The sequence below is a fragment of the Fundulus heteroclitus genome, chromosome 15 (assembly GCF_011125445.2).
Source record: "Fundulus heteroclitus isolate FHET01 chromosome 15, MU-UCD_Fhet_4.1, whole genome shotgun sequence".
NCBI lineage: Eukaryota > Metazoa > Chordata > Actinopteri > Cyprinodontiformes > Fundulidae > Fundulus > Fundulus heteroclitus.
The window spans coordinates 20605181-20883136 of record NC_046375.1 but is presented as its reverse complement, the minus strand read 5'-3'; the positions used below and the strand labels follow the sequence as shown (position 1 = coordinate 20883136).

At 38.1% G+C, this 277956-nt stretch overlaps 1 protein-coding gene across 1 annotated transcript; it reads left to right on the top strand.

Annotated features, from left to right (window-relative positions):
• Positions 1-51431: 51431 nt before the first annotated feature.
• csmd1a (CUB and Sushi multiple domains 1a) lies at positions 51432-227968 on the top strand. Its single transcript, XM_036147619.1, has 15 exons — positions 51432-51466; positions 52828-52940; positions 142714-142908; positions 145290-145497; positions 163649-163761; positions 166013-166090; positions 181947-182028; positions 187887-188011; positions 192826-192947; positions 217449-217552; positions 217785-217897; positions 223595-223777; positions 223893-224078; positions 226955-227061; positions 227837-227968. Exons 1-15 carry the CDS (start codon positions 51432-51434, stop codon positions 227966-227968), a joined length of 1896 nt encoding a protein of 631 aa, XP_036003512.1.
• Positions 227969-277956: the final 49988 nt, after the last annotated feature.

Below are 277956 nucleotides of genomic sequence, written 5' to 3'. Positions count from 1 at the left end.
AAAAAACATTATTTCATGTACAAGGGCTGTTTTCCTCTTGGAAAGCATACACTTGCAGTTTGCTTGGAGTCTAAGTTGTAGTAAAAATATATTGCTAATGTGATGTGACCCAGACCTTAAAGTGAAGACTCTTGTGGTTTTCCTGAACTGTAACTGTTTGTCTTCGAGTACCTCCTTAAATGTTTCCTAGAGCTTAGATCTGGTAACTTGAGTAGAAAATTCATCTTAACTTGCATTCCATGGTTTGCTTTTGTGTCTGGTAGGTTTCTACTTGTACAGTTTAATTGTGAGAAGGTTACCAGACTTAATACACTTATCATTTTTCATTGTCGCTTACACTACCGTATCACTGTAATTATCACAATCCCTGTTATTACTGACACAGATCTCAGATTTAAGATTGCATTGCATTTTCTATGTTTAGCCTGGCCTTATCCTGGACCTAAACATTGACACACTGGAGACACATAGGGCATTGGGGCAACAACCCTGAGATCCACTAACCTTACTGTAACCCCAATTGTATTGCACTTAAGATATACCCATCTGCATTCACAACATTTAACATAACACAGGCACCCATTCAAACAACAGGGACAAGGATGGGAAGAGCCCTTTTTTCTCCTGCCTCTGCACCTGTGCTCACTTAGTGAGGACTGGTGGTATGCGGACGATAAGGCGGGCTTCCCTCTTGCTGGGGTGCTGTTTGTATGGGGTCTTGGACCCCTTTACAGTGTGGTTGATTTCTGGCTGGTAGGGGAATTATGTGAATTTTCTAAAGTTAAATGTTTTCGCTAAAGCAATGTTTATTTAAACTTTATGGTCACTGCAAAGCTTAGCTAACCAACCTTAGCCTTTGTGTATTCAGCTACTGTGACAAGGCAGCATTTTATTTTTTCCTTTCAGATTTTAAACACTTAGACTTCAAAAAAATTAGATACTTCGGTTTGCTGTCTTTTTGAACAGAAAACTGGTGCTGTAAATATGCCATCTATAGCTAGGGTTGCAAACTCTTTGAACATAACACTTTTTTGCCAGCTGTTGTCTTCCACTCTACTGACATAACAAATCTTTTTTTGCCTTTTATTCTGAGTGTGAGATCATTTTGTAAACATTTGACTCAAAGTTTAATTTAATTAGACATATATTTTGTTTCTAAATATGGGTTTGTTCCTTTTTTCAACGGACATTTGGCAATCTTAGATTTGGCTAAAGGCTAATTTCCACGCAGTCCCATGGAGTAAAAGCATACCACCAAACACATAACATACAATTCATGTCAGACAAACTACACAGTAAGAAGCATATCACGTTACAGACAAAACAACATGCTAAAAACACTATAGCCTCTATCTCTAAAATTAAAATAAGGTGCTAAGATCACATATTGTTTTAGTTTTCTCAGACTCAAGGACAATCACTTTACAGATTGTGTAATCCTTTGAAATATTTTTGTTGAGAATGACTTTCATATCATTGCTAGTATGGCGGGAGAAAAGACCAAATACGTAAGGTTAAAGAGAATAATGGAATGGTTACCTATTAAATAATTTTTGAAGATTTATCAGTTACAGGACATGTCTGTCCTTGTCTGTGACCGCCGTGTGTCGTAAATCCTTTTTAATGATAGGGAACATCTGTCAAAGACAAGATGAGATTGCAGGAGTCGTTGCTCAATAGATGTAATATAATTTTAGCTTTAAAACGTAATTTGCAAAAACATAACCGTAAGTATCACTTAATTTTAAATTAATTTTCTCTTTTCCTTCTTGCCAACCTACCTGCCTAACTACCTTAGCTGACCTGATCTACCTACCCACCCACCCACCGGAAAATAAATTGGCCTGACATTTGAGTGTTTCTACTTGGATTTTTGACAGTAAATAATGTTTTAGTTATTAGTTTTTGGCAAAAACCTATCCTTGTCATGTAATAGAATAGTTTTCTCCAAGTTGCCTAAAGTTTCTTGATCACCACAAAGTCATAATCAAAAGCATCCTGTTTCTCAACATGATAGTGTGGTAAGGGAGCTGCACAGGACAAGAGTGGAAGGATTTAGCACAGGTGATGTGGGATACAATCTACAAGATCTAGATACAGTTTATGCAGCAAGAAAAAAAAAGAACCATATCTATTGCATCAGATCCCATCCACCTAAGCAATGCACTGCTTGTCTTACTTCCACCAGGTAAACAATTCAGTAACATTAAATCAAACACTAATAGACTTAAAATCAGCTTCTTTCCCATAGCTGTGAGGACTATCGCCCTCCGCTGTGACTATAAACCATCAGCCCAGTTCATAGTCTGTTTGTTTGGACATTTGTATAAATTACACACTTAACTTGAACATTTACATTTTTGCTAATGACTGTTTGCACATGTTTTAACTTCTCAAGCAGAGTTTGTCTGGTATATCCAGGCAATTGCAAATTATTTTAAATTATCCATTAAACTGATTGCTGTCTTTTTTCACTTGCACATTTAAATGTTTGACCTCCCTTAAGTCTGATAATGTAGCTTAGATTTTTTTTTCTTCCATAGAGGTAAAATAAAGGGACTGTTGGTATTTTCTTACATCAGACCACATTTGTTATACAAACTAGGCGAAGCACAGATGCACTCGGTTCAAATAATAAAATTACTATGGAGCCCTCATACATATTTAACAATCTGGTTTAGGCATATTGGTGTAATAAAAAGAGCATTTACTCTGTATGTTATTTTAAGTAAAAAGTAACAGGTAGCAAAGTAAAAGGATTTCACTTGTGGTGATTTAGCTTGCACTTTTCACCTCAGGAACACAGAAGGGGATGTAGTTAAAGGGATCAATAAATCTTGTTTAATCTAAGCCTATCAACTAATAATTACTTTTTCATCATGTTAGTTTTAGATCTTGTCTTTAACTAGGAAATGGACCTTTTACAAAGCTGATCATTTTATAAAATATATCAGAAAATTGATTTTTGAAGAAGGTTGGATTATAGCAATTATGGATAACAGTGGCATTTAAGGGAAAATATTATTTTATTGGTAAAATTAAATTGTCCCAGATACTGTATATAAATTTAAATGATTAAATAACTTTTGGAGACTTAGCAATTCCTGGACATGTTTGTCCTTGTCTTTAACCATGTAAATGTTTTAAATAAAAAGGAACATCCACTGCAGAAAACTGGACATGCTTTAATATAGACATTACTGCAAAGAAACAAATTTAAAAATAACTTTAATACAGATTGAACTTATTCCATTAAAAACCATGGAAAATACAGATGTAAAGAAGTATTTAAAATAGCTGTTATCCAACATCACTAACCAGGTCAAACACTGTTTTTGGCAGAGGTTATATTTCTATATGGCAAATAATTTTGCAGTTTAGTTTAGTAATATAGAATAGTATAAACAAAACAAATAGCTCGACATGCATGCTCAGGATTCTTTTAAATTGAATCATTCATTGAAAGAGGCATGTTGAAAATAGCAGTGGTGTCATTCAGCTCATTCATTCTGTGAAAATCAGGTGGCCCTCATTATGCAGGTGTTCTACTTGCTGGTTATGGTGCTTCCTCTGAAGATTTGTACAATAGGAGTAATTTCAAACACTGTCAAGCCAGGGAAAGAAAACATTTAAAGAAGAGGCAAATAAAATGATTTTCATCTAAGCTAAATCGATGTAAAAACTTACCAGAAATGCATGGAAGAAAAATCTTCATTCTTATGGATCGAAGAAAAGGTAAATTGGCAAAGAAAGCCTGTGATCCGCTCCATGGTAATCAAAGGGGGTTTAGGGTAACATGTGAGCATTGTTACTGTTAGAAGATGCATACTGTATGTGAAGCTCAGCTAACAGCAAGACGCACCCACAAACTCCAATTGTTTAAAACATTGCATGTGCTAAATAAGTCACAACCTTCCAAAGAAGACAGTCACTGGCCTAAATTAAAATGATACAAAATTGTATTAACTGATAAAAGCAAGATTGTTATTTTTTTTAAATAAGATAAGAAAGACATTCCCTTATGGTCCCACAAAGGGGAAATTAGAGTGCGACAGTGGCATAGATACAGACATAGTCACACACAATTTATAGTAATGAGAGAACAAGCTAATCTAAAGTAAAGGAAGCAACAGAGAATAAGCTTATCAGTAAGGCCAAAATAAAAGTAGAAATAAATACCAGAGTACATACTACAAAAGTATTGATGATACTGAGTACTCAGGTAAACAAAGATGAGAAATTCCAGTAAAACAGTGGAAAAACACTGGAAATACACCAGCCTATTTAGAGCAGAGTGAGAGAAAATATGCACTATGCATGGTAGTACAGAAACATCTCAGTGTAGCTAAGGTATGTGCAAGTGCAACTTAGCATCTGAGATACTGTAAATGATTAATGATCAGATCACATTCCGTGCAGCCATTAGCATGTTCTAAACACTTATTGGGTCTGTTGTGAACTACAGAAATTATAAAGTCTAACAGCAGCTGGGAGGAAGGACCTGCATAAGCACTCCTTTGAGCATTTAGGATACAGCAATCTGTCCCTGTAAGAGCTCTCCAACCATGCAGCTCCATGCATGAGGTTGGAGACAGTCTCCATCAGTGATGTTTTTCTTACAGTCCTTTTGTCTCCCACCACCTGCATTTGGTCCAGGGGGAAGCTTGGGCTTCCTCTCAGCTTCATATAAGCTGCTGCTCCAACAAAACACACCATAAGGGATTATGGGTGGAGAGGCTGATTGCAGTTTGCCAAACAACCTCCTGTATTTAAATCACAGTATACTGTGGAGCACTGTGGCTTAAGTATCATGGTCTGGCTGATGTGTCTCAATCTATAGTATTGTGTGTGTTTATAATATGGATAGGTTTGAATACATAATATAATTGAATGGGTCATCTTGCCTTACGCTTCAGAGGGAACTTCATGGACTTGGGGTTTTTAACAAGACAATGACCCAAAGCACGTAAATGAGTCACATCTTAGATCCCTTTAACATGGCAAATGTTTTGGAGAGAAAAAATCCCCAGACCTTAATACAAAAAGAAACAAAAAGCACGAGAAGTGACATCAAATGTCACTCCACTAGTGCTTATGCTAGTTCTGATGAAGAACCATAAAAATGTTGAATTTGTAAAGAAAAATGCCAACACGGATAGTTTTTAAAATGCCTAATATTTATTTTCGCTAACATTCTGTTATATTCATGTTTTGTTTAAGAAAAAATAAGGTGCCCAGTGTTATGGAAATAAATCTTGTTATAAGAATTTTGAGTTTTACTCGCAATGGTATGTTAACAAGCACATTTCCAACACAATGTCTTTTTGTTTCATTAGTGTCTAACTTTTGTTGTATAGCTAAATTAAATTAATTAAATGTGAAAAATGTTTGCTCGCTCACCTTTTCTAAAATGTCTCCCAATTTCTCACTTACATTTTTTGTCCATTTCTGTCTACATCATCTGTACTTATTTTTGCTCTTTGTTTAACTTTTTATGTTGTCATTCCCCCTGAAACTGCTAAAATTATATTTTTGTTTTCATTTTAAAGGACTGCAGCTGCACATAAGGTTCCCCTGAAATTAGAATCAAACTAGTTAGTTCTAGGGTCTTTGGTCAATATTTTGTTTAATTTTCAAGGTAAATCAGTGAACATTAAAGGTATAATGTATGATTTTTCCAGAAATGCAGATGAGAAACACCCGAGTCAGTTTTTGTGCATGCGCAAGACCCTACTCCCTGGGGTAACACGTAAAAAAAAATCTCTCAAATAAGCTCTGGTCTTATTTTTTTCTTCTGAAGCCTTCCTCCTCTTCTCATAAACTTGTACACCAGTTTCTGGGCTGTCAGCCATTTTCAAAGTATACGGTGAGGGCTACATAAACACTTGAAGTGCGCATGCGCTGCAAGCGGAAAACTAGCAAGGACATTTGCATTAGGTGAGCATGTCACAATGATTAACATGTCGCACAACCAATAGGTAATGTGATCCCCCTGAACTGGAAGTTGAAAAAAGATCATCCACAAGGCCTTTAAGTAACTAAAATATCATTGTAACATGTATTATCAACAGCCGTATTGCATTGTTTTTCAGATTCAGCATTGGTTAATATGTGGTGTTCAATCTGAAGTACAATATTTTATCTAATATTAGCTCATACATGCATAACTTAACCCATGTAATGACTGATTTTGTTTAATGAAAACATGTGTTCCTTCTTACCTATGTTATGCACATCTAAGAGATGCTTGCAGATAAAGGCTACGCACAATAAAATTTGCATACTTTAGAACAAAGGAAAGCATGAATGAAGAAAAGTTCCCCCAACTATGTAACTAATGCAATGTCTCTACTTTAGAATCTGCTTTTGCTAAAAGTGGTAGATAACATTTAACTGATCACATCTAGTTGCAAATTGAATTTATGCTCTATCACACACACACACACACACACACACACACACACACACACACACACACACACACACACACACACACACACACACACACACACACACACACACACACACACACACACAACTAAGACTACAGTAACAGTAAAAAGAACACACTTTTGTGGAGAAAATAGGCCAACACTAGATAACCAGCAAATGGAACTAATCCACGAGTACGGCTTGCTAGGGAAGGGGAGAAGGAAAGTGAGAAAGAACATGGGGGAGGGATGAAGGTAGGACTTCAGAGGAAAAGAGAAACACAGGACCAGAGAAGGACTTAAACATTCTCAAACACACACACCAAAAACACACACCAAACACACATGGAGGATACTAAAGCTAGTAGAACTAAGTCCCTCTGCGCTTGGTAGTTCTGTCCGTCTGTCTGTGTCCTATTGTATCTTTGATAATTCTCTAAGCTGCTTCGACTTGTCACCAACACATCAGAAAGTTAAGCACACTTTCAGTGTTGTGCTGAGAATTGAACAGACAATAAACCAAAAAAATATATGCATGATCTATACCTTATAAGCATTTTTTACATCCTCCTGTTTCTTATATTTGTTCAGCTGCCCACCCAACTGGGTGCTGCAGCCAGTACGGCTAACAAGATTATAATTATATTCATCACGAGAAGTCTTGAAAGAAAGTGGGACTGGAAACTTCTTCTACGAATATCAAGCAGTCCTTTAGGTTTGAAAGAAAAGTTTAAAAAAGTGTGTAGATAGCTTCTTTGAGGAGATTGGCAGCTGCAATCAGTATGGCGCCACAGCAGTTGTAATAAATTTTAATACATTTACTCCTGTGGCATAATACACCTCTCTACTTTTCACATGAATGCTCATTATGATCTAAACATTCAGTTCTAGCTAAAGTATGCAAAATGAGCCTGTATAATATGCAGGTAATTATTTCTGCAGGGTGCCAACCTTTATGTGTCAATTTATACACATTTTTTTCTTGGAATGCAGCAAATGGTTATTGTTATTGTGCAATTATATTATGAGCAAAGAAAAATACACCGTACAAGCAAAAAGTCACACCTCAAGGCAATTTTCATTCACTAATTAACCAATAGTGAAGTTTTTTTGCAATTTGGGAGGAAACTGCAGTACCCAGAGAAAACCCACATGCAATCGAGGTTCAAACCAGTCACCTTCTAGCTGTAAGGCTATGGTTCTTGCTACTGCAGCATTGTTTAACCCGATGAAGAAACACCAAGAAGAACACAGAAAGATCTGCCATCTGTATGCACTGCCCGCCACCAATATTGTTTGGATCATATAGGATTGTTTTGAAGCCTTTCAATTGACTCCACTTAAGTTGGGGTCATGTTTCTATCAGTGAACCTAATGAAGTATCCACAGCTTGTCTAACCATAAGCTCCAGCCTGGCCTTGGAGCTGTATCTGGGTTGTCAGCTGTAACTTTTGGTTCATAATGATTATCATTTCTGTACAGTGGAGGGAGGATCCTCCATCTCACTCTTTGAGGGACCCAGCTGGACATGTTACAGTGTTGGGGTAGATGTCTCACTAAAGTCTGCCAACAATTGCAGTTTTTAAGGTAACATGGGTTTTATCCCCAATGCCTGTCATTACTGTCTAGTCATTTGTAGTGATCTAATACAATGTATTATCCTAAAGTCTGTTGCACACTTGCCATGAACATGCCAGACTATTTCAGATAACAATTAACTTCGCTAACCATGACCATTCACACCTGACACTGTCCATTCTGTGTGACAGAGCTTCGTTGCACGCTTTACATGAAATAAAAAAAACAACAACATGTATTCACACCATTAACAACATCAAGAGGTCTGCTGATGTTTCTGTAACATTAGGGCTGTGTCAAAAAAACAACCACTTTACAATTATGAATCGATTATCATATTAATTCCTAAAGCTCGATTCAAATAACCAAAAATTCACTATGAGCTTAAATGTGTGAGCCGGCATTACTTGCACGGACATGAGTGTGCGGGCTCCACATTGACAGGTACGTACAGAGCTCAATTTGTACAACCACGTATGCGTACGTGGTGTCACACTATAAACTGCTTGGTGGCAAGAAGTCTTCAAATTGAACTGTTTCATATGTGACACCAAGCTTGAAATACTGAGCTGCTGCAAGAAGGCGATCGCAAGGATGCGCGGCATCACAGTCCCTCTCTCTGCACGCACTGACCGATGTGCTGTGGTAGTCTGCTGGAAAAGAAATGGCTCTACCTGCTAAGCTAGCTAAGCTAATGAAACATTTTACCATGCCTCTCCCCGCTTCGTTCCCTCTGGGAAAAGTATGGGAATTATAGGAATTTGTCACAAAAAATATGGACAACAGGTACGCTCGGCTATGACAGGAAAAGGTCCGCGCCGGTCACAGTCTGTGCACAGCACGCCCAAGTATGTGGAAGCTGTAATATTGTGTTTTTATTAGTAAAGCACATCGAGAGCCAACTTTAGCTTAACAGCCATGTTATTCTGTTTATCAGTTCTTCTTCTGCTCTGAGACCTCAACAGAAAAAAACACAAACAAAAAATAAAGTGGCAAGCTTCTCTCAGTGGTCGGAAGCATGGACGCAACAAATGTCACAGGAGCGTTCAAGCTCCAGAACGATAGGAGAATTTTCATTATCATACTTCATCAGGTTAGTGTCCAAATTTGTTGTACCTTTTGGTTTAATAAAGTATTTTTCAATTTAATTTAACAGAAATAGCAGCTGTAGATATGTCTGGCATCCTCTGTTTTTTACCCTGGATCTGTTTGGGTATTCTGCCCCACAGCATGTTTGTGAAAGCAATTGTCTCAACATTCAAGGAGAGGGTTTGGTTCTCACAGCTGCCATTAACTATCATTACTTTATTAATGTGCTGTTGAATGTTAATATGATCTGCAATATACTGGCGATCTGTCCAGGGTGTACCCCGCCTCTCGCCCATTGACAGCTGGAGATAGGCACAGCACCCCTCGCAACCCCACAAGGGATAGACGTGTTTGAAAATAGATGGATGGATGGATGTTATGTTGCATGACACAGTCATAAAATTCAGTTAACAGCTAAAAATCAGACCGAATCGAAAGGAATCAATTCTAAAACATGAGAGTCGGAATCAAATTGATTCTTGAAATTTGAATCGACATCACAGATACATTTGTTGTGCACTGAAGGTACCTGTCATATTATTAAATATTAACATGTTTCTAACATACTTCCTTAATCTTAAATAATGTTTTCAAATAGCAATAATTATTTGCCTGTGCACCAGTTCAAACCAAGAACAGACAATATTATCAGTCCATTGTCAAGTTATACCAGGTCACAAATACTGTGACCTGGTATTTAAAGCTCAGTATTGTTCTAAGTAATAACATATGTTTTTATTCAGGCAAATTTAACCAGAAAGAAATCATGACTTCAGAGTATCCCCTCAGATAGCGTTTTTAAATTAGCTGATGGAAATGTCTGTGTCAGATTTGAACAACCCTGCTTACTGGGAGCTGTCCAGTATCAAACGCTCAGCTACTTCAGGGGGATCACTACAGGTTTGCGGGTTTTTATTGAGTGTGTCACAGGATGGATTGTGTTAAAAAAAAATTTGTATGCTAAAGTTATGCAAGTGAATCATTCCCAGATTCCCTCTGGAAGTGGTTTCCAGTAGAGCTGCTCGATTACTGCAAAAATTATAATCCCGATTATTTTTGATTGAAGTTGAGATCTCCATTATTTAACAAGATAATTCATCAACTTGGATAACAAGAATTTACATAACATTTCGGAAAATAATGACATTGGTCACTCCGGGAGTGACCGACAACAGTGATCAATGGCTTTCATCGCCACTTCGGTGAAGACCCAACACATGATGACAGTGTTTGAAACCGCACAGTTGGATTACTTGTTTTCCCAGAAATTTTATTAGCTATGAAATGGAAGGAGTTTTGATATTTTCAAAGCAGTCCGTGACCGACAAGGATCAAGAGTCAGAACATTTTGCTGGAACTGACTAAAATCTTGCATTTATGTCTACTCTTCAAAAGCAAAATACCCCCAGGTTCATCCTATATTAGAGATAAGGAATCAGCATAGAGAATATCATAATTTTTAAGGGTGCACCTCATGGATCCAGATAAATGGCTGTAGTGCCACGTTACAGTGACAAAAGTTTAACATTGTTCAATGTTCTTGTGTCGCGTCGCAAGCCGGCGTGTGCGCGATCACGTGTACAAGCTTAAATTTTCACTCGCACAAATTTTTCCGGGACCGTTGCTGGAGGAGGGCAAGTGACTGTCGCCTCATCACACAAGTTCCATAGGGATTAATGGAGTTGGAGCGACATTGCTCCCTGTATGACGAGCCCACTCTGCGATGCAGCTACGATAGCATAGCAGGGTTTGCACACCAGTACTACTTGTTCGACGTCTGTTTCCACATATCTATAATGTTTCCACACCAGTGAAGTAATTTTGTCTCTCCAACGGCTACCAACGGCTCTCTTTTTCTGGCCATTCTCCTGATGTCATTAGCCTTGCTCAGCTTTTCAGTCTCACTCCTGAAGTGTTTATTACTCGCACTGAAGTAAATGAAACAGGTTGGGGCTGTGGGAGGAGTCTGCAACATAGTGGCACGCAGGCAGCGCCGCTGGATTCACAACACAACAGCACAAGAGTCAACTAAGAAGGAACATCGACCATTATGTTTTTATGATCGTTGAAAACCCAAATCATGATCAAGATCAATATATAATTCATTGCCCAGCCTTACTGAAAAAAAAAGTCCTCAAATCACATTTTGGGACTATCGGCAACCCGTATTTAGTGTGGTCTGGGCATGATTGCGTTACCTAGAGACAGATCAAAACCAACCAGTTTAATGGCATGCATGTTCTTTAATAACAAATTTTCTTGATTATTCACAACAAAGTAGTTTAATTATATTATTATTATTATTATTATTATTATTATTATTATTATTATTATTATTATTATTATTAATTCCAGTGCATATGTATGGTCTTTTAAATGCTTGAAGTCTAAATAAGTCCATACATAAACAGTGTCAGTGTGGGGTATAAGGACCCATTGGTATATTTTATAGCATTATTTGATGACTCTCCAGTTTCCAACAAAGCCAGGAAGATTTTGCCAGCACAAAAATGAATTTGTTGTATCACTGTCAAGAATGAAAGTGGCTGGAAGGATCTGTGGTCGCTGTAGCCGGCTGTGGACTGATGCTGAGATCAGCTGTTGGGCTGGACTGTGGGACTGATGAGAACATTTAGATCTGCAGGCTCCCTGCCTCACCAAACACCTGTTACCGCTGAGAGACAGCAGGTGGGTGAGGGATACAGAAGCAAAGATGAAGCAATAAAAAAAAGGTCCAGGTAGAGACAGAACAGAGAAACTGAGATTTAGGCAAGTGAAGGACTACTATGTGAGGAAAGATGAAATAGAGGAAGAACATGAAAACAATGTAAATCATATACCAGTAGCTACTTTTCACTTTTACCTTAGCTACACAAACATACTACACACACACACACACACACACACACACACACACACACACACACACACACACACACACACACACACACACACACACACACACACACACACACACAAAATGGAGAGTACTACATGTTATCAAGGTACTACATGTTTCCAGGTTAACATTTTTGTATCAGTCTGGCTCCTCTGTCTAATGTATTTTTTTATTTTAAACATGAAAAAGACGAATGCCTCATGTTTGGATTTGTTGTAAAAGCTTAGTCTGACCTTTTATAAAGGGACACACACACACACACACACACACACACACACACAGATACCTACCATCTTTGGTTATTATTTGTCAGAGATTTAGTTTTGGCTTCGTCACAGAGGTTTTACTTCAGCAGAACAACTGACTCAGTTTAGTTTTAACACATAGATGGAACATAGTGATTGATGGTTGATAGTGAAAGGGCACTGAAGCAAGAACAAGAAGTGTGGGTCAGCAAACACAGCATGAAGAAAACAGACTGAAGTAGAAAAATTGCTGTTGTTTTAAAATCTTGCTCAGAAAAATCACAAATCTTTTACAGAACATTTCCAGATTAAGGTATTTTATAGAGTAGTCTGATTGGCATGTCTTAAGTACTAAGCCATACAATTACAACCACCAACCTAATCGTGATTAGATACATATTTTTATGTCAAATCTTCTTGGATCAATCGGTGTTAAAAAAAAGGCTTTTATGGCCTGGATATGCTTCTATCTGATCTGGTTGAGCTGCTATCAGGGGACTTTGAAGGACAAAGAATCATCATACTATTGGATCCTTTAAAGTCTGAGTAACAAGTGAGCTGTGTCAAGCATGAATGTGAATGGCAAGTTTCCAGAAAACTACTTCTTAAAAAGTTGAGCAGTATGAATCTGTTTGCCTGTTATGTAGTTATAAATGGAATGCTGCCTGTGTCCTCTCTTTAAAGCCATATATAGATTTTACTTATACTGTCCCAAACCTGACTGAGCTTCATTCATTTAACAACTTTAAAGGGCTTCAGGCATTTTAGAGGGCTTTGAAAGAAAATAGCACATTTGTTAAATAGTTACAAGACATCAACAATTTATTAAAATCAAATTGGAAATAGAATTTACATTTGATAAATTCCAAATAAAGAATAATTAAAATATGTGAAAGATACTTTAAAACATCTAAAACTCTTATGCACTCAGTGAACACTTCACTATCAGATGACTGCTGCTCAAAAGGAGTTGGTCATCTAGATGAAAGAGTGTGTCAGAATTGGGAAAGGTATTGTATGTAAATTAATTGTATGTGGCATGATTGTTGGTGCCAGACAGGTTGGTCTGAACTTTTCTGAAACTGCTGATCTACTGGGATTTACAACAAAGGATTAAATTACAGCATGACACCGCAATCCACAGACTCACCAGATTTGGAGAAACAGCTGATGAAAAAAAAAAACATATTGCCTATGAAGCCATCTGAGAAGCTATTTATGAAGCCATAATATCGATATGGACCAACGATTCTGAGTAATATTTCTGACACCTTGTTCAATCTATGCCACAAGGAAATAAAGCAGTTCTAAAGGGAAGGAGGGGTTCCAACCGAGCACTAGCGAGGTGTACCTAATAAGTGGCCATTGAGTGTATGTATATCAGGATTACATTATCTCTGCTGAGAAGAGATGAAAGTCTTCCACCTTATGATTTTTAACAAGAAAAACTCAGTTTTGTTTGCTCAACTACCAGATTCAACCTCTGATTGAGAATATGTAACTTTTTTTTCACTGCACAAGTGGTGACACTGTCATTGTTATTTCTGAGTTTTTCTTTTTCACACATTTTGTATGTTTTTTTTTTTTTGTTCCTTCATTTAATTAACCAAAATGTTTAAGAATCTAAACATTTGATTTAGATTCTTTGTTTTTAGGAATCATAAACCATTTTTTACTTTAATGGACCTTACCTCCATTTTAATGATGTTTAAATTTTTCAGTGCTGCCTTTCATGTTGCTAGGTGTAACGTTTTTTGACAGTGCTGCTTTTAATGGAGTTTCTTTCCATTTATTTTTAATGTCACAGCTGTTTTCAAAGTTTGAAATGTATAAAGTAATCCTTTAAATCGTTTCAATTTAGACAGGGGCTTTGCAGTCTTGTTTCGTAATTGTTAAGATTAGTGCAAAAGTGCTAATGATTATAGAACATTTTTAGCAAAAATAATTAAACTCTAAATAGTTCAAATATTTTTTTCCTAATTTTGTGTTTATAATTTATACCAGAAGGATGATTTAGAATCCAAAACAAAGGATTTAGCTGTTACCAACAAGGTCACTGTGCACACTGTCGTCATGCTCAGTGAGCAGTGTTTTTCATGAGCTTGTGGTTGTGTAACAGCCTGCAGTGTGATTTACCTGGACTGAAAAAAAAAAAAAACAGTGACTTTCCTACAGGGATGGATATATTATCATATTAAACATCCTCATTTCGTTACCTCAGATCCATGTAAATTGTGATGTTCAGACTTTGCAAGGTAAAAGAGCTATAGAAACAACCATTCCTAGCTCTCTTTTTGCTCTGTCCCTAAGGCATAAATGATGATTTGTGTTTTGCATTGAAAAATAAAAATCATACACTAAAAGTTGTTGTAGTGTTTGCAGGCATTCAACACAAGGCCTTTGACACTCCTTTCCTAACTGGTTGACTGGCTGACTAACCAGCTGGCTGTCAATTCAGAACATCTGAGCTGGCATTTATCCAGATCCATCTCCTGCTGTTTTTGCCCCCGCAGGGTATTTGCTGAACAATAATACAGAATCTACACTTCCTGAGAATACGGATAGAAAGAAGAAGAAAGAATGTTGTTGGTTTTTAGATACATCAAGGTGCAGAAGCTGGCTGGAAGAAAGCTACAGTTTGAAATGCGTCCAAAAGAAGTCTTTTTTCCTAGAGTAACATCGATGTACAAACAGGAAAACACTTTGATGTGAGAGGCAAATATCAAACGATGTTCTCTGCTTTCCATAACAGTTCCTACCATGATACCTGCATTACTCCGAGAAACACATACAAATAAACAGAAAAAGAAAATTTGCTATGACCTTAAGTATCCCTTTATATAAAAACAGGTTCTTTCTTTCTTGCTTTCTTTCTGTGAAGATAATATGAAAAAAGTACAGTCTGGGCATTCTACATTTTTTCCAATGTGGATCTATAGTTCTAAATATTGCTGTGCTATTTATTTATTTTTTTGCCAAAAACTGTTGTTAAATAAAATAGTAAAAATGTGCTTTAGTCTCCCGGTTGCCTCAATTTTGTTGACAAGGCAAGGCAAGGAAAGTTTATTTATACAGCACTTTTCAGTAACTGAAAAACTGCCACAACTTTATTGTTAACCTTTTCCAAATACATATGCTTGTTTCATATAGATGAAATAAGAGACTGATGTTATTTTTATTTACATTGCATTACATTTATTCCACAAGCTCACAAAAACAAAGTAACTTTTGAGTCAAATTTAGCTCTCTTATTCAATCTAAAATTTGTTTTCAGGCATATTACAATGCTATAAAAGAAAATTTACCTCTTTGATTTCTTTAAATAGGGTGAGTATTTCTGATCATTTAGTTTGCCTTTTTTACCTCAGGAACAGAGTGAGTAAATGCACACATGCAATTCAATTTAATTGTACAGCACCCTCTAGCAGAGCTGGTGGAGAGTGGTTTGTGTGTGTATGTGTGTGTGTGTGCGTGGGTATGGGGGTAGAGGGTACGAGTGCCCGTTTGATCTTGAGAGGATTCGCAAGATTTCCCGTCTGACATCTGACTGATCCTGAGTGAAATCTGTTTGTGTGGTGTGTTGTGCTTTGCCGTCTGATTGGACATCACACACTGTACGATAAAACCTGTTCTAGCTACGATTTTGCCACCACCAAAAAAACAAACAAACACTGCAAACACTTAGGGAGCTGATGGCTGCTGAGAGCTGCATGGGTGTGAGCGTTGGTGGCACCTGCTCTCTAGGGGTTGGAGAGCGGCCTTTCAGCACCTGAGAGGGAGATGTAGCCAGTCTCCTCTGTAGGTTATAGCAGAATGCAATGCTCGGAGTCTAAAGCAGCATATTGGCCAGTCATCATCATTGGCCAAGAAATATTTAATACATGAAACCGCGTTTACTTCTAATTCTCCCCCACAAGGTCTTCCAACCGTGCCAATGCATCCACCACGCAACATTACGCACGAGAGGATTTGGTTGTTTACCGCAGCTAAAGTAGCCGTACTGCCTCACGCCTTGTCACAATAATCTCTGGAACACGTCACCCTGGTGATCATCGGGAGATGTGATGGTAGAAAATCTACCATCACATGGTTATACATTGTTTTGTATAGTCATGTGTCACCAGCGGCAGCATGAATAACACTGCAGTTGTGAATGTTTATGATGAAGTTAATTCAGGATTAAAGTCTGATATGGAGTGAAATTGATGTTTCAAAGGAATCATGATGCAGTTTGGCCACGATTTACCACTTTACCATATACGTCACCAATTTCCCTGTCTCCATTTTAATTTTAATTTTTTTTATGGATCCCAACTTTTGCATGGATTGTGACTTACACATGTTTCATGCCCCATTTTGTGTACATAAGCTTTATAAATGAGACCCCAGATCTTTAATGTGAAATGTTAAGTAAAATAGCCAAAAAGCTATGAGGGCCCACACTACATATCCCTGCCCCCTATGTAATGTAACACTGGCACCGCGCCTGACAGCACCAAATAACAACAAATGACGTTGAAAATAAGAATTGCAATATTACCTACAGAGGTTAGATTACTGAGTCAGTAAAAATAATCAATTTGTCCCAGACCTATACATCAGTTATATTTCAACATGTCACCTATGAGATATGTCAAGAAGTCAGATTGTCCTTTGAAATTAAATAAGCTATGAGTGTTTTAGGTTAAGGGACGTTAGAATACAATATCAGTAATGTAAAATCTAGTTAACTCTTTATGAGCAAAAGGGCCATTTAAGAAACTAAATATTGTGTGCTGTCACACACACAAAAAACCCTTCTTGAACATTCATTAATGGTGGGTTGGCCCAATCGTAATGGACCATTTAGTGCTGCAATACTTTGGTACATTTTATTTCACAAAAGATAATTGTTTCTATGTATGCATATGAAACATGTCTGCCAAATTGCAATTATTAAACTACTTTAATAATTGCAATTTGAAAGAGTTACAAAATTAAAATAATTCCATAATATTTCTGTTACTTTTCTTGTCAACTGCTGAAAATCACTGTTGAACATTAAGAGTAATAAAATTAATTCGGGAGCAAAAGCTCTTATTCAGCTCCGTTTTACACAAGGTTTCTGTTCTGTCTCTCTTCGAGGTTGGTTGTGTTTTTCTCTCCTCTCCAGCTTTCACCCCTCCCCCTCCCCCTCCCCCTCTCCTGCTTCTGCTGCTATGTCTTGTCTTTCTGAGCATTTTCTTCATATCAACCGAACTCTGAAAAACATGGCTCTGGTAAGCTGGCCTCTCAATGCTACTGATCAAATTTTTTCGACGGGTAGGCAACAAAAGGGGGACCCGTCCGGTCCTGATTTGACTAATTTTGTGGGATACACCCCATATTCTTGGATGGAAAACGGTGTGTTTTTTTACTTTGTCATTCCTGGACATTTGAAACGTTTGCATGTTTGGATTCAGGATACTTGGATTTCTACTTATTGGATTCGGTGGATTTTTGATGTATCAGCAAATACAGCGGATGTCGGTAGCCATTTGGCCTTGATCAGGCTGCTGGCTGCAAATGACGCGCTCACTAAGGCAGTGAACAGATAGATCTGGAAGGTGGAGGAGCAGAGCCGAAAAGCTGGACGTGCTGGTACGCAGACTGCCTTCGGTGGTTGAACTCAAAGGGGTGATGGGATAAAATCTGGAAGTGAAGCACGGAAAAGCCCAACAATTTGGAAAATTGGATTTACCATTTGGAGCCAGCAAAAGACTTAAAGCTAACAGGAAAGTCAGTGCAGCTTGTCTCACAACAAATAACATATTTGGATTATGCCCTCCCTATCTAATCACTCCTGGATTGTTATGGCGGAGAATGCTCAGAACTCTACTCTGCTACCCCCTCCCACGGTGACATCTGCGGATGCTTTCTGAACTGTTGGCCGGCTGATAACATCAAGGACAATGGCCTCTGGAGAGTGTTCACGGAAATATAAACGCTTTCACCCAAACAGACATACATAACTGATGCTCATATAAACTGATGAACTTACACGCGACTAGTCTCAAATGTTTACCTTCTGCTATATGTGGCTCGTCTTATTTGTGCTTTTTGTGCAAGAGGTTTTTGATATCTCAAACTGTATCCTGTTATAGGTTAAAGTATGAGTTATGTTTTCTCCCTCCCACCTTCCTTTTTTTGTGGCCTCTATCTTTTCACAGAGTAATGGCAGTGCCATGTGGGCACCGTGTAAGGCGGTTCTTGGCAGCAAGGCCTCAGTAAATCGTCTCCCCCTGAAATGTTTGTGATGTTTGTTTGTTTATGTTATGGCGATTGTACTGAAACAACAATTTCTCTCTGGAATTATTAAAGTATTTCTGATTCTGATTCTGTAGGCTGCCCTATATTTTAAATTTACCTGGGTTCCATTCAACTGTACCTCAGTTGTTGTGACGTTACAGTGTCTTGTACACTTTTGAGTTCAATTTATTCACTTTCGATGTAAACAAGACATTATTTGCTGAAAATCATATTTAGGGTTAAATTTCTTGTGAAATTAGAGAGCTAATTGCATCTTGCTGTCAAAGAGCAGAGCAGCTTCGGCTCACAAACAAACAGTTGTTGGCAGAAAGTGTTTGCATGGATGATAAACTGGAAGCATAATTAATGAAGGGATTTACTTATCGCTAGTTCTTCTGGACCTTTGACCTTGTCTAGAAATTAAATTTAGACCTTTCACCATGAAGTTTGAGAACCCCTTATCGACTGTCTGGAATCTTTAAGTCAGTTTGACTATATAATTTTCTATTTAATATTTACTTTTCATGAACTATGTCAACCGTCATACCTTGCTTAATTGAGATTCACAAGGACACGACTGACTTTTTATTTTAAACAACTGTTTATTTTTTTAAAGATTGCCATATTTATAAATGTTGGTGGACAGTGAAAGAAAATACTGTAGGAGTATTTAAATGTCAAATTGACTTGTGTGGGCCTACATTTGTGGATAATTGGAACATTCGATTATGTGGTTGTGGCAAGTGTGTGTGTGTGTTTGCACTGCATGTGTCCACACACGTTAGTTTCCCTCCATCTCTGTTTCTTTCAGCTAATTTGTTTAGAAAGACTCAATGTTAATTACAGACTTATAAGATGAACTCAACCTAGTTGGGTTTTTCCTTATTACTGTGCAAATTGTAAGCAGGTGCGTCCATGTGGATCATACCAGCACACAAAACTACACAGCTGGCTCTTATCCACCCTATAATTACATGTCCAAATATCCGTGAAATCAGAAATACCCTGCAAATACTGAGATATCAGAAAGGATTCTTCCTGCACTTCAGATAAACCTGTTGGCTGGTTAGGTTTTCTTACTATCTGAATTTATCTTGACTTCTGTGACTTGAACTAACTATTCTCATTAAAGGATCTGGGAAATGCAGAGAAAACATAAAAAGACAGTTTGCCAGTCTTTGGATAAGTAGAAAAAATAGTGCAGTCCTTCCAAAACTGAACTCCTATCTGCCAATGAGTCAGCCTGCTTTGCATAATTTTAGCCCTCTGGTTAATTACAGCACAGCACCTGGCTGGACTTTGAATTTATGATGCATTTTTATTTTCTTCCAGAAGATGTTATGGTTCCTATAGCAACTAAAGATATTTTTGACACAAGATTGACAGCTGACGGATCAACGTCACACAAAGAGCCACCTCGATGGATGGTTTCTCCTCAAGTGCTATCCTTTTCTTATATAAAGATTTTTTTTCCTGTTTCAAAGTTGGCTCGTTTGGCTTTTCCATTCCGTGTTAGAACACACTTTCTATCCTCAGACTGACTTAGGAGTTCATGGAGGAATGTTTATGTATCAATCCGATTTAAATTTCAAAGAAATTTAGGCCAATCTTCTTGGAAATGAGGAGAGGAAGAGAAATGGAGAAGAAAGGGGGGGTTGGGGTATTCGGAAGAGGCAATGAAAGAAGAGAGATAATGTTGTGAAAAGAGAGCATAAAGTTACATACAGAAGCTCTAAACTCAGAGTCACACTAAGGATTTTAAAAACTGTGATGGAAGAAAAAAAAAGTTCAGTGAACATGTAGCACATGCCTGAATAACTCAAGTACGTATGTGGAGGCATTTTGATCAGGATGAGCAATAACATAGGACCTATTAGAAATGAAATGTAATACAATAAACATAATTTAAATAATAAAAAATCTGACAAAATAATAAGAACTAATGAATAATGGAATGTTTTTACTTACCAATATTTCTTCATTTTCTTTTTTTTCAGGCACTTGAATTAGGAATGTACCTGTAAACTGGAGATGAAGAAATCCATTGTGCATTCTCACCAATCATATAAACATGTTTATTTGAGGACAGTGTTTTTAAGTTTTATCAGATGTAATACATAGAGTGTTTTACATAAATAAATAAAATAAAAATAAAATAATGGTTGATGTTGGGATGTCAGGTTAAGAGATAAACACTTGCCCCTTTTCCCTAAATACCATTTGAAGGCTGCATATTCTTACATCATTCATGGTCATAATTTGCTGAAAAATACAGGAGTGACTCATAGCAATAGCAGTTAAAGATAAACAGATGGAAAACTGTACATATTTTCAAATAACTGCAAGGTGAGGGGCATACAATGGACAGAGATTGCTGAACATAGGATGCTCATGTGTAGACTTGACATATCCTATTTATTTTAGGTAAGTGAACCGATGAAAATACACAGCCCTGTTCACGATTTTAGAATCACCATTAGTTAACATTTGGATTGTGAGAAATAAGCAGACAACAGAAGGGGAATGTGTAGAGAAAAACAATTCATGAACACTTCACAGACTTACATTAAATTCCCTATTTTTGGTGCTGCAAAGTTTTTCTTTTTGATGGCAATTAAAATTCCCCTTTCTATAGGACACTGTTATTCTGCTGTTTCCCTGCTGATACAAGATCTAACCTCATTGTTGTTAGATTACTTTGAGTTTTGCAATCTGTTCAAAATATGACTTCACTAAAAGATGCAAATGTCAAGTCAAATCCTCGCAGGATAGCAATAGCAAGTGGGAAGCCTGTCATGTTCAGTTTGCAATAGGCCCAAAATGCAGATGGAACCAGAGTGGAATAGAATATTTATTAATAAAAAAGTGCAAAAACTTACAACTTGGCATGGGAAGAAAAGGACATGGAGCATGTACAGGAATGCAGCAGTCAAGAAGGAAGTCAAGGGCCTAAATACTGAGGTATAGAAGGAAGCAGTCAAAGAAACCAGATGAACTAATCAAAGGGAATGATTTGCAGCTGAAGCAGAGATAAAGGCAAAGAAGCTGAGGCGAGGAAAGTAATTAACACAAATTGAGCACAACACAAGAAAAGAAACTTAAAGCCTAAGTACACATTAATGAACTAATAAGGCAACAACTAACAAATAATAATGAATGCTTAATATGGCAAGAACAAAAAACATAAATAAACATAAGGAACAGGTAAGAACACAAATGAGACTCATAACCTAAGATCCAGGTATCATACCAAAGCCTACTACTGCTAACATTGATTAAAAATGTTTTACCAAAGTTTTATGGTTGTGTATCTGGAGGACCAATCCTCCTATAGGTAGGATGATTAAGAATAAATAAAATCAACAAATACATAAAATAATTTACTTGCCCAATAAATACAGTAGTTTAGCAAATTAATGAATGTGCCAGTAAATGCAAGAAAGTAAATAAGGAAAAAATAATGAATGTCTGTTTAAAATATTAGACAAAACTGATATTGAAATTTTAAATCTTCAATATTGTAATTTATCTCTGCACAATTGGTCTCTTTTTGTTTTTTTAAAATTTAAGTTTCTTAATGTATTATTTTCTCTAACCCTTTTATTTTTTCATATTTACTTACTTACAAATATATCTACAAAATAAATGTACATGTATTAGAAAATGGCTAACTTCTGTCATGTTGTTGTTAAATGAGTTAGGTGTGTATTTGATAGTAGATAGCGCAGATATGCACCCTTATGCAACACAATGATGGCGCCTCTTTTTATGTTATTTATTATTTTCTACACAATAGATTTTTTTTCTTCAGTTGAATTGTACAAAACATGTGTCATATTGAAGTTGGGAAATGTTTGGAAATGAGTCATGATTGGTCTCAATTTTTGTATCCTTCATGACCCACTGTAGATATCTATATAGATAGCTAGATACCTAGTATCTATTAGTTTCATGATAGACACTGAGTGCGTAGGATCCCTCTGAGTCATTTTAAGGTCTGACCGCCTGAATCATGCCAACACTGACTAATGTTGCTATGCTCTAAGAGGATCTAATTTCTCATTGCAACCTTTGTCACGGCCCTATAATAAACAGAGTCATTTTGCTAGCATTTTTCATATGTATCTTTTCATTTTTGCAGATTTTTTTTTTTTTTTTGCATATGTAGATCCAGCAGTAAGTAAATTTTTCACTTTTCAGCAACAAAGAATGAAGGGATTGCCTTGTTCCCAAATCGATGCATTTAAAAACTTTGTTTGGTTCACTTCAGCACCCAATAGTAACATTACTTTGTGTTTAAAGTTAAAATTGCCCTTCATTTGAAACAGATGAGTGAGAAATGCCACTTGAAAGTAAATTATTATCCTCCCTTACTGAACAACTCTAACCAAAGAATATTTGAATTTTGTTGTTTAAGAATATCTGCTAAACTGCAAAATCCATCAAGCTGATTAACACTTAGAAATGCTTTGTCCCCATCGATGTAACAGAATGTTTTACAAACCTCCATTTTTCATAGGAACCTGACTGTCCTCACATTAAATAGCCTATGTCATAGTTGTACTGTCAAAGTTAATACATAAAACTTAAGCAAAGACAAATGAGGTTAAAAAACAGTTGCAAAGTTGATTTTAAATTCAAAAATGCAAATAGCTTGAGGCTTCAAGTCTCCACTTTAAGCCTCTCACGACACAAAAAAATCTCCCCTGTCCAGCATTTCTGTCTGGGTTGGAAAGCTCAGTGAAGGATTACAGCTGCAACAGAAGGGTGGCAATCAATCAAACAAGGATGAGCGAGGGAATGGTGGTGGGGAATCTCTCTCCTGTCAGTCATGTTTTATACCCCAGAGAAGAGGTTCAGCAGGAATTGGCATCTTTTATTTCACCAGTAATTTAACTTATTTTATTTTATTGCTACTGTCTTTATTCACATTGAACTTTCAGATTCTTATCGGCAACACAATAAATTATTGTCTCTGAATGCACCAAGGCAGACTCGACATGCAAAGAGGCCATGCACGATGGGTCAATTCAGTCAACAAGGGTGGCCTGTGAGGTTGCAAGATGCAAGATTATTTGAGCTTTCTTTTACAATTGCTGTAATGGATGATAGATTTTTTTTGTCACTCAGCAGAATACAATAATTACAAGATGACTGTGGTGTATTAACAGTTTTCTGAAGATTAAAGGGTCTCTCATGAATGCTTAACCAAAATTTAGAACCATTCTTGCACTGTGATTTGTCTCCGGTTCTTCTTGTTCTCAGTTCCAAACTGAATAGTTTTATTTTATTCCCCGAAACTGCTGAGGAGATATCACTGATAGTCACAATATGGCACAAAGATCTACTAAGATCCTATTCACTTCTTCCACAGCAATAAGGATGAGAAAAGACATTCAATTGTTATTGTCTTTATCAATAGCGTCTCTGTGAGCATGGGCTGTTTGTGTGTGTGTATACAGGTAAATCTAAAAAGATATTGTTAAAAGTTTGTCACTCAATTCAGCAAGTGAAAATCTTAAATTACATCAGTAAATTACACATAAAGTAAAAGGCCTCCTTTTGTAACACCATGGTCATCGATGGTGATTGAGCTTTTTTGTACCCTTGATTGTCTTCTCTGATTCACTTTGAATCAGAGAAGACTGCTGACGAAGTTCACTGCTCACGATATATGTTCTTGCACTGTGCGGCCCCCGACGCTCTAATACGACCTGACTGCTCACACTGTACGTCCGAAAACCATACGTCGGACTCAGCCCCGTAAAGAAATGGTGCTACTCGGACTCGTCTACCCCGAAGCCATATGTCAACAGTAGAAGAAGAAAAAGGCGGAAGTTTCGATGCTCACTGTTAAATATGAGGCTCACTAGAACGAAACCCACTGCCTTGGCAATTCCACGAGTTGCTCCTCCGTAGTTTGAATCCATGTCACACGTACCGCCGTCATGCTTCTCTCCGCTCCTATGTTTTCGTTTGAGAAAACGAAAAAGAAGGTCCTTATTTGCGCATATGCAGTGCGCGAGGTTGGGGGAAATTGGCTTGCAGACGGTCGTAACTCCGCTTCAACAGCAGGAGGCGCTCACGATCACTCACGAGGGCCGACTGAAATTTCAAAAATGTTTGATTTTCATCCGACCGTCAGTCGTGGTCGGGAGAGACAAATCGCCCCTCGTTACCCCCTGTATACTACATGACGCATGATGCACAATTAAGCTGAAACTCGGCCCGATCCAAAAAATTCTCGCATGATTGAAGAAGTGGCCCGAAAGGGGCAAAACCCGTACAGTGTATGCTGGGCTTAAGACTGAGGACCCATTTAGAGGCTCAGGAAACCTTTGCAGGTGTTTTAAGTTAATTGGAGTGTGAAACTGCCACTTTCCAATTTTTTTCAGAAATTCACATTTTCAGAGACACAGAACTTTGTGTTTTCATTATCTTTGTGGCATAAGTCCCTCTGTGGTATAGTGGGGTAAGTCCCTCTTTTTAATATTGGGGAAATGTGTATGAATTGTAGTTGCAACAAGAAGGGCACCTGCATAAAAACTGTACTTAATCTGTATGTATGCATGTATGTGTGTGTGTGTGTGTGTACTTAGATCTTTATAAAGAGCTTTAATGAGCTCTATTAATGTCCCAATTATCCATGTGTTATAGCCCTTTCATTAAACGACTCTGTGGGGGGATTCAAATGGTTAAAGTTAAGAAGCTGTAGTAGAATCAATCGCTCACATAAGGATCAGTCAAAAATGCCTTCATCAGGAATCCAATCTGACACTTGAGTTCTCGTCAGGACAGCTTGATCTGAGTAGAAACAGCCAGGATGCTCACAGGCAGAACTAATAACTGACTTACGTTGATCGGTTACAACATTATGAGGCCTGACAGGTAGAGTGAGTACACTGCTTACTTCGTAAGAATGCCATGATCAGCTAGGAAAACCTCCTTCCCTCTCTTTTCCCAGACTATACCAGCCTATGTTTACTTTTAGGTTTTTGCTATCATCTGACCAAGACACACAATGTGAAATACCTAATAAAATATTATTTAATTTTTTTTTTATAAACTATAGCATTTGATTCTGTGTTAACATATATTCTACATAAATATCAACTGTATTTACAAAATACACAAATATACCATTTATCATCCCGATGACACAGTTGATGGACTATGGCAAATGTGCTTTTAAATTGTCGTTAAGTCAGATTCATCCTGTAAACAAACCAGCACACACAGATGGTTATGATGAATGGTAATGATCATTAACTGACAAATTGTCATGCAGAGAGAGGGTATAGCTTGCAAAGTGTCCATGCCAGGTGACTAATTTGAGTTTTTTATCTGAGGTCACTCAGCATATGTGAGCAGAGTCGCACTGACATGGAAAACTGCCTTGTGGTCAGCTGCACTTCTATTAATCCTCAACACTGAGCATTTTGTGCCAGTAAATGCTTGAATTTGTAAAACAGGGATAGCAAACATTGATCAAGCCCAGGATTAGAAATATTTCTATATATTCTTAATGAAAATTATTGAAGTTAAACCAGCAAACACATCTGAGTGCATTTCTCATCATAGACTATAGTTTTATAGAGTAGAGTTAAATATATTTGTGCGTTTGTATGATTATTTATTTACATCATGGATGAACATATTTTCCTACATTGGAAAATATGCTGATTTGAAATGATTTAAAAAAATGGGTAAAAACATGGACAGAGACCAACACATTATTTCAAAATTGCATCTAAAACAAGGGGTACAAATCATAACAATTTATAAACAAATAACACTAGCTTGATTACCTGAAAAGAGCACAACAGTTGGCTTATGAGCTCAATAAAATTCCACCCAAATTAAAAAAAGGAAATTTTCATGAGATGGTTTTATCTTATTTTCCTTCTAAATTTGATTTCTAGTGTCATCTAATTTTTGCCATTTTTCCTTATATGCTTTGTATAAAATTCAACTATTGTCCCTTATTTTTCAATAAGGGGCAATTAATGGCAGTTCGTACTAATGGAACTGGACATTGAAAAAACAGTGGACTTCTTTTCTTATTCTATTATACCTTAAAACACAAACCTAACATGTATGTGTCATGTGAGTTTCTGTCAATTTACAATTTCAGTTGCCCTTTTGTTCCACCTATGTTTGTGCATAGGTTAACCGTACAATCTTTCATCTGTGTACCCTACGTAAATTATGAGAATACCAGTGTGCATAGTTGAGTCTCTGTAGGTGTCCTTCCCTTAGGCCCCGGTATGGATGTGACTGTAGAAGCTTTTAATGTTCACACCTTGTCAGGAATCTTTCAGTTACTGCACACTCACGCAGCCATGCAGAGGACACATGTCATGGGCCTCTAAACAACCCTGACAGAGATAAGAGAGGGAAGAGTGAGAGAGCAACAGAGGAGGTAATGGAGAAAGGGGTGGGAAGGGGGGGTCCTCCTAATTCTCGTTTCCTCTCTCTAATCGGCCCCTTCTCTCATTCTCTCCCTCTCACTGTCTCTCAGAAGCATAGAGAATCAGTTTTGATGGTTTGTCAAATAATGCTTTTCTCCCCCACAGTGGATTGGTGAAGTGGTGTTTGTGATAGGCGTGCACGCACCAGGCTACATTGCATGTGTGTGTGTGTGTGTGTGCTTAAAGGGAAGCTTGGCCTACTTTAGCACAGTGGCTTTCAACATTGATATTGCCCGTAGCGACAGATTATATGCTTTTCAATGTGGTCAAGCACACCAATTCACACTCACAAAACAATACACATGCACACTTAGCACCCATTCCCTCGACAATGCAAGCACACACACACACACACACACACACACACACACACACACACACACACACACACACACTCACGCACTGTAGGACAAAGACATATACACATGAACTGTGAAGGCATTTAGACACAGATGACAGAAACACATGCTGACACACAAACCTACTATTTGACTGAAAAGGTGAGAAACGTATGTTCAGTTCCTGCCAATGGTTTACATTTCCCAGCCTACGGAAGTCCTTCAGGGTTACATATGTGAACAGTTTAACATACTAAAGCTTCTGAATTTATTTCATGTGCCACAGTATGTGTATTTGGGGATGTGACATAGCTTGTCTGGTTTAACATTTTATGGCAATAGAAGTGTTAACACACTCAATGAACCATATCCTTAGTGGGTCTTTTCGGTTTGGCTTGGCTAGTTTTTTGTTATGAAGCCATTGCCGTATGTGTGTCTGTGACTATCTGGTTGTTTGTGTGTTTGTATGTGTGTATTTTTTTCTGAATTTGGCTCTGAAGGGTAGTTATGAACATTCTGTGAGAAATTGATTCAATAGTGTGTGTGGAGTAAAGATTGAAACACCTTATAAAAAGTATGTGTGTGTGAGTGAGTGAGTGATGGATATAGCAATATATCTGAGGCACAACAGCAGTGTGTGCGTAACAGTTGGTCACCTGTAAGCTTTTTGATGGATGGTTACTTTATACATCTTATATACACAACTGTACAACATAAGACAGGTAGAATGGGTTCTTTGGCAGTAGAGGGAAAAATACTGACTCAGGAAGAGAAAAAATAAAGGGATAGAGGAAGGTAAAGAAAACAGAAGTTTACTTTGTGTATATATCTAGCTGTATTGCCTTTGAGTGTAGATCTTTTTAATACTCCTTCAACACAACAGTATGTTTAGAGTTTGTGAAGATGGACAGCAAAGAAAATACATGCATGTAAACTATTAATCAGTGAAAGCAATAGATGAAGAAATGTGTAAGAAATACAAAAAAAGTAGCATTTTGAACATGATTATTTGTAACAAAGTTAGGTAGACCTTAATCAAGACACTACTGAAGACCATGAGTATTAAAGACTGATGATTTGCAGTGTGAATTTTAATTTCATATCTCCATTTTGTTTTTTAAGAAGTATGCAAGAAGTAATCTTTCGTATATAAAAAAATCTTGTTTTTATTTTGCTATACAACTTAAAAATAACTGAAAGGTATTTTTTTTTTCTAAACATGAGATTAATCCAAACAAATGACCATTTCTTCTATAAAATGGTTGATTTCTATTTTTAATAATATTAATTTTGGAAAAATAAATAAATAAAATAGCATCTGTAAAGCACAAAACTACAACTGATGTCATTAGATCCGAAGTGAGGCTGTCGGGCATAGACAGCTCATTGAAAGCAGTCGTGCCATTTTTTTTTATTTGACTGTTACACAACTTAAGTAATAAGAGTAGATCTTCGATCATGCCGAGCTCCGCTTTACTGCGAGCCATTTTAGAGGGTAAGGCTTGGTCCGGCATAATTTAATTTTGATTTATTAATTAAGCAAACTGCAATTATGATACTAGATGGCACCACGTCTGTTTGTATCTGCTAATCGCGCCTGGTGATGGGGCCATATTTATCCACAAAAAGACCATCAAAACATTATCAGGATGGAGGTTTGTTGTATCTAACCTTATTTTATCATGATTAAACAAGTTCTGGTCCTTTTTTGAGGATATAGTGTGGCTATATACTTCAAAGTGCAAAGGTTCTGCTTTTGCATACTCTATTTGTGCACTGGCTTTCTCCAGATGTTCAGTTTTTCCAGTCCAAAGCCATACACACATTTTTAAAAGATGAAATGTGCTGCAGTTGTGAGTAGGAACATGCATGGCCTCCCTGAGTCATAACTGTGACCTGTCACATATTGCCATGTCTCTGGCACATTGTCAGTTGGAAAATGTTCCAGTCTACGCTGAGCCTCTGCAGGATAATGCGGCGGTGGCTGATGGATTGATATATATTCATCACCAGCTGTTACAGGTGCCCTATAAACAATAATTCTTGACACTGGTGCACAATTTATACATGTTTTATCGTTCTTTTGCTTGCTATTCTATGGGTAAACAAATTTTGCAAGTGCTACCATGTTTGGCACTGATCCTTCACTCACATTCACACCTATTAGCTTTTTTGTTTTTGTTCCAAGTGCCTTACATTAAAAAGGAAAACATCCTATTTCAGGCTTGGAGCCAAGTTTCAGTCTTGTTTTCTTCCAGTATCCCATGAGATCTGTAATGTCACTATCGGAGTCTGACCTATTGACGTGGGGACTGTAGAAGACATTCCTCCACTCAAAAACATAAAAACTGGATTTACCAGATATCATATGTGGCTCACTGACGAAAAATCAGTGAAGCAACAGCAATTTGGCAGGCAGCAGTGTTATAACGAAGACAGTTGACCCTCCAGGTAATATATGTTCCAAGGTGCGCACAGTGCAGTAACTTAAATGGCATCTATTAATAAGCGTCTATTTCTGAAATATGCTTTAAATGAGTTGTGCATGTATAAGTATATATATATCAAAGGGTGAATTTGATATATTTACTTGGGAGTTTACATTTCAGAAGTTCTAGATAACATGTATGAAGACTCAACAATTCAATAAAAACATTTAATAAACAAATATACTATACAGACAATTCTGTACTTTCATCCAACATTTGTTCAACATGTTAACACTTAAAGACAAAAACATTAAGTGTTAATTAAAAATTGCTTTAAATTCAATGCTTATATTTTTTTAATGCCTGTGCCATCTAAGTATGAAGTGCATATGTTTCCACTGTAACTCTTGGTAGTGTTAAATGTCTACACTTGAAAATGATCATTCATCTGTGATTCCTCAACTCCTCCCATAACATATGTCTGTATTTTAGTATTCGTTTGCATTTTATTGGTATACTAAAAACCAATGTTGGTGATAGACAGATGGGTATACAAGAATATAGGTAGACAAAGCAGATATGATACAGTATGTGTGCTATGGCTGTATAGTTTTATAAACAAAAAAAGAAGGCGGTAGGAGCTTATTAGTATTGGACAGGTGCAGAAAGAGAAATACTTTAGTCTGAAGGACCCAGGGACTTGGCTAACAGCCAGCAGTCTGGATACCCACAACCCTTTGGTGATGCTGCTGCTGCTAGGCAGACTGGGTTTTAATAATACACCAATAAGATCTCATACTTCATTTTGACATCTTCTACTTCAGCATGAGGACTACTATATTTGACTCTGATAGCCAAATGTGAAAAGCTGGGTGAAATATTAATTTTAAGTTACAGAATGTCCCATGTTTTGATTACTGTCAATAAACTGGAAAATTATGCTTTTGTTCTCAGTAAACATATGACTTGGAACAAATTTGTGCTTAAGTCACATTAACCCTCCATTCATTTACCTATTGCTTTCACCTTATTTTCACATTCAATAAAATGACAGTTTCTGAGAATATACTCTTACATAAGTATTCACACCCCTTGGTATTTTGTTTTGTTGCCCCACAATCTGGAATTCAAATGTTGTTTAAGAATTTGCATATTTTCTTTTACAGATTATGCCTACAAGTTTTTTTTAGTATTTTTTATTGTGAAGCAAACAACAAAAAGAAAAAAAAACGCTATAAAGAATAGGGCTAAAAATCCTCCCGTGTAAACAAGCACAGAGCATTTTCTGCAAAATGAACACCACTTTATATGCTTAATTAAAATTATATATATATGTATATATATATATATATATATATATATATATATATATATATATATATATATATGTATATATACTGTATGTATATAATGTCGAAACTAGAAGTGCATTCATGTAAAGACCCCCACATACTCGGGCGTAGTTCACTCTGCGCATACTTGAGGCAGGCTCCACGCATTCAGATACGCGTCACACTATAAACTTCTCGGTGGTAAAAAGTTTTTAATCGAACTGTTTTATATGTGACACTGTGCTTGATACACTGAGCTGCTCCAAGCAGGCGGTCACAAGGACGCACGGCTTCACAGCCCCTCTCTGTTCTCACTGACAGGTGTGTAGTGGGAGCCTGCTGGAAAAGAAACAGCTCTAGGTGCTCAGGTAGCTAATCACACATTTTACCAGCCGCTTTGTCCCAGTGGCAGAAAGTGTGGGAATTGTAGAAATTTTCCACAATAAATAGACAATAGTACACTCAACTATGAAGGGTAAACAAGTTTTAGCATTCTCCATGGTGACCAAAAAGTTACATTTTAGTCACACCTAACTAGAGCACCTTCCTCCATACATGTGGGGAGTCGCCCACATGTCTCTCTGCAGCCTGTCTGATTAATGCCCTGACTTGTACTTCTGAACAACTTTGACCACGACTTGAGAGCTCCCTGGTCTTCATAGTGATGCCTCTTGCTTTGTGGTTTTGCAACTTCTGGGGCCTTTTCTGAAACCATTTCTTAACCATTTCTCAACACAGCTGCAGCCCACAGGCAGTCTTGAACTTGAATGACTGTAGTGCTGTGTTGGGGAGGGATCTTAGCGATGCTTAGGTGAGAGAGATTGACACTGCTAACAACCAATCAGAGCCAGACATTCCTCCTGGCTCTCAGTAGTCGTCTATGACCGGGAGCAGTGTATTTCTGCAAATGGCAGAAGGAGGCCTTCTGCCATTGTCCTGATATTTTACCAACAGGTTATAGTGACAGTTTTAACAAATATAAAATACATTTAAACAAAAGTTATCTACCGCAGCTTTAAATTACAAGGTTGAAATTTGATACAATTGTTAAAAAGCCATGGAGGTTGAATATCTTGCAAGGCTCTGTGTTCTATTCAAACAATGAATCATGCTGCAATAAGAAAAAAAAAAAACTGGTCATACAACCCAATAAGATGTGGCTTTGCGCCATCTGCCTACTCCTAACTCCTGTTCCTTACCACAGCCTCAACAAATTGGTCCCTCTGGGATTTTTATTGTACTTATCTGGACCTATTGTAACCTAAAATTATTGTGACTTTTCCCAGATATGGTAAAATAATTAGCACTTTAATAAGTGATTGTATTACTTGCAAGTCAGCTAAAAAGGGTGTTGAGTCAGTAGCTGAGGGCAGTGTGATTTGGACTGTAACTGTAGCTTTGTATTGTGAGATTGGCTCATATTTAATCATTCTCTCTGATATTAAAATAACTTCAAACTAGTGAAACCTCAAAGGTCAATCTTTATGGCAAAGTTAAAACAAAATTCTCCCTTCTGATTGGATTTTGCATTATTTTAAAGAGATAACAGATCAATGTAAAATTTAAAATATTTGATAAGGTTAATTAAATTCAATATTACAGTGTAGTGTATTCTACACTTTAAACTATTTTTTATTTTTCTCACTTTTTCTCTGTCAAAAGTATCCAGGGTTACTTTGACAGTTGCACAAAAATAATTAATACAACTAATAAGTTATGGTACTGTATTTCAACCAAAAAGTTTAAGCATTAAAATGTATTGATTGTCTTTTTATTCTTTTAGTAGAACTATTCCATTTTCCACTACTTCCTGTTGTGGTGTGTTTATCATAATACCAGTTATTTATGGGTTTTCACATGAAAAACACACACATGTCTCTGGACAAAGTACCCCTATGGTAGACTGTATGAGAGAGCATTATCAGGCTTCTGTAAAACTTCTACTTTAAATATATTAGAATTGTGCATGGAGGTGTTGCTTAGCGCAAGTAGGAAATCAGCTGGGTTCTTACACATTTATGGCTCATGTCAGGTGCTGCCCACTGCTGCAGTGCACCTCAGCAAGGAACTTAATTCCTTAAAGGAACACAGCAGTGCTGTGACTAAGATTTGGGTCATATTGGTCACCTCTCACTTCCCGTCTCAATTCTATTTGTCTATTTGTCTGTGTGTGCATGTAAATTAAAAAGTAAGTAAGTTAGTCTTCCAGAGGCAAAACTGAGACACCTCTTTAGAATAAGAAGAAAGATTTATGAAAACTTTTCTCATGTTTCTCTCTTTTTTCCTGGAGAGAATCCACAGCATCAAACAACTTAGCAACATTTTAAAGCTGGTCTGTAAAATAATTTTTGGAAAGAAAAAAAAATGGCTGAAGGCTAAATTAGCTCGCCTTAGGTAGACTAACAAAAGGAATGGTCGGAGATCTGCAAACAAATTATCCTTAAAAACAGCTTAAAATATTTAATTAGCTTGTTTTGTTTCACTTTGTTTTCCAATTGATAAAGTCACACACAAATGAAATGGTTCGACCTGCCAATTTCTTTATTACACTGAGATTTGTATATGTGAGCCTCACAGTCAAGCACATATTGCTGTCCATACTATTTTAGCTCATCTAACCAATCTCAATTAATTTCACAGATCTACAGTTATTACTAGATCCTCTAATAATTTGCTGGTTTATACACTCTCTACTCATCAGGCCAGTTTTTAAATTTTTGTCCTTAAAATAATTAATCCACCCTAGTATATATCTTCTCCATGTATTTCTTTAAAACAGGCTTTGTCTCTGCGAACATTCTCACAGACACAAAAAATATGTTCTGCAGGTGCATAGCTTCAGAGAACTCTAGCGGACCCTAATGGGTAGGTATGTGTGACAAAATTTACATCACTCAGGCTTTACAGTTTAGCGTACAGTAGAGCATGAGTGTATCTCACACAGGGAGAAATGTTTTCTCATAGTACAAAACATTTAAATGAGTGTGATAATATGTGGTGAATTTGAAACAACATAGAAATAAAAAAAGACTGTCCTGACTAAGTCAAGCCTCAGATGCCTGTTCTCTTCCCAGAAAGGCTAACTTTTTAAAAAAAGTAAATTTGCCCCTGGCAAATTTACGTTTAAAGGAATCTTTAAATCTTACCTAAATATTTATTCTGACTGCAATTAGGTTTTGGAGTGATGGGGTCAAAGTCCAAACTCAAATCTAAGAATTTGTGGAAGGAGCTATAAATTAGGATTATAGTACAAAGTCCCTTAACCTCAACAATTTAAAGCACAACACCAAAGATAAATCATCAAGTTACCAGTGGAAACATGCAAAAAAGCTGATGAGCAATGGGGCATTTCTCAAATGACGTCACATTTTCCCAAGACAGCCTGGTTTCCTGGCTGACTGGACAGGAAGAGTGCAAATTACATTGGCAACAAGTGCAATACCAATCATTTTGGAAGATGACCACGTCCCAGGAGCTTCATTTCAACCTGCTTCAATCACAAAACCCAGCATGGAACAGCTTAAACGTTGGATGAAATGTAGAGGCCTCTCAATGAGGGGAAAGAAAGCAGTATTAGTAGAAAGGTAGGAGAGGCTGTCCTCTTCCCTCTCACTATGGATCAGACACGAGGAAGAAATCCGCCGATTCAGCGTAGAAATACAACTAATACTAAGAAGAAAAAAATTATTATTACAGGCCTATGATTTGATTATTATTTATTCCTTGTAGAAAATACACACACACACACACACACACACACACACACACACACACCCATGTTCAGACACACAAACAAGATCACTGTGAGAGAAACACCGACTTGATCCATGAAAAGAAGCGGAAGACCAGCAAGAAAACCACCACACACTGCTTCTAATCATCACAAATGCATATCTTTAGCTGGTATTTATAAACACTGGGACTTTTACTGCTCATAAAATAGTTGTCGTGGGGAATGGGGGGTTGAGCCCCGCTCTCTTGCTGCACAGTGCGATGACCACAAAAAGAAGTTCTGTTGGAAAAAAGCAAAGCCCAAAAAAGTGACTGCACGTTCAGAAACAAACCCAAGAAACCACAACCACCAACTCACAAAAGTTACAAGTGACTTTAGAGAAAAAGAAGCCGAAGGTTGCTTAGAATAAACGGACTGTGCAACACTGAAACTCACATGAACATCTGCCATGGACTGTATGATGTTTAAAGCCGCTGAAAAAAAGCCAAATAAACGTTGCCTACCTGCCCAGACGCTGCAGTCACTGGTTTCAGGTTTGGACTTTGAAGTGTTGTCTCCTTATGACCGTGGAAATGTAGAGAACACATTTAGGTGTATTTGGTCAGATCCCACAGTAAATTCCTCTCTGTTAGAAGCTCGTATCCAACACAGATATATCTCTCAAATCCTTCAGGGTTTTAGAAAATCAATGGAAAAATTCTCCCTTCATATGGTTACGATCATCAGATCACGAGTCACCCCAGCAGATACCAATACAGCAGTGTTTTCTGGTTGCAATGTTATTGTCTGTTGAGGCGATATTCAGGACAGATCTGTTCACTATTTGGCTCATACAAGTAAACTATTCAAGTCTTACCGCTCTGCTTGTACGACCACAAGATAGCTGTGACGTATGCGTCAAAATTGAATAATTTGACGTCATTTGAGGAATGCCCTAGTAAAAGAAGGGTTTGGCTGCTGTAATGTCAGTACATATTTTCCCATAGAGTATGAAGAAGGGTATAGATTTATATGATTTTAAACATAGCATTTTTCAATCAAATGTAAATAGACAGAATTGAAACGATGTGTGCGTTTTTATTTTCAAGAAATGTCTACTGCTTTCTATCAGAAACAAACTTAAATAATATTGATATCTCCCCAGGATATGAATACATTTGGACTTAACTATACAGTAAATCTACCATTCTTTCATTTTTATTATTTGTTTTTCAGAAGTATAATGAAGAGTCAAAGTGAAAACTTTGTGCATACTACTTTTTCACCACCTTTTCATCTTAAAACCTATGCATAGACTCTATCCGAATTTTTTACCTTGTGCTTTGGAATTTCCATTTCTCTTTTATCACAAGGAAATACCACTCATACTTAAAAACTTGTTCACTTTCTTTCTTTTTTTTACTACATTTTAAGGTTGTTTTAATTATCTGCCTTCCTTTTTGTAGTCTTTTCGTTGTCCTTCTCTCTCCTCAACAAGAAGTGCCTCATGTCTCTCTATTTACTCCATGCTGTGCTGTGTCACTGACAGACTACTGTTCCACTGCAAATTCTTAAAAAATGGATTATGTCCCAGGATGACGGGTTGAAACAAATAGCTTGAACCAGAGGCATACATCTACTGTACAAGTGTGGCTTGTATCTAGCGCTGGCAAATAGAAGCCAAATGCTCTCGGAGACTGTGGCAGGCTATAGTAATACTTGTTTGCGAGTGTACATTGATCTTGCTTCTGGCTTGTGTGTGACAGATTGTTTTTCCAAATGTCAGAGCTGGTAGATATATTAGGAATCCAAGATATTAACTACTGCCATGTTTTTTTTTTTAAAAGTTAGCCTTTCTGGGAAGAGAACAGGTCCAATTTTCCAATGGACTGTGATCTATCATAATTGATGAAAGGACTTTGTATGGGTTTTATAGCTGCAAAGATCATGGATTTTACCTAATCCATGTTATGCAACTCTCAGACTCATGTTTAGCAATAGGACTCTACATTTTCTGACAGTTGTGCATCAGGAAGGCTTACTGCATGTAAAGATTCTCAAGGTAATCAAATTGTATCCCAGTAGGATTTTGGCAATGATGAATAATATAAGAAAGGTAGTGATTTGTTTTATACAAATCTGTCAAAAATATGTGATGCTCCCTAATGTCACAACTTCATTGGGAACAACAACAACAAAATCTTAATAGTGTGTGATAAGTACATGTCAGACTATAGGGTAACAGGTTCCAGAATGCTATAAATGTACTAAAAGAAAACAAAGCAATGCAGCTTTCATTTATAGCCACTGGTATTTAATTGGTTTATTTAATAGGAAGGATATAAGGCAAAAACAGCACCCTAAAGCGTTTTAACATTTGTAGCCAATGCAAATTTTTAATACTTTTCTCTTTTGGGTTCTGCAAAAAAAGTTAAAGTTAAACAATCAGAATAAAATAGCAATAATAAAAACTCCTCTATAACTCAGCTACACTAAATGCAAAACATAGTAAAAGAGAGAAAGAGACTGACAGGTAGCTGTCCATGCATTTTTATGATGCTTTCTTCAGAAGTGTTTACATTGTACTATTGTCTTTTAGGGAAGAAATTAACATGCCAAACACACACCAGAAATAACATAAAAAAACTTTTGTGAAAGTCACAGAAGATAGAAACAAAGTGTGAGTAAAACTAACACACAAACTGAAGACAGAGAGCAGCAGAGGCAAAAAAAAACAAAACATGGAGAGCACAAAGGGAAGAAGCAAAACTAATATTGACACAAAACGTAAGGAGCTCTTCTCAGTAAAACAAACAACAAAAATCCAATTCCAAACACAGACACAAGCTTTATTTTACAAGCACCTGTTTAGTCAAAGGTACAGTCTTTAAAAGAAGAGTGCAACTCTAGTGAGAAGTATGAGGAGTAATCACAATGGTGTCACTGTTTAACTAATGCATTTATCTTATCTTACTTTGTTTTATGTTATTTTGAAATCTAATAAAACCTCTGGGGTAGGCCAGGCACAATCCCCATCCAACTACTCTCACATGGACGACTCCTCTCACCGAAACATATATCCATTACAAGCTTTTTATTATGGCATGTACTTAAGCCGTCACTGCTCGGCTCGCTCTTTTACTGCTGCATGCCTGCAGCGACTTCCCTCATGTGAGTCACATAGCATTTGAAAGAGTTGCTCCCTGCTTGGTGGTTCCTTGTGGGGAGTGAAGAGGTCAGCGCCTAGACACCAAACATCAATGCTGCATATTTTTAACATTCGGATATAATCTATTCCACATGAGGTGGTTGACTGAAATGCAGAGGGCTTCAGAAAGCTGTTTGATCCAACTCAGAAAGCTTAAAAGTTATTGAAATTTTCTGCTTAGTGAGCAACTTGTGAGCCATATGTACCAGTGGACTGCAAGTGGATGGTAAAGGTTACGGCTTTGATCTGAAAATATAAATGAATATTACAAAGGCCAGAATAAATCACTGTCAATAGGTTTGCATTAATAATCTTAATCGTTTTAGATGCAGAGTGTGGACAAGACAACGGGGGTCTATATGATAAATTTTTTGAATTTGAATCTAAAAGGATGTAAGTGAATGGTTTGGCTTCACTTTATTGACACAATTTCCTCAATCAGCATACCATACTACATTTTTTGCAATGTGGAAAGAGTATTTCCAAGCTCAGCTGTTGTTTTGAATTTAAAAGTAATGTTCTAAGCAAAGTTCTTTGTTGAAACAAAAAATAATATGTTACTTGGACTTGGAAATGTCCAAGTAACATATAACACATAAGATCCATACTGGCAGACATTTGAATATCTGCCAGTATGGATGACATATCTTGAAGGTTTGAAAATTATGCTTGTGAGCAGTCTGTGTCTTACCTGCAGTGGCCAGTGATCATAGTTTACGTTATTTGAGGGATGGTTCCAGCGGGGTATGAACTAATTTGTCGGGATTGGACCCATTAAAGAATGAATGTCCCCTGTCTAGTGCCACTCAAGCCTTAATAATGCTTTAGCCTTTTTATGTGATTGTTAAATCATCAATTTTGTTACCTTAAACTATGACTGTACCACTGTGATGTAGTAGTTCAGTAGAAATGTGTTTCAGTGCATTGTGGATCAAGTCCCACCACAGATAGTCTGACATGTATGCATATCTAAATACATATACACACACTGGCCACTCATTAGCTCCACCTTGCTAGAGGATGAACCACTTTTTTCCTTCAGAAATGCTTTAATTCCTTGTTGGATGGATTTATACTCCTCAGAGACTTTTATCCACTTCAGCATGATAGCATCAAATATTTGCAGTATATTTGTTGGGTGGATATCCATCAATGAGATCTTCTGTTTCACTACATCCTCTGGTCTGGAGACAATTGGGAGCACTGGGGTAATCTGGGCTCATTATTGTGTTCAGGAAATCAGTTTGAGATCATCTTTGATCTTTGTGACATGATACATTAACCTGTAGGACCATCGGAAGATAGGTACCCTTTAAAATCCCTAAGAGATGTTTTTAATCCCTCTACATTCAATTGAATACACCGGATCATAAGCCAAACAAACTGAAATAGAATCTATCTTGAATAGAAGATTTGGGTAATTTATTCACTGAAAGCTATCATGTTAGACCTTCTATGTACACTAGATGAAGTTCATAAACCACTTCTTACAATGCCCAACGATAAATCACCTGGAACTGATGGATATCCTGCCGAGTTATATCCATAATTCTAGATCATATTATCATCACTACTCTATAAGCTAACAAATTAAATCAAATCTGGTTCTACAGTACCACCACAGATGAGTACAGCAGGTATAACAATACTTCTTAAACCAAATAAAGACCCAATATACTTCAACTTCAAGCTACAGTCCACCCTCCCTAATAAAAACAGATGTATAAATCAATACCAAATCATGAATAGAAAAAAAAATGTTTTGACACTAACTCCCCAAGACAAACTGGCTTAATTAAAAACAGAAAGCTAACTGATTGAACCCGTAAATTATTTAATTAATATATTAAATCAAAATCAAACCAAATTTAGGATGCAGACATTGAACATAAGATCAGTTTGCATGCAGATGATATTTTTGTTATTCTTACGAGTTACATATACCTCCCTTCAGGAAACTTTATAATTCTTAAAGGTGCTATGACATCACTGTATAAACCATTCCATTTAGTTGAAATTGTTGCATATGTTAATTCTCGAAACAATTTAATAAAAAAGAATAATGTGACCTATATGTAGGGGGTTATTTTGGAAGACCAGATTTCCCTCCTCATTAAAGGGTTGGGTACAGTAATGATACGCTGCTCTCCCTAATTGATTTCTCTCTGGTTTCCTACAACCATTTTTGGAAAACCGGTCAAACATGCCCCCACACCCATCCACACCTCTCTTCTTGGCGCAACACTCCGTCACAGATCCATTATTATGGTATTATGCCTAGTGGAAGTAGTTGTGTTGCAGAATGTCTGACAGGCAAGGCCAAGCTGACCAAAGGCTTTAACCTGGCGGCGCAATTCATCATCCACACAGTGGGACCGCAGAACAATCAACTGTTGGGAAGCTCGCAGAACAGCCGTGACACAGGAAGGTTATGCAGCTGGCAGCCAGCTCTCCGCCGCAGTGACTTTGACAAAGAGGTGGCTCCTCTGGCCACAACAGGAAAATCATGCAACTGGCAGTGGTTTAGCTCGTCAGTCAGTCAACTGGATGTTACTGTTACAAATATGCCTTCCTTGCATTTTATGACATTTAGAAATTAAATATGGGAGGGGGAGGCTGCTTGTTTGATGGTGTGGTCTGATTGGAGAATATGAGTTATGTAGAAAGATAAACTGCTTTCTGATCGTTTTTCTTTTTTGGTATCCACTTTTGATATTTGCATATCTTCATCAGTTCACTTTCATATTATCCCCCAAAACCACAGAAAATTTAATTTGTTGTCTCGGCCCCTTTAACAACCTTTCAAAAACTTTCACACCATACTATACTGAAAAGAAATTGTCATTTTAATTTCTGACAGAAAAAAGGGTGAAAAACCTTCCACTGTAACCTTTCCGCCACATATCCACAGCTAAAATGAAGGTACTTCACAGATCACCAAAAATGTTCACATATCTCACAAAATATTTTCAATGGGGTTTGTGGATACATACATTTGCATACAATACACCTTGGGTAGCTCTGATGACTATTTTTATGCCACCTGAAGCATGCCACATACTCAGCTGTTCTGTTCATTTTGAGCTTCAGTATCCCTGCTTCACCAACTTTCTGTTTGCTGGAAGGTCATACAAAAGTTGAAAAGCTCCCAAGAAAATGCAAAGATCCACACCTTGTTTTGCTGACTATTGCCAAGAAAACAGTTCTTCTAAACTGGAAATCAAATAAATTATTACAAATACAATGCAAGTGTGCAGCACTTATTTATGCTACATAAATAAATTTGATTTGATTTGATCTGGACAAACCATATCACTAAAAGTATACATTTGAAAAGCATCACATTTATGCATAAAACAACAATAAAAAACGAATAGTATGGCAGTGTTTAACAATATTTCCTGTTTGCGACATGCTGATTCGCTAGTTTAGCAACAAATTGTTCTGCACAATGAAGTTGCCAATAAATGGACATAACATTTTACTTTACAGCAACTTTATAGCTATTTTATTTCAGGCAATAAAACCTAAGAGATATAACTGATTTCATTATCTTGACAAGCAAATACCCCAGAGGTTGCATTCACAGCCAAAGTGGGGGATTAATTCTACCCATAATAGAACAGCCATATTGTGATGGGGTAATCATATCTTTCATCTGAAAAAAAAAAATGTTAAGCCCCAAATCAGAGAGAAATCCCAAGTTTAAAATACATCTACCACTTTTATAAAACATTATGAAAGTGTGCTGTCACATCTTGTGCATCAATACATCAGTGGCACGCATATGCACAACCCCTATCTATGAACATTTTCCCAATTGTTTATATAAAAAAAACACTCAGAAATACATCAATATTGGCTGGTCCTGCAGTAGTTAGCCTGGTTATTTAACTTACGAGTTAGCAAATCATTCTGCTTTTCCAATTTGCTACTGGACCACAGTTTGGTTTGTGTGACGTTATTCAAAATTCGACATGCAAGGGAAATAGAATTCAGCATGACACAGCGTACTTGGGTGTGTTGCTCTCATTGATATTGACATGGCTTATCACAAAAGCACTGCAGTCTAGTCAAAACGGTAACCTTTGTTTTAAAAGGATATAAATTTGGAACATTCTGACAGACTGGCAGCTACAGTGGGAGAGTGACTGAAACAGATACAGATGGGCAGTCAGACAGATGGACAACGCAGCAGAATAGCACACAGGCAAGCTGGCCTGTTGGTTGACTATAGAGGCCAGCTGCCTAAAATCACGAGTGGCTGTCTGATTACATAAGCTGGTTGACTGACTAGAAATACCAACTGACTGGATGAAAAGTTAAACAATCTGAACCTTATTATTTTTATAGTTTAAGTAAATGCCAAACAAATGTTGGGTCAGTGTTTGCCCGCTTAGGAGGCAAAGCTTGACGAAAAGAGCAGGAAAACTGAGTGGAAACAAAGCAAGCTAGGGAAAGGAAAGTGTGTCATTTGGTTTGGTGACTGCAAGATAACTGCTGCTTATTACCTGACTGAAAAACTGATGTCTGGCATTGTTGTTTGAATGCATGCACAGCAAAGAAAAATAGATTTTCTCCTAATTAATCATCCATTTAACACATAAATCATGACTTTATTTCATGCCCACATTGACTGATAAAAGGTAGAACAGTTGCCCTTCTTCTGTAACATTTTGCTTCTACATGCTTACGTTGATTTACAGTGTATTTCATGTGTATCTAGTTTAAATTATTGTAATACACTGTAACATTACATATAATACCAATCAATAAACAATTTATTTTTTAAACCTGTTAAAGCAAGAATTCTGTCTTAGTCAGCAGCAGAGCTTGCTGACACCTCTTCACAAACACTTTTACCTCAGTGGTTATCAGCTATGGTAGCTCTATAATATACCCTGTGCCTCTTTGATAAATAGCAGTGCTGTACACTATGTAGCCAACCTATCCTTGCAGTTTTTGACCAGTTATAAAAATCAACCTTGGCCCGAAGCAGATGGCCTTCCAAAGTTCATGTGCCAGTGACATTAATAATACAGGGTCATAGCATGTTTCCTATAATTTTGTTCCCATTTTATATGTGTGGTAGTAAAATATCCAAGAGTTAATGTAACTGCTGACCCCTGTGAGGAACCAAGGTGATTTATTGTAGCAAATTATTTAGCTGATTTTTTTTCTTTAAACATTTAATTGAAAATAGAGGTGGGGAAAGTGGAACACTTGTCACAATAAATGACAAAAACTATATATTTAAAAAATATATATATTTTTGGACATGGACATGTAATTGTGATGTAATATATGATACAAGTCAAAAGTCAGCAACAAAAAGGTTACGCTAAGAGTAAAATAAGCAGAACAGATTTTAGACCTAACAGATTCTGTCAAAATTACAGCTTTAGGGAAAACTACCGATGTTTTACTCTAATTCAGTTCTAAAAAAAAAACATTTCAAATAAAAAATGCAAAAAAGTAATGATTGACTAGCTTTCATTTATAGACAAGATTATAGACATAGCTTACTTACTGCTTTAACATCGATTCCTTTGCCTCTAAGCTATAGCAATGTTGTAATCATCATATATGTCTATCATTCATTTTATGTAAACATTTTTGATACAAAGATGCACATAATAAGAACCAGTGAACACAGGTGAATGTATTTAACAGCACTGTTGTTAAACTCAGACTCAGTTACTGGATCTAAATATCACAATGATTTGAGTTTCAGACACACGTAAAATGTTTAGACATAACAATATAATCTATTAACCTGGCAGATTTGTAGATAAAGCAGGTTTGCTCGTACAGCATGTGGTGTCCAGTCAGACGGCAAGCAGGAACACACCACACACAAACAGATTTCACTCAGGATCCTTCAAATGTCAGACGGGAAATCTTGCAAAACCTCTCAAGATTAAACGTGAGTTCAGAGTAAATAAACATGGACGACGAGGAAGAATAATGGCGATAGTTTCTGTCCACAGACTAAACACAACATAAAGGAAAAGGAGTTGTTGGTTAAATGAATGGAGACAGCGCAAACAGGGGCCCTACATTTCTTGCACTATGATATGGAGGTGAGCTGTGTTTTTTTTTCTTGGGGCTTCCCTCACATCGCTTTCTGATTGACTATACGTCACATTCAACAGGCTGCATGGTCGTTTTTCCGAGGCAGTCCACCATGTTGAATATGCCTATTTTAGGGTTAGAGCGATCCTGACATCCTTGCTAACGGACCAGACCACTCTGAACACACCCCACACAACAGGAATTTCTTTTAAGATAGTCGGGTTCTGTCGGAAGGGGAAGATTGAGGCAAAATTGGGGCTAATTCTCTTGCTATGTGACAGCCCTAGGAGACCGAATTTTCAAAAAAAAAAAATTCGCCATCAGTCTGGGGGTGAGCAGAGTGGGACCCTTCATAACCGTGGGCCAAATTTCCCGACTATTGTAAGATCCTACCCTCTGAGTCCTTGCAATTCCAAAACACACACAAAAATGGTTGGGTACTTTTGCATTATTAAAAGAAAGGCATAGTATCCTAACTTTGAGTAAATGCTGTTGGAAGTCTGTTTAATCTGAAATTAAGATGAAAACAAAAACCTGATTAATAGAAAATAAATGCTTCTTATTATATCTAATGTTTCCTATTTTAAGCAGATTTTAATTTCTCAGTAAAACTCTTGCCCTAAAGAAAAAAGAAATTTCCATCTGCTTGTGTGTCAACTTTGCAGTATTTTGAATTGTGGTAAGGGGCTGCAAAAAAATACTAAGAGAGGAGATAATGACCCCAAGCCAAACTTTGGACATGCTAGATGTACACCTTTTTCATAGAAACAGTGTTAATTGATGGTTGTAACCTCCTTAATCACAATATGTATTTCATTGACGTTGAATATTTTTATGATTGGATTGAATTGAGGTCCACATCACTCCTAACCAGTTTGAGAAAGTGATTCATATATTCGTTAGCCTAAATCTTTCTTGGATTACTTCAACCCTTTGTATGTTGGTGTCAATTAACACATTTTGCACAGATGCAATCTATGCAAAATGCAAGAGCTTGCCTCCTAACAACCCTGTATTGAATTTATTCAACTGGCTTCTTATTTATTACAGAATACAGTTTAAAGTTACTGCTAACTTTAAAAAACTCTTAATGGCCTGGCACCACATTACTTATCCGATTGGTTTTACTCTTACTATCCAGCCAGGATTCTTGGATCAGCAGGTCCCTTGCTCTTCGAGACCCCCAGATCAAGATTAATACCCAGTGGTAAGAGATCTTTTTCAGTGGTGGCCCTTAAGCTCTGCAAAAGTCTGCTTTTGAAAATCAAAGCGGTTCAAACTACTGATCAGTATAAGGCTCTGCTTGAAACGAACACACATTAAAACAAATGCTTCTCAGTGGCTTTCAATTCTGGTTAGGCAGAACGGCTCTGTCTTTGTTAAGCAATTTTTATTTTGTATTTTTCTTCTATTACCTCAGCACTTTGGTCAGTGGTGGTTGTTCTTTAGATGTGATGTATAAGTAAATTTAATTTCCACTTTTTAGTCTTTCTAAAATAGCTAATTGACATCTTAGTCCTAAACCTAACCCCTACCTCAGAAAAGAACTGAGGACCTTTTTTCACTCCTCACTTTACATCGTAGTCCTCACTTTGCTAGTAAAATGAGCAAAAATGGTTCTCACTCAGCTGAAAGTACAAGAACACACACACAAAGAGGAGAAAAACATCTATGGATTGAAAAACATGTGGAAAGTAACTTGCCAAGTGATGTCAGCTTTTGCAAGTTCAGTGGACTGGCAAAAAAACAGTCTGTAGCGGCTCTTGCCCTCCTCAGAGTAAACAATGGTCCTTTAGGAATATATATAAAAAAAATTCTAGTAGCAGTACATCTTTCCATCCATTTTCTCACCCACTCGCTTATTCACTTATTTCCTTTACGCCCTTAATCCTGTTCAGGGATGCGGGGAAGCTGGAGCCTATCCCAGCAGCCAAGCCTGGATTGCAGAGCCAACACAGAGACAAACAACCATGGCAACATGCACTCATATCGAAGGACAATTTAGAATCATTGATTATGATTTTCAACCGTGGGAGAGAACTTGAGTTCCTGGACAAAATCCTTGCAGGCCCAGGGAGATCATAGGTGTGGCTTTCATGGAGTATTTAGACATTTGTTACAGTATATACCTAGTGGGTAGTGTATTTTGTGCAAATTGTAGCTAATGCAACATTTCTGCCATAAATCTGTCTCCATGAAAAACTTTATTTGATTATTATATCCATCAGCTCCACTGTTATTTCAGTTGATCTGTAAATATAGCAAAATAAATAGAATATTTGTCCATTCACTAGATAGAGTACACAGTGCACAACATTTGATTAACCTAGCCACAGGAAGCTTAAAGCAGAGTTACAAAAACACACCAAAAAGACAAATAAGAAGGAGGAGCTGTCTGTTCTTTCTCCCTTTGCATTTTCTCTATTTCCTCTGTTCCCTCTCTTACTTCCATCTCCCATTCAGTTTGTTGCTTTTTGTATGCTCCTTTCATCTGTTCTTGTCTGTCCTTTGTGTCCTTGCTCTAAGGCCAGAGAATTAAAGATATTCCTTTTTTCTCAATGTCTGTTTTTAACAGCCCCCTATGTGACTCTGTAGTTTAAATGACTTACTGCTTTTCCCCTTCATTTTGGCTTTAAACCTTTGTTTTTGACACTGATAAAAAAAGTCATGTTGTGCAGGATAGAGACTCTTTTGTCACCATCTTCACCTTGTAGATACAACAGCACTACCCTGCAGCTAACAGGGCACAATATCCATTCCACTTCCTCCAACTTCACCGTCACCACTTCTGTTTCAGAGAAAAACGTCTAACGCCAGATTCACACTCTCTTCATTCCTTATATGCACTACACTTCCATAATGTGTGGTGCGGCAATCCAAAACTGACTATGTGTAGGATCAGTTCATTCGAAAGCCCCCCTCCCCATTTATTTTCAAATAATACCGTATTTGCTTTATACTTCCTGTGTCTGACTTCCTCTCTGGCTCAACTGGTTTTAAGAAAGTGACGCATTTTGCTCCGTCACCCTTTAAGAATAGACTCGATCAGTATTTCTGATGGACAAGCAATAGCAACACTGAGCTTGTGGAAAATATCCCCTTGACTAGAATGGCTTTTATTTGGACAGAACAGGGAATGCACAGAGGATTGCATCTGTGAGAATGAAGGGTAAAACCTGCAGCACCGGCAATTCATCTCTTGATGGCAGTATCTGTCCTCTATGTCTGTCCTAACTGTGGTGCGCCAAATACTTCTGTGGCAGGCACAGAAATTTGAAGGTAGTCAAGAGCACAATATATTTTTTGCCTTTGTTGCCATGGTCATATTAGCATTTCTGAGCACCTGAAAACAATTTTTGTTTAAATATTCCCTTTGTCTTGAGATTTTGGGTTTACTCTGCTTTTCTCTCATCTTTGGATTTTTAAATCCTTTTGATGGACACCGCTGTATTCATCTCCTTGTCGTATTCCCTCCTGGTGCTTAATTTCCAAATTAGCAAGGGTATTGTTCCAGTGGGTTGGGTTCCAACATAACGAATTTCTCCTTCAAGCTTGCAATTTTACAGACGAAAAAAAAGTTTTTTTTCCTCTGAAAGGACAGATGTAGGACATTTCTTCACCCACTGTCTTCTGCTGATCCTTGGTGTTCAAAACCTGACTGATAAGTGAATTATTAAACCAAAAGAAAAGCTTTGTCTTTGATTGCCATTTTGTTCTACACTTTGTTAGAAAGGTACTTGTAACCATCATCTCGCAACACATTGTGTTGGTGTTTTTGTGATGTTACGAGAAGTCAAGCCTCCTTTACCAGCCCTTTATTTTTAATAATTTAAGCATTTGATTATTTTCGTACACAATTTGTAAGTGCTTACATAAACTAAATGGCATGGCCCTCTGTCAGATTTTTCTAAAAAGCCTCCACAGTCCGCATTCTCAAGGGACCATATTTTGTTGCCACCCTTCTGTGACAAAGATTATACAGAAATGTCTAGCTGTTATGCTCCTACTGCTTTCTGCCATCCAGCCAAACCCTGGTCCTATCCCTCGTCCTCATTGCTCATATGATGAACCTTTGTGTTCATTAACTATAAACTCCACTGTGGTATCAAATAAGTCAGAGATGCTTTATAATTCAAATAGATATTTCAATCTGAAAAACTCACAGAGAAAGAAATGGCAATTAGAAGGATTTTATTGAAACGATAATTTAAGTCTTTGGCGCTCAGACCTCGGCAGGAACATAAATGCTGAATTATACTTTAATATGCATAAGTAGATGTATGACAACAGGGATGTTCCCCCAGGTCTGAAACTGGTGGTGGAGTGGAGATAGAAGAAGTTTGTTCAGTCCATATGATGATCTCTTTAAGATAAATGTCCAACTTGCATGAACTGTCCATGATGAGCAAGCTTAAAGCGACTGTGGAGAAGAAAAACTCCCCTTTGGGAAGAAACCTCTGGCAGAACCGGGCCCAACATGGTGGTCTTCTGCCGGACCAATAACGAGGTGATAGGGAGTGCTGAAGACTGGGAGAAAACACTCTGATGGGTTGAGGATGGAGGAACGTCATGGAAGCTAGATGAACTCAGCTACGATGGTGGAGAAGGGGTTAGGGGTGGGTTGAATCGGACATCTGATTCGTAATCCGACATTCCGACATAATGCGATGCTGTTTGCGCTTGCTGGTTAGCAGGCTGAGACGTGGATTTGAAGTTGCTTTTAAGATGAGCGCGGGATGCTGATTGGGCTTCATGGAGGTGCAGTTCGTAGCTGATTGGCACACATCAGAGGCGGATCGGCCTCTGATTGGATGGAGGCAGCCGATGAGTTTCTTCAATTGAACTTCCGCTTTAGCTTCATTTCATTGCCTCTCAATCCTTTGCACTGCTTTTGTTTTGCCCCTGCTGAAAGGTGATGATGCTCATGTATTAAACAATTATCATCCCATATCAAAACTTTGTATTTTAGCCAAGATTTCAGAGGCTACAAAGACATACAGACACATTGCAATACAAAAACAAAGAGAACAAGACAAGATCCATGTGAAAATACAGAAAGATAACAATGAAATAAGACAGCCTTACTAAAATGTGGCAGAAATATGGGACAATAAAAGTTTGCGAAAGAGTAAATAAATAGGAACTGTTCTACATCCCAGCACAACACATGTGTAAATATTGCAACCACAATAACAAGCACTAAAACGACCAATAATATAAGTTAATTTTAAAAAGTAATTAATAGGTGAAACCCAATATAAAATACACAGGAAAATGACAGTTTCCGCCATGCAACCAGATAAGTGGTCATGATTTATTAAGATAGATGGAAGTGGGGAGAAAGAATAATTTAAGCAGTTGCTTTTGCAACAAATAATTCTAGCGTTTATCCGAACGTGGTAGTTTATCTGAGAAAAGTGGGATGGGTCCTGCAAGATCCTTTTTGCGTGTTTGATTGCAGAGCCCGCATAAACAGACTACAAGGGCATAGGCTGAAAATCTTACCCTAATTACAACTGTGCTGCCCTTTTAATTGACCCACATTTGACACTGTTGATCATAATATCCTTTGTCTTAAACTGTCAGATATTGGTTTATCTGATAATGCCATATCTTGGTTTTCAAATGATCTGTTAAATTGTAGACAATTTGTGCAACACAGTGGTCTGTCATCAGACTACTTAAACATCACAAAAGGTTTGCCACAGGGTTCCATTTTAGGTCCAGCACTGTTTTCAATTAATGTAAACGGTGTCGGTGAAAACATTACTGATACATGTATACATTTTTATGCTGAAGAAATAGTGGTTTACTACAGCACAGAAACTGTTATTGCTGTAATTGGGTATCTGTGGTATGCATTTGACTTGTTTCAATCTGACTAATCCTAAATGCAGAGATGACAAGTAAGAAAGTATAAGTACTTTACAAACACAATGCTGAAGTAAAAATTACATTTTGGAAACAGCTTTGTCAATTTTATTTCATTCATTTTGTTTTCATTCCAGATTGTCATTGTTAAAAAGAAAAAAAAAGATAATCCAGGCAAATTGTGCCTCTGGGACAAAGTGAATTTGATTATAATTAGAGGGGGTACTGCTCCATGTTGTTTCCCCCCAAAAAACTTAAGTAGACAAAGTAAACAAAGAAGAACATAGCAGCTGGATGTAGCTTAGCATGACGATGTCTGTAGCAGAGAATAGTACAGAATGTCAGTGAAATGTGCCAACCAAGCACCAGCAAGAAGATTGGTTGCCAAGAAGAGCAGACTTTTGTACAGTGGTCTCAAACTCTAGTCCTCAAGGGCCATTGTCCTTCCGACTTTTAGATGTGTCTCTGCTTCAACACACCTGACTCTATGAGCTCATTAGCCGAGCTCTGCAGAGCTTGACTGCATGCTTGTGAGGTATTTTAAACATTCGATTCAGGCGTGTAGGGTGTGCACTATAGACCCCTCTGGTGTGGCTCAGGATTTTTTCCCTTAATGGCAATTTTAGTCTTACTTTTCCTTTTGTACTTTAAGTAGTCATGAAACCAGTACTTTTATACTTTTACTTCAGTAAAAGGTTTGTGTTGATACTGGAATTCTACGTAAATGTCTTTAAACCCTAGTATCTATACTTCTGCCTGATTAACCAATGTGAATACTTTTGACACCTGCCTGAATGATAATTAGAGAAAGGTCATGCTGTTTGCTAACAAAAAGAAGGTTCCACAAACTCTTATTTCCTTAAAAAGCAGGTACACCAATATAATTTGTTGTGGTTAACAAGTATAAGACTGGCGATGTGGATGCACAATTCTGCAGCCACATTAGTTTAGCTTTGTTTTATTTCTAGTTTTTACTCTGAAATATTTCTGTTTGTTTTTCACTTGGGTTGCAGAGGATAGTGTTTACAAAACACTAAAAAATGTGTTTTGGTCCAATTTCTTACATTGCAAAAACCTGGCCTTTTAACAGGGGTGTGCTGAGTTTATAAGCATGCTGTATATAAAATATCTTAATCTCTCATTACACTTTCAATTTAATATTTGTTCATTCCTCGATCTTCTAAGGACTTCTTTTCATAAATGGCATCTTTTGACAAAACCATGTGAAAACTAAAAAAACATGGATCCCTTTTTTATACCAGTCTCAGTTTGTGGATAAAGTAGGAGCACTCTCATGATTGCTTTATCTACTTACCTGTTGCAAAATACAAAAGGGAACCTCTTTTTCATGGTTGACAAAAAGAAAATGCAAATGTGCCACCTAGAGCAAAGTAGATTCTGCTTTTATGAGAGAGAGAGAGAGAGAGAGAGAGAGAGAGAGAGAGAGACAGAGAGAGAGAGAGAGAGAGAGAGACAGAGAGAGAGAGATGACTGAGGCAGCAGTGAGCTGGTATTTCTTCCGGTAAGCTGGTATTTCTTCCGATGCCTACAAAAGTACCGAATCTAGTAACCATCTCTAATCATTATATATACTCTATCTATCCATTAGGGATGTTATGAGATAAGCCAAGGCTTCGAGGTGATGCTGAAATAATTCATTTGTTTAAGCAACAAAATCTTATTTTCAGATTTATTTATTTTTTTGTATTTTGTAATATTTTTCTTAGTTCTTGTATAGTTCTTGAGTATTAAAACAATGCTGTCGCAGGCAACCAGCCTTGTAAAACCTCAGGGCTCTGTTTTTTGACATTCTCCTCCACTTTATTTTCCTTTTTGTCTATCATTTCTCACTTTTTCCTTCTTTTCCCACTTGTTCCCCCTCATTTGTTTTATCACTCCTAGTGATTCCACCTGTATAGTTATTGCAAGAGAAACATACATAACTGTTCCCCAGTAAGATATTTCTTTCCCTCTTTCTGACCATAATTTCAGATGTATAGTTTAATTTTTTGCCTTGTCTGCTTCAGGTCAGCATTACTTTCATAAGAAATCTTAGGAAGGGTTCCAGCTCAGATTTCTTTGCTCACCTCACTTGGTTCAACATAAGAAACGAGTGACACTAAAATATTTCAAAGATATCTTTTTTTTATTTTAAAAGTTTGGTATCCCAAAAGCCACTTTGGTATGTCTATTTTTATTCAATTGAACAACGATCACAGAGAAAGGAACTAAATCTCATTCCAGGCAATGTATTTATACCCCAGTCACAGCACTGCGAAGTACATGAAACTCACTTTTTCATTGCGCATTATCAGACAAAGTTCAAAAGAAAATCCTTTATCCAAATACACATGCAATATATGCAATATGTGCACCTCATATATACTGTGACACTCTTATTCTTAGTGATGGCGTATTCAGGAACGTGACATTACATGATATTTTTAAAACATACAAGAGTTTTATTTTCAGCTCAAATTAAATGCACAACTAGAAATGGCAACCTCTGACAAAGCTCTATCTTCAGTTCATGGTCCATTCAGTACCTTCCAAGCAGAAAGGTAATACTCTTGTTTTCTGGAGTAGATTCCTACGTTGGCTTTCTGATTTGATCCTGGTTACTGTGGTGGCAATGCCAGGGGAAGAGAAACAGCCCCAGAAAACTATACTGGTTCCTGAAAATCTTCCTGTAATGGGAGTGCACTTTTGTATGACCTTGGCAACAATCAAGACTGTGCAGAATATAATTTTGCAGTTCACACTTTTTGAATAAGTCCTCAGATTTTTTTAATTTTTATATGGTCTACTTGTCTTTGTGAAGTCAGCGGTCTTGCACATTTGCAGAAATGCAATATTTATAATTACACTGCTTTCTGTTTGCAGGTTGTCAGGATTCATGCTGCCCTCGCCTATTGTCAGCAGTGGCTCCATACTGGCTTTGTGGTTTACAACAGACTTTGCTGTGAGTGCACAGGGCTTCAAAGCTGTATATGAAGGTAAGAACATGTGTTAGTGTGCTTAATGATACACAAACACTGCTGGAACACATTCTGAAGAAAATAAATGGATTCAAAATCATTCGAATAAGTTCATATGGAATTTGGTATTTCCTCCATCTGTAATTATCTCCAATTCAGATTGTCTTTTGTGTCACTGCCTAAGCAAATGATTGCATTTTTTAGCTTAGAATCACATTTGTTTTTGGCTTCAGTCAGGCATGACTTTGTATTGTCCGAAGAACACAGGCAAGAAATGCTTGTTAATCAAGCCCTGATTAACATCTTAAAAAAATCTCTTGGCTTGAGGTTAAGCTGTAAGACAGAGCTTGATCAAAATACCTGTAAGTTTTTTGTTACATGGATAAACAAACGATGGATCATAGCTCGGGAATCCCATCTTCCTCAATTAGTAATATTTTATATAAATTCATTGTAATAATCTATTGACATGTCATGTCTATGTTTGTAATTTTTCTGCAGTGAAAGACACATTTTCATAATCTTGCCTGCAAGCTGCAAGTTCGTGGTATTTATGCATTCACAAACACACGAGAATCTGTTGGGTCCCGCTCTGGTCTCAACTGATCAGGCCTTGACCAAAAAGGGTTTGGGGCAATCATGTTGCAGTATTATAGTTTAAGATGGGGCATATGGCTGTAATGGAAGCAAGAGCTGCCGAGAACGCACACGTAGCTGCTACTATCACATCTGTTTTGTCAGAATCCAAGATTTCTTCTGAAGCATAACTTGTGGTTTCTCATGGCACCAGTTGCTTAAAACATTCTCATTTGATACCATGATTGGCTAAAACTAACCTTTGGTAGGTGGGCACTGGGTGTCACTTCACCCAATCAGCTTGGAAAATGTCCCTACTTTCCCCGAATGGATTTGATGGGAGCAGGCCAAGATTTATTGTTTGCAGAACGGAGAGTTCTACACATCAATTTGGCTGGCCAGGTTAACGTTTTCATATCAGTCTGTCTGTTCTTTATTGTGAACATAATAAAGACGAACGTTTCATATTTGGACTTGTTGTAAAAGCTTAGTGTGAGCTTTTATGAAGAGGAAAACACACAATTGTGTTGTGTAATGGTTTATCTATGAACCATAAACTCCAAAGATCAAAGACAAGCAAAAAAGGAACAAATGCACCATGGCTATGTTCACACTGCAGACGCTCAATACCAATTTTTTACTGAAATCTGATTTTTTATTTTAGGTGGCTGTTTATACTACTATTTAATGCAACCACCGTTATACTGCTGTCTGAACAGTTCAAGACTGCAAAAGCGACCCGCATCTGTTGAAAGCAAACCTGGTAGCTTACAAACGTTATTTCGAGAACTTTATTCGTATTTTATCATTTCTGCTTAAAATGTTTGCTTCCTTGGCAATTTTTTTTTTATATGTCCCTGTTTGAGATGATAATGAAACAGACAGGCTTATATCTTTCTTTTTAGCTTTTTCTTTTGTTTTATATACATAGATTTGTTGGACATAGAATATTAACTCTATCTATGTTAGGGAAGGTCATTCATGAATCTTGACATACACCTTTTGGAGTTTATTTCAGAGGGATCCTGCAATTGTATGCAAGAACACAATTTTGTCATGAAGAGCGGCCAGAGCTAATCTAGATCATACATAGATCTGAAAACTTTGATCACAATAATGATACAGTTCCAGTGCGAACAGAACATTTTATGTTGTTGATTTAAAACTAATTTGAAGTTTTTCTTTTTTCGAAAAAAAATCACAGGGAGGATGAATTGCACTCTACTTAGGAAAATGCTGTTCTATTTCAACTACTGGTTTTTATGTCAGGTCAGCCCAATTTCCTTGTTAAAATTATCACAAAGCACATCCTTAGGAAGGCCTATTGCATAATTTACTCTGATAAATGAATGTGTATCTTAAAGCTAACTGCTTGTGTAAGAATTTACTCAAAGATATTTTACATTTCTTCATCTGCACCTGCACCTCCTTTTTTCAAATCATCTCCCAAAATCTAAATTTAAAGGTGGTGAAAATCTCCAGTTAGATCTAGAGCATGTATATTTGACGTGTGCGTAACAGTGGCTTTTAAGATGTAAACTATATGTCTGATCACTGTCCATGCATTGACCTCATTTGAAGAAGGATACAGCTTAAATACATGAACTATTCAACCTATAAAGAAGGATGAACCACCTACAAGGTGCAGAAAGAAGGGATGGAAAATTTACTTTTTCTTCTCAATTATACATCCGAGTTGATGTATAATCAGCAATAGAAACTTTTCAGAGGCTGTTAAAAGGATTAATATTTTTATTTTGTTTCTGGCTCCTTTATATCCCCTTTTTTATCGCCTGAACTCATACGTCTCGCGCATGCTCTCCTCGAAAGGAAGCTTAACAATTCATAAATTGATTTGTGTACAGAGTGCATCAGTAGAGAGGCCACGGTTAGAGGTGGTTTACCACTCTAATACCCTCTGATACAGACATCTTGGTTTTAATTGTTTGTATTGACACAATCTGATCTATTCAGATGAAAGATGAAAATTATTGTTGGACTAAACCTTTGGTGGAGCAGCGTTATTTTTCCCAATAGCATGTCCTTTCCTACTGGAACAGGACTGCAGCAAGGTGGCAAAATAAACACTGAGAAAAATATTTACGACCTCTGAAGTCCAGTGCTATTTAAATTGATAATCTGAATACATTTTTACTTCCACTATATTCAGTGTGTTTCAGACACCATGTCTTGGCTTACTCTTGAAAGGATTTATTGTGGTATTCTGAATCAGAATGACTAATTTGATGAGATCTTGGGTTCTTTCCTGATGCATCTTTCAAATCTTCAACTCACTGCGGTTCCTGCTGCATTATAAACTGATCCATTTAGTATAGGTTTGGTTATCATAAGTTCTTCAGCACTGGATCATGTTAACATGTCCAGATTGGCAGTGATTGGCAAGCAGATCCTTTACGTCCTGTAGTTTGCAAGGTGGGGCTTTCCTGGATCAGTAGTGCGATATGGCGAATAAGGAGTCTGGGTGAAAAACTAAAATTCATAATTGTGCTCCTTAAACAATCTCTAAACCATCTTTGCTGAAGCAGGCTTCTTCCTACTGAAAGAGACCATAGCCATTAGATAATATTTCCTTCCATATGTTTTTGTATGCTATTCATCTGTCAGTGGTCACAATTGTATGCCTGAAAAGTGAATAAAATATCTTAGAAATTCACAAAATAATATATATATATATTGCAATTGCAAAATCTTATATTAACATTAACTTAACCTTTAATGTTTTGGCCATCATACACAGTTGAATAAAAATTTGCAGCAATCCATTGGTAACGGGGATGATTTGTTTTGCACTCCATGTAAAAAGCAAAACAAAATTTAAAAGTCTCTGTCATCTTAATATCATGCCAACAACAAAAGATCTAAGCAATAAAACCAGTAACTAAATATTTTTTCATTGGTTAGATTTTGATTCGCATTTAAAAAAAAATGCATAGCTTGGATAAAATATTTACACAGCTTTACTCTTTCATATTCATACAAAAAGTTGTAAAATTAGATCATAGATTGATGTGAATTTGTTTTCATATACATGTTGCACCTTTTTGTGTCATTTTTTTGGAATGACTCACTTAATGTATTTAAGTTTAGCTTTTGAGACAGCCAACATTTCAAACATCTGTTGTCCTTTTAGCCACTCTCCCTTTATTTTTACCTTCCCAACATCACATTTTTTCCGCACCTTCGCCTTTAGTTCATTTTAAGTGGGGTTAAGTTTTATCTTTTCATTGTGGTTAAGAGCTTGTATCTGTGTCAATTTGCTCCTCTTTAGTCATGGCCATTGCTTCTTAAATACCCTTCCTAGTTTTCATCCTGTTAATACACAAACCTAAAAAGAACTGTACTTCTTACTAATTCTAAAATCATCTACGTAAATGGTTGCTCCACAGTTGGCTAAAAGAGTGACGGTAAGAATGAGAAAGAAATGATGCAATGAAATGTTATAAAGGAAATCTTAATGGTAGAAGTAAATAAATACAAGTTTGACAAGCACTTAGGCAAGACAAGATATTGTCAGATATTATCCCCTGAAGTAGAAAGTGATATAAAGAGAATGAAAGTGCAAAAGAGATAATCTACTAATAAAGAGGTCTGGGAAGAATGACATGACACACAGTAAATAGAATGAAGTAAATAGTAATTGTTTCTTTATTGAGATAAGAATTAAATAAGTCTTAAAAAGAGCTGAAAAGGGTCTTAAAATGCCTTTCAGAATTTGGTAATGTTGTGACTGTACAGATAAAGTAAAGATTGCTGTATTTTGGTTACTGCAATAAGAAAAACAAAGGTTTGGGATAATCTAAAATATGTTTGTACTCTCACCGCTGCCCTATCAGTTGTCACACATGCAGCCTTTGCTATAGATCTGTTTGAAAAAGAATGCATTAATCAAGTTTGTCCTCTCTGCTACAGCTTCAAAGTGTTTTATTTTCATTTGTAACAAATGCCATTTCGATAATCTTTTGGAGGGAACTAGAAGCTTAATAAATGTTTAGTACACTCAATACTAAAAGTCATAAATATTTCAGATGTAAGTGGCAGGCTGCTTCACCTTAAATTGATTTCCAATTGTCCTTAGTAACATTAACCTCTACCAGCACTTCCCTTGAGTGTTTGTTAAGTGCTTTTACCTGTAAAATTAAAACCTCATGCTTGACTTTCTTGTTCTCAATGACTGAACTGTGTGTATTGCCAGCATGTTTGGAAGCTGCTGTTAAAGCAGCGGTGGTGCTAATGATTTAACATGACACTATTCCCCTTTTAAAGTGTTCAGGAATCTATAATTTGTAGTGAATAATATAAAACATACTGAGTTAAATTAATCACCTTGCCCAAATTTAATGGTCTACTGATGGTAAGGATCCATATACAACCTTAAAAATATGATTTGTTACAAACAGAACGGTCTTGGTCTAATGATGGATTGGTGACCGTGGGTTGATACTCCAGTTAAACGGAGCAATATGGACTGAGCTTGATATTATAGACAACATGTGCTCCATTAACATGATGCAAATATGATATAACACCACTTGTTTACTTCCCATTGTGTACCCTACAAGTACACCTCGTGATCAAGCTTTCAGCTGGAAAATTCTCCTGTGTCCTTCTCTATCCTCGGACTTAATGATGCCAATGAGTTTGTAAGCTTACTGAAATCAAATGTGACCTTTAAAGGTGACATGTTAATTTTGTAATGTTACTGTAATGTCAAGCAATTATGTATTTATTTATTAGTATAGTATATTTGTTTTGTGATGCATAGCGATAAAACAGTAGTTGCCTTGCACACCTTTAAACAAAGAAAGGGTTAGAAAGCAAACGCACATTAGATATCGTTAACGTAGACTATGTCACATTAAGTGTGATCATTATAAACCTTCCTAAACAATGATAATTTATGCAATGGCTCAAATTCTAAGAAGCTTTAACTGTCAAAAATGACTACCGCCCAACACTAATCAGCAAGTTAGTCTGTGTCAGGTGGTCATGTCAGCTTGCAGAATGGTTTGACCTTTCCAGGAAAAGATGCTTTGGTGATCACTCTTTTAAATAAGCAAAACACAAATGGAGTAAATTCATGCATAATCCAATATATAAAAAGATTCAGGGAGTCTGTGCTGTTTACATGGTAAACATGGGATCACCTTTGAAGACATTTGCGGGGCACAGTGTTCAGCTCTTTCTAATAAAATAACTTCAATCCCTAGTGCACTTGAGGTTTGTCATAAAATCTCTCCCAAAATAATCTCTGCTAAGCATACTAAGCACAAGCTCACCTTAAATGGGTGAAAAGACAAGTAATGTGTGTTCTCAGTCCAGATGAGGGGGCATTTTTGTTTGCTTTTGAGAAATAAAGGTGTTAGGCTCTACGCGCTAAAGTGGAGAACCATGTTATCTGCAAAAAGTGCAAAAGCCGACCACTTTAAGCCATGGAGGTGTGTCAGTGCCCACATCATGACTGACTTGCTGATCTGTCTCCTATGAAAATGTAGAGAGCATCACTAAGAAAAGAAGCAAAGCACTGGCAATGCATGTTGAGCAGCTGAAGTCTTGCATTCAGTCATATTGAACAAAGATTGGATTCACAACACATTGCTCTAAATATTTAGGGAGGTAAAGATACCCATCAAGAGAAAAATATGCAAATATTCACTTCTAAGTATAGTTTACAGTAGCCAGTTAAGCTGACATGCATGAACCTTCTCATTGAAAGATGGCAATGCTAATGACTGTGCAGCCTCCACTGGCATAATACTTGTAAATGGTGACAATGGGTCCATGGTACTATGCAAGGAGACCTGTTTTCTGTTACTTTCTGCTGAGTATGAAAGCATGATCATAGACTTTTTTTTTGCCCATTTGGTTGTCATGTTATCGAGTGCCACTTTTATGCTTAATTAGAATCCTTGCCCGAATATGACTAAAAAATGTTGAAAGGTTGTACCCATTGGCGTTGCACTTTTATTTTTGGTTTCCACCTCCTCTCTCTCTGAGTGTCTTGTCGACTGGTGTAGAATACATTAGGATCACTTTTACGGGCTTCCAAATCTCACTGACCTGATACATGATTTAGTGAACACAGATGCATGAGTCCAATGGCCAAGTGCAACTTGATGAGACATAAAATCATTGCAGGATTGTGACTTGGGGATTTTGTTTCCTTACATATGATGTGCTGCATAAGAAGGATTTCCTTCATTCATTTTTTTCCGAGGCCTCTAGCCAGATCATTTTCTTTGTACTGCTTTTATTTCAAAGACTTTTGCTTTGTACAAATCTCAGAGGCATACAAATAGCTATTGCAGAAAATTGCACTATTATGGAAAAGGATTGTGACATTAAGAATATAAAATGGTTTGCTCCTTGGCTGACAGAGGTGGCAGGATATTGATGTTTAAAATCAATGGGAATTTTAATATTAAAATCATTATTGGTATAGTGCTATATTAGCAGCTATGCAACAGTTCATAGTGAGCCCATTCTTAACTGGCAGAATGCCTTATTACATTTTAAATGCAGATACTTGTTTTTCCTCCATTTGTACAAATCCTAAATCAAATACATAATCTTGGGATATCTATATGTGTGCTGTGTATAACATCCCTTTAGGCAAAGCTGATCCACATTGAACTGACAAATATGGTGACACGTTACCAAGTCTGGGAAAGGAGGATGGGGCCCTGTGGTGGATCATATGTTAGTTAATTTTTTGCCAATAACATTCAAAGCTAGTGTCGCCGATTTTTCCATAAGTTTCATCAAGTCCCTTTTTGAATAACCTCATTAGACCGGCTTACCTTGTTCTTCCGCTCTTCAAGGGGATGCCAGCTTAAAATTCTCCCTAATCCACTGTGGTCTTGTTACTTTCTACTGAGGTCTTTCTCTTCTTGTCATTAACATTAATGCAGTTCTCATATTGACATTGGCGTTACTTGAGCACATCAGAATGATTGGCATGTGGGACAACCAATAGATAAGGTGATACCTCTGGATCTTGAGGGACAGAGGGGGATGAGTATATAATGTCAATGGATGAGAACAGGAACAAAACTCTCTGCCCTTTGAACCGAGGGACATGGATGGTTAGAGTTTTTACAGGCCTGCAGCTCCCACAGAAAGTGATTTTTTTAAATCTCCTTTTTGTGAACACATAATGTATTAATTACTTTCAGGATGGAAGGACCATTTTACCCAGTATTACAAAGTGTTTCTGAACAGGATTACCAACTATAGCTTTAACCCATGTGTGAACATTCCATCCATCCATCCATCCATCCATCCATCCATCCATCCATCCATCCATCCATCCATCCATCCATCCATCCATTATACTTGTAGATAGCATTTTGAATCGTCTTGTTACTGAAAAGTGCTTTATAAATAAACTTGCCTTGCCTAGTGGGGGATTAGTGCCTTTGTCCAGGGTTCACTGAGTGAGAGGATGGATACACTTCCCCACAAATTCCACATCCTCCTTTACTGCTTTATTCCAATCACGTACGTTTACGTCTGTTCGATGGAGCAACTACTTTGTTATTTTAATTAATGAGAACCATCCAAAATTCTCCATCACTTCTACGATCACCGTCAGCAGAAATGCTCTATGTTGTTCACTGTCAAAATACGGAACAAGTCCCATTTTCTGCTCCATTCTGGTCCATCGCACTCCAGCCAGGTCAAGCTCCACAATTGCAACAGTATCAAACAGGAAACAGAATGCTAACAACATGCGGTTTGTCAAAGTAAAATAGGGTAACGAGAGATCGTAACTACAAATTAAAACCTCTTTTGGGTGTGCCGACGGCGCAGCGGGTACCGCGACCCATGTATGGAGGCCTTAGTCCTTGACCCAGGTTCAGCTCTGACCCACGGTCCTTTGCCCCACGTCTCTCCCCCTCTTCCACTCCCCTGCCTGTCAGCCTACTGTGTTAAAAAGTGAGCCACTAGAGCTTGAAAAATCAAAAACAAAGAATCTTTCTAAGCATATATATATATATATATATATATATATATATATATATATATATATATATATATATATATATATATATATAGGCTTTGTATATAAATACAAAATCAAACAGGTTTTTGGTGGCCAATGTGCCAATGATGGAAGTAAAAACATCTGAGTCGATGTATAATCAGCAACAGAGAACTTTTCAGACGCTGTTAAAAGGATGAATGAAAAGTTTGTTTTCTTTCCGGCTCCTTTATATCCCCTTTTTTATCACCTGAACTCAAACCTCTCACACATGCTCTCCTCGAGCTCCAAGGAACTCAGAGTGGAGCAAGACGGAGTAACCGCAGAAGCAGTAGGCTTTGCTTTTCACGGATTCAAAGAGACAGTCTGGGATGGAGCGGATGCGCACAGGAGCGGAGGATGTGGGATTTGGAGGTCAGACTATTTGGCATTCCATCACAGGGCAGTGACCATACTATCTACTCCACTGTAACTAATGCCTGGTAATGTCTTAAAGCACTAACAAATTTTAAAAACATGCAAAGGTCCTTTTGAAAAGCAAGCACAAGATAAATACTTACAATTAACATTTCAATACAAATTCAGTTGGAATGGCAAAGTGATAAAATATCTTTGGGTATAAATATGTCAACATGTATTATCAGTTCATGAATCTTACCTGTTGATATGCATCCTAAACAATTTAATATTTGGAATAAACTGATGCTTTTTGTTTAAGCAAGATGACAACTGATTTTATATGAGTGCCATGTTCTTTTATTTTAATGTGAAAATAACAAAAAAAAATTCTAAAAAGGAAGCATCCTTTCAAGTAATCATTACTATTTGTGGATCCTTTTCAGTAAACCTAAAAAATATGCACAGTGGAAAAGGCAAAAATAAATAAATAAGTAAAATTTTATTAAATTAATGTTTCCTAAAATAAATGATATGCAATTGAGATCAAAATATACATTACATTTTAAAAAGAAAGAATGAATACCTAAGTGCAAACGTATATATCTGATCAGCTTCTTTTCCTGTTACTAGTATCATGTTCCTCCCTAAGCTTCTGGATTCACTGTTCAGCCACATGATGTCTGCTAATTCCAGTACATCTGCTATACATGGCTTTTTCTTGTAGAGCGGTCCATCACGGGCTGAAGAAAAAAAAAACGTGAAGAACACAAAACTCCCAAAAGAGAGGCTTTATACTGATAAGACAACACAAACATTTATCTGAATCATTTTGTGTATATAGCTCCATCCACTAAAATAATTTGTCATAGCATTTTGGATTTGCACTAGATTAAAAGGTGACAAACTGAATTATAAGAGATTATTTTTGAGCTTTGTTTGGAAATATTTCTGTATTTGGTTGCCTAATGATAGTAAATTCACCATCAGAAGTGGAGCTTTTGATTCTGCACCATATTGAAGGGCTATTTTGCTGATATCTGGACTTCAACATCTAAAATAGGTGAACTAGTCAAATCTGAAGATGCACTTCTTGCACTCAATCTAAATATTATTCAAACCAAATTTAGTGTTTTTTTTTAAAAAACATTCCATTTGTAAAAACATAGGATGTATATTCAAAGCTTTAGACTGTGATTCAAATGGAACCCACAACATTAATACAAATACAGATTGTTTAAAACAAGTTTTTCTGTGTAAAAGCAGGACACTATATGTAAAAACAAAGCCAAAAAGGGAACTCCTATTTTCTCAAACTTTAAAAAATGTTCACAAATAAAATATTTAGCATAATTTCGACCTATTTATCAAAATTGTATTGTCACAATTATGACAAATTATTTACTTTATCTTAAGTGTATGGCCATGTTTACAAGTAAATTATGGCATCACTCTCACTATAAAAAGTCATAGATACAGTCATTGCTTTAGTTGGGTTAAATTCCCAGTGGATTACTAAATGATTAACCTGCCATCTTTAAAATGTAGACTTATAATAAATGTTTTCAATATGGAAAAGTTTTAAACCAGTTCACTCACTTTAGGGTATATGATAGGCATTGAAACATATGGACCTGAAGTACTTAATCAAATTGGCCATCTCAATGCACTTGTAGCAACAGATTATTTTCAAAGGAGCTTTCTGCATTTTTTTTTTTCAAAACTCAGTAATTTCTTACTTATTTGTGCCTTCTGCACTTTTCCATTGTCAGCAGTAACTGGGATTTTTTTTGTTGCCAAATTGAATAAAATCAAATGTATTGGACAAAAATAAAGTTTCTATAAGCTCTTATAGGGATCAAACTGTTTCATAGATTTTTCAGGATGCAACCCCACACCCAGCTGTCATTGTGGGGGATGTAAAAATGGATATCTTACTTTTGAAGCTCAAAGTGAAACTGGAGGTTTGATCAGTCATACAGATGCAATTAATAAGTTCAAACATATATCTCATATTGAAAGGACGCCCCGTTGTGAAAATGAAATGAAAAAGGGAGAAAAACAGTATCAGACTAAAAATACACAGGGCGTCCTCTGGTGCTCATTCATTAGAAATGTGTTGATTGCCGAAATGGAGGTTTATATGTTCAGTGAGATGTATGAAGAACAAACATAAAACTGTGTGCTGCGTAGACAGCACTTTGAAATTTAAATTGTTGTCTTAAATCAGAAACAGAATTAATTTCCAGCTTTTCTGTCATTCTTCGAACAGTGATGCGGAGGGCTGCAATGTGAATTTTATTCTCTTGCTAACAAGCCAATCCCAAGTTTCCAAAGAGACAGAGATCTTTTAAGGTTACTGCAAGAAACAAAGCAACACTGATTTATTTTGTTACAGATAATTCAAACTAAATCAACTTGCAACACATTTTTACAATTTAACTTTAAATTTGTAAAGCATCAAATAGGATAGTTATGTATTTGTAAAAGTGTTAAAATAAATAATATAGAATAAATATATGATGCTGAGCTTTTTTTTCCTTTCTATCGACCTGGTATCCCTTGCCCCAGACAAAATCAGTGTGCACTTCATTGAGAATAATGGCTTGCGAGTTTATTTAAAGCAAGTGGATGCAGCAGGGAAGCTTCCACAGCAAACACGGCAAATCATTAAAGAAAGGAAGGCCTACTGGAGGATTTGTCAACTTGGACAGTCAGGTGCTGCTACGTCTGTGTGTGTTTATGTGTAGCGGCGAGGCACAGAGATTAACGGAATGAGAGATATCCAGAGAGGAAAGGGAAAAGCTGTACCTTACACCATTAACCCATATTGACTGAAACACCATAGGAAGCTCTTCACTGTGGGAGCGTGTCATATAACGCTGTCGGTACTGACGCCAGAAGTAGTCGGCTGTATCGACTGAAGTGGCAATGTCAACTGCTGCCTGCTGTGTGAGAATGTGTGTGGTGTGTGTGTCTGTCTGTGTGTTTGTGGTGTTACCATGGTGGGGTAGCAGAAAAGGGTTTAGTTAGGCAGCTGTCATTAGATCAGGTTGTTGAAGCAAAGAGCAATATAGTCTCATTCATGCACATGTTGTGTGTCTTGTGATTCTATAATAAGTTTCCCAGCATGTAGAAGGGGCAATGACATATCTCAGGCTTCAATGCAAAGCAAAATGTAACTGATCTTCATGAACTCACCAAACTCCCAGCACAGTAGCAAATAGTAACAGCTAAAGAGATAAAGAATCTCAAACCAAGAGTATGGAAATCCTAAAATAAATGTACAATCATTTCAGAGAATTACTGAAAGCTGAGACATAACTTGTTGTATTTTTTGTGAATTTGTACCCAAAAAGTGTTTATAAGCCAAACATCCATCTTCTCTGTGATACTCTCCAGCAGCTTCCCTTCCCGGGAAGTACCAAGGCATTCTCTGGCCTATATTTAGTCCCTGCATCAGGTTCTGGGAATAAAGAGTCTACAATTGGGACTTACCTGAATGACCTCTAAAGTGAGCCATAAAGGAGGTACCTTGCCGAAACACCTTAGCTAACTTCTAATTTAGAACTCCAATTTAGAGAAGCAGCAGTGGCCTGAGCTCATTTCCTTTGGCAATCTTGTTATGTTGGTCCTGATCCATATCTCATGGCCATATGTAAGGTTAGGAACATCGACAGACTGGTAATTCAAAAATGTTTCCCTTAGCTTAGTTTTTTCTTCAATATGAAACATACTAAAAATGTTTCAGCTTTTAGCAGTAGATTTATGATTTTTTTATTACAACTGTTTTGCACATGTTAACATTTCTACTCACGAAATGCCCTAAATGTTTTCTTCAAACATGGCCTGTTTCCAGAGTAAATTTTCTTGAGAAATAGCTTCTTCTCCCAAAACTAGCACACTTCAAATCAACAAATAATTTGAAAATCATATTAGTGATTGAAAGCCTACAGCATATCATATTTTTGTGACAGCTAGTCCATATTACTGCTGCTCTGAGGTATGTCGGTTTGCAAAATTTCTTAAGAGTCTAAGTTTAATTCCACAGTAATTCAAAATGATGAAACAGAGCACTGGATCCAGGAGATTAAGCATAATTTTGTATTTAAAAGTCATACTTGATAGCCTGCTGTCCGAAATAGCAGTTTAAATCATCAGTGCTAAACCTAGAATACAGCAAATACAGGGGCCCAGCCATGGATAGAGAACAAGGGCTTAACTACACACAGAGAAAAAAGAGACATTCTTGGATTCAGAAAAACTTCTGAATCCAAGAATGCATAACATTAACCCATTTTCATTACAGCTTCCAGGAAGGAGAAATTCACCTACTACTGGAATCCTTGTGAAGTCATAGAGGCCTAAAAGCATGAGCAGAGTAGCATTACTTTTTTGACCACAGCACCACCCTGGAGAAAGCATTATTCTTTTGACCACAGCTCTCCACAGGCTGCATTAGGGAGGACATGTGCATAAACACATAGACCTTGCTGTCTGAGTAAAGACTGAAACTTCAAGAAAACGTTCAATACCAAGTAAAGTACGGTCTGCTGTCTGTGTTTCCGGTGACTGTACCCTGGCGAAAATAGAACTAGCCACCTGAATCTAGGTGTCTGAGCTCCTGCAGAAAGAATCTGAAAAAAATATTGATTTTTTTTTTTTCAAGAAGAGATTTTTTTTCCTTTTTTTCTTTTTTACTTTACCTGTCCTTATGGACGGTGGCAACCTCCGCATGGCTTCTGAGCCCCTTTGATTCCTTAAGTCGGCACCAATGCTCAAAAGCTTGACAAAATTCACCCTTGTTTTGCTCATTTTTTGGTCCTCTAATTTAACGCTGAGAAGAAGATGTTTCTCGGCGCTATCAAGAAGCTACTATGATCTGGAAACAACTGAGCTTCGTCTCTCGTGACTTCAACCTACTATTCATAGGTGTAGAATTCTTTCGTGTCAACATTGGCATCGTAACCACAAGTAAATATTTATATATTTTGGATTTATAAAGCGATTATTTATATACTATTTATTTTTCAGTAAAATTAATACTTTTAATCTACACTACTCTGGATGCATTTTTTTCAGTTACTTGTTTTGATGAAAAAGTTGTAACCATAACCTTATTTCAATCAGTGGTTTTAACACTGATGGTACAGTAATGTGAACTTCCTACATTTTTCTGTTTTACCTTTATTTTTTTATCAAATGGCCTAAAAATATGACTGCATAGTCCTCATAAATGTGCTAAATTGTGCCTCTGTTGGCCATGCTATTGCTAAAGCTATCATTAGTTCTGCTGTGTTTACAACATAGCTTGTTCTGTTCCTGCCACGGTCAGAAATGGCATGACACCATTACTCATATACACATTAGTATTTTTATTTGCTGTACTTAAAGACACACATGGGGCTTAGCAGGATTGCTAAATATCTCTACAGCCATTATTTTCTTTGTTGTCTGCAGATACTAGATTGAGCGTGCCAAACAGATTACAATGAGTAAAGCAGGTGACCTTTCCAAAATGGTGGCCCCACCGCACTTCAGGTCCATCTGGCATAGATGAGGAAAACAGTACAGTCTCAAAATGCAGAATTTCCTGAAAAGTAGCCAATCATAGGCGGTTTACATTCTCCCAGTGGGTACAACCTTCAAACTGACAAAGTTTACACAAGCGAGCATAAACAGGTCTACAGGTGAGTAGGCAAGAGGCAACGGGCACTTGGAAAACAAACAACGAGCTCACACAAAGGAGCATGAACTCATGGGTGTTATGTTGCTGCCTCATGGTACTAAATCCACAGTCAGAAAATGTTCAGAATGCCTGTGGAAGCTACTACCAAACTACTATGCAAATTAAATAAAAATGCTTGCATGTGTATTTATTGCATATGTTCCCTTCGTATGGAGAAATTTGTCTCCATATGTGGCTCTATAAAGGTTTATGAGCAGCTTAGTAGAAAGTACAGTTCGTTTCAGTTTCCTGAGAAATAAGTCATTGTTGGCCCTTTTCAAAGGAAATGTGAATGCCCAGAAACTTTATGCTGTCCACAAGCTACAACACCTCCCCATTTATACAAAAAGGAGTATGTTCAGTCCTCCTGGATCTCCTGTACTCCACTATGACCTCTTTGGCCTGGCTGGTGTTCAGGATAAGAGACTGAATATGAGACTCATGACACTGGTGTTGTCCTCAAACTTCACAACCATGTTTGTGGGGCAGATAGCAAATCAGTAGTGTCTGAAGAGGACAGGGCTCAGGACACAACACTGTGGTATTCCAGTGTTGAGGATCAGTGGGGCAGATGTGTGGTTTCCCTATACTCACCACCCGAGGCCTGTTGGTGAGGGAGTCCCTGATCCAGGAGCAGAGCAGTGCAGATAATCCTAGGTTGTGGAGCTTCAGGGCCACCATGTCTAGAAGCACAGATTTGAAGGCTGAGCTGAAGACCACAAATAGCATCCAAACATAGGTGCAATAGGTGAATCAGAGCCGTATAAAGTGTCAACAAGACAACTTTCTCTGTAGAACAATTCTTCCTGTAGGCGAACTGCAGGCTATCCAGTTCCAGCAGGGTGTCATCCTAGTTTTACTCCTCTTGAAACATTTGTTGATGACAGGGATTAGAGCAACAGGATGGTAATCATTGATGGAGATGATAGTTTATGTTTTTTGGGCACAGGCACAAAAACTTCAGGCAGGCAGGGGCCATAGGGAATTATACGGAGAATTTAAAGATGTCCAGAAAAGCCACTGCAAGTTATTCCACACATGATTTTAGCTTCCAACTTGAACACAAATGTCTGGACCTGCAGCCTTGTTGGTGTTTATCAGCCTTAAGATGGAGGTCACTTGGTGGAGCTCAAGGATAAGGGCCTGATGTGCACCTCTGGCTGAGGAAGATGTTCAGACTTTCTGCTGCTAGGAGAGTTTATGTGTGCAACAAAGCTGTTTAAATCTGTTTATTTGGGGAGAGCTGAGTCGTTGCTGAGGTGCTGATCGCTGTGCTTGTAATATGTGATGGTCCTGATGCCTCTCCACATGTTATGTGTGTTATTCTTGTTGAAGTGTTGTTTTGTTGAAGAAGCATTTTATTAGAATAGGGTTCTGTTTTCTCTTCTGCTTTGCACTGTAAATTTATTTGAAGACATAGCAACTATTTGTTACAGTAGTTTATATTGTTCTTTCCTTTTGTTGTTTTCCCATAATTTATTAGTTTTCATCTTCATTTTTAATTAGTAGTGTAGCTGAATGTCACAAGCCTAGTTAAAGAGTTAATTGACTAAAGTATTTTAACTGGCAGTTGAAGTATTTTGTTAACACGTTATTCTATGTGTCTATGCATACGTGAACAGGGCTTGCTATTTGAGAAGGCCTAGTGCACAATCCATTGTTCTATAATACCACATCTGACAAAGCCGGTATGTATAAAACAATAACTGACAGATACTGAGAGCTGTTTGGCTATTTGTAAATTGTGGTTAGAATTACAAACTTTATTAGAAATTGCCCTCAGCACTTATTAATGATTATTCATAGCCAAATGAAACCTTTTGTTGTATAACACAGATAATATATACATGCATGGATCAGTTGAGCAGAAGGAAAAATAAAGACATTGTATTTCAAAGGGTCAAAAGGAGAGGACTAAAAAGCAAGAAAGTGGACTGGAGAGAAACAAAGTGCAGGGAACCCCTGGAATACCAAACATTTCTCTTGCTGGAAAAAAATCAGGGAGTAGAGGAAGGGTTGCAGTGAAAGATGGGAAGCATCCCTGGAATACCAAAGAGAGAATAAATGCTTACAGGCTTTTCAAGTCATTTTCACTCAAAATTAAAACTTGCTGTAAGTGTTTAAGAATAGACTTTATACCCGAAGTAATGGAAGCTGCCTACATGTTTTAAGTGGTTTTGTTAGATTGGTTGTTTCAATTAGTGTGCGTTTGTTGCAAAAATATTTCTGTAGGAAGAGGTATAGTTTTGAAACAGTGAGGAGAGAGGAAAGCTAGTAAAAGAGGATGAACAAGGTAGGAAAACAAGTAATGAAAAGTGATAGTAAAGGAGAGGGAAGGGGATGAAAAAAGGGAGATCTGACTCCACAAATCATGCTCACTTGGCTGATCTTGTACCTTTTCCCAAGATGCATTCTGTTTGAAAGGTGCCTAAAAATAGAACACACACACGGACACATTTAGAGACTTACCCAATCCCAAGGGTCCACTCACTGTCATGCACAGAAAGACACATACTCTACAGACACCTGTGTACAGATTCAAGACAGCATGTTGTCCAACATTAAATGACTGCCACAACTTGTTAGCCTTTTAATGCTGGATAACTCTGGAAAAGAGCATGAGATGTATATAAAATAATGGGACAGCAACTCAACATGTATCATAATCATGATAGGTTTTGATACTGGTAAGATGGACCCATAAACTGATTCAGATGGTTATACCTCTAACACATTGCAAGTCCATATTGGGGTTGCACAAGGTTGCATTCTTAGCCATTATTTTGTATCTCTATGGCTAGCTGGTCAAACAAACCTTACATCATCACTGTATCACTTTTTTGACTCCTGATGCCTGGAATGGTGTTAATCCTGAATTGTTATAAAGAAACCCTGTTTTTTCTAAGTTTAAAACTGTGCTACTCTGTTCTGTAATGTTTGTGTTTCAACCGTGTTGCTAGATTTTTGGCCAGATTTCCTTAGCAAAAGAGAATTGTTATTTCAGTGGATCAAACCTGTTTAAATAAAGATAATAAATTAATGTATGAATGAAAGCATCTCTGGGTCTGTGCTTTTGGGTTTTTTTTGTGACTGCTCTGTCTTCTCAGACCTCCAGTCGGTCGTGACAGATGGCCGTTCACACTGAGCCTTGTTCTACTAGAGGTTTCATCCTGTTAAAGGGGAGTTTTCCTCTCCACTGTTGCTACATGTATGCTCGGTATAAGGGATTTCTACACAGTCAATGAAACAATACAAAAGGCTTTCCACTGTCGCAACATGTTCAATCCCGAAGGGGTGAAAACTACAAGTCAACGAATTGATGCAAATTGCTTGGATTCCTTGTAACTTGTAACTTTGTACCCAATCAGTCTGTATGATTCAAATTAATTGACTTTGTAGATGTAGATCATTAATTGGCACAATATAAATAAGCTTATTTTAGTTAAATTGACTGAAGGAATGAATGGCCCCTAAAATAACTTAGCATGCATGTTTGTTATAAAAATATTTCTTAATTTCAATGATTTCCTTCTTTTTATGAATCCAAAGTAACAAAATTATTCTCCACATTTCATCCTTCCTGTAAGATTATTTTGGGATCTAAAGTTGAACTTTAAAGGATGAACAGAGTTCAGTTTTTTTAGTATATGTAAATACTCTTTTTTTTTTTTTTTACTTTTAACAAGGGTATAATTTTGCTGTTTAATCACTGTATGGCATTTCCAAGGGCCATCCTTTACCTTAATTTTGGCTGTAATCACAGCACAATCACAGGGGTTTGGTCATGGAAATTTTTAATCAAGGCTGTGTCTGACTCTCTTCACTACCATCTCTTTTTCTCAATAGCTTGCTGATATTAATTCTGCTGCATCTTGAAATCATTTACATCCCATTTTCAACCCAATGCATCTACTGTTTTTAGCAAAACTACAAAGATAAGAGACAACCATCGACTCTTTTCTAATATTTGCGCTAAGCTTTTTCATTTATTAGTTATTAAACTAACAGAATTTTTTATAGTTGCATCTGATTCAGTTGGGCAAACCTTAAAGCATATCGTTTTACTGTTCGGTTATAATCATAATCTTGACCAGGTTAACAATGTGTTACACTCGGCTGTCTATGTTGCTCATGGCTTTTTTTGTAAGGCCATTTCTATGCCGTTCCTGCAGCAAATGGATATCTTGAGTATTCTGAGGAGTCTTTTGCATAAAGCTCTGAAAATGTGATATCATCATTTCATGATTGTGATAGGAGTGAAAAGAAAGATGTAGAGTAAAGAGTCCACTTCTCTTTGCCAGCAGCCATTAGCTCTTTTACCTTGTCATATCTTTCAGAAGTACCTAATCATCCTCCTACTGTAGATTCTCCACAGTGTGGCTACCTCTTTGTCCATCCCACTCTCTCTCTTTCTTCTGCTCTTATACATCTTTTCACAAGGAACTCTAGATGGGGAGATAACTGGCTTTCTTTACAACCGGTCTGTCTTTGTGATGTTAGTCCTGAGGCCATTTATTTTCATCAATCATTACTAATGAACTGCATGTTAAAGTGCAAATGCACTGGGGGAGGAAGGTTGGTCACGTTGCTGTTGCTGAGTAAGGACAGATGTGCCCATTGGTGAGACAAGCAAAGCTCTGATTTATTTGTAACTTATTAATTTGGCAATATCCTACAATTAATAACTCTAGCAATAACCCCTAATATATACCATAATTAGTTACATGTTGGATACATTGTATTAATGCCACACAAATCCAGGTACACCAAATAAAATCACGTTGAAATGCATGCAATTAAGGAATGTGAAAAAGTGGAGTATTTTCTTAAAGGAGTACCAACCTCTTGTGAATTATAAAATCAAACCCTCTGTGCATTTATACATATAAGCATAACTTTTTTTAAATCTCAGAGTTCAAAGTTGGTAAAATTAACAGAGGAATCCAAAATAGTTGCATAACACATAATTACAGCTTTTTGTTTTTTCTGTTAGTTTGTTTTGCAAATGAGTTGTACTCATTGCAATCTGTAAGTTGTTTATCAACAAGTATATTAATATCTGAATATTATTCAGAAGTGCCAAGTTCAAGCTTTTTGAGGTATATAAGTAAGAGCAGGATATATAGTTAAACCAAAGTTATTGATACACCTGGCAGATTTGGATTTACATTTATTTGCATTAAACATAGAAGTTTTTCTTTTGTAAAAAATCTGACATTTATTTCTCAAGATATTAAAACAATGTAAAAGGTGTTTCGTAAAAATAACATTGTGTGTTTATTTATACTCTATATATAAAAAAAATACTTTACAAATTATTTATATCCCACTTTCCACTGTTATTGTGATTTATCTTTGGTGATGAACTCCATGTCTTTTAAGCTGTATGGCCTCATTGCCATCAACCTAATCTTTAGCTGCTTCCACAGATTCTCTCTCAGCTCCAATTTGGGACATTTGACTGGAGATCTCCATAACAATATTACTTCTAGTAAGAAGAAACATCTCAGTAAAATTAAGACAATTTTAAACCTAAATCTGTCAGGAACCATTTTTACAATAAGCATATACAAATTCTGATATTTCAATTTTTAAGCTCCAATCTATGTTTTCGCTCACATCTTAGTTGCAGGTTTTCCCAGTGAAGTTTGCCTGTGAATTTTACTTTTAAATGTTTTTTTTTCCACTGTATAGCTAAAAAAAGAAAAACAACAACACAATTACAAAAACAACAATAAAACATTTACATTAAATTATATTCTGTTTTTAAATTTGACAAACAGAGTCGAGTTCAGGCTTGATACTTTGTATGTTAGTCCTGTTAGGGTTTGGCGAACTTTTAAGGGCATACCTGACATCTTTCCAAAAATGTGACTGGTACAGATTCCAGCCCGCTTAAGTTGAATCAAAATGGTGCCTAGTTTAAGTACCAATGTTACTTTCAATTAAATCTTCTTAAGCCTGTTATTTATATGATTTCTTTGTATATTGACACTGTTTTATATCAACTTTTAGTTTTAAGACTAATAAACTGCATAGTTGTTTATGAAACAATGAAACCTGTCTGACCACAGAGTAAACAAAAATTAACCAACCTAGAAATAACCTACCGAAAAGTAGATAAATATGAGAATATGGGCATTACTTAAGCAAGTCACCTTTACAAAGCCAGTGTGTCCAAAAGTTTACAAAGTTATAAGAGCTTTACACAAGCCATTTTGGAAATACATTGGACTTCTTGTTTTTGATTTTATTTCATGTTTCAACTTGCATTATGGATTGTTAGATGAGTGAACTGGCTTGTTTTGTAAGATAATCTATGACCCCAAACACCAAACTAAATATTTAAAACACCCTCGTGGCCAGGGCTCCCAACACTGATGTCATGACTTTTACCCTCCCAGGCTGAATCATGTCTGGGACCTTTAATGCATCTGTCTGTCTTATTCAGGATCAAAACTCCCTCCCCACTTTACCATGCACACATTCCTTTCTGGTAAAAAAAAAAAAAAAAAAAAAAAAATCTAATCTGAATCTTGACATTTATACAAATTATAAAAACACTGCTTCTTTTCACATAAAAAAATAATATACATATAAAAAAAACAAAAAAAAACAATGGTTTCCCCTGATATTGTCCCCTTGTTGCATTTAAGGAATCTCATTTAGCACAGCTTTTGGTCACCCTGCCAGCCAAGAGTGACATCCAGTAGTGTTCATTTGTTTTGATTAATCCTAAATCGTCTAAAATACAGGCAGGGGGTAATATGGAAGGCATCTTTCAGGGCGACTTTTGAAATTTACTTAATGCCTCAGGCCAAATTTATGTAACAGAATATTTCTGTGATTTCAATTGATACAACATTATTTATTTACAAAAACGTGTTGTTTTGCTAGTTAATTGTGTGTCGTGTAATGTGTTTGATAGTGCATTAAAGGTATACTATGCAACCAGGGTTGATTTTCCAGCGAGGCTCCCCCCAGAGGGCGAAAGTAAAAGTGCACTGTCATAAAGATGCTCAGCTGTTCTGGTTTCTCCATCAAGCCAGGTGCGGTTGTTTTGAGCTTAGCAGACAGGCGAACGCAACGAAAAGTGGAAAAAACGGCAGTACAAACAATGACTAACACAGTGAAAGTATGAACATCAGGGTTTCCCGCAGCACTATCTTGGTGAGGCGGCCGCCTCGCCAAACTCACGCTACCACCTCGCCAACATTAAAAAAAAAAAAAAATAAATAATAATAATAATAATAAAACTCGATATGCTTGCATGTTTATTTGACGTTAACACACGGTTCTTTGTTGTTGCTTTTGCGCGTGCATATAGTGAATGGCAGCGCAAAAACACATGGAGTTCTCGCCGTAAAGTAAGAGACTCTCGCGGTCTTGCACAAGACTTCTGAGCCTGTGGGTGCGGGCCGAGGGCTCTTGCAATTGCAAGTACGGTATTTCCCCCACAGACCACCAGGGTGGCCGAGAAAACCTTTGTTCGACCTGAAATTACTCATTTAATCATCCAAAACGGTATGGAACACATTAATTAACTGAAAAATGTTGCATAGTATGCCTTTAAGTAAAATCTTAAAAATCGAACTTAAACAGTCAAAAATGTCATATAATTTACTTTTTAAGAGCACAGGAGATTGTTCAGTGTCTTGATAGCTGGCTGACCTGATTACCACAATATTTAACAAAAGCAAAGCGTTTGTTGTCCCTCCTGGGCAAAATGGACATAAAAGGACAGTGGCAATAGAAGAACGTCATAGTGAACTGAATAAGAAAAGCCCCTCACAAAGTATAAGACACAAAAATGGTTACCCAAAATAACAGCAGGCCTTTCTGTGATCTTTCTCTTTCCTAGAACATAAATAAGATAGAGAATTGTTTAATGTGGGATAATTTGCACTTATTAATCAAAAACATCAACAGATTTCATAAATACTCGGGTGATGAGCTATTTTAAAAGTTAAACACAACAGTCACTGTTCAAGGTAAGAAACAGGGCAACTGTCACAGTGTTTTTTTAAGTTTATAGTCTGATAAAAAGCTTTTCTGCTGTAGTAAAGTCTTTCCTAATAAATACAAGCTTTCTCTTTTCTCTTCTCTCCGTCTTTGTCTCAATGGATGCCTTTAACACTGACAAAAACACATATACATAAAGAAATTTGGGATAAATGGTCTTAAACTTTTCTTCTCCACTCTCTTCGCTAGATAACTGACGGTATCATACTACAATGAAACAACAGGTGACCTGTAACAAAAAAATAGGATTGTTTTTGTACACATCAATGCAACTTCAAGGTTTACACAATTTTCTTTCTTAATTTGCTCTTGAAGAGTAAACTCAGAAACTATGAAAGACATCAGATTCTATAAGAGGCTTCTTTACATTGCGCTTATCTGAAAGATCTCTGCATGCAGTTGCCTGCAGACTGCTCACACATCCTTCCTGATGATTTAGTTAGCTCACAGATCACTGAATATTCCTTTTTTATTTAAAGTATTTTAAAGCTGACTCTCTATCAGCAAACCATGTTAACTCTTCCACTTCCTGAAAAAAACCTCTACTGGCACTGTGTTGCCATTCATCCAAGCATGTCCTCACAGTAAATCGAGCGGTGATACATGAAGCAAGAATAAAGGTAGTATGTGTGTGTGGATGGATGGATGTGTGTGTTAGTGTGGTCACCAGTTGTGTTGGACATACAGGTCAGTTTCTGCCCACCAAAATGTCACTTTCTCTCACCAACAATAAGTCATGCCCACAAACCTACACAAGAAGTTCCCCACACAGTCTGACACACTTGTCCTGCCCTGGGCTGCAATGAGCATATCAGCAGTCAAATTCCCTCCACAACTGAAGTGCAACAAAATCACTGACCACAACAGCCTCCCAAATACACTTGCACAAACTTCACTGGCACCGTTCTGCTGGTTAGATTGTTGAGATGTGGCCTGAGCTGACAGCTTTCATTTTGAGAGCTGAATTCAGTTAAGGCTTTTTTTCCCCGCATCCTCTGTGTGCACGTTTTTGTGTGAAATTTCCTCTAAGTGTGTGTGTTTGTATGTGTATGTGTGTGTTTGTGTATCTGTACATGTGCAAACCAAACCAACAGATTGCAAGCAGTCTCTCAGTTGTTTTCTGCCTGCTCATGCAACAAATCCATTTACGGCTAGTCAGCAAACCAGAGATGTCAATCTAAAAGAGGTCTGACACCAGAGCCACAGGGTCCAAAATGCAATTTTTGCGAGTAGGGAAAGCCATTGCTATTATTTCTTTCTAGCCAAAGGAATAAACAAAATAAAATAAAATTTATCAGACCCCTCCGTGTCAGGGCATATACGTTTTTTTTTTTTTTTTTTTGCTTTTTTGAGAGGATACAGCTGCAAATGGCCCACACCGATGTAATGTATTAACAACGTTATCTTGGTTCTGCAAAACACCTAAACTGGTTTGCATGTGACAGGGCTAAAGAGCACTCTTCTACTGAACAAAATTTATCCCAAGGCTGTTGGGGGATGGGGGGGGGCACTACAGGTTGAAGATTACCACACAATAAACTACTTGAACATAAATCTGTCCATGCTCACTTGCCCGCTGCTGCATTTTTAAGTCTGGTAGGTCTGGTCAAAATTCCTTTATCCCATTTTTTTTCCTCCAGCAAAAGCCTTGTGAAATCATTGTTTTGTAAATAAATCACCAAATTTTCTCTCATTGCACAATTTTCTCCTCCCTTGTTGTTGTCTGACTCTTCCATTTGCATCATGTTGGTGACATTTGTACCTGCGCATGTAAGCCGCCAAGGGTGTCACTTTGATTCACAGGTATGATGAATTCATCTGATTGAACGGATAATGAGATTCTTTAAGTAATCAATTACAGACCAGCATGAAGTCACATGGACGTCATACATAACACAGACACATAGGCACTCATTTATACAGCACCCTCTCAGAATTAAAATGTCAATATAAGGAAGCCTACAAAGAAAATAATCACAAATGAAAAAAAGGAAAAACACCAAATGAAATGGGATTGCTGAAAAATCAAAAGTCATACAAATTTTGTGAGGGAACAGATGTAGTAATTACCTTTTATTTTGTCGTTATTACCCTTATTTCCTGCAAGTGCCCCCTATTGACAAGCCACCACTGAGAGTATGTTTGACTGCTGTATGTGGGAAGTGCATAAATGTGTTGACATGTAACAGGCTGTCTGATCTAAAAGGGTTCAACAGGATGCTACATATGTTTGACAGCTTTGTTTGTACACTTGATTGTCTGAGATTTTGGTCACCATAAAGCTTTTTGAAGTAACGGGAACACAGATAAAATTAGTTAAGGTGGTAACAGCACTATATTGGTGGAAGATTGCTATAATTTTGAAAATATCAAAACTTAGTGTTGAATGTAACAGTTATGCTATGTGGAGCAGAAAAAAGATTCAACATCTGTGACTCACACATATTAATGGGTGCACAAAGCAATGGCATTATTGGCTGACAGAAAATATATCACTTAGTGTGGTAGAGTAGTTAAAAAAAAGGCTTAAGGCAAGATTAGGTTAGAGACAGTCAGGCCAGCTGACAGCTTTGGGCCCCCCTCTACACCTGCCGCCACCACACACACACACACACACACACTCATGGACAACACACCAGGATTCAAAATGGTTGAAAGTCATATAAATACTAGTTACAATTTCAATAATGACTTGAAATATCTTTTTTGTAGAACAAATCTGTACAAGCATATAGGAAACCATGCAATGGCATATTTTGATAGATTCCCATAGAATGGAATACTGACTTAACACTCCTACTCTTTTGAAAATGAATAAAGAATACAAGGATGTATCACAGTATGACCTGAGCTTAGCAAGTTGTTAAAAGTGGATCAAGTTTTGAATTATATTTTTCTTCTTCTTTTAGTCATAGAAATACTTTTTCTAATGGCTTTGGTCAACAATCAAAGACAAGTCACCTTAGACCATTTAAGTTCCTGAAAAATCTAACAATGGTTTGAAAGGTAAATTCTGTTTGTTCAGATGAATAAATAAAAAATAGCTCAAGGGCATACTTGATACACATTAATTTAAAATAGATATTCTGTAATCAAAAGGAATGTGATGCACCTGAATCACCTTGAAATTCACGATTAGACAGTTACGTAAAGCTTTCTGTTATTGCAATCTTTACTAATGTCTTTAAAAATGCCAGTGCTGAAAATTGCTGATTTCTTTATTGTTAACTTTTGGTTTCAATGCCATCACTTGTAGATGCTTTTCAAAATTTTTGAAGTTTAATTGAAATGGAAACTAAGATGATGGTTTTTGGTAGCGCCTTCACCTCTACCTCCCTATAACTTGGTTCCCTTGTTCACTTTGTAAAGTTAACAATTATTACATGTTTGGTGGTCAAAAAGGACAGTGACCTTAAATTAAATAGCCAGAGAAAGGCAGTAATGAAACCTAGTTTTTGTTTTTCTTTATTTTTGACACACCTGGCTAGGTTAAGGGCCATCATTCTGTGGCATCTCTTTGAAAGAGTAGTACATACCTTTGTTTCCACTTGGCTGGACTACTGTATTGACCTTCATGCCAAGATTATTAATACTGCTGTCACTAGTTTGCAGATGGCGCAAAATGCTGCAGCACCCCTTCTAACCGGCACAAAAAAATTACACCACAATACACTTGTTTTAAAATCCCTGCATTGGCTGCCAATCCATTTTAAAATATGTTTCAAAATTATTTTATTTTTACTATATTTTAAATAATATTTTTTAAATATTTAAATTGTCTTGCCCCTCCATACCTCTTGGTCCTGCTTGGTCTCTTTCATCTTGAACCAGGTATAACCTCAGAGAGAATTGGGCCTTTACTGAGTTGTGGAATGATTTCCTTGCACATCGGAGAGGCTTCTTCATCAGCTGCTTTTAAAACTTCACTCAAGACCCATTTTTATACTATGACGTTTGCTAGCTATTAATTTGTTGATTTTTTGTTCTTTCAATTTTATCTTAAATGTGTGTTTTATTTTGTTTCCTCTCCAGCTGCTATTTTTGCTGTCGTTTTTACTATTATATTTATTAGTGTTTGTTGGCAGATTGCTTTGCACTGTACAGCACTTTGTTCCCTTTGAGGGATCAATACCATATTGTTTTAAAGAAATTGCAATTAAATCATTCACTGTTTCTAATGGATGTCCCCAGAACTTGTGCTTGACTTCTTTGTTGGCTTTAACTCCAAATATTTTGTTACTTTGGGTTTAGTGCAATGAACATGCAGTCCTCCCCTTCAGGACCTTTGCAGTCCATAGAAAGACTCATGTGACATTAAAAGGTCAGAAAATAAGAAAGAAAGAGGTCATAATGAGCTTTAAACGTCAACACTAAGATCATAAAAATCAATTCTCAAGCACACTGAAAGCCTGCTCTGTGAGGCTTTAAAAGAACTGATTTGCTTTCTTCAGATTGTTTTGCCCAACTGTTTGGCCAGTGTACAACCCGGAGCTAAATTGGGTAAGGCAAGTGCATTGAACTGAATGATTTTCTTAGCTGATAAGAACTTTACTACAGAACTTTGGACTGTTCAAAATCTGAAACTTTACATGTTCTCACAACAGGGAGGCCAACAGCAAAATTTGTTGAAGCACAAACTGGGAACCAATTAAAAAATACTCAGGACTGAGTTGTATAAGAATGTTTTTTTTTTCTCCTCACAACAGTTTATACAGTTTTTAATATGTATGCCTCTGAGTAATATCTCCATAAGAAAGCAGGCAAAGAAGGGACCCAAAGTTAATCTTTGTTGGCCATTTTAAATAAAACCAGATGTTGTGGGATGTTTCTTGAAATGTTTATGCAATATTTTCACATAATATTCTCTTGAAGCTGGTAATTTACAGAGTTTATATCTTCCTTCTTTTACATGATGTTGACCATACTTCATCTGAGATAGTATTCACAAGCTTGCAAGCTGCCTCCTCTCTTCTCCAAATGTAATGATGGGCATCTTGACCAAGCTTTTCTATTTTAGTTTCATCAGGCCATAGTATGAGTCCAAAAAGATCTTTGTCCTCCAATGGATTTGTAAACCTTAATATGGCTTTTTATGTGGCATTTAGAGAAATGGTTTCTTTCTTGCTAAGTATCTTTTCGACCCATGTTGTTAGTGATACTCTCTTAGAAGATTTTACATACATCTCAACCAGGTGTTTTTGCTTTTGTTCTTGGTTTGACTGGCACATTTTGCACTAAAATAGGTTAGTCTTTTGGAAAAGTATGAAGATTGAACATTCCTTTGGTATTTATACTTGCATGTACTGTAATTGGTTGAACAGATGAACATGGTACCTTCAATCATCTAGAAATTGTGTTCAAGAATGAACAACATTTTTAAAGTTCCACAAATCTTTTTCTGATGTCAACACTGATTTCAGTTTTCCATGATGTCCCACAATATACGAAGTGTGTTTGAGGTGTTGCCTTAAAACACAACCACATGTGTGCCACCAATTACCCTTAGTATTTAATTGATCTGAAGCTCACAACAACATAGACTATCTTGGCTATCCCAAACTGTTTGAAGACAAATTAATTAGGGTTGCACAACATATTGCAAATGGTTGATACAATAATATCATTAAACTGCCCGGACTACAATACATGTTAGCTTGATGTTAAAATAAAAACGTTTTTACCATTATGTAGATAGACTATTCACTATGAACCCAAAGCTGAAAGATGAGACTTTAAAGGTATATAGCTACATTATATGTAATGATTGAGGAAAAGGACCCAGAATTCAGCCAGACCAGCAGAGGTTTCTTAAAAAAAGCTCTTTAATTACCAACTCAAAAAATGGGGAAAAATCCAAACAGATTGTAGAACAAAAAGATGACAAAAAATAAACTAACAAGCAGGGCAGACAAGGCAGGAACAGACCGGACAGACTGGCACAGGTTTCTGGAGGAAAAGGGGTCAAAAATCCAAAACACAAACTAACATACAGAATTGCAGGAGACTCACCCATACTCAACAGGACAACCTGGCACTGATGTCTGGTCTCAGCAGTTTATATGAAGGTGGAATCAGGTGAAACCGGTGAGAGGTGATTGCAGCAGGGGTGGAGTTAGGCAGGTGTGCAGAGTAAGTAATTAGACCAGACATCAGTGCCGAGGCTCAACACAGGAACAGATCACAAATACAAAACCTAAACTAAGAAGCATCTGAAGACATAACTAAAACAGTAAGCACAAACCTAAACAAGAATCCAAACCAGACAGAACTCAAAACAGCCAGATAACAAAAGACATGAAAGAGAAGGAAAACTAACACTAACAAACCATAACAGAACTCAGAATATTACATTATATGCCTATAAAAAAGACCAAAAACCAGTTGATCATGATAAAATAAGGTTATATAAACCAAGCGTCCATCCTGATATTGTATTGATAGTCCATTTTGTCCAAATTCACTAATATTGTTGCATGTCACGTTATTCTAATATCATGCAGAGAGACAGCAATCTGAGTTTACGTAGACTTCTGCAATGGCAAAATTTGCCATTGCATGGTTTCCTATATGCTTGGACAGATTTCTTCTACAAAAAAGATATTTCAAGTCATTATTGAAATTGTAACTAGTATTTATATGACTTTCAACCATTTTGAATCCTGGTGTGTTGTCCATGAGTGTGTGTGTGTGTGTGTGTGTGTGTGTGTGTGTGTGTGTGTGTGTGTGTGTGTGTGTGTTTGTATAAATGTATGCATGTATGTGAACAAATTTGTCATCTGGAGGGACACAGTTGGTCGAGTGGTGATAATGGTAGAAGGCCTGCAACACACAGCACCCAAGAGCAGCGAAGGACAGGTGGACTTTACTCCACAAGGCTTCAGCAGCCCCAGGCAGACAGACACAAGGCATCACCCTAGGGCAGCCATACGCCCCGCACAGAGGTAAGTTGTCAGTGAAGCACAGGAATAGCAGCCCCCAGGCCAGGGTGAGACATGGAGCACCGAGCCCCACCGACCCAGCCACACTACCATCCCCAGCCGTGCTGGCAAAGCTCAGTGCCAAGTCTCCCCGAAGGCCCTGGGGCTCCACCGACCTCTGGCAGCAAGGCTGCAAAGCACCAAGCAGTGGAAATCTCCACGCAGCCACCAAGATGCCGGGCATACTCTGCCCAGTTCTGCAGCCATAGCTAATAAGGATCACGGTATTTAGGATCCTACCTTGTGATCTAGCCCCTGAGAGGTATGCCCATGACCCCCGTGCAGACATTGTTGCTGGTTAGACACATCCACTGAAACCACAGGCCACCAGGTGGGAGCCCACCACTTCAGGACATGGCCTATGCGCCCACACAAACAATACCCAAGGCCAGCTCCACAATATAGCGCAGATTATAGATTTTAGCTGTTGATTTAAAATTATTTCTTTTTATCAATTCCATATGAATTTTATACAACATTGAAGGGCATGACATTGTTTCCATCAAATATATCCTCTACAGGATTTATTTCTAGACTGTTCCATGTTGGAACATTAACGAGTATTTGCCCAAGTTTAAAGGTTAACTAGTATTTTTTTTTCTTTCCCATACTTGCCCTTACAATTTACCAATGTCTAAAAGGGGTTTTCATCTATTTACCGCAGTTGCCTCTATAGGCTGCATTAGTCAGTTCATGAAAGAGTGATTCAAGTCGTATTCTCTTATGCATGCTCTCGTTTTCCTGGCTGCTTTGTTGAGTCCCTGCCGCCATTGACGCATTAGCAAGACAGCTGACTTCAATATTTACAACTTTCATACCTCATATCACATTATACTTCTAAACAATTTACCTTTGTATTTGCAGTGACAGATGCTTTTCCTCTTCTCCCATGTACGTGCACAATACTGGTGTAATTTCTTGCAAGAGGGGGCAAACTTCTGCAAAAACTCTGAACCTTGCATTGAGTCCTTAAATGTTGCAGGACATCTTGATTGTTTCAAATTGATGTACATCTGTACAGTTAAATTAAGATTCATTTTAAGATATTATGCAGTGTCATAGATGTACTGTTATTGATGCTTTCTAAGCAGCATTTTGTATTTCTCTTTTTCCTGTGTTTTACTTAAAACATTAAAACAAAAGCTTTCAGTGTTTTTGCCCTTTCTGCTTGGAATGCTGTCCAATCTGATCAGAAACGGTTTCACTAAAAGCCTTCGGCTCTATCTAAAAAAAAAAAAAAACAACTATGGAGATCCCATTAACAGTGCCTGTGTTTCAAACCTTAAATTGTAACTGATTTAAATGTTGTTACTGTGACAGTAAGTCCTTACTTTTTATTTATCAAATTACTTTCACTTTATATGTTTTAATGGTTGTTTTGTTATTGTTGTCTGTCTTGTCTTGTCCTCTATAATGTGTGCTGCTGTCTTTTTTGGTCCAGTCAGCCCTGTGAAAGGGTACTTTTAGCTGGTTGAATAGAAATGATAAACACTGCTTTATTAAAAGGCAAATGTAATATCTATGGTGCAAACTGCCTGACATATATTGTTTAATTTTTGTCCACAGACCTGATGGAATTTTCCAAATCCATTTTAAGTTATACTACAATCTGATTAAAGTCTAATTGAAAACATCATCACCAACGATATCCTGGTATGGTTTACAAGCTGCTCCTCAGCTGACAAGAAGGCTCTAGAGAGAGTATCCAAGTCAGCTCAGGACATTGTAAACACACCACTTCCCGCACTGACTGACCTTTTTAACGTCAGATGCCTGTGGCGAACTAAAAGCATCATACAAAACTGTTCTCATCCAGGACATGGTCTGTTTGAGTTGATGCCATCAGGAAGGCTTTATAGATCCATCAGGGGCCATATCTCCATATTTTTTTTAAATGTTTTTGTCCAAGTGCCATTCAAATTAGAAACCAGCAATGATATATTTGCAACCAGGCACATCGAAGTCGGCACACTGCACTTTATGTCGTGCTTCATGGGTACTGATTTTTTACTTTTTAATCTTGTATTTTATTTTCATTGTGTGTTGATTGAGCTAGAGGGAGTGCACTCACTTTTGTTGTGCACATGTATAGTCACAAAAAGGCTTTGAAGTGAAATTAAATGAAAGTAATATATGTGCCAGGTAATATTTATAGAAGTTTGGAAGTCCCATTCCTAAACTTTTAGCCATTTGTAAAGTGTTTAAACATAGGTGCGGAGAGTTTGATGAAACAATGAAACCGTTTATGTTTTCAACATTGCAATAGTTTATTAGATTGATGAGTCTTCTTGTATTATTTACAGTCAAGTTTATTTGAATAACACGTTTCATCAGCAAGAGGTTTCAAGTGCTTAATATCATGAAAACATAAAAATATCAAGCACATCGAAATGGTCACCAGTTGTGAGACCAGTAAACATTAAATTGTATCAGGTGAAAACTTCAATACACATCAAATATTGTGGTCAATGTTTCTGTTAATTTGGCTCAAAAGCAAATCTAAACAAGTGGGCTTTTAGTCTTGATTTAATGGAATTGATTCAGTGTTTCTGAAAGTTTATTTATTTTAGTTTTTTTATGGCCTGTTATCTCAATTCCCAAATATTCAAAACAGTCAAACTTTCCAAGGAACACTTTCTTACTGTTTAGTAAATCATGAAATATTGTAGCAACCCTTCCACCCCTCTTATGCTTTCTATTTTCACTTAAAAAATTGTAGTTAGGCGGTATCACCTGTAATTCAATTATTACAGGTGATACATTATTCTCATCCAACTATCTTTCAGTTAGAAACATAACATCAATATTATGCTCAGTGATGAAGTCATGAACCAGAAGTCCTTTAGCTGATATTGACCTTATATTTAACAGAGTCAGTCTAAGTGACTTGGTGGTAGATAGTTCTTCAGTTTGAGGTTTCTTCAAACAGGGGATTAATCTAAGATTTGAATTTAGGCGATTGAATACCTTTTTTCTGGTTTCTATTAGTTTGCTTTTCGTGACTTGAAGAGGTATTCTCCTGCATTTTACTGCGGAGGGGCGAGAAGCATTCTGTAGGAACATAGATGTAATTCTATAGGTGTTAAGGTCTGGTCCCTTGTTTCAGACTTCAGATATGCAGAGCGGAACTGGCCCTAAGGAATCCAACCCAGGTGGTTCTGTTGGAGTATAGCATGCTTTTTGGGCACTCAAAGGAGAAGTATTTAGCGATAAGTGGTGGTCTGTTTTCTCACTAAAGTTAAGAAATATCATCTCAGGTGACAAAACTTTTGAACTATCCTGGCCTTGAGAAGATGTGTCCTCTGATAAGCACAGTTGGTTCACTGTAGGTGTTGATGGGGTGGAGGGGGGTGGGGGAAGGAGGGTGGAAGAGGGGGCTCCCTCCCCTCTCAGCTCCATACTGTATTATAAATACTCAAAGAGCATCACATGGTTGCTGTACATACATACTGAGAGTCTCCTGTTTTAAACTCATTCCAAAGATGCCATGTTGGATTGACATCTGGTGACTGTAGGGGGCACTTGAGAACATTAAACTCATTGTCATTGACAGGGTTAAGATATTTACCCCTCATTGTCCTAGAAAGAACTAACACAGAACACAAGTTAGAGTTTTCTGCAGAGAAGAGAGCCAGACGGAGAATTGTACTCCCTGGAAGTGTCTGCACTCAACTCCGTCAGGGCATCTCTGTTTTCTGCTTTTTATTATCTTTCATTCAAAGAGGGGTCAGGAGTCCATACAAGGAAGGGTTAGGAAGTTAAAAGCAGCAGAACATTCCTGCAAGCCAACTCCGAACAGACCTATGCCTGTAACTTAATGAAAATAAAATTATCACATTTATATTTTGCTAACAGTCATGTTCAATAAACCATAAATAGATTGACATGACAAGCAACAATACTGAAGTGGGCTTTTGTAGGGGCCCAGAATGTGTGATGAAAATATTCCCCACAGCATTATTTAACCATCACCCTGCTAAAATTCAGGATAACTCCAACTGATTGTGCCTCAGTTTATTGTTCTTAGCTGTAAACAGTGGCACGAAGTGTTGTCCTCATCTCATTGGATTGAATGTGTTGTGCTTCAGGAGATGATATTATGCATCACTGTTCCCTTGAAGCTGCGTGCATGCGCACTGCATCTGGATTCAGCGCGCAAATCTATGCAACACAGAGAATAAAATCCAAGCTCAACTGTAAACAAAATAATAATAAACTTAATAACTTAATAATAAAGTTATGTTGTACCATTTTGCAATTCTGGTGAGATGGGGCTCCATGGTCCCGCTCTGTGTATGGCAGGTGCTGATCGGAACACACCACTGACTTACGGATGGGGCAGACACCTTTCTAGTTGGGCGACTTGCGGTGTGTGTCTTTGTTACTCATGCTGCATATCAGCTGTTTGTGTGGCTGTGTTTTTGGGATCTGCTTATCTGAGATAGTAAGTGCTGTTTTTCAAACAATTTGGTTGTTTTTTGAGCGCTACACCTGCTGTTTGTTTCTGGAGTGCTGTTGAGCTGCTGGCATTATCAGCTGCAGTTGAAGTCCTTTGTAGTCCATGATTCTGCTGGTTTCTGACCAGCCTTCTTGTTCTACCTCTGTTTTTGAGAAGCAGCTCTGTTTATACGTTTCTTATTTTATGAGTGAATACGTGAGGACTACAGCTATATACATTAATGGCTTGTACTTGGATAGCGCTTTATCAAGTCAGACGACCCCAAAACGCTTTACCTGGTCAGTCATTCACACATTCACGCACACATTAACGTCCTGACGGTGGTGAGCTAATTAGCCACAGCTGCCCTGTAGCAGACTGACCGAAGCGAGGCTGCACAGTACCACATGCTTGTTCTAAATCTGCACAAAATATAAATAATTTAAATGCACTAAAATTGATCTCTGAAAGATGTACATGTCTCTCAGTTCTTCTTCAGCAGAGCCCCTATTCTGACATAAACATGCTATATAGCTCGTAAAAAAATCCAAGATTTGTGTATTTTTTTTATGCAATCAGGTTAAATCAGTTGTATCTAAACTAAGCAATCTAAAATACATTATTGCTGTAATTTGATTTGTTTAGTAAGCCATGTCACTAGTTATAATCTCAGCTTTCGGACCAGCGTAATACTGGTGTAACCTCTGTGTGCATGTGTCATGTTGCTCACAGAAGTCCAGGGAATGTTCAGACACATGAAAAGTTAGGGAGAATATTGTTCTGCATACGTTAGTTTTTGTCAACCACTGCTGACTTTTCATCATTTCCAACCTGCCTTCCCATTGTTATCTGACTTCTGAGACCTTTTCATGCCTTTCCAAGGCATTTTCATTCATACAACTGGATCTTACAGGATATTATCTCTTTTTTTTACCATTCTGTTTAAACCAAAGTTATAGTTCTGCCTTAATATCCCTGTAGATCAACCATTTCCTAAACAGATAAAGCCATGTGGCACTAACAACCATGTATTATTCAAAGTCATTTAAATTCCTTTTCTTCCCCATTCTGAAGTCCACTTCAGCAAATCGCCTTTACCACCACAAGATCCTTAAATTACTTGATTTGTTGCCATGTGATTTGCTATTTGTGTTAACCAGCAATTGAACAGAAGTACATATGGAAGGGGTCATTGAGTGTAATTATGGGATAAATGTTTTTTCTTAATAATCTTTATTTGTCATTGCAACATACATTCCAATAAAATGTTTCCTCTGCATTACCCATCCCTTAGGGAGCAGTGACCTGCCACTGTGCAGCACCTAGGAAGCATTCTGAGGCTAAGAGTCTTTCTCAGGGACCCAGATTGGCAGTCTATGGGAGTCAAACGAGGAACCTTGCGACCTCTCCAGGACGCAAACGCACTGCTTTCTAACCACTAGGCCATCACTCCCCTTGTTCAGATGTGGGTGTATCCACAAAGCCAAACAAGTGTCTGAATTGTTGTAAAATGTTCAGTAGAAGTAGTAGGAAAAGGTTCTGTGTTCATGAAACATAAATCTACCTGTTGGTAAAAAAAAAAAAAAAAAAGTCTCATACGATTAACATCCAATCAAATGTTTGCTTAAAGCATGTCCTTGGATGAGTGCAAAGCATAATGTTTCTCTTTTTTCTAGCTAGTTGCACTGGGAAAGCATGAAACACATGCTGTAAACAGATTTGTTTTTATAGCCGACTATCATGAATTGCAGTACTGACTTGTTTTTGACAGAGAAAGGAAATGAGCATGAGCAGTATAAGTAGAGCGTCTGAGTTCTTCAGAGAACCATACTAGTCACTGCACTTGGACAAGAGGCTTTGCACAGTCATAGGCTGCACAGGCAATTTTGCCACTTCCGTTCTCACATACAGTCTTGAATATTTCAGGACTCCCTCGTCTGGATGAAAATGGCTTGACTTACTTTCTTCAATGTAATTTATTATGTATTTACTACAACCAGTCTCTGTTTAGCCTTTCACTCCCAACCTTCAGAGCCAAACTCCAAAGTTTTTTTATTATTTAAGGCAAGGGGAAAAAATGATGAGTTTCCTCCGTAGCTCACACCGCCTGGAGCTGCTGGGCTGTATTAACATGTCGGCTTAAGCTCAGAACACTATAGAGAGGAAGCTGAAAGAATTAGCTGCACTTTTTAGCTGAGTGCTTCAAAAGTTGTTAAGAGCGAACAATGACTTTTACATGGTTGAAATCCTCATTTATGTATATCTGACAGAGTGGAGGTTTGATAAGCAATTAATGCAATTATAGCAAAAGTTAAGTTTATTTTCCTTTGAAATTATAGCCTTTTACTCTGCCTTCTTACTCTGAAGTCCCTAGCGCTCTGATTTTCTTACTCTCTCCTTTTTTCTGGCTGTCCCTGTCATCCACTCATGTCTGATGTGTCAGTCAGTCAAGAACTTAGCAAATCAAAGTGTGTGAATCCTGGAGAGTGTGCATATATGTTTGATGTGTTTGTGTGCATGAGTGTACATTTCTTTGTTTGTGTGTGTGTGCTTGTGTATGGGTACTGTGTGCATGTGCTCTATCTTGTGGAGCCAGGCTTCTGTAATCTGACGTGCTTGGTTGACGTTCTTTAGCTGAAACTTTGCATGACTCCACAACAATCTCTGCTTAAGCTGCAAGACAGTGCAAAAACCGTGTCTCTCTGTGTGGGGGAAATTAAAAGTGAATGTATGTATAACAAAGGCAGACATACGGAGAAGGGTGAAAAACAGCAGACAAGAAAGACGAAGACGACGCAACAAGGATATGTATTTACAAAAAAAAAAGAGTAGAGGATAGTTAACCTTTCAATTCATTTTTGTGTTTGAGTATTTAAACTAGGCCTCTCTGGAATCCAATTTCTGCTAGCTGGTGTGCATTTCTTTGATAACAGAAGGAAAGAAATACATTCTCTGTATGTTCACTTGACTTTTTGAGAGACTTAAAACAAAACAATTGATAAATACATTATATATCTTATTGGTTTTAGCCAGTTTTAGGTTTACAGTACCTTTGGCCTACTGAAAACTAGATCCAATAGACCCTCTCGCCTTTTAACAGAGTTGTAGCTGTTGACATTTAAAACCATATTTTGACCAAGTAAAGATGACTATAAAAGAAAATATTGTTTTTAATAGATTACATCTTACAGAGAAGACAGCTTTCATTTTCTTATGGAGTAGACAGGGGGAAAGTGTGTGTGTGTGTGTGTGTGTGTGTGTGTGTGTGTGTGTGTGTGGGGGGGGGTCTGTTTGACATTAAATGAAAATCTGTTTTCATCACTGAGACATTTATAACATTTTTACTTGTCAAGATCAGTGAGAGCCTTGTGCTCTTTTTCCCACCAAAATATTGTTCAATTTAAGTATAAGGAGAGATTTGTTCTAAGTGCTTTGGTTGCAAAGAAGGATTGGTGGGAAATGGAATGAACAGTTTCTATAACTTTTGTACCCATCTGAAAATGGTCAGTCAATGCAGAATGAGAGTTGAGAGTTGTTTCAGAAAAGTTCTCACCCTATTTTCAGATGCACTGGGGACTATGTAGGGGAATCTCTTAAGCTGCTGAATATGATTAATAAGAGACTTACATTAATTACAGGAGATCCAGGTGAACAAACACCAGGATGTACCATTCTTGAACTTTTTAAATTTCTTCCCAAGAAAAAGAGAGTTTAGAAATATTTTTTTCTAAAAATGTTGCTCTATAAAGTTACTTCTGTTGTCAGTGCTTGACAGCATCTTTGGTTTCAATATTAGATAGTGAACTAACCATTTGTATCAAACTTATGACCTAAAACAAAAACAATTTTCAGCTATTAGAAATGCCCAACATGACCATTCTTATGATTTGATGATGTAAATGACTTTAGAAAAAATAACATTGCAAAGTTCCTCCTCATTATTAAAAGATAAACACTGACGAGGTTAGTCTTTATTCACATATGTCCACAATTTTGACCGTTCTATGTCTTTACTGAAGCACTTGCTGAGAACTCATAACACAACTTGATGGTACCAAACCTTAATTAAGCCTTTTTATCTTTTTTAGGGCAAATAAATGTTTAATAAAATGTACTTTTCTGATTCACTGAGGGGATAGTGTAGCTAAACATATACTGTCCTGAGGCAAATATTAGATATGGAGAAATGACACATAATTCAGGACCACCAAAGTATCTGACTATATTGCTTTAATTGTATACTACAACTCAGGTTATTTTTCCACAAACAGGCAACTTTAAAATGAACATGCAGAATGCATGTCTTTCTGCTTGTTTATCTACATAGCAAATCATTGATTAAACATCCATATTTTCTTCTATTATCCCTTTTTTATTTTACAAGCATGCACTTTCACATCAATTGTAGCAAGAGCCTGCTGTAGATCCTGTGAAGACAATTACCGGTAGAGGTTTTTGGAGACTTCTTTTAGCATCCTGTTATCTGCTTTCAGGATCAGCAACATTCACCCCACTGATTTATTTAGTACATTGAAATGGCAGAAATATTTTCAGATCTCTTTAAATACTGTACGAAGGCTCATAAACTGATTTTTTGACTATTCTTCTTTCTGAAGGCCTCAGTTAGTCTCCTCTCAATCTTATCATGGTATTCACTCTTAATTCAGCAGTAACAAACAAAGCACACTAATTGTTTAAGGTTTTAACAGGGTAAACAATGATGAAGTACCTTATATAGCATTTCTCATCTTAGAGATCTAAGATTTTATTAGGGCTAGATGTGTCCAATTTTTTTTTTTTTTTTTTACCAGAAATAACATTTTTATATTACATTCAACAAAAAGGTTTAAATGGTATTTATTCAGTTTTTGTTGTTTATTAATATTACTTACTTTTTGTTTTGGTAAAATTATCATTAAATATCGTTATTTCCAAATATGTTACAAAAACATGCAGACTGCCAAAGCTGTAAACTAGATTTTTTGACTTTTCCTCAAGTGTTACTAAAAATGTTTAACATCCAATCAAATCAGAAAGGCTCACCGTTTAAAACTTTATGCAAAACAGATGACATGGGGTTTAACATATGATGTCTGACTTGATCATTTCTTTTTTTTAACTCAAAATTCAAACCCCCAAGCAGAACATGATGAAGAGGATAAAATCAGTCAAAGTGACTCTGCAGGGGACTGTTAAAGAGTCACAACTGTTGGATTGTGGAAAAGGCTGTCTTTACCCATATACCAAGTGTTGAGTTTTCAAGATCAGCATGCTGGTGAGGTAATTATGAAGCCTCGTCTCTCTCCTGCTGTGAAAGAGCCAGCATGCCTCAGTTTAATTGCCCTTCAATTCTCCTGACCTCTAACAGGACATCCCAATTGCTTTCAAACATCTCTAATCTCACCTTTTGTTGAATTTTGGTATAACATGTCAACCAAAAAGAACAGAGGAGTCAACATCAATGACATAATGTGAGCTACTTCAACACTAGACAAAGGACAGAGTTTGTGTTTTTTTTTTTTTTACTGTAGCAAACCCTTTGTTGTCCTTTCACCCACTTATTGCAACTTTTTTCTTCTTCTTTTCCGCATCTAGTATCAGTATTTCAGTATTACTACTCAGTCCTTGATCCGTAATGTAAAATTCATTATTTTTGGTTCTGGTGGTTGCTTTTCTGTTGTCGTATTAGGAACAGAGCAGAAAAAGTTTTTTTTTTTTTTTTTTTTTTTTCAAATCCTCCTTTGCACACATCCCCCCCAAACATTGTCATGCTTCAGTGCCTACCTCTGTTCCGGCTTACCTTCGTCTCAGTAAATCCAATGCATGACATAGATGCACAGTTGTGAACAAAATAAAATTCCTGCAAGTGGAACAATTATTTCTATTAGGCCTTTTCATCTTACATGTATCCACAGATATCTTTTTCATCACTGAATAACCTCAATGTGTAAAGTGGTGCAGAAAAGTAAATTGTAAATGTTTAAAAAAGAAAAACTGCTGTCTTCCCCCAGCACTCTTTATAGAGTGTTTCCTTGGTGTCCAAAATAAAGTATTGCCAAAGTCTGTAATACTCTCATTTTTAGCCCCTACCCATAACAAAGGCCTTCTAAAGTTGAGGCAAAGTTTAGACATAGGATGTCCTCTTAAATGATCAAATTGTGACAGTTCAGCTGTCTCTATGTGTGTCTCTCACTCTCACCGTGATCGAATCAGAAATTGAAAAACATCTGTGAATGGATTTTGCTGTTGGCTTTCAAGTGAGAGTTTATGTCTCATATACGAGTGTGGCGGTCACAGTAGCTGGGAAAATAGAAATTAAACACCTTTATTGAGCTGTACTCTTGACAGGAGGGCCAGACCGGACAAGATAAGAAGAAACTTTAATAAAACGTGTGGAGAAATTAGGTCACCGCAGCAGCAAGAGCAAGACAGACAAATGTGAGTGCACCTACGCTTATAATAAAACTCTTCAAAATGAATCCCTAAAATTAGATATAGACTGGCTTGGTTGGAAATGTGATGAAGAAAGAAGGCTGTTGTTGTACAGACCTTATCTGCACAGTGTTGTAGCTTTAAAAGTTAATTTCATCCTAGCTTTTAAAAAGATTGAATGAGCTTACCAGGTATGTCACCTTTCTCTTACTTTTAATGAATGTACATGTCGATGACTAGTGGTACAGATGTATGACATACATCTTTTCAGATACCCCAACATAGTGCCATTCTGTCAAACTACTAGAATCTGTGTGTTTCTGCTGTGAACAACATTGCAAATTGTTTATTTTTGGAGAAAGCTGACAAGAAAATAGGGAGTTGGAAAGTTACTGGACATACAAATATGAAGAGTGACCTGAAATAACTCTATTCTTACTTCCATGCTGTTTCTCATTCACTATTGATCTCATATTTAACTTGTTTAATTATTTTTCTTGCTAACCACGTGCTTTGGCTAGACATGACAATCACCAGATTAGGCTAAGGAACCAAACACACTTAAGAAAAAGCTGTTCAGTTTAGGTCAAACACACAGTGACATGTTGTTCAGTAGTGTGATTAATGTGAAACTCAGAACTAAAAGGTCCAGATGAATATTTTCAACACAGCTCATAGTTGTTAAAGCAGCAGAGGGGACAGATCAAAATTTTATGTAAACCCAAAATTTAATTTACTATTGCAAGCATCTGAACTAATTAGACAGTACAAATGGAATATTAACAAGGCAAGTGGACATATTTTATAATATAGATAAATATTTCCATAAAAATAAGTCTAAGTCACAGACAGAGAATCAGGTTTGAGTCTTCGTTAAAAAGCTCAAGACTCAACATGATTTAGGCCTAGTCCACTCGCTTACTCACTATATTGCTCTTTTCTTTTTAGCCCACCTTAGAATATGTGTACTGAACATGTGTACTGTTTAAAATAGGGGTTTTAAATTCAGGTTTAGTTTTCCTGAAAATCTGCAACTCTCCAAAGTCAGAGTGAGGATAAGAAATCCTGTAAACCCTATATACTTCACAATATCTAGAACGCGTAGACAATTAACTGTGGTAACAAAGGTGATTAACTAATACAAAGACATTTGTATAGGGGCGGGGGGTCAGCGTGTCTGTGCAGCAAAGCATTTTTCTAGGAGAGTCAGCAATGTTTGATAGGCAGTTAAATGGAATCTTGTCTGTTTAAAATCCTGTAAAGCCAAAAGTATTTGTGGGGAAAAAAGTTGACTTGTCTTGGAAACATTAAAGCCTCCTCCTTAGAGAGATATAGAAAAAAGACGTGACGGTTTTTGACCTACTTTTAAAGTGTGGGAAAAAATGAGCGTCGCTCTGCTCAAACTGTCTGTTAACTAATAAATCTAAAATATTTTCACTATACCACTAATTATTATTAATTAATGAGTTCATTAATTTGAACCATTATTAAAAGTGTGTATATATATATATATATATATATATATATATATATATATATATATATATATATATATATATATATATATATATATATTTAGATATTTATAAACTAAAACATGCTCAAACTAGGTATTCATTTAAAATTTTCAAATGTATGTTCTGTGTTAAGGCTCTACAGTTGGAAAAGTTCTTCCGATAGCCTTTTAACAGCAATGAGTTCTTCTGAAATTTGGCAGTGAAGGCCTTTGGGTCTTGAGTTTTATATTGTCTTGCAATGCTACTGTTCTCTAATTACTCTACATTCCTCCCACAGCACAAAGCCTGCATGTTAGGTTAATTGGGGATGCTAAATTGCCCGTAGGCTGAAATGACTTTGGCCTCTGTCCTGGCCTTGTGGAGGACTGCTGACCTGTCCAGGCTGTACTCCACCGCTTGCCTGGTGAAGCTGGGATAGGCTCCAGCATACTATGATGCCAAACTGGCAAAGGGTGATGAAGAGTGATTGAACAAATGTTCTGACAGCAGACCAAAAAAAGTGTGTGTCCACACAAGGAGAGGGCAATGCTTTACACAACTGGTGTGTACTGATTTGCTATACACCTTTGGCCTCTTTATTGGCTGGGGTCTATACACCCTCTATTGCAAAGGCAGTAGTGTGAAAAGCATAGCACATTAAAAAACTGTTTCTAAAAAATACACCCTGAAATTCTTAAAAAATAAACATGATTATTTACTTATAACCCTATAATTCTATACAAGGTTATTTATCTAACTTCAATCTGTACAGGATGTAACTGCTCAACTATTTTTTCTTTGTAAAACTTGATTTATTTCTGCCAGTTTTCATTTCACTGACCTTCTTCAAATATGTTTTGGCTCTTTGCCCTCTGTGTTTGTATAACATTTTAGCATATCTCTCCATCCCTGCTGATCAGCACCTAAATATTTTGGGAAAACATCTAAGAAAAAACTGTTAGTTATTGTCAGCCAGCTATGGCAGGAATGTCAGACAGAACCTGTTCTAAGGACAGAAATAAAAAAAAAAAATCAAGAGTATGGAGCACATACAAAGGGAAAGTGCAGAGTAAGGTAGAAGATGGAAGGAGACAGGATGTCGTACCATTCACGTCTCTAATTGGTAAATACATAACAGTTTTACTAGTTATAGAATGCCTAGGGTGGGGGTCCATCTATGGTTATCTAGTTCCAGGCCCAGACAAGATTGTCAGCTAGCCTTGTCCCGCGTTTTGCTATGCATTTTCCTGCACATGTATCACTGATTGTATCAGAATTGACATGTGTTACCCGTGAACTGAGTGTGTTTGGTTGTGTCCTCCAGAGGCCTGGATATTTTTGTCAATGAATGAACGAGTTTAAGTGCAAAGTTTCACACCAGTTCATTTGGAGTTAAGTTGACTTGCCACAGCCCCAAGGCTCAACTCTCTGGGAATTGAACTGCCAACCTTCTGGGTCACTCAGTCTGAAACTCTTCCTGGCCGTTCTGAGCGATCTGGATAATGAGCCCTGTGAGAGTAGATGAGTGTGTAGATTAGCATAAATTTACATAAATTAGGGAAGCAATTAATATTCTGTTCAATCTGTTCAGAAGTCATCTGACACTTGGAAAGACAAGGAAAGAAAAAACAGGAAGACACAGAATTTAGGCACGCAGTAGAAATCACAACAAGTCTAATAATGCTCTGTCAGAAATGTTAAGGTCTAAGTACTCTGATGTAATATGAATTCATGTGCTATTAGTTCAGCTGGGATGTTAGAAGTTTTTGATCTAAAATGCTGTAGCGACAATATGGTATTACAATGATGAAATACAGAGAAAACAGTCTTTACAGGCTCTTTCAAACACAAAATTTTACTTTAAATAAGCAAGCTATTATCTTTTTTTCCTCTACTGGATGCTTTCATTTCGTGCTCTGCGTATTTGTTGTATTCCCTTAGTCTGTTCCCTGTTTGTTTGTTTCTTTTTTTTTATCCAACCACATCTGCTCTGAATCTGTACAACAGCTGTGTCATACTTCTGGTTCTCTTTTAAGCTGCTTAGTTTTGTTTATTCTTCATTTTCACTTTCACTTGTTGGTTTGTGAAATACATTTAGTTTAGGTAAATTGTTTGTAATCTTTTTTGTATTACCTGAGCACCTGTCTGAATCCTGTATTGCAATTTGGTCTTAGTACCATATCGCTCAAGTCCACCTGACAAACCTTGTGAAAATCCATCCATCCATCCATTTTCTAACACATTGTCTATCCCTTGTGGGGTCGCGAGGGGTGCTGGTGCCTATCTCCAGCTGTCAATGGGCAAGAGGCAGGGTACACCCTGGACAGGTTACCAGTCTATCGCAGTGTGAAAGTACATATCGATACTCATTTATTAAGGTTAAAGGAGAAATAAGTGAAATTTCATTATTTTAGAAAATAGTTTTGCGAAGAATTAAAGGTATCTTTTTAGAGGGACCATGGTTGAACATCACACACCATCTTTCTGTGTGGTTCTGCAGTCTCTTGTTTTACATAGCCGGGCAGACTGCGCATACAAGCACATATGCACTTGGACAGCTGCCACTTAGGGCTTACCCACTTCCTGCCCATAAAATTCCATTGCCAGGTTACAAAATGGAGGAAAGCACACCCACTGGATCAAACTGTGCTGTATTACAGCATTACAAAGTTATAAGTTATCCTTTGCAAATATGCACATATACATCATACTGATAGATGAGAAGGGAAAATAAAAAATTTGGTCAAAACAGTTGTGCTTTTACATCCTACACCCAACATGAGCTTTTGGACTTTAGATTATGTTTCTCAAACACTTTAATCACCAATTTTTCACCCATGCCCGAAATTTCTAGATCACTGGAGGCTTCATAATATACTACTACTACTACTACTACTACTACTACTACTACTACTACTAATAATAATAATAATAATAATAATAATAATAATAATAATAATAACAATAATAATAATAATCATCAATCATTGCAACATAGATTCCAATGAAATTTGTTCTCTGCATTTAACCCATCCCCTTGGAGACCAGTGGTCTGCTACTGTGCCCGGGAAGCAGTATGGGGTGAAGAGTCTTGCTCAGGAAACCCAGAATAGCAGTCTGTGGGAGTTGAACACATAACCTCTGGGACACAAGCACAATGCTCCAACCACTAGGTCACCAGAATCAGTTCAGAATCAGAATCAAGTTTATTGCAAAGTATGTTTGCACTTACAAGGAATTTGACTTGGTGTTGATGGTGCAGACAAAACAAAATTGATATATATGCAGAAAGCTATATACATGGTAGATTGTGCATTCATGTAAAGCAGAATGTCCCAAGATGCCACGTTGGTGTAGCTTGTAAGTCCTGAACGGGGAAGAGAGGCAGTGTCAGGGGGGGACTCTTGGCCTTGTTGATAAGGCTGGTAGCATATGGGAGGAAACTGTTCTTGTGGCATGAGGTTTTGGTCCTGATGGACTGCAGCCTCCTGCCAGAGGGGAGTGTCTAAAATAGTTTGTGAGTGGGGTGCGAGGGATCAGCCACAATCTTCCCTGCATGCCTCAGAGTCCTGGAGGTGTACAGGTCCTGGAGAGATGGAAGATTGCAGCCAATCACCTTCTCTGCAGACCGGATGACACACAGCAGTCTGCTCTTGTCCTTGGTGGTTGCACCAGCGTACCAGATGGTGATGGAGGAGGTGAGGATGGACTCAATGATGGAGGACTAGAACTGCAACATCATTGTCCTTGGCAGGTTGAATTTCATCAGCTGCTGCAGGAAGTACATCCTCTGCTGGGCTTTCTTGGTGAGGGAGTTGATGTTCAGCTCCCACTTTAGGTCCTGGGAGACGATAGTTCCCAGGAAGTGGAAAAACTCCACACTGTCAATTGTGGAGTCACAGAGGGTGATGGGGGTAGCTGGGGCTGAGTTATTCCTGAAGTCCACAACCATCTCCACTGTTTTTACAGCGTTGAGCTCCAGGTTGTTCTCCCTGCACCCGGTCGCCAGATGGTCAGCCTCCCACCTGTAGGCGGACTCGTCACCATCAGAGATATGTCCGATGAGAGTGGTGTCGTCCGCGAACTTCAGGAGCTTGACAGACTGATGACTGGAGGTGCAGCTGTTGGTGTACAGGGAGAAGAGCAGAGGAAAGAGAACACAGCCCTGGGGGGAACCAGTGCTGATGAGCTGTGAGTCAGAGTCATGTTTTCCCAGCTTCACGTGCTGCTTCCTGTCAGACAGGAAGTCTGTAATCCACCTGCAGGTGGAGTCGGGCACATTCAGCTGGGAGAGCTTCTCCTGAAGCAGAGCTGGAATGATGGTGTTGAAGGCAGAGCTGAAAACCACAAACAGGATCCTGGCATAGGTTCCTGTGGAGTCCAGGTGCTGGAGGATGTAGTGATGGGCCAGGCTGACAGCGTTGTCTGCCGACCTGTTGGTTCTGTATGCAAACTATAAGGGGTCTAGGAGGGGGTCAGTGATTTCTTTCAGGTGTGAAAGCATAAGGCGCTCAAAGGACTTCATGACCACAGAGGTCAGGGCGATGGGTCTAAAGTCATTACGTCCTGTGGACCTTGACTTCTTGAGAACAGGGATAATAGTGGAGGATTTGAAGCAGGTTGGCACGTGACATGTCGCCAGTGAGGTGTTAAAAATGTCTGTGAACACTGGCGACAGCTGATCAGCACAGAGCTTTAAAGTGGATGGAGAGACAGAGTCTGGTCCTGCAGCTTTCCGGGGGTTCTGTCTTCTGAAGAGCTTGTTAACATCTCTCTCGTGTATGGAAAGAGTTACTCACCTGGAGTGAAAGTGTAGGCAGACAGCATCAAGATTGTAACCAAAAGTGAGTGGAATGCAAAGGAATAAGAGTCAAGCTAAGGCTTATACCGCATTGGCTCTCTTTGCCCATTACCTTCCTCGCTAATGAGCTGTCTTTGGTGAAAATCTCGTCTGCACAGTTGGACTTGGATCACACAAGGATTGTTGTACTTGTTATCTTTCGATAGAATAGTAATCCAGTAAAGATAAAACATGCAGCATTTAATGTGAAGGGAAAATAATGTGTTTAACCTGTTGTACCCACAGTCAAGACCGAATGTCTTGTCAATTTCAGGCCCTGCTTTCTTTTTTAGTGTTGTCTTTATAAAATGGATGTGTGCTATTGTATACAATGCTGTGATTTTCCACCTCCAAGATAAACGCCTCGTTGTCCATGGTGTCAAGTATCAAGTGAGATCCTCTGGTAGGTTGGTGCTGGAGTCACAGGTAATGAAGTTTTGATGTTTCAGAGTAAAATGTAATCCATATCTGCCCATATATTCTTTTACTTGTAAACTCAACTGCATCCACTTTGCTTTTCATCCACTGACTTCCTGCCTGAGCGATCTATTCTGCTCCAGACAGACATGGAGTCAGTGTGGAAAGTGCTGGTGCTTCTAGAACCCTTCAGAACCACTCTGACTGAATAGAGTTGCTGTGATTACAAAGGGGCAGCACAGCCCCACCGCAATGTTTCTATGTTCAGTGGAACTCCAGGGTAAGGTCATGATTCTTACCAATACATGCTTTCGTGGCAGCAAGTTAGCCAGATTCTATACACACCAATCAATCAGTGAAATTTAAAGACCCTAAATTCCACCAGAATATTTCCTGCCACACTAAGAGAAACATGCTCAGACCATGTTTACACAAACAACACTGCTGCATACACACCTTGGACAATCAGATCACCTCTTTTTTGTTCCTCACCCCATGAAATATTCATTAACCGTGTCAGGGCAACAGTGAGGACCATCAAGGTGTAGACACCAGGGATATTCTCTGTACCCCAGAAAAAGTTTCAACACATGGACTAGAACAGGGGCATTTAACTCCAGTCCACAGGGTCCGGTGTCAGGGAACTTTTAGATGTGTCCCTGTTCAAACACTCTTAAATCAAATGGCAGAATTATCTCCTCAGTTTGTATCCAAGATCTTCAGAGTCCTGCTAATGACCTGATCATTTGACAATGAGGTGTGGCTAAGGCTGAAGGGCCGTAGCACTGCCTTCAGATCAGGAGATGAATGGGCCTACGGCACACCCAGAGCTAACCTGAGTAGGGGCATCAAAGTGGCCAAGCACTGCTACAAACTGAAGATACAGGGACACTTCTCCAACTCTGACCCCATTTGCATGTGTCAAAGCATCTAAGCCATGGCTGACTACAAACCCAGCAACACCACCCTCACAGCCACCAACATCTTCCTCTTGAATGAGCTCAATAGCTTTTATTCTCACTGTGAGAGGGACAATGGAGAAACTGTCAACAAGACAACATTCCCTGCAGACTACCAGCCCCTCACACTCTCCTCCACTAATGTCCATGCAGCACTGAGCTGGATCAAAGCAAACAAGGGCATGCATGTGGCAGATCAATGGGATTTTCGTGGACATATACCTGTCCTTCCCCAAAGCAGCAGTGCCAATATGCTTTAAAGCTACATTGTGCCAGTGTGGAAATACCAGCCTGACGTGCCTCAACAACAACATGTAGCACCCATGATCATGAATTGGTTCAAGTGATTGATCCTAGCACATGTGAAGGACTCCCTCTCACCCACATTAGATCCTCAACAGTTTGCCTACTGCACCAATAGAAGCATAGCTGAAGCTATTTCCACAGCTCTGCACTGTGTGCTCACACAACTGGATAGCAATGACACACATGCACAATTCCTGTTCGCTGACTTCAGCTCAGCATGCAACACTGTCATCCCCTCCAAGTTAACCACCACATTTTGGTGGAACCAGCACCTCCATCTTCAACTGGATCATGGGATCTTTTTATTAACAGATCAAAGTATGTGAGGTCAGTCCACACCTTCTCCACCATTGTCACATTCGGCCACAGAGATGTGTGCTGAGTTCTTTCCTCTACTCCCTCTTCACCTATGACTACAGACCTGTGCATTAATCAAACTCCAGGATTAAGTTTGCAGTCGATACCACATTGATTCAGTCTTATTTTCAAAAAACAAAAAGTTAGCCTACAGGGAAGATGTATTGTCACTTGGACAATAACCTGCTCCTCAACATCAGCAAAACCAAGTAGCTCATTGTGGACTTCAGGAGGGCGATAAGAGGCACACCTGACCCCATCCACATCAACAGGACGTCCATCAAATGAGTCTCCAGTTTAAAGTTCCTAGGGATCCACATATCAGAGGACCTCTCCTAGACCATGCCTCCAGCCTGGTAAAGAAAGCTCAAAGTGCCTCTTCTTCCTGATGACACTGAAGAAGAATCATCTGTCTTCAGTCATGCTGATAAACCTTTACCATTAGGTTATTGAGAGCATCCTAACCAACAGTATCACAGTGTGGTATGGGAGTAAATCTGTCACAGGGCTCAAATGACTAAAACAGGTAGTAAGAACTGCTCAGCGCATCAAGGGACCTCCATCCCTGCAATTGAGGACATCCAGAAAAAGCACTGGCTATGACTAGGTTGCAGCATTTGGGGGTACTCCTCCCATCTGGCACATGGACTGTTTTCCCTCGTGCCTGTACATGTGCTATGAAATATATATCTTATATACCATAGTAGTTATGCAGCATAAGCTTGCTGCATGTTGCACTTCTGGTTTGATTCTGAACTGCATGTCGTTGCTCTGTACCTGTACATGTGTAATGTGAAACGTGAACTAAAGAGTCTAATCTAATCTAAAAAATGAAGTGGCTGAAAGGATCTTTCTATGTTGTTAGCTGGGCTAAGTCTTAAAAATAGGGTAAAGAGCTTAATCAGTTGGGAGAGCATGGTGTAGGGCCACTGTATCAAAATAAGTCAGTCAAGGTAGTTTGAGAATCTGATCCAAATGCTTCATTAGCAACTTTGTTTGGAAGCCCTCCAAAATGCTCTACTGGGAGGAGAACCAGGGGCAGACCCAGACCCCCTGAAAGGACTAACAGCCCCTTTTAGATTTGTAAGGTCTCAACAGCTCCCTCAATTACTTGTTACTCAGGTGACGTGATCTGAAATAGGTGGATAAGGTAACAAATGGATGGATGGATAAAAAGATGAATGGACAGATCTTTTTAGAAGTGTGATTTACTGTATTACGAAGTTAAGATAAAATCACTCAAACTTGGAAGAATTGTTACCCTTCATGGTTAGGGAAAAGGTGTTTATCAAAACATTTGTACCATAGTTACAGAAACACTGGTACAAACTGTTTTTGCTATGTTTTTGTTGAGTAGTGTTAATAAATATATCATTATTATTGTCGTATATGCAGCTTTGGAATAAACCTTTGTTATAGCCACACATCTATGCAAACCAGCTCAAAAACCATATATGTTTAAACAAAATATTTTCTAATTCTTTTTTGTTCTAGCAGAAATTAGTGGAAAAATGCTTCTGCATCACAATGCAATCTGTAATGCTTCTAATTAAGAAAATAATTTTTTTGGTCTGTTTTGCCTGTGGAAAAAGGGTTGGGAGCAATGAGGTAAAAAAGACCCCTTTAAAGCATTTGAGAATGCATTTATTTGGGACATGCTTTGAGACACAAATTCAGAAGATCTAAAATACTAATCCAAACAATATTGCATCACGATGCTGCATTCATCATCTCCAGGGAAACCAGTAATGAGACTCAAAGTTCTGTTTTGTGAAACAACTTTTATTTTTTATTGGTACTTTTGGAAACACATCTTTTATCTTCAACTCTTATCACTTTCATGAGTTACGGTGCACATTAATGCAGTGAACTTATTTTAAAATTAAAAAACAAAAAGAGAAAACGTTAACTACATATGCAAAACAACTCCTACTATATGAATATTGTAATGAAAACACGCTCTCCTGAATAATGCCTCTATATTCATTTGTCTGAGTAATCCTATCTTTGTGGTCTGTTCTGTTTGTGTAAAACACACTCTTCCGCTGTTACATAAACATTTCCCCCGAGGGAGAATAACATGTATTAATCAATACAACATGCTTTTGAACACCAACAAGGAACAAGATGGCTACGCGATTTCACCCAAATGAGGACAAACACACAGATGCAGATACACTCACACACACACACACACACGTAATATAATTGAAAAGTGGAAAACACACACACAGTGTACTGTGCAAAAGTTTTAGGAGGGTATTTGCCCTCAAGACAGCATCGATTCTTCTTGGTAGGCTTGCACACAGTTTTTGAAGGACATCTGCTAGTATGTGGTTTCAAGAGTTTTGGAGAGCTAGCAACAGATCTTCCATGGATGTTGGCTCCCTCAAATCCTTCTGTTCCTTAATGTGCTTACATACACACTTGTTAAGATCAGTGCTCTGTGATGGTTATGCAATCACTTCCAGAACTTGTGCTTCTTTACAATAAATATAGTTGCTGGGTAATTCATTGCTGGTAATGATCTTGGGTATTTGCTTGTGGTTGTTGTACTGCTGCAGAGTAAATTTGGGAAAATCGTACACCCCTCTGATGCTATTGAATTATGGATAAGTATCTACATGTATTTTGCAGCATTAAGGGTGCCATTGATCCTGACCAAATCTCCAACTGCATTGGCAGAAATGTATTTCCAAATTTACAATGAACCTCCATAAGCTTCACTGTTGCCTGCCGGCACTCATTTCCAGCCCTTCAGTGAACAAACTGCCTTCCAGTGCGCGCAAAGATTTAAAATCAGTTAAGATCACCTGCTACCATTGTCTGCTCCCCAGTTCCTATATTTTCCTCTATAGTTGAGTTACTTTGCCTAGTTTTAATTTCAGACATATGGGTTTTTGGGTGTATCTTCCATGACACACTTCCATGACACAACCTAGTCCTGACATCTCCAGACTGTGGAGTGATGTAGTTGGGTTCCACTGATATCTGCAAGCTGTGAGCTGATAGCATGGCTGGACATCTTCTGTTTTTGAAGGGAAATAAGCCTAATGTGTTTTTCAATCTGCTGCAGCAGTTTTGCCTGGCAACATACATGTAAATACTAAAGGTGATAAATTAAAGACAATTAAAATAAATTAAATGTAATGGTTAAATTAAATTAAATAAAATAAAACAGAATTGTTTGAAGCATATGAGTATGGAAAATATCTATGAAAGAAACTGCAAATACATGGGGACAAAGGTATTAGCTTAGAGCTTTAGTACCTGAGAGACAATTTAAAAGACAAGCTTTTTAAACACAAGTTGAAAGCAGAAGAGATCTAGAGTTAGTTTGAAAGGTGAGCAGAAGAAGATTAAAAAAAGAAAAGGGAGCGAGCGAGAGAGAGAGAAAACAAAATCACAAAGCATGCTTAGTGAAAAAAATGCTGATATTGTGGATGAGGCTTTGGAGATTAAAATTATATTGGAATGTGATTTTAAAAGATGAAAAAAACACCCAATGGATGAAGATATAAGTGTATATGAAATGGAAGATCAGAGAATAAAGTCTGATGCCTGGGGTCCATGGAGATGACACTCAAAGTCTAGTTATTTAGAAGTTCTTTAAAAGTAAGAATTGGAGGTGAAATGATATGAATACAAAGATACTAAGTGCTAGGTAATACATAGCGACAATTTATGAAAGGAAGATAGGAAATGCAACAGAATGGGGAGATAAAAATAAAGCTTTGAAAGGTTAATGTAGATTCCAGAAAGAAATGAGAATAGAAGACATTGACATTGGAAGATGGGTTATTCAGGGATGGTAAAATAAGGTTGTGGGAACAGAGAAAGATAAAGATAGATTGGATAAAGTCGAGGATGATGAGTATGGTCAGGATCTGACCCTGTCACCCCCACCTTTTCTCTTTGCATTTTATCTACTTCATTTTTTATCATTTGGTTAAATGGTGTGCACAAATGAGATATGTCCAAGTCTCTGTCTATTCATGTGCCTGTAGTTGAGAGTGTTGGATAAAAGTGTTGTATTGATGCTAGCCAGAGTCATGACATGAACAATATCAATCCTTGCCCATACATCAAAGACACAACATTGACACACTCTCACACTCACTTTGCCGGCACACACAAGATAAGATAAGATAGGCTTTATTGATCTCACATTGGAGAAATTCACAACATAATTATAGCATACACACACATTTGATGCATCTGAAGAAGAGTGCACATTTCATCATATTGTATCCTAATCAGCAAAGTTGGGTGGTACCTCAGCCAAATCATGACAAGCAGAACCTTAACATTATCTGTCCACATTCATTTCATTTTATTGACACAGTCCATTATATGTATGTTGATTTATTTGCAAACAATAAGAATGCATCTCAAAGAATGGTTGTCTAGTTTTACTGTGACATTTCTAAACAAATTAACAAGTTGTTTATGTAAACGTGACCTTAATTAGCTACCTTCAGGATTTAAGGGGCTGAAATTGCAAGTCATTTTGGTACTTGATATGTAAAAGATAAAAAGTGTTTAATTGCCATTGTTTTACTTATTTTTTCCTGTTACACACAAGCACACAAACACATGCACACATAGATGACCTGGCTGGGCACCTTTAATGTGGATTACCAGAATATTCTAACAAAATTTATGAATGAAGAAAGATTCTTCATTCATAAATTCTTTAATTTTGTACCTGTTTGCAATTTTAAAAATGTGAGATCTCCTGCAAGCAGCAACTATTGAACATCTCCTGATGACACAGATGCTCACAAGTGTATATTTTTTTTGTAATTTCTGAACTTGAGTCAATTCTGTAGTTGCTGATGGCCAAGTCTAACTCATGTCTCAAGTCTCAAACTAATAAAATAAAGATTTTCTCAACAAATCCATGAGATCTACTTCAGCATTCCAAATCTATACTGTTTGCCCTTAGGCCCAAATTACAGCATGACAATTTCAATTACCACATTTGACAGTGGGTTTTTTTTTGTCTTTGTAATGTAATCATAACACCTGTTTATCCAGGTCTTCAAGTCAAACCCTTCATTACATATTGCACTAAATATAGTTTATAGAGTTTTCCTCTCCTCACTTTAACCAGGAGAATTCTCAAAAATATTGGGGAATACTTTTCTAAATCCAAATCTAAAACCTTTCATCTCAGTTCTACATAGCAAGGATGTTCAAATCTACTGTACAAATTACAACATAGTGTAGTAAGTAGTTGAGAGAGTTTTGAGCTTCTGAATGAAGAAAACCAGAAAGGATTTTGATTTGATTTCAGACAGACATGGCCTGGTAATGACACAGTCAGCTCAACAACAAGACAATGTCAGAGTTAAGATAAGTTTATTTTGTTTTGAAAGGATTTAACATTATTTAATAGAGTGTTCAGTTGTTGAGACCTTCATGTGGTCATTATTGTAAAACTACAGCTAACACAAACAGATTATGAGCCATTAACATCCCATAATCAACCAGCATCACTGAGTAATAATCAAGCGCATCCTTTTATAGTGAGCATTGCCATTTTAATATTGGAGATTATGGGTGAAATATAGTGTAAACCTGCAATTGGAATGATATGAATTAACTAATTGGAGTCTCTACAGTATTTTTCTGTGTCCTGTCTGGTAGTGTGGCAGTTAGAGCTGCTTTCTTCACGCCAAAGAGAGCCCAACAGATTTGCTTTCACAAGTGGACCATTGCTGCTTTCGTATTGGTGTTCCACTTGATACTTATGCAAAAATGATAAAAGGGAAACAAGGTGACAAAAACAGAGCAGAGCAAAAAGAGAGTGTTATTTAATAACCTGGCCTTTGGGATTTGCGTATTTTAACAAATTTAGCTTCATCATTTAATCAGAATGAACTTCAAATTTCTTTCAAAACTAAGGATAAATTAAAATGTTAGTCCTGCAGTAACAGTCAGATTAGTGCGAAATTTGTCTGTATGCAAAACCTAAACAAGTATGAAGGATAGGAGAGTCCTTGTAGAGTATTACCTGTCATAAAGGCATTTTCCTCCCCCTAGACAGACTGACCATATATACAATGTATTCTTATAAACCTTAGATGATCAGATTTTCCTACATGGAGCTGAAACACATTTTGTGCAAACATACATCATTTTAAATCACAATAAAACATAAAAAGACCACTAACCAATTAACAAGTTGTACAAATGTGGAAAAAAACAGCTTGGTATGTACTCCAACCTCAGTCAGTGGCACTTAAATTTTTCCAATAGGATTAAAGTACTAAAGGGATTTTAACAGAGCTGCATGTTCACAATATTATATCAAAAGTCTGTCTGTTGCCTCTGCCTCACATCCCTATATTGGTGCCTTTACCTTTATTCACTCTCATCTTTCGTTCCAGGTTTCATCCACTGGTATTTTAATTGCTATGTACAAAGTTTTTCCCTTTTTTCCATTTATAAAGATATCTATTCATCCATTTCTTTATGTTGTCACTTTCTGTTTCAGGAACCTGCTCTCTTTCTCTCTCTCTCTCTCTCTCTCTCTCTCTTTATCTCTCTCTCTCTCTCTCTCTCTCACCTTTGTGTGCTTCAATGAAAGTGATGAATTGTAAAGTGAGAAAGAATGTGGCTGTGTAATGCCTTTTTATCTCTCTGTGACCATGTAAGATTGTCATGGGCTTACTATATGTTATAAGTAGGGAATAATTGTCTCTGTCATATAGCACACAACAGATTCCCATGATGTCAAACATATTTTGTCTAACAATCAAATGTCTGTGTATGCATGCATGCACTGGTGTGGCTGCTTGTACAGTTCTGACTCTGTGGTATGAGTTTCTCCTAGCGTAGAAATACTAAACATTATTTAAATGGAAATGCTGTACTGTATTGTAAAAACCCAACAAAGTACTTTAAAATTCAGGGCCATTCAATGTTGAATTACTTCATAGCCCAGGCTAAACCACTCATTCATCTGTTATCATCTTGGCTGCTACAGTTAACAGCTTGTACATACCTGCTTAAGCAGTCATTTGTGAAATTTATTTTCTTTTATAGCTGCATTAGATTTTGTCGACACGCAATGCCATATGGACTTAAATGTGTATCTATCTATTAATCAGTTCAAGCTTTTCTTTATATCTCATATTCATACGATAAGCATATTGGGGGCACTGTGTCTTGGCAAAGGTCACTTTTTTACATTGGATAGAAGATGAGAAAAATGCAAAATTTAAAAACCTAGCAGTGGAAGGAAAGACATTTTAACAAGATTTTTCCTGATGTCTATCAATAGTCCAGATAGAAAAAACAAACAAAAATAAAATAATGTCTTCTGGAAAGGTTCTTAATGGTTGAAATAAAATGCAGTGCCTTTGCATAGTGGATCAAAATGTTTAAGTTTGAAAATTAAAACTGGTTGTTTACATGCAAAAGAGGACCATCAGGCTATCAACAAATTGTTAGTGCGCTGATGATCAGTTATTGTTCCAAAGTAGCTGAGTCATGCTTGCAATACAAGCATTGTAAGAGAGGAACTATTGGACCTGCAGGTCACCAAACCTGTTTAAAAATTGCCGGTTTGTCTTCACAAAAATGGCACCCTTTACTCCCATTTCAAAACAAATTTCCTCTCTATGCAGGATGAGAATGTCTTGATCCCTAAAAAAGTGACTGCTGTCCTGCAGATAAGTATAATTTTCTGAATCTTGGCCTGATGAGGTTTCTCATTTGTGCTCGGCCATACTTTTGGCCAGTGGCTGCTTTGTTTCCCCCGATTTTTTATTTTTTTTGAGATATATATTTATTTATTCTCTAGCATTGACAAATTATAGGAAGAACAGAGATCTCTGTTAAAACTTTCTGAGGTAATACATTGATCTTAGTGTCAGTGAACCCAAGTTTAAAATGGCAATTCCATGTCATTACTGTTTGGGATCATACACACCTGTCGGAATTACATGGTAAGGCAAGTTTATTTATATAGTACATTTCAGTGATTTATAAACTAATGCAAGTATTTTAAATTCTGTTTCCTGAGAAACAGGGAGCCAGTGTAAGGACTTTAAAACTGCTGTAATCTACTTTTTTAGTCTTAGTGAGGACGCAAGGTGCATGGAGCACATTCAGTATTTTATGTTATGACCCGTGAGTATCTACAGATACTCATGTATGACCCATGTATCTTGAAATAACTACAGATTTGAGCATGCTCCTTTTGTTAAGTTTACAAGTTTGTTCAAGTTTTACTTGTCTTATTTTCCAAGAGTATTTTTTTCAACAATGGAAATAACTTGTCCCCAACTAGCTGTTAAGGAAAGGGACAGAACACGCACCTATTAACTGACAAACATGTACTATATTGTTTTGAAGTGGAAAGAAGGAGAACATTTCCACTCAATGATGATACTAACCAATTAACCATGAAATTGTTTTAGGTTTAAAAGTCAACCACTGGTCTTAAACAAAGCTTTTTAAAATGTTTTTGTATGAAACGACACAACAGTTTCAACGCACTAATCTTAATAGCCTGGAATGATATTAACAGAAAATAAATGTCTGCTAGGATTTGCATATAAGATCTTTGATGTAATTGGAAACTGCAAACTACGTATGTATGAATGTTGCAATTTGTTGATGGTCCCTCAACCCTTATTTGACTTCTGGTGAAGTGTTTATTTCTGCTTTACAATCAAGATAATCAAAACGCAGCTTCTAAACAGCATCTGCTGCACCAAAAAACCCAATGTTTTTGCAAATCTGCTTTAATCAACATAGGGGAGTAAATTTAACACCAAGTTTTTCTTTTTGATACCTCATATTAGATTGACTTAATTGGAAGACTTACAAAGCAAAAAATAACACTATTTATTCTTAAAGCCATTTAGTGAGACACAAAATAACCCTGAGATTATTTAAAAATCCAGGACATGACAGTCTTCCTTCATAGCCATGTAGAAGTGATGTGTGAGTGTTATAATCTATGCACTAATCTTAAATACCTCTAAAACCACACTCGGAAATATTGGGAACCTGTCATATAGACACATATGCAGGTAAGACATTTTATATACTATATATATATATATATATATATATATATATATATATATATTATATTTATATAGATAGATAGATAGATAGATAGATAGATAGATAGATAGATAGATAGATAGATAGATAGATAGATAGATAGATATGTATATTAGCATTCAATCCCTTAACAGGTCTGCCAATAGCCATGTTTCCATAAATTTTCTTTGTTGCACATTTTGAAATATTGCATGAGAAAAAGTTGATAGAAACAGGAACATTCATAATAATTTCCTTAATGTAGCAAAAAAGTTTTTTGCTCGCTTGCGGTGGTTTTTGGATTTTGTGAAAAAGAGTCAATGCACAAAACACGAAATAGAAATACATTTACCAAAAAATATCTGATCTAGCAAGCATTTATCGAACAAGACTGATCAGCTGTTCACGCTGTTGGAGTCTTCCTGGATATGCCCATATTGCGCATAGAATTGCATTTCTTTCTCAACATCTCTGGCCTCCAAGTAATATCGCCAGTACAAGTTCACATGCCCGATAGTGACACATTCCTGAAAACCTCTCCTGTTTTTGTATGTGTGGTCTATGCTAGTTTGCTAACCCTGCTTTCTGTTTATGACAACCATGTGTAATGTCACACTGACTCCAAACCAGTGGCTAGATAAACCCCTAATTTACATTTTCCTTTTTGCAACATTTCAAAAGTTTGCTCAAAATTTGTTGACAGTTGGATGGAAAATGGCAAAAAAAGGAAAATGGCTAATAAAGTGATTATCATTTCATGACATTCCACAACCTTTAGAACCTTTTGAACTCTGTTGTGTTTAAACCATTCCTTAGTAATCTTTGCAGTGTAGCAGTGGTGCATTGGTTCTCTGATACAACCCACTGCCATTAGTGAATAGTTTTGCTTTTCTACAGCAGCGTTTTTGTAGGTGGCATGTTTCAACAGTAACAACTGAGATGTGTATTTTACAGCACTTAAGCACACTGGACCAAGTGCATGTGTCTATTTTAGTTTGTGTGTGCGTATGATTGTGGGTGTCTGACCAGCCAAAGAATAAAAAGGCGTAAAAAAGGTTTTTTATTTCCCCAAACACAACATGTATTGATCTGGAATACCAGAAACACCCACAAAGCCACACATTTGGAATGCACAAACAGACAGTTGCGTTTTCCCTCTCCCCCACAAAGAACAATTTGAACACACACGTTTAGCCCGAGATAGTGATAATGTTGAAATATGGGGAGGTTTAACAGGGCTTACATTGTTTTTATGGTTGACACCCACAGAAGAGCATGAATGCACACACAGACAGGTTGGCAGACAGTACAGGGTAGCTAGAAAAGAGCAGTGAGTTCACACACACAGACACATCCACAACCAAGCACAGAAAAACACTGCAACCGTTAAGCAACTGGTCTGCCAGATACATCAAAGCAATTTCCCAGAATAGACAAGGACCAAATGTCATGATTAAATTTGGAATCCATGGCATTACAAAAGTTTGTACCCTTTGACTCAATATGATTTTAGGCCAATAACGGAAAGTTAGCCAGCTTCCATGTAGCCGTTTCATTTAGGATAAAAATGTTTGCTTTTTTAAATAAACTCATGAGCTTTTAAAATATATTTAATTGAATTATTTATTGAAGACCAGGTCCTTATAAAGGTTTCAGAGGCTCTTCAACTGTAATAAGATTTTAATTTCAGTGTAATTTAAATGGAAAAAAGATAGTTAACAGAACAGATAAGAGATCAAGAGAATTAAAGTACAAATATGTAAATGGATTTGGATTATGCTGGAGTGGATGTGTCATGATCTTCTGGTTTTATTTGTTTTCTATTATTTTTAAATGCTTCCACCCTTGTGCTTTCATGTCAGTTGGTTTGATTCTTTACTCCCTACATGTTTCCAGCTTTTGTAACAAAGCAAGTTCAGCATACCTCCGGTATCTTCATACCCTCGTCATGCTAACAGGTTCCCACATTGCATTTCTGTCACAGCGTTTAGTAAATAAATTATTTGGTGGCATTGCTGGGCTCAAATCTTGGCCTGGGGTTTTTATGGCCAGAGTTTAAATGCTCTCCCTTTGTATGTGCGGGTACTTTCTGGGTAGTCCAGCTTCCTCGCACTGTCCAGAAAACAAAACACACACACACACAAAATCACGTAATAGTCATGTTTTTCTGTGTGTGTGTGTGTGTGTGTGTGTGTGTGTGTGTGTGTGTGTGTGTGTGTGTGTGTGTGTGTGTGTGTGCACGTGCACATGGTTGTGCACCATTCTGCCTTAGTTCATCAGTTCAGACTGGTGGTAGTGGTATTATTGTGTAGAGGATATTGTCCTGGAACACTTAATACAAACTATGCATTGTGAAAGCATCACTCCTACTTTCCACCCCTTTACAGACAAATTGGCATGATGCACCTCATGACAAAGTGCAAATCATCTCAGTCTGCTTTTTACCGAAGTTGACCGTGAGATCACGCTACTCCATTGGCTTTCACAGTTGCCAGATCTCTATCCTTTGGGAAGCAAAAGAACAGGAAATTTGCATCATGGAAGTGCAGGTGACAAATCTCAGCAGCTGTTTGCTGTCATGTCAAAACAGACCAAAATCATTGAGGAATATTTTCTAAAACATTGTTGCATCTATTCCATAGAGGATCAAAGCAGCTGTGATAGCACTATAAATATTTACCCTGTACACTAGTCATTTAAAGTGCAGTAAACAATAACTTTATCAGCTATGCAAGATAAGTTATGTTGTTTTTGGTCATGGTGACCTTCATTTGTTTGCTCCTCTAAGGCATTTATTGAGCGAGGTTTAGTCTCATAAACTGCAGCTCATTAATGTTCAGGAAACAAAAACCTGGAAGATATTTGTCCTTGATAAGTAAGTCTTTAACAACCCTTTAATACCCTTTAACAAAATGACTTATATCAGCAGAAATAAAAATGAAGGGTAATTCCTAGGTTTGTATGACCAATTTATAGATTTGTTTTATATCTTAATGCTTTTATAAATACTAGAATATGTGGTATAAACAGTTTTTTTGACAAACTCCTTCCACCCAGAAAAATCCTTAGCTCTGATTGGAAAGATTTTTTATATTCTTATTTTGTCCAGGCCTTCTGTCACTGTGAATACCTGGATTTTCTACAGATATTCTAACTAGGTTTTACAATTTAGAGACCTACATGGAAGCCTAATTGGTTATTCTGAATTGACTTCAGGAGTGAGCATGCATGGTATTTTTTATGTGAGGTGTGATGGCAACCTGTTTAGGATATCTTCCCGTTCTCAAAAAGTGACTTCCCATGCTGAACACAACAAACTAGGTACAGAAAGTGAATGAGTAAACTCCATAAGACTCTCTGTATCTCCAAACCACTTACAACCATCTCTTATAAGGCTCTTGCAGTATTCTGCGGTTATATTTTTCACATCAGCGGTTTAAAAAGATTCACTTTATTATTAGTAGATTTCAGTCTTACTTCTTAGTGGCTGTTAACCTTGATGATATTGTGAACACCTTTCAAAGAAGTTCAAAAAGGCCCACTGCTGCTACCACTTATATTGTTAAAAACACTTGCAGTAAGTGTTGAGTTAATACCAGCAGTGGATTTCAGTAGTGCAGATAAGAAAAAACAATGACACTCCTGCTGTGGCAGTGGTCCTGAACTGACATTATGACTACTGAAATATCCTAAGGAAGTAACAGTAAAGTGAAAGTTAGTAGCTTAATGAGGTAGTGTTATTCAAAAGCAAGCTATGGTGGAGCTGAAAATTCAAGAAGTCATATAAGGAGCCAGAAAGTCTTGAGTTTAATCCTCAATATGTTCAATAAAACTTGTTCTTAAAGAGGTCAATATCTGTGACAGATTTGAGTGCTGAAGCAGAGTCAGCGAAATCTGCTGTGTACGTCAATTGCTGGCTTGACTGATGTCATGCTGCATAGTAAAGGATTTTTGGATGTATGCCTATCGGCTATTGTGTCTTGTCAATTATGTCTCTCAGGCCTTACTTTAGACTTGTGTAACCACATTTAGAAAAAAATGTGGTTTTACTGTATATGATGCACTGTTTAAATGGAGCAACGTTATTACAAGTGTGATACAATAAATTATTAAAATATTGGAGGAAGTACTGGTAATTCATTCAAGAAACCATTCAACAAAATAACTGGATGAGACTTAACTGTCCTTCCCATGACATCAGTTAAATAATCTTTTAGCTTATGACCTTGTGTCTTAGAAAGTGAAATGTCAGTTTCAGAAAAACAATAACTCAAAGCATAGCGAAAATATACTGACATTTTTTTTTTACATTTATGTTGCCTTTTGCCAATGTTTTCTGACTAAAATCATGCATTTTCTCTGGGTTTGTCTTTGGCTGTGACACTCTGATGATGTATGGCAATAGTTTTGACATTGAGTTTACCCACGATTCTGTGCTGCCCAGGGGACCATGAACTGTCACCTACCAAGGAAATTGACTCCCTTGCACACATGAACAAACACACACAGGCTCACACCTGCATTAGTGTTCGAATACAAAGACCGTTAAAGGGACGAATGCATCTTCTGACATGTACACAGGGAAAGACATGCAGTTTGAATTGTGTTTAAATATAATCAAAGGTAAACACGCAGAGACCCACACAGGAAGACTGATGGAAAACACGCACACATGGCAGCATAAAGTGAGACACACAAGCCACAGGCCCATCCATCCATTTTGTATGTTGAGTTGACAAATGTAAATGTGCCCAGAGGACAGCAGGACTAAATGAAGATGCATTAGACTTGTGTGTGTATGTGTGTGTGTGTGTGTGAAAAAAAGAGAACAAGGAGAGCCAACAGGGACAGCCATGATTAATGTCCATTTAAACATCCGAGCAATCAACACTTATTCCTGTGCTATTTCTGGCTCTCCTATCTCCCATTTGTAAATATGTAAATGGTAGATTTGAGATTTTGTCAAAAAGAAAAGAAACATCCGCATCCTATTCAAACTTAATCAGTGTCCAACATTGCGTATGTAATTTTATATATTACATATATACATACAAATAGAAAATACTTCACACAAAGAAATTATTTTTTAAAACTTCGGCAAACTCAGCTACAAAGCAGGGGTGATATATTAAAGAATTATTGCTACACTTTGACAGTGTAATTTGGAAAGAACTGGTCAGTTATATAACTTGTTTAGCATGTTTTTTTATCGCTTATATAACTTATTTCACTTATATTATGAGAAGAACTGGTACTTGTTTTTGAGTTCACATAAACTTAGAGCAACATATATGCTCGTGCTCTGAGTTTTGCCTGTTATTTAGTTTCTTACATAAAACTAAGCACAACATGTGTTATTTTATTATAACTTGTTTTAACTTGTGGTGGGAACTTATGACAATGTGTTGTGGGAAAGACTGATTTCATGAGAAACTAGAATTGTATTGTGCTTCAAACACTGATTTGCGCTCTAAGTTTGTGGTGTTATTTTATTTCTCACATTGATTGCGCTCATGTTGTTTCGTTTCACACACTGCTGAGATGCTGGGAACGGTCTCTGTTTTGGAAACATGTTTTGGGAAATGGATCGGATGTGGGGAGAGAAAATGGCCATTCTTTCTCCACACCTGGTCCTTTGTTTGTAAGTATATAAAGGGGAGACTGTCATGGTGCAGCCTTGCCTGCTACACCATGGACATTTCATGGCACTCTCCACCTTCCATACAGCTCCTGATTCCATGCTCAGTAATCATCTACACCTGTCAGTCACTAATCAGCCAGTACTCAGCACACCTCCCCTGGTTGGGAGGAATGGTCCACCTGATCTGAACTCGAGTGGTGTTTTGTTGTTGGACTTCTGTGCTCGTCATGGATTGTCCATTACAAACACCATGTTCAAGCATAAGGGTGTCCATATGTGCTCTTGGCACCAGGACACCCTAGGTCGCAGTTCAATGATCGACTTTGTTGTCGTTTCATCTGATCTGCGGCCGTATGTCTTGGACACTCGGGTGAAATGAGGGGCGGAGCTCTCCACCGACCACTACCTGGTGGTGAGTTGGCTCCGATGGCGGGGGAGGAAGCCGGTCCGACCGGGCAGGCCCAAACGTACTGTGAGGGTTTGCTGGGAACGTCTAGCAGAGTCCCCTGTGAGTCGGAGCTTGAACTCCCACCTCTGGGAGAACTTTAAACACGTCCCGAGGGAGGCGGGGGACATTGAGTCTGAATGGACCATGTTCCGCGCCTCTATTGTTGAGGCGGCTAGTCGGAGCTGTGACCGCAAGGTTGTCGGTGCATGTTGCGGCGGCAACCCTCGAACCCAATGGTGGACACCAGCGGTGAGAGAAGCCGTCAAGCTGAAGAAGGAGTCCTACCGGGCGTTTTTGGCATGTGGAACTCCGGAAGCAGCTGATGTGTACCGGCAGTCGAAGCGGCAGGCGGCTCGGCTGGTCGCCGAGGCAAAAACTCGGGCATGGGAAGAGTTCGGAGAGGCCATGGAGAAAGACTTCTGTACGGCTTCGAAGTGATGCTGGTCCACTATCCGGCGTCTTAGGAGGGGGAAGCAGTGCAGTACCAACACTGTTTACAGTGGGGGTGGTGTGCTGCTGACCTCGACTCGGGACGTCGTGTTTCGGTGGGCGGAATACTTCGAAGACCTCCTTAATCCCACCAACACGTCTTCTGTTGCGGAAGCAGAGCCTGAGGACTCTGGGTCGGGATCTCCCATCTCTGGTGCTGAGGTTGCCGAGGTTGTTAAAAAGCTCCTCGGTGGCAAGGCCCCGGGGGTGGATGAGATTCACCCTGAGTACCTTAAGGCTCTGGATGTTGTGGGGCTGTGTTGGTTAACGCAGCTCTGCAACATTGCGTGTACATCGGGGGCAGTTCCCCTGGATTGGCAGACTGGGGTGATGGTCCCCCTATTTAAAAAGGGGGACCGGAGGGTGTGTTCCAACTACAGAGGAATCACACTCTTAAGCCTCCCTGGTAAGGTCTATTGAGGGGTTCTGCAAAGGAGGGTCCGTCGGATAGTCGAATCTCGGATTCAGGAAGAGCAGTGTGAATTTCGTCCTGGCCATGGAACACTGGACCAGCTCTATACCCTCAGCAGGATTCTGGAGGGGGCATGGGAGTTTGCCCAACCAGTCTACATGTGCTTTGTGGATCTGGAGAAGGCATGTCCCCCAAGGGATCCTGTGGGGGTACTCCGGGAGTATGGAGTACCGGGCCCTTTAATAAGGGCTGTCAGGTCTCTGTACAACCGGTGTCAGAGTCTGGTCCACATTGCCGGCAGTAAGTCGGACTTGTTTCCGGTGAGAGTTGGACTCCACCAAGGTTGCCCTTTGTCACCGATTCTGTTCATAACTTTTATAGACAGAATTTCTAGGCGCAGCCAAGGTGTTGAGGGGATCCGTTTTGGTGGCCTTAGGATTGCGTCTCTGCTATTCGCAGATGACGTGGTCCTATTGGCTTCATCAGGGCATGATCTACAGCTCTCACTGGAGCGGTTCGCAGCCGAATGCGGAGCGGCCCGGGATGAAAAACCGTGCTTCCAAATCCGAGACCATGGTCTTGAACCGGGAAAGGGTAGAGTGCCTTCTCCGGGTTGGGGAGGATGTGCTGCCCCTAGTGGAGGAGTTCAAGTATCTTGGGGTCTTGTTCACGAATGAGGGGAAGATGCAGCGGGAGATCGACAGGCGGATTGGTGCAGCGTCTGCTGTGAAGCGGGCGCTGTACTGATCTGTTGTGGTGAAGAGAGAGCTGAGCCAAAAGGCGAAGCTCTCGATTTACCGGTCGATCTACATTCCTACCCTCATCTATGGTCACGAGCTTTGGGTCGTGACCGAAAGAACGAGATCCCGGATACAAGCGGCTGAAATTAGTTTTCTCCGTAGTGTGTCTGGGCTCTCCCTTATAGATAGGGTGAGGAGCTTAGTCATCCGGGGAGGACTCAGAGTAGAGCCGCTGCTCCTCCACGTCGAGAGGAGCCAGTTTAGGTGGCTCGGGCATCTGGTCAGGATGCCCCCTGGACGCCTCCCTGGTGAGGTGTTCCGGGCACGTCCCACCGGGAGGAGGCCCAGGGGAAGACCCAGGACACGCTGGAGGGACTATGTCTCCCGGCTGGCCTGGGAACACCTTGGGGTTCCTCCTGAGGAGCTGGCACAAGTGGCCGGGAAGAGGGACATCTGGGCCTCCCTACTGAAGCTGCTATCCCCGCGACCCGACCCCGGATAAGCGGAAGAAGACGGACGGACGGACGGTATTTGATAAATCTGTTTCCCTGGTGTCATAGAGATTCCTGTTTCCATACATTCTGGCATTTTTCTTATGCTCCAGCGTTTTCCCCTGGCGTTATTGTACGCCTGTTTTCCCCCTGGTGTTTTCCTTTGCCCTCTAGTTCCCCCTGCGTTTCCTAGGTTTTTTACTGCCAGTGTAGTTTAGACGCTTTCTTGTTTGCCTACGTTTTCTTCTTTATTTTGGTTTGCCCTGGTTGGGATGTTTTGGTTTAGACTCTAGCCCTCCATCCAGTACCTCCCTCCGCCCAACCTGGGTGGGTCTTTTTTTTTTTTTTTTATTGGATTCTTTTTGGGCCGTCTGGAAGCCGGCCTTAAGGGGGGGGGGGATGTCATGGTGCAGCCTTGCCTGCTGCACCATGGACATTTAATGGCACTCTCCACCTTCCATACAGCTCCTGATTCCATGCTCAGTAATCATCTACACCTGTCAGTCACTAATCAGCCAGTACTCAGCACACCTGCCAGCCTCCCTATTTAAGCTCCCTGCATTCAGTCCTCTCCTGTCGGTTCGTTCTGTTGGTTTCTGTTTACTCTTGTGGATTTTGCTCTTTGCTGCTCACCTCATCCAGCCTGAATTCTCCGCCTGTCTGCTGTGACTCTGGTCCTGCTCTCTCTCCAGTCGTGCAAGTTTTTCTCAGTGGAAAGGCACTTGATTTTCACTGTGAAGCAACTTCATGACAAATCTCAGCAGAAGCTAATGCTGCTGTGGACTTAAACAGATGCTGATTATTGTTAAGCCAAGAAATATTTTGTTCCTTCATAGCATATGAAAGCAGCTGTTAGCGAATGGGTTGAAAGCATAATTTACTTGCCAAATTATCTCTCTAACATCATATTCATATCTAAATCCATTGTAGAAAATGTTTCAAAACCCTTTTAGAGACTTAACGACAAACAATGAACGTAGACCTCTACACCTACCCACTCACTGCATTCAGTTTGAATTGTCCAGAGATTGTCAAAGGATTACATAATTGTTCTTTGTTAATTGCCATTGTAGATTGGATGCAGGACAACTCTCGTTATTAAGTGTTATCCATATAGATCCTGAATGTGGTACACAGTTTGAATTTATTTCTTTAATATGTATTTTATATTTATTCCCACTAAATTAAATCATTAACGAATACAGTAATCTGTCAAATTGTTTATATGCTGATGATATCCTGCTGTATTTTTGCTTTAAGCCCTTTGAGTTCCACAGATGCCCTAATACTTTACCCTGATAGTTACCCCATAAATAAAGTGCCTCTAGTATTGTTGGCCTCCTCTGTCTGGACTTTATCTATGGAACCTTGGTGTCCTTTTTGACTCAGCATTGACAATGGAACAACAGTCTAAGCAGTTAAAAACTGTCTAATTAATCTATTTAACATTACAAAGCTGAAAACTTTTGTATCAAACATTGATTTGGCAATCATTATTTATGCTTTTAAATCTTTGCACTTGAACTATTTTTGCAGTACTTTCACATGTTTTGGAAAGGAGATTGACCATGTTCAGGTGGATCAAAACTCCAATGCAATGCTATTATCTAGATCTCACAAAAGCGCTCAAATGATCCCTGTGTTGGCATTTCTTCAATGGTAGCCAGTGAATCTTAGAATCTATTTTAAAATCTGGGCAGTAACTTTTAGATTTAGACTTAACTGAATTGTCACTCAGATTTGAATCACCAAATACACATCTGGATGAAGGTTTGAGAGAATGGCTGAGGAAAAGTGTAAAAACAAAATAGCCACATTATTTTCAATATAAAATTAGCCAGATTGCAACAAAAATACATATGAAAGATATAAAATGTCAAAAATGCTAAGAATTGTTAACATACCATATATTGCACATGGTGAAATAATCAGAAACTTATTGTCTTTTTGATATATCTTGAATCAGAGGAAGTGGTGTCCCGATAATTTCTCCTTCTCCTTCCATCTAGCCATAATGCATTTTCTCCTTCACTGCCCAAAGTAAAAGGACAAAACACATGACTTCTGTTTTATTCCGAGGAAAACTGGCCTTAATTTCCTAATGAATCTCTATGACAAAACCTAGACCTGCTGCTTTGTTGGCTGGTCAATCAATCAATCAATCTTTACAATTTGCATTGTAATCGAAATTACAGCTCCAGGACAACCATCCATCACATTCATCACAAACATTTGGGGGGAACGATTTGACTAAGGCCTTGCGTAGCCAAATAATCCAGCCGATAGGCGCATTCTTCCAACTGCCAAGGACCCTGCCTGACGCTGTTTCCAAAGGGCACTGCCTTTTGAGTCTGTGGAAAGATAGGAGCCACATTTGGGGAGGGAGAGAAAAAAAAGCATATTTTACACTTTTTCCTTAACCAGGATACATTTTGAGATACCAAAAAACAGGAGGAAAATGCGATTGCCTCCACCGAGAGAAAGAACAGAAAAAAAGAAAGAAGGTGGTTGTAGTGGTTCAAAAAAAAGTCCTGGGCTTGGCAGGGGCCTTTGTGTATGGAGTTTGCATGTTCTCCCCCGTATCTGCGTAGCTTTCCTACAGGCGCTCCGGTTTCCCCTACCACTAAAAGACATGCTGGTCAGGTCGGCTGTAGTGGCAGCTCGCTGAGTCGCAGCAGCTCAGGCAAACCCTCCAGTCTGATCTACGAAATGATGTTGTATGTACCTTGTATGTATAATGAAAAATAAAAGCATCTTGTCTTATCTAACTTGTGGCTACACAGAATATCCAGAGTGGTTGCCTCTGAGTCCTAAATTGCCAGATTCACCTAGATTTAGAAGCACCTGACCGTTTGATATTGCTTTGAAATCGCTGTGCTGCAGCTTCACAGGGAAACTAAATGAACTGAGTTATTTGGCATTAAATCTCTGTCGCTATCATGAGCCATTGAAACCTCAGTCAAGCAGGGCTGCACCATCATTTACTTTTACAGCACTGTATGAACCAGCCCCTTCTTACAATTCGGACCTGTTACAAAGTATCATGTTCGAAGCGGTTATTTGATGTCAGCCTGTAAGTTGTGAATTGTGGTTACAAAGACTCACTTTAAAACAGCAGGTAATTGTTCCTTTGAAGTAGTAGCATAAATCGAGGAATGCTGTTTAGTCCCCAGCCAGCTGAAGAACTTTCTTTTTAAACATACTTTCAGTTAGCCAGGATTTTATACTACATATTCACTATTTAGATTTTATTGATGTTTATTGCTTTTCATCTTTGTTTTATGTACCTCTTTGTGTTTGTTTGTGTTTATTCCACATTTTTTAAATTTTTTTACGTGTCCTGTCTGGCAGTGTAGCATTAATAATTGTTGTCTTAATGCCAAAGAAAGCCCAGACAGATGTACTTTCACAAGTGGAGAATTACTGCTTTTGTCATTGTGCCCCTCTAGATATATATGCAAAAAACCTTATTAGATGTTATTTTGAGATTATTTCATGTTCAATGGACACAGAAACAGAAAGGTAAAAGAGAAAGAAATAAAGAGGAAAAAGATGAGACAAAATGCTGAAAGAGAGAAAAGCTGACAAAAATAGAGTAGAGGAAAAAGAGAGCAGAAGATAACATCTTCGGAGTCTGCTTCTACACCTGCAGTGAGAGATATTAAAAGAACAGTAAAACCAAACAAAAAAAGTGTCACGGGTACAAACAACCAATACCTTGATAATGTCACTGAAAAGTGCATAGTATTGTTTAATATAAGATGTATATACTGACACCCAAAGCTAATGATAGGGTTTATCTGTATATAAGTGAATCTGTAAGCACCTGGATCCGAGCACCTGTGGGTGTTTGTGAGAGCGTGCTTGTATACGTAAGGTTTATCCATAATAAAAATGCTGAGTAGTCGTTGTGAGGAGCCAAAGACCCTCCCCCAAGAGTGCCAAAGCAGGTCCTGGGGAAACCAGAACCCCAGATGCCCCAGAGCAAAGGAGCCCAAGAAGAACCAACACAGGGAAAGCTGCCTCTCCCATCCCAGGGAAGAGCAGAGGAGAGCTCCAGGAAACCCCCCAGTAGCCACAGTTATGAAGTCCCCAAGAGCTGCACGGACAAGCCTGCGGGCTGTACCAGCAGTCAGCTATGCCAGAGCGGATCCAGCTATGGGCCCAGAGACCCGAGGCCCAGGGACACCCTGCCCCCCAGTGGGGCCCTGGCAAGAGCAATGGAGCCCAGGCCCCACAAAGCAGCCACCAGAGATGAGTCAGCACACACCTGAGCCCCAAGCTCTGGACACCGAGGACCACCAGCGGGACAAGACACAAGTCAACAGAGGTGGTGCTTTGGGAACCTCAGGGCAACCTCTGATGACTACTTACGATGTTCTTAGGGAGGTTTGTGCCGGCGGGCTTGGGTTACTGGCCTGGTAGCTGTGCTGCTCCTTGGTGGGTCTGGGGCTTGGGGTTCCTCGGGTGTGCCGTCCTTGGGTGGTTGTCTTGGCAGGGCCATGGGGGCTTGAGTCCTGTGGAGTATATGGCTGGGGATTTGGGCCAGTGCATAATGGAGTGTCTGGCGCAACCTGGGGCCTTTGCTGCACCGGTGAACCTTGGGGCCTCTCAAGCTGGTGGGGAGTATGGTTATTAGCATCTCATGGCAGATGTTCTCTGCCATGAGAAGCTGGTGCCAGATGAAGGGGACCAGCCTGGTCCCCTTCATCTGGCAATTTTACATGAATGGGTGCAACACCAGTCAGACATTCTGTGTTCACTTACCTATTGGATAACCACCTATTTATTATGCTTCTAGTAGCTTTCAAGAGGTTTGGTTAAACTGGATCACCTAAAGAAACTCACAATTTTTCAAACATGCTTAATTAATTTCTCTGGTCACATCGTTTTTCTCCCTTTGTGTCCTACGAAAACTACATTTAAATTTCCCTTGAACTTCTGAACAGGGTAATGGTTGGGTATTGCCCTAAAAGCAAATGTAACCACAACAATTAGTAGTTTGTAAATGGTAAATGGCTTATACTTGTATAACACTTTTTCAAGTGTGACGACCCCAAAGCCCTTTGCACTACAGTCAGTCACCCATTCACACACACATTCACCCCCTGATGATAAGCTGTTATTTCACAGCTGCCCGGTTACAGGACAAACTCCCTAACTCCTATGCCACTGTCACCCCTGTACTGTACAGACTACTGTTACTCAGTGTTGACAAAATTAGTCATGAATTCAAGTAATCTATAATCACAGGCTTAGTTTCACCCCTGAATACATTAGGTAGAATATTTATGTTGCTCCTATCTCAGACCACCAACCCAAATCAAGAATCAAGTCTTGAGTTAGTTTAACACAAGTCTGAAGCCTTTGTTTTAGTTGCCATTCTAAGTTCTAGACTTTAGTCTCCATTCATGTCAAACTAAAGCAAGGATACTGACACAAGTATCATAAATTTTGCCTCCCATGTCATATTGGTGTAATTAGACACATGTTAATATGCAACAAAGACAAAAATCATGTTTATCTTTTTTTATTTCCACACAAATACTTATAACTACAGTAAGATAAAAATCAATTTACTGTGCAACAGCAAGCACACAGATTCCATGCTCCAGTTCTATGCCGATGTGCATTTGTACACAAATCTTTGTTGATGTATTTGAGTATTGATGAGCTGAGTGATGTTGATTCTTGTATTTTTTTTCCTCACTGGCACAACACAGCCCCCGGGCAGGGCACTCTTACCATCACAACTCTGGTCAGGTCAGGGTTGTCATAGCAATGATGACATGAAGAAGAAATAACAGGATGTGTTGGGAGTGCTCTTTAGAAACCAGAAATGATGAGAGGCTGGGAATGGATATGGTTTTTAGATATTTTGAGCTTTTTTATAGATGAATAGGATGCTATTTTATCTGCAGCTCCTCTTTTCCTTTGGACTGTCTGTCATTGAGATGTGTAAGGACCTTCAGTAGTCATTCTGAAAGGTTCATGAATCTTTAAGAAAAGTTTATAGAAAAACCGACAAGCCTGCAGAAGAAAGATATTTAATTTTCTGATTTTAGATATTTTCTATTCAAGTCATCTCTGTGATGCACTTGTGAATGTTTGCGTTGTGCACTTTTATAGAGTGAGTCTTCATCAGGTCTAGAAATAAATTTTTTGAAGCTCAGAAATATTTTGTGTTTTAAGTATAAATCTGTTCTGGCTCAATACAAAAAATGCACTTATACTTCACACAGAAATGTGTATATGTTATTCAGCCTAATCTTAATTATTAATTAACTATATCATCTACGTATCTTGCTCTCTCTCTCTCTCTCTCTCTCTCTCTCCCTCATCCATCCATCTATCTATCTATCTATCTATCTATCTATCTATCTATCTATCTATCTATCTATCTATCTATCTATCTATCTATCTATCTATCTATCTATCTATCTATCTATCTATCTATCTATCTATCTATCTATCTATCTATCTATCTATCTATCTATCTATCTATCTATCTATCTATCTATCTATCTATCTATTCGATCGATTCAAAGTTCTTGTTTTTATAAGTTCTTTGGAACATTGCAGTTTGGTGTGAAATGATAGTATAACAAAAGTTAGATCAGCTTTTTAAATCAAAAAATGGATTTGACCGTTACTTCTCTTCTTCTTCAAATATCATTTACTATAAATAAATTGCTTTACTTTTCGGTGTACAGGAACCTAAGATAATATATTTGCTCTGGATTGTACAGGGATTGGCTGATGTTCTCTCTTTTTGTCCCCTGCAGCACTCTGTAGCCTTGGGCTAGGTCACTGTTGCCATAGTAACTGCTGTATGGGCCAGGATGATTGTTCCCAAAAGTGTCCTGTTATTGTTGCATGCACTAAGCCAAAAATACTGCTAGTCAAAAGTCTGAACCGCTGTCATTTCAAACCGACTGATCTTTGTTAATAACTATGAGGTTTAAGTTTAGATATATGATTATCTGGCTAAAAAGTGATTCATAGAAATGTTGAAAAAAGAAAAAACATTGTCTCAGCTGACTTGCCAACTTGTATTCTTCTTATTAATGATTCGTTGTCAGTCATTTTTAAACTTACATTGCTATTATTCAGATGAAGAAATTATACTTTCTAAAGGGCAAACTTTTGACATGTTTAGTCAGCTTGCTGCAAACTTTCTGCAAGGGGCCTTAAAATGCGAAGCATGAAAATAATTATCCAAAAGGACACGCTGAGATTATCGATTTGATTTATTTAAATAAACTAATCTTGCGCATGACAGTGCAGGTCGACCCTCTATCCTCATATTACCTGAACAGAGGTGGTAATAAGAATCCAAAAGAATCATAATGGAGCCCGGATGGCTCTGTCAGCTCTGATATGAAATAAGGAGGAAAAAAAACGTGGCTAAGGGGAAATGTATCTCACAACCAGGAAAAAAGCATAAGAAGAGAGCAGGAGAAAGGTGGCAGAGTCCTTTTCAACAGAGCAAAGCAGGTCTGAAGTGTGAAAGCCAAAAAGGCCTGAAGCCTGAATCCCCCAGGCTTCAATTTAACAAGTTCTGTCTAGAAGTAATGGTTCTCTTAGCTCTGTGCTGCTTTAGGTCTGAGAAAGTTGTGGATTATTTTTGATAACTTTGAGCTAGTATGGTGCTGAGGCGAGGCTGATATTTTTCATCTTGAACAGTATCTACTTTAATAAAATAGCAGCTTAATTGTCACTGCATTCACACTGCTGGGGATTTACCTTAATTTTACCTCCAAAACAAATATATTTATAAAAAGCAGGGGCTGAGACACTTTGAATGTAAACAGTTTTTAGAGGCTTCTTTGTCACAGTAGGCTTGTGTCCCTGCTCTGTGCCTGATGGTAAATAACTTGTTGATTCTCTTTCTGCTGATTATTATGGTGCTGGCCTTCCCAGCATGGGTATTGTGCATTACCATCTTATATATCCCGGCTCCCTAGTCAAGCTGGAAAGGCTGTGGAGAGCTTGTGTTTAACAAAGTGTTGCTGCTACAGTGATTACTCTGTTTAGCAGATGATTGATGAGAGGCGCTGCTGGAAATGTCACTTGCCTTGCTAATACATTTTCCACTAAGGGAGCATAGGAAAGGCAGTGTTAATACATTTTAATACATCTACTCCAAGCGAGCAGAAATGTACCTTTTTTAAGGCATTGTGTGTCAGTAAATGGGATTTGGGTTTTGACTTAGGGCGGAAGACTGCACAGCCACATATAGATACTGTAGATTATTTTATTTTAACTTTCACTCTCAATTACTAAGCTATCAGCATTGCTTAGCCCTGATTTATTAGGCTGGGATGTTTTTTGTGTTGTAAAAAAACCTCAAATGATGTCGTAAAAAAACTCAAATCAGTCCTCCCTTAACAATGACCTTTGGGAATTAATGCTAAAAAACACAACAATAAATCCAAAGTTAAACATCCAGAGTTAAAACATAAAAATCAAAAATGTTTCCATCCTTAGGGAGTTTCAGCGTATAATATAAAAAACAACTTCATTTCCCAAAGCAATACATGCAGAAATAAAAACTCCTTTGTAATGTTATAGGGATTTTACAAAGCACGAAGAACCCCCGCCCCACCTTGCAAATAACCAAGCAGTGTTCACTTTATTATACCTGGTGTCCCTTAAAATCTCAACTGAACAAAATAACCTTTAGCGTTATTGGTGCTAGTGGTTGTTTTGACTTAAAATGCTGGTGATTTAAGTTTTTTTTACAAGAGTGTTACCGGTGATAGATCATGGCTATTGCCATAGCTCGTTTTATGATAAAAATGATAAGAACCTGTTTTGGTTATCCAGTCACCTCAGATAAATGCCATTATGGCTGAATAACTAACCAGGCTGTCCAGGTGTGAGCTGGCAGAGTCTTCACACGGTATCTCTTGTTAAATACTCCTGCCTCTTTCAACTTTCTCTCTCTTTCTTTCTTTCCAACCGTAGCTTTATCAGGGACCTCTGGGCTGAGTAGAGAGGGGTGCTGGGGTACTGGTGAAAGGAGCCTGCGGCCCATAAGCAGTTGAGCAGGATTGTAGCCGTTACACAATGGGTTAGCTCTATATGCTAACAGAGCAAGATATGGATCGTGAGCTTTCTTTAGCAGTGTTTTCACTGTCTCAACATGTTGTTCTGCTTCACCGTTGCTTTGAGCAAATCTTGGGCTGCTTGTAACATATTTGAATCATAGGCTGCTCAAAAGTCTGAGAATTGTTGGCTGGAAAACTGTGGGCCATTGTCGCTGAAAAATAGTTCTGGGATGCATTTCAGATGCACAATCATGTCCTCTGAAAGTGTTGGCGTTAGTTTAGCAATCTCCACAAATATTGAGTAGTAATCAACTACAAGCAAGTAATTGCAATTGTTTAATATGAATACTTCTGCTCCCATCTTTTGCTGCAGCCTCTCTGGGAGCTCACTTGGCAACAGCGGCCCCACAGGATTGGTGTGTTCTTTGATGCATTGCAGTGCAACGTGTCACTATTTCGTTCAGTTGGCTGCTCAGGCCTGGCCACCACACTGTTTCTTTAGCCCCCTCTCTGGTCATCCCTTGATGTCCTCTGAGAAGGGCCTTTAAGACAGAGCTGCGCATTGCTGTGGAAATGACAAGTCTGGAGCCTTTAAGTAACAGTCCATCATGCACCGTTAGTACAGCTCTTTCCGACCAATAAGCTTTGACCAGACCTGTTACTCTATTGTAGTCAGGCCAACCTTTCTGACAGAATGACATAACTTGTGAGCAAACACTGTCTACTATCACTAGTTTCCTGGAGCTTGTGCAGCACTGAACGAAGTCTGGTGTTGTGCACAACTTGATCTTTACCCCACACAAGAACATCAGCCATGAGACAAACTACTCCCTGTAGCCCATCAAGGATCATAGTTATCCTCCGCTGGAGATGTTCTAGGACTGAAGCTACGCCAGAAGGCAATCTGTTGCAATAAAAATGTCCAAAGGGAGTTATGAATGCTGTGTACCGTGCTGGCTCTAGGGACAGTGGAATTCTATTGGCATCTAATTTGCTGAAGAGTCAAGCTGCTGCGAGAAATCCAAGCGTCTGCTCTACTGAAGGTAGGATATTTTTTCTCTGCAGACAACTTTGTTGAAACGGGTGAGGTTTACACAGATCTGCACCAAACCATTTTATGATGGCACAGGAACCATCCTTAGAGTACCATTCTATTGGTTTGTAGACTCTTGAGAGGACTCCCAGATTCTTCATTCTCTCCAGCTTATCCTTCACTTTACTAAGTAAAGGAATAGGGATAAGTCTTGGTGTTGTCAGAGAAAAGGGAACTGCATCTGGCTTAAGTTTGATTGTGCATGGCTGCTGCATCATTCCTAAACTTTGGCAAAATATTGGCAAAGACTCTGCCATCACTTTCATATTTATGCTATCCAATCTGGAGACATTGTGTCAATTTTGCCTTTAGTTTCTCCCCTGAGATCTGTCTGCTGTCTCTTGATCACTTCTGACTGCCGTGCCATGTTTAGTGCCTTTTCTAAGTTCAAATCTCTGTCCAACTGCATCCGCTCCACCAGACTTGTTTCCTTCAGTCCCACTACAAGGCTGTCTCTTATCAACTCGTTGTGAAGTGCGCTGTAGCTACAGTTTTAAGCCAAGGTATATAAAGCAGTGATGGATGAGTCCACTGTCTCATTTGTCTGTTGTACCCGTTGGTTGTATCTTGCCCTTTCGTATATCACATTTTTCCTTGGCACAAAGTATGTTTCAAAAGTATCTTTTACTGCTTCATATTGTTGTCTCTGTGCGTTGGATAAAGCTTGGTCCTGCAGTATATCATCTGCTTCATCCCCCATGCAGTAGATAAATGTGCTTACCTGGTTATCTTGAGATGCAGGTTGCTGGCAAGTCTGAATCTTTCAAACCTTCGGATCCATCTCTCCCAGTCCTGGGGTTTTGAGAAGTTGAATGCTTCTGTAGGTTATATTGAATACATTGCACTTGGAGCTGGATTAGAAAAGTTAACTGCTAGCTAGGGAGCCTGTGCACCAGAAACATTGGTGCCGCTATCTTCGGTCATCATTTTCCGCTGCCGTTCTGCTTCTTACTACTGCCACACATCTGACTCCATGTCAGGTTTTCCAGCAATAAAGTACCAATAGACAAGACTTTCAAATTGTCTTTGTGTAATCCACATGATTTCAATAGCAGAACTTCTCACTCCTTCCGCTGAAATGCTGCTCCTCCTCCACTTCCTGTCTGAGTCCCCCAAACTAGTCTTTCAAAATAAAAGCATATGGGAATCATCTTAGATTCCACTAATTTAAGTACGTATCAGATTGTTTTCAAAGCGTCCAATGTCTGATCAGCCATGTCACATTTTATTCGTCGTTCTCATCATTCACCTTTGTCTCACTACACATTCATACACAGTAGTAGCAATTAGCACTCTAATAAAATACCATCATTAATAGCTGTGCTGCTTTCTTCTTACCTTACTTCATCTTACTACGATGTGGTCTTAATATCGTTGGCTCCCATTGCTCAACAGCTTTCTAATAATAACAAGGAGAGATGCCGGACGGTATCTACATTTTATTTTTTTTATTAAAAAAAAAACTTTATTGAACACTTCTAGAAAAAATACATTCACCAGCTGTGTGACTTCTTCTGTTATATGCGCATACGGGTCATTTCACATATTAAACCGTTCAGAGAGAAGTCTAATGGTGGCCACATTTAATAGTAGTATGAACAGCCACCTCAAAAAATTTCAGACTTCAGCAAAAAATCGGAAATGAGCATCAAGACCTGCAGTGTTAACGTAACCCATGATTCATTCTGGATTTCTGTTGATACCCTGCAAATTGTTGCTTTCAGATTACACATCTTTAATTTCACTAGTCGAGTTTACGCACATCAGTCTATTAAAATTAAGGTGTGGACAAAATATGAAAAACGTTACAATGTTCTTTTCTTGTACTAATACAGGGAATGCTGTGTGAAGTGTCACATTATCTGTTGATGTATTAAAAGTAGCAGCAATCAGCAGGTGGTGAGGGGTATCTGATCACTGATGCCACAACTGGCCAAAAGCCCCTCTGCAATTTTCTCACATAGAGTTGTTAAGTACAACATGTCAGTGAAGCTGTTAATACATTTACACTATGGGAGGACCTGCTGTGTAGGGAAGTCCATTTAGCTCAGGGGCATTGACAACTTTCCAACCGCAGAGCTCTAACACCAAGAATCACAGATTATAGGAAAATGCTGATTGCTATTTTAATAAAACATATACACTGTGGGATCCGAGTGAAGGTGTTAATGGATTATGGATTGGACCCACTGAGGGATCTTTTTACATTTTACACAGTAAAGATAACCCTTCCTTTATCTAATTTAAGCTATTTCACCAGAGAGGTTTAGAATGAAAACAATGCTACTATAAGTAACTTTAACTGGAACACTAACAATTTACTTTGAAATTAGTTTAATTAACAGAATCACAGTTGTCTCAGCTTTAAAACCTTACTTACTATGCAAGCATTGATGGACAAATGAATAGATTAATGTTTAACACATAATGGATTATAGACAATCTTATTTTGATACATATTTGAACTGAATTTAAAAGCTATTTATTTAAAAAGAAACACCTCTAAGTTTTGATTTATCGAAAAGCTGATTTTTCCAAATTCTTTTTCCAGGTGAATTTCGAATGCCATCATCTCCCTGTATTCCTGTTTGGCAATATGCACTCTGCCTAACATTTGTTCTGGTTCCGCTTGATTTTAACTTTGCAGCCCTCTGGAAACTTAATAAGAAATTAGTGAGTTTTGCCAGGTTCATCACTCAGTACATCTGTTCCAACTGTGGCTTGTGGCATGTTACATGCTAGGGGTGCAAATAATCTACATTTTGCTCTAGTTGTTTTGTCTTGGAGTCAATCTTAATTTCTATAACCTGAATGTTATTTGCAGCTTTCACAGAGCACATCAAACAGTGGGTTATCTTTTGGATTTATTTATTTTTAGCATATATAATTTTAATAGAATGTTTTTAATGTTTTTAAGAACAATTTCTGAATTCATGAATTAAATCATGAAATGAATTATCTGTCATGGTTTCAGGAACCATTTTGACCCATATGCAGAAATCAATCACTAAACAGATTGAGGTTAGGAAATATTTGTTTAAAGCATAGATCGGGGTAATTGGAATCGCTGGTTTCTGGGTTTTGGTTTTTTGGTATCTGAGGAAGGAGGAAGATCAGTTAGATGTGACACTTATAGAGAAGATGTGGATATTTCTGAGAGCAGATTGAAAAATGTAACTTACAGGTTGAAGTAATGACAAAGGATGTGGGGGAAGGAGATAATCTTGTTGTGTGAGTTGTCCAGGGAGAGTTTGGTTCCAGAAAGTATCTCCGTTACTGTGTTGATGATGAAGGTTTGGGACTGAGGCAGGCACTGAGCAGAGAATGTTGGAGAGCAGTGTTGTGCAATTGGGATTGATTGATTATACATATTTATCAAGACTTATGAATAACAATCCTAATTAATAATGATTAGCCAAAAATCACCATAGATGTAACTGTGTTATCAGACAGGTAACCAAAAGAGAGTTATACGAGCACAGGCCTTTAGACAGCAATCACTGTTCTTTGTATGTATGTATGTATGTATGTATGTATGTGTGTGTGTGTGTGTGTGTGTGTGTATGTATGTATGTATGTATGTATGTATGTATGTATGTGTGCATGTATGTATGTATGTATGTATGTATGTATGTATGTGTTTGTGTGCATGTTTGTGTTTGTGTAAGCTATCTACAACAATCTAATTTGCAGCTAACTAGTAAGCTAATTATTACAGCGGCGATGGCTCTGCCACTAACAGAGACCGGCTAGCTGGCCAATCCTCAACTTCACATGGGGCCACATGGGCTCACAGTTTGGAAATTGCACCAAATTGGAACAAAGAGTCATAAAACAGGGGGAGTGGCCTGTGTGTGTAAGGAAAAGTAGAGAGAAAGGGAGATGGAGAAATGGACAGCACACTTAAAACAGTACTCAAAATGCAAAGACTGCTATATTAGGTAAAATAGCTTCAAACAGTAAAGACCCACATATTGGCTTGCTTAGAATTGATCGACAATAAATCAATTTAAGCTTAAAACTCAGTTTGATTACTAACATATGGCTTCTGCTGCAGGAACCATTCAGCTTTGTGGCTGAACGCAGTGGTTCACAAACCCACAAAAACAACACAATAACGATCCAAGAATATTCATCTAAACATATTACTTATCTTGCCCAGAAAGAAAAGGGAAAAAATACACTTTCCTTCAATATTGAGCTGTCTTCTTGGGAGTTTGGATGGCTGGAATGGCTCGCTGACTGTGCTGAGGCTTGTGGTCCGCTTCTCCACCATGTAGGGAACTACTCTTCAGTCAGCCGTTTGACTCTTTCAGGGCCCAATAGGTTGTTATACTTCATTTATGTACCTACGGTCATGTGGAATGGATCGCGACCAAAAGATCAAGATCAGAGGTACAAACTGCCGGAATGAGATTTCTTTGGAGGGTGGCCAGGCTCAGCCTTAGATATACTGTAAGGAGTTCTGTTATCCACAGTAGAAGCCACTGCTTCTCCACACTGAAAGGAGTCTGTTGAGATAGTTTGAACATTTGATCAGGATACCACCTGGGTGCAACCGTTTTGGGGTTTTCTTAGCATGCCTCACTGGCAGGAGAGACCTGGGGGGACCCAGAACCCACTGGAGGGACTACATATCCCATCTGGCCTGATGACGCTAAAGGATCCTTCAGAATCATCTGGAAAGTGCCACCGGGGAGAGGAATGTCTGGAATGCTTTCTTCTGGATCTGTTGGCCCATGGACCCGATCTCGGATAACCAGAAGACAACAGATGGATGGATGGATGGATGGATGGATGGATGGATGGATGGATGGATGGATGGATGGATGGATGGATGGATGGATGGATGGATGGATGGATGGACGGACAATTTATTTAAAAAAGTGTAATGCATCATGGTATGGTGCCCACTCTGCATAAGCTTGCAAGACGCTGCACAAAAAAGGAACACAAAGATGGCCACTAAACAAGTGTGACAAAACAGGACAAAACATTTACAATAGCTTCATTACGCAACTAACATACACTATAGAGCAGGGAGTTCGAGCTGCCACTAGGGGGGGCACGAGACAAAAACTGTAATGGCTGTCAAACGTGACAGACAGCCATAAAGACGTGTACATAAACATTTCCTTTCTAAAGATCAAAATCAAATCTGTAAATTTAATCAATAAACAAAATGTGTTGTAATGATCCGTATTAGACTTTATTGCTAATTGCTGTTGCACACTTACTGTATCTTTAAGTAGGTTGTTTTGGGGTTATACCAGAAGAAATGTGTGGCTTCTGGGGGGAGGAGTGGTGGTTCGGGGGACTGGCAGGGTGAAAACTGTCCCGTTCTGTTCGTCCTAAGTGTAAGCAGCAAAACCTAGGTATGGTGCTTGGGTGTCATAACAGAATGATACAGTATTCACACAAAAATGTATTTATTTAAAAGCTTCTTCTATGCTACATTTTAACATGAAATCCACATTGTGCCGTATATGCGCACATCGCTTGTGGTCTCTGCTTCAATCATTCTCGCAAATATTCTCAATTGACTGAAACCAGGGAAACTGTGATGCAGGTGAGACATCTAACGTCAAAGTTAGTCATTAAAGAGGAGAGGAAGAGAGAGAGAGAAATTGGAGGCAACAGAGGAGAGAATTGCAATGGATCCGGGAGAAGAAAACGAGCAAGAATCAGAAAATGTCTCTTTCTCTCTCCTGACTTTACGTCGTTTATGTCATCAGAGGAAAATTTTTATTTTAATCTGGCCAAATCAATTGTGTTGTGAACCAATTCACAACACAATCGCACAGCGCCTACAAAAAGCGCTGCTCAAAAAGCTGTGATTGAACCGGTGACAAGCCCTGACGCACATGTCACGCACATACCGCTGCCATTACCGCTGCTGCTGGGGGGGAATTAGTGGTGATAGACGCGGTTTCTTGATTATGGTCAGGCACAGAGCTGTAATACTTTTCATTGTGGTTCAGCCAGATGCAGTTAATTTTACACATGCCGTTTTAGCGCATATTAAGACAGAAACAGGAAAACCAGAAAAGGGGCTGCGGAGAGCTGAGGAGTGTTACCATGGGCGTGTTTACGTGCTGAAGGTAACTACTGTGAAACTGTATGCAGCCCAGTTTATCTGCTCTATGCACTGGTCAAACATTTTATTTGTTTAACTTTGTACTGTAGCCCAAACTCACGCAACCATCAAATTGCTCTGTATCGAGCAGAAATTGGCCAATCAATGTAGAAAGAGTGCTCCTTCCTGAGCTCCACACTGCTCTCTGGATTGTCATCATCACAATTTTCACTCTTCCTTGTTCTTTCTGTTCCTTTGGATGTCCCTACACTAAGGCTAGTTCTGTTGTTGATTTTACCACGAGACAGATGCATCATCATACATGATAGCACTGCAGCTTTGTGCATAAAACATTTTCATAATGTATTAATGCCACTGTTGGCATTTCAGTCAATCCCCGATCCAGGTTGCACCACTGACTCCTTTAGCTAGTTCACTGCATGCTGTTTTTTTTCCCTCAAAGCCATCTTGCAGATACCTCACAGGTCATTTTTGTTAGTATATGCAAAACATAATCTGTGGAGTTTCGGCATTGTAAGAATGCAACATAAAAGGGTATTGCAATACTATTTAAATAACTTCAAACCTCTGAAAATGTATCGGTTTCTTCAGATGGCAGAAGAAATTATAAAATGAGATTGTACTCTATGTAAAGGATCTTGTTACAGTGAACATTATTTGCTGATAATTTAACACAATATTTTCACTCCTTCTGTCCATCTTGCTTTTAATATTTTCTCCTGTAGTATCCCCCTTTTTCCTCACCATATTAATAAAACTTGTCAATCCTTTTGTATCATATTGAAATTGTACTCCTTCCATCCTGGTTTTCCTTTTTTCTTTCTCGTCAGCCTCATATCCCTTCTAAAATATTTTCCTGGCTAAGAGTTGCTGCAGCATCACACTGATCTGCCCTGAAGCTGTAAACAGCTGGCACTGCAACAGAGGAGCAGTAGATATATACCCTATTTTTTTGTCTAACCCTAATCTAACATAAATCTAACTAATCAATTCAGCATTTTATGAACATTATGGGAGCTGTTATATGACCAGTTGAAAAAAAAATCTAACAATCTAACAACAGCACAAGTGTGCACACAATTATAGGAATGCCCACAAAACCACAGAGATAAACAGGTTGGTAGTCAGATTCTCCATTGAGGATTACTGGTGCAAATGGATAAAATGCCTCCCCATTGCCTCACAGACCACACAGCTGCGGATCCAATTCCCAAATCAAATCGTTGGCTGCGAAGTCAAAGGATGGTCATGTTCTTGTGGCTGCCATAGTACAATGTGCTGCTAAGCTTCCCTGCCAAAGCATGTGAATGAACAGAATGTACACTGGAGGAATAACAGTCAGAGTGGAGTCATTTTTTTAGATGGAACTGCCCTTCAATACTAGTTAGGTCAGTGATGGTTTAACATAGTCAGGTTATTTAAATACATAATTTCACCTTGAAAGCAATGTAGTTATGCTGCTTGATATACAACACAGTTTTGTATTGAAGTAACACAGGGATGTAAAAACAAGAGTGTACATTTCCAGTGATGTTACAACTATGAACACTTTTTAAACATATTTTGAACTTGTATTTCCTCAGAATCAGCTTACTTAGAACATTAGAGGCCACGTTCTCTGTTTGCGATCACACCACCAACACAATGGGTGCTCTAAAACGTATGATCATTTATTTGTGCTATTAGGATCCAGATTTATCATTTCACTTTGTTTTCTATAATAATCTTTAATGATTTCCACTCACAAACACAACAGAGACAGTAATTGAGCTTGATAAAATCAACATATTAATTGCTTCTGTGAAGGGCAAGTTGAATCCATTTGTGCTCAGAATTCAGAGCATTGTCCAGGCAGTTCACATCAATGTATTAATTCCTTCATTCCTTCTTTTATTCAGTGTGTTAAGATTCAGTTGATAAATATGTTTATCAACTGGATTTTAACAAATAGACTTAGACTTAGTCAACTTTATTTGTCATTTTGTATGCACAGAGTGGGTACAGAAGGAAATTTTGTTGCATTCAGCTTGTAGGTTGCAGTAAAAAATCCAAATTATAGTATAAGGTGCAGCAGTGATTTAAAAGTAACAACTTAAATGTAGACAATGCATGAGAAGTCGCAGTGTACAGGTGAGTATTTTTAAAACCATTTGTATGTGCAGAATTGATTGTGCAAGGGCATTTGTGCAGGAATACAGCTTGTAAATTACAGTAGATTTAATTACAGCATAAGGTGCAGCAGTGATTTAAAAGTAACATTTTTAATGTAAACAATGCATGACAAAGTCACAGTGTACAGGTCAGTATTTAAAAAAAACATTTGTATGTACAGAATTTGATTGTGCAAAGAGCATTATCATATTATTTTACATTCTTTAAAAGCACAACAAAATCAGCAAATCATTTGCAATGTTACATTTTTTCTGATTATAAAAAACATCAACAGCAACAAAAGCAGGATAATGAATTCTAATTTATAAATTATGTAGGCACATTGTTTAAAATTTTAAGATTTTTTAGTTTAAATTTTTTTATGCTATAAAAATAGAAATCAATCATATATATTTTTTTACCTTTGTATTTCTGTCTTTCTCTCACTGGCTTTCATAGAAGCAATGTAGCAAACAGTTACGAATAAATCAAAGTTTCCAAGTGAACACATGGTACATCACTGGTGGGCCACCAGGGCCTGCAAGGCCTTCTCTACTGTCCTAAGAAACATCTGAATCAGAGTCTGATGTTAAGTCAATTTTGCCCATGAATACTAAATAAAGAATTATAAATGGTCTGTCTGCTTCCTTTCATGGCTTTTCTATTAAAGCATTTGGCCAATTACATTTCAGCCACTATATATTGCCAAGGTCAAAGAAATCTTCCTATATGCCTTCATAATCGTTCTGCAGGCCCTGTAGCATAAAGTAGATGTCAATCAGCTTTGACCAATCAGATTTTGAATTGAAGACACCACAGCCTTCTAGCAGGCAAACAGTAACATCAGCACATCCAAACCCTTTAATTGGATCGTCAGAAAGTGTACTAGCCAGTGCTAGCAAACTGCATCTGTAGTAATCTGGACAAGTAAAAATAAGTTGTTTTGATTATATAATAATAATAATAATTGAACTTTATTGATCTCACAATGAAGAAATTCACTTTTGCATCTTAACCCATCCCCTTGGGGAGCCTTGGGCTGCCACTGTGCAGCGCCTGGGGAGCAATTGGGGGTTAAGGGTCTTGCTCAGAGACCCAGAATGGCAGCTTGTGGGAGTTGAACTCAGAACCTCTGGGACTGAAGCTCTGTGCTCTAACCACTAGACCACCACTCCCTATAAAGGAGAAGACTGCATTGGCCGGGAATGTTCACTAAATATAGCTATTTAGTGAACTCACAATGGCTAAAGAGTAAGAAATTGATATAGTTGCAGATTTATTATCAAAGCCTTTGTCAAGAGGGACTTTTCAAGAAAAGTTGGACATCGTTAAGAAAGGTCAAGCAACCATGAAGCTAACAAGTCTGTCACAACCAGGAAAATAATTTTTCTGCCACTTTCAGTCCACTAAATTGCAGGGAGTGCTTGTTATTTGCCAATGATCGACACAGTCTTTAGAGCTGCACTGGTGTGACTTGCCTAACCAAAGCAGCAATGAAACACCAAAACACTGTCAGACACTTACGAGCAACGGTGTGTTCCAAAACTTTTGGGCAGACCAGAGTGGTTCTAAAGCTGAGCGAGCAGGTGCACAAGGAACCGGGGGGCTTCATAACAAAAAGACTGATAGATTGTGTAATTATTTTTTTGGGCAAGCAAGAACTTTCATTTTGGAGACGCAATGAAAGCTCTGGATCCAACAGCAGAGGAAACTATGTGGAGATTCTTTGTCTCACTGCTGAGAGCAACACAGACTCACATTACCACCCATCCACTAATCAATTATTTAGTGGGATGTGGGACAAAATACAAAACGACCTGATCACTGCTATTGCTAGAGTGATGGAAGAAGAGATCAGAGGGAAGTTGATGAAACACAATTTGTCTCTGTTTTTGTGTGTGAGACGACAGACACGAGTAACACAGCCCAGCTCGCACTTGTCCTGCATTAAGTAGCGGGCACAGGTGTCAAGATGAAATACAACAGGGAAGGCTATTGAGAGGTGGATTGATGCAGACAGGGCACCACTGAAGGCCTAGTTGTGACATGCAAGGCCTGCAACCATAACAGGTCTGGTGGTGCTGATTGCTTCAAAATTGGCCTGTAAATTATGTTTTCTTAAAGCCTCAGTGTGTAAGTTTTTCGCACTGGACAATTTTGGCATGAATTACAAATTACTTCACCATAACAGCTATTACGGAAGCCTTGGAGTATATTAAGTGTGACAATGTAAACATGTCTTCCATGTATTAGTTACTGCTAATAGCTATGGTCATCGTGTGAAATGGTTTTTGACACTGTTGCCAAGTCTGCTGGTTGTTTTCTAAAGTAGCTTGTAAATTCAGTGAGTGGGTTCATTTCTGAACGTGCATTTGTTTATTTAGGGTCGAAAATAAGCAGCTTTAAACACCAATAAAGAGACCCGGCTGGTGTTGCTGCTGAGAGGACAGATGACTACAGAGCTATACTCCCCTGTTTCTAAGATAACACCAAAAATAAACTTCACTGTTATATTAGATTAACTTACCTGTCCAGCAGAAAGCCTATGACCTCCGCATCAGTTCTCACTCTGCGCTCCCTTAGAATTATCTCCACTCCACCTGGTAATAATAGCTATGCCAATATAGACAATAGTTTTTTCCCTGGTTGTTACTTTTTCTTTTCTTGGTTACTTTCTCTTCTCTCTTGCTGGGCAAAGAGTGTGCGTGGTCCTCCATGTCAACAGAAAGCAGCAAATACAATGAGCTACAGCCGTCTTTGCTTGTTTTATATTCCTCCACCACCGACAGCGTGTCTTCATATAGGAGACAGACAGGGAACGCGTAAGGCTGACAGTTTGTCCCCTTTCGGCTTCAGAAATCAGAAATAGCAACGCAACATGGCGCCTCATTGTGGATGCACTGACACCTATGGATTTATAAACAACTAATTCTAAGTTATGAGAACACTTTAATTTTTAATGTTAGACTCTGCCAGAAAATGTATTTATAAAAGTAATACTTGACTTTTGCTAATTAAAAGCCAAATTATTTACACACTGTACATTTAAAAAATGTTACTTGTTTTTAGAAATAAAGAAGTTCAACATTTTTCACAAGAAAGTAAAAATAAAATCCTAAAAATAAATATATTTCTCACATAGGACTATAACTTAAAACTCTGTGAATTTAAGAAGGATTGTGTGGCGTCCATTAGCATTGGGAGTGTGAAACTCACCATATTTAGGAAGCTGCTATTTCTTTTGAAGAGGAATTGGCCTCTGATGTATTGAGTTATTGCGTCTACTGAAGATCCTTTCTTTCATATGGAAAGATTTGCTGGAGTGATCGTCTAAGTCCCAGGGCCCTTCCAAAGAAACAAAAACACAACTATTCAGAAAGAAACATAGTATATCATGTATTTTGTTATATTCTGTGGAAGAAGAATATCTACCAGCAGAGCTGCCTGCTTTCAAAATGAATATAAATGAATACAATATATATATATATCCATATATATTTTTCAGTTCTTGTCATAATAATCCCTAAGTGGTCACTCCTAACAGTCTGTCCCTGAGCTTGGAATTTGTACTGCAACTTTGCAGGTTATCCACTAGAGACAACAAGGCATTGTTTTGTGGAGCTGGAGTAAAAGGCATCTGTAGCACTGCACAAGATTTGTAGGGTAGTAGCAAGACTTTTGAGCACTATATTCTATGGAAATCCCCCCTGATTCTTTTTGCTGTCTCCCTCTGTTCAAGCGAGGGAAATCCTTTGTGCACAAGGCAGGTATTTTTTCCTTTTAACACACCAACTTGGCAGAAACAGGACTCTGCTGTCCAATATGTGACTAACGATGTGACTTTGACTGCTGATTCTTTTCATATTCAATTCTTTTCATTGCTTCCTTCCTGCTGCCATATGCTTCAGCTTTAGTGTAAAGTCTGGGTTCAGCTGTGTGTCTCACCTTATTAAAACAAAGCAGGAAGGCAGCATGTTTTCTCAGAAGACAACATGGTCAGCTGACTGTGAGTAATTTGCTTCTGATGCATGACTACATAGAATCCAAATAATGAGTCCATTAGAGTAAATTATAAATGTTTAGAGTCTGTTGCAAGTAGTTCACCTCCGTTTTCATCTATTTCAGAATGCTCTTTCCTTCCTCTTCCTGCCCTATCTTTTCTTGTCCTCCTTCAATCTCCTTTCAGTCTGTCCCCCACCTATGACTGTCACTTCATCCTTCTTTTTGTTTAAAACCCCTTACTGTCTTCCTTACGTCTTCCTCCCACCCTTGCCTTCCTCTTTCTCTCTGTCCTAGTTCTCAGGGTCTCCAGGATGAAGCTTTGTCTAATTACCATGCTGCCGTTTAATTGGAACAGCACACACAAACACAAAGATTGACTTACTGAATGCCCCTTACATACAGACACTCTGCTCTCTATCCCAACAGATAGACACACACATCAGAGCCATTAAATACATGCATTACACACCAAGCAAGTTAACATGCTCCAGTTATACAAATACACACAGTGTATGCCGAGGTTAGAGCCTGTGGAGTTTGTCCAGGTTGTATTGCAGCCACTGTGTATCTGGCCCTTCTGTGGAGCTAAGGCGCGTTGGCTACAGTCACAGTTGATTTTGGCCTAGTTAGACCATGAGCTGCCTGTAGCAGCTCCCACTGTAGAGCTAGCTGTGTCATCTAAGAATGGGCAATAACAGATGCACATCGGAGGCAAAGTGCCAGCCAGACATCTAAATACCACACTGTCACTTTTGGAATATTTATAGGATTCTCGAAAACCATACTCACTTGCTTTTGGTACTTTGCATTGCTGACTTTTTCTGTTAGTTTGTGGTCTATTTCCGCTGTTGTCGCTTTGGAAAATGAAGACTCTGTTGATTACAAATTGAAAGTCAAAAAGAGATCTGTGTAGGATAGACACAAGTGTTGTTTTCTTTACATCCTGTCTTTTGACAAACATTTTTTTTAAAGACAATTAAGTACAATAAAGAAGGCAGTTGACTATCTAGTGTCTTATATCGGAAAACATTTCCTTCTGTTTGAGTGCCTCAGCTCTGATTTATTTAACTTAGTTAATTAATTTCTTTACTGAGATTAAATTTTGTTTTTTAAGGTTATATATTCAGAGCAACTTTCTTTCTTCCTCTTCTCTGCATTTTAGTCCTACCAAGCCACACCTGTGGCACCCCAGGCCTTATTCCAAATGGAATTATTCATGGAACGAGGTACAACATGGGGGACAAGATCCGATACAGCTGCGAGTCAGGTTTCGTGCTGGAAGGTCACAGTATCCTCACATGCATCGTATCACCTGGCAGTGGAGCACAGTGGGACTTCCCATCACCGTTTTGTCGAGGTACACTTCCTTTTTTTGCTTCCTTCCTTTTAAAATATTATCACACTGTTGCTGATTTATGACAGAGAGAAAAACGGATTATTGCTAATCTGGTTGAATAAAGAGTTTCAGAGGAACCAACTCTTGCTTCCCTAGCTGCATCTGTAGTTTTAAAAGTAGAAAAAAAAACTGTGGGGGAAAGTATAATAATAAGATATATAGCGAAGGTCATACGAATTGAAGGAACTTAATATGAGGTCATGAGCTGAAATATGAGGAGCCCTAGTGTATTGATGTTCTTTAAAACTCATAAAGGTCTGACTCCAATTACTCTACAAACTATAGTTTAAACTGGATGGAGACCAAAATCCCCAAGCAAAGACCCCTATTAATAATCTGGCACTTCACAGGCAAGAACATATATGTGAATGTTAACACTTTCTGAAAGAGTCGGTGTAATTGTTAAGTAGTTTAGTGCAGGATTGGTCAGATATGTCATTTGTGTATATTTAATGTGTTTTAGTGCCAACAGAATATTGCTGTGCTTGAAAAGTGCACAACATCTTTATTTTAGTAGATGTTAATTCGGTTGTAGTTGTGAAAAAAAGTTTTGATTATTTTATCCAAAGAAAAGTGAACTAAAGCCACTAAATAGCTATTGAAATCAACAAAACATAAAAAATAAGAATCAACAAAACATAAACACATTATTGATTTAAGTACAATATGCTATACATATTTCTTATTATTGTTTTACTTCCAATGAGCAAGGCTTTTAAACATTTTTAAGTAGTTTAGATCAATACTACTTCAGCCTTTTAGAAGATATTTGATATGCTTTATTTTTATTTTGGCTGCTTTCTAATCTAACTTATTATCTGTCCAACTGTTGCAGCACATATATTGTGCAGTGTGCTCAACAATGAGCAAGTGAACCAGCTGACACATTGCGAAATTTCACCCTGCCAGGGCAATGCATGCATGTCCATACATTACTATGATAGATAGATGGATAGATTGCTGTGTTATATTGTAAATTAATTACTTTACAAGGCAGTGAACAAACAATCGGGCTGCCATTTAAGTGGATCAATACTTAAAACACAGACAAAAACCTTTTTGGTATGAAGGAAAATATGGAGTTCCACAAGGCTCAAGACGTTTTCCTACCCTTTTTTTATTTATTCATCTATACATATGCATGGTTTGTCTTGAAAAAAACAAGAGGACACAGGATGTTAGTTGTCATACCTATGTTGATAACATCAATTTACAATTCTGTCTCCTGATGACCGACATCAGATTGATTAGTTTTTAATTGCGTGTTATTTTACTGTTTTTTTATCTCCAGCAGTCCTTGGGCGAAAGGTAGGGTACACCCTGTATAGGTCACAAGTCCATCATAGGGCAACACAGAGACATGCAGGACAAACAACCATGCACACATCCTTGCACCTAAGGGCAATTTGGCGAGACCAATTAACACAACAGTCATGTTTTTGGACTATGGGAGGAAGCCAAAGTACCTGGAGAAAACCCACGCATGCACAGGGAGAACATGCTAAATCCATGCAAACAGACCCATGGCCAGGATTCGAACCTGGGACCTTCTTGCGACAAGGCAACAGTGTGCTAATCTTTTTAAAGGAAAAATACAATATAAGAAAAAAGCTAATAATTTTAGCTTGAACACATATATTTAAATAAACTGCATGTACTTTCAAATATCTGTATTATCTTTGTTTTTGTAGACAGAAAAGAATGTGAAAAAATTGTATCTTTGTGACATGCTGCTTGTAGCACTGACCCTATGCTACATAACCAATAAAAAATCTGAAGTATTCTGTCCTATTCTGACAAAAACAAATAATTTGAGTTCAAGAGACATTTTATGTCCGATCAATTCACAAGTGGGTTATTTCACCAGACAAAACTATTTTTTTCTGAAAGTGGCCAAGCACTGAACTAAAGAAAAATGACTGATAAACACCTAAAGCCTAAAGACAAACTGTGAATAACCTCCAGAAAGCCTGAATAAACATAAAAATCACTATAAAGTTTTACAGGCATTGATGGGTCTTCCTTAAAAGCTAAAGTGAGGAATGAATGAAGACTTTTGTACAACACAATACATGAGTGAAAACCTCAAAATGTAACAATGAAATCAACTACATAAACCAAAGCTTAATTTTTTGTTACAGGGAACGAGTTTCTGTACAAACAAACCTTGTTCAATAGATGATACAAACTTAACAGTTCAAACCTGAAAAAATTGCTGAGTTAAGAACATATTGCATTGCAATATATGATGTATAAAATAAAAAAATTACTAGCTGAGAACATATTGCCGAGTTTCCTTTCCTATGCTTATTTCTATGTTCATGCCTTTCATCTTTTACCAGCGGAGGGAGCATGTGGAGGAACGTTACGAGGCACCGCAGGTTCAATCACCAGCCCCGGATACCCAGCAGAGTATGACAACAACCTGGATTGCACATGGTCAATCCTTGCTGAACCCGGGGACACTATCGCTCTTGTTTTCAATGACTTCCTATTAGAAGACAAATATGACTTTCTGGAAATCAGCGGGACAGAAGCACCAAGCATATGGTAAGACTCTTGTTGTAGACAAATTTCAATACTAAAGGCAAAAAAAAAAAAAAATGTCGTTAAGGAACCAGGAGTTACGGTGGGAACCAACAGATCTGGCACACTGAGCGGTTTGAACACAAAGACAGAAAACTGATGTGCACAAGCACCATTGACATTTAGATTGTTAGTTAAGGTATATATTAATGCATCTTTGGTTATGAATCAAATAAATGAGTGTGAATATAACTAATGCAAAATTAATGGGTGTTGGTGCAGCATTTACAAATCAACCTTGTTGTTTGTTACCAATGAAGAGAACAGATTCCTCCAGTTTTAATTCATTTATTATTTAAAGAAAACTAATAATGTTGTTGCGGTGGACAGATACAAATGCTGATTTATTAACTGCGCAGGAGTCCTGTTGAGTTTCCTGACTTGTTCAAGTCCCATAGAGCATGTGATAAATTGTCATGTTTTCGCAGCCATTTTCTGCGGTCGAGTTTGAAAATGGGCACTTCAGTACACATTCTACTTTTTAAATCGGGAGCATTGCTGGATATCCCTTTGGTTTGCTCAGAAAATCACACATATCCATCAACAGCTTAGACCAGGCCGTGGAAGCAAGGAGACATGCACATGTTTAAGCATTAAGGGTTTTCACAATTTGATGTCACTGAGAAATTCTTGTCAGTGTAAAGCAGAAAAGGAAATTTGACCTCGATAATGACAGATTTCTTGGATTAAATCTGCTCAGAAACGTGTAGTAGATAATTAATTTTATGCAGTTTAGGGTTTGTTTATGCTCAGTTGCTAACAGTGATTCACAAATCAATAAACTATCTTTTTAAAAATTGCAATACCCTGGAAATCCACATGTTGTTGTTTCACATTAGTTTTGGAATCGGAATTATCCTATTTCAAAGAGAATGCATCCATCATATTTAAACCTTTAACATATAGACAATTATGACTGTCTGTACTCAATTATCAAATGTACAAAGCTTTTTATGAAGCAACCATGCCTGGTTATATTTTATCTGAAAATATTGAGGAAATGTATTACAACTGCAGCAACACATTTTTTAAGTTTACCATAAGCTCTCTGAGTTATGAATGGATCTCTAAAATGGATTTTAAAGAATACCCTTTTCCACCCTTGTGACTTTGAACAATGTCGACCATATGTAAAAATAGTTTGTGATTATGCCTTCCTATGGAAACAGAATGAATTTGTCAACAGGCGAATCGGTGGCGCAAAGGACACGGGAAGAATAGCGGTAAATGGAAACAAAAGGAAGGGAGAATAATTGAGCATTAAGCGCTGTCACTAGAAGAGCAGCACACATCACCGACTGTATTCTCTTGATACCGTTGTGTGTTTATGTGTGTGCATGTTTGATGTGTGTCACGCCTTAAGTGGCCCTCTGACAGGGTAAGCTGTTGATCGTTTCACCAGAGTTTGACAGATTACACACACTCAACTACTCAAACACAAAGCCTGGCTCTGACAGTGTAATATTAAGGGACTCCTGTCAGCCCACCCAACCGCAATGCAGGGGGAAGATACGACCTTTAGCAGTGAGATTACCCTCAACCCGCTCGCCCCCCCACACCACACCACATCCAACCCCCACCCCCCCCTCCCAAAAAAACAAAAACAAGTTACCTTTGCATTCATCCTAATCGGTCAAATGGATAGAAACCCTGTAATCAATCTATTGTTCCTATTTTGACAAGCCACCACAATGTTGTTAAAAATTTAGCATCAAAAATAAAAAGATTTGAACTATAGGTAAATAAAATACAAATGGAAAACATGTGTTAACTCAGAATAATACACCGACATGACCCAGAGGCTTGAAGAGCCGCTTGGCACATACAAATGAAATGATAAAATGTGTGGTGAACTTTTTCTCCAGACAAGGCCTTAGAAGTTGACAGACATTTTACTGAGGGATGCGGTCAGGCCATTTTAAAAGTGACTGACACCTGACATGACCACTCTGACGGGTCCTTTCTGTTTATGTGGAGCTTCTTCTGATTGGTTGTCCCAAAAGCAATTTCCTGTTTCATGTTCCTGTCTGGAATCTGGCAGGGTTGATGTGATGCCGTATCTGTCACATACACATACCCACAAATATGTGAACGGACAAACACTCACATAAAACATGAAACCGAAGCAGCACTGGCAGACTGGGTTTTTGGACTCCTTCACAAGGCAATGGATATGACTTAAATGCTCAGTCTTTTCATAGTCCTTTAAAGTCCACATTTGATAAAGTTTTGCCCTAATACCCTAGTATCGACTGCGTACAAAGAAGTAAACTGAAGGGGATTTTAACAAGTTCACTAACTTCTGCCTGTTCCTCACTTTGTGACAGGATATCAAGCTCAGATGAAAATATTGCTTGAACATGAATATTTTGGTTGTAGTTCCTCCTTTATTCTCACTAAGCCAAACATACATTCTAATCTGTGTCAAAAATAAGTTTTAAAGATCTTCTAACCTTGACTTTCACATTTAGCCCAAATGTAGCCTAAGGGTGGCCGAGATGTGTATTAACATTTTATTTTTAACCCAAAATTGCTGAGGAGTTTATTTCCAGTATATATTTTAAATCATTTAAGTTTTTAGTTGCGGTCTTAAGAGATTGTATGTGTTTATATATCAACGTCCCCTGAATGTTCTAAAAGACTCAACGAGGTTCTGGAGGAACCTCAACATCATTCTTAGGAACAATTTTTCCTATACAGTTCACAGTGTTGCAATTAAAGGGGCTTCTTCAATTACAAAATATAATGAAAATGTGTTTTATAAACATAATGGGCCCAAGGTTTCCTAATAGATTATTACCTTAAGTCTTTTGAAGTTAGAGAAACAAGTCCCCCACAGGGAAGAAAGCTGACCTTTACTTATCAAATATGGCTTCTTCTTATACTCTTCCCCGGTCATGTTCTGATTCTTTTGGTGATAGAAGCCAAGTGGAGCTATGTAGTCTGTTATTCAACAAAGTGCACAGTCTGTTCTGACACTTTTGAATGGACCCAGCAGTTATATTTTTGCCAATTTGGGCAGCAGTACCTCTTATTGGATAAGACAACAGAGGCCAGCTTTCGCTTCCCGCCTACATCAATGTACTTTTCCATGACAAGGTCAGGAACCAGCGTTCCTGACCCTGACATGGACAGCCAGTGACAAGGGAATCTGTCATCACTTGTTTTCCTTCATTCAACCACTCTTGTTTGGTCGTGACCACTGCAACACGAACAACATTTTTTCAAGAGCTTCATTTGTAGACATGCTAAAATTCAACTGCCTACCCATCACAAATTGGCTCTTGAATTAAAGATGAAGTGGCAAAAACAAAGCCAAATTTTAAAATAGTATTTTATGTTCCAAAGAGAAAAATGTAAAGAAACAAACAAACATTTAAGATTCGAACTGAATTGTATGCGAGTGACTAAAAGTTATGCCATAATTGATTTATTTTTTCTTTTACAATTTACAATTTTTCCCATTGTTGCAGCACAACTGGTTCGAGGATATCCATAGAAGGCTTTATTGCATAACATCAGCTCTTTCCTGGTTACTTCATGGTCAACTAATCCTAATGTTTTCATTATAAGCCTTAAACACAAATGTTTTAATCTGATATGAACTTTGTTTTGTTTTATGGTCTTAGGTCTAGAATCCCTTCTCCTTAGTCTCTACACTATAACCTCTACCCATCAACTTAGTTTCCATTCTTTTTCATTAACCTTTCCAATATTTTTGCCCTTCCCTATGCTCTCTCAGCACTCCCTCTGGCTATATTACCTCTTTGTTCATCTCTTTCTTGTCTCATTGTGCTCTTCCCTTATAGGATTTCAAGGCAGAATAAAACTGTTTTTGTCATTGTCTTTAACAGCATGGATCCTTTCTTCAAATGCTCACTCGGATGACCAACTTGGTTTCATATTTTGTCCCTCTTTTTTGTTCCGTAATGATACCTGCATTAACTAGATTTCTTTAAGCATGTTTCTTAGTTATGAAATTTCCTTTAATTGCTGCAGTGGATTATGACTTCTATAGGCGGGACTTTCATGGAGACATAGATTTGATTTGAACAGACAAGGAGAATCTCAAATTAGTCACTTTCAGATTTTTGTTAAACCTGATAAAATGTTTATTAATTAAATAACAAATGAAAACAGGCAGTTTCACAGGGCAAGCCCAGTGTTATGAGGACTTTTTTCTATTTTGTTTCTCATAAGTATTGTTTTTATAACATAATCTTTCTTAGTTGTGGGTTTTATAGAAAAACATTGCTATTTGCTATTTTTTGCTTACATTTTTTGATCCACTGTATATACGTGGACACACTGTATAAACCTCATGCACCTTTTCCTCCATTTGGCACCTTCTTTTGATTATTGATTCGATGTGACACGTGAATTTCTCCACTGTGAGATTAATAAAGTCTATCTTATTTTATCTTATCTTATCTCTTATCTTATCTTTCACAGTATGAGGGTGATAAAAGTTAGCTCAGAATATCGTTTTGCTGATATTTGCTCATCAGCTGTATGTGACACATCGGGATCCATGTGAACACCTGTTTCTCTCTTCTCACCATCTCAAAGCAAGGCTTCATACTGCACATGCTATTTGTTCATCCACAGCAGGTGAAGCAGGAGTTGCTGGTTCTCTGCCTGAAGCCCCTGAAGAAGCCATTGTACATGGTCATGCAGGCTTTTAGCAAAGAATTTGCAGTCCAACCTTTTCTTATTTTACCTCCATGCCATTCTTTGTCAGCAAATAAGATCCCTTCTCTTTTCTGTTTTATTCAATAATTTTTTGTCAGGTTATGACTCTATAACTGAGGCACCAGGTGAAACAGATTGTAGTTTCTTTACTTCGGGAATGAGTGATTTTTGTATTAAGAGAAAAAAAACAGCATATTTCACTCTTTCTTTTCATCCCTATATCCTTGTGGTCCATGCTTTATATTTGTATGTAAATATCTAAAAGGAGACTTTCCACATCCAATCATGGCTAAAATGATGTTTATAAAAGAGAGGGCCACATATGCAGAGCTTTATAAATGCAGAGAGTAGAATAAATAGGCTTACATCTGCCATTGCCGCCAAACACAGTTATGCTTTAATACTTCTGAACTTGGTTCTATGAATTCTGACAACCATAGATTTCAATGCTAAGATTCAATGTTAGGATGCTAATCATTGTGATCATAGCAAAAAACATCATTCCATTCTTCATTGTGCAGCTCAGTGATTTATAAAATAATATAAATTGCACTTCAGATTACCCGACATTATTATTATTTATGTGCATCCATAATCTTTTTTCTGATATTTAGATTTAGCATGCACCTCAAGCACAATAAGTGAACCTCTATTTAAGAAGCCTTAGCGATTTGGGGCTAACTGACCCTGAAGTTGACCATCAACATTTCTTTCTAGATGTATTGCTTGTTTCTTTTTTGTGTGTTCAATACCAGCTTAAGAAAAAGCTAGAACAGAAGGATTACTAAACTGAGTCATACTATCATACCCAGTAGATATTAACCCTCACAGGACTTGTGCTATTGTGAGATTTCAGACATATGACCAGAACTCATATCTATCCCACATTTTGACTAACCTTGTCCATCTGCTGGCCCTTTCATGGCAGTCCCAGCCAAGCTTTGCCAAAGAAATGGGCTTAGACATTTCGCTCTCTGTCATGCATCTTGCCTGTTTTCCCATTTGTTCTCCCCTCTTGTTCCTCTGTTACATCTCATTTCACTGCTCCCTTTAGATCCTTAGCTTTCTCATCCTCTCCTGCTGTTTCCTCTTTTAGTTCTCCTCTTTTTATCTCCCCTCCTCCTTTGTGCAACCACCAGTCCTCTTTTACTCTTTTCTTCTTTTTGCAACACTTGTCCTGTTATTACATTTACATTTTAAATCATGTTTACTGCCTTTGTGTGTGTGTGTTTGTGTGTATGTGTCTGTCTGTGTGTCTTCCTGTGTAAATGCGTGGGTGTGTTATGAGATTAAAAGTAGCTTTGTAGCCCAGTTTTGCTTTGAACACTTGAAGCAAACAGCTATTTGTTGTGGATAATGTCTTTTAACTTTTCAAACTTGCATCCAGTCATTTATTTTTATAGTGTTATTTTGTGTCACTTTATAGATGTGAATATCAACAGGGACTAGCAATAAGTGTAACAATGAAACAAGGCTGCAGTAATGTATAGCCAGGAGCTGAAGCCAGTTGGGAGGTTACGGGCAGAGACAACAGCACCCCAGTGGTAAAAAAATGATGTCTCTTTCTTGGTGCTCATGTATCAACAGACAGCTGACAGCCTTACAATAGAGAAATTCTGTGTTTGGCACAAAAATGTGAATTTTATGACTGTTATTCTACGTTTATTTCGTGACTGGGTTTCTTATGTTCTGTTCGTCTTTCACTACTGTGGCCTTGTGTTTTGTCTGGCTTAAATCTTTCTATAACCTTTCCCATAGCCTGGTCCACTCTGTATGTTCCCTTTATCTGAATGACTTAGGCCTTAAGCTGTCAATATGTATCTGTTTATAAAACATAAAATAGAATAGTTGTAATTCATTTTTAGTACAGTTATCTTTTAAGCAAAGATATGGTTGCATCAATTGTTCGAGCTACATTATGATATTAGGTTCAATCTCTCCAAAACTTTCAATCAATGTCTAAACCAATTCTGCAGGGACTAACATGTAGACAAAACAGCGTTGTCAGAATGTCAACTATTGTTTGTCAAAATTTATTTTACCATCCTCCCTGCTCATGCCTCTTTCTCAGGATGAAGCATTGCTGCAAACTTAAGATTTTAGATTGTCTGATAGTTTTCTCAAACTTCATTTGATTGTTTGGCCACAACTGGAATGTTTGTGGACAATTATTTCTGTTTTTATTTGCCAAAGAAATCTTTGGGCAGAATCTGAGCTTGAATATGACCAGGATGAGTGTCACTTGATCTGGGCTTGTTTTTATTTATAGTAATCCTTGAAATGAGTTGTTGTAATTTAGTGCTGTGGAAATAAAGGTAATTACTTTGAACCGGATAAGTATTTTTTTAAAATCTAGTTCCTTCTCTCTTAGATAATGTACTTGGCTTAGATGAGAGTAATGCTGAAAGCTGGGCCTATCTGATAAGTTAATTTTTTAGTGTCATGCTTTAAACGTAGAAGACTCATTAAATATGTGGTTCATTCAATAGAAATCTTAACATATTGATGTGTACGCATATATATATTTTTTTTGTTTATTGAAAAACAGAACAATTTGATTACATGTCAACACTAACAATCACAATGTTCTAATCATTGAGATGCAAATATAAACAAAAATGTGTTTTTTAGCTGAGGAAAATGTTAGTTGCCCTATCCCCTCATAGCTAGTGTGAGCCCTTTTGTTTGAAATAACTTCAGTAAGAAGCTTGTGACAGCCATCTACCACTCTTTGACATCGGTCTGTGTAAAGTTTTGCATGTGCAGCACATTTTAACTCATTGCACAGTATCTCAAACAAATCAAGATCTGGGCTTTGACCTTTCCCAGAACTTTTTTTTTTTTTTTTAAATCTCAGGCAGTCCTTAGCAGATTTACTCTAAAGTTTTCGGTCACTGTCCTGCTTTAGCGTCCATTTGTGCTTCAGCTTTGTTTTAGTCTTTTGTCAGGCCTTCTCATAGAGCAAAGCTTTCCTTCTTGGATACCTTCCATGGACGTTAATCTTGTGCAGTCTCTTTATCAATGTAGAGGCATGTAAATTCAACAGTAAAATTAACCAACTGCGAATCCCATGATGATGATTTAGAGTTCCCAAATCCTTGCTTTAGCATGTTTCCATCTGATTTCAGGGTGAGCTTGCATTGAAAGCCAGAGTTAGACATTTTGACAGTTCTACCTTTGCTGACGATTTTCTATACATTGGAGAAGCAGATTTAAAATTCTCTCGTACTTTGTTAAATCCGTTACTAGATTCATAATCTGCTACAGTCTTCTTCTGAATGCCTCGGATAGCTCTTTTAATCTCACCATGGTGTTTACTCTCACTTCAACTTTGATGAGCAGAACATACTGAAAGTCTAAGGTTTAAACTGGGCAGACATCCTTCAAAATACTGAGTAGTGATGTTCTAATCATGTGCTGCTGATGTGATAGGACTTTGTGTGATTTTAGCCATTTCAGGGGGATAAATAATATAATTTATTTCACAGCAGAAATTGCATTTTTTATTACATTTACCAGGTTATTTAAAAAGATTACAAAATATTATTCATTACTAATGTAGTGTACATTTTACAGGATTTTTAAATCTGATATGACATTTGGCATATGTAAAATACACACTTTTATCTTATTTGTTTTAATTCATTTACATGATTGTATATGTGTGTGTTCTAATGTACACCGCTGTCTGCATGGATTTGGTACCTGGTGAAAGATTTAGTTTTTAAATAAAAAAAAATGTATATTCAAAATTCCGATAAACTAGTTTCAGTCATTTAACAGTTCAAGTTCTTTCATACATATTTTTTCTTTGTCCAATCCTCATCTTTTTTACCATCACTTGACTGCTTCTATCCTCACTTTCTCATTTATCTTTGTTCTGGGCAGTCTGACATTAGCAGTGATGTGACTAATTTAGGTTTGCCTTTTTGTCTTCTGTTTTACCACTTTGACCTCTGCTCACAGCTACTAAGTAACCTCTCTATTATCAATCATTTGAGCTACTCCCTTCTCCCTTCACCTCCTCTCACGTGTTTTCCATCCGTCAGTCTGTCTTCCTCTGTCTGTATTTTTCCAGGCCTTCTTTCTTTGATTTTGACAAGTTCTCCTTCTCCTGACAGATAGAAACTGCTGTAGATTTTTATTTCAAGCTTGTCCTTCATGTCTTTGCTCTCCTGTCCATCTTCAACGCTATCCGAATCCCGCTGAGCAGCCTGTTTCATTTCTTTCAATGTGTCCCTCTTCTTTCTTTCTTTAATCAGTCTTTTTTTTCTTTGTCTCTCATCTGGTCTTTTTTTTTTCTTTCTCTCCCTGCTTTTTAGTCCAGTGACATTCCGTCTTCCTCTTTCTGTCTAACCTCTTGTCTTTTTTCTACCTCACTTGTCAAATGTCTGGGCCAAAGCCTAAATAATGGAAATCAGAATTAGCTTTATTTGGCTATGATTTTTATCAAGGAAATTTAATTTTGTTACAGTGTTCACAGCATACAGACATTAGGTATAAACATTTAAACAGTGTGTTTCTTTTTGTTGTATGCAAAGAAAAGGAAAAAGATTGTGAGTTTGTGCAAATATGCCTATTTTGATTCACAGTTGTGTAGCTGATTGCTCAGGCTGTGAGGTGTTCATTGTGTTCAACATATTTACAACCTGGGTGAACAAATTGTCTCTACGGCAGCTGTTTTTGCAAATAGCACTCTGTAGCACCGACCTAAAGGTAAAAGTCTAAACAGAATGTGTGAGGTCTGCATAGATGTTATCTACCGTTTCTCTGACCCGAGACCTGTACCATTCCTGGACAGAGGGGAGGTCATCCCCGATGATCCTCACTTCAGGCCTGATTGTTTATTGCAGTTCTGGCCTGCCCTCTTTTGTGGATGAGCTAAGCCATAATGTGATGGAGGAACATTTGACAGACTGTCGACTGTGTAGAAATGACCAGCAGCTGCTGTGGAAGGTTTTACTTCTTGAGTTGCTACTGGAAGTACAGTCTCTGCCGGGCCTTCTTCCGAACAGTGTCTATATGTGAGGACCATCTCAGGTCCTGAGAAAGGGTGGTTCCTGGGACCTGAAAGTGATCCACAGTAGACAGTGTTTTTGAGGGTGGTGAGGCAGTGGGCAGTGTAGGGACTGTTCTCTGGAAATCAACCATCATCTTCACTGTGATGACAGCAGCAGTGAACCAGCCGATCCACTTCATGTCTAAATGCAGACGTGTCACTTTCCTGGATCAGACTGATGACAATGGTGTCATTTGCTAACATCAGGGGTTTCCCAGATGTGTGCCTTTGATATGGAGTCATATGTGTACAGGGAGAAGAGGAGTGGGGAAACAACACACCTCTAGTGGGCCGAGGTAGTGCAGGGAGAAGTGGTGACTGTACCATCTGACGTCCTGTCTGACCACTAAGCAGTTTGGGTCCAGGGTGTCCAGCAGGAGGCTTGTGAACGTCTTCAGATGCTTCAGCAACAGTTTTTCAAAGCGTTCCATGACCACAAACATCAGAGTGACAGGTCTGTTGACATTTAACCCCTTTGGGAAAGGGATGATGATGGATTAAAACCAGGAGGGAACCTTATATAGCTCCAACGACTTTTAAAGATCTGATTGACGATGGAGGCCAGTTGGTCAGGGTGGGCTTTCAAGTACCAAATGTGGGAGTTTTTGTATTTCCTTATACATTGTTTCCCCATCTTGCTGATCTTCTCACATAATGACTTTATCTTTTTAATTTAGCAAAACTACATCATCCATCAACATGTCACTATTAATTATCCCCATTTTCTCCTTGCCCTTTCTGTATCTCCTTTTTTTTTCTCTACAGTAGCGTTTAAATTACTTCCTCATTAGTTTGGATGCCCAAGATGGTAATTATGAGAAAGACATCAGACAATCAGGATAAACAAGTAGCAAGTGCATTAGGATCTAACTGTTCTGAGAAGTAATTTTTTATAGCTAATGCACAAATGTACAATTTCCTAAATATAAACATCCACCCATCCATCCAACCATCCATCCATTGTCTTCAGTTTATCCCTATATCGGGTCACGGGGGAACAAGTCCAGGAGGAAAACCAAGACATCTCTCTACTCAGCGACATCTTCCAGCTGGTTCTGGGTGTCCCCAATGCGTTCCCAGGTCAGACAGGATATATACTCCCTCCAATGACATCTGGGTCTTCCCACGGGGTCTTCTCCTTGAGTGTTCTTATCAGATGCCCAAACCACCACGAGTGGTTTATTTTGAGGTCACTGGGATAACAGAGCTCCTCACCCTATTTCTCATTCACACTAAACGTGATTCTAGCAAAATTTTCACATGCTGTTGCTCATTTGACATTTCGCCAACAATTCGTGTTGCCAATGGGTACAACGCTCCATTCACTTCATTCGCATCATCACGTCATCAAATAGGAGGAACGTATATCCACTTGCCTGTTGTCTATTCAACTTAACAGGGCGGACCAGGATTTTACAGAGCGAGCCTCAGTGCTGTTTTTTATTGTTGAAAGCTGAATAACGGCGCTGGCGTCCCTGGGTCCACCAGATCCTCCAGAAATGGCCTTGACCAGCTTTGGAGCTAAGACAGGAGCAGCAGGGAGAGCAGAGCAAGAGGACAAGGAGAGACAGCACTATAAATGAAATGGCTTTTTTAAAAGCCATCCTAAAACCTCAAAGAGCATTCCTTACTTCATCCTATTTCGAAATATATATTTTTTTCCATTTTTATTGAAAAAAAGCTTTTGACTCTACTATGCTCCTTCACCGTATGTCACAACAGCAAACAGTCCTTGATTGATTGACGCAATGCAAATGGACAGACAAGTTACGATTTTTGAACTTTTGTTTCACTCTTGCTTCAACTTAATCATGCTATTCGCATCGCTAGAAACGCAACCTTAGCATTGCTTTGCATGCCCTCGCTCCTGAAGGCGTCTTTACATCGGGATTCAATTAAATTAAATTTTATCTTTATAGTACCAATTCACAACACATGTCATCTCAAGGCACACAACAAAGTCAAATTCAATCAAATCATAGACAGATTGGTCAAAAAATTCCCATGAAAGAAAAACCCAGTTGATTGCATCGTCTTGACAAGCAGCATTCACTCCTCATGAAACAGAGTAGAGCCACAGTGGACAGTCGTCTGCATTGTCGATGCCTTTGCAGCAATCCCTCATACTTAGCATGTATGAAGTGACAGTGGAGAGAAAAACTCCCCTTTAACAGGGAGGAAAACCTCCAGCAGAATCAGGCTCAGTGTGAATGGTCAGCTGCCTCGACCAACTGGGGGTTAGAGAAGACAGAGCAAAGATACGAAATGCACAGAAGCACCAGGATCCAGGAATACGTTTTATGTTATATGGTAATAGCAGATGAAAAACAGGTCAAAAATGACCCATAATGCACCACACAAGATCTGCACCTCGCTTATTCCACAAGGGAAAAGATCTGGTCCACTGTTCCACCGCCGGACCAAAAGCCGCATTACTCCTCCTGAAGGAAAAAAGCTAATTAACCTAGCAAGTTAATGTAGCATTTTTTTTTTACATTGTTGAACAGAGCAAGTGTATGTTGAGAAAATGTCAGCGTGACGTATATGTAGATCTTGCACAGTCAACTATTTTGTGGTGTCTTTAAAAAGTGTATAGCGTAAACCTTTCTTACAACAAAGAAGGGAGACGTATGACAAGGATTTTTGATATGTTCTTTTTTGACACATGAAATTTAACATTTTAGCGAAAAAATGTCAGACAAGAAAAATAAATACCCTTTTTAATGTCTTTTTGGAATAAAGCAGGGAACTGACAGGTAGACTAGCTTACAAAATAAATTCCTGGATGTGTTGGTAAAAGCAGGGAATGTATAAGGATCTTGCCTAGGCAGTTTAGAACAGGAGTAGGATATACAGTGTCTTGCAAAAAGTGTCCACTGCAATTGAACATTTTCACATTTTGTGACATTAAAACAACAACTGTTAAATGTATGAGTCTCAGATTTTATGTGCTCTTTATATGCAACAAAATAAAGTGTGTAATTGTTAAAAGGGTACAAAGGTAAATAGATTTAAAATCTTTCACTAATGAAATCTGTGGCCCTCTGAGTTAATGGTTTGTCAGAAATGCTTTGATACAGTTACAACTTCAAGTTTTTGGGATATGTTTCTTCCAGCTTTTCACATTTAGAGACACAATCATTTATTCTCTGCAATACAAAATAGCCCAGTCTGACTAGATGGAGGGCATATCTGAACATCCATTTTCAAGTTTGCCAGAATTATTTTTGAATTAGATGTCACAGGTTGTAGACCCCTGTTATAAGCTCGTCAGAAATAAAAGGAAACCTTTCCTATGTTCTTCTATAAATAAATAAATAAAGTTGTTACAAGTCTGTATTTCACATTTGCACTAAATATTCATAGCTGAAATAGCTGCAAAACTGACAGCAAAATCTTAAAAATCTAAATTGAGCCAAATCTGGTGTCTGAACTATTTAATGTTTAGGAACCCTGAGCTCACTACAGTAGTAGTTTTAGACTTTGACTGGGTCATTCTAACACGTAAATATATTTTTGGATCTTATAGCGCTGGCTGCCTACTTAGGGTCTTGGTCCTGCTAGAAGGTGATCCTCCTCTCTGGCCTTGAGTGCATTATTATTATTCCTCCGACATGACTGCGATGCCCAGCCTTAATCCTTTTAAGACAAGGTTTTTGGCAAAGCAAGCTGAAGACAAAGTATATATACAAGGATTCAGCAAAGAGAAGTCGTGTTTTGTAACCTTTGTTTTGTGTTATGAATTGAAATACTGAACGTTATGCAGCCCATTAACTCTACTCTTTCCATCAATTGTCACCAGCTTCCCTGATGAACAGCATCCACACAACATGACGCTAACATCACCTTATTTCACAGTGGGGATAATTAGGTCAGGGTGATGTGCAGTACATAGAACTTTGCATGTAGGCCAAAAAGTCAACTTTGGGTCTCATTTGAATAGAGCACCTTCTTCTGCGCGTTTGCAGTTCAGCCTACATGGCTTGTGGCAAACTACAATTGGGACTTGTTATGGTTTTCTTTCAACAATCGTTTTATGCATACAACTCTTTCTAAAATAACAGACTTATCCAGTTTCACAGTGGATAGTTTCCTGCAGACAGATTCACCTGCTTGATTGCATTTCTGCTCCTCCTCCAACGGTACCAGGGCTGCTTCTCTGATTAATTTATCTTCTTACTTTGTCTTTTAGTTTAGTTGGATAGCCATGTACTGGTAGGATTGCAATTCAGCTAGTCTGTCTGTTTTCATATGATGGATTGAACAGTGCTTACTTGAGTTTGTTTTATAACCTAACCCTGGTTTAAAATTATCCACTACTTTATCCCTGACCTGTCTGCCCTGATCCTTGGTCTTCATTTTCAGTTTGATCACTGCCGTTTTTTAACAAACCTCTGACGTTGTCGCAAAGCATCCCTCCATCATCTACACCTGCTTATCTTTGCAGGGCCATTGGGTGAGAGGCGGGGCACACTTTGGACATGTTATCATTCAATCACAGGGCAACACAATGATATGCAGGACAAACAACCATACATGTACACACTCACTCCCAAGAGTAATTTATAGAAATCAATCAATCTAACAGTCATGTTTTCAGACTGTGGGAGGTAGCCATGGGCAGAACATGTAAACTCCATGCAGAAAGCGACATTCAAATCCAGGCTATTTTTGTCACAAGGCATCAGTTGTAACCGCTGTGCAGCCCTTTCACAGTACAGCTATATACTGAGTTCAGATTGAACAAAGACAGACTCCTTTAATACTTAGGTGACTTCCAAAGGCCATTGGTTTCTCTGGATCTTTTGTAATTTGCATGCAACACATTTCATGATCTGATCAGCATGAATGTAGAAATCTTAAACAGACTACCCCAATAACTTAAATTAGCTTAGCAGATATTTGCCCTCATCAGTTCTGTTAGCTTTAACCAGTTACCCTTTTCAGATAACTATTTTTACAGTTACAAAACCTGGTATTATTGTTGTTAACACACTCTTGTTTCATCTTTTAAGCCCTTTTACCACCGCTCGCATTTAGCTCCAAACACTTTCCTCATTTGTGGCTTTCCCTCCTTATTCTGCTTTTGATAGCCACCCGGTATACTTGCAGCACAAAAAGTGTTACTGTAGTAGCTCTTGTTACTTTAGGGATGTTGGCAGAAGATATTTCTTTTCTCTCTTACATCATGTACCCTTTTCTTCTAGTTCATCATTTTCTCCTCTTTTATTTTTATTACTATTGCTCAGGTTGCCTTTAGTAACAAAATGTGCATAAAGTTAAAACTGATGTAATGCATACTGAAGGCTAACAGCTAAAACAGACTTCTTTATGTGGCACCATTCTCTTCTAACATTTCTTCGCTGCCTCTTTTTACCTCCTTTGCTGAACTTTTTAATTTGCCATTCTGTTCTCTCTGGTAACACACAAAATAACATTTTCCTTATCAACTGTCTACATTTATAGATTGGACAACTGTAAAATTATCATGTATGTGACTGATATAAATTGCATTAAAGGAATTTTTGTTCCTGGGGGTGAGGTTTAAGACGTTGCATGAATTTGGAATAATATCATAAATTTGGGATCATAAGTTCTGATTCTCTAAAGAAAGCAAAGGTTAAAAATAATTTAAAAAAGACTATAAATTGAGATATACCAGGTTTTTACCCAGTATTATAATATGCATGCAAGTTTCACTATCTAGCAATTTTATTTGTTTTTCTTTAAACAAATATATTATGGTGATTGAATTTATATTAAATCGATCAATTATGTCACATCAACATCCTAAAAAGCTTCAGTACCATATTCCAGTATTTTTTGTTTTGTTTTTATTGTTAATTTTAAGATCATTGATGCCCATGACTTAAAATCCCTTCTTGCTTATTTCTCAACTTCTCAGCATCATCTTTTACATCATGGCCATGATTCATTTAACTTTCAAGCTGCATCTCATTATGTTCTGCTCTACAGTGTGTGAGCGACTGATTGACAGGCATGAGAAAAAAGACCATTTAGTAGACCATAGCAAATCTAATTATATGTCCTCTCCAACCTCTGATATTGATTGTGTTGACTCTGTTTTATGCCTTCCATCTGCTTCAACTTCCTGCTAACAGAGCAGCTTGAGCTGTTTTGTTATAAAGAAAAATAGCTGCAGAATATTTTTGTCTCCTTCCAAAGATAAATAAATAAACACAAAGAAATGCATGAAATAAAGATTTGTCAAACACTGTATTTGAATGCAACTCAACCCCCTCCCCTGATAGGTCCATATCATTGGTGCTCAAGAAAACAAGTGCATGTTATCAGAAAAGGCAAAGATAAATACATGTTTCTTCTTAATGCAGTGAATTGTACATGCCAGTTGCATCCATGGTTCTCATTATTATAAGGTCTTTTTTTATTACAGGCAATCAGAAAGAGTGGTGTTTTCCATACATAAAATACATGTTAAATGCTACAGAAAACTGCACAAGATTTTATGTTCTCTTTCATAAAGAGTTTATATGCTTAAAAGAGCACCACTGAAAGGTGTGACCTCTTATACAGCACACAAGGTTAATTCATCCACTTTCGAGTCCCACTTTAAAAAGTGTACATTTTCCAATATTAGGATTAAAGAATTATGCTGATTTTTAGATTAATTTATCCTGTAGTTTAATTAAGTATATTTATTGTAATACTTTCACAGCAGTAGCAGGTATCTGTTGTGTTTCTTGAGCACAGCTAAACTGCAGCTGTACAGCCCACCAATTAAGTTATATTCATTGTTGCATTAACCTGGTTTCAGAAGTGTTCACGTCGTTTGTCAAAGCACATATTCATTCAGTCTTTTCTGCAGGATTCTGCCAGCATACCACATCTTCAGTTGACAATATTTACTCACTCTACCTCGCAAATGTTTGGCAAATTTGTTGAATTGTGAGAACATCTCAAGTCCTCGGTCCTTTTCAGGCGACCCCAAAGATTTTTCATCAGATTTAGTTTTAGACTCTGGGTAGGCCATTCCAAAGCTTAGATTTTCTTCTGATAAAGCCATTCTGTTGTTGAATTGGATGTATGCTTGGGCTCACTGTGGTGCTGAAAAATGAAATTCATCTTCAGCTTTCTATCAGACCCCTGAAATGGTTTGGGTCAAATCTGAGGGGTATTATGAGCTGTTCATGATTGCATCCAAGTCAAGACATCCAAAAAAAAAAATAAAAAATAATAATAATAACATGAATATTGTTGCAGCAAGTAGAATACAGCCATTAATTAATTCCCACAGCTCCTCCCTGAGCACATGAATTATGCAAATGAGCAAAGCCAGGGAAAGCCAATAGTTTTTGATGTTATTGTTTCAGGTTAACAAGATTGACAACAATTGATGTTAAGCATGTACCCAAGAATGTTGAAACTGGATGAAAATATGAATAAATCAATATAAGGATGCACACACGTTAATGCTACCAGGCTATTTTAGCTTTTTATTTTTGGTATTCTTTCGCTTCTTTTTTGCAGTTTATATGTGTTGGAAATATTTCAAAATAAATGTGGAAAAAGTCTTTGTAATGTTTTATCTGAATATCATTTTTTTTACATCATGTAAACTTGGAACGCCTAATGAGGGTGTGTACACTTTTGATACATAGTAGCATATGTTGACAGATAAGGACCCCCATATGACAGAATTCCCATTTCTGTTCTGCATCATGATTACTGTGTCTCCTGCTGTTCGTGAAGCATGTATATTAAGAACATTTTTCACAGCAGTGGTCGATTCTTCTTCGATCTATAATGCTGCAATCTGTAATTACATGGCAGTTCTTTCCTCCAACCATTTTCCTGCACTCAGCGTGCATTCCTTTGTACCCAAAGCTGAAATATATGAAGATCTTCTTTCATTCAAAACCAATACCTCCTAGCTTCCACCCCCACCTTCTAGGAGGTTTTCTATCTAAGCTTCTGCATGTTATTCACTATTATAAAAAAGGCAGAACTATGCTTTGTGGCAATTACATATTGCTATATGTTTTATGCAGAATGTGAGGGCTGTGCTTATGTGTCCTGTTGAACAGCTTCAGTCTTGTTCTAGAACTGTTTTGTTTTAATTTTTCTGGTCTTGTTCTGTATTCTCAAAAGTGCTATTTGGATAATATAGTAGTATTTCACAAAATACTGTTTCTTTTAGTGTTGCTATTGTTGCATGCACAATATACACACACACACACACACATTTATACATATATATATATACATATATATATATATATATATATATATATATATATATATAGATAGATAGATAGATAGATAGATAGATAGATATTTATTATTTTTTTAATAACTTAAATTGTTATATTTGTTTTCTTCCAGGCTGACAGGTACAACTCTACCCTCACCGGTGATATCGAATAAGAACTGGCTTCGGATACACTTCACCTCAGACAGCAATCACAGAAGAAAAGGATTTAGTGCTCAGTATCAAGGTATGTTATGCTCTTTTCAGTTTTATGACTTTTTTTCAGTCTTGGTTTTCCATATAGGGACATAGAATTTTGTTTGCAAGAGGAGGGGTGTAAACAATTTATGTTTCGAAAAATCACAAATGCTTTTAAAAAGTCAGATTTTTTTAAGACTCAATAATTAAAAGTAATTACTGTTAGGTTAAAAGTCTATAGATATACAGTATGTTGACTGTATGTTGTATTCTGATTTTAATTTCATTCTAATATGTGGTTACTCTAAATCTGATTCCAATAACCAATCTTAACATTTCAGTAACAGTCAGTTTATCAATCTGTTCCATCACATCTTATAACACGTGGTGGGTTAAGAAAACTGAGAATGCAAATTGCATACTCTTTTTACTGTGAAGTGTTTTCAGCCTTGTCTTTTTTTTGTTTTCAGCTATCCTTTTCAATTTAGTAAATATCTTGTTGCTATCACAGAATGATAAATCTCTCTTTTTGTAGCTTAACTTTAACAAGCTGCATGTATATTTGTATTCCATGACAAAACTCTTCCTCTAAATCTTCCCTACTGACATTATCTGAGTGTATTTGAAACTTGGGTTCAAGTATTTATTAAAATCTGTTTTAATTACCTTTTACACAACCTCAAAACATATCTAGATTTAATACCTTTTATGTTTAAAAAATAAAACAATGCGAAATATCTGGAATAAAAAAGTATATTAAATATTGGTGTACTATTTACACCAATTTACAAAGAGTAGTGAATAACGTAATATGTGTGTAGGTATCTTCAACCTGTGTATCCCCTGTACAGCAAATGGCTCCTTTAGCCATGCACAGTGGCTCCTAATAACCAATAGAACCAAGCAGGGTTTTGATGTATAAAAGCAATAGGAAAGCATTTTTTTTTCATTTTTCTTAGTTTTTATTTGTTCGCTTTTGTCTCCTTCAATTGCACGGGATGTACGTTTTTTTTTTTTATTATTTTCCGTTTTACAAAAATATGAAACATTACATTCAAGAAAATTGTAATAATTAGCTATTTTTAAAACTTTGATGTTTCCCTTTGTTTCACATCCTTAAAATAAATGCCATTATCACACAAATTGTAGTTTTTTATAAAACATGCTAAGGTATGGTTTTAAGGTTCTTGTAGGTATTGGAGGTATAGATGAAGTTATTTTGTAAGTGGAAAGGCACAACTAGTTATGGAGTTAAAAGGTTGCTAACCACAGAGCTGTCAATAACCTCCCATAAGATGTGTCCTGGTTCTAAGTTCAGCCACAGTATTAGAAGTGCATTTCAATACATAAAGGGAGACAATAATTTTTCTAAATATTAAACAGAAATGACTTTGACCAAACAATACTGTGTTTTATTGGTGCTTTATGAAACTTAAACTGCATACATATTATAAGTGTGCACTGACGATATTTGGTCAAGTGTGCTTCTACAAACCAAGTTTAACATGAAAAAAAATTAAAGCAATGTGAGATTGTGGATATTTAATTAATACTCTACACAGCATTTAAAGCATTTATCGAAGGCTGTATTTCCTAAATCAAAGGACCTGCTAGAATATTTATGGTTATATGATAACATATGATTTTGCAGCATGGGCTTGTAAAGGTGCATGTTAGTCTCCATGTGTCTGTTCAGGTATAATTGGCCGCCCCTGTCACATGCAACACGCTGAACCAAATCCTGTCTGTCATCCACTGTAACTGAAGTAATTTCCGGGCTTTTTCCTTTTATGCTGTCTCTCTCTTTTTCTCAGTTATCGGTCTGTTGCGCTTGCCCTCGGTGCTTTTCTTAGTGCGTGCGTGTGTGTGTGTGTGTGTAAGAAAGAGAGAGAGAGAGTGAGATGTGTTTTTCATGCCAAGCCTGTCTCTCAGTGGAATGTAGTGTAGTTGTTACACAGATTTTTTCCGTTATCCTCTGCAGCGGTGCCACTTAGTATAAAGTAGATGGAATAAATTTTAATGACGCTTCTCTCCTACTTTTTTCTCCTTCCGTTTCTTTAACTGTTTTTAATTGATTTTCATATTTTTCCCTTATACTTTACACATTTTCCTATCATTGTATATGTTTTATGTTAGATGTGACATTGCTTGTGAAACTGGATTATTGCACATAGGTGAACTCCAGCAAATGGCATCCTAGGGGGAAAAAGTGCCATTGGAGAAGACATACAGCAATTAAAGTTTAATAGAATATGATTTATAATTAACTGTATAACCTTCTTCTCTTCCCATCTCTGCAGTGAAGAAAGCCATAGAGTTAAAGTCCAGAGGAGTAAAGATGATGCCCAGTAAAGACTCCAGTCACAAAAACGCTGTCTGTAAGTACTCTATGATCTGCCTTTTGTGTGTAGTATAAGATGTTCTTTACATATATCTTTTAGACATTTTAAACTCAAGTCAAACCAGACCTGGCAACATGTAGACACACAGTGTACAGAAGGACACACAAGGTGCATTTATTTTTCATGTGGCAGAGCCTGAGATTTAATTTATTTTTCAGAGAAGTTGACCTTCTTTGAAACAAGAATTAGGAGCCATTTTATATTTTTGTATTTTTTAGCTACAACAAGAAATATTTTTTTCTTCTCAACCAGAAAAGAAATTGAGCTGTTAACATTCCTTCTTTTTAAAAGCTGCATACCAACCACCAAAGCCAAAAAGAACCGTTTTATGTGGCCTTTGATTGCTTTTTACTGAGCAACAATGCAGTACTTGTGAAAAAAAATCAAGAAAAGAATAGAGTTTTACTATACCTATCTAAAAGTATACTTTTAGAGCAGAAGTACAATGTCTTTTCAGTTCATTCATATTCTCCCTTAACATACATTTATTCAGTGGATAATCCAAATGTGTTTTTGTTTTACAAATTTACTCAATATTCATATGTCGGACTTTTTTCTCCTGTTTGAATTTAATTAAAAGGTAACTCACTCCCATGTTAACATGAATGTCTAGTGCTTTCTCCATATGCCGTCATTGTTTTGACAAATTACTGCATATTTGTTGAACTCCTGCTTTTGTGTCTAAAATCATCTGTATGGGTCATCTTAAGGCTTAACGAGTGTCTTACATTGAATTTCCAATCAGCATTGGTATTGGTTCGAAAGATATTGTGACGTCTCCCAGAGAAACTGAGTTTGATAGCTCTGCCACTGTATGGTATAAAAGCGGCTCCATCTCTTGCATTCCTTGCATTCGAATTATAGTCGAAATAGTAATCTTTGCAAAATTTCAACCAATTTTTCCTGTTAGCGATTTACATATATATATATATATCGTGTTTTGTACTCTTGTTTGTTGGGATGGGGAGAAAGGGTAGCATAGTGTGTTGCCTTAAGTCTTGAGGGATGCACATTGGCCCACCCTGTCCTCGACTACCTCGGTAACACCAGCTTCAGGCATTGCTGAGTCAGCACCTTGAGCCAGCGGCTCGAACTGAGAAGGCTAGCCCAACTGGGCTTCTCAAAGCCTCCCTCAAACCGACAAGGAGCGGTGAAAAAACCTCCACCTCAAAAGACAGATCCCTAGCAAAACCACCAAATGTCGCCCCTGTCACTCCATGTTTCCACATGTCGCTTTCCCTCTTCCTGACTGTAGCCCAGGGCCCTGCTTAAGCCCCACCACTCATCCCCACACTAAACTGTGTCTTTTGGAACCACCCGCTTTGGTGGCATTTTTTAAAATCTGTCTGGGGGCAGGGTTATACCTTTACTATTGGGATGAGTTACACTTTAATGTTGACAGTAAAGCACCTTTATCTAGGAGTGTGAATAAAATTATTTTACATTTCTTATAATTCATTTTTTACCCTTTAATCTTTGTTTTTACGTCAATTACATAGATATTTGAAGCCATTATCAAGCCACCAAATGTCATACACCTCACCTGGCCAACAGCAATTTGGCCTCTAACAAAGTCAGACTCATCATCCCAGTCTTTGGGATGGACAGTTTCTAAAGTCTTGATTAGGACAAGAATGCTACTAAACCTCATCCAAGCTTTGAAAATTACTTAATGTTGTGTCAGAATCTGCGTCTGAGGAAATATAAGTAAAACATGGCTCAGGTCCTTTCCATACTATCCTATTTTCCCTAAACATACTTTTAATTTTCCAACATTTGCACATTTTATTCACATTCAGTAATTTTTTTAAAGGTCCAAAGTAGAGAGTTAAAAAAACAGGCTTATGTAGACATTAAATAGTGGGATTTTGTGAGGTAAGTATATGGCAACTGACTTTGTGCATGCCTGATATTCTTTTGTGTGCTGGAAACTAAAACACCACAGGAGTCATTTTATTTTAGTTTTTCCACACCCTTCTTGATTTTCTCTAACCCTGATGTCATTTAAGTCTGATCATGTGTTGAAAAGGTAAATGATCCAGAGAGGATAGAAGCAATGTCAGCAATAAAACAAGCTGCAACTGTTTGTTGGGTGAATCATTAGCTATGCACAAAATGTTCTTCTGTATTCTAATATGCTGTTTGGCATTCATATTTCTTGCCACCTACTGTTGTGACATGGGTATTTCTTAGTTTTTGGGTTGTGATTCAGCCTGCTGTCTGGTTGGAGATATGTTTCTCTAGCAGTGCAAAAGAAAGCCTCCCTCCAAAGAACACTACCAAATTCGCTCCCCGAAACCATCAGACTCATTACAGTCTTTAAATTGCATCTCAAAACCCACCTATTTAAATGTGCTTTTCTGTAGTATGTGATTATTACAGTGTTTCTTTTTATATAGTTTTGTAAGGCGTCTTTGAGTGTTCAAAAAAGGTGCTATATTATTATTGTTATTAAATGACTGAAAACTTTCAAAAGTAAGATAGCCATTATATTCAAGCAGCACTAATTAATATTCGTGTGGCGCTCCCCCTTAAGGACCTTTGGAAAATAGCACTGTCATAAACACTGGTTGCCTTCTGTGTGCCCCATACCCCAGAAGTATATCACGATAAAATGTCTGACGAGGGGGGTAGTATTATATATAAAATGTAAACTAGTGCACTGTAGCTTTTTCGCTGCAAATTGTTACATTTGTATAAGTCAGTAAAGTGTGAGTCTGCCTCTAAAACGTTTTTCATGGTGCATGAAGCGACAGTGGAGAGGAAAACTGCCATTTAACAGGGAGGAAAACCTCCAGCAGAACCAGGCTCAGTGTGAACAACCATATGCCTCATCCGACTAGGAGTTAGAGAAGATAGAGCAGAGACACAAAAAGCACAGGAACACACACTGATTCAGGAATAGTGGATGATCTGTCTCCCCTGCATGATGTCAAAGCTAACAGAACACCAGACCAGGTGTACCTACTATGAAGAAAAAAAAGAGAGAGAACAAAAAGTTAAAAGTTGAAATAACAACAAACAATGCAAATTGGAGAACAGTAGGAGAACTCAGCAGAGTGAAAAAAATAGATCAATTTGGCAATATTCCAGAGGTGAAAAAAGGAAACCCTGGAAACTTGTTTAATATGGGATTTCAAGGACATGTTGTACAATAACAACACTGCCAGGTATGTATTAGTTTTGCATGCTTGTTGTTTAAGGTCTCACCACGGAGTAAACACCTTGCCCATGTTCACTCTTCTGTGAATCCTCTCCCAATACCATTCTGATTTTATCCTCTTTTCCTCTTCAGACAAAGGCTTCTTTGCTTTTTCTTTGCTGGTTTCACCATGTCATAAACCTCCAATAGAAAAAAGTGTTCTATAATCACATGTGAGTAATACAGTGAGAGGTGTGTGGCTATTGATGCCAGTGCCCTTACACAGGGCTGCCGTAAAGCTTTTCGTGTTACTGCAAGCAAGAACAAGAACAGAGCCGTTAGACTGCCACCGGTCGGTACATAGGAAGTTGCAAGTGGAGTTTTTCAGCCATAGACAGTAAAGGAAGATGACAGACCCCACAGTTGTCTCATAAACACTTATGTTTGATGAGGCCCAGTCCCACTGGCTCATCAAACTGAGCAAAGGTCTGAAGCTCATTCCCCTGGGCAGCCAGAGAGTCAGCTCGAAATCAAACCTATAAAAGTAATTTAACTCCGTTTAAAAATCTTTTAACCTGTTAATATGTTCCGCCATGAATGAGGCAAAATATCTCATATAAAGCTGTAAATCATAACTCCGTGGCTGAAAACAGCCCGGCGAAGGACCAGTCTGCGGAATCACAAAACTGGTGAAGAAAAACTGAGCATTGAGGAGCAGAGTCGGACGGGCCAAAATTAGTAGGGTCAGGAACTGCGCCTTTAGATTACCATCACATGGACTCAGAAAAGGATGAAAATGTTACTTAGTGCTGCTTTAATCAGTCTTTCCTGTTAATTGTTTTGCACTAAATACCTAGCAAATCCAAGCCAACAAAGAATGAGATTGTTTATTCTAAATTTTGAAAAAAGTTTGAATCACAGTTTTTGAATTTATAAATGACTTAGTCAATATTCTAATAAATTAGAATATGTACTATTCTTTAAATGAAGTTGGTGCTTTTAGGTGGCTCTTTTTACAATAAAAATGTAACTCTAGCAATGAATTAGTCAGAAATTAAACACAACCAATCATTTTACTGTGTTGTTGTTTTTTTAAACTACATCAATAAAGAAATTTATTTTTAACTTTGATACATTTTTTTAATTGGTAGAATGTTTCAGATGTTAATTCCAAAAACCCAATATGACAGTGTGTTTTGGAAAAGAGAAATGAATAAATCTATAAATAATAGTGTATACATAATAAATACATGAATAAAAAGGATTCAAAACAAACATGGATCTGGAGTAAGTAAACCTTTTTAGGTTTTATTTTTTGAAAAAAAAAAAACCCACAGCTGCCTATGTTGGCACTCTTACATTCTTTTTTTTGATTATATTAAATGATTGAGTCATATTATCGCCAAGAAAGGATATATCAGTCATCCAGCTCATTTAGCAGAAGAGGGAGATCCCTGGGAGAAACTAAAATTGTTAGCGTATTGAACTAAACAGCTGAGTTTTTGATGCTAACCATGTTTCCTAGCAGCTTGAAGATGACTTTGAAACAGTGTTAAGATCATGTGACAAAAGATTTTTAATGATCACAGATGCCAAAGCTCATTTCTTTTCCATTCCTTAGCATTTGATGAAATCTGATGTTAAAACTCTCATAAATAATGAGGCCAATTTATAAAGTTAACCAAACATGTGTTGCTGACGTGAAAACCCCCTTTTTGTGGCTATATGTGAATGGATGTGTGTACACATGTAGTAGCAATTACGTATTCTGGAGTGCATTAATGTTTTGCTCCAATAAAAATTTAAACCACTTTGCTCTGGGTGTACTTGAGCATGTGTACGAGTATGAGAACACTCCTCGGGCGCATCATTGTATTATATATTAAGCTTATCAATGATATGGTGCTTGGTAAAAAACACAAATCACAGATGTGCACATACACTCACTCACACGAACAAGCTGTGCTAATTTATTCATTCTTTTAAATGTGCACATCAGAGTGGTATTCATCCACAAAGAGCTGTTTTCACATCAACAGTCACCTCGAGTCAGTTTGATGCAAACCTGTTGGTTTTGTTTGTTACAAGGATGACCAGTCCACAAAAACATAAACCCCATGAAGTCAGAATAGCAACTGGGAAAGTCGAAGACTGCTAATCAGCTCCGAGTTCACTTTCCATCATGGCTGGTGTACATATCAAATAAATTCAATGTTTCGGGTATAAACTATTTCTTAGTTACTTCTGATGCTTTATGTCTCTTTAGAACAGAACCACTTATAGTACTGAACATTTATTTGTGAACATACTGTATTTAGTTTCTGAATATATGAAATAGAGAGCAATAGGTTGTTGTCTGTTTATAATGCTACTAGTAGTTTAACTATGTGTAATTGTTTTTGAGACGGAGATTTTTGAGATTTGCAAAACTGTGCTTTCTGCATGGATGGATGTCCAACCAGACATTTCCTGAGAAATTACAGTGTGCAAATGGGCATTACCAGTAGTGTGTTTGTCACATGTAATAGACTTGTAATATGCCTGTAGGCTGTAAGCAGAACACATTGACAATATGCAAAATTATGTATCTTGTATGTATTTTGTAGCAATAATTACTAAAATCAAGGCATCATGATGGTTATTGGATTCTCTGTAATTACAAAATATTTTAGCCATCTATCCATTTTCACTAAAATATTTCAGCTGTAAAAATTATATCTAACTATTAATGACTCATTATTCAGTGTATATTATTCTTTATTAATGTGTGTATTATTCAAAGAAAAATGATGAAGGCCTTTTATATTTAGGTTCCAATTTTAATTAATTGCATTATGAACCTCACTGAGTTTGATATACAAAACTAAATTTAGAAACAATTATATAATGGCAACATGAAGTTTATTTGTTTTAGTTAGAATTACAATTCAGCTGAGCTACTTTAAAGTGATGCAAATGTACACTCACCTGCATAGATTTTTAATTTAAGTGCAAAAGGTTTAACCACTTAAACCTGCTATGTTCACTAAAAATATAATGGTATTTTACTGTCATTGTTACTTGTGGCAGAGCAGTGGCAGATAACCCTCCTAAAATAGATGTAGCCACAGTTTTTGATCCTAATACATTGCTTCACGTATTGCTGCTATATGCCATAATCAGCATAGTGTCTATGCCGTTTGAACCAGTGTGTTACTCACTAATTTATGGGTAAATCAAAAGTTTACAACTCCTTTGTGGGGACAAAAATACTTACAATACAGCATACCATTATTTAGAATCTTTACTATCAAATTTTATGTGAGGTGTAGGGCTCCCATTGGCCCAGAATTCAGTGCATATGTCCTTCTCTAAAGCAAATTAAGAGTTGCTCCACTTGTGCGATTATGATTGTACTTTATCTATAATCATTATGTCGATTTGAACAAAAAAAGATGATAAGCACAATTAACTAAGCAGTAATAAAATAAATGTGGCTTTTACCATGAATCCCAAAGCTAAAACAATAGGCCGACATATTGGTATAGTGAGATTAGTAGAGCATACTCCAAGCAAAGTTATTAAAACAAAAAAAAGTAATGTCAGGTCAACTTCTGCTCTTGAACTGGTCTTTCAACACCAATTTTTGTACAGCACGTCTCTCCCAGTGGTGATATAATGGCTCTACGGTAGAAACTTTGTGGTCTTTGTGTAATACATAATCATTATAGTGAACCAGAAGCTGATGGTAATGAGTTTTATCTGTCTAGAGAATCAAGTGCTTATGAATCATAATCTAAAAGACTGTCTGCAACAGCCTCTTACCTATGATAAAGCACAGTCTAACAGAAAAGAACTGTGTATCTTAAAATGGGTCTTTTGTGAAAAAATCTTCCAAAGTCTAATTGTTAGAATCCCGTGCAGCATTAACAGATAATGTAAGGTACCAACATTAAAGAAAAGGCTGAATACTAAGAGAATATAACATATTTAATTTAAAAGCAACTTCTTTTGTTCTTACCTTCCCTAACAGTAACATTATCTCACTTCTGTGGATGTTTCATAATTAGAGACTCTGAAAGATTATGATTAAGGAGTTTTACTCTCTAGACAATGACCTAGAGCTATAATGAATCTTCACTGCGAGAGTGTGATTTATAATGAGGGTCTCCTTCAGGATACTCAGGCAACATGGTGCCGCTTTGCAGTCCACTTAAATGAATGACCACTTCAAATTAAAAATTAAAAGATCAAACAACATCGCAGGTAGAGCCTTTGCAAGAAGAACCCCTTACAAGTTAAGTTATTTTTTGGCATTTAAATGCTATAGTAATACTCTGTCTTAAAAACATATGGCTTCATAGCCCTTTTTCCTGAAGATGCCGGGAAAATACATGGCTACAGACTTCATCTTTAAGGTAGATTGACTTTTTCAGCATGAGAAGGTGGATAAGGCAGAGTGGATAAGAGGCAGCATGAAGAAGGCAGCAGAGGAAAGCATATCATCTTACTACACTTCACACATTGCTCTCCCCATCCAGCAGGCACCTGAAGAGCACCTTGAAAGCTCTTACCTTGAAGACGTCACTTGATGACAAACACACACACACACACACACACACACACACACACACACACACACACACGCAAACATGTTTTATTTTCTTCTACCTTTATTCATTGTTTCTACTTCAGCTTTTTCCCCAGTAACAAATTGGTTAGCTTTTACAACTTAAGTATAACTAAGTCTCAAATTGTCCGTGCCCCCCCCCCCCCCCCCCCCCCAACCACTGGTTTAAAGCCAGGTTCCTTAAAATTGTGCTTGTAGGCAGCAGCAAAGCCATGCTAACATGATCAAATTTTATAACTATCTGCAACTTTTTTAGGTTCACCTGCTCAATAGCTTGTTAACATAAACGGACTGGTTTGTAATGAATCATCATTGTTACAAGCAATTTCCTATTCTCCCCTTATTTGTGTTTTACTTAAGGTTAGAATAAGTGTTAGAATCTCTGCTTTCTCTTTTCTCTATGATTTAAAGTGGAATGGCAATTGTAAATCTCTATGACACAACTGTAGTAAACCAGATTAATCCCTTTTTACATTTTATCATCAGTCCTCTTTATTTTGAACTAATCCAAATTATCTTTTGGTCATGCAGCACTACCCCTTCCGTGTTTTCATTTAATCCAACAGGACCTTTTAGGTGTGCAATGTCATTGTAGAACCCACTTATAGTTTCATGCTCTGGTTCCATATGGATCCATTTCTTATCTCGCAGACACCATAACCCTGGTTCCTATATAACAATGTTACATCATTTTCCACTGTTAGTACAACAAGTTAGCCACCATGGCTAAAAGTAAGTTCTCACTTTAATGCGTCCCGCTGCCACGACGCTGTGCCTTTTAAGTTTCCAGTAGGTCACATATGTTTCTCTATTTTTTATACTGTTTTATACTGGTCAGTTTATTTTTCAACTTAACTTACATTTTCTGTTTTTATTCATAATTGCTTTGGCGACTTTTAAGCTTCTTTATGAGAAACCTTAGGGCTTTTGAAACCCTAAATCCGAGTTGGATGGGGGGATTTTTGAACTATTTGATAGTTTCAAGAAATTTAAACCTTGTTTTTGCTCGTTTTTTCAAAAAAGGCAGCTATAATATTGTATGCAGATGAAGATATATTCCTCTCCATATAATAAGGGAGCTTGAAACCTGCTTTCTTACACTACAATTTCTTTTAGGGAATGGTGCCGGGTCCATCGAACTCTTTCTACCGTTATAGCTGCATGCAACATTTTACCGACACATTTGCAAACAACTATTCTGACCCATTCCTCTGCCTTCAAAATACAAATAAATAAATAAACGTGCTCAAATAGGATCTGACATCACAGCCCCTGGAGATATTATATTTAACAGGAATCTCTTCACCTTATCTACTCTGTGCAGCTGCTGGCCATGATGTCATTTCCTCTGTGGCCCCTCAGCAAAGATAATAAAAATAAGAAAGAACCACCTACAGGTAGGGCGGAAATACCACTTTTGTGGTAATTAACTGTATCCTGTTGCGGTTCTCCAACGTTCTTTCCTTGTAAAAGTGGTGTTCCCTATTGTGAACTTCTTTAGTAATAAAATAACTCCTGAAACAGGATCCATACTTATAACATATTTAATCTAACAAGTCAGAGGAAGGGTAGAGCTTATGTACTGGACTCTCATACATAGAACAATGCAGTAAGGCTAATGTCCGGAAGCGAGAGTACCAAAACATCTCACTTATGTCATCTTATATTGATCAGTAAGGACCTGCGCCAGGATTGGTCGATCCTCCCCATGTTGTCTTTGGGATACGTGTCACTGTTAGACTGGTAAATGGCCTGGCTCTAGGGATACCCAAGTGTCCATTCTGTCCCAAGATAATTGTCCGTTTGTTTGTGCTTGCCAAATCTGTGAAGTCCTTGGTGTCCATGACTTATCTGTTGTTTCCCGGTCTAACTGCTTTCTGCAGCTCCACCCTGTGTGATCGCACAATCCTTAACAAGGGAATCAGCCTTTCCCATGGCAGCAAGTCAGTGTGATTAAACAGGGTGAATTTTTTTAAATTTCAAGCCAAGTATTAGAATGGGAAAAAAGGGGATTTAAGTGACATTGAATATGACATGGTTGCTTTGCAGTAGTGTGGACAATTCAACCTGAAAACACTCACACAGACAGAAGAGGCAATTAGAAAGATTTATCGACATAAATCAGAAAGTTCTTTGGCGCTTGGACCCTAGCAGAAAACGTGAAAGCTGCAAATATCTATAAACTTGAATTATCATTTTGAATTAGGATTAGTGAAGTCTTCCACCTGGGGTCCAGACAGTGGTGGTGGAGGCCAGAGGAGAGAAGTTGCCAGGTGGAGTCTGTAAGCGTAAAGGTGGTGAGGGGGTGGAGGTGGGTCGAAGCTCAGCTGAAGATAAAGAGAGTTCATGTATCAAGGGCTTTATAAGCAAAGCCTTGAATGAGGATTGGTTGAGGTAAGAAAAGAACCTGGAGCAGATTGGCTGGATCACAGGAGCATAACAAAACGGTCAGGGAATAGGTGAGTGTTCCAGTCTGAATTTTCATCTAAACTCCATAAGTGACATGAGAAGAAACAAAGGCAACGGTAGCTCAAATAACCATCAATTAAAAGTATCCAATATACCATTTCTGAATGGACATGCTGGATCTTTAAGCAGGTGGGCTTTAGCAACGGAAGACTACAGCAGGCATCTCCTACCAGGTAAGAACTAAAAATGTGGCTACAACTTGCTGACCTGAATCTCGCCAGATGGATTTTGTTCCGCAGAGCTCCACACATCCATCTTGGATTACTCCACTGGAGATGCATTTCAGAAGGAGGGCCCCAAAAATCCTTGCATATTATTGGATAAACCACTTGTCCGTCATCTTTACTTATGTACTGCTTCAACCACTCACATCAAAAGCAACCCGTGATGTCCACGACAGCAATGCAGGGAAAACTAAAACATAACAGTTGCCATCTTGGATATAGCGCAATGTCGGTAAATGACCAATGTCGTCTGTGCATGGAAAGTCTGCGAATAAAATGTTACATTACGCACATGGACAACACTGATGAAGTAGCAGCATCAATGTTACCGGTTGCTTCCTCGCTGCCATTGTTGTCTGAATCCAAACAGTTGCTTATCTGATACGTCACGTCTACTAAAATCCCACTCGCCGATCCTGATTGGCTCGTCCATTTTATGTGGTATTGAAATCCCTCCCAATGGCAGCAATTCCAGCTGGATGTGTGGAGCAGTGTGTTGCTCTGCAGAACTACATCTAGATAAGATAAGAGTCAGGTTAACAACTTGCACAAGCGCACCAAAATTAGACTTTAAAAAATTAGAAAAATGTTGCCTTGTTTGATAGGTCAAGTTCAGCCGCCAAATTCAGTTCTTAGCGTCAAAAAATGATGAAACCTACTTAAAATATTGAACTGCCCTGTAATGGAAGGGTGGATATGTTATTGCCACATTGTGGACCCCTTGGTACCAACTGAGTGTAGTTTAAATAACACAGCCTGAGTATTGTTGTGGATGGGTAGACGGATGGTCGGACAGACGGATGGATCCACAACCAAGCCTCAAATTATCTGTAACTGGTTTCTTGAAAGTGACAATAAGTTTAGGGATGTGCTAACAGATCTGCAGCAACTCTGAAACACTTTCTCAATATTAATGAAAATATCTTTAAAAAGGTTTCTGATACCTTGTTGAATCTATTCCACAAATATGTAAGGTTCAAAACCTGTCCCAATAAAATAGACAGTGAGTGTACATAAATTTGGAAATGTAATAAAAAAAATCCCAAATCTCCAATCTATCGTATACTTACCTGTTGAAGTTGTTTTTTCTCATCATAAACTTCACCATGTAATATATTCCCTTGTTTTTACAAGGTTTATTTACCAGACATTTGATTTTCATGCCTAAATCTGTTTGTTTGAAAAGAGGAAGTAACATGACTGAACCAGGGAAGTTTAGGGATTATCTTCATCTGTTTGTTATGGTGGTGTTAGCATGTGACAGCTTAACAAAACATTTTTAGAACCAATTGTTTGTGTGGATTCCTGCCAATGAAAATAGGTGAAATGATTGTTAATTATAAAGCTAGTAATCCTGACAAAGAGATGCTTGTTTTACATTCCTGTAACCAGTGCCTAAAACTATACCCAGTGCTGGTTTCAATAAGGGTTCCTGCCTAGAGTATCATCGGTTAGAGGATGGGAAAAGCAGTTCGAAAAACCAAGTAAACGTTAAATGTTTTTTTAATTTTTTTTTTCCCTTCCAGTAAATATGAAGTGGGCACCACCCTCAATTGCAGACTGTCAGATTTGTACACAATTCCTCTATTAGGGCTGGATATAATCATTGAATTTGCTACCTCAGTTGCTACTTGCATCACAATAAAGGACTGTTTATTTTTTTAATGACATTGGGCTGTATTTGATCAACAGTAGTTAAACAGTAGTTAAAGCTCTAAAATAAGTGGACTTATTAAGAGGATGAGGGAGCTATAATATACTATACAATACTTTATCATACTATACCCAAGCTGTTTTCTGAATAGTTTGCACACATAGCAGGAGTGTAGTTATTTAATGAGGTAAACCTTTAAAGAGTAAGGTCAGCATAGACAGTCGCCAAAGAGAAAAATATTTCACAAATCCCTAAAAAGTTGACTTTTAGAGATGAAACGTTCACTGAAGACACTTTGATGATATGGAAATGATGCCGTGCATCATAAACTTGTGTTTAAATGATGAATAGTCTTTTAAGTGCAAATATGGGATTAAGTCAGTGTGAGCAGTTTTGACATCAACCCAAAAGTCATATTTGTCATCTTTTTTTTCTGTTTCAATCTCATGTTGTTTTCATGAGCTGGATTTGTTTCTGCAATATAAACCTTGTATTTGATGCCAATGAATGCCATTTGAACATGGGCGGGAGATAGAACGAGCACAGCGAGAGATGCTGAAAGAGAAAGTGTGCATTTGAATGTTTGTGTGATGATTTTTGGACAGAACATCAAAAACACAGTCGAGCAAAAAAAACAGCTTGTTCTGTTTGCATCATATCTCACACAAACATGCACACAAAATGTCTATACACTCACAAAGCCTACAGCACACACGGAATGCAGTCACACAAACACAGCAAATCATTCATCCATCTTTTATGCTGGGTTGCACAAAACTTTGGCTTCCCTTTGTAAATTGCAGCTAATGTGTGTAAGAGGAAGAAGCAGACTAAGCTCACTGAGAATGCAAACATAGATTGAGGGATTGGGTGGAAAGAAATGAGAGACATGATATAGGAATGGACTGCTAGAAAGAAATGGGGAAGCCCAAACAGGCTGAATTTTTCTCTTTCCTCAGGTCATATTTAAAGCACTGCAGGATACAAATGTTTTTTTGTCTTTGTACTTATGGGCCGTCTTTTCAAAAAGCCTTTCCCTTCACATTTTTTGCATCTTTCTAACCAACATTATACATTCACAGAGTTCCATTACGACAGAACTGGTCTAAACTGGTTTCTGTCATGTTGTCTGGTCTAATTTACATTCACATTACATGTTCGGCATGCCGCAGGTGCTCCCAGCTGCTCTAAAACCAATTCAATATCCTGAATATAAGGTGGAAACAATTTATCATGTGTTTTGCATTTGTGCTGTTTTAAAACTGCTTCTGAGTGGATTGACAATTCAAAGAGAAAATGATACACTGAACCAAGAAGTGAAAAGCATTCTCTGATTCAAATATCTACAGATCACGTGAATCAGTCAGTCTGTAATTTAAATTTTATGCAAAGGCTTTATAAGATTAATTTTGCATTGATTCTGTTAAGTCTTTGTGTAGTTGTCACCCTAGATCTTTGGAGCTACACAAAAGAGTTGTGTAAACAGTTTTGTTACTGCATAGAACCGTGAGGCGAAACAAGAGTTAAGGAGTCACCCATGGTTTGATTGAGGAGAAAAAAAAAACAGTGCAACACATTCTGGAAACCTCACAGCAGTTTAACCATGCTGCCAAATGTCCGTGAAATGCAAATGTAAGCGCTTACATGTTGGTACTACGCTAAAGGCGCAACATCAATACTAAAGTTGAATTTCAAACCACTAACTAAATTAAGACCATGTCATACACTGTTGACAAGAGTTGTGGATTGTAATGGAACTCTTTTTTTAAACCAGTTTTTTTATAACTGAAGTTTGTAATGCTTATTGATTTTTATAATCATAAACTAAGTTTTGTCTCTTGAACAGACGCAGCTTAGTGTGGCACCATGCAAAACAAGAAAAGGGTAATTGTGGAGGAAATTTTCTGTTCAATTTTAAATTTATCAGAAAATTCTAAAGACATTTGAATGTGTAAAACGATATACAATAGAAATTAGATCTTCGCATGCACCACATTAAGAGGAAGATGATAATTTTCCCCCCACTGTATGACATTTAATCAAACAAAGCATTTCCTATTTAAGAACAGTTAGCACTATGAGAGTTTTTTTTTCTTTCTAAATGGCACAATAATGAGGGAGGATCTTTCTTCATTATTTTCTTCAAAGTTTGAACTTTACAAACATTTCTTTAAAATTTTGTAGCATTACCTTCAAACTGTATGATTCAAATAGAACAATATCCTTTCAGACACTCCTCACAATATTAATACGATATTGCATTGGACATTTGATTTTTTTTCTTTTTGCATTAAAACTTGCCATGTTGACTAATTGTTAACTGTTTTTTTTTTCTATTGTGGGAACAAAGTTACTGTTTTTTTTTTATTCCGAATAATTTTATTCGGAATAAAAAATTTAATTAAATTTTATTCCGAATATAAATTGTATTATTTATTTATGCAAAAGATTGCCTATTCTTTGATTTTTCTTTTCTTTTTTTTCCCTTTTTTTGTTATTGACATTCTGCGTGCGATAAACCATTATGTGTATGGCTAAGAAGAAAACTGGGTCATATACATAAATGGACAAAACAATTGCAGGGATTTGGACAAATTGCAGTTTTGTCCAAATCTTTTTTGTTTTCTTTTTATATATAAGTTTAATGTGTTCCTGGAACAAGCTAAACATGGGAAAGACAAGGACTAATATGTCATTGTCATTCCCATTTGGTTTTAAAACTAACTATTTTCAGACTTTTGTCATATCACTTGTGCCATCATAGATGTTTATGGTTTCTGTATCTGCTTGTTCACAATGCTACCTGAATTTGATAATTTGTGTCAGTCTGAAGTGTCCTTCTGTACGTAACTGGATGTTTAAAAGTGTATTCACACCAGCTCTGTTTAGTGTGCTTCAATCGTACTCTGGTGCGTTTGCCTCACAAGGTTTGGTTCATTTAGGAAGCTGTGAATGTCCAATCAAACTCTGATGCGGACCAAAAAAGCAAACTTGGGTCCATCTCAAAATCTAGATCTTAGCTCAGCTGAAGCAAACTCTGGAACAACTAGAAACCTGCTAATCCAAAATCTCATATGACTAAAACTCTACATGCATCTACTGTCCTGACCGACTCTCACACCCACATGCAGAAACCATTAGTTCATTTTATTTGCTTGATGTACTGAGGAGTAATTCTCTTTATTCTTTATTTTCCTCTTACTTTGTCTACTACTACTTCTTCATCTTTCCTATCTTTTTTTCTAGAGACTGTTACAAATTGTCTGTTTTGTCGCGATAGGCTTCACATATTAATATATTGTTGACAACATATATTCACATATCAGACATTAAATATTTCAAATCAATTGTGGTGTAACTATTTTCAAGTCCTTTTACAATTCCTGATATATTTGTATGCATAAATATACAAACACATTTTGTGCATCTTATTATTATTGTACTCAGTTGCACACTGCTTTATTTTTTTGCAGTATACTGTTTTTAATAACTGTACAGTATACCTTAAGTTGTAAATTTAAATTATTTTTTTTGCCGTTGGTACATACACATAGACACACACACACACACACACACACACACATATATATATATATATATATATATATATATATATATATATATATATATATATATATATATATATATATATATATATATATTCTTGTCTAGTATTCATATCAAAACCCTAAAATGAAGCTTATGTTGATATATTTTTCTTCTCTTTTGTTCAGTGAGCCAGAGTGGTCTTGCTGGAGACGTTTGTCCAGATCCTGGAGTTCCAGAAAATGGCAAAAGGATGGGTTCAGTCTTCCAGTAAGTTTTTTTTTCTTGCCTAGCTTCCTACATTGATTCACTGAGTAAGAGAACACTAAAATATTTTGATGATCATTCCGGTCTCCAGTATTGCATTGGAATGGATTACACGTCCTAACCTGAAGTGAGCAATGAAATCATTAAAATGTAAGAATTCAGACGCTATGAGCACTGACAAGTACAATTAATAACTCTGCCCATTTTATTACAATGCAATGTACTGCAGGTAGAATCTAGGTCCTGTGGCGCTTGACACCCACATAACATTTTGACCACCCACACAAGCAAACTAATGGTGATGGAAGTGTTATAAAAATAATCAAGGTTTTCTGGAGCCTTGTTGTTGTTGTTATAGCGCTGAGTTTTTAGATGAGGCAATTATTATATAACTACCAAGGCTTAAAGAACCATTGATTTAACTTATATTTTTAGCCTTTTAAATCCTCTAAAAAAAGATATTTTGCATGTTAGCTAGTCAAGTCTTTTGATGATCAGTCTCTGTCACCTAAAGAAAAGCAAATAATTAGCTGCAATCAACAAACACAGGTAGCAAAAGTTCTAAGGTGGGCTTGCTGGGTCAAAGGAGGAGATTACTTTACTTTGTTGTATGTACCCAATTAACGTTCTTATGTTGTTAGGCCAGCGTGCTGACCCAAAGTCTGTCTAAGCTCTCTTATCTCACCACATCGGATTTTGTTCAAAACAACATAAAGCCTAAACTACAGCAGGAGATTCAGATGAGGGTTCGCTGTTTTCTTTTTACACTGTCAGAGTTTTGGTTTCAAGCGGTGCTAGGAGCTAATAAAAACAGACCACACCACAGAGTGTGGCAGTAAACCAGGGATATGGTCTGAACTTAGAAGATCAGAGAGTCCTGCTGACACTGAACTGAGAAAGAATAACAATTTTGTGATGGTTAAAGCTGAAAAGTTTATTAATATTACCAGCAGCAAAAACATGATTCTTTAAAACGGCTCCTCCTTCTCTCAGAGGATTAGATACTCTAACAGATACAATCTTTTATTTCACATAGCCATGACTAACATTTTCATCTACTAATGCTTATAAGTTAGGATGAGTAAAGAAATCATGACAGCTGTATTTAATAACATAACAAAATCTCATTATCCTCTAACGAGCCTAATATGAGTCATTTAACATTAGACATCCTGTACATTGTCTATTATTATCTTCTTTGGTTGAGAAATATATTGCACTTACACCCAATAGCTTTGCCTCCTGAAAGTTATAAACATGTGCTGCTTTGTTTTATGTAATTAATTCTTTTTTTTTGCAGTTTTGCAGCCTTTTTGTAGACTTAAAGAGCGCTACATGCTCTGAAACACCCCAATGATTAGATTTCATCCATGTAATGCAATATTACAGTTATGATGTTTGCTTGAAGTGGATCTAGACTATTTGCTTTCCTGATTACATATTAAGAAATGTCTTTATTGTCCCACAATGGTGAAATTTTGGGCATGGGAATGGCAAAGACACAGACAGTTACAAACAATTGATAGTAATGAAAAAAAGCTAAACATTAAAGTGTCTACTCTGTGGTTATCTATTTGGTTTTTCATTGTTCTCCTTTCTGCAGACAGGAACTAGTCACAGCTTTTACACACATTGCACATCTGAGCCTCAAATATATATCATAAATATAATTTATTGCAGAAATACTGGCTCTACAAATTATAAACAATCTGTAGAATTATGAGATTGATTTATATTGCCCTCTGGAAAGGTGTTTTATTGGTCATCAATAGATAATAATCAATAGATTAATCCTACATTTACTTTTTTAGCAAAATGTAATGCATATATCAGTCAATGTATCTTACTGTAAGACCTTTATTGACCTGTGATTCTAATATTGTGCTCATGGAAACATAAAGTGCCTTGCAAAAGTGTCAATAATCCTTAAAACTGTTCACATTTTGTAATGCTTCAATCACAGACTTTAGACTTTATTGAAATTTTATGTAATAAACCCCACATAAAGCAGTGCAACATTGTGAAGCAGGAAAATTTAGGATCTTTAAACATTTTTTTTTTTTTTTTTTTACAAATAGAGTGGTAAAAAGTGTGGCGTCTATTTGTATTCCCAGTTACAGCGGCAAGTCTTTAAGAGTATGTTCCGACCAGCTTTGCACAGCTTTGCACATCTTGAATTTCAAGACCGAAATTTAATTCAATCAGACAGGATGGAGAGCATCTGTGAACATCAATATTCAAGTCTTGCCATGGATTCTCAAATGGATTTAAGTCTGAACCTTAACTATTATATGAATATCCTTTGATCTGAACCATTCCACTGCAGCTCTGGCTGTATTTTTAGAGTCGTTGTCCTGCTGGACGAAAAACCTCAGCCCCACTTTCAAGTGATTTGCAGCCCATGTCAGGTTTTCTTTCAGAAGTGCTCTGTCAACTCTGATGATCTTCAGAAAACCAAACCCACAGCATGATGCTTCCACCCACCTACTTTAACACTGGGATGGTCTGATTAAGGAGATTTTCATTGTTAGTTTTCCCTCCCTCTTAACATTTGTAGACCAAAGGATAAAGTTTTTGGCAGACCTGAAGCACTTTGTTTCTGGATGCTTGCTTTGTGCTCTATATTTTTTGTGGTAAACTTAACAGGACCTTTTGTGGCTTTGTTTCAACCATATCTTTAATTTTGCCACTCTTTGACAAAGGCTAGATTCATTGAGTGCACCACAAATAGTCATCCAGTCGGCAGATTCTTTTACTTGAGCTGTGTTGATTAATGTCATCTACACCCAGCCTTCCAGTTACAGTTGATAACCATGTTTTAGTAGGTTTGTAGTTGTGCCTTGCTCCCTCTCTTTCAGTAATGGGTTAAACCGTTCTCTGTGAGATGTTTGAAATTATGTTTTATGATCTAAACCTGCTTCAAATTTCTCTATGACTTTTGCTCCCTGATCTGCCTGGTGGAATCGCATAACATATATTGAAGTTTGTGGTTGTATACCTTGACACAATCTGGAAATGTTAAAGGCTTATGAATACTTTTGCCAGACACTGTACATGCAAGAAACATGTGTTTTGTTGTGTTTAGATCAAATGTTTTTTTTATTGTTTTATTTATTAATGACTCACATGTAAAGAACAACGTAATTGAAGGTGCACTTTGTCTGAGTCAAGTATAACTGACGTATAAAAATAATAAAACTTAAAATAAAACACAGGGATATTTTAACATATTTGTGTATTGCTTATGTTTACCTGTATTGCACACATTGTATAAGTTAGCTGCCATGATTGCTCAGTGCACTTATTGCTATTGTACAGTATACCTTAAGTTGTAAATTTAAACTTTTTTTTTTGCCGTTGGTACATACACATAGACACACACACAGACGTGTGTTGTGTGTGTATATATATATATATATATATATATATATATATATATATATATATATATATATATATATATATATATATATATATATATATATATATATATATATGTTTTGAGTTTCTGTTATCATCCTCTTGAGGGTGGGAGCTTAAACAGGCTGCGTTCTGGGTGTGTTGCATCTTTGTTACTATTAAACTGCTTCATGATGGAAAGGAAATATTGGTACTTTTTTGTTATTTCAGAAAATTGCTTTTTTTCAGGGAGAAATCTGATATTACATAACACAATAATAATGCACTAGTTACTTTAATTAGCAACGGTTATTTATTTCATTATTTATAGAAGACATTTTGTTGTGTTTTTTTAGGGGACAATGATTAGCTCTTTGTAAAAAGTAATGCGAAAATGTGAGGGAGTAGTGTCCAGGACAAAACATAAACACTAAGGAGGTGTTTCTAAAAACAAAAATAAAGAAGATTATTGAGCTGGGCTGCTGAAGACGTAAATATGTGTATTATATTAGAGAGCCAGTGACAAGTACAGGAGCAGTATCCTAATATATCATACAAAACACAACTTAGATGGGGATCTCTGTGCTTTGAAATTAGGTATGTTATTTTTTTGGGTACCAGAACAAATTCAATAGTCTCTAATATTTCCTTCAGTCAGGATAATTCAGAGTGTTTTCACACTTCATGAACTTTGCACTTGAAAATACTGTAGTTTTATTTTCTCAGAAATTTCTTTTTCCACCACCCCACCCACTGACCTCACTTTCAAATAATTTTGAAAACTTATTAAAAGTCAGTAAGGGAATGTGTTTTTTATCAGAGAAGAATATGCAAATCATTGCTGTTGCTAGAATTTGGCGGAAAACCACTTGAGATGAACTAGCTAGGATGGATCTGGTTTAGAGGCACAAAGATGTGTCTGAAAGGTGATTTATGTTATATTTCCTGTGAGGAGGAAAATAGATGAATGAAGCCCGAAGAAGGCGTTAGTGGACATCTGCAATAAACTTATGACTAGACATCAGATCATTTCATCAGCCTTAAGCAGTTTCATTATTACTGTAAATCAGAAAGGGGAAAAAATAGAAACACTAGTACCCTTAGCAAATATCTGACAAACCAAACAGGCATGTATCAAGGCAGGACTTTGATCAAGTAAGTGACTGAGAATCCATCATCAAGTCTCAGGTCAAACTCCAGGGCAGCTTTCATGTCCCATCTTTAATAAGATGTCAACCAGGCCTGAGTTTTGCACATCTTGGATAAAAAGCTTTGAGACAAGGCAGAAAAACATATAGAAATAAGTTCATTATGTATTCATTAAATTCAAAGTATAGTTAAGATTACAATAGCATCCCCATGCTTCAGAAGTACTTATACAGTGAATTGTTTTAACCAAACCTGCTCTTGAGACATCCTGCTCCAGAGCAACAGTTTTTATTTCAGAACAGCAGTGACTAAGTACAGCACAGGCTCTAAGAGCAGTGTGTCTGTGGAGGGCGCTTAGCTTTTTAACTAGACTGATGACACTCCCAAAATGTTTTGACTCAAATCCAGGCCTGCAAAGCCTGTAGAGGGATTTTCTATCACATTTTTATTTTTATACTTTGACTGCATCCAATGGGCGCTATCCAAGTACTTATAACTTAAAGATAGATATAGATCTCACACAAGACATTGGATAAAATGTATACGACTGATATTTCTGATACTACCTGATTTGTAGTACTATTATATATTTACTAGCTTGTAGAAAACTGTCTAGTAACACTAGGGTGTTCATGCAGCTTTCACATGCTGCTTGTGCTGTGCTACAGCCTCAGGTCAAACTCCAGGGCTGCTTTCATGTCCCAGTTCCTCTCTCCAGGGTCCAGTCATACAGGGGCTACACACAAAGAACTGCGAGGAATGGTTCTTATCTGAGTGCCTAGCCACTAGAAATCTGCTTGGTAGATACAATGACTCACCCCATGGTGCCTGTCATCTAATCAGCAGAAATGGAGATATCATTTTACTTAAGCAGGAGTGATTAGAAAATTATCATCTTCTTTTGTTTTATTCGTTTAGCATCAGAAGCAGCTAAACATTTTTTTCTCTCTTGTATGTATGTGAAATATCTGCTTTTTACTTTTACTCTCTTTATTCTGAGATTGTTTTCACGCCAAGCAAACCTTTACTGATTATCATATTTGAATTGTTCACTGTTCTTAATAGGGTTGAAATTCTTTCACTCTTAATGAAGATTTCAGAGTAAGAAGATGTCTGCTTCTGCAGCAGACATCAGGGTGGAAAATTGTAAGAAAAAAGAAGGAACACATGACAAATGGATTCAAACAAACAAAGAAAATTACATTAAAAGCAGAATCAAACAATTACTGAAAACTTTTTTTCTTCCTACAGTGATTTTGTAGGGCTTGAATAAAAGTCTATAATCTCACATTGACAAATGTTGCTGTTTCTAGGGTCGGCTCGAGCGTCCAGTTCAGCTGTGATGACAGCTACGTACTGCATGGATCCAAAAGTATCACCTGTCAACGGGTCACCGACACGCTGGCTGCTTGGAGCGACCACAGACCCATCTGCAGAAGTAAGTTATGTTGCGATGCTCACCGAAATAGATTTTTATCTCTTTAGGTATGTCGCAGATGTCAGAGATGTGATATCTGGTTAACACCAACATTAATCTTACCCTGGCAGATTCAGATTTAAAATTATGTTTCTTTTATGGGAAATGAGATGGGCATCTCTCCAAACATATCCAAAAAACCTAAAGGCTCAATCACTTTTGAAAAGAACAACCACAAAACATCAGTTTTTATTTCCTTTGTTAAAAAAGGCATGTCAAAATCATTCATACCATTCTCAATAATGAATTAGGAAATCTTTATTGGCATAACTGCAATCGAACCATTCTTTTAATTGCAAATTTCCACTGATTTTTCGACTACCTTTAGTGATGAGCTTCAAGTTGAAAGGTTTCCTTTCTATCCCTCTAATCTTTAAATTAACTTGCAGTCAGAAAAAAAAGGTTGATAGAATTTAAACATCTACATTAGATCTAAATCTGTGAAGAAGGATGAAAAACACTCAACTATAGATTTTTTAAAATATATAATGTATCTCTAAAAGCATTAGAATTTTTGTGTGATCATTTAATATTTTTATTAGGTATTAGAAAATATTTTTTCAAATATATCTCCAAAAGTCATGGTACAAAAAAATCTTAATAAACAAAATTGTATAAGCAAATATATTTTGCTAAATCACATAAAGTAAAATCCCAACGAGAAATAAGTTAGCATCCATGCAACTTGCAAGAATGTTTACAAATTAGCAGAAGCTTGATAGCAGGCAAATGCTAACTGATTAATGCTAATGTCAAATAACATCTTCATAGACATTTTCTGAATCACAAAAGCTATTATTCATGATATTAATGTTAAAAAATCTTCATATTATATTATATTAAAGGCTATGCTGAGCAGAGAAGAAAATAAGACGCAAAACAGGACCAAACCAATTTGCAAACACTTTTAAGTCAGTCCATTGAAGAGCATCCTAAACACCACAAGCATACTCTTCACCTTGAGGAGCTTTCCGCGAGTGCAGTTAATTTTAACATTTTATTCTAATATGAACGAGCACTGGACATTGAGAGCATTTTCAGACAAACTCTTTGTACCTGATGCAAAAACAGTCCTAAATACTTTCCAATGTGCAGTAGGAGCTTTACCTGTAGGGTAAAGAGAGTGAGCATGCATCAAGCCTTTCTTTATACACCTCTCCACCACCACCACCACCTACAAAACTTTAAACCTTCTAAAATAAATAAATGTAATACCTCTTGCCAATCTCAGCTTTAAATGTATGGCATCACTGGAAAGGCCAGAAAAGACTTCATCTACCTAAAACAAATAATAGGGGGATGATGGTGGTGCAAGAGCAGAAAAAAGGGCCCGTTTACGAAGACCTCAGACCTTGACGCGGTTGTAACAGGTTTGAGTCCCAATTCGAAGAACTTTGTCATTCTCCTTCTCTCTTCACCCGTTTGCTCTTTGGCAACTGTCAAATAAAAAAACATTGTGTACAGAAGAAAATAAAAACAAATGATAAATTTCTAAAGCAGTAAGAATAGCAATTTTGAACAAAATACTGACATTTTGTTTCCTGCTAACTTTTGACTCATCTTAAGAATCTTTTTGTGAATCAAAGCCTCCTTATCTTTTTATTCAGTAACAAGCAGGATACTATTGCAAAAGTTATTGAACTGACAATAAAAATATTTTCCCACAATATTGATCTGTTTTTCCACATAAACTATTTTCAAATACTGAATAGTTTTCAGGGCTTCTTCTATACGCTCAGATCTTTATTTTTTCAATTGATTTTTATATAGATACAAGTGTGAATATATATATATATATATATATATATATATATATATATATATATATATATATATATATATATACATGTTACTTATGAAATAGACTTGAGAGAAAGGTCAAGGATAATGATAATTTTGCCTTCATCATCTTGTTTTGCCTGATGAGACACTTTACCAAGTATTTTCCCCCTGAAGTTGCAGTGTTACACTAGATTTGCAATGCTGTAGGTAATACGCAATAGAACCAGTCCTGCAATCTCATCATAAAGCAAATACTGCAATCCAAATTATGATATCATGAATTTTTTATGTGTTTTTAATAGTTCTTCTGCTGCAGTGGAATTACATGGCAATGATCTTTTTATTAGGATTTAGCCCCTCAAACAATACATGTAGCTATTAAAATAAATATCCCTGTTTCTTCAGAGAGTAACATTGCTTATGGTAGTATTGTGTAACCTATTGTGATAAAGCCAACTCTGGATGTTGTGATACCTTAGTAAGCAATTTCCAGGTAATTCTTCTAAATACCTTTTCTAAATCAATATATTTTTGACGCATGTAAAAGTTATTATTTTAAGTACTTTCAATAAGCATTACTGAAATCCTTGTAGAGGAATAAGATTTGCTGAGCAATCTAATAACACTTTAATCCATATTTGTGATGCGGCATATTATAAATTACTGGATCTGAAAACCTGTTAAACCTCTTAAAGGTTTCCGATATTTTGTTTTTATTTGAGAGTACAAGTGTTATTTAAATGTATTCCTAAGGAGGCATGCAAACAATATAATTTGGATTTACATGATTTTATTTATTGATGTGGCAGAGCAATGACGCAAACTGTCCTAATGTTTACTGACAATACCCTGTTGGGTTTATTGCCACGGAATAAAAAGGCAGACAGCTGGTTTCGTACGCCCAAGTGTGCGACCACATGCACTCACAAACACACTTGTTCTGACAGCAAGTGTCCAAAGGATAATGTCACACATCTAATATCTGCAGCAGTATTGGCCTTGAACTGTTGGTGTGTGTGACGGACAGCCAGTCCCTGCACTGACATATACTGTAGGGTCCCTGTCACATCACGTTATGGCATATGTGCATACCATTGTGCGTGTGTGTGTGTGCTTGTATTGTGAATATATGGCTGTCTGTGACCTCGGAAACATGCCTAAAATCATGATACTGGCTCCTCCTGTCAGAAACAATTGGAAATTGGTGAGTGAGATGTGAAAACAAAACTTCCAATTTTAGCTTTATCTTAACACTTTCATCTGAAATGTCTCTGTTTTCTTGCCCCAGTTAAATTCAGTTAACCTGTAATTTTTTTTATTGATGACAAATTTCAATAATTATCTTATATTTCACTTTCAGTTTAGTTAATTTGCAGTTCAGATTATGGAAAATAGGAGTACAAACCTGTTTAAAGAAATAAGGATTGGTACAGTTTGTAGGAATACTAAACGTATAGATTAACCTTTAAGGAACAAAATACACAGGGACTACAATATGTTAAGTGCCTTAAATTAATTTAAAAATAAATCGTTGTCATGGAGCCTGTAAAATGATTAGCAAAGCCATAGTGGAATATACCATTGGAGGTTTTGCAGTGGGTATTTCACTATGTGGATTTAATTTCAAATTCTTGTCAGAAATCAATTAAAAGAAGCCATAGCCTTGTTGAGATTTGCGAAAAGCTAGATGCATACTGTGGGAAAATTCAATTATTTTTTTTTTCCGTTTGTGACTCAAATTCTTCCTATCTATGACCCAAATTTCCATTAAATATATAACTAACTTCATTTTTATTGTGTCTGATTTTGATTTGACTGTAAAGGTGTATAAATTTCAATAATACCAGGACAAAGTTAATTTAAACTGGTGGATTCAGTAAGAGAAGGCTCTGGAAGAAAAAAAGTCTAAATCAGTGGACTAACTTATAACATGGGAAGGCAGAGGTTAAAAATGTCTCCAGTACACTGCAGCTCTGGTGTATTGTATTATCTGGTGTGATCACTCTTCTGGGATTCAAACCCGTGAGCCTCTCTCATTCTCTGCTGAGACTTTGCTGTTAATTAGAAGCTGGTTTCCAAGATGAATTGCAATGAATGTGTTTCTGTGTGTCCGTGTAGCTGTGTGTGTCAAAATGTGTTTCAGCTCTCTTTTCTAATTAACAGTCTGATCAGTCATCTGGGTTCCTCTCCTCTCTTCCCTCTCCCTGCTGGTATTTTCTGTCTTTTTCCCGTCTCCTGCTTTCCTCACTTATTTTCTTCTTTCATTTCATCCATTTTCATGGTACTATCCTTCAATTTCTCTCCCTCTCTATCTTCATCTAACCTCTGTCCCTTATGTTTCTGTGAATTGCTTCTCAAAATGTGTGTGTTTACAAACATATTTACTTCATGCTCAGTCCTCTTCCAGCAAAGTTACTAGAGGGGTGAGTCTCTGTTACTCCGCTATAATCCTAACCATCATGGTAGCTAATTAAAGTTCATAAAAATATATGAAAAAGGATAATTTGTTCTTTTTTGGTTTGCTTCAAAAACTGTGAAAACCCCAGCATTAATCGACACTTATTTAACTTGAATGAATTTTTGATTCAACTTAAATTGGATATCATTGATAGTTTTTAGGTGTTATTTAATTCATATTTAGTAGTTCTTAACTACTCCCAAAGAAGAGGACGGGCGCTATTCATTTACAAACTGTCATGGCACAAAAATATTCAAAGGTGTTTTTAAATTAACTCATATAAAAACATATTTTCACTGTGGCTCTGCTGCGCTTCTGAACTGAAGGCTCAGACTATTTTATCAGACACTATTACTAATTAAAATTGGGACAATTCTTGTTTTGACAGACTATATTTTGCAGGAGTTTTTATTTTATTTTATTTTGCTGTTGTTGCCTCAATCTTTTAGCATCTTTTTTTCAAGACTTTGTGACTATAAGGGTAACTACGATTGGCCTGTAAATGATTGCCTTCATCTCAAATCTTCTCCTGTAGCCCGTACCTGTGGCAGTAATCTGAGAGGGCCCAAAGGCGTGATTACATCTCCTAACTACCCTGTTCAGTATGAGAACAATGCACACTGTGTATGGGTCATCACTGCAATGGACTCTGAAAAGGTAAGCACATTTTCCTTATTTAAAATTCACTGGACATCCTTTGCTGAAACTCATATAACATATAATGTAGTTTACCTTCTATAAAAAAGAAAGTCATATTCAGTTTTTTTCAACTTGCTATTTTAATTTGTATTAGTTCTTTTTAAGGTTCTAGTTGTATTCTGTAGAGCTGTGGCACAAGCTCTTGAGCCCACTGTGAGATGAATGTTCGGGTTTCAGGATAATTTTGCAGTTAAAAAATGAATGGCAGATATTTGTCATGAAGACCTGGATGGACTGAAATGACTTTCCAAGGACCAGCTCTGCAAAACTGCTGCATCATACACATTGCTGTCCATTTTAACTATTTAGCCCCACCGTAACTGCACATGAACATGATTCAATATGTTATTATTTGCAACACATAAGCAATGTGAATTATGGCAAGTGATCGTGGAAGCTTTTAGAACACAGCACCTGAAACTGTTATCTACAAATCTTAAAAATTAATTTTACACTTTTTTATGGACTTTGCCAAGTGTTTAATGTATATTACATTGGATTTTTATGTCACCCTACAGCTCTACATGGATAGGCAGGGATAGACAATGGCTGGCTGGCTGGATGGATGAATGGATGGATGGATAAATGGATAGATAGATAGATAGATAGATAGATAGATAGATAGATAGATAGATAGATAGATAGATAGATAGATAGATAGATAGATAGATAGATAGATAGATAGATAGATAGATAGATAGATAGATAGATAGATAGATAGATAATTTATTTCAATGTTCTTCTCTGTTGCATAACTAGTCTGTTATACCAGCAGAACACAAATGGCAAAAGTGGACTGAAACCCATCTAACAAACAACTTCTTACCAGTTTATTTTCTGAAGAAGATCAATTTTCTTTTCACTATCTGTTGTAGCCTTGGCATCCACATTGCTATCCATCATGGCTTGTGAGTTGTCAGAGTCATATTCTGGCTTAAATGTGCAGCGTGAATGCTACCTCTGTCTGATCTTGTCTTCACACTGTTTCCTATGCTATCTACCCAATCCATCTTAGCTAGATAGCAAGGTTGAGAAATTGAAGAAGAGTTTGTTTATCACTAAGTCATATCACATATTTTGAATTATTAATGTTGATTTTCAGTTACTCACTTTCTAAAAAGTTCATGGTGGATGAATGATGTGGACTCCATTCATCAGTGTCTTGTAATGACTGGACATGCTACTTGTCTGACAACTGTGGCAAAGGACCATGAAGTTTGTTCTGCAAGTGATGGGTTGCTGGTTCAAACCCCCACTTCTGCCATCTCAGTCGTAGTGTCCTTGGGCAAGACATATGACCTGCTTTGCCTGCTGGGGGTGGTGAGAGGGCCCATTCTAGCTCCAATTTAGCTTACCACTGTCAGTGTGTGAATGAATGGGTGAATGACAAAAAGTAGTGTAAAGCTTGATACACTGTTATACAAGCTCCATTTCTGTGATGTTACGTTATATTTACTTTTTAAAGGATCAACTGACCATCTAGGAATTAAATTTTAATGTTCTCTGACTGTCCCTAATTGGTCAGATAATTATTAGTCTCCACAATCATACACCAAGGGATGGCATAAGTTCCCCTTTCAGTTTCAACCATGTCATATCACCAGATAAGTGATGTGATGTTATCATATATATATATATATATATATATATATATATATATATATATATATATATATATATATATATATATATATATATATATATATATATATAAAGACAGTTTTACAAAGGGAATGCAGGCCTTGTATTCCTGCACTCGGCTCACTTGTCTTATACTCTCTGAGGTGGGGTTTCTGCTAAAGCAAACATTACAGCAAATGTTTTCATTAAATGGAAAACCCTGAAAGTATGTAGCTGTGTGATTTAATGTGACCGAATGTAACGGAAAAATGTACTTGGAGTCTTTTGGTGGCAAATGGAAATCCAGAAATGCACCCGAGTGAGACAAGGCAACAAAAGAGAGCACACTTGCATTAATACTCTGAAATCCAGCTTGTTTGGTAGGCACCTACTCCTTTTACAAAGAAATGCATTTATTATAGTTATTGTTTAAATTATAGCCAATAATATCATTTTTAATATAATAAAAAGCAATGGATGGTTAGTTGTCAATTCTCTATTGTCGTTGATAAAAAAAAAAATTGTGGAAAAATGAATAGATTATAAGCCTTTAAATACAGCTTTTCTCCTTGTGATTTGCTGCCACAGTCCAACTCCTGTACCTTTTTTAAATAACACACCACCACCCATTTCTTTTATTTCTCTAGTTGTATCTTAGTCTTTCCTTCCCCACACTTCTTTAACATTACTTCTGTGACCCTTCCTCTGCACTAAACTTTTCTAGTCCTATTTATACCTCAGTATATGCTGTCTTCCTTTTAACTTCTCTAAAATGCAAAGTTTGAGAATGGTGAGAGTGGAGAGATTGATAAATCAAAAAGAAGAGTTAGATGGCACTGAGTCCATTGAAAACTAAATATAATCAGAGGGTAGAGAGACCTTAAATGCATCTGAATATTTAGCCGGCTATAGTACTTTACATGCATAGCCATGCTAAGGAAGAAAGAAGTGAAATGGACTGACTGTCCAAGCTGGTACTTGACATGTGACACCCAGGTTTTTTTCTAAAGATGGATAGAAATGGAGTCCGCTCACCTCTGAGCTCTCAAAGACTAGGGCTGAGAAGTTGTGAGATATAATTGAAGAGCGACCACAGAAAATATAAAAGGCAGGCTGAGGAGTGGAGAGAAAATGACTTTTTGTTCTCCCTACTGTGTCTTTCTGACCTTGGCGGAGAGAAATGGCTCTTCGCAAGGTGGCCAAGGGCTTGTGGCAAGCTATGACGCAGTTTTATTGTATTACTGTGCAGATTTATATCGTCCACGTAGCTATGAGCCTCTAATGAAGTCTCTAATCTGATTTATACCAGCATATACCAGTTTACACTGGTGAGTAGGCTGCATCTTATGACATTTCTTTCAATGTGGAAGACTGTTTTAAACCAGAATTACTCATAAAATCCCCACACTGATGTGTCTATTGCTAAATGTCAAATTCTTACATATTGTTAAACTGCTAGGTTTCAGATGACAGTTTTTAATTTTAGACTGCAATGCAATACTCTATATATATATATATATATATATATATATATATATATATATATATGTGTGTGTGTGTGTGTGTGTGTGTGTGTGTGTGTGTGTATATATCATTTTATTTTTATTTTGGGGGTTTAGACAAGTTACAAAAATAACTCAACTGAAGTTACAAGATACAAGTAAGTGCATACATTTATATATAGTTTTCATTCTATATTTTGTCAGGACTCTAAACACTTGGACACATGTGGAGAGCCAGGTAACCCTGGCAACCAAAAACAACAATTAGAGAGGTGGATGACTATTTATATTACATTCTAAAGACCAATAAAAACGTTGATTTTTCACTATCTTAGTCTACTATTCCCAGTACTATTCCCAGTATTGCAGTTTGAGGGTTCGGATCAATAGGTCTGTGTACCACTTGCAACAGTGTTGAAAAAGTATTTGGCCAAAAGTTAGACAGCTTAGCACAGCTCCAGAATATGTGTGTCAGAGTAGCTCATGTTTGTTTACGATGTATACACAGAGGGTCAATATCAGGAAACACTTTGCTCAGTTACTGTCTAGACCGCAGTGAAGCCTGTGTATTACCTTAAATTGTATAAGATCATGTTGGGTGGAGAAAGAGGCTGAGTGTATACCAGTGAGGACTTGTTTCCATTGCTCCCCTGAAATGTCAAGGCGTAGTTCTTCTTACCATACTCATCTGTAGTGCAACAAAGTATTAAGGTCTACGAGTTGTGACAGTTCAATGTTTATGTTTATGCCCGTTATAGTAGCTGGATTATCCAAAACAAGTGTATCACCAACAGAATGTGCTGGAGAATGAGAATAGTTTACATTATTGTTAGATATAATTAAGCACTTTCAAATATTCAAAAGATTTGAATTTTTTAAATAATAATAATAATAATAAATAATAATTAATTTAACTTGTTCAGATTAAGGTAATAAGTTGTCTATAAATAAATTAATAAAGTAGGAAAGGCCTGCTCTATGCCAATCAGCAAATGCCTTATTCCCAAGAGAGGGTGTTTTTTTCATGATAGGCCCCAACAGTAGATTGAGACATAATACTTTCAATAATTTGCTATAATGCGTCTGAGGTTTTCTCCATATTGTAAGTGAGTGAGAAACCACTTTAATGTCAGTACTTTTAGGCAGTACAGAAGGTACATCTTTAAAGATAAGAGCTCTGAGGGAGGATGGAGTTCAGGAATTCTGTTCTATTTGCCCCCAAGATGGGTGTTCTTTCCAGAGTCAATATGACTTGATAAACTTTTCAAATTACATGCCCAGTAATATACCTGAAAGTGCAGCAAGCCTATGCCCCCTGATAATTTAGATCTCTGAAGGAATCCCCTTCTTATTCTGGCCTTTTTTATTCCAGACAAATTTTAATATCACACCATCTAGTTTCGCAAAGATCAATTTATTCAGGTAGAATGGTATACACTGGAACAAAAACAAAAATTTGGGTATGATGGTCATTTTAATTGAATTAATGCAACCTTCCAGAGTTAAGGGGAGATAGGATCATCGTTCCAGTTGAGTAACAGTTTGCTCTTGGAGTTTGATAGAATTTTGATTATACAGGTCTTCAAATTATTTTGTGAAGTTAATATTTATTGAATAATGAGTTAATATTTATTATACTTTTACTGACGTTTCATTTGTATACAGAGATTGAACCAAAGATTAAAACAAATCCCTGTTGCCCTTGTAAGGCCTGTTTGAGCTATTCAACAGTGATAAATGCATCCAAACTTTCTTTATTTTCCCAAGTAATCAAATGAGTAGGTAGAACTTTGAAATGCATCTATCAAACTAGAATCTCCCCTGTCTTTCTATTCTTCCTGAATAGAAATCCACAAAAAATTGAAAAAAGAATAGGATAGGTCCCTTGGATGGGTTCTTCTTTGTTGAAGACTAAAGAAGAGAGACTTCTTCAGTCTGTAGATTTGTAGGTACACTCAGCCTTACAAACAGTGCCTTTGCATAATGACTTAAACATAGACACACGTTATTGTATGCACAGATAGCATACAAAATAAGATTTTGTTATATACAGCTTACAACAATGTAATGAAATTGCAATTGAGATAAAATAATATTACACTATAAAGTGCAGCAGTGATAAGGATGTAACAGTGCAGGACAAAACAGTTTTTGAAAAAAAAAGTGTACAGAAGAATGTTCAACCATGTTTATAGTGCAAAAATAATGTTGCGAGAAAGGCAACAAGTATAAATTTGACAATCAACGCTGGTTGTTAACCTGAAAAAGAGGACCATCAAGCTGCAAGCTGATAGTGGACTGATGGCCACTTATCATCAGAGCATTTATGATTGGTTGGCTGCTTTATGGTCTGCCATGTAAAAGTTAAAATTTAAAGGTAATTTATCCTGAACTAAAACAATTATCCCCTTAAACATTCAGTGCTGCAAATGTTTATGTTTGCATGTTAACGGCAACGGTGTCACAGCCGTTGGTTATCTGTTAGCGGCTAGCATTAGCTTCCACATATTTCCTTATTTAACACCGGTTTAACGATAGTGAAGCAAATATTTTTGTTTGTAGAATATGACTTTGTGAAGCTAAGGTTTTGGTTAGCTGTGCCCACCAATTAAAAGGCTGTATGTCACTCCTTAGTCGTGGAAAACTTTCTTTACTTCATTGAATGCGGCTCTCATTTTCCCCACTCTGGCACTGACCTCATGGAATATATGTGCCTGGCATCCCTTGTATAAATGCTTCTCCTTTCATTTAGTGGAATCCAAAATCTTCGGGTTGTCTGCGAAGCAGAGGGGGCAAACTATGCCACAAACTGTAGTGGGATGCTCTCCTTAATTTGTTTCAATCCCAGGATCCTGTGGGCTCTGTCGATCACCAATTGAGTTTCAAAATTACTCAGAACATCTCAGAAAAATGTTTCGATAAAGGAGACGTCTTGTCGACTTCTGATCCCTCAATAACTCCACCTAGCCTCAGGTTGCGGGGCCTACGTCTGTTTTCTAATTTCAGGCACTGTTCTTGAAGATGTTTAAAGGTTTTTGGTAATGCTTCCTGGAATTTCTCTAGTGCCACAATTATATATAATGTCACCATTAGCGATTGACTTCATCATATGATGAATCCCTACTGGAACCTCGTCCAGTAGGGATTGCATATTAGCTTTGGTCTCGCTACGCCAAGTGGTTATATCTGTCTTAATCTCCAGCTGAGACTTTCCTATTTCTGCCTTGTTTTTGGCTAATACAACTTCCTTGGATGCTTGGAGTTCTTTATAAAGCATTTGTGGATGAGGGTACAAACATTTCGGTATTCTCAACAGTGAATGGTGTTATTGATTTCAGCACCTGATGCTGCCTTGCTTTGCACAATCTTTGTTTCATATAACCCTTGATGTTCAGTTGTTTACATTTATAAGTGTACACTTATAAGATTTGCATTTATACACTGCTCTAAAAAAATAAAATAAAGGGAACACTCAACACAATGTAACTACAAGTCAATCACATTTCTGCGAACTCTGTCCACACTGTCCACTTAAGAAGCAAAACTGATTGACAATCAGTTTCACCTGCTGTTGTGCAAATGGATTAAACAACAGGTGGAAACTAGAGACAATTAGCAAGACACCCCCAATGAAGGGGTGGTTCTGCAGGTGGTGACCACAGACCACTTCTCAGTTGCTATCCTTTTTGGCTGATGTTTTGGTTACTTTTGAATGCTGGTCGTGCTTTCACTCTAGCGGTAGCATGAGACAGAGTCTACAAAACACACAAGTGGTTCAGGTAGTGCAGCTCATCCAGAATGGCACATCAGTGCGAGCTGTGGCAAGAAGGTTTGCTGCATCTATCAGCGTAGTGTCCAGAGTATGACAGGCACTACCAGGTGACAGGCCAGTAGATCAGGTGATATGGAGGATACTGTAGGGGGGCAACAGCAGAACTGCTGGGTCAGTAATGGTGTGAGGTGACATTTCTTTTGGGGGCCACACAGCCCCCCATTTGTTTATTGTTGGTAGCACATGCTCTGGGTACAGGCTGCCTAAAGGCTCCTTCCACATACTCGGGTACACTGTGCACATACTGTCAGCTTGCCGTACTCTGCGCTGACTCTCCACGGATGTTTTACACTTCATAGTTTAGTGTAATGATGCCTTCATTTATTGAGGAAAATTCTTTCAATTTCCACACATTCTCCCAGTGGGACGAAGCGGCAGAATGGATGGTAAAATGTGTGATTAGCTAGCAGAACAACTAGAGCTGTTTCTTCTCCAGCAAGCTCCCACTGTACACCTGTCAGTGAGAACAGAGAGAGATTGTGATGCCGCGCATCCTTGCAACTGTCTGCTTGGAGCAGCTCAGTGTATCAAGCTCAGTTTCACATATAAAACAGTTTGATGTAAAGACTTCTTCCCACTGAGAAGTCATAGAAATTGAGCTCTGCACATACCTGAATGCGCAGCTCCGCAGAGTGAACTATACCCGAGAATGTGGGGGCCTGTACATGAATGCACTTCTAGTTCCGACATTACAGTCAGGCAGTCTTGTAGACAACTCAGGGGTCTGATCAGGAAGTGACATAGTGTACCGTAATGCTCCGACTATCCATTGAGAAGAGCGGCTTTGTTGCTTACCAAAGATGTACTTAAACATTTTAACAGATTTTTGAGCACACAGTACCACAAAAAATTGGTCAGGAAGCACAACAGTAATCATATATACGGTGCACCAGATTAGAACGTGCACCATCAATTTCTGAAAAAAAATTAAGGATTTTAAGTGCGCCTTATAGTCTGAAAAATGTAGTAATGTTCTAGGTTAAACTGTCGTAACAACAAAACAACACAGATATGACACTTACAGTACCTGATCAGACATATTTCTTGGTTTTCTGATGTAGGATTTAATCTAGAGGGGTGAATGTGGCCTTGTCTTTACAAGTAGCTCCATCACTTCTCAATCTGCTGATCCAAAGTGGTTTGCTATCAGAATCCAGAGGGAGATTGTTTAATTTTGCAACAGTGCAGTGTTGCCAGTGGCCTTCAGGGGGATTAAAGCTGGAAGTTACAGGTCTAGCACTGCAAGTCGCTAAAAGTTACATATTGCTGCTTTAAAACATACGCTCAATGCATAATTGTCTGTCTTTCTTCTTAGTATTCCGTTGTGTTCTGTCACCATAGTTTTACTTATTTTTATTGTAAGAGGCTGCTCAAACACCTTTTTCTCATGGGTAATTTTTTTGAATGACCTATATGCCATAAACAGTTTGATGGCTACATGCAGTACAGTCCCAAGCTTTAACATAATTTTATTGTAATGACATCTGAGAGACCAGCACAATTTAGATTATAAATTTCAAGCGGATGAAAAATAATTAATTATTTTCAAATGTTTTTTTTTTTTTTTTTTTTTTTACAAAAATAAATCTTAAACGTGTTGCATGCATATTTATTCAGAATCCTTTGCTCTTATACCTGTATAAAAAAAGAACAGTTGACAATTTTGCTATAATTCTTTATGGTATGATTCTACCAGCTCGGCACAAAAGTTTTTACTATTCGTCTTTGCAAAATAGCTCAAGCTCAGTCAAATTGAAAGTCATCTGTGAAGTTCCAAGTCTTGTGATGTGAAAGATGTGGGAAAAAGTCAAGCGGTTTAAGTACCGTTTGGCACTGTATACTTATGCAAAAGTAACACAATCCTTCATCTAGTTTGGGTTATCAACATGGCAGAGTTGCTATTATTATTTGTGCTCCCCACACAAATATTCCCTGCAGTCCTTATAAACAGCAAGTACCACTACAAAGTGAATAATACCATAATTCACCAAGAAGGGCAGGATAATGAAATTTACACAGGAGGAGTATGTTCCTCTAAGCATTACTACAGTCAGATCTGTTTCATATTCAGCATATTTTTCTCAAAACAGCATAATTGGTCCATGTCATAGCCCTGTACAGGGTAGAACCATATAGAGCTAGTTCAAATGAGCTACAACTAGTTCAAAAATATTTAAGTATCAAATGAAATGTTAAATGGTGTTAAATGTTTAACCTACTCCACAGGTCAGATGCACTGCTCAACATGTGTATGGTTTTGTTTTTTGTGTGTTAAAGCTCAGATTAAAATGAGTAACAACTATCTGCCTACAAATCTTTCTGTCTCTTTTCATTTTTGTGTCACTCTTTGTTGGTGTGCTGTTCTCCTTTATTCCTGCACTCACTCTATCTCTGTCAGGCTATTATTCCAGATGATTTCTTTCATCAATAATGTGTTTCAGTGCTGAATTTTTTTTTTTTTTTATCGAAGCGTGCATGCCTTTTTCTTTCTTCTTCTCCTTCTTTATGTAGTCTTAGTTTCACAAGTTTAAATGACCAATTGGTAATACCAGCTAGTGTGTGTCACCTTGTTAAGTTTTGAATAGGAGCAGCACAATCAATATGGTTTGTTATTGTCTGTCAGCCTCTTGGCAAAACACTGTGACTGTGCTTTTATTTTTGTCGCTGCCTGTGTTTTTATTTGTGTATGAGAAGTTGTGTTTGAGTTTATGAATGTTGACTGTGTGTTTTGTGTCTGCCAGCTTAATTGCTAACTGCCAGCGATTGTGAAAAATATGTTACACGGTGAACTGTCAGCTCTCGGGTCATAGCGAGGAATAACTTGGGTGGGCAGAAGAAAAAGGACTTGACAACGTGTACGTACGTGTGTGTCATTCATTTGATTCATCAGTGTAGAGCGGATAATTATTTTGTTCAAAAATGAAGCATTCCTGCTGCTCACCCACACACACACACACACGTGTGAGGTTCTGCTATCATGACAAGGACTTTACATTGACTTCTATTAATTTCTATGGCCTAACCCTGAACCTAACCTTAAACCTAAGCATTAGCAGTACAAACCTAACCCTAGCCCTAGTTTAACCTCCATTCACACCTTTGTCCGATACCAAATACCTTATCTAAAACAGCTATTTTCCTTATGGGGACCAGGCTTTGGTCCCCATAAGGAAAATAGCTGTGTATGTGGTCTTTGTTACACACACACACACACACACACACACGCACACGCGCGCACACACACACACTTGAAACGCATCATCTCACAACCCCTTTAAACCTCTAATCATTGCTGTCTTTTTTCTGATGAATACAAATTAGTATCTGCTGAATTGGGTGTGCATGTGGGGTTTTTGATGGTTGGTTATTTTCATGCGAGCCTCACCGCCATCTCTCCAATGTAAAGCCAACATAATATGCGACATTCAGTCACATTCTCTTAATTTTTATTTGATGCAGGAACTGAGGTCAATAAAGAACAATAAAGGCAGCAGCCAGGATGTGTTAAAATCTGGCATAATTTAGGAGCGGTGTATTGTTTTGCATCAGCGCTCAAGCTGTTTCATGACAGCACATAATGTCCAGAATTCAGTGTTTTGTTATGCATGTCTAAATTGGGCACCTTTCTTTTATTGCATATGTTTAGATTATTTATCAAAGCAGTAAACAAAATTTAAAGGAAGGCTTTGATTCATTACTGTTTTGGTTTTAGTGTGCCTCACTGACCATTTATTATGCCTTTTTTTATCCTTTCTCTAAATTCTACTCTGTATAATTTGAGAAACGATTTATCATCACAGTTTACAATACTTTTATTGAATTTAGAAACACTAGTAACTACTTTAAAGAGTAAAGAAAATTATTATCATCATGATGTTGGTAATCAAGCAGTAGCAAATGTCATTTTAGGCTAGAGCAAAACCTCACATGGGCTCTGCAGGGCAACTTGGTTCTTCTTCATGTACCTCCGATATTGATTGTAACAAAGAGATAAACAAACATATTTGCAAGTTGAGGATATATAAACAGACCATTCTGCAAGAAAATACCTCTTTTCAGAGAAGTGTAGAAAATAGTAGCCAAAAACTCGCAAAGAGGATCCCCTCTTTACACTTCTACTGGTCATTCATGAATTACAAATAAAGCCAGTGAGAACCTCACATCCATAAGAGATTAAAAAAAGATAACCAGCCTTGTGAAACCAAAGGAGGTGTGGTGTGATGGTCAGCAGGGTCAATATTCAATTCAATTCAATTTTATTTATATAGCACTAATTCATGTAACATTTCATCTCAAGGAACTTTACAAAGTCAAATTCAATCAGATTATACAGATTGGGTCAGATTACACAGATTGGTCAAAACATTTCCTATATAAGTCTTGGCAAGCAGCATTCACTCCTGAAGAAGCGTAGAGCCACAGGTAGAGTCGTCGGCTTTGACCATGGCTTTGCAGCAATCCCTCATACCGAGCAAGCATGAAGCAACAGTGGAAAGAAAAACTCCCCATTAACGGGAAGGCAAAACCTTCAGCAGAACCAGGCTCAGTATGAACGGTCATCTGCCTCGACCGACTGGGGGTTAGAGAAGACAGAGCAGAGACACAACAAGAGAGACAAACAAGCACAGAAGCACACATTGATCCAGTAATCCTTTCTACATTAGATGGTAATAGCGGGTGATCTGTCTTCCCTGGATGATGTCACAGCTAATAGAACACCAGACAAGATGTGCCTACTATGAAGAAAAAAAAAGAGAGAACAAAAAGTTAAAAGCTGAAATGACGACAAGCAATGCAAAATTGGAGAACAGTAATATTGAGCACTACAAATTAAATAACTGTGGGGTGAAGGGGTGAAGGAAGCCATTTACATAAAGCAAGAAAACCAGCCTTAAACAGAGGAGGAGGGCTCAGGTTTCAACTTCTAAAATGGCAAACACAAGTGACCCATTAATGCTACTAAAAATATATACGTCTGTGGTGAATTTCAGAGCGAAAAGTCCATTTTGTGCTTATTACTCTGTGCCACATGTGCACAGCACAAAGTTGGTCTTTGTGTTTTAAATCCCTTCATCCGCTGGATGCGCAGACTCTCTGTAATACTTACATCACAAATTCAATCTGGAACGCTGGTTTACTCCTTTAAAAGTCACCTGATGTGGAGCTGTAACCAGCTCCCTTGGCGAGTCAGGAAAGTAACCGCTGAGGGTCAACATCAGTCTCCCTTGATGCCTCTGTCCTTTCTTTAAGCAAATGGGGGAAAAAAATGTCTTAATCCTGCCTTGAAGTATTTTTGATGGGGGATAATGATAGACATGACCTATAAAAAGGCTGCCTTTTCATGTCACACCAAGCAAAATTGCAATTGTGGAGTCTTTAATTAACCTGCCATTAATTCCACCATGGCATTTTTTTTTACATAAAGATGAAACTCACGCCAAATGCCACTTACACTTGTAGACATATTTTTTCTAACATTTAAATTAAAAATAGATTACCTTGGGCAGATTTTCTTACACAAATACGGAGCCACATCTGCGTATTTTCAAGACACAGCCAACGGGCAAACTTCCATTAGTCTCCTTGGGTTAGATTGAGAATCCACTTGTCAGATAAGATTATACTAGCAGACAATCATTAAACTGAACGTGTGTATATATATATATATATATATATATATATATATATATATATATATATATATATATATATATATATTGCATTGCAGTCTAAAATTAAAATAAAAAAACTGTTTAACTGGGTTGCAGACATTTAATTTAAAATGTTTTCCTTTTTTGTTGCCACTTTCACTCACTAATGTTTTGATGAGCAATTGTTATTACTTCTATTGGATTTTTGAAATATCAGTCTTGCTATGTTTCATGCCTTCACCATTTGAAAAAAATCTGACATTCATTTGTTTTTTTAGTTTGTGCACAAAAAGGTATCAGTGTGAGGTGGCACTGTGACTGGAGGCAGGGTGAAGAGAAGTTCACTTGGCAGCCTCACTCTGTCTCTCTGTTGCATCTCGAGTTCAGTTTCGTGTCTGTTTCTGTTTCCTTACACAGTCCACAGACATGTAGCTCAGTTAAATCGAGGCGGTATATCTGTGCTTGTAATTACCTTGACATTTGTCAAGGCTGTTGCTCTACCTTAAAATCAGAGCATGAGGTTGAAGAACATTGCACCTCACTCCTGACACAATGAGAAAATAAAATAAGCAAAAACCTATTCCCCAGACTCTTTGACTCTTGCTTTGTTTGTACTTGACGAGAAACAAAAAATATGCCATTTGGCACAATATAACAATTTCCCTATCAGGCAAAAATTCTCAAATATACTTGATCCTCTAATTAAACTGTTGCAGTTTTTAAAATTATATCTAACCTCTTTGAACAATATAGTTTTGGGCTCTTTACATCTTACTGAAGAGTACTATCAAATGATAATCTATAATCTTACGTTTCCCCTTATTGGTCCACCAATAATATGCTTTACAACCTTTTTCTGAGATCACAAATAATTTCTAAAGTTCTGATTAGACTGTCAGTTAAATTATGGTTGAATTGAGCCTTGAATAAATCTGTGCAGTTATTGATCAAATTATTATATTTATTTTTTCAAAGGAATTTTGTCATTAATGAGGCTTTCAGTAATCTGCCTTGTCTAACAGTGTGTGTGTTATTATCCACTTGTTTATTTTGCTGGAAGGCTAAAAGTTATCTACTGGAAGAGGGCTACTAACGCATATTGTGTCAGTTTTTTGTAGTGACTCAGCACAACTCCTTCATTTCATCAAGGGAAATCTTGTAGACTTTGGCTTCAGGGCAAGTGTTCCCTGTCTGTACTAGTTCTGACTGTGGGTCACCTCATTGCATGGCTAAAACTTTTTCTACAGAGTTTTCCTTTGGCAAAAGGAAAAAAAAAATAAAAATGATGTGTATCCCCCCAAAAAAGAAATAAATCACAATTTATGAGACAGATAATTGAAGGCATGTTATTATGTCCCAAATATGTACAATATCTGCATAGTACAAAATATAGTAAATATACAGTAATACATTTATCAAACCAATTTTTATTCAAATTTTATTCATGCACTGACTAGAACACTAAGCTAAGTCAGTTTCATCTAATATGCTGGAGAAGATTCTCAGTCATCCAGGTCTGTAATGATCAGAGGCAGGGGACCCATAATTCAGCCAGACCAGCAAAGGTTCAGATCAGGATCTTTCATTAACTAATATCAAAAACAGGGAAAAGCCAAAGAGACCGTCGAAACAAAAGACGGCAGATAAACAAACAGTCCAGCAGGGCAGGTGAAACAGGAACAGACAGAACAGGATGGCTCAGGTTTCTAGAGACAAGGGAGTCAAAACTCCAAAAGCAAAACATTACCTGAATATTGCAGGAGGAGACTCACCCATAAACTCAACAAGATGACCTGGCACTGATGTCTGGTCTAAACAGTTTATATGGAGGAGGAAGCAGGTGAAACCGGTGAGAGATGATTGCAGCAGGGGTGCAGTAGGGCAGGTGTGCAGAGTAAGTAATTAGACCAGACATCAGTGCTGAGGCTCAAAACAAGAATAGATCAGAAACCAAACCTAAACTAAAAAGTTGACTGGACAAGTGAACAGGAACAGAAACTACATCAGACTTGATAAGAAACAACACAACCCTTAAGTACAGACCAAGAACAGAAGATAAAGCTAAGACTAAAACTGAATGACACAACAGGATAAACTAAAACAATAAACAAGCTAAACAAGAACCTAGACAGGACAAAACTCAAAGTAGCCAGAGAACCTAAGACAGGAGAGTAAAATTACTTACATAACATAAACCAGAACAGAACCCACCATATTACAAGGTGATGATCAACCAAAAAAAAAAAATCGGAAGGCTCATCGTTTGCTCGGCTCACAGGAGAAATGTTGTGATAAAATGCATGGAGGTGGGAATTGGGGTGAAATTTAACATGGATCAGCCCGATTTTTGTGTTGTTAGTTTTTGGAAGTTGAAACCTGAGCCCTCCTCCTCAGTTTAAGGCTGTTTTTTTCGTGCTTTATGTAAATGTATTCCTTCACCCCTCTCTCAAACCATCTGTCTTCTCGGTCCAAAATGTTCACATTTTGGTCCTCATCTCTTAAAGGACACTCTTTTCAGGAATCTAAGCTCTAACAAGCCCTTGCCGGCAGGTCTATAAAGATTGGAACTCCACGGTACTCCAGCAGTTTTGAGACGAGAAAGCCTCCTGGATGGGAAGTGAAACATCTTCAGTTTCTGAACAGAAGTCCATTTTCTTTTTTTCTTTTTTCTTTTTTTTGCGAAGTGTCATCTAATGATCCTAATGATATTTTAGCCTGTCTGGTACCATCCAGAAGAAAGGACCAACACATTGTTTTTCCCAAAAATTATCAAGGAGGTATTGACACGAAATCAACAATACATGTTGGTAACAACCCAAGTGACATACATCTACAAAAAAGTCAAAATAATTTAGACAACAAATTCAGCTTTAAGTGACAAAAGTGGAATAACATAGGGACACACGATGAAAAGGAATAGTAAAAAAGGCATATACAGCAGAGAAAATCCCTGGAATCTGACAGTATTAAGAAAGCAATACTGTCCTCTATCAGCGGCAAAAAAATATTAGCTGGTTTAGTCTAAACAGGTGGCCAAAAAAATCTTTACTACCAAAGTGTCACATAAGAAGCATCTCATGATTGGTAGATGCAAATACCTCTCTCAAGAACTATGTAATCCTGTTGCTACCAAAAATATAGATGGTCTTGTTACGGACATATTTTTTTTAAATTGATGAACCACTCAGTCAGTACCCCATGATCATAATCCAGAAATAAAAAGGAAATAGCTTACCATAAAAGCAGTTTTCAGCAGGACATTTGTAAAGAAAAAAAAAATACTGGGAGAATATAGTGTAGTGAGATCAGACCTGAACTCCCTGGTTAACATCACACATGCCATGTCTGGAGAGGAAAGGGCCCTGAACATCATCTCAAAAACACCATACCAACTATATTTTTGGAGGTGAGAACATCATGATGTAGGGCTGTTTTTCAGAATAATGGTGCAGGGATTTAAAACTGAAAAAAAATGACTGGAGAAATTTAAGGAGACATTCTTAAAAAGATTATGGATAGTTTGGATTTTAAATTAACAAAATTATCCCAAACACCCAGTAATGAAAACTCACAGTTGGTTTTAGAAAAAAAAAAAACTCCTGGAATGACCCAGTCAGTTGCTTGGAAGACTTAAAGCGCACACCTGGGCAACGTATGAGATTGTTTTTTCCATACAGGAGACGTTTAAAGGTTGTCATGACTGACATAAACTTTTCTACGAAGTATTAATTAAATATCAGAAAATATGTTAAGTACTAAATAAACGTTTTTGACTTTATTACCCATAATTTATTGAGTTATTTATTTTGATTCCATTGCAGGTGGGGACTACCTTGATTGTTATCGACATTTATTCTGAATTTCATGACAATAGACCCATGAGAAATATATTTACTGTGAGAACATTTTAGGTCAATACTTTATGTCTCTGCTGTAAATCAATAAAGTCCCTCCTACTCATATGGATTCTTCATCTGCTGCAATAGTATCACCTGTTTCTGTTCAAATCATCATAAATCTTAAAGAAAAAAAAAGTAGTTTTGCTACATTTTAAATAGCATCATGGATGATTTGTTTGTTTTTTTACAGAATTTGGCTTCATTTAAATTCAAAACTTAAAATGTGGTATAAATTGGGAACTTTAGACACACACAATAAAATTGTTAAAAAAATACACTGTGTAAGGAAAATGACCCACAGTGTGGTTGTTGTCTACATTACCAAAACACACAATAGTGTTTCTGTCCAATAACAAGAAGCCCAACTGATGAACGAAAGTTATCAAATATGTGCTGGGTTGACATTTTAACAATGTCCAAATCCAAATGTATTATTCTATTTGTTGAGGACTATAGCCTCAATACATGGTGCATCTGCTCTTCCACTGAGCTACCTAGTGCCCCCATGGCATTTTATATTATTTATTAGTAATATTGTAGTTATTACTCACACATTTCTAAATTATGCCTTTCCTTTTTTTCAAATATCTCAATGGGTTTGGGACCTAAGCATTTTATGTCTCAACAGTATCCTGAAAACTTACAGTTGCCTTTGACATTAACTAGTCTCCACTGATTTTTGAGAATCTAACCATAAAGAACATGCATATCTGCTTGTGACTACAATGCTAGGGCTGTGAAGAACTGTAGTGTACCAGCAGCTTGAAGTCATAAAAAAGAAAGTGAAGCAGAAACTGACAATACTTTCTGTGTGCATTCAAGTGTGATAATTTGTGTGTGAGTAGGAGGTGGTTTTTCTCAGGTATATCTCTCCAAGTAAGTGAAGCAGAATAATTCTGAGGCACAGCTGTTTCACTACATGTGCAAGTGCTGTCAAACCTTTTTTCTTGCCTTATATGTGTTGTTTTCATTCTATATTTTGTGTTTGTGTGCATGTATATTCTAGTTTGTGTGTGTTGAGGTAGTGAAGGACAGATGCAACATGGCACGCTTAAAGGAAGGATGTGAAGCATTATTATCCTTAGGTCATTACCAAGAACGTCAGTGCTCTTCACAAATTTCAAATTAGGCCTGTTTCGAAAAACATTAAGAGTAGCGTGACAAAAATCCAATTAAACTTTAGCTACTCCTATGACATCATTATAGCTGAATTTTAGTATTACCTGCATTTGCAAAAAAAAATCTGAGGAGGGTTTGAATGTATAAATTTTAAATTGCCTTTGAGGTCAGTAGAAGAGTGGCTCAATAGGACATTTTATCAGCGTTCAGAGAACTGAGCAACCCAAAATCTAAAGTAAAGCACCTTCAATAATTCACCTGGTACAGAGCTTTGAACTTTAATGTTTCCTGGTGACACAATCATAAGCCAACATCAAATAATTTCTAGGAATTGGCTGGTATCTGGTTCATGAGAATACAACTGGATGAAAAACAACCACCACCAATAATAATTACGGCTTCAAAACAACAAAAAAACTATATTAACATAATTCTCCATTGTTAATTCCTTTAGTAAAGTTGAGAGACACCACATATTTTGGCATAGAGCGATGCTCTCCCTCCTTAACATTTTTGTGCAAGCTATGTATCAGCCGTATATGATAACTGCAGAAAGGGGATTGATCCAAAACCTTTCCCTACTTATAAAAATATTGGGTGGTCAAAAAAATCGTCACATGTTGCCATTTTTGTGGTAAAACTGTATAGACTAAAATCTCAACTACAAGCTGAGGGAATCAGTTAGAAGCCCATTTCACAAAGCACTTCAAAGCAGGATTAAGGCACTGTTTTACAGACTCTTTCTATTTTGTGAAAGGACCGATGCAGTAGGAGGGCTTGAGATCAGCCCACAACTGTTATGTACTTATAGCTATAATAGTAATAAGATCCATTATAAAAATATACATAATTTATTCATTCCACTTAGGACCAGGGTTAGGAACCAACTAAAGCTGCAGGGTTTTTTTTTTATTGACAATCTGTTCACCAAGTTAAGGAAAAACAAAGAATGGAGGTCATATGAAAAAGAAAACACTATAGAGGGATGTAGTCGCTGTATGCTTATCACAACTGTTTACTGCCGAAAGCCATTGACAGACCTGAGACAGACTCTGTTAGCCTGTCTCAGGGAAGCTGTAGCAACTAACATTGCTCACCTACGTCAGGGTGTGAATGGGTGAATGAGTGTGAAGGGCTTTTGAGGTTGTCAGACTAGTTAAAAGCGCTATTCAAGTACAAGCCATTTACCAGTACCTTCCATTTAGGCTCTAGGGATTACCATGACCATGACCTGCATGACTAACAATATACTTCAGTATATATAAATAATTATTACATGTACACTTGGTACAGATAAGCAACAATGGCTCATCATAATATCAACAATCGAATAACATTAATTAAACAAAAAGCCTCTAGAAATTTGGAAGCATAGAAATAATTTCAACAGGTTAGTGTACATAAACCTCTTTATTATCACCTTGGTATGAACAGTTCTCCTGACAAAAGACAATAACTTCCCATGGAAAACAAAGAAATCAGTGTGTTTTTCAGGATAGAAGTTACAAATACCTTTACTTATTCTTACTCTTTTCCCTATGTTTGAGCAAATTAGAGAGCAAAGTTTTTGAACCCTCTTGTAGAGGGGTAAAGCACATTAACTCATCATAGTATGTTAATATGCCCATATGTTTGTTGTTAGCCAGTTGTTTTGCATATTTTCCCCGTTATTTGAAGCTCTTTTGGAAAAAAACTACACTTTGCTTGGGGGTGCAACATCCAATGTACACTGAGACAATTAAATGCTTTCTACAAGTAGTCTTTTGGCCTTCATCGTCAGTGTTTCTTTGCACAAAACACACTTTGGCTTGTTTGCCTAAGACTGGGGGCTCTTTTTTGTATATGGAAAGGTGCACTGAAATAGAAATGTAGACTTTAAAGAGTTACAAAGGCTTCATTGCCATTCCTGTCATGACAGCAGTTAATCCCTCAGACTGTCCCCTATCCTTAAACATGATCTGAACATTTCCAAACCATTTTTATTTTCACAAAAGCACTGCAAAGGCTTAGCTGTGCATGGATGAATCTGGCTTGTTGAAATGGTTTTTACACTCCTTATCACCTACAGAAAGTTTTTTGTTACTGTACTGTGATTTGCAATCGTATGGCCTTCTATGCACAATAGTGCATGTTCACCCACCATCACAGGTTTCTGCAGCAATACACAAGGGCCTTCTCTTATAAAGACCAGCACTTTTTTGCTCTGAGGATATCTGAGCATGGCAGGAAAATGCCATTATCCATGCTGCCAGGGATATGATCTACATCTAATAAATAATGAACAAGCAACGAATAATGGAATGCCAGTATTGCGGCATTTTAGAGTGCAAAGCAGATTGATGAACTGATGCTGTATGCATGCCACAGCAGCCATAAAGGTGCCTGTAAGTCAGGGATTCAACACTCAGGTTCTCAGTGTACAACAGTGGAGGGGTGTGAATGCAGGGTGTAGCTTCCAGAAATTACTCGTTTAACTATGAATGAGGCTGAGGATGCTGCCAAGAAAAAAAAATCAAGGGTCCTTAAGTTTCAGGAGTGTGGTCTTTTGTTACTCTTTCATCAATTAAAGATGGATTCTTTTGTTGCTCCAACATGTCAGTCAAATTACCTTCCCACATATTGTATATGTGGGAAAATGCATTTTTACTTTTACTTTTTTCCTTACTTTTGTCTTTTGTTTTAACAACATAGAACGGTTCCAGCCATTACCTTTTTGCCATGCCAATATTTTTTTTTATCTAACAGTATAAACATATTAGCATATTATTATTTTTTTGATAAATAATTTATTTCTTTATTTCATATTGGGGCATATTTGGGATCCTCCATCAGAGTCCAAAGGTGTGATCGCATAGTCTGTTTCATCACTTTCCAATATTTTTGCTTTGGTTTTTACTTTGTATTTTGTAAATTGGCTGAAGAATAAAAAACTGTGGAAATGGGGACCTCACGGTTCTTGTACATTAAATCTGTAGTGTTTTTCTTCTATTCTGAAAGTTATGTTTTATTTTTCTGCCTTTTTGTATTTTTAAGTACATGTTTCAAAGTACAACACGGTTTAAAGTAAAACAAACAATACAAAAACAACAACAAAAATCAACATAAAAAGCATAATGGAATAAATGCTGCACCTTTCCTTCTTTCTTTCTTTCTTTCTTCTCTTTCTTCTTTCTTTCTTTCTTTCTTTCTTTTCTTTCTTTCTTTCTTCTTCTTTCTTTCGTTATTTCATTCATTTCTTTCGTGATTTCGTTATTTCATTTCTTTGCTTCTTTCTGTTCATGTCCTTTCCTTTGAGGTTCATGCTCCTCGTCCGTGGAGCAGAATCTGTACGGTGACTTTTCGTATGAACTGTCAGGGGGCAACTTTCTTGCACCGGGATAAGTTGCTACCCATAGCAGTGATCTCAAAACACCAATGTTCCCACGTTTTCACTTGCACATTAAGAAGTATAGCCGATAAAAAATCTAAACTGTGGCGCTCCAGTCCAATAAGTCACGTGATTCGATTTTTGCTGCTCAGCCAATCCGATCGCTGTATTGTCAGCTGAGCGAGTTTACCACGTCATCATGGCTGCGCCGTAAGATGGTTGGTTTCTGTTTGTGTCTGTTTCCAGACGAAGAAAGCCCAATAATAGCATTTTGTGGCGCCACCTGGCAGAGATCTTGATGGCAAAGAAAAAAATAAATAGCCCAGACCAATCCATCCATTCAGCCATCCATCCAGCCATTCATCATCCATCCATCCATTCAGTTTCTAACACGCTTATCCCTGCGTTCGCGAGGTGCCGGTCCCTATCTCCAGCTGTCAATGGGCGAGAGGCGTGTATAAACTGGACAGGTCACCAGTCCATCGCAGGGCAGAAATAGTCCAGACTTTTGCCCCAATTTACTGTGATATCACCAAGACCTGCTGCGCTAGGATAGCACAGGTGTCGTTGTGCCAAACGACTTATCCCCGCCAGAATTTGTATTCCTGCGCCAAGAGCGCATTCAGCTGGAAGAATGAATCTAGTCAACTCCGCCTCATTTCCAACCTATTAGGCGTGGGAAATGAGGATGTTTTACTTTTCTTAACGAAATATAGCAATGGTGTCGTTACATTATCGTTCATCCATCCATCCAGTATAATACGTTATGAGAAAGAAAACGGTCATTTCCAGATGTGTCACGAAAATATTAGCTTTATGTTATTAGATTGTCGAATGTTCTGTCTGCCTGAAACCAAAATCCACCTTCCTAAGTCCATCACAGCTGTCTGCTGGTTCTCTTTTTTTCTTTTTGTAAGCTAAACCCGCATGGAATAGATTATATAAAGCGGATTTCACGTGTGATCAAATGGAACACTGAATAAGGCACAGCCAACTTATCACGTTTAATAAGCTTTTAATTCAACCAAGAACCTGTATCGAGATATTACCCGTATTAAGAAAACGAGAATAGTCTCGTTTAACATAGAACAAGTATTAGGAGTTTAACAAAAATATAAATTTTCATTTTACTAGAATGTGATGTTTAAAATATTTAGACCTTCACAAAGCATGGAGAGTTGGGTTTTAAAATTTTACCCTGATTTCAAAAATACAATACACAATTCTACAAAATTCCGAAGGGGATACACTCGTTTGGCACAACGAGTTTTCTACAACGCGTCTCAACCTTTGACAGCTGGAGCTCGGCACCAGCACCTCGCAACCCAACGGGGATAAGCTGTTAGAAAATGGATGGATGGATGGAGGATGACAGGATGGTTCGGGCTATTTATTTTTTTCTGGCCCATCAAGATCTCCTGCCCGCTGCGCGCCAGAACAGAAATGCTTTCATTGGGGCTTTCTTCATCTGGAACCAAATGCATACCACACATCTTACGAGCGCAGCCATGATGAACTGATGAACGCGCACAGCTGACAATACAGCGATCTGATTGGCTGAGCAGCAAAAATCGAATCACGTGACCTCTTGGACCGGAGCGCCACAGTTTAGATTTTTTATCGGCTATAACTTATTAATGTGCAAGCGAAAACGTGGGAACATTGGTGTTTTGAGATCACTGCTATGTGTAGCAACTTATCCTGGTGGAAGAAAGTTGCCCCCTGACAGTTCATACGAAACTTCTTAAGGAAGCGTCCTACAGATTCTGGCCCACGGCAACTCAGTCTTGATATTAAATAGATCTCAGTTACTTATCAGCAGGGTGGATGGAGAGAGGAGTTCTCTGTATTTCTTTACCCCATCTACCACCAATGGCAATGGGGGTGGGGGCTTCAAAATACCCCTTAGAGCAACCTGATTTCAATTTATATCCTTATGTATGCTGGTAAGTCGAAGGCAACAGGGTCAGGTTTGAAGCAAGAAGAGACATAGGCCTAAATCAGCAATGTAGGTCCTCAGAAGGCCAAAATCTCTGTTGCCCGCTTGCCCAACCAGAGTGAGTCTTAAGGGGAATCTCTGCAGGTTTTTGTCAGTGAAATATCCAAGGTTTGCACTTGAAAAATACACTCTAAAGCTTTCGTTCACTTCCAAACAGAGAAGTCAAGTAAGCTACATTCACTCATCTAAAAACATTGTTTTTTTAGTTCAAAGTTCTCAGAAATGTAAGCTCCACTCGTGAACACACTCATTTGAATGCATTCATGCAGAACACTGCTGACTTATTACCAGAAGTAGCATAACCTTTACTGCCCTCCTCTGCAGTTTGAAGTCTGTGCTTCTAAACATGTTATGCAAATTTATCTGATATGAAGCAAAACTTGTGACTTTTCAAAAGACCAATTCACATTAACTCCGGTAGCAAATAACAACCTGGCTAATCAGGGAGTCCACAACACCAGCTGAGAAGAATAATGTTTTTAGTTTTTATTGTTTTATATTATTTGGAGAGTGAAGCAATGTCCTTCTTGCACCTAATCAAATGTATCTGCTCGCACACTTTACACAGTGAACAGAGGATTTAACAATGGAATAATCAGGTTTGTTTTTTAGGTGCAGGTTTAAGAGGGAAACGACTATGAAAGGTAAATTGGAAGTGGAAAAATGGCAAGCTAGAAACGAACTGATCCCAACAAGACAGAACACTACCAGTTTATTCGTTTTCCAATTAACAATGAAACTCAAGAGCTCCATGCTGCTTCACTTGAATATATGTCATCTGATTCCCGTTTTATGTGCCATAATTTTTTTTTTCAGCTTTCATGACTATTCAGGTAAGTACTTTTCAAAGCTGACAAATTGTGTCAACCTGTTCAAATCAAAGTTTCCCACTTTGTTTTAATGGCGGTACCACCATTACTTTATTCATGCAATTTCTTGTGGTGATGACGTCAAGAAAACATTAATACTGAAATGACTTTTACTGTTCAGCAGTAACCTGGAATTGGTTTGTGTTGTGCTGTAGGTGGGGTTTTGGTTTTATTTAAAAGGCTATGTGCCATCTGTGGCAGTTTTATGTAACTACGACTTATAATTGAACAGAAAGGATTTTTTTTCCATTAGAATAACAAATCACCTTAACCGTCTTAATTGGCTTGACACCATCTATACAGCAAGGGCCAATGTTAATCTAATAAAGCACAAGTCATATTATTTAAGGTTCCGTTAAAGAGGTGGTTGTTTATGAAGCCCTCATTCACTTCTTGACATTCAATTTTCCAGAGTCATATAATCATTAAAAGCTCATTTTGCTTGAAACTGTATGAATGGAAAATCATGAGAATGTGATGACAAAAACAATTTCTTTATTGTGTTTTTCCCTTTGCTCTTTTAGCCTTTCAGTGCTTTCAATATGTTGATGTTTTATAACCATTTCAATCTTTCTTTTTTTTTTGCTTTTCATTGTTTCAGGTTATAAAGCTGTCATTTGAAGAGTTTGATCTGGAGAGAGGCTATGACACGCTGACTGTGGGAGACGGTGGAAAGATAGGGGACACTCGGAGGGTACTCTATGTGTAAGCACCAAGTAATAATTTCTTATCTATAACTGACATGTAGCAGAATAGAACAAGTTAATATAGGCAATCGGGAGAAAAACTGCAGAGACAGAGGCATGGGTATACATTTCAAATGTTAAACTCTGTGATCCAGATCAGAAACCCCTCCATATTACACCAAAGTAAAAAAGGATAAAAGGATCAGGACACTGATGTATAGGTAATGCTTGTTACGGCTGTGTCTTTGTAGACTTACTGGTACCAGCGTCCCTGATCTCATCGTGAGCTTGTCGAATCAGATGTGGCTACACCTGCAGTCAGATGACACAATCGGCTCTGCAGGGTTCAAGGCTATCTATGAAGGTAGGGTTTCTTTCTAAAACAAAATATGGATTTAAATCACAGTGTTTTGTTTTACTCTGAATTATGCACACACACACGTATACAGTAACATACCACAGCAATCCAGGAAAGCAGTTAATTAATGATGAACAATGAATAGCTTCGGCCCCACCAAAAAAGATCTAACGACATCATTGGTTTAAAGTGAAAACGACAGCTTTCTAGTAAAGTTTAAAGCTACCCGAGAGGCATATATTATTAATACCAGGTCCCCACAACAACTGCAAAGACTGCCCGTGTGTGTGCTGAATATGGTTTTATATCATTTGATGAATGCAACTTGCCAAATACTTTGACTATGTAAAACTTTTGTAATCATGGAACAAGTCAATACAACAACTAAAAAATGTTTAAGTATTAGAATAAAGCATTTTCTCCTGTTAATATTTATACCTTTCCAATGCAAATAGGGCTGCAAAGACTTTTAGGGGTTTGTCCATGCTTCTTGAATATGCTGCCCAAGACAAGCACATCCAAAAAAAGGACCTGTATTTAGCAAACAGAAATCAAATTTTCAGTGTTAACACATTTCCGAGCCACTTCTAATGAAAAACACTTTCACTAATGTGGTAAGAGATGTTAATTTGTATGAGAGGAAGAATGTTTGTCAATGCCCTAATTGTTCAATTTCAATGTCATCTAAGTGGAATAGCATCTACTATCCAAGTTTTCCCATGTAAGTAAATTTGTTGTGCTTTTTTTTAGTGCTTGTGTATGTGTGTAATTTTTTGTGCCTTTAATCAATTCCCTTTGAAGCTAAGCTTTATGGAATGTACAGCTATATGAAAAAGTGTGACATTTTTTTCATTCTGTGCTGAGGAGTTTCAAGGCTCCTTCATGGTTACAGTTTGCTTCCACGTTAACACTGATTGATGCAATTCTTTCTTCCCCGTTGGGTTTTGGGGTCGTCCACCTCTTACCTGTTTTGTTTTGTTCCCATATTTATCTTGTGTTTTTCCAAAACTGGATTTGACGAGGCACTGTGGAAACTACATTTTCTGACCTGAGCTCCTTGGTGTTCTCAGTGCGTTTTGCTTCATGGTGTTTCTTACTTGAAGTTGCTGCAGACTGTGGGGCCTTTCACAATATCTATGAGATAATACAAGACCCAGACCCATTTACTGGCAATCAACTACAATCACCACAGAGTCCAGCCCTTCACCCCAATACGATTTTTAAATAAATAATAACAATAAAAATCCCTATGTTTTGTTCATAGCACTATTTCTCCCCATCATTCTAGTGCACACAGAAACATACTTGTGTACATGCTCAGACAGAGAAGCATGCATACATGCCTGTGGTGCGCAGGTCCACTGGACCACAGGCACTGTAATCTTGACTACATGACTCAGAGAAGTCAGCCAACAAGGCTGATTAAGCTCATCACGAGCATGGCTTACCTGTAAAATAAGTGATGAGGAGGTGGATGTGGTTAATTTTTCTCATTCTGTAATAACCTGCTGCTGTAGGGAAGACTCAGGAATGGCACCTGCGTGATAAATGTCCCCGCTATTTTTTTCAGTTTTGCGTGGGGTCGGGGGTACCTCATGCAGATGAAGACGACATGACTCTTATGTGACTTTATCTAACACAATACAGAGTTGCTGTCCTCAGTTACAACTCAGACCACAAACCGAAAAATATCCAGTGATCGCGCAAACTGGAAGTTCTTAGCAGAAATCAGCAAAAATGTAATGTAGCCGTTGTTCTGTCTTTGAAACATGTCTATAGTGTGCTCATATGTGTTTTCTATACTGCAGACAGTGTTCTAAATTTTTCTACTGCATTTAGTGTGTTATCGCATAAATAAACGCATGATGAGCATTGTACAATCCAGTATGTGTACGCATACCTGGCTAATAAAGCTGATTCTGATTTTGATGTGCACATGCTGTGATTCACATGTTTGTGATTATAGGCATTTTAAGTGGGAATAAATTTTGGGGTGTCCTAATTTATCCCCCATCAGAAATTGTATTTTTACAAACATTAAAAAAATAATAATTTTATATTTTAAGATCTGTTAAGACTTATTTTACATGTCCGAATATGTTTGGAAAAACCTACAGAGTTTCTTAGGGTCTCTCTTTTTTTTCACATGACTGCAGCTGTGAATTCTGTCTTTTACTTTTTTTAGTCCTGTGTTTAGGCCTTCCTCGCTTTGTAATGGGACATGATGCCAGGACAGAAGCAGAAGGGGAATGAAACAGATAAAAGTTGGGCTCTGGGTTTATTTAGCTTTGTTTACAGCAATGACATCATTGACACTCCAGGACCAGGCACACTTACGAATATATAGTAACAGAATAGAGATCACCAGGATGTCACTTTCTAAACCTACTTATGTTTAAATTTACAGAGTTGAAATAATCTGGTTTGCAATGAGTGAAATCGTATAGCTGTAGCTTTATGATTAAATGTTTTTCTATCAACAATGAAATAAAATATATAATATCATGTTTATTTCTGAGAACTTCAAAAAATAAATCATGATGAAAATAGTAGATGACCGAGACAGAGTTGAAAGCTAGTGGTAGCTTTGTAGTTATCAAGGTATATTCCTGGCTTTTTCATCTTTAGATATTGGCCTTGTTAAGGCCAAAAAAAAAAACTATTTAAAAGTGACAAGATTGATCTAACAACAGTCAAGCATTTTAAAAAAGAAAAATCAAAATGTGAAGTACTAACAGCACTAAATGATCTACAGAAGATGCTGTAGTTTTATATTTTCTCCCTCATCACAACCCAACAACTGCCTGTGGTGTTTTTATGTCTGTCCTTGCATGGGTATATGCGATGCTGTCAGATGCAATAACGTCACCACGTTATGCGCTTTGATCAGTCTTACCCCCCCTGAGTTCTCTTAGATTTTCAGCCCAAATCTGCGTCCGTTTTCTTAAATGACATGAGGCTGCGCTTCTTTTTCAGAGAAGCTTGGTGTGTTTGTGTGCACCCTGTGGATTATTAAAATGAATGACAGTGTTGATATAATAAACAAATCTGGAGCCCTATGATAATTAAAGCTTTTTTGACACGCTGTTGCAAAATTTCTGGTCTGGTGGCAGTTTGCTTTAAAATAAATAACCTTCTAAATTATTTATATTTCAATCTTTCCGCAAGACAATTCTTTTCATGAAATATGTTTAAAACTGGTATTATCAGTTTTAAATATATGCATTATTTTCTTATCTGTATCATTGCTGAACAAAGAAATATGCAGTTAACGTGTTTCAGTAAATGTGTTTAACTCAGCACGCTAAATGAGAATTACATTTGCTTTTGGATTTTATTCATTTATAAAATGAAAAACAACAATAAGACAATTTACTCTTATTGGATGTTAAAAGCTAATTTTAATTTGAGAACCTGTAAACTTCAATTACCCACATCAATCAGTTTTTTTTATAAATTCTGTTTCTATATTCATCCTTCAAAAAGAAAAGAAAATGCTTGCAAGAACTTGAAATCAATTGTGTATGCATTTGCATTGTATCTACATCCTTTCAGCAGATCTCTTATTCTGGGGTTGTCACAGCAAGCCATTACAACTTGCGCACAGACTTTGCAGATCTTTTATGCTGGATGTCCTTCCTGACACAATAGGGATTTGACTGGGAAGGCAACAACATAGCCCTCTACTACACAGATGGACTTGCAATGCATCTACATTGTATATTTAAAAATAGAATTGTCTTCGGTGTATAGCAAACCTTATTCATGAGTGAGAAAAAAAAAACATTAGAAGCTGATTTTTTTAATTCAAACTATAATTAAAATCTTTACTCTCCAGTGAACTGTGCAAGTTTTAAAACAGGAAAGCGAAAAAATACATAACAGAAAAGAATGCAATGATAAACGATGAAACAAAAAGGACTTAGTTACCAGCATAATGACAGACTTAACTTTGGGCTCAGGATCATTGAAATCCATCCTGACACTTGTCATCTGTGTGACAGAAAGCTGTGTGCCACAAACACATCTGAGGCATCCTTAAGTATTCTCTTCCTGTGGGCATACTCGCATCCCAACTTAGCTCAAAAGCGGAAAACTCACATAAAAAAATAAATACGTAACTTATATAAAGATGTGTTTGTCCAAATCATTATCCAGGGGCTACGTGGATCATGTGTTGTATGCTGACGGACGCCTGACAGATTGTCAATTTCTAAGAGATTGACAAACATTTATTTTTTCTCCTAAATGTCATTATTTTTTCAAAACAACCGTGTGTGTGTGTGTATATGCTTCCACTTATTGTTTTGTCTTTCACAATTAAAACAGAATTGCACTACAATTACCCTGATGGCAATTAACTGTAAGAAGGGAAGTAATCATATAAATTTCTCACAGATTGCAACATCACTGCACAGCTGAATAATACAGAAGACATTTCTTTCAAAGCTTGGTATGATGAATCTGTTATTTTCATTCCAAACAGTTTTTATTAAGATAAAATATTGAAACTGAAAAATAAACATACCAATATTATAAGGCAATGCAAAAGTATTCATACTCCTTAAAATTCTTACTTTTCATCACTTTACAACCTAAAACTTTAATCGATTTATGTGATAGACCAAGAAACACATAATAGTGAAGAGGAATATTAATTATTTTAATTACACACAGTTTTAAAATAAAGAAAATAGCATACACAGATTCTATGCATGTAGATTGTGCATAAAGAAAACAAGACTGTTTGTTTGCAAGGTACTACAACCTTGATAATACCTCTGTTTCTGTTGTCTTTATGTCACGGTCAGAACATAGGAAACCTAGTATTTTTGTGATAATCTGTTATCTCATTTTACCAAAACAACACAGTTTTACGTGACAGTATTAGGAAATGTCTAACTTTTGTTACTATAAAGTATCTTCTGGGAATGGAGAAACTACATGATTCTTTTTCTCTAAATTCCAATGAGTACCATCTCTTATGTGCAGGCCAGCAGGATGTCAATTATTTATTTTCCTTTCCTCATTTGAGCGGGACACAGTAAGTTGGGAAGCTTTGTACATGCCGCCATCACAGGAACTTGCCAGAACCCTTATTCTGCTGCAGTTTAAAGCTAGGGTCAGCAATTTTTCCAGAAATTTCCCCAAGTCCCTTTTTGTATAACTGTGCACGCGCAAGACTGTCTTACCTTGCTCTTCCACTTTTCAGGGGGATCACATGAAAAAAAAATTCTCCCAAATCCACTCTGGTCTTATTTTTTTCTGCCAAGGCCTTCCTCTTCTTCTCATAAACATGAACGTTGTTTGCGTCTTGCGACTCTCAGCCATGTTCAAAGTCTACGGTGAGAGCAGCGGAGCTACAATGAACGGCTAACCGCTAACTGGATACATAAACACTAGAAGTGCATACCCAGCAAGCAAAAACTAACAAGGAACATGCACGCACACTGGGGTTACTTGCGCGCGTCAGAATGACGCAGCTCCAAGAGAGATTGATTTTTTTAACCTCCTTTTTCTGAACACATAATATATTGACTTCTTCAGGATGGAAGGACAATTTTACCCAGTGCAATAAAAAAATGTTTATTAACAGGATTAACAAATAGCTTTAATTGATGGAAATCATGTTTTCTTATCACTATGTGAACTGCTGGCACAGTTTGGCAGAGGTGAAGTATGACCTTTGTTTGTGTGTCGCAGAAATTGACAGGGGAGGTTGTGGCGATCCCGGGGTGCCTGCGTTTGGTCGTCGTAGCGGCGATCGCTTTCAGCACGGTGATGTGTTGACCTTCTTTTGCCAGTCGGCTTTTGAGCTCGTGGGAGAAAAAACCATCACGTGCCAGCACAATAACCAGTGGTCTGGAAACAAACCCAGTTGTGTGTGTAAGTAAACATATTTTTTGAAATGTCTTACTTTTTCTACTTATGTGCTCACGTGTCTTTGTTAACCTGTTTACAATTTCATAAATTAATCCCTTTTCCACTTCTCTTTTTGTAGTTTCTTGTTTCTTCAACTTCACGGCTCCGTCAGGGACAGTGCTGTCCCCAAACTACCCAGAAGAGTATGGTAACAACTTAAACTGCGTGTGGTTGATAATTTCTGAGCCAGGCAGCCGGATACATCTCTTCTTCTCCGACTTTGACCTGGAACCGCAGTTTGATTGGCTGGTGGTTAAAGACGAAGGTACAAATCTTCTGAAAATACAATGCGTTTTTCTTATTTATTTGTTACAGTTTCATTCATCAGTTTAAAGCAGTGGTTTCAAACTCCAGTACTCAAGGGTCTGTGTCCTGCAACATTTCGATGCATCTCTGCTTGAACACACCTGACTCAAATATTAGCTCATTAACATGGTTCTGTAGAGCTTGACTGTATTGACTGCACTTCAATTAGGTGTATTAACCTGGCAAGTCAAACTGATAATGTGTAGCACTCTATGTTCTGCACATTATCAATCTGGGACTTTTCCATCAAATCCGCTCAGGGAAAGTAGGGACATTCAGCAGAACTTTTCCAAATTATTGGGCAAAGTGACACCTAGTGCCCACTCACCAAAGATTATTTTTAGCAAATGATGGTATCAAGCAGGCGCCATGAGAAACCACAACAAATTAAGCTGGTCAAGGCATTCTTGCTGTTTATTCAAAGAAGAAATTGAGGGTTCTGACAAAACAGATGTGATAGCAGCAGCTACGTTTGAGTCCTCCTGTGCTGCTATGCTCATTTTTGTTCGGATGTGGGCTCAGCAGCTCTTGCTTTTATCACAGCTGGTATGCCCCATCTTAAACCATGAAATTACAACGTGATTGGTCAAAACTGTTTTTGATTCAGACCCAAACGATTGAGATGTTGGTGGGACAAGATGGTTTCTCATGTGTTGTGAATACACAAATATCGTGAGGATTCAGCTTGCAGGCAAGATTACAGGTGTATAGGGCAAGGGACACGTCTAAATGTTGCAGGACACCAGTCCCCAAGGACTGGAGCTTGAAACCAATGGCTTAAAGAATTGAAATTATGGCTTCCAGTTGACTTTTGATGCTTTAATGCTGAAACATGAATTGCCAAGCCCTCCTTTAAATTGCTAAATTATTGAAGTGATAACATTTATTCATCTTGTTGTCTTTATGAGCAGGGAATGTAAGCTACAAACTGCATTTAGGTTAAAGAATGAATGGTCAATAACCTGGACAGAAATATAATTGCTATTTTATGTTTTATTTCATCACATTGATCATTTTTTCACCTCATGTAAAAACACAGCAATTATATTGTTGTTCCACATTTCAGAGTTATTGATTTGGCAGGTTCGAGTTAAGCCCCTGTTTGACAGGCAGGATGAAGTTGTGTTTAACTGACTGGCTGAAAACCTTTGCATCTGCAGGGATTTTTCTTTCGTCTTCTGTAGAGGTGTTTAGAAAATAGTAAGGTAATTAGCGCTCTCGCAAGAGTCTGCTTCAACATCTTTCAGTTTGTAGTCACTAGTAATAAATGACTGGTGTCTGTATATATCAGACATACATTTGTGAGAAAACACGTCCGACTCACATGATATGAAATCTTACCAATACAGATTGTATTTAACATAATTTTCTTTAAACAGATAATGAGCAAGAAGGGACCATTACATTTTAAGTTTGTATGTCATATTTTGATCAGGCTTTTTTAAGTTTTAATGCTCAATTATAAGATATAAATTAGTCAAACAGGACCCTTAAAGCATTTAATAATCCAATATTGAAAGCTAGTTTGACTTGATTGCATCTGATGGTCGTTGACCTGATGCAACATTTGGTATGCTTTTTGGAAAAGTGGGGAATAGGATTAAGGATTGATTTAAATAAATTTCAGTACTAAAGCAGAAAAGATGGGAAAACATGTAACAAAATAACGGTTTTCTTAAGTCCTTTTAATGTAAATAATTTATTAATTGAAAACTGGACCCAAGATTCAAATCACAGGTCAATGACGTTTTTTAGGTTTTTATTTAAAAGCAGGAAGTGGTCTCGGCTTCTCGACGTGCAGGGGAGGTCCGGGTTCAGAGAGGCAGAGATCCAGTGCAGGTTCCAACAGGGAGATCCAAAAGGCTAAATCCTGGTCCAGTCCAGGTTTGGTCACTAACAGGCTCAGAGGCAGCAGAGGTTAGGCAGGCTCGGTACTCAGTCAGAACGAGGTCGGGTAACAGGTAGGCAGTCCAAGACAGGCAGATTTAGATATCCAGGGACAGGTCGAGTCAGGTTCTCGCACAGACAGACAGAATCAGAACAGGGGACGGGCAGGTTCGGTAACAGAAGGATGGATCGGGTCAGGCAACAGACAGGCAGGCAGGCAGGCAGGACAAGAAATGCTGGAATGCTCACACGGATGGCTTAAGACAATCTAGCACTGGCACAGTTTGTCTTCCAAGCGCCGAGGATGGACTTGCACCAAGTTCTAATTACTGTTGAAACGTTACTGAATGAATAATAATTTTGAGCTCCTTAAATGTTTTGAACAGAAAGGCTGAATCAGGAGCAGAGACAATTTTGCTTCTCAAAGTATTTCCACCACTCAAAGCGGAAATACATCATGTTAATGTGGGGCGCACATACGCACACAGATCAGGTTGCCACATTCAGAATAACTTTACATTTATGCCGATCGGATTGCCAATCGGCATAAATCTATGACAAAAGGAAAAAAAGAGGAGTAAATTTCAGGGGGTTTTTTTCTTTCTTTTTTTGACCCTAATACGGCGTCGTATAAATCACCCCTCTCATTAGGAATACAGTTTTATTCTGGTTGGTATATTTACATGACACATTTTTATTCCAATCGGCCCTTTATTCTGATTACTTTTGTCCATGTAAACATAGCTAATGACGTACAATTCAAAAGGGTTTTATGAATCCCATTGACCAAATTGAAGTTATTGTGCGGCTCTACGTCTGATTTATCTTATTCTAGCATGAGATTCGTTCTCTCATGGAACTGTACTACATGACAAGACAAATCAAGTGCACATCAAAGCTGGGCAAATATTTAAAATCCTACTCGTGTCTTGTATATTTTGCCTTTAGGTTTGAGAGGTCAGAGAACAGAAGGCGGTACGTGGCGAAGTGAACCTGGGAACGCCTGCAACAGCTGTGAGAAACCGTCAGATCTGCCATTCCTCACACTTCAACAGGCAACAAGAGAGCGATTTATGACGACGGCAGGGGGAGAGGAACAAGGAGACATAAACAGACCCAGCCAGGGACAAAGAATTAAATAAACACAGAGAATAATATGAAGAGTTGAAGGGAGGAATGTGATAAAGAAGGAAAAATTAAAGGAGAGAGAGATGGATCGAGTGAAGGGAGCCAAGTGACAGATTAAGTGCTGGTTGAGATGGCTGAGAAAGACCTGGAAGGAGCCGAAGAGGCAAGATTAAAATCTTAGAGATTTCAACATGGAAGTATTGGATCCTATCTACATACTTTGCAATGAAATCAGACTTTTTTTTCTAAATGAAAACAGGATACCAAGATAGATGGATGGATATGGGGGGAAAAAAACATGAAATCCACATACATAAAAACACTCATCAGAATCAAGGGTGAGCAGTCACACATCTGATGCTGATGCCAACAGATATGGCAACATGGCTGATGACAGGATCAGACACTCCAGCGTATCTGTAGCTTTTGGTAAAAGCCCTGCCTAGCGAGGATGTGGTCCAGGTCCTCAGGTGAGAAATGGTCTAAATACGTTGTTTGTTTTTTGGAAAAATGAAAAGATATTCTCCTGTGCCGCTACGTCGACCCCTTCGTACGCCCACGTTTCCTCCTGTCGCCTTCTTGTTTTCTGTCTGCCTGCGCTGTCTGCGGTGGGTTAGTGGTGTGAACACTTGGTTTATTTGCTCTTTTAATACAAGCTGACCCCCTGTCCCCCTGATGTGTGCGCGTGTGCATACATGTGAGTGTGGGTGCGTGCGAGCCCGGAGAGCACTCTCCCATGACAACTACGTCAGCGACCCGGAGACGGTGTCGAAAGAAGACCGCACCGCACAGGGAGACAGCTCACACCGGCTCGGCACACATGCGCACAAATAAACCTTAGAGCATATACACTCATGACCAACAAAGCAAAGTAGGACATAGAACAGGAATTTGTGTATATATATGTATGTGTGCGTGTTTGTGTGTGTTTTGGACCTGAGGAAATCTTCAGCATGTGTTTTAAGAATCCCCGGGGCTCTCAGTCGGCTGTGATTGGCTGAGGGGCCTGCAGTGTTTGTTTCCATAGTGACAAAGCTGTCACTGCCTCCCGCCCACCCAGGTAGAGCTGTCAATCACACTGGCTCACAGCCAACCACATGCAGGCCTTACTGCAACCAATCAAATCGAGCTCTCAGCACTTAACGAGCTACTATCAAGCGAGGATCAAGACGGATGATTGTAGGAATTTTTAGGCCTCTGCTCAAAAACAACATGTGAAGTAGAAATAATTGCTGCATGTATGTAGTTCTTTAAGTCATGTTTGACTATCCTCACATAATAAATTGTATTTTTTTTAGTCAACATTAACTATTTCAAACTTTGTATCATAAGAGTAAAGCTCTTCAACAAAAGCTTCACACACATTTTCTGTGGCTTCTCTTTGGCTTCACATGTAACAACAGAGAAAAGAATAACCTTTGACAATGTAAAAAAGATAACAGATGACTGGTAAGAACTGACTGAGTGAGAAGGCATGGGATGTTGTGGGCTTGGAGCCGCTTAATTGTTGCAGGTCTGGAGACAAGGCTAATGCCTATCACCAGCAATCAGTCAGTCCATCACAGGAACAAACAGAACAAAAAGAATATATATATATATATATATATATATATATATATATATATATATATATATATATATATATATATATATATATATATATCTGTGCAAACCTAAGGGCAATTTACAGAGATCAAATAACATGTAACCTCTGTTGCAACCCTATTCTTTTGGACTGTATTCAGAGAAAATCCAGGCATATACAGGAAGAACCCATAACTTTAAGATCCCAGTCATTATTCAAACCCAGGGCTTCCTTTCTCGCTATAGGATAGCAGCGCTAGCCTTAGCCCAACAACTGCACCACTTTGCAGCCCACCTACCGTATAGATGACTGAACGGATTCTTTGCGGCCGTAAGTATACACAGAGCACGAACACACGCAAGTATGACACTGCTGTGCTTTCGTTTTTGCCTGGCGCCGTAGCAACATTTCTGAGTTTGGGTGGATGTCATTCAAGGCTGTTAGCTAACTTCTTTCTGCTCAGCCAAAGCAGCGCTTCTGTTGCCAAGGCTACACCCTGTTACTGTGGTGAATATCTAAAGCGAAACCCGATGCAGCGGAGGACTTTGCCACCACACATTAGCGAGTTTGCAAGTTGGTTCCCAAGGTGGCAGAACAGGTGCTGGTGGAGAGACAATGTTGACCAAGGAGTCATACGGATCTCCTAGACAGTCTTTTTGCTACTTGGGAATTAAGAGGTATGACAAATTAATGCTCATCCTTCCAACCAGTGGATCTCCCAACATCTGAAGTATGACTCTACTTCACTGATATCCTCCAGACAAGAGAAATAAAAGTTGGTTTTACCGTATATTTATGAAATATAGGGAATGCAACTAATGGATCATAAGGTTCACCAATAATCTCGTCATCATGAAGCTGGCCAAGAGACCCATGTCAATTCCAGATTCTTAAAAAAGCCAAGAGCAGACCAAAAACATTAGGAAGGACAATTAAAGAGTGTGCTATTTCTGAGCTAAGGCGATAAAACACAGATGTAACACAATACAGAAGTCAAGGTGTTTGCCGAGCAATGTCAAATAACCCTAGCTGTCATGTGGCTACAAAAATAGACAAGCAAATACGTGACATTTACAGATGGAAGGAAAGAGAAACAACAGAGGCAGGTGATGCATGCCAGCATTTCGACAGCCAGAAGAAACGTGTACAATCCTTAAGGGAGTCTAGGTTTGATATGTATGACAGAATCTTGTTTTATTTCAATAAGCATATTGATATTTATCACTGTTGGCCTCCATTCATAAGATAGGATTCCTTTATAGTCCCATAATGGGGAGATTCGAGTGTGACAGAGGCAGACACACAGTCATACACAATTATTAGGAATGAAAAAGATGAAAAAAGAACAAACTAGTCTATTCTAAAATTAGCTCTATAGAAACACTGAGAGTAGAAGATACCAGAGTAAATAAATAATGCAAAGTGGAAACAAAAAATGAACAGTGGAAGAGACTCCAGCCTATTTACATAGAACCTGTGCAAACCATTAGCATGATGTAAACAGTTATTGACTCTGTTGGGAGCAGCAGAGATTATAAAGCCTGACTGCAGCCGGGCAAAACAACCTGCTAAAGCGCTCCTTAGGACATCTAGGATGCAGCAGTCTGTCACTGAAAGCTCTCCAGCTCTCTGCAATAGCTCCATGCATGAGGAGGGAGACATTGTCCATCAGTGATGTCATTTTCCTTACAGTTCTTCTGTGTCCCACCACCTGCACTGGGTCCAAGGGACATCCCAGGACAGAACTCTGCTCTGTCCTTTATTTTAAAGAGCATCAGTATTATGAGTCCAGTCATATTTATTGTTTAGATGAACACCCAGGTACTTAGAAGGTAGTGCAAAGCAATGAACATAAACTCAGGATCAGCTATATTTGCCAGATAAGTGTACCCATACAAGGAATTTGACTCTGGATTGTACAATGCTTGTGATTTTCTTACTTATACAATAATACAGTAATAAATATCAAACTGTTTGCAGTATAGAAAACACGCATGAACACATTATGAACACACAGAAAAATTAATTCAATAAGCAGAGTGGAAGGACGCAGGAGTAAATATTATTTCCGTTATTATTATCATGCACATCTCTGAGGTGGAAGTGAAGTAAAGGTGCACATACACATACATACAAACATGTCCATGGTTTGATTAGCATAGATAATGAGAATGCTGGAATAAATCAGTATATGGTGTTATGTACACGAGGTAGGTGGATATGATATAGAATATCAGAGTATGAACCGTAAAAATTATGAGTTAGGCAGAGTTACTGGGTTATGGCACAGGACTTTTTTTTTGCTTGTTTGCTTGTTTTAAAGAGTATTTTATTAGCTCCAGACACTAATCCTAGTTTAAAAAAAACTCTCAGAGAGCTCCTATCTTAGACTAAAAATTGCTTAAGAGTGATTCAGATTTCTGCTGAGAGCGAGTCTGAGGAAGGAAATGACAGAAATTTCTATCTTAGTGAGGAGGTTCATTACTACACATAGAGAGTAGTGTTCAAGTCACTTTTTTACTCCCATTAACATAGTGACGTTATTAGTTACTTTTTAATAGTAATAAATTTTAATTCTCTTCATATGATCCAAATGATATGAACCAATTCAACGGCGTCACTCATGTCCGGAGCTGTAATAAACAGAGCTGGTGCTAAAGAAGCAGAAGGTCTGAACCACTGCAACAGCTTTGGTAGAAAAACTCCCCATGGACCCACAAATGGCAGCCAGTTGCCAACCAGCACTCTCACCAACTCTGTAACTATTTGTTTTCATCTTCCCGCAGGATTCCAATGTATGGGGGTCCAGTAATCCCAACTAAAATACCGTCCAAAGTACAATTTAACCAAGTCTACAGAGTAACAAAGCTCGATCTTACATTATATACTATCATTTGCACAGAATTTTTGGTTAAAGATTATGAAAAGCTATTATATGATTGTAGAAAAAAAACTGGAATTCAAAATCTCAGAATCCCAGCCAGATGGTGTCAAATCTATCAAACTCGATTTAGATATCATCAACAATCTATAGAGCAAAATGCCATGGTCAGTTTAGCTATTTTGAAAATGTTAAATAGCTTGTACTTGTACAGCGCTTTATCAAGTCCAACAACCCCACAACGCTTTACACTAAAATCAGTCATTCACCCATTCATGCACTCATTCACTCCCTGACGGTGATGAGCTACGTTAGCAGGCACAGCTGCCCTGGGGCAGACCGACAGAGGTGAGGCTGATATACATCGGCGACGTCTCTGACCACCGGCAGCAGGCAATGTGGGTATGATGTGTTGCCCAAGGACACAATGATAAAGATCATTATTTAATCCAAATGTTATCAGTCAGCAAAATTCCCAGCTTCTGCATGCCCATCTGGTGACATAAGGCAAAAACAAACAGATTTTTATTTTTTTTTGCACGTTTGTTTTTTTTCTACTCTCAGGGTTTTTAAAAAAGTTCCTCCTTCAAATACGCTTACCTTTCATCTGTGTGGCTGCAACGAGATCTTATGTGTGAGAAGGGAATTTAGCGACAACAAAACACGCAGAGTTACCAGGGCAGCCTGAAATGGCCCGTTTTCATCATGAAAGATCACGTTGAGCCAAGTTGTTATTAAAGCCATGTGATGTGGTTGATGCCTTACATTGAGGCTTTGTCTTAATCGCTGAAGTACAGCCTGTCTGAGGACGTGAAGTGGGCTAATACATCCCAAAAAGTAACACATGATGCCCTCATCTAAAGACATTTAAGAACGTATGAGAAACAAAGCTAGCGATCTGAATCTCAATCAGACCCTAATTCTGTGGAATATGTCCCATCATGCACCTACTGTGTAGCTTACATCATTGCCATGATTTCATAACACCTAAAGTCGTTAGTTCAGACTGCTTTCAGCTCCACCTTATGACAAATCCCATAACACTGATGTCAGTTATCCATATTTTTATCAAACACAAAAGTTATTTTGTTCATTTATTTTCATTTATACCTGCTTAACACTGAAGTGAGCACACAATATTTTATTGAGACAAGCAAAGTAGCCTGGTAGGGAGAAGGGATCTGTCAATGATTGTAAATCAAAAACATAAATAGATATCATCTCATAGGTTTGCCAGGTAAAAAAAATAGAGCCCTGCATTTTTCTCGTTGATTATCTATGCTAAAATTATTTTGTGTGTGTATTTTCAGCAACATGAACAGGAAATGACCCATGCCTACTTTATTTAGCTGGATTCAATAAAGGCACACCCCCAAGTTTAATTTTCAGGAAAAACAGCTGAATGTTTATATTCCATGTAGCTATCAAATCAAATTAAAAGCAAAAACTAACCAAAACATGGTTAATAAAAGATGAAAACTTTGTTCTAAAGACAATCACTGTCATTATTCCCATGTCCTTCTACATCACTATCCACAGCTGCATCCATCAAGGCTTAGTGACCATCAGGTTTAAAAAAAAAAAAAAAGTAAGATTGAACCCCACGCAACTCAAAAAAAGACTTCAGCGCTTCAGAATCGTTGTCGAAATCAATCAAAAGTCATTTGTCTTCCACATAAAGATAAAGTAGACAACTTTTTTTTCCTTCTGTGTGCTTTTTAAATACTGTATTTTCTAAAATCACACAGTGGAAATCCATACTTCATTACTCAGCAGCTGTTTTTCTAAGTGTGAATTTATTAGCGGAAAGAAACAAATCACTGGATTTATCCTTAAAGCTTCACCCATTTATGTCGGTGAGTAAACATAGTTGTGTTCTCCTGTTGTGCATCGCCCAGCGTATAACAGGTGTATGTGTTTTGTGATAATCCCCATCCCTGCCGAGCGGTCACACACCGCACACAAGAAGAACAGTTTGTTCCCCGCGGGCTACAGTAGCCTGCGTTGGGGCTGTTTGTGTGCCTGACTGGCTGAATACAGTAAAGCCTTTTCACTGTAATCTCAGATCAATAATGGTGATCAGTAGCTCGTCATCAATACCTTCCCATCTGCCCTGCAGCGCCTGAGCAAATAGTCGCCACAAGCTGAAAGCTGAGAGCAAGGACCTCAAGCTGCTGAGGCCGCGCTTTTGTAACACAATACGGCTTATTTTATTCGGAAAAGGAATTATCAAATAAAAACTAAGTCCCATGAACAGTAGCCCCCCTCCTCAGGCAGGCCTACAGCATGGATCCGTCATTAAAACATCGAGGCGGATGTTGCTGTGACCTCTCTCTTTTTAAGGCTGACCCCAGCAGATGACCCTGGAGAGGGATTAGTGTCTGATATGCCTAATTAACCTCACAGCACACAGCCCAGACTGGGACAGGAGCCACTCACGCAGGCTGCAACTCCGCAGCGCCGTGATAAATGGCTATCCACAACTTCTTCCTCTCATTCCTTAGGTTAGGCTTGGTTTCTATCGAATGCCTTCTTAAAAATCGGGAAACGAAAAACATAAGGACAACACAGATTGTGTCTCAAACCTGTATAAATCACCAATGTTCATAAAACTGTTTTTTAAAAAAAAAAACATAAATAGATGTTACTGAAATGTACGTAGCTCCTACATGCCTTTTTGAAAGCTTTTCCAGACAGTCAGCCCGGTTCTGACCAACCCGCTGATCTTCCTCAGGCCCCAGCAAGTGCCCTTTGTGATCCCTTTGAAGCCCGAACAAGTGTATTTTGACTGTGGGGTTTGCAGAAAGGAAGCAGAGGTTGGACTTTCGCTGGATTTTAAAACCGACAAAAACATTCGGAGCGAGAGCAGCGGAAATGAGAAAGTTAACATAACATACAGACACATGACGGCTCCCACTGAACTCCAAATATAAAGAAGCACCAGCTGGCTGTAAACCACACGCACACACACACACACACGAGCACACACACACACACACACCTATATATATATAAATATATAATTACATTTTTGATGAGGCAGACACAGGCTCAGAATGCACAAAAATTACATATAACACACAGACACAAGAACAACTCTTACCAAAGTTTTTTTTTATTATTAAATCGGTTGATTGCACAGACCAACAGCACTCAGTGAGAATCTTAACACATGTAAACCGTCCCCTTAGACTAAAGTAGACTCATTTTCGAGTCAAAAAGTCAGATAGCTGTTGGTACCTTTTCAGGATGGACCCTGAACTAAATGTTACAGTTTTCTAGTGGAAGGATGCTAAGTGTTTCTTACTAGTTTAATGTCACCAGCATTTTATTTCAGGCATCTCTTAGGTCATCCTCTGCTGCCGTTCTGTTACCTTTATAAATGTCACAACTTTTCGACTGCAAACACAACATTTAAACCCAGCCACCCATGCTGAATATCACAGTGTTTTTCTTTTAAATCCCCCAACCACCTTGCTGTGTGATGCTTTGTGCACACTTTCTTTTAATACGGTCCACAGGTCAGAGCACAAATGATCAGATATACCAGATATACCTTATATATATATATATATATATATATATATATATATATATATATATATATATATATATATATATATATATATATATATATATATATATATATATATATATATATATATATATATATATATATAAGGGAAGCCAGACCTCCAACTTTGTCCTTCTTGGGACAAGTCTGTCTCTGAGTCTTTTTATCTTCTTAGACATTCAGCTTCCTTGCAGCTGTAGCCATTCAAAAAAAAGTATCCACTAGATCACTGGGTTGTGAAAGCTGCTCTGTCTTTATTATGGCACAAAGAGCACGTGTGTGTGTGTGTGTGTGTGTGTGTGTGTGTTGGTGTGGAGGTCGGTGTGAAGGTGTGAGGGATGAGGAATAAGGTGCTTTCAGACACCACCGTGTGTGACCTTGCACGCCTACACGTGCGTGCGCGTGTGTTCTGTGTGCGGCTCACACTGAATATCTCGCAGCATTTCCTGCTTGTGTCGAGGCTAATCTCTTGGATTTTCAGCTGGCCAAAAAAACATCCGAGCAAATTTCAAAGTCGGGGTTTCCATATTTCGAAGCTTTTAACAGGATGTGGCGTTAAGACAGAGAAAGTCCACTCAGAGGGCAGGCAAGGGTGACCAGTTATTACAGGCATCCAGAGAGGAGGACAGATGGTTAGACACTGGTCAGGGTTACACAGCAAAAGGCTGTAAAACAGATATGAGAAAACCATGTGTGAGGAACCTTGGAATGCATACGCTCCCACAAATGCACACATATTACACTTACTCTCTCCTTGCACATTTGCTGAGTGTGTTAGGAAGGAAAGCTGGCAGGTAAGAAAGCAAAGCAGAAACCACACAACCAGATGGTCTGTCACGCCTGACAGGGGTCGTTTTAATGCAAGCTGAGAATTTGGATGAAAATCACCCTGGGAAAATTGTCAGAGTATTTGTAATTTATCAATGGCAAACCAAAAATAAAATGTAATTCTTTGAATTAAACGTTGTATTGGTCCTACAGAAATATTTAAATGTGCAGCTTTGATCACACCCGTAAAAAGACAACAGTGTGTTTGCACTGCAGTATTATGACTCATCATCCCAGCTTTTAACCAGACACGGACATCATGGACGATTATTTGGAGGTAATCCTGGGAAACAGCAATCTGTTCTCAACAAACTGAGCACATCACCTTCATGGCCCTCGCCAGGTTCTGTGAAGGCCTCAGTGGTTTGTTAGAGTACATCGGTGAGCAAACAGCATCACGAGGACCAGGGAACTCTGCAGACAGGTCTGGGAGAAGGATTTAGAGAATTTTAAAGCAAGGTCGGGTTATAAAACAATATCCTGAGGATTGAACATTTCAGAGGGTTCTCTTCTCTCTAGCATGGAAGGATATTGGCACAGCACCAAACTATGGCTGCATGATATTAGGAAAACAAGTGGTGATAAATAAGCAGTTTTAATGTCTTTTTTTTTTTTTTTTTAGATCATAGCAAACATGAACCCCAAAATAATGAGCAGTCTACCCAGCTACTGAAAAAATATGGTATATTAGTCTGAGCAACAATATTATAATGAAACAGTTTTTTCCAATCTGGCTTCTGCTGTTTTGGCATTAAGATTATATGTAGTTTCAAAATGACTTAAAAATGCATAATTCATGTAGTATAGTTAACACATAGAAGGTGATCTGGTGGGATGAGACTAAAATTTTATTTTGCAATGCAAGCTCTCCCCTCTGTGGGACACGGTGAGGGTAGTATCAAGCTTTAGGGTACTTTTCTTCACCTGGGACAGGGAACCTGGTTGGAGTTGATGGGAACATCTGTAGAAACCTGTAAGAAAACCTGTTAGCGGCTGCAACACTTGAGGTTGTGATGGACGTTCCCCTTCCAGCAGGACAACACCCCCATACATACAGCCATAGCTGCAGTGGAATGGTGTAAATTAAATCATATTCATGTGTTGGAACGGCCTAGTCAAAGTCTAAACCTGAATATAATCGTAAATCTGTGTCAAAATTTTGATAACGGCTGTCCACAGATGTTCTCCATCCAAATCTGACTGAGCCTGAGGATGAGCAAAGCTGGCGATCCCCGGCATAGTAAAGGTCAAAGAAGGGCCGACAATGATTTGGAAAGAATTGAAGGAAACCAGGAGATATAAACTGAGGAAGGAGATTGGAGAATGAGGCGCAGCTGAAGTAAAACTGACTTTGAATGGTCTATACAAAGCAAATCGGGAAGAGAGGCTACAGGTAACACAGACGGGAGGAAACGTTCCAGAAACAAAGCATAGTGACACACAACCGAATCATTGTCTTTTTGCAGGTTGAAGGAAAAACCAAGAGGCAGAAAACAATAGTTCCAATTTTTAATGCAGATATTAGAGGCATGTTTTATAAATATATCTTGAAGAGATTGCTTTTTTTCTTCTTCTTTTATCCAGTTTGAGAAAAAAAAAATAGCCAAAAGCAAAATCACTTTAAGTAGCGTTAACAGCTTGTTTTCTTGCGCTCTGCTGTCAGCACCCTGAGGACCCGGGTGACACATGAGTTCACTGGAACCACAGACAGGCGCCAAGGCCAACCGTAATCTGCTCACACATCTCTCTCTTTCTCTCTGCTTTGATCTGCTCGTCTTCCAACATCTTTCTTAGCGGGCTCTTTTTTTTTTTTTTTTCTTCTCCTGCAGATTATCTTTAGTCACTCTTAAGCTTACACTTACTTACACCTTCAGCAAGGCAAGACAATCTGTGGCCTGGATCTTTATAGAGGCGAGGGAACAGATGAGACGGGATGGTGGGGGGGGGAAGCTCCATCTCTTTCATCTGTAACCGGTTCCGGTGTGACAGTCGGCTGGCATACTGGCTGCGCCCGGTCCAGACATGCTCAGGGACTGTGTTTGCATGTGCGCTTGTTTACAGCTGTGAATGTATCCCGGCCTTGCCAGTTGTGTCAGCAACCGGGCGTAGCAAGCCTCACCAGAATCCTGAAAGCGTTCCTACTCACTAGTATTAATATGGGCTTAATCTGTGATCTGTTTAGCAGAGGCCATGTTAACGCATTCCGTCATTCACGGTATGACGAATTTAGAGATGCCAAATGGAAATACAGCAAATGTGTCTATAATCCTTGAACTTTTTTTTTTTACATTTAATATATAAAACGACAAACCTTTGGGTGTTTCATTGGGATTTCATGTGATAGACCTGCACATTGTGGATAGTTGGGAAGTAGAAGGAAAATAAGTGTGACAAAGAATACAACCACCTGCAATTACAGCTGAAAGGCTTTTGAGGGTACATCTCTACAATGTTGTTAAATAAAAGTAATGCCGTTTGTCTTTCTTCAGTGCGACTGTCAGAAGAGCATCTGTCAATTTTCATGTTTTGCCACATATTCTCCATGTGATTTAGGTCTTGACTTTGACTAGGCCATTCTAACACGTGAATCTGCTTTGGTTTAGCTCCATTCTAACTTCAGCTAAATGTTCCCGGTTATTGTCCTTCCAGAAGTTAAACCTCTACCCCGGGGCTCAAGTCTTTTTTCATTCAGAAAAGGAAAAGCATGAACCCGCCTCTACCGTGTTTCAGCACGGAGATAATGTTTTGGGGGAGATGTACGGTTGGTGTTTGGTCACAAACAGCACTTTATATGTTGGCTAAGATGTTCTGTTTTAGGGTCATCTCACCACAGTACCTTTTATATATGTTTGTGTCTCCTACATGTGTCTCCTACATGTGTCTCCTACATGGCCTATTGTAAAAAAAAAAATGTAAACTGTACTTCTTATTGTTTCATTACATCAATGGTTATTCTCGCCCAACTCCTTCATAACGGCTGGATTGGGAGTGCGTGACTAATAATCCTGTCCTAGGCTGACCTGGCAGTTTAGAAAGACGGTCATGTCTTGGTTTATTTGCGGTTGGACCATACTCTTACCATTTTTAGGTGATGGACTGAGCAGAGCTCTGTGAGATTTTCAAAGCTTTAGATATTGTTTCATACCCTAACTCTGCTTTAAACCTCTCCACAACCTCTTCCTTGACCTGTCTGCTGTGTTACTTGGTCTTCATGATGCCGATGTTCTGTAACAAAGTTTCGAGGCCTTTATAGAAACAACTGCATATATACTGAGATTAAATTAGGTTTAGGTGACTTTTTTGGGGGTGATTTTTATTGGGGAGTACAAAAATAAAGGGACTGAACACAAGGACAAACCACACACAAGAAACTTAGAAGTTCTCGTTCAGCTTCACAACTATGCATCGCTTTGTGTTGGCCTATAACAGGAAATCTCAATGAAATACATGGAGGTTTGTGTTTAAACTATGATTAATGGTGAAAAGGTTCAAGAAGGATTCATACTGGCACTTTGTGTTTCAAACCTTTCCTCTCCTTCCAACAGAAAGACAATATGCAAGGGGATAAAATATCCCCTATTAACACTTCCCTGTCAGCTGCTTCATGCGAGCGCGCCTCATTCCCATGACCAGTCCACTGCAGGAGACTCTGCTGGGAAGGACACGGCATTCGGACACCAATGTAGCATGAGCCCGACCCCCAGATAGAACATACTTTTGACAGTCGTGGCCACACGTGTGTGTGTGTGTGTGTGTGTGTGTGTGTGTGTTTGTGTGAAAGTATGTAGGCTGAAAAGAAGTGTGAATAGTGTTTATTTGGTCATGGGTCTAAACCGGATGGAAAGGTGTGGGTAACAGCGGTACTGGGAAATGACATTATAAACACACACGCACTCACACTCATACACGCACACACCGGCAAACGCACTCGGGTTTGGTGTCTGTAATTGAAATAAAACGGGACAAGAGTAAAGGTTGTGACCTGCTGGTTCTGGTGATGTGCTATCTGACTGCTCACCCAAAAGAAATATGGTTTTTCTCAGTCTCACTTTCTCTCACACATTCCCACCAGCTTTTCACACATGAGTTCATATCCCTGAATTGTCTTAAGTGGAGACTTTTACATCCAATGAAAATATGTCTCGGTGTGTTGCAGGATTTCTTCTGGACCTTGAAAGTTCCCTTTTCCTCCCTGTGATGTTCTTATTTTTTCAGTTGAACTGCAAAAAAAAAAAAATGTAAAAATCTATTTTGGGGAAAAATTTAGATCCATTAGATCTAAAACTGCTTATGAAGAACTTGGCAGTGGAAGCAACCGTAACATATCTCAGTGGGAGTACAGATATAAAGTCACAGACGTTAGACCTACAGCTGTTACCTGGAGTAGAGGTTAGTCAGGGACTGAATTTAAAAATGTTTGGGACTTCGAAGTGATTTAATTATACCTAGTCTTATGTTCTAGTTGCAAAATAATGCCATGATGGTAATGTCCAGTACTCATATTGCGAAGGAGAGACTGTACTGCTGACATGGGTCAGGATCCAGAGCAAGCTCAAACTATTTTCATTGCCAGTGGCTTTTTCAATTGATTGAACAAGCCTTATGTCCACATGTTCTAAATTGGAAAAAACTTTCTATGTTTTCAATTTTACTGTACACTGCCTCTCTCCCCCGTTCAGGACTTACAAGCTTCTGCGTTACATTAAGGCACAGTATATAGCTTCTGTATATATATCCATTTTATTTTATTGTATTTTTATTTTTTGTCTGCACATCAACACCATGTCAAATTCCTTGTAAGTGCAAACCTACTTGGCGATTAAACTTGATTCTGATTCTGATTCTGTAGCACAAATAATTTCAAATAAGAATTCGTACCTAATAGTCCCCCCACTGATAAACCATCAGAAGTAGGAACACTTTAGAGTTAGCGGATTTAATCACCCTAATTTAGCACCCTGTGCAACTTAGAATCAGCTCGCTATCTCCCTTCCCTTGGTCTCTTATTATGATACCCCATCTCCTGCTGTCATGAAAAAACTCAGTTGAGCTCGAGCTTGTGAAGCAGCGCTAAAGTCCCCCTCCTCGCTCTTCCTCCCTCCACCTCCGCTCCCATTTGTTTTCTCTAAGTACTAATCAAAATTCCTCGTGAACACCTTCCATCACAGGCCCGATGATCCGTGTAACGCACCCTCCCCGACGAGACCGTTTCATCATCCGGCCGCGCAACACACACCAGATTACGTTGCTAGCCTTGACCTTTGACCTCATCTCCCATAATTCCACGGTGTTTTGATCTCCCGCAAACTGGCCCTCCGAGCGATAACAGATAAATCCAACGGACTTTCACCAGCATCGGCAGCAGTGGGCTTCATATGAACGAGCACAGACACTTTCATCTTCCCTGGACGTCGGTGTCCGCTCACGTGTGACGGTTTCTTGTCCGTGTTTCCCAAATGTAAAGGGGCAATGTCCTATGATGGCGGAAGAAATGTATCCGTGCTGCATGTGTTTGCGTGTGGCCAGGAACGCTCTTCCCTCGGAGGGTTGTATTTAATTTAGGACCACGGCTACAGCTCCCTTGGCTGTCGTAGATGTCACGCTCCGCTGGGCCACTGGGGTTCACGGAGGGAAGCAGACCAGGCAAGAACCTGCAGATATTACGTCTGAGGCAAATGAGTCTAGCTTTTCTGCTGTTTGTTTTTTTTGGAAAAGCCACGAAGTAAATTAGCCCATCATTTATGTAGTTAATATGCAAATAGAAAACAATCATTTAAACTTCAGCATCCCCAGTCTTTCTATTCGAAGTTGGTTTAAGTTGTTGTTTCTTTCTGAAACCGACAGCCCAGCAAAATTATGGTAAAAAGACAAACTAAACGTATTTGAGTTCGTGCTGCGCTCTGTGAACGTGCACTGCAAAAACGGATCTAAAAATAAGTAAAATGTTCTTAAAGTTAGTGTATTTGTCCTTGATTTGAGCAGGTAAATAAGATTGTTTGCCAATGGAATGAGTATTTTGACCCCTAAAATAAGACAATTAGATATACTGCATTTGAAATAAGATGGAGATCAATTGTTCCTATTTTAAGTGCAGAAATCTTATTCCATTGGCAAATCATCTTATTGACCTGCTCAAATCAAGGACAAATACACTCATTTTAAGAACATTTTACTAATTTTTTGTTCCGTTTTTTTGCAGTGTGCTAACCTGCTTAACAGCTTGGACAGGGCGTGCTGAATGCTTGCATGCTGTGTGGGTGCATACATGCGCTTTATAAACTGTATGGGTTTGTCTGTGCATGCATGTGTTTTGCCTTTGCCTATATGAGAACGGGATGTCTGGAAAGGCCAGGTTTAAGCCTTGTAAACACTAAACATAGTGGGCTGATACTGGCACTTTGCCACGCTGCAAGCGATTAGCAGGTTACAGGAGGGCGATCAGAGAGCGCAAGGCAAGCAAGAAACCAGAGAACGTGTTTTATGCAGACCTTATTTTAGCTCATACTTCCCAGAATTAGCTCAACCATGTTTTCAGACACGGGGATATAAATGCTAAATATAACACGGGCAGACATCTGACAGATGCCAAGATAGAAACTAATAAAAATGCAGATCCTTCCCTGCCAAGTTAGTAAACAAATGTGCATTGATGTGGAGCGTCGGACGCACACGCAAAAGGCAAACACATGGAGCGGTCGCATATTTAGCCGCGCTATATGCGTTTCCTGTAATGTTCGTAAACTTTAACAAGACGACCAAAAATACTAACGTGTGTCAAACGCGGCCTTTTTTTTCTCTTTGCGCCTCAGCAGAAGCCGGGTCCTAAAAGGGGGTCCAAGGTGTCTCATTATCAAGTTCAGAGAGCAGATTTTCATTCCGTAACACTTCCTACCGGTGCAGAGGTGCTAACTGAGCTGACGCGAAAGGATCAAAAGAAGTGTAGTCTGAGCAGCCCATTACTCCTATAAACAATCCCACATTAAAGGGCGTGCACACGCTCACACATCTTCAAGCAGCCCCCCCATCAGCCGGCATTGTGCTCCTGTTGCCCTGTTGTCTACGTCTGTCAGCGGCCTCGCCAACAAACACGCCAGCGCCGCTGTAATAGGGGCGCAGTCATAATAAAAGTCCTCCAGGGGTAAACACTGACATCTCTCTTATCGGCAGAGGCGGAGAGTGGAAGCGGAGGGGTCAGAGCGAGCCAGCGGGAACTCTTATCTGCGTTCATCATCAGGTGTTGAAAGGCGAAAGCGCCGAATCCCAAACATCTGTACCCGAGAGAGCAGGAAACCCTCATTGACACAGGCGAAAAGCAACACCCCGTAACCGCTGATGAATTAGGACTCCAAAATCACTCCAGGTAATCACAGGTCGCGGCAGATGCCGTGAGCTTGTTGCCGTGGCAGCCAGTGAGGCGCAGAGGTGACACGGTGAGGACGTGATAACTGGGGTAAAAACATGCAAGCGCGCTGTCTCGGCTTCCGGAGCCAATCACAAATGACTTTGATGGGTGCATGGGAGAAATCTGCACTCTTCGATGCATTCAATGCTTAAACCCTTGGATAAGGTCAAATGGTTTAACAAACATTTTACAAATAAAAACTTAAAAGACGCCGTGTGCATTTCTATTCAGTCCCGATAACTTTGATTCCCCCCAAATAAAATCCTGTGCAAATAACCACCTTCAGAAGTCCCCTAATTAACTATGTGAAGGCCTCAGAGGTTTGTTGCCGCGTCAGTGAACAAAGCAGACAGGTCAGAGAGAAAGTTGTGCATAACTTCAGTGCAGGGTAAAGCTATGAAACAACATCTGGAGGTTTGAACACCTGTTCATTAAAATCATCTGAAACTGGAACGATCATGACGCACCTGCAACCCTACCGAGACACAGGCTGCAAACTAGTTTTTTCATTATTGAAAATGCTAAACTCATTTGATTGTTTTTTGTTTGTTTTTTTGTGCCAGCTTAACAATAAAACATGCAACGTTTTAATGGATAGGAGTGCAAAGGAAGGAATTAAACGAGAAATTAATACATTTGAGGCTGTTGCAATACGGGCAACACCTTCAGAATTATCACATTAATATTATTTTTATTAAATATATCAGTTTGTGTTTGTGTGGGTGCGTGCATGTGTGCGTGCGTGTGTGTGTGTATGTGGGCGCCCTTAAATGCAGGGTTGTGAGAAAGAGAAGGGGGGCTAGATTTATGTGTGTTAAAAGGGGGTCATTATTCTTTCAGGAAGTTTTAAAAACATTCCTGGTTATGCATCAGAGCTTCTAAAAAATGGCCATGATGAAGAGAAAACTTAGTTTTAAGAGATAATCACATCAGAAGACTAGACATATAACTTAGATATATGACTTGAATTAGTTCCACACAGGCATAGCTGCTGATGTTTCACATTGATTTATTGGGTTTTATGCTGTGACAAGTGGACTGTCACAACTAAATAACTGGAGTTTGGTTAAAGGTGGGCGATTTAGTTTAAGCAACTTTAAGGAAGTCTTTTATTTGATTTCAACATAGCCATCCTTCACAGCCTGGTTAGTTCTTTGTTCTGTTTTAGTTTTCCTGGAGATTTCATGTGGCCTTCTTAAAAACAAGCAAAAGCCTAAATAAACTTACCCAAAAATGCTCACAAGGAGTTTCCCCTGAGTTAGCAATTATGAATGGTTTGGATGTTGGTCGGCATATTACTTTTTTCCATTAAGGCCTTAATTTGATGTTGTTGTTTTTTTTTTCATAAGAAGACATAGTTACTAGATGTACCAACATTGCTACCTACTCACGTAACGCTTACTGTTTCCAGAGCCCCTTACTCTTTGTATTTGCTTGTGATTGGTCATAAGGTGTACCCGACAAATTGAAGTGCCACCCCTCCGTGCATGGATTATTAGCAAAAGTGAAAATGAAGGAAAAAGATTAAAAATGTGTGTCTCAGCAAACAACACATTACAAAAGCAGACTGATACTCAATACTTGATTTACTTCCTTTATTCTGTTTTGTGTAAATCAATGTGATAAAAATAAATGAAAAAATAATTGTTATAAACCACGTTTTTAGAGGCTGTAATGAAATATGTTAGTTTTGAATCAATTGAAAACACATTTTTGTCTTGATTTCCATGATACTTTGAAAAGACAATTGGGAATTTATTCAGGGTCCTATCTTAAGAATCTCATTTCAGTCTATGCCTGCTTTGGACGTATCCTCTTGTGATTACGGCCATCCAAGTGCAGCAGGTCAGCTGTAAACTGTGGTTTAAAATTCGCCAGCGTGTCCAGGACATAGTTGTGGAGATTGTTTGATGTTTGTTCCCTGTTTTCTTCTCCAGCTCTAGTTCCACAACCCCTTCCATCAATGCTGAGCTCAAACGCATGTAAACCGTGATGAAATCTGCACCTTCCTCTCTCCAACATGACTACACCAACACGTCCCACTTCTTTAAAAACCCACAGCAGCATGTCAACCGAATCGCAAGTAGGTTCTCTTTAAACACTGCCGTCAGCCTTTGCCAAAATTGGAGGTTTTTCATTCAGCGACTCTTTAAATTCTCACGCGTTGAACTCGAGCAAATAACCCGCACGCTTCGCCACCGCTTTGTTTTACACGGTCCGTTCAGAACATGCATGACGTTCCCCGCGTTTGCTCCACCATTGACCGCCGGCTTTATGGCGCATGATAACAAAAACACAGGAACTGTACGTAATTTAATAAAGATGCTTCCCCCAGCCATGGTAGGAAGGGGCACACAAGAAGGGTTTTAACGGTCTTCATGGGACACGGCACCTCTGAGCCGAACAGGAAGCTGGAGATGGACCATGAGCTCACCTTCCTCTCCGAGACTTCCTCTGCTGGTAGACCAGATCGACAGCCGGGCCCACGTAGATGTGTACCCTACAGCATGCAGCCTCTGTTCTCCCAGCAGAGCTAGCGCATTAGCCGTGTGTCACCAAGTGTCTCAAATGGTGGAAAACTTAAACCTGGCCCAACCTTCCCATGGTCTCCAAAAACAGTCTACAGGTTGGGATGTTAGGCTATGATACTGACCCCCTGCCACTTCCTCTCACCCTGAAAGTAATTTGTTACCGCAACTCAACAGTTCCCTCTCTGAATCCCTCCTCCTCCTCCTCCAACCTCGCTCTCTCTATCTCTTCCACTCTCCCTCCCTCTTACCTCCTTCTCCTCCTCCCGCTCCAATGAGAGCTGAGTACTACTTCAAACTTTATATGAAGGAAAGATAAGCGATAAGCGCGCTCGTGTGTCTGGGTGCGTTTGCGTGCGTAATTAATGGGCCTGCGGGGGTGAGGACATTCGGTCAGACGGCTGTCTCCAGCAGCAATCAGTCATTACCTCCGAAAAGCAGAAAAGAACCAGACGAGCTGCCACCCTCCTTAGTCTAACATTTATCCTATCTGTGACCTTTTAATTACACCAAATTACAGGGACAAATACGCACATTAATCTTCTTTACAGCTGTCCTCTCATATCAAATAGTGCATCCCAAGTCCGGGCTATGCCGCTACCAAGCTCCAACTACCGGGATTGCATTTTCGTCCAGACTCTGTCCGTCGAGTGTGAGGCAGTCGTTATTTATCGACTCGTGGCAAAACAAAGGCCATTTGCCGGAGGCCTGCCGCTTATTAGAGAGATTTACAGTGTGCAGGAAGTGCTCTCTAAAGGGAGGAACTTTGCTCTAACCACCTTCAGCTGGTCATCAGGTAACACCCAAACGGTTTGACCAGTAGATGGTTCAGGGTCAGGGACTCAAACGTACAACCTTAAAATGTACACCAGAGGCAGCTTCTTTGACCCAACTTACCGTACTGAAATATTAACAGAAGCATTAAAAAATGCCTATATTACATCTCATAATAAGATCCTATTTTAAGGAAGTTCTTCCCCTTCTAGGATTTCCAATATATTTTTCCAATATATGATAGTATTTGTGGAGATGCCATTTAGCAGCATCACTTCATAGTATTCATGCTTTTGTGTGCACTGATTCTTTGAAACAGAAAAAAAGCTTAACCTTGCCAAAGAAACATGGAGACAGAGCTGAGTGCGTGTGAGAGAGCTTCTTCACACCAGAGTAAGACCATCCTATAGACTCCACGAGCAATTTGAACGTCAAAGGCAATCATGGTCCTGCTACTTTCTCCAGGTAGGCGCTACCAGTTCCTGTTCCTGTGTCTGGAATTGGATTTTTCCTTAACCTGCAATCTGCAGAACCTTCTGATCTATGTTATAGGTTTGTGCACCGCACTCATCAGTTTCAGCCTCTTTCTACAGAGGGAAACAACATTGTTTTTCAGTCAGCCTATCAGTGGGATGAGAGGATGGAGGTGAAGGTGTGTTTTTCGTGCAATAATGTTGTCTTCAGCAGTAATTTAAAACCTAATAAGCCTCTCTTGAGGATACCTTGTTGGGTGCAGTAAGAAAAAACCATGGGTAGAAGATGTGAAACCGATAACTATATGTCTTGAGTCATACTGTAGCACAATTCCCACGCTCCATCCTCATCCTCCTTGATGCTAATAAATTGCTGAAGCTTTGTTTTTAACAGTCTAGGAAGTGTATGATGCATTCAAAAGAAAAAAAAACATAGCTTCTTTTAGTCTCGCAGCAACCAGCACAACCAAATCTTGGTGCAATTTGGAGGTGTGTTCGCATGCTACTGTCTTTATTGGAATGGAACGTGTGTATTGCTCATTGCAGCCTTACTATAAAATCCTTTAAGTGGAGACCGGAGGAGTAGCAGCAGCAGTTTAAAGTGTTCCTAAAGCAATACCAGCGATTGTGTAAAAACAGATATGGTTGTAACTCGGCCATGATTTGTGGTAATATGACATTTTTAGAACAACAGGAGATATAATTTACAATAACAAGAAAACTTTATAAAACTGATGCTTCACACACAGCACTTAATGCATTTTGCAGGACACGCCTGAAGTATAAAGATTACTTTTTATTTTTATCCTTACCATAAAAACGTGCGTGTCAATGTGGAATTTACCAGTAATGGGTATTATAGCGTGACATAATGAAGCATAAAAGGGAAATTAAATTACTAATCTAAAAGTGTTTTCCATAGACTACTTTTTTTATTTTAAATCTCCCATAACTACGCAGCTGGGATAATGTCTATCATATTAATTCTTTGGTTTACCCAACATTAGCAGACAATCAGCCTCTACAGCATTTTATAAATTAAAGCACTCTGGACTTCATCTGTTGACTTGTCTAAAGTTTTTATGGCTAAAACCATTTTGTATTATACTGACATACTAATCCGTTTATAACTGTATGTATTTAGTAAATACTGTTCTCAAGTTTCCAGACAAAATCACATGCATGTGCAAATTAAAGTAGTTAAAATATAGTTTCTGAAATGATTTATTTTTATTTTCATTCCCACTGAAGATATTTTGCACAAATGTTTTCCTCCTGATAATGTTCCTTCAGTGATAATATCGGCTGGGCGTCACACCTAACCGGTACCATCATGGCAAACTCAGTCAGTGAGCAAGTGTTAAAGTTAAATGCGTGCTTGTCATATCATATGTTGTTAAATGGGAGGCCTGCAGACTCTTATCGGGATATCGGGAAGTGTCAGAGTGGTTGAGAAAAGACCAACAGGATCTCTGTCGTGTGTCTCTGTCACAAGCTCTGAGCTCAGAATCTGGTCTGATTGCAGTCAAGAGCATCAATTGTCACTTACAAGTGTAACTGTTGTCTGACACAGGCAGAGAGTTATATATGTATGAGAACATGTTTCAATTCTTGTGCATAAAGCATAAGATCTTAAGCTTTATTTTTATTTTATTTTTTTACCGAACCATTTATCTTGCATTTTCTTACAAAGAACATATAAGTTTCCCCTGTTGATGCATTTCTAAAACTAAATAAGCTCTTCAACACTAAGGTCTTAAAAGCAATGCACTTTAAAAGTACAAAGGTCAGGGCACAAACAGGGGGCTGGTCATTCTGGTGGCGTTACTCTTCCCAGGAAGACCCCCCCACACACACACACACACACACACACTCCACTGGAATTACACTCTGTTGTAGGTCCAATGCTTTTTAAGTCTGAACTAAAGATTTACTAATTCAAACTGGCACCGTGATGCTCTGATTTTATTTCCTGTTTGTGTTTTCCATGTTTTAAGGTTTTTGAATTCATTGCGTATATTTAGGTTTATGTTTGTCGTAATGTACTTTAGTCATCTTTTGAATGTTGTAAAATCTGATTTTAATAAACATATTTCTGACTGATTGATTGATTGATTGATTGATTGATTGATTGATTGATTGATTGATTGATTGATTGGCTGATTGATTCTGGTGGCGTTGCTCTTCCCAGGAAGTACCCCCCCCCCCACTGGAATTACACTCTGTTGTAGATCCAATGCTTTTTAAGTCTGAACTAAAGATTTACTTATTCAAACTGGTATTCACTCAGTGGCACTGTGATGTTCTGATTTTATTTCCTGTTTGTGTTTTCCCTGTTTTAAAGTTTTTGAGTTTATTGCGTATGTTTAGGTTTATTTTTGTCGTAATGTACTTTAGTCATCTTTTGAATGTTGTAAAATCTGATTTTAATAAACATATTTCTGATTGATTGATTGATCGATTGGCTGGTTGATTGATTGAATGATTGATTGATTGATTGATTGATTGATTGATTGATTGATTGGTTGGTTGATTGATTGATTGATTGATTGATTGATTGATTGATTGATTGATTGATTGATTGATTGATTGATTGATTGGCATCTGATATTTCAGTTTTTGACCCTCCAGTCGGAGCTGATCAATGAAAAACTTGTTGATTTGTGTATTTTATGTTGCATATCTTATGGTGTTAGATAAGTTCTAGAAAATTGTTATTAAGTTTTATGGAAGTTTCAGAATAACATCTGGCAGGTTTCTGGAGAGTACCCTGAAAGTTTCAGGGACATCCTTGGTAAGTCCGGGAATTGACAAAGTATATTTCAGAAAGTATAGCTGTAAGTTCTGAAACAATTTCAGTATTTTAGGTAATTAAGTAACCCTGGTGATTTTCGCAAAAGCTCCATAAATCTTATCCTGAAATCAAAGTTAAACATTAGAACCGGTTGTTTTACCTGTTTTAAACTTTCATAAAGCAGGCGAGGAAATGCAAAAGGGGCCGTGTGTGTCTGAATGCCCATGGGTGTGCGAATACAAGCTCATTGTATTTACAAGGCAAAAGTTCACATCTACCCTTTGAAGCAAGGAGTATCAGTGTCCTAAGAAAACACGCCGAGTAAAGGGCATCTGGCTGTTTCGGTGAGTGAAAGGAAGAAGGAAGAGGAAAAACAAAGTGAGGGGAGAAGATTAAATCGTTAATATCTTTATCGCAGAGGTCCCTCTTTGCCTTCATCTTCTCCTCATCCTCCCTTCATCCGTCCTCTGCCTCTCTCGATCTCCCTGTCAGCATTTCTGTCACTACTTGTCTCATAGCAGCAGAAAGATGGGGCCTGGCAGCTCCAGTTCCCATAAATTTGATAACGACTCGCTCGGTTTAAGGGAAAACTGGGCGCTTCCCCCTCCCATTTTGTCTCTGCGTGTTTTTCCCCTGCCTTTACCCTTATCGACTTCACAAGCAAAAAGGGCCAAGTCAAGAAAAATATTATAAAAATAACAGACATCATATTGATCGAGGGAGTTATATAACAGGCAGATGGAAGTCGGGGTATGTGTTGGAAGGAAGATTAAACAGAACAGGTCTAACTCAGGATGTTGTCCGCTTAGAGCTCTTTTATTTGGTCGATCATCACAGACAATAACATCTGTGGCAAACTACTTAAGATGTAAGAGGTAACCCGAGGCAACATGGTCTAACATTCTGGTTTACAGCACTTTGAATCGTCTTGTTACTGAGAAGCCCTCTATAAATAAACTCGCCATGCCTTACTAAACCGGCAGCAGAAAGAAATGTGGAGAAATGTGTTGGTACCTCTGTTGAATAAAAGTAATTCTGACAGAACCACGGCATGACAGATCCTCTCACAAGCTTAACATTGGGATCAAGGTGCCACATTTGAAACATTGTCAAATTTTTTTATAACTTGAAACCCACTTGAGGAGCTTGTGGCAGAAAATGCTAGCGCGTTTTAGCACCAGAGCGGTTTGGTCTCCTTCAAACGGATCAGAGTACGCGTCCTCGGATAATCAGGTTAATTAGTGCAGCCGTGACGTCTCTTCTAAACTACAGCGTGGACCAAACGAGCGCACCCTGCTCCAACTGTTTTTTTTATCTGTATTTGCATTGTTTTATTGTGTTTTGAGGCAAGTTTGTTCATTTATTATTGTGTGCTTAGCTTTGCATTTTATCCCTTAGTTTCATTTTATAGCTTTTGATGTTCAGCACTTTGTGTCAGCTGTGGCTGGTGTTAAAGCGCTTTATAAATAAAATTGTTGTTGTTGATGATGATGATGATGATGATGATGATGATGATGATGATGATGATGATGATGAAGAACTGAAAATCACTGTCTCTGTTCAAGTGATGCTTGGTAACAGCTGCAGTGCAACTGGACCAAGCGATATGAGGTTAACAGGGATGAATGATTTACAGACACATGTGTGATCTGAAAACTTTCAAATGTCTTTATAACCAACATCACATCATAATCTCTCCCTCTGAGGCGTCTTTTTTCTGTATTACTACATCCATCGTATGCGCAGAGTGACCTATTGATAGCTCGCTGCCTCTTCTGCTGCTCATACTGGGCAGCTTCTTGTGACCACGCCGTGAACGTGAGGATTTTGTGACTGAATGAGGTTTTCCAGGTGTTTTTTGTCCACTTTTACCAAAAGTAAAGTAGTACCAACTAAATGTGAGACTTTTTTCAGAACTCGCCACAAAACTGAAGTAATCTCTTGGTTCATCCTGCAGTGAAAACACTTTAAGTCCCATGTGACCAAATCAATCAGTTACTGTAAATGTCCCAGTTTAGCAAACTCCACACATTGGTTTCTGTTTGTGACTTTAGGACAAAAAAAAAGGTTTTATTCTGGCCTATTTATCATATTTACACTAAGGTCATGGATAAGAAATTAGAGAAGCACAATTAACTTAAAAAAAGAGCATTCATTTAAAAATTAAGACTCTAAATAACAAATTTGAAACTGAAAAAAAGTTTCAATTTGACCAAATAAAAACTATTTGAATCTGAAAACATACTGTAAGCTTTAAAATGAAAAATAGTGTAAAAAAAGCTGAAGAAAAAACTTAAATTAATTAAATCTAAACTGAAAATTTTAGCTTCACCCTTTTTATTTGTTTTTCAGATCTCAAGATCAAAAGTGTATTGATACACAGACAAGAATGAAAACCTCTTATTCTAAAAATGAACCTAATTTTCTTGACACTGGGTCCACCCTTGAAGCTGCAGCTCACCATATTAACATTTATTTTAATTCTCTTAGAGCAGATTTTTGCTGGAATCTGGCTTTTCACCAAACATTATCTCCCTATTTCAACAAGGCTCCTCTCACCCCTGATCCCACAATCTCTACGTCATTTGAAAAGATTGTCCATAAAAACTTTGACGCAAAGCATGCGGGACCTCAGATCATGATAACATAGGATCACGTTTTGCTCTACATGCTCCACATGTTTGCATGGGTTTTACTAACTTTAGAATATCTCGTAATATTATGTTTTTTATTGAAAGTGAGTGAAAAAAACCCACAGAAAGACATTTAGCTGTGACGTTTTACGGAGACGGCCTCTCGGAGACAGAGAAATGGGGGAGGGCACTCTTGGTGCGGGTATCTCCTGATAAAATAATCTGGTTGTTCTCAGCAACACCAGGAGGAGACATGTCTTCTGTGTTGTTGTCGCTCAGTGTGAGTATGACTGCATAGTTGCCGATTACATCCACAGGAGGGGCGGGGTTTAAATGAAAGGTCAACGCAAAGCTGTAGAAAACTATGGAGTGAAAGAAAAACGCTTTTCGAGATTTATTTGAACAAATCAACATTTGTGCACAGTTCATCTGAACGCAACATTTTTTTAAATTTTGTGATTACAGCAGGAAGTGCTTGTGGCTTGCCCTTACAAGCTTTGCACCCTAGATACAGCTAGAAGCTCAATCCGATGGGTTGGACAGCATCTCTGAAAACAAATGTTCAATTCTTGTCATAGATTCCCAATCTGATGTAGGACAACACGTTTAAAAGGTTTGGCTATAGTCCACTCCACTGCAGCTCTGTCTGTATGTTTAGGGTCATCAACTGTGAGCCGCTCCAATGTCCCTGCATGATGCTGCTACTTCCATGTTTCACCATGGCGATGAGGTGCTCAGGGTGATGGGCGGTGTTCATTTTCCACAACACACAGCAAGTTGCTTGTAGGCCAGAAAGCTCAATGTTGGACTCATCTGAAGAGCCAGATGTCTGGAGTGCAGAAATAAAGCTGCGTTCACACAGCAGGCGAATGCGACCCATATCATGTCTTTTTCACGGCAGTGTGAACGGCTCAATTCCGAACTTTGAACCCCCCCCCCCCCGCCCAAAAAAATAAATAAAATAAATAAAGAATCTGATTTGTGCAACTTGAATATGTGGTAACATACTGGATACACATACATAACTGCCTGCAGTCTGAGCGGCCATGTCACATTTCATCTGTCTTTTACGTCACCGCACATCCACACAGACGTCTCTACAGCAGCAGCAGTCACGCACTCCACACACAGTCGATTTTAATGGCTGTGCTTTTTTTTTTCATCGGCTTTCTTCATCTTGTTATGACGTTGTCTTAATGGTAGAGAGGAAGATATTTTTTCGGAAACGTGGGTAAAAAAAAAAAACAAGTGACTGCGCATGCGGAAGACCATCTTACCTGCTCTTGCGCTCCTCAGGGGGAATCTGGTGGAAAAAAAATCTCCCAGATCCACTCTGGTCTTATTTCTTTCTTATGAGGCTTTCCTCTTCTTCTCATGAACTTGTAAGGCAGTTGGTTTCTTCTGACTCTCAGCCATTTTCCAAGTACACAGTGGAGCTACAATGATCTCAGTGATCAAAGCATTTATCAATAAAATGTACGTTATTGGTCTAGAGCAATGACAACCGCCCTTGTCGCCCTCATACACTAGAGAAACATCTTTCTTCTCTTTTTCGTCAAAATCATAATGACAATCCGGATGACGTTAGAAGAACATCAAACACTTCCACAAACTCTTGTCCATAAACTGGAGTCGAACTGTTCCACATGTGGCTGATTCTTTCACAAACAATAAAAAAAAGTTAGCCTGGATTTTTTTTTTCTTCGCAGTTATGAATTGATACTCCTCTGAGTCCTGCTCAGAAATCTTCTTACTCCTTCATTTATAAGACATGCCGCCTTGACTGACAGAAGATCTGAAGACTTCTTCTAAACACTTGACACATTGAGACCAAGCAGCACAGAAATGGCCTCGCGACTAACCTATCCAGTGTCTTTGTCAGCGTTCAGAACGTCTGTCTCCAGTTTCATTGGCTCAGATCTCCACTGCCCCGTTTTGAAACGAATGTGGAGTTACAGCCAGGAAAATACTCATAAGCAGAAGTTGCATCCAAGCATTTTAGAGTGCAGAACTTTTAATGACGGGTCAAACTATTTAATATGCTACTTTTCTTTTACTGTTTCAGTAAAACATTTCAGCAGAAAAGAGCTGCTGATATTCATTACAAAATGACCTGCTGTCCCTGTCTTTTTATCCTTTCTCCAACAAACACTGGTACAAATTAGGAATATTTTTGAAAGTGTTCCTTAATGTACCTTCTGTTCTAAAGTTTAGGCTCATTTGCTCTTCTTTTATACACGTCGGGAACCTTATGAAACTGTGGGAGGTTTGTCCGGTCCTTCTTATCGCGTGCTTGCAAATGTGCGTTTGAGTGACTGTATGACTGATTTTATCATCAGGGCTCCACTTTTCCCCAGATGATGTTACGGCCTGATTTTAGCCAGCTTATCAACATCTATCACAGCTCAGCGCTGACTATCAGCATCATCAAGCAATCACAACGCTGGATGCTCTGGAGCTTTGCTCCAACGAGGTTTCATATCACCAGCAAAGAGATGAATGATGAATTACAGAATCTCTGAATAACATTCTGAGAAGAGGAAGATGCGTGTGATTTTTTTTTAGCTTAATTTCTGTGTGAACTCTTGACAAAAACGAAGAGAAATTTATTTTTAATTTCAAAGGCATGTTTAAATCATCAAATTACCTTCAGTTTTAAAACTGATCAACATCTGTGGATTTATCTCCAAAGACCTTGTCAGGCAAAGGCCCTTATAGTCTACGTTTTTAAAGGAAAGACAATGCATTGCACTAATCTATGGCACTGAAAATCCTTCCTCCCAGCAGCTGTTAGACTTTATAACCATCACTGCTCCTGACAAACTCAAGTTTCAAAGTCAAACTCAAAGTCTTTGTATCTCATTCGTGTAAATAAACAGTCTGTGGTGTTTTTATACATAAATATATATTCATGTGTTCACATTTCTTAAAATCACCTTACTCAGCTGCACGCTTCTTACATTTTTTTGATTACACAACCTTTAACAGCTAGTAGCAAAACGGGATTTTTTTTCTTGTTTTGCAAAGTTGCCCTTGCTGCACAGTCACCTACACTCAATTTTGTTTTGTGTTTTTTGCCCTTGTGTCTATCTGCATATGTTTCAATTTCCATTTCATTTTGCTGCATGGAATGTCACCACTGAGGGACTATAAAAGTTATTTCTATTCTAAACTAAATATTACAATTGCGATAATATTCCATACCATTCAAGATGCCACCGAGAAGGCCACTGTCTTATACTTTGAGTGTTTTTGTGTGTTTTTCATTGAGAACAGAGTGAAACTGAAATCTATTCCTTGTTTCTGTGCACAAACTTGGCAATCAAAACTGATTTTGATCATTTAGAAACCAAAAAAAATATTCAAATCGATAACTGTTGACCAAAGTGCTGTTCAAAATAGCGCAAAAGAAAAAGAAATCAAAAGCATAATAGCAAAAATCTTAATAAATGGAAAAGTAAACATTTATATACGGTAGTACACAGTGATGGTAAATAAAGGCTTTAAATGTTAAAGGATATGAAAAAACATTGGTCTTCACCAGGTTCTAATAAGTTTAAACAATAGAAGATGACAAGAAAACAGGGTTCTCTGAAAAAAACAAAAAAAGCCCAAATCATCTAATCTGCCTGAAGGACATGGTTCTGAAAGCCTTGATATTAACCCAGATGCAACTTTGTAAATCTAAGTCATAAGGAAATATCTGTCTTAAAGAGACACTTGCTGCTGGCCTGATGTCCCAACAAGTCGTACTTGTAAACTGTTTTCTAATTATGCTTTCATAAACTACGGTTTGACGTACTCAGCAAGGCCTAAAATGTGTAAGAAAGACATGTAGAGGTCACGATATACATATTCTAAAATGAATAACTTATCAAGAATTTATAAACACGTCTGTGTTGCTTCAGACGTCTGTCAGGGTGAAATGCAAATGTTGTGCAGCACAATGAGGCTGATCAGAAATGGCTAGAAAGGTGACAGTCTGTCCTCAAGCGGACCTCAGGAAGGACAGTGCAGGTTAATTTTGACACTTTTATTTAATTTTTCATATTAAATAATAATAATAATAATCACCATCATCATTATAGCAATATACACTGCAATAAAATGTGTCCTCTGCATTTAACTCGCACCTTAGGGAGCAGCAGGCTGCCTCTGTGTTGCCTACACACACACACAACCTTCCCAGGATGCAACCTGGATGATCTGATCACTAGGCTATAACTCCCCCCAAATAGTTATATTTAGATCTAATTATAATTATACTTATTTATATCTTTCAGCGTTCTATGTATTAATGTGTACTTTGAAGCACTCCCAGCTTTTATTTTACAAATACATGTTTTACATCAATTACGAGGAAAATTGAACAGAATAAAATTGGCAAATGACATCCTGAATATTTCTGTATTTTGCTTCTTTCTTTGTATTTTCCTTTCTAGAACAGATCCATTAAATGATGACAATACGCATAGTCATATTCAATGAGTTAGAAAATGATTGAAAGAAAAATGTTATTTCATTAACTCTGTTCACAAAGGGAAGCACATTATACAGCTTAATTATACCCAGGCTGATGTTATTGTCTCTGTTAATTAATTATGAGGATTCTTCTGTTTACAGCCAATGAAAACACGACATTTAAGATTACCACATTATTTCAGACGCATGAAAAGACTTTTTAATACAGCAATGTGGGCTCAATGAAAAGTATGTTTAAGACCTTAATACAGGTTATTTTCAGAAGAAACTTTTAATCTGCCACAATTAGAACTCTGCTGCTGCGCTCTACCTATTGTCACAGTGCAGGTTTAAGAAGGCGTCTGTCTTCTCTTAGTAATTCGGAGAAGTACATAATTGTGAAACTGCTGACCTGTTCTCTCTTCACTGACACGGGGGGAATGTATCCCCTGTGTGACGATGCACTCGAAGGAATGCATGCTGCTTTCTTCATTTATTTAACAAAATAAACACATTTAAAGCTGGCGCAACTACAAAGTGAAAACCATCACATTAGCAGAGCCACATGAAACGATGACAATTAAATCATTCCCCTGGCCTCTTAAAATCTGTAGTATGCTGAGTGTCATGAGCGTTTCCTGGCTTGCTGGGTAGAGACGCGCTGAAATGTGCTGACAATCAAAATAGCATTTGGTTTATTTTTTTTCCCCCTCGTGGTTACCCTGTATACATGGACATAAAACCCAAAAAGCAGCTCATTATAAAACCCCGTCAAACGGCACCGAGTGGAAGTGTGAGTGCCTTCAGCCCAGTGGGCTTCGGATTTATCTTGATTGTTTCCTTCCACGTCGCTTCAAAACAGTTTTCATGTTTCTCGAGGGCAAAACTTTAGGTCGAGTGCGGTTTTGGGGTTCGGTTATTTTCGCCGGCAAATGCAGGGGGAAATATCCCAAACATTTTAACGGCCTCCCTTCAAAGGAAGTCGACTCTCTGTTGAATTTAATGAACAGACAGAACTGAGATTGGTCTTAAATAGATTGGCTTTTTACGGTGCCTCCAGAAAATAAAACGTAAAAACCACATTCAGCAGTCATCAAGTCCACGGATAACCACCCTGCTTTATTTAAGTGCAAAATTAGGCTAAAATGGGGGAAATAATTGTAAAGTTAGATGTTCCTAGGAGGGGCTTAACTTGTCCGTGCACTGTAAAAACAGTGTAGTGTATCTAATTTCTAAATAAATTATGATATTTACTTCATTTTTCATACAGATTCTATATTAATCTCCTATGTGGATTAGAATGTAACTGAACATGTTTGTTTAGTCAAAGAACAGCGTTGTTGATGAATAGTTTAGTCTGTTTGATGAATGAATATATCTGTCAAGAAAACTGTTTACATGTCGCTTTCGTCACACAGATTTCAAAAGTTTCAGTAACATTTTAAGCGTAGGTCATACATCTGTTTTATTTTAGGGCAAGTCAGACGAGCAGGAAGATCTTAATGATTAGTTAGAAATTGGCTCATTTAGCTGAGTAACTAAATTCTAAAAATTGGTTTTCAGTAGTTCAGTAGTAGCTATTGAATTTTCAGTCCTAACATCCAGAGTATTGTTCGTTATATAATATTTATTTTCATAACTGTTTAGCAACACAGCCTGAGCCTATTGCTGACAAGTAAAGCTGTGCTTGCTTGCAGGTTAAAAATAATAGTAATAGTCTGTTAGTTAATGTGTTCAAGGTGGTATACACCAAAAAACTAAAACAGACATGTGCAGTAATGAATATGAACTTTCCACTGAATACAAGAAGTAACGCAAGCAAATCAGCTGTAATTTATTCAAACCAGTAAAAAGCGTTCATCAAAGATTGTCATTAAATACTGAATTAAAATCTGCCCAAATAAAGAGCACACATAAATATGTTACACTGATTTTATGTGGGTCAATTCCAGCTGTTTGTTTTAGCAGCGCTGGGATTGACAAATTTCGGCTCCAACTTTAGAAACTTTCCTCAAACCCAAGACTTTTGTAAGTTCTTAACTTTTACCAAGTTGATATTTTATTCATTGAACAACCTGTGTAAACATATCAGGCTCGCTGTCCTCGGCTGGACAATGGACGCCCTCCACAGTTTATTTTCATGAAGTGCTTAAAGATGTTTAGTGCTCGTTTTCCAAATATAACAATTCTCTTTAAAAAGGGGCGCAGAGCAGTTTTTTACAAGTATTATAGCTTTAATCTTGAAAGCATTTACTTTTATGAGGTATAAAAAAACAATATCCTTTATTAGCTATGTGCCGAGGTTTTATTCAAAGGGATTCATAAAACCTTCCAATAACTACAGATTATCAGTTTAAAACAGAACTATCTTACCTTTTTTTGCCACAAATCTCACAGAGTTTGTAATAATTGTTAAGTGAAAGTGCAACATTAATAGGCAGTATTGTTGAATTCCCTACCAGACACTGAAAGCTGAGGTTGTCCCGGAAAAAGGAGCGCAAGTGCACACTCATTGTTCATTTTTTTGACTACTCTACAGCCTTAAAATGAAAGATTACCAGGCGTAATCATGAGGGTTAAAGCCATGTCTGTCAAGACATGTTTAGAAAGAGCTCCACCCTGAGGCCAATCTAAGTACTGCACAGCCTCTTCCTCAACTTTAAATTAGGAAACGGGCTTCTTCAACCTGGAATTGTCCTCAACGGGATCTGAAACTGTCGAATCAAACTTCTCTGAATTATTTTATTAACTGTCAGACATTTATTGCTCTTGTTCCTAAATTTCTTAGTTTTTTATTTGTTAATTATTTTGTATTTTAAACATATGTATTTTAACAATCCCTGTATTGTTGTTTTGTATGAGTTTTTAAATATGTGTCAACAGGTCTCTCTTGTAAATGAGGCTACCTGTACAGATAATGGTTTGATAAAAGCGGGAGGAGAACAGAGGCTGATGTTACTCCAGATGTGGGGGAGCGGACCACAGAGGACACACGGACAGGTAGACTGTGGGGCGATGTCTTCATGTCTTTATTGGTCCATAATGTGTGTGTGTGTGTGTGTGTGTGTGTGTGTGTGTGTGTGTGTGTGTGTGTGTGTGTGTGTGTGTGTGTGTGTGTGTGTGTGTGTGTGTGTGTGTGAGATGTCTTCATGTTGGACCCAGTGAGCTGTAGTTTTTTTTAACAGAGCGTGGATCACGATTACTGTTCCTCAGGGGATGAACGGCAAAAAGAGATCACGCACACACACACACACACACACACACATCTGCTTTGTTTCTTAGATCTACCATCTGAATTTCCCATCAGAACTTTACATCGTAAAGCGCCATCGTCATCGTCATTGCCTCTTGTTGGTTTCCTTCTTTGTTCTTATGCCTTTCTCTCCGTTAGGTCACACAGTATTCTCTTACAGCATTTATTAAACAGAAAAGAATGGTGTTTACTCTGGGTTTTTCATACTGCGTTCCCTCAGCCAACTCGTCACTGGTTTTCAGCAGATTCTTGCGGGGGGGTAAATGAGCGTAAGGACTCCATCTAAGAAAAAGGAGAGGGCTGAGCCCTCATCTTCAGCAATGAAAACTAGCTGCAGACGTGGCTTCCAAAACACATGGAAACGTACAGGAAGATAAGATCTTCGCTTGCAGTTCTGCACATGGTTGTTAAGGGCAAAGTCTCGTGTAGGTGGCATCTCTTTAGTGATGACTAAAGCAGAAGTCACAAAGGTTGGTGACATGACGACACACACGCACAGGCACGAAATAAGCCACCCCAGAGCTGACATCTTGCCAGCTCATTACATTCACTTGGACGTGGCCTTTAACACCTAACACCACTCAGAAGGCAGCGCGGCCACCCCAGGCTGCCGCATCTGCCCCCCCAGAAAACACAAAAGCAATCAAGAATGTGTTTACCAGTTTAGAAAACAGTTCAACTTTAATCCTGGTTAACTCTGTAAATACTGTTTTCACTGATTAGTGAAGTGATGATTGTAACATACGTTCAGCACCTGTACTGTATATGAATGAAACCTTCTTAATTTAAGGATCTTTTGCGCAGCCTATTTATCGCCATGACGGTGCAACTATCCTACGTCAGAGGTCGTGGGTTACAGGTCAGAGTTATACGGACCCCCCCCCAATACATTCTGCTGATTGCTCTTTCAGCCAATCATCAATCAGTTTCTATTGCCAGGCCACATAGCTGCACCAAGCAGCTCCGTCAGCAGTCGTCCGAGGCAGAGGAGAGTACTTAGTGTGCCGCCGCGCGAGCGCATTCCAGGCCCTGAAGTGGCTCGAGGGTCAGAGGTGACACGGATGCACATATGCAGCCCCTCATCAGCTCTCCTTGGGGGGGCCTCGTCGCACCGGCGCACGCACTCACGCGCACACTTGTTGGGCCACTTACTATGTTTAAGTGAAACAAGTGAGTGTGCGGATGGAGCGGCCGTAACACGAATCCACACAGATGACCGGACAGCCTGTGTTGACAGGGACCAGCACTGTTTTAGCACGATGAACTGTTTTAGAGGGACAGTTCTGCATTTGTACGTGGGATGTAAACATCTTGGCTGCGTCTCATAAGCGTCTTGGCGTCTTCATTTAGTGTATCTGCATTCAGTTTGTCTCTAAAGTCGTAGCTCATATCTGGAGATGACGTTACACCTGAGTTGAGTTGTTGAGGAAATCCAGATTTTGTTTTAATGCAAACCCCCTATGAGCAACGTAAGATGATAACAATGTATTGATCTCCACTGTATATGTTTAAACAGTAAAAGAAAGTTTTTACGACTTTAAGTCCAACTTTCACTGTTTAATGTGTGTGGCAACTGATCTCAGGGATTCATGTTTCCAACTGGACCTGGAACATTCAATGTCTGAGAGCAATAATTCAATATGAAAGCAGATTTCTACGTGTCTGATTACACAACAATGATAATGTTGTCAGAAGAAACGTGTTATATAGCTCTCTCTCTTTCCTCTTTTATTTTTCTTTCATCTTTTCTCGCTTTCAACATTTTGTCTCATTTGTTTCTCTTCTTTTTTCCCTCTTCTACCTTCCCGTTTCTGTGTCCATTGAACATGAAATAGTCCCAACATAAAATCTAATAAAGTTTCTTGCATATATAAATCAAGTGAAGCACTTTGGCGAACGCAGTAATGCTCCACTTGTGAAAGTAAAACCTCTTTTTGGCATTAAGACAACAATTCTTAATGCTACATTGCCAGACAGGACACACACAAAAAACGGGATAAATGAACCATTTATCCCGTAATATAAATGAACCAGAAAACATTGTGTAAACAGGCTGTAAATATGTGGGATCTAAAAAAATAAAAACTTTCTGAATGGTTACACAAACACTATTTAGTGACTCTTTAAACTACGGCATGTTTGAATCTGAGGATTTTTAACACAGAAGCTGGTGATTGTTTACACAGTGTATGGTGGTAGGAGGCAATGCACCACCAATGATCGTCCCGTGTGAAACAAGTAATGAGAAAAAATGTTTCTAGCCACAGTACATGTCTCCTTTACAAGCAAGGCAGTGTAAAAATTGCTTTACATGTTCGGCTCTCAGTGTAAGTCTTACAGAGGAAGACCAACAGTGATGCGCCACCTCTAACCTTGATTTCCTTCTTAAAAACTTTTTCATCAACACCATTAATTGTTCAAAAATAATACATCCACAGAACATCTAGAGTGGAAGTATTAAAGTATTGATTTTACTGAAAAATGAATATATAGTATATAAATAATGGTTTTATACATTTTGATGGGTCCAAAATATATACATATTTACTTCTGGTTACGATGCCAAGGTCGACACAAAAGGATTCTGTACCAATAGGAATAGTTGGTTGAAGTTGTGTGAGACGGAGCTCAGGGGTTGCCAGATCGTAGTAGATCTGCGATAGCGCTAAGAAGTGGACATGGGTCAAGCTTTTGATCATTGGTGCCAACTTGAGGAAGCAAAGGGGCTCTGAAGCTATGCAGTAGTTGCCCCTTTCCGTCTGGACAGATCAGTGAAATGTTTGCTAATGCTAACCATTATGCTAATGCTAATGGGCCTGGCAGCCGCCTGGCAAACATCACAGTTGAAGGTTGGAACGAGAGCGTGCGAGCTCTGATGCGCCGCCTACTGGTCGGGAGGAGTTACACTTGTAGCTAACCTTTATACAGGTTTGACAAAAGCATGTTCACATGATTCAATATAATGTTTTTGAGACTGCCATTGTTTTGAGCTGAAAAAGTCTGCTTTGCTATTGGCCCACTAGGGACCAGTTGTTAGCCTCAGCCGTACCAACTAACCAACTAAGGAGTAATGGTGCATTGTCTTTTTGTCTGGGAATCATAATTTCCTGGTCCAGTTGAAAATGCTCCCTGAAGGCAGACACCGGCGCAAAAGAGTCAGCTTTGGTGTTGGTCCTTCTCAAAACAGCCATTCGTGTCAGCCAGGAAAAACTAACTTGGACTTATTCTAAATAAAGACAGTAACCTACTGCTTGTAACATTGTAGCAAAATCACTCTTCAAAGATCCTGAACTAGTCCTTAAATAGTTTACCTCTATTTTATTTCATGACTTGTCCAAGAATGTTAACATTGTTAGGAACTCAGCAACATGAGAGGCATACTTATTAACACGATAATGCCGTTACTGGAATGAATAAGTCCTGTAGGCATTTACGTATGCTGCTCAGTTACAAAGATCAAATAATACATAAAAAAACATAAAACGCTCATGTTTAACTGTTGGTGCATATTTACTGTAATTAGGTGACCTCTGTAAAGACTAAGGCCCTCAAGTTAAAAGCTGCACCCATCCTTCTTAGTTAACTCTTTCCCTTCTTCCATCCTATGTTTGGCTGAACCCATACTATAGTCTCCCTGTCGCACACAGCACCACGCCCACGTGAAGCAGGCTCCCCTCAGCTCTGCTTTAAAGCGTTGCCTATCCAAACAGGAAAGTGGCCTCTGCCCCTGCAGCAGTCGAGGGCCCAGCAGTGGAGATTTCATTAGTCACAGCTAACAGGCAAATTATCCGCTTCAGCACACCTGTAAAACTTTACTGTGTGTCAATCTCACACGATTGCAGAAGCACCGTATGGGTGTGGGTGGTTGGTGAGGTCCATAGCCGTTGTTCTGTCAATCAAGTGGGGCAGAGCACAGACAAACAGAAGTCAAAATCAAGACTTTTTAATCATATCTAGGCTTTAAAGACCGATGACGTTTACTTTCTGTTACACTGCATGAATCTGGTAACAATAACAAGCATGAAGATGTAGCAACATGTCTGATTGAATACATTTCTCTTTCCATTAAAGATTTGCGTAAATAGTATTTCTTAGTCAGTTTGCAAGGGAAATCCCCCATTTTAATTCAGCACGTCGTTAAACTTTAAAGAGAATTTGCATCCTGTCTTCCCAACGTGTGTGAAGATGGAATCTGTAGCTTTCATCCAGGAAGGCAGTCTGGATTTGAAAATCTAGCTCAAGATTGAATGATTCCTTAAGAAAGAGGACCCGGAGACTGATTTAAGGGTCTCTTTCAGCAAAGAACCAACGATTTTGGCATCATATTCGGCATTTTTTTTATTCAATTACTATCCACACTTGTACTTGCCTCCTTGTACAAACTTGTACACATCTCCGTTCACAGTTTTTAAACCTCTTTCACCATTACAAGTCCTGTTATAGAAAATACATCATGCCAGTTCAATCAAGAAGCTTGTTTCTGATAGGTAATAAGACAGCCATCAAATGATTTGATGAATGAAATGAAAAAAAAAAACATCTAAAAATATTAAAATTGATTTTATTTATATTTTATTAAATGTAAATGATATATAATAATTGTAACGATCTTCGGATCTTTGTGTTTTGATTTTCTTGTGATTTCTGGATAATTCTTTCTGGAGTTATTTATCCTTTAGGGTGTTTTCATTTCTACCGTGTGGATTTAGTTAGAGGTTCCTGTTAGTTCTTTTTGTAATATGTTTGGTCAAATATCAATACTTAATGTTTGGTTAAAGAAACTAAATGTGTTCATTGTAGAGTCTATCAACATTGCATACGACATTGTACACAAGATTCCATAGTACAGCATGGTGAGCAGGTACACTAACACCAGCGTTGAGCTTGCATTGTTTATCGTAGCATATTCAGCAACGACATCATTTCATCATTATGGATCACATTTAATGTAAGAATCAAGGCTTACTTGGGGCATTCCTGCTGGTCTGGAGGCCCTTGGGCCCTTTGCTGACCTACTGTGCAGCCACAAAAACATGGTTATTTACTACTGCCACTACTACTTGTTTCTCAACATCAATCAACATCAAACTACTGGGTTTGGTAGGATAACTCTATGATACATTCATAATACTAAAGTGTGAAAAAATTACAGCTTTACAGCTTTTGTGCAGCATTTTTATAGCTATTTAAACCTTGGCACAACTAAACCATACCGAAGCATTAAATTGTCCTTAGAACAGGCTGTGAATGTATATTTTTCAAGTGTCTTCAACGAGTCATTGCGGTCAGTTCAAAGGTCCAAATAGATGAATGACTCTTTTCGAATTAAAATAATGATTCAGAGAAACAAACTATTCTCAGCTCATATTTGCTGTTTTATGGTGTAAGGTTTTTCCTGTTTAAAATCGCCAAGAATCAAAAGAGATGAAGAAAGGGTTCTATTGTGCGAGTGTCTTTGTAACTCTTTGGGGGGTTAAGGGAAATTCTCCCCATTTCACACCAAACGCCAAAAAAAAAAAAAAAGACTGCATCCTGACCCAAAAAAAAGACACACACATTCACACACAGTGGTACCTCCTGTCTGCCGTGGCACCCTCTTTGTAGGGCGTGTTGTGACTGTATCAGATGTGGAGCGATAGAAGTTTGAAGAATGGAGGTGTTGGAGGAGGCATGTGTGAATTTGTAATGTGCTTATGCTGGAACCGCAAAAGACAGGAGATACGGGCTCCAGAGCTGTGTTATGTACTCCCACACACTCACTCAAAGGCTTGCACACACACACACACACACATCCACACAGGCCGAGAGGAACTTTAGCTCCTTGAACTCCTTTAATCCTCCTGAAGGTGGAAGTGAGTGCTGGGTTTCCTGGAGTCACAGAGAGGTACAGCTCCCCGTTTCCTCTAAAAGTAATAGTCAGTGTGGGCCTGTTCACTTAGTTCAAAGGCCCGGTGTTAAGGTGAGTTATCACTGTGTCATCTCTCTGGGAATAGAAGCGCAGCACATTTGGATTGCCGCATTAAGCCGCAGAGCACTTTTGCTGGGGTCGGACAAACAGGACTCCCCGAAATGTACTCTGCAGCAGATTTTGGCTGTTTCTGGTGAAAACTTCAACACATCGTTGAGCCGCCATGTAAGGCAGTTGCTGAGGCGCTGTAGGGTCACCACAAACTTAAGGATAAGCAGCTACTTCCCTGAAACGACAAACTTTTATATGATATTCTTTCAATAAGGGGAACAAGTTTAAGTCAAAATGAGCTGCTGTAGAGTAGTTACGAATCTAAACGAGCCTCTTTTCTCAGAGTAATAGAAACGCTTTCCTTCTACAGACTTCATGACTTGTGTTTTTTCTCTTCACTGAAGTTCAATACGTCGTCTGATGTCGAATCCAGGATCGTTCACTTTCATCTTCCACAAATGTTCTTTTCCATCTCGCCGTCGGCTCTGCCATTACGACTCTTTCATTGTGTCTTTTATCGCCGCGGCCCAAACCGGCGCTGCAGTCCGCAAGCAGACTTGCTGACTGGCGTGATTTTTGTGTGCGCGCAGTGGACCGTCGCACGTAAAAAAGCCACACACAGAATGCGGCCACACGTGCATATTTAACAGATGGGCCGTGCCCCCAAACTCCGGCATCGTCAGAAGAAGATACAGTGAAGCGACAGTAAAGTGGACTCGTTATTACAATTTCGTCTTTAGAAAATGGAGATCTGGCGCAACCTGGGCTCTTTTGAACGACCAGATTTGACCTGATGTAAAAGGGGACTCTTATAAAATAGTGACAGGAATGCAGTGGGGCTGAGGGAGATTGGAGGCACCGCTTTGCACAATGCCCTTACTGGACGGCACAGCAAGAGTTTATACACTTAATCCTCCAAAGCAGACAGCCAGGCCCACACACACACACACACACACACACACACACACACACATATATATATATATACAAAATACTACCGGTTAAACCTCCCGTCTCCCTCTGCCCCTTCATATTATATATCAAAGCATCTTTGGGTGTCTGCAGGTCTCAAAATCCGCCTTCACTTCCTGCACCAACATATCCTCTTTATCTCTCCTCCGTGCTCTTTCCCCTCAGAAACACACACGTGCACAGACCGTGCACGGCGATGAAGGATGGTAACTCTCTTCTGTCCGGTCTCCAGCTGATTTACACACACCGTCTCGGACAAAGCACCTGGAATAACACCTCCGACACACATGCACCGCCTGGCACACACACAAAGAGCCCACAGTTGGGAGTGCCAAAAAGAAACCTGTAACGACAGGATAGTTGTATTTAACGCGGTGAACAATTAAAGAAAAATCTAAAGATTTCTGTGTCTGCCGATTTTGAACAAACCTAAAAAACAACATAACACAAGGTAAGGCCCTATAATGTGGATGTTTCAACAATTTGGTCCTGAAAATGACTTCTGTCTTTCACCAGTGGCAGAGAAAAGGTTTCAGATGCCAGATTTAAGCTGGACTACACGGAGCAGAACAAACAGAACAAGGTTAAAGTGTAACGCTGAGAAGAACGGTGAAAAAGTGGACGTTCGGGGCTGACCATGACTTGAAGTTGACAAACTACAGGATGGAGCAAAGACATACTATATCTGTGAAGATAAAGTCTATCCTGGTGAGGAGGAGGAGGAGGAGAAGGAAGAGGAGTTGGAGGACTAAAAAAGATAAGAAGGAAAAAAAAAAAACAGTAGGGCCATTCATAGAGCATTGAGGAAATGAAGCCCCCTAAGAGGGCTGTTATGTGTTCTGAAACCAAAAAATAAGCGTAAGAGGAAATTTCTGGATCAACCACAATAACAATATATGTGCAAAACCCTGATTTATTAGATAAGTATGATTGTGTTTGATCTGTAGGTAGATACATATACAGTGTACAGTGTGCCGTGCGTGTGGTCTCGTCCTCTCATCCTGTTTAGAAAGGAGAGAGACCCCTGTTTCCTTTGGCTCTGAACCCTCTGTTGTGACTACATTACAGCTTCATCGCCACCCCCAGCTCCACGTCTTCCATGTCAAACACTCCTCACAGACCCAGCTGAAAAGTACACACGAGAAGGGTTAAACCCTTTAAACGCGAGCCTGAAAAACAGGGTTGGGTTTCAGTCAGTTCATATGACAAGGCCATTTTTTTTCCCCCTCCACATCAAAATATCTGGGTAAGAAATTACAAATATTCACATTTCTGGCCGATTGATCATAAGCAGGTTGGAAGTGGAGCTTCAAAACGCAAAGAGACGAAACAAGAGCCAGAAAAACAATGCAAAAAGGCTGTCCATCAGTTCTTTAAGTGTTTAAGATTATGCTGTTAAAAGTCGTAAATCTAGCTTTCATGTCTTTTGGCAATATTGCAACAGTCTTACTGTCTTTCACTGTCTTGTTAAATCTGTAACCGAATCCATCGCCATTGATGGTGAGTCGTTTTCAGTGGTCAATGATATTGTTAAGTTATTTGTGATCTTTAAGTACCAAGTTATTAAGTACTCAGTATGGGTACTTGAAATCAGCAAGTATCTAAACTAAAGTACTTGTACTCGCACTCGGTCTAGGAAAAACTGGTATCGGGACACCCCTAGTTGCAAGAAGCTTCTTTATAGGAAGCTATGTTTTCTGTGGAGCTGTGAGAACTTTTCATTTCTGGCTGTTACATGAACAAGTGAGTAAACATCAGCAGATAACAAAGGCTAAACCTAATAAAGCTAATGATAAATTTTCCATCATTTCAAAAGTCCAGTTCTGTCCGTTAACTGACAAGCTGTCTTTTAAAAATTTTAAAGTTCTACTTTTTCTGTAGGAATACACAGTCAGATGTTTACAGTTAGCTATGCTACAATAGACAAGGTTTAAAATGTAACTTTAGAAGTCATTTATTTCTTTCAAAAATGCCCCGAAAATCCTCCGTCACACAGAGTGACATCGCCTCTGCTCCAGAAATGAACGCTAGATCACAGCAAAAAGACCCCCTAAAGTTAATTTATAGTTCCAATAAATGTATGAATGATTTAAAAGTTTAACACATCTCGTAATAAATCTGGGCTTTTGCCTCTTAAATATTAAATTGGTCAAAGACTTTATTTGTTTCAGAAAAAAAGATTTATCTAGCGAGATGGTGCATTTGTGAGTACGTTTTTGGGGCCTGCAAAAAGATAAAAATAAGAAGAAACAGCTACAATCCATCTTGTAAAGGAGATTTTCTGTAAATATATTTATTTGTTTAATTTGTACAAGAACCATCTGCTCCATACCCTGGATGATTTCACTGAATGCCCTGAGAGAAAGCTGTGTAACCTGTACCTGTTTTAGGGGAACTCCTTCTTTTAATGGTAAAATAAGAAAATGTCTTCATTGCTTGTGTTTAACAATGTGCGCCTAGCATGTTTGTCGTTATCATTAGAAAAATGTGTGTTTTAATGCCCTCATTTTGTATCATTTAAAAGGAAAGCAGAACAGGCTGACAATATCATCAGGTCAGAGCCTTACAAAATCAGATCAATGCATACTCAATGTGTGTTTAATTGATGTTTAAAATCCCAAAGACTTTTTACCTCTTGCAAATAAACGAGTTGTACCTAATCTTACCATTCAGAGCCAACTCTTAATTGGCCGTTTTCTCAGAAACGTTCAAGCCGTTCTGTAAAAGGAAGAAACGCTTTCGGCTACCCAGTGACATATTTTTCCTGCGCCGCTAATAGGATCCACAGATCCAGGCGGTAAACGAAAGAGAGGGAGAGGAAACCTGGAGTGAATTTCTTCTTGTTTATTCAAAATATACAGAGCCCGGTTCCCTCCATCCCAGCTGAGTGCTGACAAATCCGCCGGCCGCTTATCAAATTAAACCCCCATTAGCTGCGTAAACATACAGGCTCACACACACCCGCGCAAACAGCCCCATTACCAGCACAAACACGCTTGCGCCTCACGCATGTTTGACTGCTCGGCCTGTCGCGGGGGGAGGGGGGGGGGGGCTTTTTCAAATAATCCAGCGCGCCAAACTGGACATAGCTCAGCGTTGAGGTAAAGCGCTCTGCGTGTCAGAGAGTGCCCTCGATCCGCATGCGCTCCTGACCTGTGCCTTGGACTGTCAGCGCCTGTCACCTCATGCATCTGGAGCCGCTGCAGATTGAGCCCCACGACATCCCACCTGATGAGACGCCGCCCCCCCCCCGCAGCACGGAGTCCGCAGTAACTCTTTCCACGATCACTTGTTAACTTGCTAGATTTTCTCTGCAGCCACCATAAAAAAAAAGCAGAGGGCCCAGGTAACACAATCTCAGTCTGCGCTGTGTCTAGCGGTTGCTTAAGGGATTTACCTCTCGGTGTAGTAATGTAAAGCCCCCAAAAGTAAAACATCAATATAAACTGGACACTTTAATGCGTTCTTCCTACTCCCCATGTGGCCCCTGGAGGGCTCCTGGCCCGGCAGAGCGGTACTTAACGGTCAGATTGAGGGAAGTGGGAAGTAAATGGAACGCTTGGTGTGCGCTCCATCAGCATAAACCAATCAGCAGATGATTTTCAGGTAGGACCCACAGTGTTTACACGCGCCCAGATTTAGGGGCAGCACATCCAAGGATAAAAGAGAACCTTAAAACGATCCAGGAGGAGCGGACACAAAAAAAAAACAGCTGCCAAGACATCAAAAGCAAAACAAGAGTTCCTGTAGCCATCGCCCCGCATTTTATTAAAAAATACCAAAAAAAAAAAAAAACGCTCCCTCATAACGGTTCGATTCTACTCCGTGAAATGATTTACACATCAGGAGTACGTGCTTTTCTCATTTCCCCTTCGACAGGGCCGGCGCAGGAAGGCCCTGCCGCGGGGCTCTTTGTAAATGTATTAACGGTTTGCCAGTATTTCCTTCACACATCATCAGGAGTGGGAGTTATTGTGCAGGCCTGTGGAAATCGACGCAACACAACCGCCTCAGTCTTCGGGGCTTGTTTGTAAAAAAGTTTACGGTCATTTTGCCGAATGGTGTTGAAGAGCCGTTTTTTGCTTCAGGCAGGGTTTTTATTTTTTCTTCTTCTTCTTCTCGAAGCAGAACAACATTTAGATTATCTCTGGTGCCTCATGTGAAATTGCGTTACTTGGACTGTTTTACAGTTCGAAGAGTTTCCATGCTTGCTGCTGTAAAAGCCTCAGATCTTATTCAAGTGCACTGGCTTATAAGCGAAGAAGACAGTTTCATTACTTGTGCGCTCCACACACAGACAGCCTTTCGGGGTTCTCAGAAACGTATTCAAACAAAACCACCGTGGTTCTGTTTTTGTCCTCCTCGTCATCGTCTTCGTCCTTCTCTCTGGAATTCCACTCTCTTTTCTAATAAATCTGAAGGGGCCTTTTCCGTTTTTACAGGAACAGCAACTCGTTAAATGGTTGATTTCAGATGGCAGAGTGTGAATGTTTTGAGTTAACTTTATTGATCTGTGAGCGGGTCTGGGGCCTAGAGCGAGGCGGACATCCCCTCCAGCACATGGGCAGTAGATTTACACCTCTGCATTTAAAGACACCTCCAAACCCAGATGGCCACTGGCCTGTTACTCTGGACTTCACTGGCCGGGATGCTGTGGATGTCTCTCTGACACAAAGGCTTAAAGCAGTCAGTCTGAAGGTGCTTCTACTTTTCAATAACTGTACAATTAGGATATTAAAAAGCAGCAGGAGAAATAAATAATTTCCAACCAAGGACTTTGCAAAAAAAATTTTTGTTTTTTTTTGTTTTTTTCCCCCAAAAAAACTATGGGGGACGGTTATTTCCCCATAGTGGACATCCAAGGTGTCAGAGGGGGTTTTAAAGCCTGATGCTAGATTGTGAGAAATTAAGCAAACTACTAGGACTAAGAAAAAGTTTCAGGCTGATTTGTTGTCTTCTCTAAACTCCGCGCTGGAAGAAGAAGATGTTTATCTAGTCCAGGAGTCTGCAACCAGCAGAGTGGCTAACTGGCTAAAACTGATGACGAACCAACTACTGTTTTTACATATAGATAATAGTAATAAATGCCAGTAATATTTTTATTACATCTGTTTTCTTTGTCATTAGCTTGGAAACTGTATGTTGGCTTTTTTTGTACAGATTTTTCGCAAACATCAACATCTCACAGAAGAATCCATCCTGTTTTTGCAAAGGTCTTGTGTTTTTTCTTTATTTAAAACCTAAAACCAGGAATTAATTGGTTCCTCAATACTAAATGAAAAAAATATATAAAATATAGTATAAGATAGGTATAAAAAAAGAATCATAAGTTACCTTTTTTCAAAACGTCATATAACTTTTGCGGCTCTGTTTCATTTTGCTGGACTGAGGGCAGAAATGTCTCTTTGGACTTTAAAGGCTGTAGAGCCCTGGTATAGGTAATGGTCCACATTCTCTAACAAATATTCACAGCTCATGATGTTTGGAATCACTAATGCTAACCACGCAAATCCCAACAATAAGTTTAAAACAGCTTAAAATGTTGACATTTCAACACCAACCCCCTTTTTCACAGGGATTTCTATCTTACACATACAGTGTGATATAGTCTTTTCTTCTATAAATAACTAATGACTGCTCAGGGCAGCAGGGCAGACTAAAATAAAGCATCTTAAATGATGTTATTTATATAAATGCTAAATTGACTGAATCTATATAGCTCTTTTCTTATCATGCTGACCATTCCAAGTACTTTACATTATCCACATTCACCTAATCATACTCTCTGACACACACACATTCATAAACCAATACGCAAATCAGTAGGCGACTTGGGGTTAAGCGCCTTGCCCAGGGGCACACCGACATGCGACAGTGACAGGGGGAAGCTGGAATCAAACCCACAACCTTCCGATTGCAAGGCACCTACACACTCACAGTCTTTATGGTTCCAGAAGACAAATGAGAATTCAAAGCTTTACAAAACCCAGACATCACAAATCGCCCACAAATGTCTAATCTAATTAAGTGCTTCCCTACTGGATTTTATGTGCAATACTGCGCTACCCAGTTAAGCAAACCACAAAAAAACCAAGCCAAATATTTGATATCAGTTCCCACATTGCATTCTTCCTGCAGTCTTGCTACAAACAGAGAGTTAAAAATTAGAAATAAAATAAAAAAGGCCCTTGAAAGACAGCCCCAGCTAATTGAGAGGTCTTTAGTGCTGCGGATCCTGCTGGAAGTACTTGTCCTCCCGTCGCCGTATCAGACAGGGAGAACTGGGTCTGTCTCCGAAACATGACATCACTTGGCGAGTATGAACCCTTTCCCATAAACCTCCACGGTCCCCCCTGGGCTTCCCACCCATGAGATCGGGGGAATAAGAAGGGTGATTATATGGAAGCCAGGCTGCGTTTTATCACAAAAGAAATGAATTTTATCTCGCTCGTTTTTTTTTTGTCCAACCACTGACATCGGTTTCAGCTATGCGGGGCCTTTATTTATTTTGCAACTGCTCCGTGCTCATTTGGTGCAGTCTCCATCTCTGTGTATCATATTAATCTGTTTAGACTGTCTCTTCCCCCCTCTTTCTGTCTTTGTCTCCTTGTCCCCCTCAGGGCTGAAAGCGGCGAGGGCTGTAAGGTCCTTCTCTTCCCACAACTGCTCTCAATCACCCCTGTGACTGCTCGACTGTCAATCACTCCCACTTCAGGCCCTCACTGGGCAGATCAAGCCTGCTGCCACACAAACACACACATTTAAAAAAAGAGGAGGGGGGGGGGGGGGGCTTGTCAGCACCTGCTGGGTCTGACTGGAGAATCTGCGGAGACACAGCCGCATTCACACTGACGTACACACTGCAGGGCACCAGTTGTGCAGGTACCACTTTCATTTCGGCCATATTTACTCAGCCTCCCTCGACGTCGCCTCCAACCATGCTCTCCTGCTGCGTCAGCAGTCAATTCGTCCTCTTAAACGACGAGAGAGCGCCCGGCAGCGAACCGTGCTGCAAAACACGCATGCAAGAAACGACATGGGAGCACAAACGGGGCCGGCGCGTAGGAGTCACGGAAAGTCTGAGGTCAAACAGTTTTCACACACTAATATGTCAGCACACACCTAAAGTCAGGTACCTTCTATAAGCTCAACACGCTCTGAAATATAGACCTTTTGAATGCAAAACCTCCCAATTAATTTCATCTGTTTCTCCCCCCCCAGAACAGAACCAAGCACACGGAGCACATACAAGCGCAACTGGGGCATGGAAACACACGTACAGGGTTCATTAGGATCATGTGTTTAGCCAAAACCACGGCCCAGAGTGCTCTTTCATGGCCCCATCATTATATCAATAAGTCTTCACATTAATCTCAGCAGAGCAGAGCACACCAGGCCTATTACCAGACCAGCAGCAGGTCAAAGCCTCTCAGACAAGAGCGAAATGGTATTCAGATTTATTCTGTAAACTTGAGAGACAGAAACAAAAACAGGGCCTGGCTCATCTGGATTTTGCACGGCTTGCTGGTTAAACGGCAGACGATAAATCACGCGCATTGCCAACTGTTCAAAATATTAAATCATGAGAGTTTGGTCGGTCAGACTGCGCTTTGATTAGGTCTCAGAAACTATCTGTGATTATTTTTTTAATGTACAGTGGCCTGCAAAAACATCTGCACCTTTGTATGGAAGAAATATTCTCTCAAAAAACAAAGAGTAAAAATGTTCAACTTAAGCAGAGAGTTCCTCATCTTCAGTCTGAAGAAATGTAATGCTTGATCTAAAAACACTGTCCTCACCCTAAAAGAAAACTTACTTGCTAACAAAATAAGGTAAAATAAGGCATTATATAGATTTTTTTATTAAGATCTGAAAACTGTCATATGCATTAGGATTCAGCTCCCTTGACTATAAATTTTGGAGATCCACCTTTCCAGGCAGTTATTGTTTCATGCCTTTTAGAGTTTGTCTCTACTAGCTTCTAAAAACTGAAATTTACCTGCGTTCTTCTATGCAAAACAGCTTAAACACAGCCAGATTGAATATTTGCTAAAAACGCATGTAAACAATGTCTCAATGGTTCATGGAGGTATAGTCGAACATTGATGGACATTTGGTTTAAAAGGGAACGTTTTTGACATGTAAAACATTTATTAGGGCTCTAAATGTGGACCTGTTTGGCCAAGACTGACAAGTGTGACCCAAACAACACTAAATAAAATATAGCAGCATCCAGCCTTAATCTCTCCACCATAGGTTTTTAGTCCTATGTCTTTCTAACTAAGTTGTCTAATGAGAAACCAATTCATGTGCAAATAATAAGCTTAAGACCCTTTAACTCACATTATATATATATATATATATATATATATATATATATATATATATATATATATATATATATATATATATATATATATATATATATATATATATTATTTTTTTTTTATTATTATTTTTTTATTTTTATTTTTTTTTTTTTACTATTAATGTTGTGAGAACATGCTATTTTTTTCTTCATCTAGCCCAGGGGTCTGCAACCAGTGGCTCTGGAGCCGCAAGTGGCTCTTTGGACCTTCCACAGTGGCTCTTAATAACTTTGGCTACAAATTATATTTTTATTATGGTATTTAAATGTAATAATAATAAATGCAAGTTTTAGCAGTTTTTTCTTGAAATAATTGCTTTTAATTTTCACAACAGAATGATTCTAAAAGTGCCAGTAATATTTTATTTTATATATTTTCTACACATTTCCTACAGTAGATCTTTATAAAAAAACTTGTCTTTTTTCAGAAGGCCAGGTACATTTGCGGCTCTGAACGAGTTTAATTTAAGTGGACTGTAGGCAAAATGGCTCTTTAGACTGTAAAGGTTGCAGGCCCCTGATCTAGCCTGAAGACATTCTGTTAGTGTATCCTCTCTGTTATGAACAACTCTCTCACAGTAGTGTAGGTTGTAGTTCTGCTTAGAAATAACGATTTTTGCTGAACTACTGACATTTTTGTTTGGACTCCACCCGACTTTGTTTCGGATGATATCCAGGAAGTGTCGAGTTTTCAATGCACAGCCTCCACACCTGGACTGTTTAATGACACTTAAGACTAAGAGCCAGGAAGTGTAAATAAAAAATGTGTTTTCTTATTTAACGCTATTGTCTAAATTTCAAACCGACAAATAAAAAATACGTGGTACTTTCTGCACATTGATAATATCATTGCAGTATGAGTAAGTCGCCGATGACACCGCTGTCATGGGACTCGTTCATCAGAGTGATGCGTCTGCAGACAGACAGCAGGTGGGTTGGCTGGGCCAGTGGTGTGGTCAGAACCACCTGGGGCTCAACACTGTGGAGATGACTGCACACCTCTGCAGAACACCCCCGCACTCACTCCCTTCACTCTCCTCAACATCACTGTGTCTACCGTGTATCCGATTCTGAAGGGTTACCTTTTTTCTTAGGATCATGGGTAGTCCCCACACATCACAAGAGAGCCCAACATAAACTATACTTACTGCTGCAACTTAAGAAGAACAGCCTTCCTCAGGAGCTGAAGGTCATCTTTTACAATATTTTTACATCTTTTTACATCTTTTACAATGTTGAGTCTTTCCTGCGTCCGTCCATCACTGAGTTGTTCCGCTCAGCCACAAAACAGGACAATCAGGTCTGACCTTCGCTCCTACTGGGACTTAGGGTCAGGAAATGGGCCACTAACAACTCCGTAGACCCCACACATCCTGGACACAAATTGTTTATACTTTTACCTTCAGGTTTAGAAAACCCAGCCATCACAGAGACAGTTTATTCTCCCAGGCTGTCTCTCTGGTGAGCACAATGAACACTTCACAGGCAAAGTAGCCAGTTACTCTACTTTGAAATAAAAATATGCCTATTTTCACGATTCTAAGCATTTTTCTTATTATGTGGTGTACATACATTCTCACACACATATACATACATACATACATACATACATAGACAGACAGAAAGACAGACAGACTTTCTGGACTGTGATGTCCGATGTATGTATGTATGTATGTATGTATGTATGTATGTATGTATGTATGTATCTATCTTATATATATATATATATATATATATATATATATATATATATATATATATATATATATATATATATATATACCCAAGTCAATCTCCTTGTTTATCAATAATCAAGGTTCTAAAATCTTTATTGTTATTATGTCTTACCATAATAAAATTTTGATGAGACAAAATTTTATTATGGTAAGAGTCTAAACCTAGATTAAATATGTAGGTCTAACCCAAATCTACCAATATAATAATCATTGACTTGTCTAAATAAGATCTATTAATATTTAATGTTGAAATCAGATCTATTGTTCATTAGAGCGCATCTGTGAACAGAAATCTTTAAACCTTTTGTCACATATTCTCGGTTGGATATCAGTCTGGACAACAACTGGGCCATTCTGACGTATGTATGTTTTGATGAATGATGAATGTTTTGGTCAATCAAGGCAAAGATTGTTTATTTTGAAAATCTCTTCTCAATCACCTGTAAAACACATATTTTGCTAATTTCCTTCTCAAATTGGTGTAACAAAAGATCATGCAATCACAATAAAAGATCCTGCCAATGTGTCCTAATAGTGAATCAGGCTTTGGTCGGACTTAAAAAAGGACCTAACAAACATGAGGGGTTTATTTTGCAGGCAG

Bases quoted from the DNA above. Each gene is read 5' to 3' on its own strand.
- csmd1a (XM_036147619.1), top strand. From the start codon at position 51,432: ATGACTGAGGCAGCAGTGAGCTGGTATTTCTTCCG. The intron at 145,498-163,648 runs GTAAGACTCTTG...GTTTTCTTCCAG, and splicing joins ACAGAAGCACCAAGCATATG to GCTGACAGGTACAACTCTAC. The intron at 188,012-192,825 runs GTAAGTTATGTT...CTTCTCCTGTAG, and splicing joins CCACAGACCCATCTGCAGAA to CCCGTACCTGTGGCAGTAAT.